Source organism: Carcharhinus amblyrhynchos, chromosome 6 (assembly GCF_965287045.1).
Source record: "Carcharhinus amblyrhynchos chromosome 6, sCarAmb.v2.hapA, whole genome shotgun sequence".
NCBI classification, from domain to species: Eukaryota; Metazoa; Chordata; class Chondrichthyes; order Carcharhiniformes; family Carcharhinidae; genus Carcharhinus; species Carcharhinus amblyrhynchos.
Genome location: NC_137329.1, coordinates 27,726,079 through 28,014,436, shown reverse-complemented (window position 1 = coordinate 28,014,436; position 288,358 = coordinate 27,726,079). Strand labels below are relative to the sequence as shown.

Here is a 288,358-nt window from a genome sequence, read left to right as displayed (position 1 = left end):
TAACCCATATACCTGTGGATTACGGGAGGAAACCGGAGCACCCGGAAGAAACCATGCAGACACGGGGAGAACGCGCAAACTCCACACAGACAGTAACCCAAGGCTGGAATTGAACCCAGGTCCCTAATGCTGTGAAACAGCAGTGCTGGCCACTCTAGTACTGTGCTGCCCATGCAAGGGGATTGATTAGGGGAGATGTATATTGGGAGCTGATTTAGACAGAGGGATTACACATTTGTGGGGAGGAGATTAATTGGAAGGGGCATCCGCTTTCTACATGTTTTCTCTACTGCGAGGTCAACTTCTCCAACATGAGGTCAGCCTATTACGAACAAGGTGGAGCCGATTATGGTTAAATAGCCTTAGAGAACAGTCAAGTCCTGTTAATGAGTCAGGGGACAGAGTTGAGGAGTGGGGAGAAGAGAATGGGGAGAGAATGACAAATTCAGAGATGATTGTACTGAGGGGACGCTGCACTGTCTGAGCATCAGTACTGAGGGGGCGCTGCACTGTCTGAGCATCGGTACTGAGAGAGTACTGCACTGTCTGAGGGGCTGGAGTTGAGTGAGCACTGCACTGTTGGAGAGACTGGAGTTGAGAGACCCTGTACTGCCGGAGGGACTGTACTGAGGAAGTCCTGCACTGTCGGAGGGACATCACTAAAGGAATGCTGCATTGTTGCAGGGACAGAACTGAGGGAGTGCTGCATTGTTGAGGGCAGGATGAGGGACAGCTGTGCTGTCAGAGGAGGCGACTTCCAGGGTGAGTCTGGACATAAAGATCCAAAGGCACTATTTGTGGAGCAGCTAGAGTTCTCCCCAGTGTCTTGGTCAACAGTTGTATCTCTACCAACATCACAAAAGGCACATTATCTGGTTATCATCACATTGCTGTTTGTGGGAGCTTGCTTTGGCTGCTGTGTTTCCTTCATTACAACAGCGGTGACACTTCAAAAAACTGCTTCATTAGTTTTAAAGAACATTAGCTCCTCCTGAGGTCGTGAAAGGTGCTATATAAATGTAAATCTTTCTTTGTATCTATGTCAATTCCTTCAAGATGTAATCTGTTATTAGCTCTGTTGTAAATTTTACCAGCAGCAGCAGAGATTGTCTATAATACCTCTGAGATGCCTGACTGTAAGTCGCAAGGTGGAGATTAATGTCAAAGAACAGGTTTTTCCTATTTGTGATGTGCCAGAGAAAGACAAATATCCATCTGTTCACCATCAGATATTCCAATCCTGATTCACTTCACATGAGCTTATTTACTCTTAACCTATTAAGAGTGAATGATATTTCACTGCTCCATTGCTACTAAAAGGCAATCATTAACAGATCAAGCTGCCTCAACAGTGTTACTGTGTACATGTAGAAGGAGCCAAAGATAAATCCCCTGGTATTCCAGAGGATTCAATGCAATTAACCCATCATCCATTGACTCTGTCTACACTTCCCGCTGCCTCGACAAAGCAGCCAGCATAATTAAAGACCCCACACATCCCAAACATTCTCTCTTCCAGCTTCTTCAGTGGAGAAAAAAATACAAAAGACTGAGATCACCTACCAACTGACTCAAGAGCAGCTTTTTCTCTGCTGCCATCAGACTTTTGAATGAACTTACCATATATTCATGGAATCCATTCAGCCCATCGAGTCTGCACCAACCACAATCCCACCCAGACCCTATTCCCCTAACCGCTTATATTTACCCTGCTAGTCTCCCTGACAAGAGGATTAATTTAGCATGGCCAATCAACCTAATCACCAATTCAACTGATCTTTCTCTACACCTCAGCTAAGACTGTAACATATTCTGCACCCTATCCTTTCCTTCTCCCCAATGAATGTAAGTTTTTGTCTGTATAGCACACAAGAAATTATACTTTTCACTGTATCCCAATACAAATCTAAACAAACCCTGAACTAGTTCCAGATACCACAGGATCAAAGCTAAAAGCTGGGAAAGGAAGCATTGCTGAGGGTTACAGTAATTCTTCCAATAGTCTCAAGAGAAGCAAGGCTCTGATCCTTCAATCCACGTAAGAAGTCTCACAATACCAGATTAAAATCCAACAGGTTTATTTGGTAGCAAAAGCCACTAGCTTTCGGACCACTGCCCCTTTGTCAGGTGAGTGGGAGTTCTATTCACAAATTGTTTGTGAATAGAACTTTTGTGACTCTCCAGGGTGAAGAAGTTTATTTATTAGTCACAAGTAGGCTTACATTAACACTGCAATGAAGTTACTCTGAAATTCCCCTAGTCGCCACACTCTGGCACCCATTTGGGTCAATGCACCTAACCAGCACGTCTTTCATACTGTTGGAGGAAACTGGAGCACTCAGAGGAAACCCACGTAGACACGGGGAGAACGTGCAAACTCCACAAACACAGTGAAGACCCAAGCCGGGAATTGAACGTGGGTCCCTGGTGCTGTGAGGCAGCAGTGCTAACCACTGTGCTACCATGCATCCCTGTGGGGGCGCAGACACTGTTACTGGATTCACTGAAACCTGGAGTAAACTGCATTCACTGTAGAATCAGTGACATACAACACTCACTATCTTTCGTGCCTCTGTCGCCCTTTACGCGAGCTGCCTTGTTCTGTTGTTTGTGATTTGCTGAGCGACGGACCAGTGCAAATCTTCTTGTAAATCTAATTTATTTGACTCTCTGAAGGAGAACATGGTACATTCCTGGAAGGTGCTGTCCAGTGTCTGTGTATCTGACCTTGGAATAAATGAGCCAGTGTGAAGCACTTGTTCAGGGATCAGTGAGCTGCCACATTTGCCAAGAGCTACTCAATCCTGTAAGGAGCCTTTATTTTGCAGAGAAGCTTAGATTTAAAAGCTAGGTAGAGAAGGATCAGGGAGATAAATCAGGGAACAGAGATCAACTGTTGCTAAGTTTGGGTGTTAAAGCCCTGTGATGGACGGAAACTAGGAATTGGGAGAGGTGAGCAGATCTGCAACTTTTAAGTTTGAGTCAGAAACTCGGAAGGGAGGAAGAGAATACTGAATAGGACTGGAATAACAAGAAAAGCAATACTGGAATGGAGAGAACTGAATAATTCCTGAATGAATTAAAGACCAATGTTTACCAGTTTGCCTTTTGCTATCCTGGTCACTAAAGAGTCAATACAATACATAAGAAGGCCATTCGGCCCAACAAGTACATGCCAGCCCTCTGTAAGCACAGTTCAGTTCGTCTCATTCCCCTGCTCTATTCCCAGAGCCCTCGAGGTTTATTTCATTCAAATGCTTATCAAATTTCTTTTGAAATCATCATCGCTGCTTCCACCACCCTCGTTGGCAGCAAGTTTCAGGGGAAAAAAGATGCATAAGTAAGTCATCACTCTCCTCCCCCTCTGCATCTCTTGTTCAAAGCCTTAAAAATGTGTCCTTATAACATTAACTAATGGGAACAATTTCTTCTTTGTCTACCTTATTTAAGGCTGTGATAACCTTGTGCACCTGCAACAAATCTCCCTTTGATCTCCTTAGTTAACTCCTACCTTTCCAACATAGCCTTATAGGTAAAATTCTTCATCCCAGGAGCCATTCTAAAAAATCTCCGCTGTAATATCTCAGGATCCTCATAACTTTCCTATATAGTAGTGCGCAGAAGTGGACACAATACTCTAATTGTAGTCTAACCTTCACTGGAGTTCAGAATAACATTTCTACTTTTGCACACAAAAACTCGATCCATGCAGCACCAGATCCCCGTAACAACTTCAGTAACAACTCTATCAGTATGACCTTCCAGCTTTATAGATTCATGGAACAGAACCCTCAGGTCCATCTGCCCCTGCAATAAATGCACTACATCACTCTCACTGTACTAAATCCCGTCAGCCCCTTGCCTGCCCATTCTGCTAGCATATGCTCTATTGCATGAATAATATTGTCACATTTGCCACTCACCAATCCTCTGGCATCTCTGCCACATGTAGTGAAGCAGATTACAGCAAGCCTTTCCACTATCTTCATTCTTAGTGACATGGGATGCCAGCCATCTGGACCAGTTGACTTATTCACTTTAAGCACAGCTAGCCTTTCCAATACATGCTGCCTATCAATTTTCACCTTATCCATTACCTTTACCACCTCCGCATCTATCAATATTTTGTCAGCATGCTCTTCCTTAGTAAGCACTCGTGCAAAGAACTCATTTAGCATTCTAGTCTTGCCTCGTGTCTCTAAACACCTTCTTTGCCATTGTCGCGACCATTTCTTACACCAGCTAATGACTTACAGGCTTGCAGAAGGTTTTCGACAACTGATATTTTCAACATGAATCAATGATAATGGAGTTGTTGACTAATCACAGAGAACAATCACTATCAATGAGTCTACAACAGGTGTGGACAAGAGGCAAGGAAAACCACCACTGGTGAACAGCTTTGCGAACCATCGGTCCAATGTTACCAGTTCCTCCCAAGCTTGCCAAACTTGATATACATTGTATCTCATTTACTTATAAAATTACTTATATTGTTCCTTGAAAGAAGTCCTTCTAACCTGCCAATGAATTGATCGGTATTAAATGTAATAAGGGATTGGGGAGAGAGTGGATTGATGGGGTTGAGAAGTCAAGGAGAGGGTGGGTTGATGGGGTTGAGGGATTGGAGACAGGAAAAGTCGATGGCACTGAGGGAGCGGGGAGTGGGCAGGTCAATTGGGGAGAGGGTGAGTCTATAAGGTTCAGGGATCAGGGACAGAATGGGTGGAAAGGTTGAGGGATGGGGAGGTGGTGGGTCAGTTGGGCTGAGGGATTGGGGAAAGAGTGGATTGATGGGCTTGAGGGATTGGTGAAAGGGTAAGTAAATGGATTGAGGGATTGGAGAACCAGTGATTTGACAGGAATGAGCGATGAGAGAACAGGTGTGTTGATGGATTGAGAGGTTAGAGAGAGGATAGATCAGTGGGGTTGAGGAATTGGGGAGAGGATGGGTGAGTTGGGTTGAGGGATTGGGGAAAGGGTGGATGAATTGAGCTGAGGGATTGAGGAGAAGCTGAGTGAATGAAGTTGAAGGGTTTGGGAGAGGTTGAGTCAATAGGATTGAGGGAATTGGGAGAGAGGGGATTGATGGGGTTGAGGGATTGAGAAAAAGGTGCGTTGATAGGACTGAGGGAATGGGGAGAGTGAGAGTCCATGGAGTTGAGGGATTGGACAGAGTGTAGGTTTCTGAGGTTTAGGGGAATGGGAAGAGGATGGGTAGAAAGGTAGTGGGATTGGGGAGAGGGGAGTCAGTTGGCTTGAGGGATTATGAAGACAGTAGCCAGGTTTGAGGATATGGGATGACAGGGATAGGGGCTGAGAATGTCAGGGGAAGCTGTTCCCATTTGTGGCCATTATCGTGACAATCTTTTCTCTGCTTTTCATTTTCTTTTCGCTTGCTTTTCTTTTAATATATTAAACAGGAAACCAGCTAGAAGTCTCTCCCCTCACCAGTCATTCATGGTGTTGGTTTGACTAATGAGGATCTTGGTTGAGTGAACTTGTTTTGGAGGGTAAGCCATCATGCTATAATACTAAATGAAGGCAAAACACAGAATACTGTACCTATAAGCAGCAAATGTTGTTGTAACTGGAGCTGGATAATACATGTATACTTGACTGACAATGAGGGATTTGAAGAGGCAAGCTCAGTTAAACTGACGATTGACAAGCGTTCTCTGGCCAGTGATGTTGTCCCAAACACATACCCTCCTTCAAACCAATTTCCCTGATCACATCACCAGCACTCTAAACAGTTAGCAGACTGACAAAACACAAAACATCTTAAAATTAATCTCACTATTCTCTAAAGAGGTACAAAAACTCACTGAAAGGCCACTGTGAAAATGTGACTGTTTAAATGGACAAAAATGGAGGCTTATTGCATCTCTGCTGATAGGGAAAAGTTGAACAGAATACACAAATGACTAGATTTCAAAGCTTGCCTTGTTGCTTCCATTGAGAACAAACTCCCCTAACCAAAGTTCTGCTGTAATGTTTCTGTGAAATATTAATGAGGCACCCATGGTGAAGCCCGAAGGGAGAAGCTGTCTGATATTATCTTTAATTTGCTTTGGGATCCTGTGGATTATGAACTTCAATAAAAGCTGTTCATCATCTTTGAAACAACTCCACATGAGCCTCGCAATTACTCTTTTTTTTTCTAAACTGTCACAGTAATCTTAATTGTACAACACTCCCCAGCCGCCACATCTCCCTCAGTCCTCTGCTGTCTCGTGATCCTGTCCCCATCTCTCTGTACTCCTATCTCTCTGATCCCTCCGCCTATCCCTGTCTCTCTCCATTCCACTGTGCCTCTGCCTGTCTCGTTCCTTTGCCCTCCCAACCATCCCACTGTCCTCGCTCTCTTCAACACCTTACCTGTCTTAAATCTCTGTCCTCCACATCAAACAAGAAACGTTGGGAATTCTGAAAGAGATAAATGAGAAATAGAAATTACGATGGAGCAGAAATAACTTCTTATGATTTCTTCTACAAAAATACTAATAAATGATGAACAGAATTGAATGTACAGGTTAACATGCTGAGAAGATTGCAGCTCCATTGTCCAATCAATGTTGGCCTGGTTCACAAACCATTCAGTATTTTGTTCATTTCCAGTTAGAATTAAGGATTTTTAAAAATTCATTTGTGGGAGATGGACATCGCTGACTGGCCAGCATTTATTACTCATCTCGCGTTGCCCTTCATTTGAATGGTTTGCTAGGCCATTTTAGAGGGCATTTAAAAGACAACCACACTGCTGTGGATCTGAAGTCACATGTAGGCCAGACAGGTAAGATTTCCTTTAATAAAGGACATTAGTCAGCCAGATGGGTTTTTCCAACAATCGATAATGGTTTCACAGTCATCAGTAGAATCTTAATTCCAGACTTTTTTATCAAATTCAAATTCCATCATCTGCCATGGCTGGATTCAAACCCGGTCCCCAGAACATTAGTTGAGTTTCTGGATTAATAGTCTAGCGATAATAGCACTAGGCCATCGCCTAGTATTGTATGAAATGTACATATATTTCATTGTATGAAATGATTCAGCTATGAATAAAAGTCAATGCAAGTGAAATAACACATCTCCTTACCCATAGATTGTTAGTAAGGAACTCTACCTAGACAATGTTCAGGCTTGGGTTAATGGGTGGGAAGTAACAGTCACACCAGGCAATGACCACTTCTCACAGGAGACAGTCTCACCTCCCTTTGGCATTCAATACCATACAATCACATCCCCACCTTCAACGTCCTGTAGGGGCTAGAGCGAATGCCAAATCAAATAAGAACACAAGAAGGAAGATTGGGAGTAAGCCATTTGGCCCCTCATACCTGTTCAGCAATAGAATATGGTTAAGGCAAATCTTATAACTCAGCTATACTTTCCCACACAGTCCCCATTTCCCTCAATAGCAAAAATATGTTGGTCCCTGTATTGGATATACTCAATGACTGAGCATCCACAACTCTGGGCGATATAGAATTCCAAAGATTCACAATCCTCTGAGACATATTCTCAGAGACACAATGACACAGAGTTTCCCTGAGACATATCCTCAGAGATACAATGACAAAGAGTTTCCCTGTTGGAGGACAGGGTAAACACAGCAAGAAGTCTGACAACACCAGGTTTAAGTCCAACCGATTTATTTGACAGTAAACTTGCAAGCACATAACTCTGTCTGAGGCCAGAACTCTCCATTCACCTGACGAAGGGGCAAACCCCGAAAGCTTGAGAGTTTACTATCAGTCCAATGCTGGCATCTCCACATCAGGAGGACAGGGTCACAGTAACAATCAGAGCAGGAACACCATAGATCATTTCCAATATTTACTAACAGCCTGGGTAGAAATAAAAAACAAAAAAATACTGGAAAAGCTCAGGAGGTCAGGCAGCATCTGTGAAGACACAGAGATAATATTTCAGGTTAAGGTGACCTATCATCAGAACTATGAAACAAAGAATGCAGGCTATTCACACCTCATCTTTTGTTTCTTTTCCAAACCCATTGTCCCTCTCTTTTTGGCTTTTACACCATGTAACCTTTTGACATTTAATCTCTCCTGACTTCCACCCTGCCACACAGCTAAGTAAAATTTTAAGCTTGTTTATCACAAGTAGGCTTCTATTAACATTGCAATGAAGTTACTGTGAAAATCCCCTAGTCACCACATTCCAGCACCTGTTCGGGTACACTGAAGGAGAATTTAGCATGGTCAATGCACCCAAGCAGCATGCCTTTCGGACTGTAGGAGGAAACCAGAGCGCCCAGAGAAAACTCATGCAGACTCCACACTGACAGTGACCCAAGCTGGGAATCGAACCTGGGTCCCTGGCGCTGTGAGGCAGCAGTGCTAACCACTGTGCCACCACCTTTGTTTTTGTTTACACTCCCTTTGTCTTGTGTTCCATGACATCTTTGTCAAGTCCCTCCTGTGCTCCCACCTATTTGTAACCTTCGCACCACCTGCTCTACCCTCTCTTAAACACTGGAAAATCCATCACATCACCCTCTCTCTGAAAGAAGTCATAAGTACCTGAAACGTTAACTGTTTGTCTTTCTCTACAGATGCTACCAGACCTGCTGAGTTGTTCCAGCATTTTTTGTTTTTAATTCAGGTTCCTAGAGTCTGCAGTATTTTGCTTTTTTTATTTTTATTTTGTTTGCCACTCCCTCCTTTAACCATCTCAAAAACTCATCCATTTCTATCTTTCTTCAGTTCTGATGAAAACGTCCTCCTGGTCTGAAACAGCAACTCTGTTTCTCTCTCCGCGGCCTCACCTGCTGAGCTTTCCCAGATTGTTTTGGTATGATTTCAGATTTCCAGCAATTTTTTGCTTTTGGATTATAAATGAACTTCCTCTGAAAATTCAAATGTGAAGTATTGAAAAATCCAAGTGCGCAGTTATGTTCTGGTCAGATTTCAACATTAGACAGAAACAAATCAATGGCGTTAAGTGTGGGGTGGGCAGAGGGCGGGCAGGGGACAGAGGGCGGATAGGGGGCAGAGGGCGGGCAGGGGGCAGAGGGCGGGCAGGGGAGGAGGAATGACATCAGCCACAACCCTCTTCACCCCAAAATAAAGCTGGCCCAAGATTATGACCATGAAGCCATCGGTTTATCATAAAAACCTATCTAATTCTCTAATGCCCCTTCAGGAAGGACATCAATCATAGAATTCCTCCTGTGCAGAAGGAGGCCATTTGGGCCACTGACTCTGTACTGACAAAAAGAGGGTGGCAATGGGTTTGGAAAAGAAACAAAAGATGTTCAGATGAGGTGTGAATGGCCTGCATTCTTTCTTTTGTAGCTCTGATGATAGGTCACCTTAACCTGAAATATCATCTGTGTCTTCACAGATGCTGCCTGACCTCCTGAGCTTTTCTAGTATTTTTTTGTTGTTTATTTCTACCCACGGCTGCTAGTAAATGCTGGAAATGATCTACGGTGTTCCTGCTCTGATTGTCCCACCCAGGCTCCATCCTCGTAACCCCACGTAATCCACCTGACACTAAGGGGCAATCCCACCCAGACCTATTCCGTGTAACCCCAAGTATCTACCTTGCTAATTCCCTATTCTACAGCTTGGGACACTAAGGGGCAATTTAGCATAGCCAATCTATCTAACCTACATACCTTTGGAATGTGGGAGGAAACCAGAGCAGCCAGAGGAAACCCACACAGACACGGGTAGAATGTGCAGACTCCACCCAGACAGTCACCTGAGGCCAGAAGTGAACCTGGGTCCCTGGCGCTGTGAGGCAGTAGTGCTGACCACTGTGCCACCCTGCCATATTTACCCAGACTGGGCCTGTATGAGAGCGCAGACCCACACAACCGGGGGTGACTGCTAGCTGATCTTTGAGATGTCCTAGCAAGGAACCGGTGGTTCAACAAGGCAGCTCACTTCACTTATCGGATCAACTAGGATTGGGCAATAAATGCCAGCCTTGCCAGCAATGCCCACATCTTGAAAAACAGTTGAATAAAAACACAACTTATTTTAAATGCACAACTTGAATGGGTATAAGGATTCCAGGATGACTCACAAGACTTACATGGTTCACTGCATTCCCCAATTATCAGTTTGGATATGTTGTTGTGTCTCTAAGTACTATGCTCTTTATTTTCATCCTGCCTAGGTTCAAGATTGTGGAAATCTTGAAAAAAATATATTCCTGTCCTAACTCTCCTGGCATTAGGCTCCACAAAGAGTTATAAGGAGATGATGGATAGACTGGGACTTCTTTCCTCTGGAGCATAGGAGGCTTAGGAGTGATCTTATGGAGGTCTATAAAATAATGAGGGGCATAGATCAGCTAGATAGTCAACATTGTTTCCCAATGGTTGGGGAGTGTAAAACTAGAGGGCATAGGTTTAAGGTGAGAGGGGGAGGGATACAAAAGGGACCAGACGGGCAATTTTTTTCACACACAGATGTTGAGTGCCAGAGGCAGTAGCAAAGGCGGGTACAATTTTGTCGTTTAAAAAGCATTTAGACAGTTACATGGGTAAGATGGGTTTAGAGGGATATGGACCAAATGCGGGCAATTGGGATTAATGTAATCTACATTACACCTGTTTCAGCAGGACTGGTGTAATGTAGATTTACCAGCACCTCCCTAGAACTAAGAATAACAGCACAGTGCCCATAGCACTTCACACACCGTAGGGAAATACACACCCAGTTTCTGATCAATGGCTTCAGTTCTGAACCTCAGGCCTTTGGAAAATAATTGAAAGCCAAGCACCTGAAGAAAATCTAATTGCTAGTACTGCGTGAGAACATTTCTATAGTAGCTTTAAGATGCTTCACAGGAGTATTGTCAACTAAAAATTCACACCAAGCAGCAGGAGGAGATATTAGGACTGGTGACCAAAAAGCTGTTAGAGAGATCGTTTTAAGAAACATTTTAAAGGAGGATTCATGGAGTCATGACTGCAGAGCAGGAGGCCATTCATCTCATCATCAGAGCCATACCAGAAGGGAGAAGAGAATGGTCAAGAAGTTTAGAGAAGGAGTTCCAGTGCTAGGGTTCAGGCAACTGAAGGTACAACCATCAAGAGTAAAGCAATTAAAATCAGGGATTGTAAAAGGCCAGAATTAAAGGGGCACAGAGATTCCTGAGGCTGTGAGGCCAAAAAGGATCACAGAGCAAGGGAAAGATGAGATAAAAGCAAATACTGTGGGGAGCTGGAATCTGAAACAAGGACAGAAAATGCTGGAAAGTCTCAAAGCTCTGATGAAGGGTCACTTAGATTCGAAACGTTGGCTTTAATCTCTAACCACAGATGCTGTCAAACCTCCTGAGATTTTCCATCATTTTCTGTTTTGTGTTAGGGGAAAAAAGACAAGGCCATGGAGGAGGCTTGAAAATGAGGATTTTCAGTGGTGGATGAGGAGCTGATGTCTATCTGCCCAGGAGGATATATTTCCATGTTATACTTCATGTTCAACTTTGCCACCTTATATCAACCAGCAATGCTAGATGGTCCTTTGTCCCTCATCTGTGAGCAACTCTGCAGAACCATATTCATTATCAGATCCAATAAAGCGGCACTGGCCAGAGCAGACCCTTTCATAGTTTAAAACAGGACAAAATTGTTTGGCTTGGTAGAGAATTCTAGAACTAGGAGACATAGATTTAAGATAAGTGGCAGTAGGTTTAGAGGGAACATGACGAAGAACTTATTTTACACAGATGGTGGTGGGTGTCTGGACGTCGCTGCCCAAGTTCGTAATGGAGGCAGAAACCCTAATCTCTTTTAAAAAGTGCCTGGATCTACATCTTAAGTGCTGTAAACTACAGAGCAATGGGCCGAGTGCAGGAAAGTGGGGTTAGAATGGGCACCTGGGTGTCATTGGGCTGACATGGACAAGATGAGCTGAATGGTTTCCTCTGTGCTGCAACTTTTCTATGATTCAACAGCATGAAAAGAGCATCATATAAATCACTCTGTCAGAAACGTGTTTCCCTCATTAAAGGACATTAATGAACCATTTGGATTTTTAAATAATCAACAGATTCATGGTCATTATTTTTCTGGGATTATCAAATATGCTGGATTTGATTTTACAATTTGCCAGGATGGAATCTGAATCTTTGGGTTCCTAGTATTAGACTAGAACTTCCACAGTCACCTCTTTACACCCACCCCTCTCCCCAATTACCTTGGAATCTCCATACCAACCTCTTCCCCCTCCCACCTCTAGAAGCACCCTCCCAATCTTCACTCAAACCTCTGTATGCTCCACCCCCAATAAACAGGGAATGTATCTGCCACTGATTTTGCAGCCATAATCATGTTTTGGATTGGAGATTTAATGCAGAGTAAAATGTTGCTATTGCCTGAAGTTCATACAGTGAATAACTGTGCGAGCAGCTGGAAGTTTGAAGGAAAACAAACATGAGATCACAAGAACAGCTAAAATTAATTTCATATATCCATCCCAGAGGGGCAGCCTCTGCACAAATATTTCACTCACCCTCACTCCCAATACAAATCTGAAGACCAGTGTGTGACTTCAACTTGTATGAAAATACAATGATCAGCAATCCATCCCCCAGACCTACCCAGACTCAACACAACACTGACCAAAGGCAGCATTATAGACAGAGCAGACTGCAGGCTTCTCCATCACATGCTGGGAACCCACCCGGCACCCAAGTCGCCGCTATCACAGTTCCATGGTACCTATCTCTTGGACACCAACCCGCCCCATAGCTGTAATCCAGAAGAAGCTACCAATCCTGACACTCAAACCAGCCTCACATTCAGTCTGGGGCCGTCAGAAGCCAGAATGGTGAACCTATTGATTTGAGTTTTATTCATTAACATCACAAGTAGGCTTGCATTAACGCTGCAATGAAGTTACTATGAAAATCTCCTTATTGCCACACGCTGGCACCTGAAGAGGGAGAATTTAGCATGGTCGATGCACCTAACCAGCACAATTTCTGACCGTGGGAGCAAACCGGAGGAAACCCACGCAGACACAGGGAGAATGTGCAGACACCACACAGACAGTGACCTGAGCCAGGATATGAACACAGGTCCCTGGCACTGTGAGGCACCCAGTATCAAATACCAACAGTGACGATACATGCAGCTCTTCCAGGTCGAACTCCCAACACCCACTCTGCACTCCCCAAACATCTCCCCCACTACACCTAGCTTGGCCAGCTTGACACACAGGAACTCCAACCCAAACCCACATGGACCCCAACAAGACCCTGAGAGGAGGGGGGCGTGGCCTGTGGGGGGCGGGGCTCCCAGCTGCCCAGGGTATTGGCTGCCTGTTGTTTATTGCTGAACCCCGGACCAGGGCCGGGTGCTGGCTTAACGCTGGGGTTCCCGCTCTCCGCCCGCAGGCTCGGGCCCGGCTGGGCGCTGACATTTCTCCCGGTGCGAACCAGCCTCCAGCTCAATTTCCGCCCCTCCCCAGCTCAATCCCGGAACCTCTCCCACTGCCACCCATCCGCCGCCGCCGCCGCCTCCGGGCTCGGGTCACACTCACCTCCGCGTTAAAAAGCTGCAGCGCGGCTAGTACCGAGTCCTGGTCCTCGCTCTCCAACCGCTCGATAACCCGGCTCAGCTCCATCTCCGCCCGCTTCAGAGCGGCACAGCCCAGCGCCCGAGCCCAGCAGAGCGGGAGCGGGCAGGCCCCGCCCCCCGGACTCGAGGCCCCGCCCCCGGGCCCGAATCCTGGCCCGGGCTCCGCCCCCGGGCCCGAAACCCCGCCCTGAGACACCGCCCCCAGAGGAAAGCCCCGCCCTTTTCCCCTCCCTCTCCGCTCGGCCCTATCCGTTCTCCTGCCGTTCAGTGGCATTGAGAAGGCCAGGCCTCCTGTATTAGGCCACGCCCCCTCTGTAGTCAACGCGCCCTTTTGTTGACCACGCTGGAAGATGAGTTTCGTGGGGATAATAGTTTTGAAGGCTGAGCTGTAGTCAATAAATAGGAATCTGACATGCATGTCCTTGTTATCTAGGTGTTCCAGGGTTGCAGGCCCAGGGAAATGACATCTGCTGTGGACCTGTTGCAGCAGTTGGCAAACTCTCGTGGATCCAGGTTGGAATTGATTTGTGCCAAGACTAACGTTTCGAAGCACTTCGTAATGATGGATGTCACAGCCACTGGCCAATAATTATTATGGCATGCTGATTTGTTTTTCTTAGGTACAGGGATGATGGTCATCTTCTTGAAGCAGATAGGGGCCTCAGATTGTTGTAAAGAGAGGTTGAAGATGCCTGTGAATATCTCTGCCAGCTGATCCGTGCAGCTTCTGAATGCACGTCTGAGTACCCCATCTGGGCCAGTCACTTTCTGTAGGTTGACCTTCAAGAAAGTTGCTCTGACATCTGCAGTGGTGACCCCAGATACAGCTTCATCCAGGGCTTCCAGTGTGGAGGGCATACTTTCACTGACCTCTTGCTCAAAGCGGGTGTAGAATGCATTGAGCTCATCAGGGTGGTGTGCATTGGAGTCAGAGATTTTACATGCCTCCATCTTTAGCCTGTTTTGTCTTGCAAACTTTGATTTGATTTATTATTGTCACATGTATTAACATACAGTGAAAAGTATTGTTTCTTGCGTGCTATACAGACAAAACATACTGTTTGTAGAGAAAGAAAGGAGGGAGTGCTGAATGTAGTGTTACAGTCGTAGGTACGGTGTAGAGAAAGATCAACTTAATGCAAGGTAAGTCCATTCTAAAGTCTGACATCAGCAGGGAAGAAGCTGTTCTTGAGTCAGTTGGTACATGACTTCAGACTTTTGTATCTTTTCCCAAAGAAGGTGGAAGAGAGAATGTCTGGCGTGCGTGGGTTCTGTAATTATGCTGGATGCTTTGCCAAGGCAGCAGGAAGTGTAGACAGAGTCATTGGATGGGAGGCTGGTTTGCATGACGGATTGGGCTATGTTCATGGCCTTTTGTAGTTTCTTGCGATCTTGGGCAGAGCGGGACCCAAACCAAGATGTGATACAACTGGAAAGAATGCTCTCTATGGTGCATCTATAAAAGTTGGTGAGAATCGTAGCTGACATGACAAATTTCCTTAGCCTTCTGAGAAAATAGAAGTGGTGGTGGGCTTTCTTAACTATAGTATCAACATGGGGGGACCAGGACAGGTTGTTGGTGATTTGGACACCTTGAAACTTCAATCTCTTGACCCTGTCTTCTTCATCCCTGTTGATGAAAACAGGGGCATGTTTTCATTTATGCTTCCTGAAGTCGATGACTATCTCCTTTGTTTTGTTGACATTGAGGGACAGATTATTGTTGCTGCACCAGTTCACCAGATTCTCTATCTCATTCCTGCACTGTGTCGCGTCATTGTTTGAGATCTGATCCACTACGGTGGTGTCGTCAGCAAACTTGAAAATTGAATTGGAGGGGAATTTGGCTGCACAGTCATAGATGTATAAGGCGTATAGCAGGGAGTTAAGAACACAGCTTTCTGGGGCACCAGTGTTGAGGATGATCACGGAGGAGGTATTGATGCCTATCCTTACTGATTGTGATCTGTGAGTTAGGAAGTTCATAGCCATAGTCAGGATGTGTCAGTGTGGCTAGCCTGGGACTCCAGTTTGGTCCGGTACTGTGTTTTGGCATCTTTGATGGATCTCCTTTGATCATATCTGGCTTTCTTATATAGTTCAGGGTCACCTGACTTGAACAGCTCAGACCTAGACTTCAAGAAGCAATGGATATCCCTGTTCATCCATGGTTTCGGTTGGGAGACACATGGATTTGCTTCTTTGGCACACTGTCTTCTACACACTTACTAATGAAGTCAGTTACTGCGTTAGTGGCATACTCGTTCAGGCTGGTTGCAGAGTTTTTAAATACGGACCAGTCTACAGACTCTAATCAGCCTTCCATGAGCAACCTTAACAAAGGTTTTACTAAAGTCCACATCTACAACATCCACTGCCCTGCCTGGTGAATTTTTCTTGTCACTTCCTTAAAGAAATCAATCAAGTTTGTGAGACACAATCTCCCCTTCACAAAACCATGCTGCCTATTACTAATAAGACTATTTTCTTCCAGATGTGAGTATGTCTTGTCCCTTAGAATCTCCTCCAATAATTTCCCCACCACAGGCTCACAGCCCTGTAATTTCCCGGATTGTCTATTCTGCCCATCTTAAACAGAGGAACAATGTTAGCTACTCTCCAATCCTGTGCTAATCCCCACCCCCCACCCCTGTGGCTAAAGGGCATTCAAAGATTTTAGCCAAGGCCTCAGCAATTTCTTTCCTCGCCACTCAGTATTTTGGAAGAGACCCCATCTGGTCCTGGGGACTTGTCCATCTTAATGTTTTTCAAAACCTCCAATACCTCCTCCCTTTTGTCATAGAATAACAACATCCTCCTTTCCACACTTACCATCCACCACATCCTTCTCTTTTGTAAATACTGATGCAGAGTACTCATTAAGGACCTCATTTGGCTCCACACACAAATCCACTCCACTGTCCTTGAGTAAGCCTACCCTTTCCTTAGCTACCCGCCTCCTTATATATGTATAAAAAGCCTTGGGATTCTCATTAATCCTGCCTGCGAAGGACATTTCATGACCCCTTTTGCCCTCCAAATTCCCTGTTTTAAGCTCTTTCCTGCTATCTTTGTATTCCTCAGCAGCCTTATTTATTTTCAATTCCCTGAAATTTATGTATGCCTCCTTCTTCTTTTTCACTAAGCTCACAATCTCTCTTGTCATCCAAAGTTCTTGAATTTTGTCATCTTTATCGTTCATTTTTACAGGAACATACTTTTGAATTGTTAACAACTGACTTTTAAAAGACTTCCACCTATCAGACGTGAATTTACTCTCAAACAGCTGCCCTAGTCTACGTTCTTAAACTCCTACCTAATATTGTCATAGTTAGCCTTCCCCCAGTTTAGTATTTTCACTCTGGGACTACTTCTATCCTTTTCTACAAGTATCTTAAAACTTATACAATTGTGATCACTGTTCCCACTATGGACCCCAACTGAGGCATCAGTCACCTGTCCAGGCTCGTTTCCTAGAACCAAATCTAAGATAGCCCCTTCCAGGGTTGGACTATCTACAAATTGTCTCAAGAAGCACTCTTGGACACACTGAACAAACTTGGCCCCGACCAAGTCCCTGACACTAATGAAATCCCATTCTATGTTGGGGAAATTAAAATCATCTATCACAACAACCCAAATGTTCTAACATCTTCCTCAAATCTGCTGACATATCAGTTGCTCCACTTCACACTGGACAAGCCCAACAGTCTCACTGCATTGCTCCTGTTCCTGAGTTCGACCCATATAGCCTCACTGATTGATCCCACCAAGGTCTCCTCTCTCTGTATAGCTGCAACATTCTCCCTAACCAGTAAAGCAACACCCCTCCTCTTTTGTCACCCTCTCTATCGCACCTAAAACTATCTAAATCCTGGAATGTTAAGTTGCCAGTCATGCCCTTGTTTCATCCAAGTGTCTGTAATTACCAGAACATCGTAGTTCCGTGTACTAATCCACACTTTAATTGTTAATGTAAGTGTGCTTGTGACACTAAATAAGTAAACTAAAAAAAAACCAAGGCATGTCCTACCCATGTGTTGCTCAGTGCTTGCTGGTCCAAATGCAAACTGTTGGGTGAAGCTTCCAGGGCCACAGATGGGCACTTACTGTGTGTGAGTCCGCAAGGTGTGGAATTCCACAGTGTGACAGTCTTGGGGCAACACGGTGGTTAGCACTGCTGCCTCACAGTGACAGGGATTCAGGTTGAATTCTGGCCTCGGGGTCACTGTCTGTGTGGAGTTGGCATGTTCTCCCCATGTCGGCATGGGTTTCTGCTGGGTGCTCCGGTTTCCTGCCATAGTCCAAAGAAGCCGTGGGTTAGGCAGATTGGCCAGGCTAAATTAACCCAAGTGTCAGGGGGATTAACAGGGTAAAAATGTGGGGTTACAGGAATAGGGCCTGGGTGGGATTATTGTCGGTGCAGACTCGATGGACTGAATGGCCTCCTTCTGCACTGTAGGGATTCTATGATTCTATGAAAAACTCAGGCAGTATAAAATACTAGTACAGACATGATGGGGTGAATAGGCTATTTCTGTGATGGAACATTGATTGACGTGAAGCCCCACTCCGCAGATTGATCGACAGAAAGCCCCGCCCCGAGGATGACCCCGCCTTATAATTTGATTGACAGCAAGTCCCACCCCACAGCTTGATCAACAGTAAGCCCCATCCCGAGGATGTCCCATCCCTATGATTTGATTGACAGGAAGCCGCACCCTACTGAGAGGAAAGCCCCGCCCATAGTTTGATTGACAGGAAGCCCGCTCAACGGTTTGATTGCGGGGGTCGCTCCCCCTCCCCCGGGATTTTGATTGACAAGAAGCTCCACCCCACAATGACGGGAAGCCTAGCCTCCATTGTTTGATTGGCAGGAAACGTTGATTGATAGTAAGCCCCGCCCCCGTCGCGTGATTGACAGAACTCCCCTCCCACTCCCGACGTGGCCTTCCCCCCGGATCCAGCGGCGCAGAAATGGCGGAGAGAAACCGAGGTGAGAGAGAGATAAAGGGGCTGGGTCCAGGGAATGGAGCCCCGAGGAATGGGAGAAGCTGGGTCCCCGGAAGAAGAACCTGGGAGAAGCCGGGCCTTCGGGGAGAGTCGGGCTAGGGGAGTGGGGGTCCTGGGGAGAAGGGCTGGAAGAAGCTGGGCCCCGGGGACTGGCAGTAAATGTTGTCCAAGTGCTGAAAGGCTGGTGTGTTTGTTGTCCAGTCGCTGGGTGAGACAATCCCGGATACCAAATAATCTACCTGGACTGTCAGAAGGTCGTTTAAATGCATTCATCACCTGATAAATATAGACACAGAGCATAAACTACTGAAATTAAACCCTAAATCAGAAACTATTTGGGCTCCATTTGGGATATTGATGATATTCAATCCACTCCAGTGTTTATGCTCCACTGGTGACTCCTCTCTTCCATTCTATAAATTTTAAAGTTTATTTATTAGTCACAAGCAGGCTTACATTAACACTGCAATGACGTTATTGTGAAAATCCCCTCATCGCCACACTCCGGCACCTCTTTGGGTACACTGAGGGAAGATTTAGCGTAGCCAATACACCTAACCAGCATGGCTTTCAGTGTGTGGGAGGAAACCCACACAGACATGGAGAGAACGTACAAACTCCGCACAGTCCCAAGCTGGGAATCGAATGCGAGTCCCTGGCACTGTAAAACAGCAGTGCTAACCACTGTGCCACCATGCATCTGTTTCCTTGTCCTGCATTTGTTTGTCTAGTTTCTCCTTACAAGAATCTATGTTATTTGCTTCAGCCATTCCCTGTGGTAGTGGCTTTCTCGTCACTCGTTGAGAAAATGTTTCTTCTGAATTCCTAAATTATTGTATTTCTTGGTGACTATCATACATTGATCTCTCCAAATAGGTTTTTCCCCACAATAGGAATCTTTCTCTTTGAATCCACTCTTATCAAACCTTCCATAATTTTAAAAGCCTATATTAGGTCTCACCTCAGCCTATTTGAGTAAAAGGAGGCCCAGCTTGTTAATTTTTTCTTTGTAATAATTTTCTTCTTTTTGGTATTATCCTTGTAATTCTTCTCTGCGCTGTCTTCAGTGCCTCTCCAGTATATCTCTCTTGTAATTTTGCAACCAAAACTGTGTAGTCCAACCAAGGTTTGTTCCAGGTTTAGCATGTTGTAATTTCCCTACTGTTCAATCTTATCCTTCTAGAAATAAAACCCTGTGCTAGACTTAACATTTCTATGACCTTGCTCACTTGTGGAACATTTAATGATTGGTGTATTTCAAGATCCCTTTATTTCTCTACCACTTAAACTTGCATTTTCCAGATAAGGGACCTCTCTATTTCTACATTCACGATGCATTACCTCTCATTGATCTGTGTTGAATTTTATTTGTCAGTTATTTGCTCATTTCCTCTCATTTATCTGTTTTGAATTTTATTTGTCAATTATTTGCTCATGTTGCAAGTTTATTACTGTCCTATAATTTGTTGTGGTCCTCCTCAGTATTGACTATTCCACCTATTTTCTCCTGAAGATGTGTATCATCTGCAAATTTGGAAATGATATTTTTAATTCCAAAGTTTATATCATTAATGAAAGCTAGAAACAACAGTGGTCGCAGCACTGATCCTTGGAAACACCATTTCCCACCTTCTTGAATCTCTCTGTTGTCACATTGCAAGCTCTAAGAATGTATTGGCGACCATGTGTTGGTCCATGAATTTACTTTGCAAAGTACTATCGTGGTTTCTTGTTGCCTTCTGGAGGCTCGAGGACTCTTCCATTCTTAACACCTGCCATGAGCATATTCGAAGAACTTAGCGAGTTAATGCTGCCAAACAGGTTGAGCATCACAAACGTATCTTCCTTGACAACCAAGTTTCCAAATGGGACTTGAACGTGGGTCTTCGGGCTCAGAGGCAGGGGCACTACCCACTGCACTACAAGTCTTCTCACTCTGAATTACTAGATTCAAAGCATTTTGGTTTAGAAATAAATCATGATATACATAATAAGAATTCTATTCCATCATCCCCTTTACCTAGCCTTTCGTTAAACAATGTCAGGGTAATTGAAATTAACTCATGATTATTATGTATTTTTTACTCTCTTCACTATTTTGTCTGTATATTTCTTCTGCCTCCCTCCTCCTTTCTATTAGCTGGTCTGTACAGCACAGATGTTAGTGATCGATCCTTGTTATCTTTGTCCATAAGGATTCTGTTTGTGGTTTGTTGATAGCTGTGTCCCTTTTATCTACTGCCATTATGTTATTCCGAATCAGTATGACGTCTCAGTTTCACCAGATTCCTGCTCTATTTTTCTGTGTATGCCCAACAATATTTAGTTTGCAGTCTTGATTTATCTGTTCCTTGCCACTGGCCAGACATTTTAACTAATTTTTAAATTTACCATCTTTTAAGACTCCTGTTCTATAACTACTTATTTCATCACCATCAATATCTTCCTTACTTTCTTCCTTATGCGCTTCTACTCTATTATGTTTACATTAAGGCTGATTACATTTCTTGTAGCTCTTCCCCTGTTTTTAGCCTTTGCCATCACCCTATTTACCCTTTACACCAGGACATTGATCCCATCCTAGCTCAGATTCCCATTTCATCAGTACGGCTCCTTCCTGTCCATTGTCAGTGTACCATGAAAAGGAACCCCTCTTTCCCACATTGGTTGTTTATCTGCATATTAGGTGGTTTATTAGAATGGGAGAAATGAGGGACTTCAATCGCTGGGGCCCTGGGCTCCTTCAGGTTCAACTGGCAGAACCTGGAGGGCCAGAGCTGCCCAGCCGCTACCCCCAAAGCCCTGAGAGGTGGGAGGGGAGGGCACAGCTAGCTGTGGCGGAGAGCAGATGCCGGGCCCAGAGCCAGGATGAAGAGTAGCCCAGCCTGGGTAAAGAAGAAGAAACCGTGGAAGAAAAGCCAGCGGCGGGTGGAGGAAAAGTGCCAAAGCCACCGACAGCTTCGGAAAGTGGGCAAGGAGCTGGCACCAGGAGGCCACTGGATAGAAGGTGAAGAAGAGGCGGCAGCAACAGAGAGAGGTCAAGGAAACAGTCGGATGGCAAAAGACAAAACTGTGAAAGAGGAAAATAAAGAAGGCAAAATTGTTTCCTCAGGAGGGTTCGTAGTCATGATGTGGAGATGCTGGCATTGGACTGGGTAAACACAGTGAGAAGTCTCACAACACCAGGTTAAAGTCCAACAGGTTTATTTGGTAGTAAATGCCACTAGCTTTCAGGATTTGCCCCTTCGTCGGGTGAGTGGGAGTTCTGATCTGTTTGTGATCAGAACCCCCGCTCACCTGACGAAGAGAGAAACCCTGAAAGCTAGTGGCATTTACTACCAAATAAACTTGTTGGACTTTAACCTGATGTTGTGAGATTCTTACTGTGGAGGGTTGGTAACCAGAGGAAACAGATTTTAGGTAAGTGAAAAAAATATTGGTGTAGAATGAGGAAACTTAGTGGGCAGGATTTTCCAGTTCACCCATCTGAGACCAGAAATTCCTGTCCGGGATCAACAGACCCTTAAATGGTCCATCAAATTTTCTGGTTCCATCTGTTACAATTCCTATGGTAGGTGGGACTAGACTATTCACTCCATTGTCCCTGCTGCAAGGGTGATGACTTGGAATGTGCTACCTGAAAGGGTAATGGAAACAAATACTGGTAGTATTGAGGAAATGGTGGGTTGCAGAGGACTTGGACAGGTTAGGTGAGTGGGCAAAAAAGTGGCAGATGGAATACAATGTGGAAAAGGTTTTGCACTTTGGAAGGAGGAATGGAGGCATGGACTATTTTCTAAATGGGAAAATGCTAAGGAAATCAGAAACACTAAAGGACTTGGGAGTCGTTATTCAAAATTCTGTTAAGGTTAACGGTGCAGGTTCAGTCAGCAGTTAGGAAGGCACATGCAATGTTAGCGTTCATGTCAAGAAGGCTAGAATACAAGAGCAGTTCTATGCTTCTGAACCTGTATAAGGCTCTGGTCAGACCCCATTTGGAGTATTGTGAGACCCATATCTGAGGAAGGATGTGCTGTCCTTGGAAAGAGTCCAGAGGAAGTTCTCAAGAATGATCCCTGGAATGAAGAGCTTGTCATATGATGAACAGTTGAGGACTCTGGGTCTGTACTCATTGGAGTTTAGAAGGATGAGAAGGGATCTTATTGAAACTTACAGGATACTGCGAGGCCTGGATAGAGTGGATGTGGAGAGATGTTTCCACTTGTAGGAGAAACTAGAACCAGAGAGCACAACCTCAGGTTAAAGGGATGATCCTTTAAAACAAAATGAGGAGGAATTTCCTCAGCCAGAGAGTGGTGAATCTGTGGAGCTTTTTGCCACAGAAGCTGAGGAGGCCAGGTCATTGAGTGTCTTTAAGACAAAGATAAATAGGTTCATGATTAATAAGGGGATCAGGAGTAATGGGAAAAAGGCAGGAGAATATCATATCTGAGAAAAATATCAGCTATGATTGAATGGAGAAGCAGACGCGATAGGCCAAGAGGCCTTTTTCTGTTCATATGTCTTATGGTGTAAATTCAATACTAATTTTCAAACCCAAAGTATTGTAAATCTGTGAAATCCCCTGCGCAGTGAAGCAGTTGAGGCTACCTCATTGAATGGTTTTAAGGCAAGGATAGATAAATTTTTGAATAGTAAAGGAATTAAGGGTTATGGTGAGCAAGCGGGTAAGCGGAGCCAAGTCCATGAAAAGATCAAACATGATCATATTGAATGGCGGAGTCAGTTCAAGGGGCCAAATGGCCCACTCCTGTTCCTAGCTCTTATGTTTTCATTTAGCCCATCGAGCCTGCACTGACAATAATGCCACCCAGATCTTTTCCCCGTAACCCCTTAAATTTACCCTGCTAATCTCCCTGACACTAACAGGCAATTTACCATGGCAAATCCACCTGACCTGCACATCTTTGTAGTGTGGGAGGAAACCAGAGCACCCAGGAGAAATCCATGCAAACACAGGGAGAACGTGCAAACTCCATGCATACAGTGACCTGAGGCCAGAATTGAACCTGGGCCCCTGATGCTGTGAGGCAGTAGTGCTAACCACTGTGCCACCGTGTGGCAAATGTGTGACATTTTATTAAATGCCTTTGGAAGTCCATATGCCCCACATGAACCACATTACCAGTCTTCTCATGACACAAGTGGCAATTTTCTTAAATTATTGCACACATTTGTTCAAATGTTTAGTTGATCTGGATTATCATTTCCAAAAGCTTTCCCAGCAACAAGGTTCAAAATATAGATATAGAAACAACATACTATACATGGGACGGCGCTGATTGAGCAATAAGGAGGGAAAGAGCAGGTATAGGTGGGATAACAAAAATGGGTAAAGAGAACGAGATGGGAAATGAGATGGATGGAATATGAAAGGGAGAATAATTATTCATGAACAGAAAGAAGGAAAAATAGATGGAGAAAAAAACAGGTGAAGGCAGAAAAGGAGGAAGGATGAATGGTAAGAGCTTAGCATAGAGAAGGGTGCTACAGGAAACTTAGCCAAAGTTGCCGGAGGAAGGGGCAAAGGGTGTTGAGTGAGCTGAGAGGCAGAAAAGGTAATTTTTGGGACACAAAGGAGATAGTCCTGCAATACTTCAATGCTTGTCTCAGCAGGTTATATCATTTGCAATCCACTCACATGCAAATTAATTTGAAATATGTCACTTCGTATGACCTTTGTTTTATTTAGTCTAAATTAATTGCTTCAGATTTTCTGAGCAGAATAACCTTGTTTTACAAGGGATTGATTTTGGACAAAAGCATATAATTGTGGTGTTAATGTGTAATGAGTACTTGTTTACTTGTATGATTTGATTGTGTCAATGTGGCAGCCTAGCCCGAGTGTTCCTGCTCTTTCAGACACTAACTGCAACTGCTTGCACAAAGTTTGCTTAACTTCAGCATCGGAAAAGACAAATATTTCTGAAGCATGTTTCACACACTCAGGGGATTCCTTGGCATTTTAGACCCCAGAATGTGCTTCTGAAATATCATTTTTGAAAGGTGGAGAAAACAGCAGGCAATTTGCTGGCTCCTACAAACAGTCGTGCAATAATGACCAGATAATTTTTTTGTGATTTTGTTTTGAGGAATAAATAATTGGGGAAATGACAAGCAATAGCTCCCCATGGTCATCTTCATCTCATGCTGTGGAATTGATTACCACTCTAAAAGGACCTTGGTTTAATTCTCATCTGAAAGATTGCACCAAAAAAATTCTAGCATGATGCTCCCTCATGACAGGTCCCTAAAGATATAGTGCTCCCTCATGACAGTGTAGTACTGCCTTGCAATGGCCCCTCCCAATAGCATTGCACTCCCTCACAAAGGACCTTCCAGTATTCCATTGGACAGAATTAAATAATAAGTTATTGGAGTTTGTAATAAAGACTTTGCAATTATTTTCATAAGCTGAGTTTGTAGAATGCACTTGTGATAGTGCCATTATACCAATTAAGGATAAAGCTCTTTTACACCTTGTGTTGTGCAATGAGGCAGCGTTAATTCGTAAACTTATAGTAAATGACCTTCTGAAAATAGTGATCATTACATATTTGAATTCCATAGTGTTTAAAAGTGGCATATAAGAACATGAGAAATAGGAGCAGGAGTAGGCCATCCAGCCATTCGAGCCTGCCCCGCCATTCAATAAGATCATGGCTGATCTGTCGTGGCTCAGTTCCGCATTCCCGCCCTCTCCCCATAACCCTTAATCCCTTCGCTTATCAAAAACCCATCAACTCTCGTCTTAAAAATATTTAGCGAGGCAGCCTCCACCACCTCAACAGGCAGAGAATTCCAGAGATTCACCACCCTTTGAGTGAAGAAGTTCCTCCTCAACTCCGTTCTAAACCACCCCCCCTTTATCTTGAGGCTGTGCCCCCTAGTTCTACTGTCCTTCCTGAGCGGGAAGAGTCTCTCCACCTCTGTCCTATCCATCCCATTCATCATCTTATACGTCTCAATGAGATCTCCCCTCATTCTTCTAAACTCTAACAAGTACAAGCCTAGTTTATTCAGCCTCTCCTCATAGCTCAACCCCCTCAACTCCGGTATCAGCCTAGTAAACCACCTCTGCACTCCCTCCAAGGCCAAAATATCCTTGCGTAAGTACGGCGACCAAAACTGCACACACTACTCCAGCTGCGGCCTCACCAATGCCCTATACAGCCGCAGACCTCCCTACTTTTATATTCAATCCCCCTCGCTATGAAGGCCAGCATCCCATTAGCCTTCCTGACCACCTGCAGGCTGGGTTTTTGCGAGTCATGCACAAGGACCCCGAGGTCCCTCTGCACCGTCGCCTGCTGCAGTTTTTTGCCACATAAGTAATAGTCCTTCCTACCATTATTCCTACCATGCCATTCACAAAACAATTTTAAAGCCAATTACCGGGGTATGGGGGGAGAGCTGGCTTGGTTGAATTGGCAAATTTGGTGATAAATAAACTGAAACATTAAAAGTCTTCATCAAAAATACATTTCATTGATAAACAAAAACTCAGCCAAGCAATGGCCATCCTTGGCTTGCTAATGGACTTAAGAACAGTTGTAGATCAATAGAAGAAGCTTATTATGTTGCAAAGAATCGTAAGTCTGAGGATTCAAGAATGTTTTTGAAACCAGCAAAGGATCAGCAAAAAGTTGTTGATAAGGGGTAATATATATTTAAGGGTAAACTAGTGAGGAGTATCAAAACAGATTGTAGATGCTTTTACATGTGTTGTAAAAGGTAGTAGCCAAAATAAACTTTGGTCCTTTAGAGGCAGAGACAGAGAAGGAAATGGTGGTGACATTGAACAAATATTTAGTGGTCTGCATTCATAGTAGAAGGCACAATTTGCATGCAGAAATTGAAGGAGTATTAAGAGTGAGGAAACTTAAGGTGATTAATATTTACAGAGAGAATGAACTGGACAAACTCAAGTGACTAAAATCTGATAAATCTTAGCATGTGATCTACATTTTAGGATTCTAAAAACTGCAGCGCTGCTAGATGCACTGGCTATGATTTTCCAAAATTCCGTCAATTTGAGAATGGTCCCAGCAGATCAGAACTTAGCAATTGTATCCTCACTATCCAAGAGAATTAGAGGCCTGTTAACCTGACATCAGTCATTGGGAAATTGCTGGGATCTATTAATAAGGAAGCCTTAACAATATGCTTAGAAAATCATAGTGTGATCAAAGTCAACATGGTTTTACAGAAGGGAAATTGTATTTAACAAATTTATTAGAGCTTTCGGAGGATATAACTTGTAGGGTCTATAAAGGAAATCAGTAAAGACAGTGTACTTGAATTTCCAATGGGTCATCATTCGCTAAGGTGCCACGGAAAAAGTTAAAATGCAAGCTAAGGGCTCATGGAATTTGATTTAATGTATTAGCACGGCTAAAGATTAGTTAACGGGTGTGAAGCAAAGAGCTGAGAGAAATTTTTTTTAGAGAGCTGAGAGAAATAGGACATTTTCAAGTTGGCTGGTTAGTGGAACGTCATAAGGATCAGTGCTGGGGCCTCAACTATTTATAATCTATGTTAATTACTTGAGAGTCAGTGAGATCAGTTGGCTAGATGGTTAGCACATAGTTCTGAAACATGCCAGCAGCGCAGGTTTGATTCCCATTTCGGCTGAGGCAGACTTGGAACCACCTCCTTTACCCTGCCCCAAGTATGGAAAGCTGTGGCAAACCACCACTTTCAAAAATTGTATGCAAACAACTCAGGATGAAGTATCAGCAGGCAATGAGCCAAGCACCTGCCTCCAGGCAGAGTGCACATAAATGAATGAATTAGTGACGTAGACAAAGAGACAGAGAGTTTTGTATCTAAATTTGCTGACAATACAGTATAAAGTTAGGCAGCAATGCAAGTTGTCAGGAGGACACGAGGTATGTTTTATGGTAGCTGTGTGCCATTTGCTGATGGTGGGACCTTATAATTTTCAACAGTTTTCTGTTGAATGCTCCCCTTGCTGCTGGGAAACCCGTGGTGGGTGTGTGCTGTTGGCGGGACTGAAAGATCCCGCCAGCATGAACAGCAGCAGGATTTTGCCGATTATGTGCCATTTTGGTCAACTTATTTAAGGAAGGATATGCATTGGAGGCTGAGCAGCAAATGTTCACTAGCTTGCCCCTGTGATTTGAGAGTTGTCCTATGATGAAAAGATGAGTAAATTGAGTCTGCTCTGGAGGTTAGTTGAAGGAGAGGTGATCACGTTGAAATATGCACGAGTTTGATGACGCTGACAGGGTAGTCATTTCAGAGGTTGCCTTGGGGAATCTGGAATGAATGAGCAGCTTTGGGATAAGGGGTCATTTGTTCAGAACTAAGATGAGAAATTTCTTCAAACAGAAGGTTGTGAGTCTTTCAAAGTAAAGTAGAAGTAAAATTTATTTATTAGTCACAAGGCCTATATTAACACTGCAATGGAGTTAGTGTGAAATTCCCCAAGTCGCCACACCCCAGCACTTGTTTGGATTAATGCCCCTAACCAGCACGTCAGAATGTGGGAGAAAACCAGAACACCTAGAGGAAACCCACGCAGACATGGGGAGGATGTGTAAACTCCATACAGACTCTGACTCAAACCGGGAATCGAACCTGGGTTTCTGGCACTGTGAAGAAGCAGTGCTAACTACTGTGCCACCCTTTGGAATTCTCTACTCCAGAAGGGTGTGGATGCTCTATCATTGAGTATATTTAAGGCTGAAATAGACAGGTTTTTGGTGCCTCAGAGAATCTAAGGAAATGAAGAGTAATATGAGAATATCAACCATGATCATATTGAATGACGGAGCAGGCTTGCAGGTTGTATGATCTATTCATGTTCTATCTCATGTTCAGTGCCATCACCCATCAGTGGGCTACCTCATCAATACCCACTCCCTCAGGACTGTACTGGAAGTGTCAACCTGGATTATGGACTCAAGAGTGTGCTATGGAACTCTAATACACAATAAGGCGAGAGTAATGCTTGCTGATCCTTGACTGACCATAGGTGTCAGACATAATGATAAAAAGAAGAATGGCCATTGCTTTGAAAGTAGCATTGTGTTTATAACAAACGGAATGAATATTGCATGCTTCAATATTGACTACTCAAAGCTGCACTGCTTCCAACTTTTGTTAGTTGAACCTTGTTTCAAGTTCCCTTCAGGCCCAGATCTCACTTGGAGGGGATGTGTGGTGACATCCCTGGGCTTCCTCAGAGATCCTGTCCGACACTACTCGCAGAGCCTGCAGTGAGCATGTTGGCTTGAAGCAGGTGTGCTTGGTGCACAGGATCACTTATATATTCCAGACAGTGCATTCAAAAGTAATTTTCAAATGAATAACCTATTAAGGGAATGGAAGAGAAGTGAAATGGGGGCCTACAGCCAAACTCACCTGTGTTGCTCACTCTCGACAGAGAGGCAAAGGATTGGCTGTGAATCAGCAATGTTCACGGGTAGATTTCCCAGTAACATTCTTACTGCCGTGGGCATCCACTCAGTATTTGAGTCCTAGTGTTTGGGTCATGGTAAGATATTGTGGGTGCGAAGGCAGAAGAACCGGGGAAAAGGTAGAAATTTCTTTCATAGAGTGAGTTGCTACTGTCTGGAATACTGTGCCAGTAAAAGTAGATTTAATTATTTTCAAAAGGGAATTGGATAAACTCTTGAAGGGAGAACATTTGCAAAAATGTAGCAAAGAGCCGTGGAGTAGGGCTATTGGCCATTAACAGAGTTGTCTAAGAGTTCAGTTAAGGGTTTAAGGAGAGCTGAAGCAATCAGCCTTTGATCAGCTTTCAGATTTACCAGCTAACCATGCAAATTAACTCAACAACTGAGCAGTAAAGATGCATAGAAGACAGACAGATATGGTTTTCAAAATTCTGATTACTGCCTTCCTCCTCCTCCTAAGGAAAATTAGCACACATTAATGGTCATTTTTCCAAATCTAATTCCCTTTGATGATTTGCAGATTTTTCTTCAGTAAAACATTGGCAGAAAGTTCCGCATTCTAACTATACTCCATGTTTAAATAACAACTTTTCTCACCACTAATTCTTAAATTTGGTTACTGTCTCATTGTCTTGGAGATATTATGTCACTGGTTACCTTATAACTGAATCAGTCTGAAGCTAATAAGATAATCGTGTTGGACACTGAAACACTTGTCAGCAACATTCTCCTGGCTTCAGTAAGGATTGGCAACTTCATATTAATTTGTGCTGTGGGTCTCACACAGGGACTGCCTCAAGTAGAAAGCAGAGACTTTAATCCTAACAATTACCCTGGACTGCACCAAAATTTCAGAGTTGAAAGGGCACTGTGTGATCACATCACATTATACCACCTCATTATTTATTTTTTCTCCAAAAGTAACTGATGCATTTTAGCTGAAAGTTTGTGGGCGTGCGGAGTGATGTTCTGCAATTTATAATCTATACATATGTTGTATTAGATGAGGTGGAGTTAATCTGTTAGCACATCTGAGGTGCAAATAGTCTCTGCTTTAAGAGGCCATGATACAATCTTTACAGATCAGTTTGGAACACCCATGATTATTGCAGAGAGTGAGTTTTCTATTGCTCAGTGACCAGGGAGGAAATGTAATTACACACAAGGTAATTCTCTCCATTTCCCTGCTTGAATAATTTAGCGAGGAGACAGTGATAATTGAACTTGGTATCCTGTTATGAACGATGGGAATGCTGCAGCTGATGCCCAAAAGCGTTGACGGTGTCTGATTTAGTTGTGATCTGATAGAAGATTGGTTTTGATTATTAGTCTCACTTTTCTTTCCCTGATGTACAGCATCGTGTGTGCTAGCCAGTGGCTGTCATCATTCCATTCCCTCAAGGCAGCTTGTGGCAATGCAAGCATGCGGGCTGTTAATTTTGCAACAAATCTTTCCTCATTTCCCTGGATGTTGGCTAACGGGCTGAAATAGCTACAGAATTGACTGTTCCTCTCTTGTCAAAGTCCAGGTCAGGAGGCAGCACGGTGATACAGTGGTTAGCACTGTTGCCTTACAGCGCCAGGATCCCAGGTTCGATTCCTAGCTTGGGTCAGTGTCTGTGTGGAATATGCACATTCTCCCCATGTCTATGTGGGTTTCTTCCAGGTGCCCCGGTTTCATCCCACAGTCATGAAAGCCGTGCCTGTTAAGTGCATTAACCCAAACAGGCACCGGACTGTGGCGACTAGGGGAATTTCACAGCAATATTATCACAGCAATATTAATGTGAGCCTTACTTGTGACTAATAAATAAACTTCACAAGCAAAAACTGTGAAACTGCCAGTTTCACCTATTTAGAAAAAACAGATAGACTAAGGGAGGACAAAGATGGGTGGATTATTTGGGATGGATTAGAGCAGGAAAAGACAGCACAATGACTGGGAACAGAATAAGACTGCGGGATAAAATTGTAAATATGCGGGCAGAGAAAGACACCACATGCAGCAGAAACCCACTTCAGAGAGGAATGAGAGCATAAGAAATTGCAATAGGAGTTGGCTGCTTTGCCTCTCGAACCTATTCTTGATTGTTCAGATTTCTCTGTTAATGAATGAGAAGAAACTCTGATACTCAGAATTATTAATCAGAGCAATATCAGTGTTCTCCCACAGAGAGCACCAGTTTCTTACCTGCCTGTCTCCAACAACTATAAATGTCTAACTCAAGTTATAATAATACAGCTAATAAAGCCTTATCTCAGCTCGCATCTTGGATGGAAAAGATCCTGTTACGTTATTTCAAAGAAAAGCAGTAAAGTTCACCCCGGTGATCTGGCCAATATTTATCCCTCAACTAATGTCACTTGAAACAAAATTACTCCTCGCAAAGATGAAAGAATTGAGGGGAAAAAAAGACTAGATCAATGTTATTCTGCCCTATCCTGCTCAGATAAAACAATCCCTCCATTGATCAATCACTTGTACATCACTTTGTCTCTAACACTCTTATGTTAATAATGCAATAGCAAATTCAGTGTGATTATAAACTCCTGCAAAGAATAGCTGGATGAACAGCTGTTCAGTTCCATCTTGAATATGGAATCTGCTTGAACCATCTCAGTCAATCTTGCAACTCAGCTCAAACCTATTTAGCAACTGTGACTGTTCAGCACAACCCCATTGTGTACAGGTGCAAGAGAGTGGAGGGAGACAATGTAGAATCCTTCTATAGGGCAGACCTCTGTGTTCTCCGTATTTTCTGTTTTTTTACCTGAGATGTGGTTCTGAAACTGCATTCTGTACTCCAGATGAGGTCTCTCTAAAGTCACTGTATAACTGCAACATCACCTCTGCCACATGGTATTCTAACTCCCTTGAAATAAATAAATTCCACAGTCTTTTTGATTACTTTTTGTACCAGTGCATGTATCTTTAGTGATTTGTGCACTTGGACACCCAAATCGCTTAACTCTTCTGCATCTACTAATCAGTTGCCATTAGGGGAGCATTCCAATGGCTTTCGTAGATCCAGAGCGCAGGATCTCGCTCTTTCCCACAATCTATTACAACTTTTCTGACTCAATTCATTTTATCTTCTGTCCAATTGTAATTTCCTTCTCACATCTGCACAGCTTAATGTGCCTTCTAACTTAATATTATGCGTAAACTTGGATCTATAACTCTCCTTTCATCGAAGATTGCCGAATTTTACCAGTTATCCCCACTCTCATGTTGCCAATTTATTACCAATTTGTGATATTAATTACTTCCAATTCCAAGAACTCTCATTATTTTTAATAACTCTTTGTCATTAATCAGTTTCCTTCTGGAAGCCCCATAGACACTGCCCTGTCCACCATGTTAGTGAAAAAATTCGACATGATTAATCAGACATTACCAGCCTGATAAAAATCTATGCTGATCAGGCTGTCATTGTTTAAATGCCTAGTTACTTCAGATTCCAACAGCTACAACACTTTTTTCCTTCCTCTTTCTTCTTTGGCAGCCTTCCATCTTGTGAGATGAAGATTTGTGCCTTTGTGGTCAACTGCGTTAAACATTATATTGTCTGGTTCAGGGGCTTCGCTATGTATGGCTCCCTCCCTCACTTAAATAATGGAATGATGTTTGCAATTTTCCTACCTTTGTTTTAATGCAGAAAAATGGAAATGTCACTTCCAGGAGATTTATCTAAAGTACCATGACATTAATTTCTTACTCTTTTTACTTGACTAAATCTATGCGATTCCACCTCTTATTTTCAGGCTTCCTCTTCCTCTATTAAAACAGATGCAAAGCACTTATTTAACCAGTTTTATTGTCAATTAACCTTCTTAGTCCCATCTCAGCCACCCTTTGGTTACCTCAAAACTTGATTATTCCAGCACACGCTTGTCCAGCCTTCCAGCTTCCATAACCTGAATTTAACCACTACTCTGCTATCGGCCGAACACACCAAATCCTGTATACTGACCATACTTGTACTCATTGACCTGCATTGTCTTCTGGACTGGAAGTGCCTCAATTTGCTTTCAAATCCCTCATGGCCTTGCTATCTCTCTATCTTTAATTTCTTCCAGCACTCCTAATTTTAATTGCCCCACATTGCTTTCTAGGCCCCAAGCTCAAAAATTCCCTCTCAAACACCTGTGCCTGTATCACAGTTTACACAAATGTCAGAGGGATGTATTTTACACGGAGGGTTGTGGGGGCCTGGAATGCACTGCCAAGCAAGGTGCTAGAGGTGGACACGCTGGGATTGTTTAAGACTTATCTGGATAGCCACATGAACAGACTGGGAATGGAGGGATACAAGCGAATAGTCTAGTTGGAAGCATGAGCGGCACAGGCTTGGAGGGCCAAAGGGCCTGTTTCTTGTACTGTATTGTTCTTTGTTCTATCTCTCCTGTTTTAAAATACTCATTAGAACCTACCTATTTGACCAATCTTTTGGTTATTTGGCTCAATGTCAAATTTTGTTTGATAATGCTCCTGTGAAGTGACTTGCAATGTTTTCAAAGAATGATAGAATTCCTACAGGGCAGAAGGAGGCCATTCGGGCCATCGAGTCTGCACTGACCACAATCCCACTCAAGCTCTATTCCCATAACCGCACAAATTTACCCTGCTAATCCCCTGACACTAGGGTCAATTTAGCATGGCCAATCAACTGCACATCTTTGGAATGTAGGAGAAAACTGGAGCACCCGAAGGAAATTCATGCAGACATGGACAGAACGTGCAAACTCTACACAAACAGTGATCCAAGGCCAAAATTGAACCCAGGTCCCTGGCGCTGTGCGACAGCAGTGCTAATCGTTATGCTACCCATTTATAAATGTGTAGGTGCTACCTAAATAGAGTATATGATTAAAAACTTCTACTGTGAGCTTTGATATCACTTGCAAACTTGTCCTTACCCCTCATTATTTTCTTTGTATCCCTCCATTGTCTTTTGTAGTGATTGTAGTCCATTGCATTTCTACTTCTGTAAGTCTTTTCTTTACACTTAGTACTGTCTCTTACCTTGTTTGTTGACCATGGTTGCCCAGCTACATGAGTTAAGCTTCTACCTTTGAGAGGCATATACTGATTTTGAATTGGACCTAATGATCCTTAAATGTGTGCCACATTTTACAGGTTCACTCATTAACAGGTCAGCTCAGCTTGCTGTAGTCAATTTATTTCTCACCCTTCAGAATTTGCTATACTTGTATTTGGGCCCATTGAAATTTTGAAGAATAGTCTTTTTATTCTTGTTGCAAACAATATTAAGGGTTCTGGAGCAAAGTTGGTAAATTAAAGTGGAGCAAAAATTAACCATGATCTAATTGAATACAGAACAAAACTAAGGGACTGAATGGCCTCTTCTTTGCCTTTTCTCCCAGTCCTTGATCCTGATTGATGCTCAGTATTTCTTTAACTCATAAGTGAACTGCAAATTCCTTGAAGTGAAACAGGCTTACACTGAGGGTGTTGGTGTGACCTGGTCACATTAATGATGCATCTCTGTGTGGACAAGTGCATCAGTAGAACAGATTGGTCAGGAAAACCGGCCTCTTCCTTTCCATTCTCAAGAACAGAAACATAGAAAATTGAAGCAGGAGTTGGCCATTTAGCCCTTTGAGCCTGCTCCACCATTCATTTTGATCATGGCTGATCATATTCAATACCCTGATCTCACCTTTTCCTCATATTGCTTGGTCCCTTCAGCCCCAAGAGCTACATCTCTTCTGAAGAATTTCTTCTTAAAATTACAACATTTTGCCCTCAACTACTTTGTGTGATAGTGAATTCCACACATTCACCACTGTCTGGGTGATGAAATTTCTCCTCACCTCAGCCCTAAATGATCACCCCTTATCATCAAACTATGATATGGATTTTTCTTCTCCTTTCATTACCACCCCCCCCACCCCCCAAAATTGGGAACATTCTTTCTGAATCTACCCAGCTTGAATTTTATAAGTTTCTATGGGATCCCCTCTCAATCTTCTAAACTAAATATAATTCTAATCAACTTAGCCTCTTCTCATATGATAGGTCTGTCACCCCAGGAATCAGCTTGGTAAACCTTTGTTGCATTTCCTCTTATAGCAAAGACATCCTTTCTCAGATAAGGACATTAAAACTGCACACAATACTCCAGGTGTGGCCTCATCAACGCCCTATACAATTGCAGCAAAACATGTCTCTTCCTATACTCCAATCCTCTCAATATGAAGGCCAGCATACCATTTGCTTCTTTACTGCCAGCTGTACCTGCACATTTATTTTCAGTGACTGATGCATGAGGACACCAAGGTCTGGTTGAGTATCCACCTCTCTCAATTTACACCCATTCAAATAACAATGTGCCTTCCTATTATTGTTACCAAAATGGATAACTTCACATTTATCCATATTACAGTGTCTGCCATGCACACGCTGAAGCATCTCTGCATCCTGGTCACAGCTCACTCTCCCACCCAACTTTGTATCATCTGTAAATTTGAAAATAATATATTCAGTTCCCTCTTCCAATTCATTAATATCTAATGTGAATAGATGGAGTCCTAGCACAGTTCCCTGCGGTACTCCACTAGTCACTGCTTGTCAACTATCAGAGGTTGGCAGTGGAAGGGTGCGTTTCTGAATGGAGGGCTGTGACAAGTAGTATTCCTTAGGGGTCAGTGTTGGGACCTTTGCTGTTTCTAACATATAAATGATTTGGAGGGAAATATAACTGGTTTGATTAGTAAGCTTGCGGATGTCACAAAGATTAATGGATTTCCGGATAGTGATGAGGACCTTCAGAGGATACAGCAGGATATAGATCGGTTAGAGACTTGGGTAGAGAGATGGCAGATGGAGTTTAATCTGGACAAATGTGAGGTAATGCATTTTAGGAGGTCTAATACAGATAGGAAGTATTTAGTAAATAGCAGAACCCTTAAAAGTATTGACAGGCAGAGGGATCTGGGTGTACAGGAACACTGAAAGTGGCAATGCAGGTGGAGAAGGTAGTAAAGAAAGCATGTGGGATGCTTGCTTTCATTGGCCGAGGAATTGAGTTTAAAAATTGGCAAGTCATGTTGCAGCTTTATAGAACCTTAGTTAGGCCGCACTTGGAAAATATTGTTCAATTCTGGTCACCCCACAACCAGAAAGATGTGAAGGCTTTGGAGAAGGTACAGAAAAGATTTACCAAGATGTTGTGTGGTATGGAGGGCATTAGCTATGAGGAGAGGTTGGAGAAACTTGGTTTGTTCTCGTTAGAACAACAGATATTGAGGGGAGACCTGATAGAAGTCTACAAGATTATGTGGGGCACAGACAGAGTGGATAGTCAGAAGCTTTTTCCCAGGTTGGATGTGTCAAACTGGGGGACTGGGGGCACAGGTTTGAGGTGCGAGGGACAAGATTTGAAGGAGATGTACGAGGCAAGATTTTTAGCCAGAAGGTGGTGGGTGCCTGGAAATCGCTGCCGGGGGAGGTAGTGGAAGCGGATACAGTAGTGACTTTTAAGGGGAGTCTTGACATGTACATGAATAGGTTGGCAATAGAGGAATATGCTCCCTGGAAGGGTAGGGGGTTTTAAGTAAGTTGGGCAGTATGGTCAGTGCAGACTTGAAGGGCAATGGGCCTGTTCCTGGGTTGTAATTTGTTTCGCTCTTTGTTCTTGCCTGTGGGTCAACCCACAGCACATGGGCCGCAGTGATTCAAGAAGGCAGTTCACCACCACCACCTCAAGGGCACTAGGGATGGGCAAAAAATGCTGGCGAACCAGAGATGCTCATGTCCCACAAATGAATTTTAAAAGTCAGAAAATGACCCATTTATGTCAAATGTTTGCTTCCTATCTGCTAATCAGCTTTTTATCCTTCTAGATACTATCTGCAATTCCATGAGCTTTAACTTACTTTAATGGGTCTGTTATGTGAGATCTTGTTGAAAGTCTTCTGAAAGTCTAAGTAAACCACATCCATCGGTTCTCCTTGGTCAACTCTACTAGTTATATCCTCAAGGAATTCCAATAGATTAATAAAACATGATTTGCCCTTTGTAAATCCATGCTGACCTTGTCTGATTAAACTACTGCTTTCCAAACGCTGAGCTATAAAATCCTTGATAACGGACGCTATAGCAAGTTCCCCAATATTGATATTAGGCCCACAGGTCTATAGTTCCCTGTTTTCTCTCTGCCTCCCTTTTTGAATAACGTACTTACATTAACTACCCTCCGATTTGTAGAAACCTGTCCATAGTCCGAAGAATTTTGGAAAATGACCACCAATAGATCTACTATTTCCAGGGAATTTTTTTTAGTCACCATATAATGAGTCAGTGGCTTCCTTTCAAGGCATTTTGTTAGAGAACTGTTTCCGTAACTGAAATAGCACCACAGTCCAGTAAGACTGAGGAACAGGAAATATCACAAGTGTAGATGTCGACTGGGATATTTCAGTCCTATCACAGCCTGTACTGCTTGAAGATTTCAATAGGATTGCTATTTATTTACAATTAGGAAAATAGGAAAACAGCAAAACATTATTCTGGATCAGTTAGCAGGTTAGCAGAATATGTTTATTGGGGTTTGTATTCGAGGGAAGTGTGAGGATTGGGGCCTGTATTGAAAAGTATCTGAACTTAGGATGTATGTTGAAGAGGAGGCTGAAGATTGGGGCCTGTATCGAAGAAGAGGCAAGGATCATAGGAAGTTTATGGCACAGAAAAAGGCCTCTTGGACAATCATAGCTGAAGTGGTTGAAAAATGAGCCACCCAGTGTAATCCCAATTTCCAACATTTTGGTCTGTAACGCTGCATGTCATTGTGCTTAGATGCATGTCCAAACGCCTTTTAAATCAATTTGGAGTTTTCTCCACCATCATTTCAGGCAGTGAGTTGAGGAGGCAACGTGAAGACGATATTCAGGATCGGGCCCCCGTTGAAGAGGAGATGCTGAGGATCGGGGTCCACTTTGCAGAGGCTGAGGATCAGGGTCCGCATTAGAGAGGCTGAAGATCAGGGTCCACGTTGAAGAGGCTGAGGATCGGGGTCCGTGTTGAAGAGGAAGCTGGGGAGCAGGTCTGCATTGAAGAGAAGGCTGAGGATCGGGTCTGCATTGAAGAGAAGGCTGAGGATTGGGTCTGCGTTGAAGAGAAGGCTGAGGATCGGGTCTGCGTTGAAGAGAAGGCTGAGGATCGGGTCTGCGTTGAAGAGAAGGCTGAGGATCGGGTCTGCGTTGAAGAGAAGGCTGAGGATCGGGTCTGCGTTGAAGAGAAGGCTGAGGATCGGGTCTGCGTTGAAGAGAAGGCTGAGGATCGGGTCTGTGTTGAAGAGAAGGCTGAGGATCGGGTCTGCGTTGAAGAGGAGGCTGAGGATCGGGTCTGCGTTGAAGAGGAGGCTGAGGATCGGGGTTCGCGTTGAAGAGGCTGAAGATCGGGGTCCGCGTTGAGGAGGAGGCTGAGGATCGGGGTCCGCGTTGAGGAGGAGGCTGAGGATCGGGGTCCACGTTGAAGGGGAGGCTGAGGATCGGGGTCCACGTTGAAGGGGAGGCTGAGGATCGGGGTCCACGTTGAAGGGGAGGCTGAGGATCGGGGTCCACGTTGAAGGGGAGGCTGAGGATCGGGGTCCACGTTGAAGGGGAGGCTGAGGATCGGGGTCCGCGTTGAAGGGGAGGCTGAGGATCGGGGTCCGCGTTGAAGGGGAGGCTGAGGATCGGGGTCTGGGTTGAAGGAGAGGCTGAGGATCGGAGCCTTTCCTGGCTTCAGTCTAACGTCAGTTGCAGTGTTTGATCCATCAGGTGAATCTTTGGACAGATTTATAATGTTTCTCTGGGCGTTGGAAAAATAAACTGGACAGGGTGACTGCATTTGCTCGGACCTGATCTTCTGGATTGTTAAAAAAAGACAGACAGTCCATGATGTAAGGGTGGATCCTATCAGGAAAGTCTTTGATAAGTTGTTGTGAAATCACCCTTAGGAACTCCATGTAGTTCAATGTGCACTCGCCTAAATATTTTGTAATCGTTGAAGCTGCCTTGGGTGTGAAAATGAGGGGGACAACCAAACACAGTGTCAACTTGCAAGACTTTGAAACGTCTTCACTAGTTCCATCTAGGTGTAATAACAAGCGAACTAGGTTGGAATGGGTTTGTCGGCACATATATGATTTGGGATCTCGAGTTCCACATTTGGCCAAGCTCCCAAATACCCAAAATGCCTCAGCCCTTACTTTATCACAGGTAAATTCAAAGAATGGTTGCATCCCACTGAGGATTTTGATTACAAAAGGTTTGATAGTACTTGCTTTCAACAGATTCAAGTGTTTACCAAGGCAGGAGAGCACCTCAAACATTAATATCTCGTTGTCGTGCTCCTTGGATACCATCATACAAATGAGCGAACTGAGCACTTGGCGAGAATATTTTTCTACACAGTGAGAAGCTCCAGTTGTGACATTATCCAGTCCCCTGATGGACAATAACTGAATGACAGTAGAAGAATTTGCCATACATTGAAGCAATTTGCTCATCAGGGCATCTGTGAGTTCCAGCTGTGAAACCAATGGCGAGCTTAAAAGCTCTCCAAAGAATGCAGCCACTGTGACTTTCTGACACTCTTGTAGGGTGGGGATGAATTCTATGAGTTCACCTACAATTCCAGTCAAACTAACACCAGCGAAACTGCTCATTGCTTTGGCCAACTGGACAACCCCCATGTGGCACTTTTGTAGATCCATCATTTGATTCCAGCCTCCATTTTCCATCATGCAATTTAGCACTTTCTGATTCCCTGTCTGATCTAGCAAGTCCATTAGGGTCTCTGCACATTTTATACACATGTCTCCACTTCTAGTTGTTTGAGGCTGGACTGCAAATCCCATCTGCATCACTTCAGAATTAGGAATAAAAACTTTGGGCAGGTGAACATTGACAGAGGAGTTGAGATGGATGAGTAGAGTGCTGAATAACTGTGGAAACAATTTGTTTATGGCCTGTGCTGATTCAGGTGTGTTTATCATCTGCGACAAAGCGCAGAGAGCAGCTAGCATTTGGAGAGTCGGGTAGGGTGTCATAATTTTGCTGATGGAATAGGTTTCCTTCTCCCCAGATTGTAAATCTTTGTTCAATGTGTCCAGAAGAGCTCTCACTGTACTAGGGGCACATTCTGTATCCTCAGCCAATGATTTCCACACATCAGTGGTGTATTTGTCTAAAGGGACAGGGAAAGTCAGGAGGCATGATACAACTGCTGTTGTATTGTGCTCAGCCAGAATGGCGATACTCCTCAAAACTGAAAGTTTTACCTCTCTGCTAGGAATTAACTGCAGTTGACCCCTCAATGCTTGCAGTAAATCAGGGACTTCCTTCTGAAGTTCACTGCCATGCTTTTTAATGATCGTTTTGATGAGGATAGCAGCTGCACTGGAACAGCTGGGGAGTTGGTCAGACAGTCCATTGAAGGCCATGATTAGAAGCTTGCCCAACTGATCATGGGGCAAATACTTTGAAATGACCTCTGTGATCTGGCAGCATGTTTGAAAGAGGACTGAAGCGTCAGGGTTGACTAACTCTTCTCTGATTGATTTCAGAACCTCCAGCTGCTCCTTATTGTGACCCCGATTGGTGTCTTCATGGGATAACTGAATGTTCAAAATTATGTACAAACTGTCTGTGGCCATCTGCCCAATGGATAGTGATGGGTCTGTACAGCGTGGCATTAACCGTCCAATCAAATTCCCAATGTTACTTAATGGCACTGCACTACTGGCATCAAGTTTCTTCTCCAAGTAATATTTCAGCAGCGTTAGAGTCATGTCCATAGCTCTCTCTCGTTCATAGTCCTTTGTTGAAATGATCCACTCTTCAAGCTGTTTAAACAGAGTCTGTAGACCTTCAGAAGAAAGATCCTGAAGTAATATTTGCTTTAGAAGCTCTTGCAGGGCAGTGGTGGTTTGGATATAAAGTGTTATGATCTCTTTGTTGCTATTCGTGGCTTTGTTCTTGTCCAGTTCTGAAGGTAGAATGCCAAAAGTACTGGTCAGGCAGACATGAATCAATTCAGAGGTGTCCATTTGTTTTGATTCAGTGTGTAATTGTACAAGATGCAGACAGGCATTCATGGCTAACTGTCGAACAGGGCTGTCCAGCAGCTCTCGTGGTTCAGCCTTAATAAGATCTTGCATGTAGGTCAACAGCTCTCTCTTTCTATCAGAGTTGAAGGGAACACTCTGGTGACTTGAGTGTAGGGATTTGGCTATCATTGTTATGGCCTTTATTAGGCTGAGCTTTAGTGTGAAATCCTTAGGTTTGGCCTTTGTGCCATATTCATGTGTAATGAATTGACTAACAGCTGGCAGAATATGAGTGTCAATTTTGGACAGCACTAGTTCTTCAGGTGCGTAGAGCACCATGTTCCCATAGCACAGAACTAGTGTGCTCTTAACTTGATCTAGATTTATATCAGGCTTGCTCCTATGTATATTAAAGAAACTGTCACCACACCTAATTAAGTTAGAATTAGCAAACTCCTCCAGACTACTGAGGGTCTCGTTGAAGTGGGTCATGGCACAGAAACCAATGGCAGTGGCTGCTCCCTCTCTCTCTGCACTCTCATTGTGCTGCACATTCAGCAATATTTGGTGAAGTTCCTCTTTTATGTTCTTATTGCGGACCTGACTGAGTGCTATCCCAAGAGCTTTATAGCGAAAACCCTTCTCCTGTGGGGAACAATTGTTTTTATCAATCTGTTGACACAGTTCGTCACAGAGTTGACTCATCCATTCTTCATCATCAATTATATTCAGTGTTTTGGACAGGAACAGCAACAGTTTCTCTTCCCATTCTTGCTCAAGTACAGACTCCACTGAATTATCTTGTAATTGGTCAACTAATGCTGGAAGTTCCTCGTCCCAGCCATGCCTTATTGCTGGATGGATTTTAAAGCTCAAGACTTGCAGTAGCCTCAGTGCTGCGGCTCCTCGGCTTCCTCCTTGAAAAGGGCAACAAGACACAAGGAGGAGCCGGGCCAGCAGTGCCTGGGCTTTAGGAAGACTGGATTCCCCATTGGGAAAGGTAAGGGAAAACCTTTCACTGCTGCCTTGCAATTTCTTCTTCCCCAGATGTGCTAAACAGTTACAGATTGTTGTTAAAGCTTTGGTATACTGAGTGATAATGACACACTCCAATAAGAATGGCCAGAGAACATCCTCCATCGTCACAATGTTTGTGGTCATAAACATCACTGTTTCACAGACTGTGACTAAATCTTCATCAGTTACCTGTTCCTCTTGATAATTGGTTAGTACTGGTGTGACTGAATCAATGGATGCAGCACACTGTCGGATGAGGAATTCTACCATTGCTTTTCCTTCTTCTGGTTCAAGGTAACCATGCTGGGCCAGGGCACATATTACCTGGGCAACTATCTTCTTCTCCTGGTTGGTGCAATTATCCAGGAGCATTGGTTTTATAGCAGTCACAATCTGAGCCTTCTTCCCCTGTAAGTGTGAGGACACTGAGCTGATGAGGTGTCTCAGTATACTGAGAGTTCCCACTCTTATTTGCTCTTCTGTATTCTCTAACTTGGGTAAGAGGAAGTCCACTAATGAGTCTGCGTAAATTGGGGCCAGAGCTGTGAAGCAGCGAAGGATCTCATTTTGGTTCTTCATGGCAAGATGGTTGTTAAGCTCCACTGAATGACACATCTGCTGGTGGAGATTGTTAAGAAGAATGTCCAGCTGTGCTTTCAATCTAGGGTACCTCATCTCAGTGGCAGCTATCAGTAACCGCCGTAGACACTCTGTGATGGAAAAATGCCCAGGATGTTTCTTGTAGAGAGACAGGATGCCTGGAATTATTTTGGGAAGTTCTTTCTCTAATCTGTCTTTGGGAAGCAGAGAACTGACATAGCCTAGAGCTTCCACTGTATGGATATTCAATTTAGAGGGCTCCTTCTCAAGCCACACCTTGAAGAACAAACTATAGAGAGTGTTAATCTCAGAGGAGAAAGACTCTTTAGTCACTGTAGGGTCTGGAGCATTCTCCACATTTTCCAGGTACGTCAGGATACTCTTACTAAAATTTCCCAGTGCTGCAGCAAATACAACTTTCAGCTCATCCTGTTTGACTCCAAAGAGAACTGGAATCATCATCCCTATAATAGATTTAAGAAAAGGCACCATGACGTATACGTTTTCTGTTGACATTTTACTCAAGGTCTTCACCATGTACGCATGTGGAAGACGCCCTTCCTTGAAATTCTCCATCATCAGTTGGACAACTTGATCCATAAACCTGAAGCTCATGGTAACCAGGAGATTGCTTGCAGCTTCCTGGCTATCAGTCTGTACTCCCATTGACTTAGTGATCCACAGTGCAGCCAAAGAAATAACTTTCTGCGCTAAAGCTTCACTAATTTGATCAAGAGTTTTTTTAATAATCTCTGCCATGCTGTCCAGTATTACAGCTGCCTGTGGGGCTGTCAGTGTGGTGTGTTGGGTCAGATAGTCATGACAGACCATTAACACTACCTCTGGGTGGTGATACCCCAGCGTGTGAAGACTACCTAGTATTTTCTGCTGAGAATCCTCATCTTCCTCAGTGGTCATTTTCACGAGGCTAGTTGAGAATAATTTCACATTGCGATACATTTTAGACATCCTTACACAGACTGAGACTCTAAAAGCTGAAATTCCTCAGTTCAGTATCTAAAGATTATTAATGATCTCTAACTAAATATGAGATTTAACATGTTCACTTCAGCCTTCTGATGTACTGTATTTTACTTTAAGTTCTAATTAGTGTTTTTCTTAAGAAACTTTTTAATCAAGTACTTTGCGGCTAGTTGTCAATAAAGAAAATGATTGTTCACTCGATCTGATATGTGACTTCCTTCAATTTTGTCTCTCTTTTTGTCTAACAGGTTTTTTCTTTGATTAATGATGCTCCTTTGCTGTATTCTCAATTTTTCCAGCAGTGATCTTCTGGGTTATTTTAGCATTCTCTCTCTGGCTGTCATGTGTACAAATGAACAATGTGTGCCACTTTGTTGCGTTTTGCCACTCATCTGTGTTGTCACAGTTTTCATTGTGATGCCAGATGACACAATCCTTCATTTGTGATGTAGAATTTTGAATGGTGGCAGTTTAAGGTGGATGGGAGCTGGATAGGCGTTAATGACCTAGACATGAGATGCAAACCATTTTGACAAAGCAACCATACTAACCCTTAGAAGCCATGTTGGAATGTGTTCCCCGTAGAAGTCCTATTGCACCAAACTCTTAAGAGTACTGGAGACAAAATATGGTGCTAGGGAACAGATAATTCTAGTAAAATGCCCAAAACTAACTTGGATGTTTGCACTGGCATGAAATTAGAAATAAAAGATCTGACCTAACTAACCTTTCACTAGCTAGAATGTAAACGCATAATTCCAGCCCCTGACAGTGAAGGGCCTTCACCTTGGTAGGATAGCCTCAAAGAATATGGAGTGGGTCAGATGCCATTTTCATCTGGCGAGAATGTCCCTATAGTTTTTATTTGTGCATTCACAGTGATAGAACTGTGCAAGTTGTTTAGTTATTAGAATGCACAGTTTATTGTATAAAATGGAATCCCAAGTTTGAATCCAGGAATAAGAACATAAGAACATAAGAAATAGGAGCAGGAGTAGGCCATCTAGCCCTTCGAGCCTGCCCCACCATTCAATAAGATCATGGCTGATCTGAAGTGGATCAGTTCCACTTTCCCGCCTTCTCCCCATAACCCTTAATTCCCTTGTCTATCAGAAACCTATCTACCCGTGTTTTAAATATATTTAGCAAGGTAGCCTCCACCACTTCAACGAGCAGAGAATTCCAGAGATTCATCACCCTTTGAGTGAAGAAGTTCCTCCTCAACTCCATTCTAAACTGCCCCCCCACCTTATCTTGAGGCTGTGCCCTCTAGTCCTGCTATCCTTTCTAAGCGAGAAGAATCTCTCTACCTCTACTCTATCCATCCCCTTCATTATCTTATACGTCTCTATAAGATCCCCCCTCATCCTTCTAAGCTCCAACGAATACAAGCCCAGTCTATTCAGCCTCTCTTCATAGTTCAACCCCCTCATCTCCGATATCAGCCTAGTGAACCTCCTCTGCACTCCCTCCAAGGCCAAAATATCCTTGCGCAAGTGCGGCGACCAAAACTGCACACAGTATTCCAGCTGCAGCCTCATCAGTACCCTGTACAGTTGCAGCAAGACCTCCCTGCTTCTATATTCAATCCCCCTCGCTATAAAGGCCAGCATCCCATTTGCCTTCCTGATCACCTGCTGCACCTGCAGGCTGGGTTTTTGCGACTCATGCATAAGGACCCCCAGGTCCCTCTGCACTGTAGCATGCTGCAGCTTTAGAAAGACTTTATTTATTTAGCACCTGCTCCAGCACATCTCAAAGCACTATATATCCAAAGGAATTCTTTTAAAGTAAAGTCACATTTTGTAATATAGGAGACACAGAAGTAGATTTACCAATAAGCAAACTCCCACAAACTGTAATGCAGATAAATCTATTTTGGATCTTTTTTAGGGCTACATGTTGGCCAGGATACTGGGAAAACACCCTTGATTCTTTTTGCATAATGTTATGGAAATTTTTACATCTACCTAATAAGGTGGATGTGACCATGGTTCAGTGTCTCATTGGAAAGATGATACATCAGACAGTGCAGTAGAATGTCAAAGTAGAATATATGCTGAAGACTTGAGTGAGAAATGAACCCACAATTTTCAGACTCAGATGAGAAGAGTGCAACCATCTGAGCTCTGCCTGATATTCTGATATTTTACAGAGGAGAACAAAGGGCTTATTTCCTTTGTTATTCCCCCGTCCCCCTTTCCACCACCCAATGTCAAATGTGCTACATGGCTCTTTCAAGCTACCAATATTTCTACAGTTATTGATCCGCTGGAGAACTTACTGACCTTGACACACTTATCCCACTAAAAACCATTTCACTTTCTCGTCTCTGGCATTCATCTAGTCAAGCCCTACCTTTCATCCTCCAAATCCAAGGGGAATTTAATCTACCTGGCATGCTACTGGTTTAGCCCATCTGGCTGGACCGGCCATTCTGTTTCTCTCTTTGAATTGGGAATATTGGGGTCTCGGAAGTCCCCCGTCAACATTTTTCTTTCTGACCTTCAGACCCAAAAAACTAACTTTTTAAAAACAAAATCAGAGTTGACGGTTTGAAAGCCCACCGGAAAACCACAAAGGTACCTGAGTGCCCAGAACAACAGCTCCAACTCATAGCAACTGTGTCCCGATTTCTTGTTAAAGACTGTCAATTATGAAGCTACCCAAAGATCTTTCCACACTCTCCCTGACTGAAATTTATGTTCCAACGTTAACTATTAGTTAAACTGATATTTGCTGAGAGCAAGAACTAAAAGCAAAGCAGTGGTTCAGGGAGTAGCAGGTACAGGAAAGACAGAACTGCTACTGAAGCTGGTTGCTTCAGACCCTGTAAGAAGTCTGACAACACCAGGTTTAAGTCCGACCGATTTATTTGATAGTAAACTCGCAAGCTTTCAGGGTTTGCCCCTTCGTCAGGTGAATGGAGAGTTCAGAGAGAGAACTCTCCATTCACCTGACGAAGGGGCAAGCCCTGAAAGCTTGCGAGTTTACTATCAAATAAATCGGTTGGACTTAAACCTAGTGTTGTCAGACTTCTTACTGTGTTTACCCCAGTCCAACACCGGCATCTCCACATCATGACTGCTATGCTTCAGATCCTCCAGTTGAAGGTTCCCCCTGTCTAGATTTTGCTCCTCTGCCAGAGACACAGAGTGTGATTGGAGGAGCAGTGAGGGGCAGGAGAGAGAACCTGTGAATGGAGCAGCTGGAACAGTTAATTTAACGATCATGCAGGCCATCTTTCTTTCAGTTGCTCTGAATGATTGGTGACAACATCCTCCAGGAGACTGAGAAGAAGCAGCAGAAATTGAAAGAACAGGAGTAGGGGCCTCCACCTGTAAGGAGGTTGGAGCAGGTCCAGGGGAGCTGTCACTTAGCCAGGTACCAGCTAGACCTAGCTGTCATCCACAGCATGGAGAACAGAAAGGGACTAACTTGGTATTTACCCCAAGTATGCTAAGGCAGGGCTAGTCTAACTGACTTCCTAAATCGCATACTGCTTTAATTTTCCCCTGGAGTTAATTGCTAATGGATGCAAAATCGACAATGGCATAATGATAACTGTGAGGCAAGGTGTCCAGGAAATTGAGCTTGCGGAGGCTCTGCAGAATTTCATAGCTAGACATGTTTTAAATTGGTTTCACTGCTGCAGCCAGTTAAATTGAATTGTTAGTATGTCAGGCAGGCAGCTAACAGTAGAATGGAATGGAGGTAAGTTAGGCACTTTTTGGGAAGAGTGTGGGAATTGAACATTTTGACAACTGGAGTGAGTTGGACACCTGACATTAGGGAGCAAAGGCAACAAGTTGAGAGTTGAAGGAATTGAATGTTAGACACTGCGGGTAGGAATGACCATTTGGACCAAAAACTAGTTGCTGGTGGTTTAGAACTATATATCAGTTCAATGCCTTTAGAAAAGGATTAAAGGAGAAAATTCCGTAATGATAGAAACACGTGACACAATATTTATTTCTATTTTTTGAAGCATTAAGATAATTCCAAGCAATGTTTCCCTTTTGTAACCTTAAAGTTTACAGTTTTTGTTTACTGTCTTAACAGTTTCAATGTTATATGAGATGTAAATAGTAAAATGGTATTATAGACTGCATTTATAAGCCACTTAAAATTACATCAAGTTCATTATTTCAAACGTATGATTTATAATTTAGCTTTTCTGGACAGTTAAAATGATGCCTACTTTGACATATTTTCTTCAGTGAGAAGAGAGGTTTGTGTGACTGTGGTATGGTGGGATGTGGTAGAAGGGGTGATTATATGTCGGGGTATGTGGAAAGGAGAGGAACTTCACTGATCTTCTGTCATCACAGAACATGGAGAGTTTGGCTGAACCTACATGTGTATATAACATTTTTAAGCATTATAAACAGATTTTCATATTTCTGTGACATATTATTCTGTTTTGATCAATAATATTTGAACTTCAATTATATATTGAATGTTACTGTGCTGTTTTTTGGGAGTTTTATTTTGGCTGCTGTGGGATCATGTTAATTTTCAACTTTTTAAAATTTATTCCTTCATGGATATAATCATCGCTGGCAAGGCCAGCTTTTATTGCCTCATGTCTTATTGCCCTTGAGAATGTGGTGGTGACTTCAAATGGGGTCACATTGGAAAATAGTTTGCAAGGCAATGCCATAGACTTCATGTGTACATAATCCAGCAAGATCGTGTTCTGTTGTTAGTATTGATTTCATCCTGCAGTACATGCACAAACTGCATTGAATTCTGAATTGCAGAGATCACTTTGGCGATTTGAGGCACAGTGTTGATAGCGATAGAAGGTAAACCAAGGGAAAACTAATGTTCTACCAATTTAAAATCTAACGATTTCACCTGTTCGAAATGGTTTAGAAGCACTTGCATTTGACTACAAATCAAAGTACTATAATTGCATGATACCTTGTTGCAGAAAAAACATTTTTGGCTTTGGCCACTCATCCCTGGTACTATATCCACTTCTTCGTAAGCCTCTAACTGTCGCATCACATTGCCTGATTCCTCAGATTTAGCAATAGCTGATTAATAGTACTCTCTATTTTTCTCTTTGCTTCCTTTGCCTGGATTCACTTTGCTTTCTCATTTTCAGCTCCTTGCTGGTGGCTTTAGACTCTGTGTTGTCCATTTTAGAAGTCCAAGGTCAAGGTCCTCTTAGCTATCTTGTCGCAAACTGGCAAAGATATATCCTGTGTTATGTCAAGATGAAGGTGTTTGAGCCAAATACATTATCTTGTGGATTTAACAGTGATGCCGTACCTGTGTGATTTGGATGTTGTGGCGTTATTAGTTTTCACCAAGCTACTGGATTATTTCATTTATTGTGGTCAGTGGAACCTCGACCCTGTGTAATGTTTTAAGTACCAATCTCAACTAATGTAACGTGGTACAATTTTTAAAAAATATACAATGGCTCTCCTCTCTACTGGAAGCATGGATTAATGTGGAGCACAGTTATAAAGGAGCTGGCCTATACCTTGCCCAAACACCTTTTTATGTATGAACAGGAACAGTCTGAGTAATTTGAGACATGGTGTGTAGAGCGAGCTTGAGAGGAGCAGATGACTGTGGATTTCAGGTTCCCAAAGTTCTCCACTGGGAGTTTTCCTCACATCATGTCCGAGTCTGCTGTTGACCTATTGATAGAGATTGGTTGCTGTGAATAATTAATAACTCCGTTGTTGGATTATGTGATTACCAGGATGGCAGAAAGTGAACCAGGTGAACCTGGATTTTTTTGGTGTGGAAAATCCTGTGGACTTGCGCAATGAGTTTAAGTCAAGTATTAAAGAACACAATATAACTGAAGTTCACAGATTAACTCGTAATTGAGAACAGGTGCCTCAACCAATTAAGTTCATTTCCCTTTCCCTCAATAGTCCAGGAACACTTGAGGGTAATTATAGTAGACAGGGCTATAGGGAAAGGGAAAGGGCAAGGTCTTGGGACTAATTTTATAGCCAACAATGGGCTGAATGGCTGCCTCCTGTGGTCTTGTACGATTTTATGATTTCTGCTGTCATCCTAAGATCAGCTTACTATGTTCTGATACTTTCTTAAGATACTTATTTCCATGTAAGCTCTTTCAGTCTATATTTTCTGAAGTATTCATACTCTCAGCAATTTGCTGCATCTCTTTCTTATAATCTTGTAAAATAAATCTGACTTAGTTTTTCCTCTGGATGTCAGTGCAGTTTTAACCACTTTTTGGCAGACAATGTGTTGGCCATTTCACTGTGGTGGGTCATTCCTCATTTCCATTGCAGTCTATCCCATTCTCAGTGCACACAAAGGAGTAGATTTTAGTTCCTGACAGACTTGGTTTGCAGATGGAAACTGTATTTTTGCCATAAACACAATTTCAAAGCAAGTTGAATTGCAACTCCTACACGAGCTGACATTTCTTAGAATCATACCAAACAGAAGGCAATTTACATTGTGTTAGGCAGTCTTGTCAAAGCAAAAAGATGAATAGGGCAGCCGCCCTGCTGCTCTTGTCTACAATTAAGAAAGTAATAAATCTCCTTGGCCATCATTAGCTGGAATCCCCAACATGTTTCATTCTGACTGTATCTTTCAAAATTTAGTTCTCCTGAGATCTATGTTGTGGCACGAACGCTCTATGATTAGTACTATCAGTTTCTGCCTCATTAACTTTCGTGCTGAATCATTGTTTAACATTGTGTTTTCCCTGATTATTCACTTGGGTATCTTTCAAGTAATGAGCATGTTGGGAACTGCATGTATACAGATATCCAGTAGTTCTTCCTTAACAGCTGGGTAATGAGGTACTTTAAGAAGAATATGCTGATAGGATGAGATGAAGTAAGGTGAAAGGATGTTAATATGGAGCATCAACACTGGCACAGACCAGTTGGACCATGTGGCTAGTTTCTGGGCTCTGTGTCTTTAATCAATAAGCAATCAGATCTGACCAGACACTAGATTCGAGGCAGAAATTGAGATGCTGTGGAAGCAAGAAGGGACTTGAATTTATACAGCAACTTCAAGTATCCTCAGGATATCCCAAAATGCTTTACAGCTGATAAGTTACTTGAAATATGGACACTGTTTATAGCCAGACCTGGCAGCCAGTCTACACGCAGCATGACACCATGAAGAGAAGTGAGGTAACGGAGAGGAATCAGTGTTGGCGGGACTCTTCAGGGGTCAGGGTTAGCAGGGTCTCTAAAATCTATCTAACTGATCTACAACCTGTACTCACATGCTTGTCATTTATTTTTATTTCTCCCAGGCCTTGGTTCAAGTGCAGTGGACCAAATGCTCGATGAAGAAAATAAACGAATGGCAGATAACTTGTCCAGCAAAGTGTCCCGGCTCAAATCGGTTCGTCACATTTCAATTCCTCATTTGTAAGGTCTCATCTCAAAATCATCCTTAACTTTAATTTTATCTTTTAAAAAGCATTTAGTTAGTTACATGGGTGTGATGGGCCAAATGCAGGTAATTGGGATTAGCTTAGGAGTTCTAAAAAAAAGAGTGGCATGGACAAGTTGAGCCAAAGGGCCTGTTTCCATGCTGTAAACCTCTGTGACGCCCAGTGTAAAATGCTGGACTTCCCTTCCCCTCATGGTCACATTAACCAATATCAATTGAACAATCTTGACCTGGAATTGTCATGCTAATTAACAGAACAAAGCAGATATGTGTTTGGTAAAGCTCTTCCAAAAATAACCCAAACCGGGTCCTGGTTCCTAAAATGCTGCGGCACAATAATGCTGAATGTCCTCATTAGATTCAGTTGAGCAGACTAATCGGTGCCGGGGATCGGGGGGGGGAATGTGATAGTTATTATTCATCAATTTGTTTTATTAGCAAATGATGGATTTCGAGGATAACTAATAGCTAATGGAGCAGTTTAACCGGCTTGACCAAATAGTTTAGATGTTTGTCCATATTTTCACTGGAGTAATCATTACAATAATGAGATCCTCAGGGAACCAGTTAAAGATACGATTCCAAAACAACAGGCTCTGAGGTGCAGTCTATCTGTTCCAATCAAATGCAAGAAAGATTAGTTAACGGAAAATTTAATATATTAGCAAAAAAACAGCAAGTTCTATTTATGTAGCAGATTGAACACAAGAAAATGTCACAAAGCACTTTACACCGATATGAACAAACTGAATAAAATGTTGGGAGGCTAGTATGGGGAGATTAAAAGACTGGTCAGTGTGATGGGGGGCATGGGTTTAACTTGAGAGAGGGAGATGGAGAGATTTAAGAAGGAAATTCTATAGAGCAGCCCTTGTTAGTAAAGCCATAGCTGTCACTGGTGGGATGAAAGGATTGAGGGTGCACGAGGCCAGAGTCGTAGGTGCAAAGATCAAGTCTGGGGGTGTTAAAGACGTGGAAGGTTTTAAATGCTAGGTGAGCTGAGTTGGGGACCTGTTTTTTAAAGTTTATTTATTAGTCACAAGTAAGACTTGCATTAATACTGCAGTGAAGTTATGTGAAATTCCCTTAGTCGCCACGGTCTGGTGCCTGTTCGTCTTTCGGAATGTGGGAAGAAACCAGAGGAAACCCATGCAGATATGGGGAGAACGTGCAGACTCTGCACAGACAGTGACCCAAGCCAGGAATTGAATCGAGTCCCTGGCACTGTGAAGCCACTGTGCCACCATGCCTGTTTATTGGGACAGGGTGGGAAAGTGAGTTGATGTAGATAATCAACTATGCACTTACTAGGTAGCAGAGCAAGCTCAATTTTATTGGGAATGAACTTGGAAATAGATGATTTTATGATCGACAAGATATGGAAGCTAGAAACATAACTTGCGCTTAAATAACTAATGTTGCATACAGTTCAGCCTTAGGTGGTGGTTGGGCAGAGGGATGGAATTGGTGAGCATGGTATAATTTGGTGTGGATAAAGACAATGTGTCAGTGCAGAAGGAACACCGCACTTTCAGAAAGTGCAACAGGAACACTGCACTGTCAGAAAGTCATTGCAGCGGGAACACCGCACTGTCAGAAAGTCAGTGCAGTGGGAATGCCACTGTCAGTGTGTCAGTAAAGCAGGAGCACTGCACTATCAGTGTGTCAGTAAAACAGGAGCGCTGCACACTCCGTGTGTCAGTAAAGCGGGAGCACCACACTGTCAGTGCATCAGTGCAGTGAGAACACCGCACTGTCAGAAAGTGCAGCAGGAGCACTGCACTGTCAGTGCGTCAGTGCGGCGGGAAAGCCACAATGTCAGAACGTCAATACAGCAGGAATGCCACACTAGTGCAGGGTCAGTAAAGTTTTGTGTTTCTCAGAATTTAGTTAGAAGTTAATATTTATGGAAGGATGGATGTTGGGCAAGCAGTCTGTCAGCTCTGAGGCTGTGGGTGTGGATCATAATAGTGCCCCTGTGTAAGCTGAGCCATGTCTAAGAATAATATATCCAAGGGGAAACGTAGATGAGGAAGAAAGGCTGTGATGGATCTCTGGACACCTTCTGAGGCACCAGACTGAAATAAAGCAATTGACTAAGATGCTCTGGCTGTGTTGGAATGCATCAGAGAGCAGCCCCTAGTAGCTAGACAAGAGGAACATTGTTGGAGGTGATTGAAGTGGTCAGATTTGTTGAAAGCTGCAGAGAGGTTGAGGAAAGATGATGCATCATAGAATGATGATTGTGACTTTCGGGGAGAATGTGAAAGCTGTTTTGAGCAAAGCCTTACAGAATGTTTAAAAGAAGGTACCTTTCACAGCCTCAATAAGTCTCGAACAACTTTAAAGCCAAAGAAGTACGAATGAGCTGTAGTCACTGTCACCTTCAGTACTACCTATCTGATGGTGTGGTCCTACCTCAGTACAGCCCCTCCAGCCATGCTGCAGTACCTCAGTACAGCCGCTCCAAACGTGCTGTACTCCCTTAGTACTGACCCTGCAACGGTGCGGTGTTCCCACTGTACTGAAGCTCTGACAGTGTGGTGTTCCTGCTGTGTTGATGTTCTGACAGTGCAGCGTTGCCAGTGTACTGACGCTTTGACATACCAGCTGTGCTGATGCTCTGATGGAACGGTGTTCCTGCAGTGCTGACACTCTGATGTGCGGTGTTTCTGCTGTATTGACACTTTGACAGTGCAGCATTTCCCCTGTACTAAAGCTTTGACAGTGCGGTGTTCCTGCTGTACTGACGTTTGACGGTGCGCCGTTTCCCACAGTGCTGATGTTCTGACTGTGCAACATTCCAACTGTGCTGAGGGTCTGACAATTTGGCATTCCAGCTATGCAGACGTTCTGGTGGTGTGTCACTCCAGCTGAACGGAGTCTGATAGCATGGTGTTCCAATTGTACTGACATTTCAACAGTTCCTCAGTACTGACTCTCCGATAGTAAAATTCCGTCTGTCATGCCCTGGTGTTGCTGTTCGAAATGTAGGATATGAATCCAGGACTTTCTGAAGAGAACCTGTGACCACTTAACTATGGTGGACACTCATTGTGCATTGTAATTTGCAGTAATTGCAGATTTCTATCCTTAGATTTTATGATCCTCAGTGGCCTTGGTCCATGTAGGTTGTCCTGTTGTGTACCTTGTTAATTTTAATAATTTCTTTGTTTAAGCAGATTGCTCTGGATATTGACCAGGAGGCAGATGATCAGAATAGATATCTGGATGGCATGGTGAGTATACAGCTTCGTTGATTTTTTTCAAAAGGGAAAATATCCACATTATTTTAATTAGCAAACTTGACAAAGCACTACGAGAAGACAACACTTGAAGTTAGGATAAAAGGATTAGTGAGAGGTGATCAGGGGCTTGGGTTTTGAAAACATGTCAGTTGAAGACGGTCTGGAAGATTGACTGCGTTAAGAGGATATGTTTTGAGAAAGGAAAGGGTGTGTTGGGGTCAGAAATACTGCAGTGATTTCAACTGTGATGAAATGAATCAGACAGCAACTCGAGCATAAATGTATGATCATCACCAAAAGGTCAGAAGACGTTAGATGTCTTTCTTACATATGGTTATTAAGGCACTCTGGGAAAAGCAGGATCCAGCACAGTTCTTAAATGTAATGTGGATAAATATTTGGAAAGGAATATTTTCAAAGGTTATGGGTATAGTTGCAGGAGAATGGGACTAAGGAAGTAGTTCTTTCAGAGAACAAGTAGCCTACTTCTATGTTGTGGTATTTAAGGAAACAGGGTGCTATGGAGGAAAGATGCCTGTGTTGACATCAATTAAAGAGAAGTTGGGGAAGTGAAGCTGAGTGAGAGATCAATCGGAAGAGAGAGGAGGAGAGAGCGGGAGACAGATTGGAAGCGAGAGCGAGAGATCAATAAGGTCAGAGATGATTGGTGACAGAGGGTACGTCTTGTCTAATCATGTACTTAACACCTTGCCCGGGTAAATGCACTGAAGCTCAGAAAGGGAGACATTGTTCCAATCTAGATTTGGTTTGAATTATTTAAACATTCGAAATATTGAAGGATCTTTTTAATGTTGTGTTAGGATTCTGATTTTTTGAGCGCTACTGGACTTTTGACGGGCAGTGTGAAGAGATTTTCCACGATGGTGAAATCTGGCAAGGACAATAAGAAGTTGCTGTGCTACATGTCTGTTGGACTGGTCCTTCTTTTCTTCATCTTGTACTACCTTGTCACCAGAATTCAGACTTGATCTGTTTACAATCACACATTGTGATAAGGACACGTCCATTGACTGGAAAATACTTGCCAAGCTTCACCGGGATAACGCTGAGAAGGCTGATTGCACTCACCTTTGCACCAAAGTTTTTACCTACAGTAAGTCTTCAAGAGGTTCCCTTAATTAGTCTGGGAATCAGTAATGAAGATGCACTTTATGGGATTGGTAAGGGAACATGATTTTACATGACACTATTAACCTTGTGCTGTTTCATATACAGTGCAGAAAATGGACCAATCTCCAGTTAATTTTGTGCAATAATAAGCCTGTATTAAAGCTTCAATCAATCCTTCGAGGTAAGAGAAGGATAAATAGGGGCTCCCACATTTTCAAATAAATTGTTAGCAAAAGGACAACTTTAGGTGTATTCATGACATACTTTTAATTTTTCAAAGGATCTTTTGTAAAATTAGTTCCCAAGATGGTGAAAATTAGATTAGTTCCCAAGATGGTGATAATTTACTGATTTAATCTTTTGAGTTAAAGGACTTAGTTTCCAAAATTCATTTTTTGTTGCTCAACTTAACGATAGTGAAGTATGATTATTTTGAATCATCATATTTTCCTCATAATAAATACTGATCATCTGAATTGTTTTCAATTGTGATTGTGTGTGCAGTTGATGTTTCTTTTTTACTTACCTTCCTTGCATTGTTCAGTTATTTGTGCTGACAGCTGTGACATTGTTGCATCCCTTGCGCAACAGCCATGCCGTGAGCTTAGTATTGGCTTTATTGTACTCCCTCAAGGGAATTTTATTACTTCATTCACTAAGGAGATCAAAACTGTACACAGTCTGCCACGTGTTCTCTAACCAAAGCGTTATATAATTGTTGTAAGATTTGTTTGCACTTGTATTCCAATCCCTTTTTGATAAATGCTGACATATCTCTGCTTTGCTAACTGGTTGCTCTACCTTTATATTAATTTTGTGATTCTGTACAAAGTCCCTCTAATTAATAACTTCCATGGCTCTCATAATTTAAGAAATCTTCTGGTTTACTACCTTTCTTACCAACACTGATAACTTAATGCATTATATTCTGTGTGTTGTATTCTTGCCCATTTGTTTAACCTATCCAGATCCCTTTAAAGTCTCTGCACCCTCCTCATTTTCTTTCCCACCTAACCTTTTATCATTTGCAAACTTAGGGATACATTTACGCTCGGCCCCTTCACCTAAGTCATTGACATAGATTGTAAATAACAGGCCCAAAATTTGATCTGTGCAGTACCCCACAAGTTATCATCTGCCAATCTGAAATTACCCATTTATTTCTACTTTTGCTGTTAAATGTTACCATCCCTGTAGAGACTTAACTTTTAAAAAAAGAAATATGAATTTCCCAGTGACCAACCCACAGAATCACACAACAAGGTTTCAAGTTTTAAGACTTTATTGTAACAAGCAAACTAAAAATCAGCATCATTTAAGTGTTACTTAGGAGGCAACTAATACACAAAACTACAGAAAAGGTATTCCCTATTAATTTTCTAATACAATCAAAATACCCATGCCATATTTAGACATCGTATTGCACTCTCAGTAGTAATGTAGTCTCATGTTTAAAGTCCCCAAGCTCTTCCTGGTTTTAACAGGATCTGTCATGCTCCTGGGTACTTTTCAACAAGGTTGCCTTCCTTCATTCTTCTGAGTAGACATTTTTAAAAATTAACTTGTGGGTCATGGGCATCGTTCGCTGGCCAACATTTATTACCCATCCCTAGTTGCCCTTGAGAAGGTGGTGGTGAGCTGCTGTAGCAAAGCATCCACTGACAATCAGTGTTCCCTCTAAGCTGTGCAACAGTCCATCAAGTACAGCACACATCCTAATGCTTAAATGAGATTTACTGCCACTCCAGCTCATGATCAAAAAAAACTGGAAAACTCCCTCATGATAGGAAATTAAGGGATGAGAACAAAGTCCAATATGATTAACCAGAGGAATTAATACCTAAAATCCACTCGTTTGTTCCTGGAGCCCAAAACTGTGTGAGCACTTGTCTTTCCTGTGGCCGTTCATCTATCCTTCTACTTGCCTTCCTTCCTGCTCACTAGTTCCCTCACCAACTCTCCCATTCATCACTACCTTCCCTGACTGTGTCATCATTGTGCCTGCCTCTCACTCCCTTGTTCACTTACTCCTTCTCGACAAACCTCTTCTGGTCCCTCACTCACAATGAGGGTTTGGGAGAGAGAAGTGGTGAGAGGACAGGACGGCAAGTGTGGCAGTGAGCAGGGAGGATTGGAGAGGGAAGCAGTGAGCAAGAGAAAAGCAATGAGTAGATGAATGAAGAGGGAGGCAGTGCGCAGATTAGAGGGCTTGGGGAGGGAAGTGATAAGAGGCAGTGACCGGGAGGATTGGGGATGGAAGCAGTGAGTAGCAGAGAGGGACGGGAGGGACTAGCTAGGGCAAATGCATGAGATTATGGGGATGGGGCTTGAGTGGGATTGTGGTTGGTACAGACTCGATGAGCCAAATGGCCTCCTTTTGCACTGTACGATTCCATGAAGCAGTAAGCAGGAGAGAGGTAACAAGAGGGAGGGGCAGTGAGAGACATGATGAGCAGGGGAGAAGCATCAAGCATGAATGTTGAGGAGGGAAGGGTTGCTGAGGTTTTTAAGCCTTACATTTTGTTCTTATAGTAAACTTGGCCAACATGTAGCACAGCACTGACTCTGAAGCCAGGCTGGCTGCAATACTTTTGGAAATAGGCTGCTTTAACTTTTTTCAGCACTAAAGCTTTTGAAACTGCTCCTGACTTGGAACTGATGTTGCTCATTCCTGCTAGATCCTTCGACTTTGCACTCTGTGGTTGTTTACAGTAAACCTCATGAGATTGTATGGAGTTCCCATCTGTACAGTGGAATCTTACAGTTTCTAATTCTGCAATGGAGCTTCTTTCAGGCGATCTCTCTCTGTACCTTTACTTCAGGTGCTTTCAGTCAGGCCAGAATTCTGTTCCTTTAGTTTCCCAGCATTTGAGTTGCTGCTGAAGTTCTGTGTTCCCCTATTCACTGCCACCATGTTGCATGTTCAATAGGTCTCAGGAAGAGATTCTGAGTCTTGTGTGGTTGAACATTAACAATTTATTGATAATACATAACTGTGTATAAATGCAGGGTATAACCCAAGCTGTGAGCTAGCTCCATGCTTGCTTTCACACAGGTCTCTTGACAAGTTCACAACTGACTCCAGTCTCAGGTCATATGTCTCTCTCTCTACCTCATGCTGTGGCGGTACTGTTTTAAAGACCCTTGCTAGCCCAGCTACCCTTGGATTACACTGGTTCTCCCTATTCATCCTGCCCGTAACACCCTCAATATACTCTTATAGATTTGTCAAACATAATTTCCCTTTTATAAATCTTTGTTAACTCTGTCCAATTATGTGATTTCCTGTGTGGTCTTGACATTGACTATTTTCTCTCCTTCCTGAACTTGAGCGTTACATTTGCTATGTTCCAATTCACAAGGAGTTTTCCAGAATCCCCGGAATTCTGGAGGATTAAAACCAATGCATCCTCTATCTCTGCAGCTACTTGTTTTAAAAACCCTTGGGTGAAGGTCATAACTTCCAAGGAATTTGTCAGCTATCAGTCCCATTACATTTTTCATTCTTGCTAACTCCGTTGGTTTCCCACTATTTCTGGAATTCTTTTGTGCCTTCTGCAATGAATGTTGTTTAGCCACAGTTGGACCACTTTTCCCATAGCATTCGGATTTCTTAACAACTGCAAATTATGAATTACTTCTTTAAATGTTTGCCATTGCATATCTTTTAATCTAGTTTTCCAGTTTACTATAGTTATGTGGTTGCTTGTGTGACATCACGAGTGGGCTATGTTGCTCTTACAGAGAGCTGCATGGACTCAACTGGCTAAATGACCCCCTGTGTTGTAACTATTCTGATTCTACAAGGAATTGCATTCCTTATGACTACTACTTAATTTCCTAGGACACTGTTATTTCAGATGTTTAGTTTTGAAGTTTATCAAATATCTGGGAGTTCAGAATTGAATTAAACATTTTCTCTTGCATACAAAAATGTCTGGCCATTGACTAACAATCCTAGATTTACCACGCATACAATAGAAGCAGTTCTCCCTCCTGCTCACTTTGGTCCCTGTCAATTGACAATCTGTTGTCATCAGCAGCAGCACCACTTCCACATTGTTTCTATCCATGGTGTAAGAGATGGACGTCTGGATGCACTGAGCACTGGTTCAGGCTGCACATGAACACTAGGATGTTAGGAGACTGGCGCTTGTGTGGGAATTCTCCTTTTTCATGAAATACTAGAGACGATGGGTGGTTCAGACATTGGGCCCCATGGGGGAGTGGGCTGTGAATAGGGAGCACTGGCGCTATGGGGAAGAATCTTGGGAGATCTTGCTACTGCCTGTATTTTAAGAACTCCCAGTGGTCCCAATGATGGTCCAAAGTAAAAGGAAGCAGATGATTGTATATTGGTTAATTTGATAGTTTGCTGCTGAATTGCGCTTCAAAAATCAAATGCTTTAACACAACATCTATACACATGGATTATTACAGAGAATTAAGCTCAACCAAGAAGCATTATAACTGAAGATTGCTTCAGAATCATTGACGGCTTATACTACCATTTTTTGGTGGTATCTTTAACATTGAAGAGGTCACAATATCCGTGTACAGTAAAGAATCAACTTGCATTTGTATAGCAGCTTGTCACATCCTCTTGATATCTAGTTATCACCTTACATATTCCAGAGCCCTCCTTGCTCAATGCCCAGCTACCCCTAGGAAACTCACTCTGGCCTAAACAAGTTTCTATGTGTTCAGCCCTCTTTATTGTTCCTCTTTCTTTAATACATCTTCTCTGATTAATAGAAACTCTCCAGCCTGTTAAATTTATAATCACCATCTCTGAATTCCCTTACCCCAAATGAACCCTACAATCTTATCCATCCTGAGAATGTTTCGCTCCTTTGACTTTAGTACCTGTCCCCACCCTATCCTAATATTAGTGACATAGCTTTATGCTCTGGATTCCTTCATCTATACTTATCAGCCTGTCTATTTTTTAAAAGTGTTATCAAATCCCCACTGGTTGACCAGCCTCCCAGTTGTTCCTGAATCTGTCCCTTCCTGTTTTGTGTTTCCTAAACCCTGTTTAGGGACAGCACAGTGGTTAGCACTGTTGCCTCACAGTGGCAGGGACCTGGGTTCCATTCCAGCCTTGGGTGACTGTGAAGTTTGCGCATTCTCCCCATGTCTGTGTGAGTTTCCTCTGGGTGCTCTGGTTTCCTCCCACCATCCAACGATGTGCAGGTTAAGTGGATTGGCCATGTCAAATTGACTCTTAGTGTCAGGGGAATTAGCAAGAGTAAATACATGGGGTTACAGGGATAGGGCCTGGATAGGATTGTTGGTGCAGCCTTGATGGGCCAAATGGCCTCCTTCTGCACTGTAGGGATTCTAGGATTCTATGTTCAGTTTCATTCACAATTCCCCTGGGGGAGCAGGATCTGGTCTGCTGTTAGCATTAGCCAAAGAACTGGTCCAGCCTTATCAACATCATAACTACAAGCCTCTATATGCCAGTGGGAGACAAAGCTGGTGTCATATCTATAATGAGAGCTTTGGGCTTGCTGTTTGTTATCAGGCAGAGTCTTGCAATATCTATCACTGCCTTGTGAATTAACAGTTCTGGTCTCAATGCTGTCTATATCAGATTTTCCTCTGTGGGACAATTTACATATCACTGCCTTCAGACCCACAAAAAATAAATAGATGAGACAAAATATCTTACGAAATGATTTATTAAATAGCTGGAAGTACAATTAAACTATTCCTTTAACTCAAGCGTTTAATCTTCCGTCTACAACCCAGTACATTGCAGCTATCCAGAATTGAACTCTAGCAAATATTCTGACTGGTTTGATCTCAGTGAATGAACTTTGGGAGAAATCTTTAGATCAATGCAACTTGTGTTAATGTGTTAACTGAAATGTTGTTACCTGAGAAATTGCAGTTTACCTTTACAGTGTTATTCTATCCTTTTTGGGGCAGTGCTGGATAATAACTTTTCTTGGACTAATTCACAGCCATTGAAGGCTGGAGCTCAGGCCCACTTTGGTTCAAAGGCCTCCATGTGTGACCAGTGACAGACTACCATGTGTCCTTTGCTTAGCTTGCCTGGCTGTGAGTTTGATCGAACTGGCATTCATAGCTCTTCTTCCCCTTTACTTGCTCTCAGGAAGAAAGCAACATATATTCTGACTTCCATACAGCGAGTATCTGGGAGCTTTTAAAATCTAACAATTTAATAGTAAAATACTGCACTTACTGGAATTTTGAAATAAAAACAGAAAATGCTGGAAATACTTAACGTGTCACGCAGTATCTATGTTTCTCTTTCCAGAGTTAACCTTTCACACTGATGACTTTGGACGAAAGACCACGCACCTGAAACTTTACCTAATGTATTGCAGTTCTTGGTCCTAACATTTATTTATTTCTGTGAGAAAACGTCTGACTATACTTTGCAGCACACAGTGATGCAACTGAAAGTTGGAGATGAATATGTGTGTATCACAGACATTGACCCACTTTCATCACCGTGTGGGGAAATTATAGACACATACTCATCCCATCATCATGTGAGAGAATCACAGATATATAGACCCATGTCCCATCATCATGCAGGGAAATCTCAGACTCAAGTCCCATCACTGTGTGGTGGGGGACCACAGACACATTTACGTCCTATCACCAAGTGTGAAAATCTCTGAAATCCATGTCCCATCATCCTTGTTGGGGGATTCGCAGGCACAGACCCCATTACCTGCTGGCTGATTTTTTTTAAATATATCACCTGGAATGATTTCCACAGTAAGTTTGAAATATTAGACAGAAGCATGGCAACTTCTTAAATGATTCAGAAAAAACATCTAAGCAAAGGAACTTCAATCAGAAAATGGCAAATTGCATACACGTTTAAAACATTTTCTAAGTAACGAGGAATTTATGATGTTACACAGCATTGACGATTACTGGTGCCAGGTACTCCGAATGCTTGATGCCAAAGGAGAAAGAAGGAGCTATTTTGCGATTCACCACCACCTGTATGAGAATCAGAGAGAGGTATTGTAGTCAATTTCAGGCAAGTAAAATTAACATTTCAAAGTTATTGTTAGTTTCATTGTGAATAATTAAAAACAATAAGAATATTTTAACTTTTTTACATGCACATTCTCAAAATATAAAGTGAATTAAAATGGCACTGCTTTACCAATCTCTGAAAACTGTTCAGTTTCTCACAAATTGCCTTTCAGACAGTATTTACATTATAGGAGCAAGCCGTTCTGTCCAATTGGTCTTTGCTGACATTTCTGTTCTCCACACACCTCCGTCACTCTTTTATAAATGCAGAGTTTATTTGGTAGATAGCCTGTGTAGGGAAGCAGTCTGTACATATGCATTACCAAATGTTATACTCTCTTTGCACTCTCCAACGCTGTCCTGCATTCGGTGCTCCCATCAAAAAATATAAATAGACCAATGTATTTGAAAATCTCCAGCTGAACCAGCCACTTCTGACACAGAGCTTGACTGCAACTGAAGATGCTTCAGATCATCATTTCTGACAGATTTATGCTTATTTTCTAATGAATGTTTTTAAAATTAATTTCTTTGCAGACTCTTCAGATCTCTTAAACTACACCTTGGGCCTTAGGGAAATGAACGGGACTGCAGAACACAATCCCAAAAACATAGGTGGAGACCTCTGTGATAAATATAAACACTTAAACTAGTTTCAGTCGTGAAATGTGATTCCAAAACCACAAGTGCTTTCAGAATCCTAGTTATCTTGTCTATTTCTGAGTTTTATAAATTTGGCCTGCTTTTAATTTCTCTAGCTTTGGCTTGTAGAATCTATTTCCACTTAATATCAACTGGCAATACAGCATAAATTCCAATTTGCTATTTATTGTCACCGAGAATCCTGTGCAGGATTCACTCGATGGCACAATTGCACGCTTGGTCACTTATAAAGTATTTTGTTCCAAGTAAAATCAAGAACACCATTGCAATGGTGGGCATTTAGAGCAATAGAACATTACAGTGAAACTTATCAGTTCCTGCACAAATAACAGTTCCTTTCAATTCTTCCCTTATGCATTTTATAGAATCACAGAATCCCTGCAGTGCAGAAGGAAGCCATTCGACCCATCGAGTCTGCACCGTCCACAATCCCATCCAGGGCCTATAACCCCTCATATTCACCCTGTTAATCCCCCTGACACTAGGGTTAATTTAGCATGGCCAATCAACCTAACTCGCACATCTTTGATCTGTGGGAGGAAACTGGAGCACATGCAGGAAGCCCACGCAGACACATTGAGAATGTGCAAACTCAGACAGGCCAGAATTGAGCCTGGGTCCCTGGCACTGTGAGGCAGCAGTGCAAACCAGTGTGATGCCCTAACCACAGAAAATGCTGGAAATACAATTTAAATATTTTACTTGCAGAGCAAATGCTTGCTACTGAATCTGCTTCTGACTGACACCGAGGGCTCTTTCCTGTGATCTAATGTATGGAGATTAAGGAATGCCCAATGGCATCTACTTTAATACTATCTATCTGTCCTTCCACGCTGCTTCATGAAATTGCTATATAATTTTATTTTCACTAAATCAGTGCAGGATGAATAATAGCAGATTCTCCATGGTCCATGTGAACTGAATGTGGAATAGCTGAAGAGAGAATAACCAAATCAGGTTCTGTAACAACTGTTTTTCATGTTGATACTAATTATGTTTTTGTAAAAACTTGACTATTAGAATTCATCACATGTTAATTTTCATTGTTACTGCCATTACTGGTTTCTCGTCACAACCGAACTTAAACTTACGTTAAGTGATGTAACTCATGGAATAAGTCTTGAACACATTATCATTGGTAATTAACAACAACCTCTTTTGATACAGCCCGCTTAAGGTAGTGAAACCTCCCAAAACACTTTGCAGGAGCATTATTAGACAAAATTTGATACTAAGACACTCAAGGAGATATTAGTTCAGATGTGGTCCAAAAGATAGATTTAAAAGAGCATCTTAAAGGAAGGAAGAGAGAAGTGGGCAAGTTTGGGGGAGGGAATTCCAGAGCTTAGGCACAGTCATCAATAGTGTAGTGTAAAACAAGTGAACAAAGTTGAAGCATTATTTGAGCAAGCACAAGGGTGATCGGTGAATGGGATTTGGTGTAAGTTGGCAGCAGAGTTTTGGATGAGCATAACAACCACACTGAGTAGGTCAGACACTTCTGGAGCATTCATATTTATTACCTTCTCTGGATTGTGACTCCCAGGCCCTGGTTTCCTTGTTGCATCACTAGGCAGCTGGTTCCTGCCTGTTATGCTGTATTGAGGAGGTTTGTACTTGTATGTATTGGGATTGATAACTTTATATGCACCAGGTCCTGGAGTCTGAGAGGGAAAAAGCATCAAAATAGTATTTTGAAAAAGTCTTTTGACCCTATCCTTTACCAACATTCACTTCTGAGTGTGTCCCTCGTAAAAGATGCACTGCAACACCTCACCAAGCCTCCTTCAGTAGCACCTTCCAAACAGTTAGATTAACAAGGGCATATGACACATGGAAACACCATCATCTGCAAGTTTCCTTCCAAGTCACATACCATTCTGACTTGAAACTATATCACTATTCCATCACTGTCACTGGGTCAAAAACCTGGAAATCACACCACATGGACTGCAGTTGTTCAAGAAGGTGGCTCACTGCCTCTATCTCTGGGACAGTGAGGGATGGGCAATAAATGCTGATGTTGCCAGCAATGCTCGATTCAACTTTCAAATACATTTAAAATAATGTTATAGAGGTTTACAGTATAGAAACAGGGCCTTCGACCCAATTTGTCCATGCTGCCCACATTTGACCACATCCCTCAATACCCATCTTATCCATGAAACTATCTAAATCCTTTTTAAAAGACAAAATTATATCCGCCTCTACTACTGTCTTTGGCAGCTCGTTCCAGATACACACCACCCTCTGTGTGAAAAAATTGCTCCTCTGTACCCTTTCGTACCCCTCTCACCTTAAACCTATGCCCTCTTGTTTTAGACCCCCATATTGTCTTAATTGAGATGAAATTCCACATCTTTGTAGAATGGATCAATGATAAAATTCAATAATTAATTCAAAAACTGATGTCTTTTAAGGTGCCAGTTGTAGCTGTCTGGGTAGCACTCATGCTTTTCAGAAAGAAAGCTGTCTCCCCAAGAGAAGTGGTAGACAATCCACCACTCTCATAGCACACAACAGAACTGTGTTGTCTGGACTGAAGCAGAGCACAATCTCCACTCGTCCATCCAGAATTTTGGAAAGTGAATTCTTGTTAGTGATGGTGCAGACAATGCTAAAATAGTTGTTCAACGTCTCTGCCATTTTTTGTTTCCCCATTATGAATTCAGCAGTCTCACCCCTAAGGGTTACTTTATCAACTCTCTTCCTTCCTATGTACTTACAGAAGCTTTCACTGTCTGTCTTTATATTTGTTGTTGGTTATCTCTTTCAGTCCAATTTCTGCCTTTTTTTTAAATTATCCTCTGCTGGTTTCAAAAATGTTCCCAATCTTCTGGTCGACCAATAATTTTTGCAGCATTACACATCTTTTCAATTTGATACCATGCTTAAGTCATGGATGGTGCATTCTTGTAGCAACTTTCTTTCTCAAAGGAATACAGATTTTTGCTGAGACTTATCGAATACCTCATTAAATATCTGCCATTGCTTCTCAATCGGCCTATTTTTTAACCTGTTTTTGTCATTCCACTTCAGCTAATTCTGTCCTGTAATTGACCTAACTGAAGTTTAAGATACTAGTTTCAGACCAAAATTTCTCACCCCCAGAACTGAATGGGAAATTCCATAATGTTATGATCACTCTTACCAAGCAAATTATTTTTTATGAGGTCATTAATCGTATCTCATTGCACATTACTGTTGTGGAGAGGTGGATACAATTTGGTAGTCTTAAAGAAGTCCTCATAGCCTTAAGTAGGTTAACTGTAAGATAACAGCCATGGCTCAATGCTGTCAGCTACCTGTTCTGTGTCAGTTTTTCTCTTCCCTTACTTTTTCAGCAGTGTCCTGGAAAGGACTGAATGATGACCTTGGGATGGAATACTGAGACCTGTACTTGTTGGGTTGGCTTGCTTCATTATCCGTAGAGAAGGACGCCAGGAATTTTACCATGTGTTGAGGCAGTAGTATAGAACCTGTGGCCCATCACATAATGAGACAATATACATTATGTGATGCCAAAACCTTATCCACAGTGTGCAACAATCACTTTTTAGTTTTCATATATGCTGTCCAGTGCTTATCTATGGTCCAGGCTCCAAGTCAACCAGTTAGAGACTGGTTCAGGGCAGGACCTTGTGACATCATTTCATGATTGAACTGTGCGTTGTGATGTGATGGCAACACCATCACCTCCAAGCCACATGCCATCCTGATCTGAAATTATTTCACTGTTTTTTCACTGTTGATGGCTAAATATCCTAGAAGTCCCTTCCTAACAGCACTGTGGATGTACCTACATCACATGCACTGCAGTGGCTCAAGAAGGTGGTTTCCCACCACTTTAGGAGCAATAAGGGATGGGCAGTGCCTTGCCAGCGATAATCACATCCTGAGAACATATGAACTGGAAGAGGCCAATTGGCCCATCAAGCCTGTCATCAATGTGATCATGACTGATCTATATCCTAACTCCATATACATGTCTTTGCCTCATATCTCGCTAAACTTGTATTCAGATAACATAGGGGGAACCATTTGGTTTTTATGTGTGTGAACTTATTTAGTTGGGAGCTTTGTGATCCCCAAACCCTGAGTGGGTCTGTGCTACTACAAGTTTCTTTGGGACCTATAGAACTGAGATTGCTGCTGGCAGACCAAGACACACTCCAATAGTAACACATTACTGAGGCAAAAGTGCTGTTTGGTACCAGATGTAGGCAGATGTTACCTTCTGGAAATCCTCATGGAAACTGCCAACTTTATTTCGTCCACTGAGTGAGAAATTGGCGGACGAGGATTTGTTAACAATGTTTGGGCCTAGTACGGAAGGCAGCAGGTAGGCCGCTGGACCTGGAACAAGAAACAATCAAGACCCTGTTCATTCGGATTTGCTTTAGAGAAGAATTTATATAAATAAGAAATTCTGCTGTGACATAATGATAAAATCTAACAAAAGTTGTTAGCAAATTAATCTGTTTCCATAGCAATTATATGCAGACAGAGATGTTATTCCTGTGAGAATCTACACTACTAAATGACTAGGTCCTGTTAATGGCGAACAAGACAAATAAAGTGATTGCACCTGGTGACTGGTCAGTCCTGAAACCTTTTGTCCTCCCGGCAATGGAAAATGAAGGAGATGCATTGAAGGCTGATTTCCCAGCCTTCTCCGGAGAATATGTACCTGTACAGACACCAGACATAACAACATTCAACACCTGCCAAAAATATAATTCCATTATTATTTATTATTTAGCCAATGCAAATTCCTGAAGCAAAGCTCATTTGCTGAGTTTAAAGGGATTAGCCTGCCACTTAGTCTGTAGAGGGCACACGCCTTAGTAACGTGCAGCACTGTTTGTGCCTCTCCACAAATGAATTATGATTCCATTAATACAGTTGGAGTCAGACCCAACGTCAGTATTATAATACGAGGGAATCAGATAGGGTAAAGTCTGTGAAAGAGGGGGGTATTGGATGTATTAAGAGTGTGTGTGTTGAAAGGATGGAGAGTTGGGTAGGATATTATGTGCGAGTCATTTATTCATTCATGGGAAATGGGTGGCACTGGCTGGCCAGCATTTATTGCCCATCCCTAGTCACCCTTGAGTGGCTTGCTAGGCCATTTCAGAGGGCAGCTGAGAGTCGACCGCATTGCTGTGACTCTGGAGTCATATGTAAGCCAGATCAGGTAAGGACGGCAGAGTTCTTTCTCTAAAGGGCATTAGTGAAGCAGTTGGGTTTTTCCCGACAATGGTTTAATGGTCATCAGTAATTCCAGATAGTTTTTATCATATCCAAATTCCACCATCTGCCGTGGCGGGATTTGAACCTGGGTCCCGAGAACATTAGCTGAGTTTCTGGATTAATAGTCTAACGATAATACCACTAGGCCATCACCTTGGATGGGAAGTTGGATGGGTTACAATGTGTGTGAGAAAGATGAGTTATATACTGGAATGTGATTTACTGCAATACATTTTGGAGATGTGTGCCACTTGGTTTTATATTGAAATAAAACATTGTTTTTCCTTTGTTATGTTAAAAATGCATTAGTTATGAAATATAAGAGCACTTAAAATTAAACATTATAACATTCAGCATTTTTAGCGGACTGGAAACTCTGGCCGCAATTCTCCCATCACGAGTTGCAACTTTTCTGGTGGGTCGTGGTGGGAGATGCCCTGGATGTACCGGGATTTGCGCACGCAACAGGAATGCATTGCACATCTCCCAGAGCTGGTGAACAGTCGCCGGTCAGACCATGATGGAAACCGGCGGGAAACAGTAAGAAGTCTCACAACACCAAGTTAAAGTCCAACAGGTTTATTTGAGCCACGACAGATCAGCCATGATCTTATTGAATGGCGGGGCAGGCTCGAAGGGCCAGATGGCCTACTCCTGCTCCTATTTCTTATGTTCTTATTTGGTAGCAAACACCACTAGCTTTCGATAACTGCTCCTTCGTCAAGTGAGTGGGAAATCTGTTCACAAACAGGGGTATAAAGAGACAAACTCAATTTACAGCATAATGATTGGAATGTGAGTCTTTACAGCTAATCAAATATTAAAGATACAGACAATGTGAGTGGAGAGAGCATTAAGCACAGGTTAAAGAGATGTGTATTGTCTCCAGACAGGACAGTTAGTGAGATTTTGCAAGTCCAGGCAAGTCGTGAGGGTTACAGATAGTATGACATGAACCCAAGATCCCAGTTGAGGCTGTCCTCATGTGTGCGGAATTTGGCTATCAGTCTCTGCCCTGCGCCTCTGTGCTGTTGTGTCATGAAGGCTGCCTTGGAGAACGCTTACCTGAAGATCAGAGGCCAAATGCCCATGATTGCTGAGGAAGAGAACAGTCTTGCCTGGTGATTGTCGAGCGGTGTTCATTCATCCGTTGTCATAGCATCTCATGGTCTTCGCAATGTACTATGCCTTGGGACATCCTTTTCTGCAGCGTATCAGGTAGATAACATTGACCGAGTTGTAAGAGTATGTACCGTGTACCTGGTGGATGGTGTTCTCACGTGAGATGATGGCATCTGTGTCTATGATCCGGCACGTCTTGCAGAGGTTGCTGTGGCAGGGTTGTGTGGTGTCGTGGTCACTGTTCTCCTGAAGGCTGGGTAGTTTGCTGTGGACAGTGGTCTGTTTGAGGTTGTGCGGTTGTTTGAAGGCAAGAAGTGGGGTGTGGGGAAAGCCTTGGCGAGATGTTCTTTTTCATCAATGACGTTGAAGGTTCCAGAGGAGATGTCATAGCTTCTCCGTTCTGGAGAAGTACTGGACAACGAAGGGTACTCTGTCCACCGTGTCCTGTGGTTGTTTTCTGAGGAGGTCGGTGTGGTTTTTCGCTGTGGTACATTGGAACTGTCGATCAATGAGTCGAGTGCCATATCCTGTTCTTATGAGGGCATCTTTCAGCGTCTGGAAATGTCTGTTGCGATCCTCTTCATCTGAGCAGATCCTGTGTATACAGAGGATTTGTCCATAGGGGATGTCTTGTGTATCTTTGGGAGGCAGTAGAGATCTCCAAAGTGAGGAGTACGTGGGATGAGAGCACGGAGGATGCTCTGAAGGTCCAGATCAAAGGTCTTGAGTGTTGAGTTGACGGGTGTGTTCTTTGGTTGGATCTACGGCTAACTGTCCGTAGTGTTCCTTGTTGTTCAGTTGTTGGTACATTTCTTTGCAGTAATCCATTCTGTTCAGTATGACGATGGCCCCTCCTTTGTCTGCTAGTTTGATGATAATGTTGTGAGCGTGGATGGCATTGCGTTGTGCTTGGGTGATGTTTGGGGCTGTCTTGTGAGTGCACCTGATGAATTTGGTGTTGACATACCTCCCGAAGATACACAAGACAAATACGCCTGGCCATCCCATCATATTGGGCAATAGGACCCTGTGCAAGAATTTCTCCAGCTGCGTCAAGGGCATCGTGAAACCTATTGTACAAAGAACCTCCAGCTTTTGTCGCGACACTACAGACTTTCTTCAGAAACTCAGCATACATGGAGCAGTTGAACCAGGAGGACTCCTCGTCACAATGGATGCCTTGGCACTCTACACCAGCATCCCCCACGATGATGACGTTGCTGCAACTGCCTCAGTACTCAAAGCCGACAACTGCCAATCTCCAGATGCAATTTTACAACTCATCCGCTTCATTCTGGACCACAATGTCTTCACTTCAACAACCAGTTCTTCATCCAGGCACATGAAACAACCATGGGGACTAAATTCGAAACTCAATATGCCAACATCTTCATGCACAGGTTTGAACATGACTTCACCGCACAGGACCTTCAACCGATATTATACACCAAGTACATTTGATAGATAGATAGAACATAGAACATTACAGCGCAGAACAGGCCCTTCGGCCCACGATGTTGCGCCGACCAGTTAAAAAACAATGACCCTCTAACCTAAACCAAACCCTTTCCATCCATAAACCTATCCACGGATCTCTTAAACGCCCCCAAACTAGGCGCATTTACAACTGCAGCAGGCAGGGCATTCCAATCCCTCACCACCCTCTGGGTAAAGAACCTACCCCTGACATCCGTCCTATAACTACCACCCCTTAATTTAAAGCTATGCCCCCTCATGCTAGCTTTCTCCATCTGAGGAAAAAGGCTATCACTATCCACCCTATCCAAACCTCTAATCATCTTATATGTTTCAATAAGGTCCCCTCGCAGCCGCCTTCTTTCTAACGATAGATGACATTTTCTTCCTTTGGACTCATGGTGAATTATCACTGAAACAACTATATGATGACATCAACAAATTCCATCCCACCATCAGACTCACCACGGACTACTCTCCGGAATCGGTTGCATTCTTGGACACACGCATCTCCACTAAAGATGGTTACCTCAGCACCTCACTGTACCACAAGCCCACGGATAACCTCACGATGCTCCACTTCTCCAGCTTCCACCCTAAACACATTAAAGAAGCCATCCCCTATGGACAAGCCCTCTGTATACACAGGATCTGCTCAGATGAGGAGGATTGCAACAGCCCCCTCCAGGCGCTGAAAGATGCCCTCATAAGAACAGGATATGGCATTTGACTCATTGATTGACAGTTCCAACGTGCCACAGTGAAAAGCTGCACTGACCTCCTCTGAAGACAACCATGGGACATGGTGGACAGAGTACCCTTTGTTGTCTAGTTCTTCTCCGAAACGGAGAAGCTACGACATCTCTGGAGCCTCCAACATGTCATTGATGAAAACGAACATCTCGCCAAGGCTATCCCCACACCCCTGCTTCATACCTTCAAACAACCGCACAACCTCAAACACCATTGTCCGCAGCAAACTACCCAGCCTTCAGGAGAACAGTGACCATGACACCACACAACCCTGCCACAGCAACCTCTGCATGACATGCCAGTTCATCAACGAGGATGCCATCATCTCACGTGAGAATACCGTCCACCAGGTACATGGTACATACTCTTGCAACTCAGCCAACGTTATATACCTGATACGCTGCGGGAAAGGATGCCCCGAGGCATGGTACATTGGGGAAATCATGCAGAAGCTATGACAACAGATAAATGAACACCACTTGACAGCACCAGGCAAGACTGTTCTCTTCTTGTTGGGGAGCATAGGCATTCAGCCTCTGATCTTTGGGTAAGCGTGTTCCAAGGCGGCCTTCACGACACATGACAGTGCAGAATCGCTGAGCAGAGATTGATAGTCAAGTTCCGCACACATGAGGATGGCCTCAATGGGGATCTTGGGTTCATGTCATTCTATCTGTAACCCCCATGACTTGCTTGGATTTGCAAAATCTCACTAACTGTCCTGTCTGGAGACAATACACATCTCTTTAACCTGTGCTTAATGCTCTGTCCCACTCACATTGTCTGTACCTTTAAGACCTGATTAGCTGTAAAGACTTGCATTCCAAGCATTATCCTGTAAATTGAGTTTGTGCCTTTATATGCCCTATTTGTGAACAGATCTCCCACTCACCTGACGAAGGAGCAGCATTCCGAAAGCTTGTGGCTTTTGCTACCAAATAAACCTGTTGGACTTTAACCTGATGTTGTGAGACTTCTTACTGTGTTTACCCCAGTCCAACACAGGTATCTCCACACCATAACCGGCAGGAAGGCAGGTAAGTAGCTTGAATCTTTTTAAAATGTATCTTAAATATGTTTTGCAGGTCATTATCGGGCACTTTCAGGTCCCGATCGAACTTCCCACCCCGCCAGGTGTACTTCATTCCAACGGGGTTTAGAGTGGCTCCCCACATTTGGGAAACCAGCGGGAGATTCCGCCAGATTGAAAGGGGGGCAATCAGGGGCCCCCCATGGGATATCCCCTGGGCATAGGCACTCTGGCAGTGCCAGCCTGTACTCCCTGGCACTGCCCAAGGGGCAAAGTGCCCATGCCCAGGGGACACCTTGGCATTGGGTATTGGGCAGTGCCAAGGACGTGGGGCCTATTGTGGACATGGCCTGGGGCAATTGGTGGGGGTGGGGTGTCCCATTGCCACTCTGCAGACAGAATTGGTCTGAGTTCGAGGGAGGGCAGTGATCGGGGCGAACTGGGGCGGTGGTCTGCTGGGGGGCTGTGGGTGCTGCCTTCTTGGGGGTGGGGTCTGACCCAGGGGGAGGTCAGTGGGGGGAGCGGGGGTGGAGTATGCCAGGGTGAGTGGGGTGGATGGATCACCACTGCTAGGAGAGGTGGGCTGTGCATGGGGGCCTCCGGAATGGGTGGGGTCAGGGCTGGCCTGAGAATTGTTGTGGCGGCCGCGATCGGGCCTTTGGGGGACTGGAGGGGCAGCACGAGGGCTGGCCAGCAAATGGTGAGTCTGACAGATCGGGACCACTGTGCATGTGCAGAGTTCCAAGACTGTCCAACTCCGGCGCAAATAAACCCCATCCCCCTGGGTTTTTAATGATATTCACGACTGGGACCTTTGCAGTGCACAGAGTGCGGAGATTCAGGTGAGAAGCTGAACTGAGGAAACAGTCAGGATCTAGAACAGTTTTCCTGCCAATTCAGTGCTTTTGGGAGAATCGCGGCCTCTGAATCACGTTCTGCTCACCCTGGCCTTCTCATTCACTCTGCACAATCAATTATTTTCAAGATTTTTAAAATCTTGCAACATGATCATATTCATACTTCACTCTTGATTACCTGGACCCGGGGTCTGGAATGAATTGAGGTCCTTCGGTCTGCCGTAGAGGGAGTAGGCTGGTGTCCCATCTTTGCCTCTCCTGGTGAGCAATGACGGGATGAGGTAGGCTGGACCTGGTGAGCTGTCCATTGTGAATCTGGCATGTGTCACTCCAAAGCTGTATGCTGGAGACTTGTACTTGGTTGCATCATGCTGAATAAAACCTGGACAAATAAGTATCAGTAATATCAGAGACTGATTGCTGGGAATAGAGAGACAAAGTGAAGGGTGAAGAGTGAAGAGACAGTGAGGCAGAATGAATGGGAAGAGTGGAGGAAAGGTGCAGTGAAGGGGTAGAGGGAGGCAGAATGAAGAACATGGAGGTAGAAAAAAAAGGGTTTTAATGATACAGTGAACAAGCTGGTTGCTGGGTGGCATGGTAGCACAGTGGTTAGCACTGCTGCCTCACAATGCCAGGGAGCCAGGTTCGATTCCCAGCTTGAATCACTGTCTGTGTGGAGTTTTCAGATCTCCCACAGTCCAAAGATGTGCAGGTTCAGTGAATTGGTCATGCCAAATTCTCCCTTAGTGTATCCAAACAGGTGCCGTGGTGTGGCGACTGGGGGATTTTCACAGTAACTTCACTGCAATGTGAATGTAAGCCTAGTTATGACGCTAATAAATAAACTTTACTGTGGCGTATCTGATCCACTTCTCAATTGTCATTCTGCTCTATCTGCTAACTGGTTGTTTCACAGCACTATGCACCTAGTGGATCAATGGATCACTTAACCTTTACAGTACCATAGTGGATTTATACCCTGAGTACATTAACATTTGCAATCAGTTAGGTTTTATTTCCATTGAAATCAAAAGTAATAAAAATGGAGACATATAACGGGGATGTTGATTTACTATCATCCCCATTCCACTCTTGCACATAATCATAATATGTGTTGTCCAGATGAAGTCATCTTCTTCAATCCTCTGCCTGAAGGCACATCACTACGTCCACCATTGGTAGAGCAAAGATGTTGGTTCCAAATCTGTAGTAGAGGGGTCTGATACATGAAGGGTTAATGTGGGACGAAGTACAGTACTGCCCACACAATGATGAAAGACACCTAACCGAGAGACAGGGTCAGCCTGGAGATGGATGCAGTTGGGTTAAGTCTCAGCTCCATATCTGTACCTTCTACTGTACATGTGTACACAATTATGAATTGTTAATAAACACTTGCTGTTAACCAGATGACTTCATGGTGTCCAAAGTAGGATTCTTCAAAATTCACACCAATCAGAACAGGGTTTGAACCCTGTGCTGTTGCACCAATCTGATTCATTTCAGCCATCCAGCCCCTCAAGAGGTCCAAGTCACTGCAGCTACATGCACATTGTAGCTGGAGTTTTCCTTAGTGATGATAGAGTCTCCAATTTTCTTTCCATCACATGTCTGATCAAGAATTTTCCCACTTTTACCATCTGCCCTGTGTTGGTTGATACAAATTAATACTGGTTTGGCCATGTTATAAACACATTTTTAAGTTAAAGTTTATTTATTCGACACAAGTAATGCTTATATTAACACTGCAATTAAGTTACTATGAAATTCCCCCAGTCGCCACACTCCAGCACCTGTTCAGGTCAATGCACCTAACCAACACGTCTTTCAGACTGTGGAGCACCTGGAGGAGACGGGGAGCACGCAGACCCGGGGACAGTGACCCAAGCCGGGAATTGAACGTGGATCCCTGGCACTGTGAGGCACCAGTGCTAACCACTGTACCACCGTGCTGTCCCCATTTCCTTGGCCATCAAGTCCATGAGTGGGATTTGAACCTGGAGCTTTTAGCTGAGAGATAGGAGCACAACCAACTCCACCACATGACCTCCTTTCAAATAAATAGGAGGTGTTAAATGCTCATAACAACATGTTAACATCAGAATTTTTAAGAGTGAATTTTGTGTTTTTTTTGGTTCAGCTAATCTCCAGATCAATGTTTAAGAGTTGAATGAGTATTTTGCAGCAAAGTTTGTCACATTCCAGGAGATGTGACTATATCACTGATATCCGATTCCAGGTCAATCTTTATTTGAGTTGCCATGATGTGGAGAAGCTGGTGTTGGACTGGGGTGGGCACAGTAAGAAGTCCCACTCACCTGATGAAGGAGCAGTGCTCCCAAAGCTTGTGATACCAAGTAAACCTGTTGGACTTTAACCTGGTGTTGTGAGACTTCTTACTTTATCTGATTTGAACATTGGTGACTCAAAACATGGTGTATTTATCCTTGAAACAGAGTAATAGGAGTCTCACGTAACAAAAAGTGACAATGATAAGTGAAAAGAGAGACAAACTCAGAAGAGTGATGCTATATTCACAATGTAATAGTTTAACACGAGACAGAAGTAAATAAAAAGAGGAAAACATTTAGAATTTTTACCATCAATCCTTTTGATCTTTGATATTAGTAACTGTATCCTCCGTTTCCTCCATTGTTTAACTAATAACCATACTCTCCATCCGATGCTGTTCCTATTCCTCACGATGCTCAATGGGCAGGATTTTCCAAAGTGATGGGAAGCCCTGTCACTGAGATTAAGTTTAAGTAGCATGACAGCTGACTTTTTTAGCCTTCTTCAGCCATGCCTTCTTCCTAAGGCTTATTGCCTTCCTCATTATACCCACTGGGAACAGCGTCTTTCTCCATTCCCTTGTCCCCTGCAAAAGGGGGACATAATGAAACTTTGGAGTCACCCTTCCTCTGACTCTAGCCATCCTGGCTCAACCTCCCTTGTTCTGTGTCCCCTCCGATGCAATCTATATGTGCAGCCTGTATGAAGGCTGCCGACTGTACTTTAAATATGCCACCTTCCTCTGACATGCTGGAACTTACTCTGCCCGCCAGCTGTTACTGACCAGCTCCCCTGCTGCCAAACATTAATTAGCTGTCACTGGAAAATGCCCGAATATGTCCTGCCACCCACCCATGCAACTGCATGGATTTGACCTCATCACTGAGACATCCTCTCATAGAATCATAGAATCCCTACAGTGCAGAAGGAGGCCATTTGGCCCATCGAGTCTGCACTGACCAGAATCCCACCCAGGCCCCATTCCTCCTGTTAATCCCCAACACTAGGGTCAATTTAGCATGGCCAATCAACCTAAAAGGATGGTTAGAGGGAAGATTGGTCCTCTCAGGGACAGAGGAGGGGAACTATGCTTGGAGCCTGGGGGAATGGGGGAGATCTTGAATGAATACTTTGCGTTGGTATTCACACAGGAGAGGGGCCTGATGTCTGGTGCTGTGCTTGAGGAGTTTGAGGATCCGTTGAGGGAAATAGTCATCACGAGGGAAGAGGTGTCGGGACTTTTAGACAGTATAAAGACGGATAAATCTCCGGGGCCTGATGGCATCTATCCCAGGCTGCTAAGGGAGGTGAGGGATGAAATTGCTGGGCCTCTGACGCAAATCTTTGTCTCTTCTTTGGACACAGGTGAGGTCCCAGAGGATTGGCGGATTGCAAATGTAGTACCGTTGTTTAAAAAGGGTCAGAGGGATAACCCAGGGAATTATAGGCCGGTGAGCTTGACTTCAGTTATAGGCAAGCTAATGGAGAGGATCCTCAAGGATAGGATGTATGAACATCTGGAGCGCTGCAATCTGATCAGGGATACGCAGCATGGCTTCGTTACAGGGAGGTCGTGCCTTACGAATCTAGTGGAATTTTTTGAAGAGGTGACAAAAACGGTTGATGAAGGACAAGCCGTTGATGTCGTCTATATGGATTTCAGTAAGGCGTTTGACAAGGTCCCTCATAGTAGGCTGATAGAAAAGGTGAAGGCTCATGGGATACAAGGCCAGGTATGTAGATGGGTGGAGAACTGGCTTGGGAGGAGGAGACAGCGGGTAGTAGTGGAAGGCTCCTTTTCCAATTGGAGGTCTGTCACCAGTGGTGTGCCGCAGGGCTCGGTACTAGGACCTCTTCTATTTGTAGTATATATTAATGACTTGGAAGAGGGGGTAGGTGGTGTGATCAGCAAATTTGCTGATGACACTAAGATGGTTGGATTGGCGGGTACTGAGGAGCAGTGCCTGGCAATGCAACATGACATAGACAGGCTGGTAGATTGGGCAGATAGATGGCAAATGGAATTTAATCCGGAGAAATGCGAGGTGATGCACTTTGGCCGGAATAATGTGGAGGGGAGTTATACGATAAAAGGTAGAACTATCCGGAGTATAGATACGCAGAGAGACCTGGGGGTGCAAGTGCACAAGTCCCTGAAGGTGTCGGTGCAGGTGCAGAATGTGATGAGGAAAGCGTATGGTATGTTAGCCTTCATAGGAAGGGGTATAGAATATAAGAGTAGGAGTCTGATGTTGCAGTTGTATAGAACGTTGGTTAGGCCTCACTTGGAGTACTGCGTCCAGTTCTGGTCGCCGTACTACCGGAAGGATGTAGAGATCCTGGAGAGAGTGCAGAGGAGATTTACCAGGATGCTGCCTGGTATGGAAGGGCTGTCTTACGAGGAAAGATTGAACGAACTTGGGCTGTTTTCCCTTGAGAGACGTCGGCTGAGGGGGGATCTAATAGAGGTTTATAAGATTATGAAGGGGATAGATAGAGTAAATGGTGGTAAGCTTTTTCCGCTATTAGAAATGGATAGAACGAGGGGTCACGGGCTTAGGGTGAGGGGGGCTAGGTATAAGACAAATATTAGAGGGCAGTTTTTCACGCAAAGGGTAGTGGGGGTGTGGAATGCACTGCTGAGTAAGGTGGTGGAAGCAGGCACGCTAGGGTTGTTTAAGAGTCACTTAGACAGCCACATGAGCGGTCTACATATAGGGGGATATAGCAGGCCTTACTAAACATTGTAGGCTTGGGATTCCGTTTTTGCCTCAGGGATGTTACAGTCTTTGCCTGTTTAATAATGAATTTTTTGTCTCCACAGGCATTTAAGTCCACCTTGTTGACCAGCAAGGGGCATGCATGCGGCAGGTTGTAGTGGGCTGCTCTTGGATGTTGCTTCGGGAGTTGCCTATTGCTTCATGTCGTTAGTGTGCTTCAACTGGACCATCTCGAGGGCAACATGACAGCTCAGAGATTATCTCTGTTGCTGTGTGGACACATGGATTTGGGCCTGTGTCTGTGGGAGTTTGCGCGTTCTCCCCGTGGTTGCGTGGGTTTCATCCGGGTGCTCCGGTTTCCTCCCACATCCCAAAGATGCGCTTTTAGGCTGATTGATTGGGTAACAAATTGTCCCTATATTGGACCTCCCTGATCCTCGCACATTAGGCGTAGACTAAAATCATGAATAGGTCACTGAGACAATGGGACGGCGGCGCGGGCTCGTTGGGCCGAAGGGCCTGTTTCCCGTGCTGTGTTGTTCTTTGTTCTTTGTTCTAACCCACATATCTTTGGACTACTCAATGAAAAGATCCTTCCCATGAAATCATACAGAACAGCAGGAGGATATCTGACCTGTTATTTCTCTTTGAAAATAATCCCACTAACCACCCTCCCCTCCTCTTGCTCCTTCCTTATAGTGCTGTATCTTCTTTTCCTTTTCAAGTATTTAACCAACTTTGCTTTCAAAGTTACTATTGAATCTGTTCCCACTACCCTTTCAGGCTGTGCATCCCAGATCATAACAGCCCTCTGTGTAAAAATATTGCTCCTTATCGCCCCATGGCCTTTGCCAATTACCCTGAATCTATGACCTCTGGTTACCAACCTTGCTGCCTGCCCCAGAAAAGTTTCTCCCCATTACTTCTATAGAAAATGGGAAATATAACAAATCTGTTGAAGAGTGGTTTTCTATTTTACTTTGGATCAGCTACAATGATCGAGGTTGACTGCCTTAAATAGGGAATTGGGATAAACACAATTGCTGCATCACAATCGAATCCATAAATCTGTCCCTTAAGGATGTGTGATCACCATGTTGAATAGGAGCTTTTGTCAGTATCTTGAGTGAGCTCCCAAAGGAGGTGATTAGTGACTCTTTACACAGAGATGCAGTCATCACTCAGGTACAGACTGCCAGCTATTTAAGTGTGTCCTGGAGAGATTCTTTCCTTGACTCTTCATATCTCTTTTAACGCCCACACCCCATTTACTTAGAATCCATAGAATCCCTACAATGTAACAGGGCGCCATTTGGCCCATCGAGCCTGCACCGACCACAAACCCACCCAAACCCTAGCCCCTTAATTTATTTACCCTGTTAGTCCCCCTGACACGAAGGGCAATTTAGCACGGCCAATCAACCTAACCTTGCACATCTTTCAGCTATTGGAGGAAACCCACACAGACTCAGGGAGAATGTGTAAAATCCACACAGACAATGACCCAAGGCCAGAATTGAACCTGGGTCCCTGGTGCTGTGAGGCAGGAGTGCTAACCACTGTGCCACCCTCTTTGAAATTTGAACAATAGGTTCTTATTCAGTCTGTTAAACTGCACACAGTTGGAATGAGATTTGCTGATTTTGGTTCAAGCATGATCGATTGTGTGATATCTCAGGTTAAAGTTTTTCTTGTTAGTCAAAGTAGGCTTACATTAATATTGCAATGAAGTTATTGTGAAAATCCTCTGGTCACCACACTCTGGTACCTGTTCAGGTATACTGAGGGAGAATTTAGCATGGCCAACACACCTAACCAGCAAGTCTTTCCGACTGTGGAAGGAAATCGGAGCACCCGGAGGAAACTCAGGCAGACATGGGGAGAATGTGCAAACTCCATACAGACAGTCACTCAAGCCGGGAATCAAACAAGGGTCCTTGGCGCTGTGAAGCAGCAGTGCTAACCACTGTGCTGCTCATTATGTGTTAACTGGATTTGCAGCAATTTCCATTCTCTTGGATCGTAAATCTCATTCTTGTTTCCCATGTGTTGATGAGCCTTCTAGCAAAGGGGGAAACTTGACATTTGAAGAATGCTGTGCAGATCTATGTCCCAACATGCCACAGCCCAGTTTATTACATCTCCTAAATTATCCCAAACGTTTTGCACAGCAACTGGCACTTATACAGCTCATTTAACAAAGTAAAATGTCCCAATCCATCTCAAAGGGAGTGTTATCAAACTGAGCCACATGAGGAGATATTAGGACGGGTGATTAAAAGCTTGACTAAATTGTAAGGACTGTCAAAGGACGAGAGAGATAGAGAGGCTGTAATGGTAGAGCAATTAATGGTGTGGATACTAAAGAGGCCAAAATTGAAGGTGTACAGCGATTTGTGAGGGTTGTTGGACTGGACGACATTATAGAGACAGGGAATTGTGAAGGAAATAAGTGAATAAACAGCTGGAATTCATGTGTATTTAAGATATTATACTTCAGAATTGAGTAAGTGGACAGATATTCAGGTATAGCCTTTTTTTTAACCAAAGCCTTAAAGCATAAACGTGGGCAGCACGAACTGACAGCTATAATTTCAACAGGTGTTAAAAAGATGACTGTACCACGCATCAAGTAACATCAGGGCCTTTCAAGTTCTCTTTACTCCAAGGAAATGTACTAAAAACATTTGTCTAGGGCAGTGGATAGAGGAGAGCCGGTGGATGTGGTCTTTCTGGATTTTCAGAAGGCGTTTGACAAGGTACCTCACAAGAGGTTATTGCAGAAGGTCAGGGGACATGGAGTTGGGGGTAGGGTGTTAGCGTGGATAGAGGATTGGTTGTCAAATAGGAGGCAGAGAGTGGGGGTCAATGGGTGCTATTCGGATTGGCGGTTGGTGACTAGTGGGGTGCCCCAGGGGTCGGTGCTGGGGCCTCAGCTATTTACCATTTATATAGATGATCTGGAGGAGGGAACCGAGTGCAGGGTGTCGAAATTTGCTGATGACACCAAGATTGGGGGAAAGGCAAATTGTGCGGAGGGTGTGGAGAGTCTGCAGAAGGATCTAGATAGGCTGGGCGAATGGGCCAGGAAATGGCAAATGGAATTTAATGTTGGCAAGTGTGAGGTGGTCCACTTTGGTAGGAAGAATGGTAGGAAGGACTATTACTTACGTGGCGAAAAACTGCAGCAGGCGACGGTGCAGAGGGACCTCGGGGTCCTTGTGCATGAGTCGCAAAAACCCAGCTTGCAGGTGCAGCAGGTGGTCAGGAAGGCGAATGGGATGCTGGCCTTCATAGCGAGGGGGATTGAATATAAAAGTAGGGAGGTCTTGCTGCAGCTGTATAGGGCATTGGTGAGGCCGCAGCTGGAGTACTGTGTGCAGTTTTGGGCGCCGCACCTGCGCAAGGATATTTTGGCCCTGGAGGGAGTGCAGAGGAGGTTTACTAGGCTGATACCGGAGTTGAGGGGATTGAGCTATGAGGAGAGGCTGAATAAACTAGGCTTGTACTCGTTAGAGTTTAGAAGAATGAGGGGAGATCTCATTGAGACGTATAAGATGATGAATGGGATGGATAGGATAGAGGTGGAGAGACTCTTCCCGCTCAAAAAAGACAGTAGGACTAGGGGGCACAGCCTCAAGATAAAGGGGAGGCGGTTTAGAACGGAGTTGAGGAGGAACTTCTTCACTCAAAGGGTGGTGAATCTCTGGAATTCTCTGCCCGTTGAAGTGGTGGAGGCTGCCTCGCTAAATATTTTTAAGAAGCGGGTTGATGGGTTCTTGATAAGAGAGGGGATTAAGGGTTATGGGGAGAGGGCGGGAAAGTGGAACTGAGCCACAACAGATCAGCCATGATCTTATTGAATGGTGGGGCAGGCTCGAAGGGCTAGATGGCCTACTCCTGCTCCTATTTCTTATGTTCTTATGTTCTTAAAGAAACCTTCAAAGCTTTTATGTAGGTGTTGTCTCTCTTTATCACTTCAGAAGCATTTACCTCAGAAAATTAAAAAGACTTTAAAAAATCTATTCCTCTATCAAAAGTTTAAAAAAACTTGTAAAAAATAGAAATAATTGGAGGTAAACAGGAAAGGTATTAAGAGTATATTTGAGAACACGATGAGCATACATCAGGCTCACAGCGTGGATAATAAAATCATTTTAATAATTAAGTGATCGTGAATAATAAGGATACAGCTAAGAGAAGGACGTAATCCAAGAGAGGACACCACTTGCTGCTAAAGAATGGTGTAATCTGGTTTAGAAAGGTATAACTGTTCCAGTTTCCCTTCAAAAAAATCAGCAATATTGCAGAAAGGTACTATGAGCACCCCCTCAATGTTTCTCCGGTTGTCGAGGGGCTGGATGTCAGAAAGCAGGCCGCTTTTGTATCCAATTGCCCGACAACTGATTCACTCGGGGATTCATGTAAAACATTACTTCGAATACTGATGGGTATTCCTAAATTGTAATTAGCTGTAGCATTGTATTTTTAAAGTTTTATTGGATTTTGTTTTAGAACTAAGGCTATGTTTTTATTTTTGCGATGTATTTATCCACTTTGAAGTCGATTATATATTAAATAGTTCTGTAATAAATTTGTAAATTGGTAAAATAAAATCTCTCTTGTAATCTTCTGCATGCAGTATTATAAGGGTCTGAGGGGGTCTCATTTAAAAAATTGTATCTTCCAACTTTAAGAAAATACAAGAGAGTTGAAGGAGAAAGAGAGTTTCTCCCCAGAATCCTGAACAATCTTTATAACACACCTAAAAACAGAAACAAAAACAGAAAATGCTGGAAATTCTCGGCAGATTTTACAGCATCTGTGGAGAGAGAGTAGAGATGATGTTTTGAAGCAGGATCCAGGATTCTTTCAAGAACAGTTTGTTCTAAATCACTTGTGTGAAGGAATTAAAGATGATTTTACTAATGAGAGAGAGACACTGTCCTGTTTTCATTATTTTAACCGTGCCCATTGTCATAGTACTTTTTCAGTATCAGACTGAGGGTGTGGGAGCCATACAGTTCAAACCGCACTGTGGGTTAAAAAAATCTGTCTAGATACTGATGAATAAACATTGTTAAAGGGAGTGAAGAGTATGCAGTGAAGCAATCATGCTTTCTACTCCTTATTCCTCACACCAATCTGTAGGAATTCGAGCCAGAGCGCCTGATGTTTATTGCTGAGGTTTAATATGAGGTTTATTATTCATACTGAAAATTGTCACTTGGAACTAAATATTTTTTACTATATTTTCACAGGATGTGGGTGTTGCTTACTAGACCTGCATTTATTACCCATTCCTAATTGCCCTTGAGAAAGTGAAGACGAGCCTTCTTTGCGAACCCGCTGCCGTTTGTGTGGTGGAGGTACACACATAGTGCTGTTAGGGTGGAAGTTCCAGGATTTTGACACACAGAGCTGTATAATTTATTTAAATGCTCATTTTAATATCGTTTCCATGTATTTAGCAGGCTCAGGACTGAAATCTCCGTGCCTGTTAGCATCTCCACCCCCCAACCCCACTCCCCCACCCACCAGGAGTGGTTCAGTCCAGCGGGGTTTGCATTAGCTCCCCAATAACAGGGAGCTGCAGCCCGACCCTGCTGGAGTGAAGGGAGACCATCGAGGTCCCCCAGGTTGTCAGTGGTAAGGAGGGTTCCAGCTAGGCATTGCCAGATGGCTCCCTGGCACCGCCCAAGAGCCAAAGTGGCAACTGGGCATCGGGCAGTGCCAAGGGAGTGGGGCCTTATGGGGTCGGGGGGGTCCCGCTGCCACTCTGCAGCTGGGCTAAGGGACTGAGGGATGGAGGCCAGCAACCAGGACTGGCCAACAGGTGTGGGGTGGGGGTAGGGGGACGGCCTGCCAGGGATGTTGGGGCAGCAACGCAGGGTCGCGGGGCTGGCCAGCGATCAGGAGGCCGGCAGTGTAGGAAAAGGTAATATCTTTTAATAGTTGGTTTCCTTGTAGTTCATCTCTCCGCACTGACAGATCAGCGCATGCGCAATGGCCCATTCAGCGCTGGTCTCTCCAGCAGGAAACAGCCTCATCCATTGATTCTCAATGTGAGTCATGCTAGTGCACTCTGCAGTGCAGAGTGTGGGAGATGCAGTTTGAAAATCCCACTGAAAAAACCAGCGTGTTTCACTCCAGTTTTTACATGAATTCGACACTCTGAATTTTTTTGGGGAGAATCCCACCCAGTATTTATATAGCACAGCCAGTATGACTTGAACTTAATTGAAGTTTAACTATATATTGAGTTGGCCTTAGAGCACGCTGAGGAATCCAGAGGAGGCCATTGTTAACAAGTCTCATTGTAATTTAATCAATATGGTTCAGTGCCTGGCATCGAGATCCCTGAGTCACAAACCTTGTTCCAGCACCAAAGCACCAGGGTGAGGCTGGTAGTGGAGTGCTGGAGTGCAAGCTGAATAAACTCACCGTTGCTCTGGAGATTAGGTAAAGAGCAGGAAGCTCTCCCTGTGCCCTGGCCAATGTTCTTTCCTCAATCATTACCACTCAAAACAAGACAAACAAACAATTTGTATAGCGCCTGTAAGGCAATAAAATGGCATGGGAACTTCACAGGATTAGAACCAGACTAAATTTAACACTGAGCCATGTGAGGCAATATTGGGACAGGTGGCTAAAAGCTTGATGAGAGGTAGGAGCATCTTAAACTAGGAAAGAGGGGCAGAGAGGTTTCAGAGTCATAGAAACCCCACAGTGCAGAAGGAGGCCATTCGGCCCATCGAGTCTGCACCGACTATCCAATATGCCCTAAACCCTTAACCCCGCAGGTATTTAATCCACTAATCCTCTTAACCACATCCTTGAACACTAAGGAGCAATTTAGCATAGCCAATCCATCTAGTGTGCACATCCTGTGGGAGGAAGCTGAAGCAGCCGGGGGATGGAAAGGAGCATTATTTTGACTTCTGCTCATATGATCTCACAATATCTTCCAACACTAATTGCTCTTTGAGACTTGCTGAGGCTGGAACCAGAGTTCAATAAATGCAAGTCCTTTTCCAATAGAGAAGGTATGAACTACTCTGATTTCACCCTGGCCAGGAGCTCAGTGACTTCTTTACTGTGTGCTGTCCCAGACTGGCACACAATACAATATATTAAATAAATACATGTAGCAGTAAGATTATTTATTACCACTCAAAAAAAACCTCACATTAATTTCCTACTCAACTCATCTTTGCTTTTGTTTCCTTGTCTCTCTTAGGGACCTCAACCCAGCTCTCAATTTATTTACATGTCACAAGTAGGCTTACATTAACACTGCAATGAAGTTACTGTGGAAATCCCCTAGGTGCCACACTCCGGCACCTATTCAGGTACACTGAGGGAGAATTTAGCATAGACAATGCACTTAACCAGCATGTCTTTCGGACTGTGAGAGGAAACCCGGAGCAAACCCAAGCAGCCATGGGGAGAACGTGCAGCCTCTGCACAGACAGCGATCCAAGCCAAGAATCGAACTCAAGTCCCTGGCGCTGTGAGACAGCAGCGTTAACTACTGTGCCAATGTGCCGCCTGAACTGTAGAATGGGAGTGTTAGCTGCCAGCACCAGTCTGAATTTCTTTTCCTGGAGCGCCTGCATCACCATCTCTGCTAAGTTGCTAAGCTTCTGAAATAAAACTGGGCACAGCACTGCAGCTTGCAGAGAATGTGCTGTTGGGATGATCCATGGGCTGGAGCAGCTCTCAGGTGGAGGTTGTGTGTTTCAGCACCTACCTGTGGAGCCTGGGAGTCCATACTTGGGCCCGGGGCTGCTGTATAAAGCTGCTATCGGTCCTCTGGGCCGATGTGGTCTCCAGCTCCCTGCCCACACCCCGTCACCCATCGCTGCAGCTTAAACTGACAGGGCCTTCAGGAGAGAAACGATTTATCAGTAATTCAACAAAGCCACAAGATACACACAGGACATAGCAAAAATACAAGGGAAGCAATACGGGTTAGAAAATAAAAATGCCCTCAATGCGATATGTGTCCATTAATGTGTATTCTAGAGATTTGAGAAACGGTCTGAGTTTGCAAAGAGCAATGTGGTTTGGGGGGAAGGCAGTGGGTTTTGGGGGGGAGAGGCAGTGGGTTCGGGGGGAAGAGGCAGTGGGTTCAGAGGGGAAGAGGCAGTGGGTCAGGGGGAGAGGCAGTGGGTTTGGGGGGAGAGGCAGTGGGTTTTGGGGGAGAGGCAGTGGGTTTTGGGGGAGAGGCAGTGGGTTGGGGAGGGGCAGTGGGTGGGGGGAAGGGGCGGTGGGTGGGGGGAAGGGGCGGTGGGTGAGGGGAAGGCGCAGTGGCTGAAGGGAAGGTGCAGTGGGTTTGGAGAGAGGTGGTGGGTTGGGGGTAGAGGTGGTGGGTTTAGGGGTAGAGGCGGTGGGTTTGGGGGGGAGGCAGTGGGTTTGGGGGGAAAGGCGGTGGGTTTGGGGGGTGAGGCGGTGGGTTTGGGGGAAGGTGCAGTGGGTGAAGGGAAGGTGCAGTGGGTTTGAGAGGTGGTGGGTTTAGGGGTAGAGGCGGTGTGTTTGGGGGGAGAGGCGGTGGGTCCGGGGGGGAAAGGTGGTGGGTTTGGGGGGAGAGGTGGTGGGTTTGGGGGAGAGGTGGTGGGTTTGGGGGGAGAGGTGGTGGGTTTGGGAGGAGAGGTGGTGGGTTTGGGGGAGAGGTGGTGGGTTTGGAGAAGGGGTGGTGGGTTTGGGGGACAGGCAGTGGATTGGGGAAGGGGCAGCGGGGTTGGGGAAGGGGCAGTGAGGTTGGGGAAGGGGCAGTGGGGTTGGGGAAGGGGCAGTGGAGTGGGGAAGAGACAGTGGGGTTGGGGAAGGGACGGTGGGTTTGGGGAAGGGGCAGTGGTTTGGGGAGAGAGGCAGTAGGTTTGGGGGAAGGGGCAGTGGGTTTGGGGAAGGGGCAGTGGTTTGAGGAAAGGCGGTGTGACTGGGGAGAAGCGATGGGTTGGGGAAGGGGCGGTGGGTTTGGGGAAGGGGCAATGGTTTGAGGAGAGGCGGTGGGATTGTGCAGAAGCGATGGGTTGGGGAAGGGACGGTGGGCTGGGAGAGAGGCAGTGGGTTGGGGAAGGGGCGGTGGGTTTGGGGAAGGGCCAGTGGGTTGGGGATCAGACAGCGCACAATGTTCTTACCGACGGTATATAGTGGCGCTGCTCAGAACTCGGAGCCGCGTCCCGTGGAGGCTCTCTGATCTCTGAGTTCAAATTAAATCCAACAAACAAACTCTGCCTTGAACTTCCCATCTCCATGGAGACTGTACACAATCTCCATAGCAATCCTCTCCACCCCAGGATACAGCAACAACTCCGGGGATTACTCCGAATGGGCGCCGCTAGGCGGCTGTAACTCTGGTTTAGAATCCGGATCGGCTCCAGCTCCCAGAGTTGGAAGCGGTCCCAGGAGTTACTCCGGATTAGCCTGGACTTCAGCATCTTATTCCAAATCAGAGTCGGGCCCCGGACTGAATCTATCCGCGGTTCCAGACAAATCCACTGTCCATGGAATGTGTTTGGGGATCTGGAGAAGGGCTGGTGTCTCTCTGATGTCTTGTGTATGTGTGAGACCTGATCTCTTAAAAAAGCTTAGAATCACAGACTCATACAGAACAGAAGGGGGCCATTCGATCCATCACATGTTGGCTCTTTTGAAAGACAATGTCTTCTAATTATTTATTTCTATTTGTGTCGCCAGTTCATCTATCTTAATTCGAACGTTTCGTGTATTCCAATAAAGAGGTTTTCATTTTACTGTTGTCTTTACTTGCATGAATCTTATTCGTTGTTACCACGAAACCCTTTGTCCCTTCTCATCTTCTCTGCTCTAGATATTGCTTGTGTCTAACCAAATGCCTCCAACAGGCTAGGCTATAACTACATCTGCTATAATTGCAGTTATAATGTTTACTTCCCCTCAAAAGCCCCTAATACATTACAAGAATCTTGAAAGCCTACTTACTTAGTGATTTAATAATATCAGGAACAACCATATGCTCCTTGTCCTACAGATGGTTCTCAACTCCAGGCAGACGCTGGATCCAAGCTGACCTCTCCCAGCTAACTACTTGTTTCCCGTAAGCAAAGCACCCTCAAGCTCCATGTAATGTGGCAAACTTTCCGGATGTTCTGAGCAGAAATGGATACTTACCTCTTCAATGAATAATTGATATCTTTAATTTTATATAATTGCTCTCTTTCCAGACTCAGTGATCCTACTAAAATTTCCAAGACATCATCCAAGGTTTAAGGTCCTCCCCCCCACCCCCCCGCAACCCTTCTAACTCTGAATTTATTGAATAAATACAGGTAACCACTTCACTGTAATTAACCCAGTGCTTGATGATTTGCATTTACATTGCACTTATCTGTTTTTTTAATCTACATTAAAAATTCCAATCTCTAACCAAAAGTTATTTTCTGAAACATGAACTATGAAATTAGATATTCACAACACAAGGCACAAGTCAGGAGTGTGATGGAATACTGAATGAGTGCAGCTCTAACAGCACTCAAGAATTTTGACAACATCCTATCTAATGCAGCCCAGTTGATTAGCACCCGTCCAACTCCTTAAGTATTCTGTTCCTTCCATGAATGGCACCGTGCCTGGAGTGTGCACCATCTATAAAATGCACTGCATCATTTCACCAAGGCTCCTTCAACAGTACCTTCCAAACCTGTAATCTCTACCAGCTAGAGGAACACGATAGTAGATGCATGGGAACGCATGAATTGCTGCATTGTCACTCTTGATGTAGTAGTCTTGTGTTTGCAGGGTGCTGCCTAAGGACCCTTGGTGAGTTTTTGCAATGCATCTTGTAGATGGTACACATTCCAGGCATTTTGTGCCATTCATGGAAGGAATGAACATTTAAAGTGATGGATGAGTGCTAATCAACTGGGCTGCTTTAGGTAAGATGGTGTCGAACCTCTTGCGTGTTGTTGGAGCTGTACTCATTCCAGGCAAGTGGAAAGCATTCCATCACACTCCTGACTTGTGTTTTGTAGATGGTTGACTAAATTAAAACTGCTATAAAAATACAAGAAGTGGTTGATAAATCTTCTTGTTGATTGGGGATCGACAGGTGAAAGATTACAATCTGGCAGGTGGATTTTAGATGATTCTTATCTTCCTTAATAACTAAGCCAGTCAGAAACATAGAAACTAGAAGCAGGAGTAGGCCATTCAGCCCTTCAAGCCTGCTCCGGCATTTATTTTGGTCATGGTTGATCATCAAGTTCAATATCCTGACTCACCGCCCCACCCCCAAATCCGCCCCCCCCCACTTCCTTTAGCCTCTCGGGCTATATCTAATTACTTCTTGAAATCAGACAATGTTTTTGCCTCAACCACATTCTGCGATAGTGAATTCCACACATTCACCACCCTCTGGATGAAAAAATTTCTCCTCACCTCATTTCTAAAAGTTTTACCCGTTATCCTCAAACTATGACCACATTGGGAACATTCTTTCTGAATCTACTCTGTCTAACCCTATTAGAATTTTGTAAGTTTTTATGAGATCCCCTCTCACTCTTCCAAATTCCAATGAATATAATCCTAAGTGATTTTGTCTCTCTTCATATGACAGATCTGTCACCCCACAGATCAGCCTGGTAAACCTTTGCTGTACTCCCTTTATAGCAAGGATATCCTTCCTCAGATAAGGACACCATGCCGCACACCATACTCTCGGTGTGACCTCACTAACGTCCTATACAATTGCACCAAAACATCCCTATCTCCATTCACAAATCCTCTTACTATGAAGGCCAACATACCATTTGCCTTCTTTGCTGCCTGCTGTATCTACGTGCTTACTTTCAGCAACTGATGCACAAGGACACCAAGGTCTCATTGAGTATCCACCTCTCTCAACTTATACCCATTCAAGTAATAATCTGTCTTCCTATTATTGCTATCAAAGTGGATAACCTCACATTTATCCACAACAAAGAAATAAGGAATTTACAAATGGATAAGGATAGGTTAGGTGAGTGAGCCAAAATGTGGCAGATGGACTTTAACCTGGATAAGTGTGAATCATAGAACCCTACAGTGCAGGAAGAGGCCCTTTAAGTCTGCACCAAACACAATTCCACCCAAGCTGTACTCCCATATCATACCCACTAATCCCCCTAACCTACACATCCCTGGACACTAAGGGGCAATTTCTTAGCATGGTCAATCAACCCAACCCACACATCTTTGAACTGTGGGAGGAAACGAACACAGACACAAGGAGAATGTGCACATTCCACACAGACAGTGACCCGAGCTGGGAATTGAACCCAGGACCCCGGAGCTGTGAAGCAGCAGTGCTAACCACTGTGTTACCGTGCCACCCAAGGTTATCCAATTTAGTCAGAAAGATAGAAAGGCAACTTACTATCTAAATGGAGAGAAATTTCAGAGTGCTTCGGTGCAGAGGGATCTGGGTGTCCTTATGCATGAATTGCAGAAAGCTAGTATGCAAGTACAGCAGGTAATAAGGAAGTCAAATCGCATTTTGACATTTATTGCTAAAGGAATAGAGTATAAAAGTAGGGAAGTGCTGTTTGCATTAGTGAGACAGTACCTGAAGTATTATGCACAGTTTTGGTCCCCTTGAGAAGGGATACAGTGGAATGATTTCAGAGATGAAGAGTTTATCTTATGAAGAGAGATTGAGCAGTTTAGGCCTATACTCTCTGGAGTTTAGAAGAATGAGAGGAGATCTAATTGAGGTATATAATGCTAAATGGGATTAGCAGTGGAGATGTAGAAAAAATGTTTCCTCTTGTGGGACAATCTAGAACAACAGGTCATAGTTTTAGGACAACGGGTATCAGATTTAAAACAAAGACGAAGAGAAATTTCTTCTCTCAAAGGGTTGTGAGTCTGTGGAATACATTACCCCAGAGCATGGTGGATACTGGAACATTGAGTAAATTTAGGGAGCAGATAGACAGGTTTTAAATAGTAATGGGGTGAAGGCTTATGGAAACAGGCAGGAAAATTGAGTTGACACTGATATAAGATTAACCATAATCATATTGAATGGAGTAGCAGGCTTCAGGGCTGAATTGCTTATTCCTGCTCCTAGTTATGAGCTTATGTTAATAATTATTGGAGGTAGAACTGTTGGTTGTTGCTGTGTTTTTCCCTCTAAGCCATTCCTGTTTGAGCTTTAATGAAGTGAAACATTCTAGAGACTATTTTACATTATAATTACTTTGTACACTCAGCTGAATCCATTGGCAGGAGGGTCAGTAAGCAGATGACACAAATTTAAGATAATTGGAAAAAGAAACAGAGGAAAGAGGATAATCTTTTTATTTTGAGGTCATCCAAAACTCAGCTGCCCATGACTTAACTTGCACCGTATCCTGTTCTTCCACCATCCTGGTGTTTGCTGACTTACCTTGGCTCCTGGTCAAACAATGGGCAGGATTTTCCAGCCACATTCACTCCAAAACCAGAAAATCCTGCTTGAGGTCAACAGAACTTTGCACGATCCTCCCCCCACCTATTACGATGCCCCTAGCAGGCAGGACGCGAAACCTCCCCCCCCAATGTCCTCTCAAGCCCTCCATGATATCTCCCCTCTCCAGCTTCGTAACCTGCAGCATCACAAGCCTCAGAGGCAGCTTCATCCCTCTAACTCTGGCCTGTTTGCATCATTCATTTTAATTGCTCTACCGTGAATTGATTTGATTTGATCTGATTTATTATTATCATACGTACAAGGATAAAGTGAAAAGTATTGTTTTTGGTGAGCGGTACAGACAAAACATATCATTCATTGATCAGTGGTAGGGAAATTATTGGACAGGATTCTTCGAGACAGGATTTATTCCCACATGGAAATAAGTGGATGTAATAATGGGAGGCAACATGGTTTTGTGAAGGGAAGTTGCGTCTCACAAACTTGATCGAGTTTTTCGAGGAAGTGACGAAGGTAATCGATGAGAGTAGGGCAGTGGATTTGTCTATATGGACTTCAGTAAGGCCTTTGACAAAGCCCCTCATGGCAGACTGCTGCGGAAGATGAGGTCGCATGGGATCAAAGGTGAGCTGGCAAGGTGGATACTAAACTGGCTTGGTCAAAGATGATAGAGGGTAGCAGTGGAAGGGTGTGTTTCTGAATGGAGGGCTGTGACAAGTGGCATTTCTAAGGGATCAGTGTCAGGACCTTTACTGATTGTAATATATATAAACGATTTGGAGGAAAATGTAACTGAATTGATTAGTAAGTTTGCAGACAACATAAAGATTGGTGGATTTGTGGATAGTGATGAGGACCATCAGAGGATACAGCGGGATATAGATCAGTTGGAGACTTGGACGGAGAGATGGCAGATAGAGTTTAATCTGGACAAATGTGAGGTAATGCATTTTGGAACGTCCAATACCAATCAGGTCTCCCCTCGACTGCCGTCGCACCAGTGAGAACAAACTAAGTTTCTCCAACCTCTCCTCATAGCTAATGCCCTCCATACCATGCAACATCCTGGTAAATCTTTTCTGTACCCTTTCCAAAGCCTCCACATCCTTCTGGTAGTGTGGCGACCAGAATTGAACACTATATTCCAAATGCGGCTTAACTAAGATTCTATAAAGCTGCAACATGACTTGACAATTTTTAAACTCAATACCCCAGCCAATGAAGGCAAGCATGCAGGAAATATACAGTAAATGGCAGAACGCCTAAGAGTATTGATAGGCAAAGGGATCCGGGTGGACAGGAAGGTCACTGAAAGTGGCAATGCAGGTGGAGAAAGTAGTCAAGAAGGCATAAGGCATGCTTGCCTTCACCGGGATGTTGCCTGGTATGGAGGGCATTAGCTATGAGGAGAGGTTGGAGAAACTTGTTTTATTCTCACTGGAGTGACGGAGGTTGAGGGGAGACCTGATAGAAGTCTACAAGATTAGAGAGGCATGGACAGAGTGCATAGTCAAAAGCTTTTTCTCAGGATGGAAGAGTCAATTACTACGGGGCATAGGTTTATGGTGCGAGGGGCAAGATTTAAAGGAGATGTATGAAATAGATTTTTTACACAGAGGGTAGTGGGTGCCTGGAACCTGTTGCCTGGGAAGGTAGTGGAAATGGATACAGTAGTGACTTTTAAGGGGCATCTTGACAAGTACATGAATAGGATTGGAATAGTGGGATATTGCCGTCGGAAGGGTAGGGGGTTTTCGTTAAGTTGGGCAGCATGGTCAGTGCAGGTTTGGAGGGCCGAAGGGCCTGTTCCTGTGCTATAATTTTCTTTGTTGCAGAGGGACCTCGGGGTCCTTGTGCATGAGTCGCAAAAATCCAGCTTGCAGGTGCAGCAGGTGGTCAGGAAGGCGAATGGGATGCTGGCCTTCATAGCGAGGGGGATTGAATATAAAAGTAGGGAGGTCTTGCTGCAGCTGTATAGGGCATTGGTGAGGCCGCAGCTGGAGTACTGTGTGCAGTTTTGGGCGCCGCACCTGCGCAAGGATATTTTGGCCCTGGAGGGAGTGCAGAGGAGGTTTACTAGGCTGATACCGGAGTTGAGGGGATTGAGCTATGAGGAGAGGCTGAATAAACTAGGCTTGTACTCGTTAGAGTTTAGAAGAATGAGGGGAGATCTCATTGAGACGTATAAGATGATGAATGGGATGGATAGGATAGAGGTGGAGAGACTCTTCCCGCTCAAAAAAGACAGTAGGACTAGGGGGCACAGCCTCAAGATAAAGGGGAGGCGGTTTAGAACAGAGTTGAGGAGGAACTTCTTCACTCAAAGGGTGGTGAATCTCTGGAATTCTCTGCCCGTTGAAGTGGTGGAGGCTGCCTCGCTAAATATTTTTAAGAAGCGGGTTGATGGGTTCTTGATAAGAGAGGGGATTAAGGGTTATGGGGAGAGGGCGGGAAAGTGGAACTGAGCCACAACAGATCAGCCATGATCTTATTGAATGGCGGGGCAGGCTCGAAGGGCTAGATGGCCTACTCCTGCTCCTATTTCTTATGTTCTTATGTTCTTTGTTCTTTGTACATAGGGAAGATGGGAAGGATAGGGCACAGAGTATAGTGTTACAGTTACCTATAGGGTGAAGAGAAAGACCAGCTTAATATGTGATGCTACATTCAAAAGTCTGACGACAGTAGGGTAGAAGCTGTTCTTGAATTGGTTGGTACATATTTTCAGACTTTCGTATCTTTTTCATGACTGAAGAAGGTGGAGGATTTGTGGGGTCCTTGAAAATGCTGGCTACTTTTCCGAGGTAGCAGAAAGTATAGATGGAGTCAAAGGATGAGTGGCTAGTTTGTGTGATGGACTGGGTTTACAAGTCCTTGTAGTTTCTTGTGGTTTTGATCAGAACAGGAGCCATACCAAGCTGTGATGCACCCAAAAAGAATGCTTCCTGTGATGCAGCTGTAAAAATTGGTGAGAGTGTTAGCGGACATGCCGAATTTCCTTAGCCTTTTGAGAATGTAGGGGCATTGGTGGGCTTTCTTAACTATAGCATTGGCGTGGAGGGACCAGGACAGATTGTTGGTGATCTGAACACCTAGATACTTACTGCTCGCTCCACTTCATCACCTTTGATGTAGACAGGCGCATGCCCTCCACTACATTTCCTGAAGTCGATGACTATCTCCTTCATTTTACTGACAATAAGTGAGAGATCGTTACCATAGTACCATTTCACCAGATTCTCTATCCTCTTCTTGTATTCCATTTCATCATTGTTTGAGATCTGACCCATTACAGTGGTGTCATCAGCAAACTTGAAAATGGAGTTGGAAGGGAACTTGCTCATGCAGTCAGGTGTACAAGGAGTATAGTAAGGGTCTGAGGACACAACCTTGCTGGGCACCAGTGTTGAGGATAATCGTGGAGGAGGTGTCATTACCTGTCCTTACTGATTGTGGTCTGTAGGTTAGAAAGTCTAGGACCCAGTCACAGAGGGAGGAGTCGAGCCCTAGGCCATGGAGTTTGGAGATGTGTTTTGTTGGGATAATGGTGGTCATGACTTCAGGTACCTTGACTCCAAGCTCTGGAATTCCCTCTCTACCTCTCTCTATGCTTTTACCTCACTTTCCTAATAAAGAAATTCCTTAAAATCCTACCTCTTTGATCAAGTTTTCGGCCATCCTTTTAAAAATCTGTTTAAGTGGCTCAGTGTCACATTTTGCTTCAAAATACTGCGATGCAAAGCATTGGGATGTTTCTTTACGATAAAAAGAGACTACATATGTATAGGGTGGGGATGGCAATAGTAGAAAGTATGCATTGCCTACCTAAAGAGGCAGTGGAAGCAGAGTCAATAGCAACTTTCAAAAGGGATTTGATAAATATGCAAGGGAGCTAAATTTGCTTGGATATTGGTAAAGCATAGGGAGTGAAACTAATTGGATAGCTCTCCAAAGAGAGGGCACAGGCTGGCCTTCTGTACTGTTTCACTGTATGAAATGTTAAAAAGCTAATTAAAATACTCGTGCAATCATTATACAGCAATAGCAAGCACAGTAGAATGGGAGAAAATTCCATTTACGCCACACACCTAGAGAAAATGATACAATCTGGGAATCATTGATTAAATACAGCACAGAAGGAAGCCATTGGGCCCATTGTATCCATCCCAGCTCCCCACGAGAGCAACTCAATTAATCCCACTCTTGCACCTTTTCCCCATAGCCCTGCAAATATTTTTCTTTTTAGATAATTATGTAATTCTCTTATGAATTCAATTTGCCTCCTGCAAGATCTCAGGCAGAGGTGAAATCTGCAGCGTGCAAGCTGTTGCCTGAACTGGCTTTGGAAAGGGCTGTATTTTTTGAGACATTACTTAAATGGAAAAATAAACTAAAATTTCTTTTTTCTGGGAAGAAAGGTTGTAAATTGGCATTCTGGCTGTGACATCGTCTGGGAAATCAGCTGGTATCTCTAGGTTGTTAGGGAAATTCAAAATGATTGGGGAAGTAAAAATGAAAAGCCAGGAGTAAGTTTTCAGAAGGAACAATACAGGCTAATAGTGAAGCATTGTGTGAAGCTGATAAGGTTGAAACCTGAAGAATGTCCTGAATTGAAAGTTCTGCAGAAGAGAATCTTTTTGCTGATAGGACTTTCTGTGGAACTCAGATAGATTAGAGCTGTTGTTGAAGGGTACATGATGGGCAAATGCTGCATGAGGGAAAGAAATTGAACCCTATTTGAGGAATCCAGAGTTGTTAGGGATTTTGGGACTACATTTGGTGGCATATGAGGTGGGGGAACTACCAATTAATCAGTGAAATCTAACTCTGTTGTATCAAGTATTCAAAGTGTAATTTATAATTTCTATCATAGAATCCCTCCAATGCAGATGGAGACCATTTGGCCCATTACCCCCGGCAGATCAGCTCATCCAGGCCCTAACCCTATGTATTCACTCCACTAACCTCCATAGCCTACACATCTTGGGACACTAAGGGGCAATTTACTGTGACTAATTCACCTAACCTGTATATCTTTGCACTTTGGGAGGAAACCGGAGCATCCAGAATAACCCATGCAGACATGAGTAGAATGTGCAAACTCCACATAGAGAGTCACCCAAGGTTAGACTTGAACCCAGGTCCTTGGAGCTGTGAGGCAGCAATGCTAACCACTGTGCCATCGTGTCACCTGTATGGAGACAATTTTCCTGTTAATTTATGTTTAATTTATGCTAATTTGGCTTGATTGTTAAAGTAAAGGACATAAAAAGTGAAATTGTGTCCATTGACTTTGTCCTTTGGAGTGATTTGGGAAGTTTGATTCTTTTAGTTTATTAGTCTCTTTGGGATTGTGTATCCAGATCCTAACTAATTACTACAATATGGAAAAAAGATTTTCCTCATGTCACTATTGTTTCATTTGCCAGTCACCTTAAATCAGTGTTCTATCCTTTCTCTCATCCTACTCTGTCCAGAGCCCTCAAGGTGTTAAAAAACCTCTATCGCAACTCCTCTTAATTTTTCTCTTCTCCGGCGAACAGACTCAATTTCTCCAGCTTATCCACATAACTGAAGTTCTTTATCCCCAAAACCATTCTCATGATTCTTTTCCGTATTCTCTCTAATGTCTTCACATCCTTCCTGAAGGGTGGTGCGAGTTGAAGCCAATGTTTTATACAAGTTTATTATTACTTCCTTGTCTTTGTACCCTATCCCCTATTTATATAGCCCAGGATCCTGTACACTTCATTAACTGTTTTCGCAATCTTCCCCGTTACCTTCAAGGATATGTGAACAAATTATTTCCAAATCCCTCAGCTCCTGCACCCCTTTTGAATAGTACCCTGTATTTTATGTTGTCTGTCCTCGTTCTTGCTGCCAAAATCATTGAATCATAGAATCATGCAGTGTAAAAGGAGGCCATTTGACCTATCGATTCTGCACTGACCACATTCCCACCCAGGCCCTATCCCCTTAACTTCGTGCATTTACCTCAGCTAGTTCCCCTGACATTAAAAAGCAATTTAGCATGGCCAATTCACCTAACCCGCACATCTTGTGTGGGAGAAAACTGGAGCACCCAGAAGAAATCCACACAGACATGGGGAGAATGTGTAAACTTCACACAGACAGTGACCCAAGTACAGGAATCAAACCTGGGTCCCAGGCATTGTGAGGCAGCAGTGCTAACCACCGTGCTACCAAGCCATCCCATAAATCACTTCACATTTCTCTGCATTAAATTTCACCTGTCATGTAATAAGTCCTCAGAGGCAGAAGTCCCTCACCTACATCCCTTTATTTATAAGTCTGACAACAGCATACAGAGTGCTTTCTGTTAGCAGTCCACACTTGGAGTCCCAGAGGATCTGACACCCCTGGTTGAGTACAAAACAAGAGGCTCCCTAAGGCCCATCAATTTGGCCCTTAATCAGGAAGTTCCTATTCTAACAGGCCCACCTCAAGTGCCTAATTAAACTCATTACAGTCCAACAGCTTGTCCATCTCCTCTTGAAGTTTTCTCTTCACAGTTCACAGTACTCCCATATTTTCCATCATCTGCAAATTTTGAAGTTGTACTCTGTAAAGCTAAGTCGATTAATATATAACAAAAAAAAAATCAGGGTCTGATCTTTGGGGATCCTCACTATATACCATCCTCTAGTCCAGACAACAACCATACATCACAACTCTGTTTCTTATCATTCAGTCAATTTTGTATCCATGCTGCTACCCTCTCATTCCATGAGCTTTAACGTTTCTAACAAGCCTAAGACACTGTATCAAATGTCCCACCACCCCACATCAACTGCATTATAAAAAGCTATATCTGTTGACTCATGTAAAAACTCAAGTAAGTTAGTTAGCTGCAATTTGTCCTTAATAGTTGAGCTTATTATTATACCCTTTGTTGTACAATGTTGCATCATTTGCAATTCTAGAGCCCTCTCATGGCAGTCACCGAGGGTGGCAAAATCTCAGGGGCAACAAAAAAACTGCTGGCTTTTTAAGAATTGGAATTGAACCACAAAGCTGCCTGAATGTCGTTCAGGCTCCTAGAAAGTGCCAGGGCCTTTCTTTCACACAAACGTTGACTATCAGTTGAATTGCCAGATGCTGTGAGCTGGAACTGACTGCAGAGTTGCATTTGGAGGAGTAGTGAGTGTGGGGAAGCTGGAGCTGTTCCTCCAATCACAGATACTATCTCTCCTACGCTTGCTGTTCCAGCACCCCCAATCACAGATTCCCACTCCCCCTTCCCATTGCTGTTCCTTCATTATCTGAGAGGGAATCTCTCAGAGAGGGAGCAGGAACAGAGAGTATTCGGAGAGACAGAATCTGTGTTTGGAAAAGCTGTTCTTTCTCACTTACATTCATTGCTCCTCTAGTTGCAACTCTAGCCAGCCACAGGAGACTTTAAACTTGTCCTCCATCACTGTGAGGCAGACCTAGGCAGTGGCTGAAGTGTGGATGTCGCTGTCCCACTCTCCATTCCCCTGCGTCTGGGGAACCTTGATGTGGAGATGCCGGTGTTGGACTGGGGTAAACACAGCAAGAAGTTTCACAACACCAGGTTAAAGTCCAACAGATTTATTTGGTAACAAATGCCACTAGCCTTTGGAGCGCTGCTCCTTCATCGGGTGAGTGGGAGTTCCCCACTCACCTGTTTGTTACCAAATAAACCTGTTGGACTTTAACCTGGTGTTGTGAGACTTCTTTCTGGGGAACCTTGCCCATGTTGCATGCAGCAGTGTCACAATTGACAGCCACATTTCAGTACTCATCCCAGTGTAGAAGGCCACCTGGTTCTTGTTCTTGGAGTGAGATCTCTTGTTAATATTGAAGCTACTCTCCAGATGGACTGAGCTCTTGGGAGGGCTTGAATCACTTTGAATGATCAGTTATTATTGGTTATCTGCAATTTTGGTCATTGTTCTCATTAATATTTAGATTTCAGTTTCCTCGTCGTCATAGTCATATTGAGCAGGAAAGGCCCTTCGGCACATCAGGTCTGCACCATCAGTAATTATTATTAAAGGCACTTTAATCCCATTTTCCTGCATTTGTTAATAATAGCATGAAATTTGGTTTATGAGTGAGACTAAAACTAAAGGCATTATTCATATATGATTTCTGAAAACCATTTTTCCAGTCTGCTAATACCACTGGCCTAGACAATCTACATGGTGGGAGTTGGCAGCACTAGCTCAGTATAAATGTGGTGTTAAAATCTGAATCAATAAGCACGGTCTACTTCATTTCAAGTGAAGTTTAATAACTTCTTTCATCAATATTCCCTGCCCATTGTAGTGCTGGTCAATGATTCCCCTTAAAGTTCATTTATTGGTCACAAATAAGACTTACATGAACACTGCAATGACATTACTGTGAAATTCTCCTAGTCACCGCATTCCAGCACCTGTCTGGGTCAATGTACCTAACCAGCATGTCTTTCAGATTGTGGGAAGAAGCTGCAGAACCCAGAAGAAACCCACACGGACTTGGGGAGAATGAGCAAACTCCACATAGACAGTGACCTAAGCCAGAATTGAACCTGGGTACTTGGTGCTGTGAGGCAGCAGTGCTAATCACTGTGCCACCGTACTGCCTTGCTACATAGAATAATTCTGGAGAAAATTATAGTGCTTAATTGCAAATGTTGTACGATCTGTCTTTTTGTTACTAAAGGAACCTCATATATCTCCATATCTGTGTGGTTTGTGCTTGTGTGTGCTTGTTTGTTCATGCAAAGTCCCTGATACGTAAACGAACAGATCATGTGGCGTGGTTTGGTGGTGTGTGGATGTGGGTGAAGGGATGGGTTTGCCCAGGGAGCTGAATACTCTTGCATTGGCACTGGTTGCTCTGGCACCTACCCTGTGTCCAAGGAGAGAAACATGCAAACACTAAATAACAATCTCACAGTTAAACTAATTTCAGAGAAATTAAAAGTGAAATACTCTTTGTGCTGAAGACCTGAGCTCTGAACAGCAAATACTGGGTTTCTCTCTGTGCCGAAGCTGTCTGAGAGGTTAAGTATTTCTGGTATTCTCTGTACAAATCAAGAAAGATTATTCCAAAGGTTGATCATGGTGACTATATTTCCCAGGATTGTCAGTGCTTCTGCACACAAGATCACCAGATGAAGGGCTGAGCTAATCCTGCATCATTTATATATTAAATATACAAAAGTACAATAATACAGTGCCCATTAATGAATATAAATCTATCTGAAAAAATTGACAATTTCATCACTAAATGTCAGATATATTAAAATTTTAGTTGAATATGTGAAGTGCAAGTCATTTATAAATTATAGATTTTAAGCATAAATGTGTAATCTGCTGATCAGTGGGAGTTCTCCTGGATTGCACTAGATTGAGTTTAAAGATTTTTTCACAAGAGGTCCCAATGGAGGGATTCCTGGTAACAATATTCATAGACAACGGCCAGAAGTTTACTGGCACGCTTGTCCCGGTTCCAGGGATGGGCAAGGCTCGGAGAACAGCATTCTCTGTTGGCCTCAGGTGAAAGCATACTAACCTCAGGTGGATGTGCTGGTAAAATTCTGCCCAATGAGTCGACATGTCCAGATTCCAGTGCTCTGTCTGCTATTGTAGCAGAGGTCCAACTGAGTCTGGTTAATACCCAAATTCCCACATTCCACAATAGAATGGGGTACAAATTTGGGATCCAAATGGCAACATAGAATGGTTACAGCACAGAAAGAGGCCATTTGACCCATCATACCAGCTCTCTTAACAACAACTCAGCTAGTCCCACTCCATATGTCTTTCCCAATAGTCCTGCATTTACTTTCTCTTCAGGTACTTACACAACCCTCTTTTGAAAACCATGATTGAATCTCTTTCCACTACACATCCAATCAGTACTATCCAGATCCTAACCACTCACAGAGTTAAAATGATTTTCCTCATGTTGCCTTTGGTTTCTCAATCACCTGAAATCAATGTCCTCCGGTTCGCAACCTTTTACCAATGAGAACAGTTTCTCCCTATCTACTCTTCACGATTCATGATTCATGATTTTGAACACCTCTAATGAATCTCCCATCAACCTCTAGGGTGGCACAATATCACAGTGGTTAGCACCGTTGCCTCCCAGTGCCAGGGATATGGGATTGATTCCTGGTTTGGGTCACTGTCTGTGTGGTTTTCCTCCAAATGCTCCGGTTTCCCCCACAGTGTGAAAGTCATGCTGGTTAGGTGCATTGGCCATGCTAAATTCTCCCTCAGTGTACTTGAACAGATGCTGCAGTGTGATGACGAGGGGATTTTCACAGTAGCTTTATTGCAGTGTTAATGTCAGCTACTTGTAACACTAATAAATAAACTTTAAAAAACTTCTCCAATCTATCCACATAACTGAAGTCCTTTATCCCTGGAATCTCTCTCATAATCTTTTATTCAATGCCTTCGTGTCCTTTTCAAGATAGTGCCCAGAATTGTTCACAACAGTCCAACTGAAGTACTGGGGCTGGATGAGATGCATCCAAGAATACTAAGGGAAGGGATAGTAGAGGCATTGGTCAGAATTTTTCAGTCTTCCAGTTTCTTGGACTCAGGCGCAGTGCATTAGGACTGTAAAATTGTAAAAAAATAGAGTGACAATATGCTCAGCTACAACAGGCCTGTCAGCTTAACTTTGGTGGTGAGAAGATTTCTAGAATCTACAGAGTCAATGGATGGGAGGCTGGTTTGCATGATGTATTGGGCTACATTCACGACCTTGTGCAGTTTCTGGCAGTCTTGGACAGATCAGGAGCTATACAAAGCTGTGATACAACAAGAAAGAATGCTTTCTATGGTGCATCTGTAAAATTTGATAAGAGTCGTAGCTGAAATGCCAAATTTCCTTAGTCTTCTGAGAAAGTAGAGGCGTCGGTGGGCCTTCTTAACTATAGTGACAGCATTGGGAGGGCAGAACAGGTTGTGGTTGTGGACATCTAAAAACCTTAAGTTCTCAACCCTTTCTATTTCACCCCCATTGATGTAGACAGGTGGATATTCTGCTCTATTCTTCCAAAACCATGAGGGGCTATTTAAAACAATGAGGGGCTTGGACATGGTTGATAGGGACAAACTGTTCCCATTGGTAGAAGGCTGGAGAACCAGAGGGCACAAGTTTAAGGGAATTGGTAAAATTAGCAAAGACGAGAAAGAAAAAAACTTTTTCACACAGCGAGCGGTTAGGGGCTGAAATACATTGCCCAAGAGCGCAGTGGATGCGGGTTCAAAGGAGATATTCAAGAGGAAATTTGCTGATTATTTGAAAAGTAACAATATGCAGGGTGATGGGGAGGACAGTGACACCAAGTGAAATGCTTAGAGAACCAGTGCAGACATCATGAGCCGAATGGCCTCTTTCTGCACCATGCAGAACCCAATTTTACTTGGTAAATTAACTTCACAGAACAGATTGGCATCTGATGATAGGTCACCGACCTGGGACGTTAACTCTTTTCTCTCAGGGTCGCTTCCCGCCCTGGTCAGAATTTCCAGCGTTTTCTGTATTATTTCAGATTTCTGGCATATTTTGCTTTTATATTTTGGCCTCTGTCTGTGTATGTGTTCCTTTTTTAACATGTTCCTTGCTGGATTATTTTGATTAAAATTTGAGGGCGGTGAAAGAGGAGAAACAAGCTCACATCGAACTCAAATTGGGCATGAGTTTGCGAAGTGAAGTCGCACCCGCCCCTTCTCAGGTTCGGCAAAGATCGGAATCAGTCGGGCCGGCGGGAGGGTTTCGGAACCACTCGGGTCGGGTGGAGGGTTTCGGAATCATTCGGGCCGGTGGGAGGGTTTCGGAGTCACTCGGGTCGGCGGGAGAGATCGGAATCACTCGGGTCGGCGGGAGGGATCGGAATCACTCGGGTCGGCGGGAGGGATCGGGATCCATCCGGCCGGCGGGAGGGTTTCGGAATCACTCGGGTCGGCGGGAGGGTTTCGGAATCACTCGGGTCGGCGGGAGGGATCGGAATCACTCGGGTCGGCGGGAGGGATCGGGATCAGTCGGGCCGGCGGGAGGCCTCGGGATCGGGATCACTCGGGCCGGCGGGAGGCCTCGGGATCGGGAACACTCGGGCCGGCGGGAGAGTTCGGCAGCGGCCGGTCGCCGCTCGGCGAAGAGGCGATGGAAGCGAAGGGAATCGGCATGGAGTCGCCTGAAGTGACGGCGGTTTCGGTGATGGGGGAAGAGCAGATCGACATCGCCGAGCAGCTGCCGAGTGCGGACGAGGGCGGCTTCGCAGGCGAGTGCGGCCGGGGAGGGTGAGGGGAGCGTCAGCTGGAAGTGAAAAACTAAAGGGAATCGGGTGGGCCCTGCGGCAGATAAAACAATAAATAAAATTAAATGAGACGAGGTGGCGCCGGACACCCAGCGGGTTGAGGTTCGGGAGGTGATAGGAAAAGCCGAGTGGAGCCGAGCGGGTCCGAAAGGCTTCGGCTGCAGCTTTCGTTCTCGGCCTGATCCAATCGGAATTATTTTACCGCCGACCAATATTGGATGTTTAAAGGCGGTAGAGTGTCCAGGGGCACGAAGAGGGCAATAGAACATAGAAAAACTACAGCACAAACAGGCCCTTCGGCCCACAAGTTGTGCCGAATATATCCCTGTCTACTGTGCTTACCTACAACCCTCTATCTTACTAAGTCCCACGTACTTATCCAAAAGTCCCTGAAAAGAACCTATCGAATCCGTCTCCACCAACACTGCCGACAGCTGATTCCATGCACCCACCACCCTCTGAGTGAAAAACTTACCCCTGACATCTCGTCTGTACCTACTCTCCAGCAGTCTAAACCTGTGTCCTCTTATGGCAGCCATTTCTGCTATCCCACTTAGAAAGGACAGCAGGACAAGAGGGCACAGCCTCAAGACAAGGGGGGGAGCAGCCCAGAACGGAGCTGAGGAGGAACCCCCCCACCCAAACGGTGGCGAATCCCCGGAACTCCCCGCCCGCCGGAATGGCGGTGGCCACCTCGCCAAACATATCCAAGTCACGGGTAGATAGGTCCCCGACAGACAAGGGAACCAAGGGCTACGGGGCGAGAGCGGGAAAGCCGAACCGATCCATTTCAGATCAGCCAAGGGGGTTGGGAAGTTATAGCAAAGATTTGGAGGGGGGGAAGATTGGAGGGAAAAGATGGGGGGAAAGGGTGAGGGGAGAAGATTAGAGGGAAGGGATGAGAGAGGAGAAAATTGAGGGAAGGGGTGGGGGAAGATTGGAGGGAAAGATTGGGTGAAGGAGAAGATTAGGGGGAAGGGGTGAGAGGGGAGAAGATTGGGGGAAGGGGTGGGGGAAGAAGATTAGCGGGGTGGGTGAGATTTTGTGGGCAGATGTTAGGTCTTGAGAGGAGGGGCGGGGACATTTTCAGGGGAGGGTAAGAGTTTAAGGGGAGATTTTGGGAGAAAGATGGGAAGATGAAGCGATGGGAGATTTTGTGGGGAAAGGCTGCGGGGAAAGGTAAATTTTTCAGGATGGGAAGTGTGGGGGGGTAGACTTATTGAAAGGGAAGGGATGGACAATGATTTGGCCTTGTGGCTTGAATGATGGTGGAGGGGTGAATGGGTGGCTATGGTGGGGGAAGGTTGCTATAGGACAGGGGTCTCCAAACTTTTCAGTACAAGGGCCACATCATATATTTTAAATGGTTCTAAAGTTAGGGGGTTTTGTTTATAATAAAGTTACTTTTCTAAAAAAAGGCACCAAATAATTTTAAATTCGTTGCAATTGATGACTGTGTAGCACACTGCAGCAGATGAGAATCACTGGGGGTGTTGAACTGAGCATGTCGTTCAATATTTGGCCTGAATTTCCGCCGTCATTATCTCGCTCATTTCAGACAGATGGACCTTATGGATTAGATAACAGATGTCTCAATTGCTGATTCGTTTAATGAACTGTCAGTTACAGGACGGCAGTTCTGATTGGACAATAGGCTGGTAAAGAGGGCAGAGATTCCCATGGGTCCATCAGAAATCTGGCAGAGTGGCAGCAAATGTCTGTCCCGTGGCTTCTGTCCCTGCATCTGAGTCCTGAGTCAGTGGTGGGGTTCCAGATATGGGAATGTTTTTGGCAGCGGGAATCCCGTCCCGCCCCACTGGCTACGAGCCAGATGTGGCCCACTGCGGGCCGTAGTTTGGAGACCCCTGCTATAGGAGATGATGAGGTGAAAATATAGATGGGGTGAGGGGTAACTGGGTTGAGGTCTAACTGGGGGATGGGGACAAGGTATTGTTGAGGTGGGGAAATCAGGATGGAAATGTACTGAACTAAGGGATACCAGGCAGAAGGACAGTGTGGGCAGTGGATGTGCAGAGGGGGACTGGCAGACTTGGAATCAATACTGCAAACCTTTAGCCTGGCTTCCAGGTTCCAATCCATAGGGTGATATTTGATGCCATAGCATGCTATCTTGTGAAAGTGTTGGCAACCAAATAAAGAACGAAGAAAAGTACAGTACAAGAACAGAGTCTTCAGCCCCCCCAAGCCTGTGCCGATCATGATGCTCTAATTAAATAAAAAACCTCCAGCCCTTACTGTGGTGCCTGCTTCCACCATATCCTCTGGCAGCATGTTGCAGGTATCCACCACCCTGAAAAACTTCCTCTGCACGTCTCCCTTAAGCTTTCCCCCTCTCATCTTGAACCTGTGCCCCTTTTAATTGACAATTCCATACTGGGAAAAAGCCTCTGACTATCCACCCTGTCCATGCCTCTCATAATTTTGTTGATTTCTATCAGGTCTCCCCTCAGCCTCTGTCTTCCTGGTGAAAACAATCCTAGTTTATTCAACTTCTCACCTTGAGATAGGCAACATCCTGGTGAACCTTCTTTGGACTCTACCCAAAGCTTCCACGTCTTTCTGATAATGCAGTGACAAGCAAACAACCAAATTCCAAGCATTGTTGGAAAGCAAAGAATTTTACAGGAGAATTCTTTTATGACAGGTAATTTAACAGTAAGCTTTGACAATATGAGCTGAAATATGTTGAAGTGTCACGATTTTCTCACTCGGCTTGATCACTTCAGTAGGGCTTGGGGGGTGGAGGAGGTGGAGACAGTGTCAGGCAGGTTTGCTGTGAAACATTGGCCCAGATCAGGTAAGGCTGGTCAGTTTCCTCACAAGATGGACATTAGTATTGCGTTTTTGGTGTCAACATGCATTAAAATTATCTGATGGTCACAATTCACCACCTCCAAATATTTCCATAAGTCACAGCTAATTGCAGCTATCTCATTCTTTGGTTCAAAGTCTTCACTTCCAGCCCCTACTTTGGAGCCAAAGAATCTAGAGTTTCAATTTTTGATTTGCCAACTAACGTCTAACCAGATCTGACCCTGCTTAGCTTTCAAGATTGGCTTTGGGTAAATGAATCCTCTTGGGGTGGACACCAAGTGCTAGACCAAAGGGTCACTGAAGGCTCCTTACGGTCGACATGGATTTGAAGATTGGTCTGGCTTCACTCTGACTACAAACTCACGAACCAGTCTCTTGCTATTTTGATTGTTTAAATAGAATTGGTCAGAAAGGTTCAAGGCGACGGTGCAGAGGGACCTCGGGGTCCTTGTGCATGAGTCGCAAAAACCCAGCCTGCAGGTGCAGCAGGTGGTCAGGAAGGCTAATGGGATGCTGGCCTTCATAGCGAGGGGGATTGAATATAAAAGTAGGGAGGTCTTGCTGCAGCTGTATAGGGCATTGGTGAGGCCGCAACTGGAGTACTGTGTGCAGTTTTGGTCGCCGCACTTACGCAAGGATATTTTGGCCTTGGAGGGAGTGCGGAGGAGGTTTACTAGGCTGATACCGGAGTTGAGGGGGTTGAGCTATGAGGAGAGGCTGAATAAACTAGGCTTGTACTCGTTAGAGTTTAGAAGAATGAGAGGAGATCTCATTGAGACGTATAAGATGATGAATGGGATGGATAGGATAGAGGTGGAGAGGCTCTTCCCGCTCAGAAAGGACAGTAGGACTAGGGGGCACAGCCTCAAGATAAAGGGGGGGCGGTTTAGAACGGAGCTGAGGAGGAACTTCTTCACTCAAAGGGTGGTGAATCTCTGGAATTCTCTGCCCGTTGAAGTGGTGGAGGCTGCCTCGCTAAATATTTTTAAGGCGCGGGTTGATGGGTTTTTGATAAGCGAGGGGATTAACGGTTATGGGGAGAGGGCGGGAATGTGGAACTGAGACACGACAGATCAGCCATGATCTTATTGAATGGCGGGGCAGGCTCGAAGGGCTAGATGGCCTACTCCTGCTCCTATTTCTTATGTTCTTATGCGCATCATATTTTACCAGTACATAGTCACCCTAGTTTTCTCAGTTTGCTGAATCGATTGGGACCTCTGCTAACCATCAGACAAATATCCCTAGTGTCTGGCTCTTGAGTTTTCTGCATATTGGTTCACTAATGTCCTTTCTGAAAGGAAACCAACCATTCATACCTGGTTTGGGCCGATATGTGATTCTTCACTGCCCACTGAAGCGATTGAGCCAGCTGCTCAGTTGTGTCAAATTCACATATAACATTCGTTCCACACACAGTAACCATTTCCAACAAGAGAGTATCTTAACCGTCATTCCTTGACATTTAATGGCATTACCATTGCCATATTCCTCACTATCAACATCCTGAGGGTAACCATTGAAACTGAACTGGATGAGCCAGATAAATACTGTGGCCTCAAAAGCAGAGTAAGAAGTCTCACAACACCAGGTTAAAGTCAAACAAGTTTATTTGATAGTGAATGCTGTTCCTTCATCAGGTGACGAAGGAACAGCGTTCCGAAAGCTTGTGGCGTTTACTATCAAATAAACCTGTTGGACTTTAACCTGGTGTTGTGAGACTTCTTACTGTGTTTACCCCAGTCCAACACCAGCATCTCCACATCATGGCTACAAAAGCAGGTCAGATACTCAGATCCTTGTGGTAAGTAACTCCCCTCCTGACTCTCCAAAGCCTGTTGATGTACGAGCAGTACTTCAGGAGTGATTAGATACTTTCCACTTGCCTGGATAAGTGCAGCTCCAACAACACTCAAGAGGACAAAGCAGCCTGATTGATTGGTTGTCATTCCACAAACATTCCCTCGCTCCACCACCGACTCACAGTGGCAGCAGTGTGTACTATTTAAAAGATGCACGTAAGCGACTCACCAAGACTTCGTAGCATTTTTGGAACCCACAACCACTATCATCTAGAAGGATGAGGGCAGCAGAAACATGGAAACTGCACCAACTGGAATACTCCAACAAGCCACACGCCGTCCTGACTTGGAAATATATTGTCATTTCTTCAGTATTGTGAGGCCAAAAGTCTTCCTTTCTAACCATTTTGGGTGTACCTACTCCATGTCGAATGCAGTGGTTCAAGAAGATAGCTCTTCACCACCTTCTGGAGGGCAATTAACAATAGGCAATAAATGCTGGCCTAGACAGGGCCCCTGTATCCCGTGCAGAGTCCTCAGGAACATTTTGGGACTTGTGCTAAAGTTAGGAGTCTGTGCCACAGATCAGTCAATCAATGGGCCGATATTGGTACACTCAAAAATTGTATTTATTTGCTAGTATCCCAGATGTTGTCTTCACCACTCCTGGGTAGACAAATAGTAATTTGGTGGTACAGAACTTGAGTATTCGTGAAAAGACACACTGTCAAATCTTTTTGTCTTGCACTCATCAGGATAATTCTCAAGAATATCAAATTGTAAAGGTATTTATACTGCACAAGAAGATGGTGCTGATTGGTTGTTAACTAAACTCTGGTAGAGGCTTTACCATGGAGAATGCACCAGTGAACAAATAACTGGCAGTTAACTGCAAAGCTTTGTTTAGCTCCCAATGTGCCTCATTTAAACTACATATATTAATATGCACAGCCCTGTCCTTTGCTGATTGAAAGATCACATACATGTATTGTGCCTTTTTCAACAAAACAAAATGGTTCATTTCCCAGGACAATGCTTTGATCAATCAGAGTCAAACCGTTTGGTTTGAATTTGAACCTAGGGTCCCAGACCAGGGGCGGCAGAGTGGCACAGTGGTTAGCATTATTGCCTCAGAGAAGCACAGACCCGGGTTCAATTCCTGTCTTGGGTGACTGGTCTGTGTGAAGTTTGCAAATTCTCCCCGTGTCTGCGTGGGTTTCCTCCAGGTGCTCTGGAGTTTCCTCCTACTGTCCAAAGATGTGCAGGTTAGGTGAATTGGCAATGCTAAAATGCCCCTTAGTGTCAGGGGGACTATCTGGGGCAAATGCATGGGATTATAGGGGTAGGGCCTGGATGGGATTGTTCCTCAGTGCAGACTCAATGGGCCACATGGCCTCCTGTTCTGTACGATTGCCCTGGATCTCTAGATTACTGGTCCAGTAACAATGCCACTATGTCACCATCCCCCCCTTAATTGTATTCAAACACAATCTGCAACCTTATGGCTCAGCATTTCCCCAATTCTACTGTTATCATCAAGCCTGGTTTAATGAGGAGTGGATACTAGGAGCAGCACCCGACAGACCTGATTGTCCTGTCAAGTTCCAACACAGGACAAGCTTCTTGCTAAACTGGAAGCAGTATGTGACAGACAGAACAATGCGATGACCACGGGATCGAATAAAAACTCTGCAATGTTGCTATATTCACATGTGAATGGTGATGGACAGTGAAACAATTAACAAGGAGGAGGGTCCACAAACAACCCATTACCAATGCTGATGGAAACCAACACGAGTCCAAAAAGCAAGGCTGAAATGTTTATGACCATCTGCAGCATTTGTGGAAGGTGACTCACCAGCACTTAGAGTCATAGAGGTTTACAGCATGGAAACGAGCTCTTCGGACCAACTTATCCATGCCACCCATTTTTTTAAACACCTAAGCAATCCCAGTTGTCCACATTTGGCCCATATCCCTCTATACCCATTTTACCCAAGTAACTGTCTAAATGCTTTTTAAAAGACAAAGTTGTACCCACCTCTACTACTACCTCTGGCAACTTGTTCCAGGCACTCACCACCCTCTGTGTGAAAAAATTCCCCTCTGGGACACTTTTGTACCTCTCCCGCCTCACCTTAAACCTATGCCCTCTAGTTTTAGACTCTCCTACCTTTCGGAAAAGATATTGACTATCTAGCTGATCTGTGCCCCTCATTATTTTATAGACCTCTGTAGGATCACCCCTCAGCCTCCTACGCTCCAGAGAAAAAAGTCCCAGTCTGTCAAGCCTCTCCTTATAACTCAACTCATCAAGTCCAGTTGCATCCTAGTAAATCTTTTCTGCACTCTTTCTAGTTTAATAATATCCTTTCTGTAATAGGATGACCATAACTGTACACAGTATTCCAAGTGTGGCCTTACTAATGTCTTGTACAACTTCAACAAGACGTCCCAACTCCTGTATTCAACGTTCTGACCGATGAAACCAAGCATGCCGAATGCCTTCTTCACCCTCTGTCCACCTGTGACTCCACTTTCAAGGAGCTATGAACATGTACCCCTAGATTTCTTTGTTCTGTAACTCTCCCCAACACCCTACCATTAACTGAGTAAGTCCTGCCTTGGTTCATTCTACCAAAATGCATTACCTCGCATTCGTCTAAATTAAACTCCAACTGCCATTCATCAGCCCATTGGCCCAATTGATCAAGATCCCATTGCAGTTGGAGATAACTTTCTTCACTGTCCACTATGCCACCAATCTTGCTGTCATCTGCAAACTTACTAACCATGCCTCCTATATTCTCATCCAAATCATTAATATAAATGACAAATAACAGTGGACCCAGCACTGATCCCTGAGGCACATCACTGGTCACAGGCTTCCAGTTTGAAAAGCAACCTTCTACAACCACCCTCTGGTTTCTGTCAAAAAGCCAATTTTGTATCCATTTAGGTATCTCATCCTGGATCCCTTGAGATTTAACCTAATGCAACAATCTACCACTTACTTGTCAAAGGCCTTGCTAAAGTCCATGTAGACACCATCAACTGCATTGCCCTCATTTACCTTCGTGGTTACCCCTTCAAAAAACTCAAATTTGTGAGATATGATTTTCCACTCACAAAGCCATGCTGACTGTCCCTAATCAACCGTTGCGTCTCTAAATGCCTGTAGATCCTATCTCTCAAAATACCTTCCAACAACTTATCCACCGCAGATGTGGGGCTCACTGGCCTGTAGTTGCCAGGTTTTCCCCTGCAGCCCTTTTTAAACAAGGGCACAACATTTGCCAGTCTTCAGTCTTCAGGCACCTAACTATCGATGATTCAAATATCTCGGCCAGGAGATCGCAATTTCCTCCCTATCCTCCCACAATGTCTTGGGATACACTTTATGCATTTTAAGACTTCCAGCACCTCTTTCTCTGTAATATATACACTCCTCAAGTCTTCACTATTTATTCCCCCAAGTCCTATAACATCCATACTTTGCTCAAAAGTAAATACTGATCAGAAATATTCATTTAGGATCTCACCCATCCCTTGTGGATCTGCACATAGATGACGTGTTGATCCTTAAGAGGCCCTACTGTCTTCCTTGTTACTCTTTTGCCCTTTATGTATTTGTAGAAGCTCTTTGAATTTTCCTTTGCCTTATCTGCCAAAACAATTTTGTGTCCTCTTTTTGCCCTCTTGATTTCTCTCTTAACTCTACTCCTACACTCCCTATACTGTTAAAAGAATTCACTTGATCCCAGCTGCCTATGCGTGTCATGTGCCTTTTTCTTCTTCTTGACCAGGGCCTTAATATCCCGAGTCATCCAGGATTTCCAACTTCTGCCAGCCTTGCTCTTCACTCTAAGAGGAATATGCATACCCTGAACCATGGTTAACACACTTTTGAAAGCCTGCCACTTACCAGATGTCCCTTTGCCTTCCCACAGACACCCCCAATTAACTTTTGAAAGTTCCTGCCTGATACCAACAAAACTGGCCTTGCCCCAATTTAGAATTTTAACTTTTGGGCAGACCTATCATTCTCCATAGCTATCTTAAAACCAACAGAATTATGGTCCCAAAGTGATCCCTCACTAACACTTCTGTCACCTGCCCTTCCTTATTTCCCAAGATGAGGTCAAGTTTTGCCCCCTCTCTAGTCAGGGCATCTACATGTTGAATGAGAAATTCTCCCTGAATATTTTCTCAAGGGCAACTAGGATGGCCTTGCCAGCGATGCCCTTGTCCCAATAATTAATTTGTAAGAATTGCACGGTCTCCTGCAGTAAATCATGGATAAAAATATGCTACCGTTTTCAGATTCTTTGATTTCAAATGGATACCAGCATTCAAATTTCACAAATAGATGGAAATAATCCAGAGGATGCAACCCTCAATTGCACTTTATTATAATCAACCTGTCCAGTTATGGATGGGATTATTCAGGAATGCAAAGTACAGAAGTGGGAAAGTTTGTGGGGGAGAGATATGAGAGAATGTTCTATTCAATTCACCTATATGTTCTTTTTATAAATTAAAAATTCATACAGATACAACTTTCAGGTGTCTGATACACATATAAAGCAGCAACAGAGAAAGTCTTTGGTCTTAATCTCCAGTATTCCTTTGGTGGAACAGAAGGGTGTTAGCATTCTCAAGGAATTTGGGAAATTGGCAGTATTACTGAGAGGGGAGGTCCTAGCAGTTCATTAGTATTGTCTGCTGGGAGCAGGAGATTCAGTATTTCCAGGGGTTTTTGAGGAGTGGGGATACATGGTGGGAACGCATCAGTATTCTGGTAGGGAGGGTATTTGTATTCCTGGGAGGTGATCTCAGGAGTTTGTCAGTATTTCCAATTCCCAGGGAGCCCTGGGAGTGTGTTCCAGAGGGGCAGAGGGGTCACATCAGAGATTGTGTGTATATTCTGCTAGTTCCGTGGATGGTCGCAGGAATTTGTCAGTCATCTTTGGGTTGGGGGTGGGGTGCTTTGGAATGTGTCAATATTCTAAGAGGAGGAGGGCAGGTTTGCGTAGCTCCTGGAACTGCGTTAATCTTTCCAGGAAGGTGATGGGGATATGACAATATTCCACTTCACACTGACATGGCAGTTTAGCAAGGAACAAAATCAATCACAGCCTTTTACACTTTGTGTAACACCACAAATTTGGACTACCTGATTGTACTATTGATGCACAGAACAAGTAAGCATATTGTTTTTAATGGTGAAACACAATTAATAGTTTTTTTCTGATGGTTTCTGGGTTCCAGAAGTGACAACAGTGACCGTGGGGAATATGACTGGACCTGCGGACAATGTTTTTACAACATCTGTCGCAAATGCCTCTATATCAGAACACGTGTTGGTAAGTGGTTTCATTTAATCTCGCTTAGGCTCTTACGTCCTGTGCCCTTTATCAGGTTAAATTTATTTTGCATCGATCATGGTCATGTTCTCAGTTATATCTGCTGTGTCGATACTGTATACGCAGCAATGATTCTATTGCAGAGAATCAGATTTCTTTCAGTATTAGCCAGGGCTTAGTAGGTAGTGCATTCACTTCAAAATTAGAAGCCCATGGCTTCAAGTCCCACTGATGCCATAATCTCACGTGAGAACACCATCCACCAGGTACACGGTACATACTCTTGCAACTCGTCCAACATTGTTTACCTGATACGCTGCAGGAAAGGACGTCCCGAGGCATGGAACACTGGGGAGACCATGCAGACGCTACGACAACAGATGAATGAACACCGCTCGACAATCACCAGACAAGAGTGTTCTCTTCCTGTTGGGGAACACTTCAGCAGTCACAAGCATTCGGCCTCTGATCTTCGAAAAAGCGTTCTCCAAGGCGGCCTTCATGACGCATGACAACACAGAGTCACTGAGCAGAGACTGATAGCCAAATTCCGCACACATAAGGGCGGCCTTACCCTGGATCTTGGGTTCATGTCACACTATCTGTAACCCCCATGACTTGCCTGGCTTGCAAAATCTCACAAACTGTCTGGAGACAATACGCATCTCTTTAACCTGTGCTTAACGCTCTCTCCACTCACATTGTCTGCACCTTTCTCTGGGCTGCTGCCTAATACAAGCAGGGCTAGGAATAACGAGATCATGCAGCTGAATGCATGGCTGAGGGATTGGTGCAAGGTAGAGGGCTTTACTTTTGTAGACCACTGGGAAGTATTTGTGAGAGAAGGGCAACTGTACAGGAGGGATGGGGAAAATTTGAATGGGAGAGGGACAAATGTCTTAGCAGGGAGATTAGCTGGAGTGTTTAGCCAGGGTTTAAACTAATAGGGAGGCGGGGTGGGGATGAGACTGATAGCTCATTAGACACTGGGGTTGGGAGTGAGTTGGGTGATAGGGTAGGTTTGGGTGAAAGGAAAATTATCAGGGAGAGGAAGGTTCTGAGTGGCCCTGGTGGGTTGGACTGCGTCTGTTTCAATGTGAGGAGTGTGACGGGTAAAACGGATGAGCTTAGGGCCTCAATGTTTGTGAGGAAGTTAGATGTGGTGGCAGTAACGGAGACGTGGTTAAAGGAAGGGCAGGACTGGCAGCTGAATGTTCCTGGGTATAAGTGTTTTAGGTGTGACAGAGGAGGGTTGAAGAGAGGTGGTGGGGTGGCGCTGTTAGTAAAGGAGCACATCACAGCAGTGCAGAGGGAGGATAATATGGAGGAGTTAGGGATCGAGTCGCTGTGGGTGGAGTTGAGGAATAAAAAGGGAGAGATTACGATGCTAGGGGTATACTATAGGCCACCCAACAGCCCGAGGTCAGTGGAGGAAGGTGTTTGCAGAGGCATTTTAGATAGGTGCAGAAAGAATAAGGTGTTTGTAGTGGGTGACTTTAATCTTCCTGGAGTGGATTGGAAGGTGCCTAGAGCTGGGGGTACGGATGGGGAGGAGTTTGTAAAATGTGTGTTGGCAGGTTCCTTGGAGCAGTACGTAACTAGCCCGACTAGGAAGGGGGGCTATACTGGATTTAGTGTTGGGTAATGAGCTGGGGCAGTTGGTTGAGGTTGAGGTAGCGAACATGTGGCTAACAGTGACCACAAGTCTGTCTACTTTACGATAAAAATGGAAAGGGATGAGTGCCGTCCGAAGGGTAGGGTGCTGAACTGGGGGAAGGCGAGCTATAGCCGGATTGGGAGGGAGCTGAAGGACACTGATTAGGAGGGGTTGCTAGCTGGCAAGTCCACGGTTGGTAAGTGGGAGTCTTTCAAGGGCAAACTGATAATGTTGCAGGAACGGCATGTGCCAGCAAAGAGGAAGGATGGGAAAGGCAGGACTAGAGAGCCGTGGATTACAGGGGGTATCGAAGACTTGGTCAGGAAAAAGAGGGAGGCATATGTTAGGTCGAAACAACTGGGAACGGAGAGTGCGCTGGAAGAATATAGAGAGAGTAGGAGGGAGCTTAAAAGGGGAGTTAGAAGGGCGAAAAGAGGGCGTGAAATGGCTTTGGCTGATAGGATTAAGGAAAATCTAAAGGCATTTTACTCTTATATTAGGAGCAAGAGAGTGGTTAGAGGGAAAATTGGTCCTCTTAGGGACAAAGGAGGGGAGCTATGCATCGAGTCTGAGGGAATGGGGGAGATCCTGAATGAATACTTTGCGTCGGTATTCACGAAGGAGAGGGGTTTGGTGTCGTGCAATGTCTTGGAGGGATCTGTAGGTCAGTGGAAGGAAATATCCATTACGAGGGAGGAAGTGCGAGGGTTTTTAGGTAGCATGAAGACGGATAAAGCTCCGGGGCCTGATGGTATTTATCCCAGGCTGCTTAGGGAGGTGAGAGATGAAATTGCTGGGCCTCTGACGCAAATCTTTGTCTCTTCTTTGGACACAGGTGAGGTCCCAGAGGACTGGAGGGTAGCTAATGTGGTACTGCTGTTTAAAAAGGGTAGTAGGGATAACCCTGGTAATTATAGACCAGTGAGTTTGACATCAGTGGTAGGAAAATTATTGGAAAAAATTCTTAGGGATAGGATGTATGAGCATTTGGAGCGTTGCGATCTGATTAGGGATACGCAACATGGCTTTGCTCATGGGAGGTCTTGCCTTACGAATCTGGTCGAATTTTTTGAGGAGGTGACAAAAACGGTTGACAATGGGCGAGCCGTTGATGTCATCTATATGGATTTCAGTAAGGCGTTTGACAAAGCCCCTCATGGTAGGCTGGTAGAAAAGGTTAAGGCACATGGGATACAGGGACAGGTATCTAGATGGATTGAAAACTGGCTGGGCAATAGGAGACAGAGAGTAGTAGTGGAAGGGTCCTTTTCTGGCTGGAGGTCAGTCACCAGTGGTGTGCCACAGGGTTCAGTACTGGGACCTCTCCTCTTTGTATTATATGTAAACGACTTGGAAGAGGGCGTACGTGGTGTGATCAGCAAGTTTGCAGATGACACCAAGATGGCAGGATTGACAGATACTGAGGAAGACTGTCAGGTGACACAGCAGGGTATAGATAGGTTAGTATATTGGGCAGATAGATGGCAGATGGAACTTAATCCTGACAAATGCAAGGTGATGCATTTTGGAAGGAATAATGCAGGGAGGAGTTACATGATGAAAAGTAGACCGATTAAGAGTATAGAAATACAGAGGGACCTGGGAGTGCAGGTGCACAAGTCTCTGAAGGTGTCAACACAGGTAGAGAAGGTTGTGAAGAAAGCTTATGGAATGCTAGCCTTTATAGGAAGGGGTATAGAGTATAAGAGCTGTCGTCTAATGCTTCATGTGTACAGAATGTTGGTTAGACCGCATTTGGAGTACTGCGTCCAGTTCTGGTCACCTTACTACCGGAAGGACGTGGAGACCCTGGAGAGGGTGCAGAGGAGGTTTACCAGGATGTTGCCTGGCATGGAAGGACTGAGTTACGAGGAAAGGTTGGAAAAACTGGGGCTCTTCTCCTTAGAAAGACAGAGATTAAGGGAGGATCAGATAGAGGTGTATAAAATAATGAAGGGAATAGATAGAGTCAACAGTGGTAGGCTTTTCCCTAGATTGGCGACAACTATTACAAGAGGTCACGATCTAAGGGTGAGGGGGGAGAAGTATAATTTGGATACTAGAGGAAGGTTTTTCACGCAGAGGGTCGTCGGGGTATGGAACGCACTACCAAGTAGGGTGGTGGAGGCAGGCACGTTGGACTTGTTTAAAGGTTTACTTAGATAGACGCATGAGTGAAACAGGGATGGAGGGTTATAGTAGAGGGTATTAAATAGGGTCAGATCCTCGGGACGACACCGGAAATATAGTACTACATGTTAATGTTTTTGTCTCTTTTAATCCACAGGTGTCGGTCCACCTTGTTGTCAAACGAGGGGCATGCACACGGTGGGTCGTGCGTGGGCTGCTCTTGGAGGTTTCGAGAGTGGCCTAGTACTTCGTGTCGCTGTGTGTGCTTAATCCTGGACCAGCAGACGGGCACCACAACAGCTCAGTGACTATACTGCTAGCTGTGCAGATGCATGGATTTGGGCCTGTGTCTGTGGGAGTTTGTGCATTCTCCCTGTGGTTGCATGGGTTTCCTCCGGGTGCTCCAGTTTCTTCCCACACCCCAAAGATGTGCTCTTAGGCTGATTGGTGTACCAAATTGACCCTACACTATTCTCACCTGAATCTGGCTACATTAGGGGCACCATTCACATACATACGGGGCAGGGTAGGTGTAGGAAAATGCTTTATTGAAATGGCGGCGCGGGCTCGTTGGGCCGAAGGGCCTGTTTCCCGTGCTGGGTTGTTCTTTGTTCTTTGTTCTTTAAGACTTGATTACCTGTAAAGACTCGCATTCCAACCATTATTTTGTAAATTGAGTTTGTGTCTTTATATGCCCTGTTTGTGAACAGAGCTCCCACTTAACTGACGAAGGAGCAGTGCTCTGAAAGCTAGTGGCTTTTGCGACCAAATAAACCTGTTGAACTTTAACCTAGTGTTGTGAGACTTCTTACTGTGTTCAAGTCCCACTCCAGAGACAAGGGCTAGATTTTCATGGAATCAGAGGGACTCTGGAAGTAAGAAAACAGTGGGCAGGATCTGGATCTGAAGGTCCTGCCGCCATTTTCAGCGTTTCTGATTTTCACAACTGTATAACATAAAGCACACATGCGGCAGTTACAGATCAGCCAGGCCATTTAGCATGATTGCAGGATATGGGAAGTTGGGATTTCGTCTCCCAAAATGTCCTCCTCCTGCAGTGTCTGTTTCAGAACTTGGTGTTAAAGATGTGAGCAGGTCTGAGGCAAAGGTTTCGAAGCCTTATGTAAAGTATCAGTTTAAAAGCTGCACTTGTCTCTGAGTTAGAGGCCGCTCCCTGACCTCAGGGAAAGTAAAGGGTGGGATGGATGGAAAAGAGCAAGGACACATATGGGTGGGCTTCTGCTCATCATTCCTTGAATTGTCAACCAAGTGAGCGACATTACAGACTGCTGGTCTTGTTGGATGAGGAGTATGTCGGCCTCAAAAGAAGGAAGGATCTCACCATATGCAGTATACTGAGAAATGACATCAGCAGCAGCAGCATGCAGCTTCTGTCAGAAAGCTTGCCTTGTCTGAGTTTAGCTGGTTGTCCCTTGTGGCACTGTATCCAAGATCTTTCATATCCGCCTTTTGTGCTCACTGTGCCTGCTATTGCCATGATGTGGAGATGCTGGCATTGGACTGGGGTAAACACAGCAAGAAGTTTCACAACACCAGGTTAAAGTCCAACCAGTTTATTTGATAGTAAACCCACAAGCTTTCGGAAACGCTGTTCCTTCGTCAGGTGTGTGGAAAGAACCTTCCACACACCTGACAAAGGAACAGCGTTTCCAAAAGCTTGTGGGTTTACTATCAAATAAACTGGTTGGACTTTAACTGGTGTTGTGAGACTTCTTGCTGCTTTTGCCTCCAAAGCTCTCTGGAAGGTTCTTCCTATCTGTCAGATATGTGACATTCCTCTGGCCTTTGTCCTCTTAGTCCAACCGATTTACTTGATAATACTCACAAGCTTTCGAGGGGACTGCCTCTTCGTCAGGTGAATGGAGAGTTCTGGCCTCAGACAGAGCATATAAAGCACAGACAGTTTAGAGATTACTGATTAAAATGCGAATCCTTACACCTAACCTGCTGTTCAAGACCTGAAGTGGCTGACAATGTGAGTGGAAGGAGCACTGATCACAGGTTACAGAGATGTGTATTGTCTCCAGACAGTACAGTAAGTGAGGTTTTGCAAACCCAGGCAAGTCACGGGGGTTACAGATAGTGCGACATGAACCCAAGATCCCTGTTGAGACCGTCCTCATGTGTGCGGAACTTGGCTATCAGTCTCTGTTCAGCGACTCTGCGCTGTCGTGTGTCGTGAAGGCCGCCTTGGAGAATGCTTACCCGAAGGTCAGAGGCTGAATGCCCGTGACCACTGAAGTGTTCGCCAACAGGAAGGGAACAGTCAAGCGCAAGACTGTTCCCTTCCTGTTGGCGAACACTTCAGTGGTCACGGGCATTCAGCCTCTGACCTTCGGGTAAGCATTCTCCAAGGCGGCCTTCACGACACACGACAGCGCAGAGTCGCTGAACAGAGACTGATAGCCAAGTTCCGCACACATGAGGACGGTCTCAACAGGAGTCTTGGGTTCATGTCGCACTATCTGTAACCCCCGTGACTTGCCTGGGTTTGCAAAACCTCACTTACTGTACTGTCTGGAGACAATACACATCTCTGTAACCTGTGATCAGTGCTCCTTCCACTCACATTGTCAGCCACTTCAGGTCTTGAACAGCAGGTTAGGTGTAAGGATTCGCATTTTAATCAGTAATCTCTAAACTGTCTGTGCTTTATATGCTCTGTCTGAGGCCAGAACTCCCCATTCACCTGACGAAGAGGCAGTCCCCTCGAAAGCTTGTGAGTATTATCAAATAAATCGGTTGGACTAAAACCTGGTGTTGTCAGACTTTTTACTGTGTTTACGCCAGTCCAACGCTGGCATTCCCACATCATGACTTTGTCCTCTTCACCAGGATTTCTAGGTTCTGATTACTGAATCTGGGTGCAGCTACTCGATGAGACACTCTCTCTGCTCCTTTGGGACATTCTGCTATGACAATTAAGAAATCCACATTGGTGATAATGGATTCTCATTTTCTGCAGAGCTATTCAATGGGTTATCACATGCTGGAACCTTAATCTCGAGGTGTGCATAGATTGCTCTTATTTGGACTGGTTGTACTGTGCTTAGATGTAAGCATCCCAGATTGAGTGTTCTAGAACTGGACTGTATTGTTGGAGTCACACTTACTTTTGAGGGCAGTGTGCTAATGTAAAGGTCATTGCGAGATACTTTTGGGTTACCACACTTGAACATGTGATGGGTGAAAAGATATGTGGTCGGACATTAGGCTTGTGGTGAACTGATACTAGCCCCTGAGATGTAATGCTTATTTCCCTTGCTGTTCAAGTGCTGTGACTTGCTGCGGCTCTAAAGATGCAGACATCTACATGTGAACCATTGTCATCAGTAAATGACTGTTGTATGGACATTTCCTTACACAGGATAGGAAATAGGCAGACTTCACAATTTAAAATTTCCTACAGAAGATTATCTTTTGCAGTATTAGTATTTCATACAGGATTCTATCTTTTGCAGTATTAGTAACTAGTTGGCCAATATTTACACCTTACTACCGGAAGGACGTGGAGACCCTGGAGAGGGTGCAGAGGAAGTTTACCAGGATGTTGCCTGGCATGGAAGGACTGAGTTACGAGGAAAGGTTGGAAAAACTGGGGCTCTTCTCCTTAGAAAGACGGAGATTAAGGGGGGATATGATAGAGGTGTATAAAATAATGAAGGGAATAGATAGAGCCAACAGTGGTAGGCTTTTCCCTAGATTGGGGACAACTATTACGAGAGGTCACGATCTAAGGGTGAGGGGGGAGAAGTATAATTTGGATACGAGAGGAAGGTTTTTCACGCAGAGGGCCGTGGGGGTATGGAACGCGCTACCGAGTAGGGTGGTGGAGGCAGGCACGTTGGACTTGTTTAAAGGTTTACTTAGATAGACGCATGAGTGAAACAGGGATGGAGGGTTATAGTAGAGGGTATTAAATAGGGTCAGATCCTCGGGACGACACCGGAAATGTAGTATTACATGTTAGTGTTTTGTCTTTTAATTCCACAGGTGTCGGTCCACCTTGTTGTCAAACGAGGGGCATGCACACGGTGGGTCGTGCGTGGGCTGCCCTTGGAGGTTTTGGGAGTGGTCTAGTACTTCGTGTCGTTGTGTATGCTTAATCCTGGACCAGCAGACGGGCACCGCAACAGCTCAGTGACTATCACTGCTAGCTGTGCAGATGCATGGTTTTGGGCCTGTGTCTGTGGGAGTTTGCGCATTCTCCCTGTGGTTGCGTGGGTTTCCTCCGGACGCTCTGGTTTCCTCCCACACCCCAAAGATGTGCTCTTAGGCTGATTGGTGTACCAAATTGACACTATTCTCCCCTGAATCTGGCTACATTAGGGGTTCTGCTCACATACACACAGGGCAGGGTAGGTGTAGGAAGATGCGGCAGCACGGGCTCGTTGGGCCGAAGGGCCTATTTCCCGTGCTGGGTTGTTCTTTGTTCTTTGTTATTGCTCATAAAATGGAATTCTGAAATCTTCTCCCATGCAGTCTTCCTGAAATCTTTGACTCCTGCTGCACACCTCAAGGCAGAAAACCCAGGCAATAATCCAAAATTCAGACTGACACTCCCATTGCAGTACGGAGTGAGTGCTGCACTATTGAAGCGGCAATACTGAGAGTCCTGCAGATGGGATCTTTTTCATGATCTTAAAACTTAGATCCCATTTGCCCTCTCAAATGGATATAAAATAATGCATGGCACCATTTGATTGAGAGCAGACTCCCTGATACCCTGGTCAATATTTATTCTTGAACCAACATCACAAAAAGTAGGTTATCTGATCAATTGTTAGTACTGAACTGTCCAAATCCCAAAGGGGAACCTAAAATAGCTGCTAGAACGGTTTTGCAATTTGTGTATTATGAGGAGGTTTTCTGAAATCAGTGAAGAACTTCTCAGACCAAGTGTGATGAATTTATATTAAAGGGAAATATTTTTAAAAATAAAGAAATAGAAAAAATTACACTTAAATCACAAGAGTACCTTCACACAATTAACGGTGGTTTTAAAAACATTTCCAAACAGATCTTGGTTTAAAGCTAAACCCCCCCTTTTGATGACAACAATTCTTATAGTTTTTTTAATGTATAAAAAACCCGTAACCTTATCACACAATGCCTTGCTGTTTTACAGATCTCTGAAGTGATAGAAAACTGTTTTTTCCAGGTCTGGCTTGTCTCCATTCTCTGAGATCTCACCAATGACCACACACACATACATATGCACACTCTTCAATGTTTTCTTAAAATTGCTTTCCCTTTACTGTTTCTTGCTATATTTTAGAAGTTCCCTTTTCCTAGAACTGATCAGCCCCTTTTTTCACTTATGGCTACTATATTTTAGAAATAAACCTATACTATTTGGCCTAATCTATTTACAATCTTCCAGTTGTATATGTTCTCTTTGAAGTGCACAGCCAACTTCAGATCACTTATTTTTAGAAATATAGAAAATAGGAGCAGGAGTAGGCCATTTAGCTCTTTGAGCCTGCTCTGCCATTCATTGTGATCATGGCTGATTATCCATCTCAACAACCTGTTCCTGCTTTCTCCCCTATCCTTGATCTCTTTAGCCCCAAGAGCCGTATCTAACTCCTTCTTAAAAACATACAATCAGCAGAATTCTACTGCCCCACCCGCCATAGAATCGGAGAGCGTGAGGGGTGGATAATGAAACGGTCATAAAATCCCACCCAATGTCTTATATGTCTACCTTGTCTGGTCCCATTATAGCTTCGTAGGTTTCTAAAAAATTTTTCCTCATTCTCCTAAACTCCAGTGAACTCATCCTAACTGACACAACCTCTCCTCATCCAAGAGTCAGGCTATCCCAGGAATCAGTCTAGTAAACCTTTGCTGCACTTGCTTCATAGCAAGATCATCCTTCCTCAGACAAGGAGACCAAAACTGCACATAATATTCTAGGTATGGTCCCATCAATGCCCTGTATAACTGCAGCAAAACATCCTTGCTCCTGTACTTGAGTCCTCTTTCTATGAAGGTCAACATACCATTTGCCTTTTTCACTATCTCATGCTTGCACTCATCGACTGGTGTACAAGGACACCCAGGTCTCGTTGTACATTCCCCTCTCAGTCTATAGCTATTCATATAAGAATCTGCCTTCCTGTTTTTGCGAACAAAGCGAATAACCTTACATGTATCCATATTATACTGCATCTGGCTTGCATTTACCCACTCACTTTCAACTTTTCCAAATTCCACTGAAGCATTTCTGCATGTTCACAGTTCAGCCTCCCACCTAGCTTTGTGTCATCTGCAAATTTGGAGATACTACATTTATTTCACTCATCTAAATATATATTGTGAACAGCTGGGCTCCTACCTAGCATTGATCCTTGTGGTACCCCACACTAGTCACTGCTTGCCATTTGTAAAAAGATCTTTTCATTCCTACTCTTTGTTTCCTGTCTGCCACCTAGTTTTCTATCCAACTCAATACACTACTTCCAATCCATGCACTTTAATTTTACACCCTAATCTCTTATGTGGGACCTTGTTGAAAGTCCAAACAGAACATGTCCACTGGCTCCCCCTCATCAACTCTACTAATTACATCCTTGAAGAATTCCGGTAGATTTGTCAAGCATGGTTTCCCTTTCGTAAATCCATGCTGACTCTGTCTGATCCTGCCATTGTTTTCCAAGTGCTCTGCTATTAAATGTTTTACAATAAACTCTAGCATTTTCCCCACTACCAGTGTTAGACTGACCGACCTATAATTTCCTGTTTTCTCTGTATCTCTGTCTTTAAATAGTGGGACCATATAGGCTATCTTCCATCCATAAATACTGTTCCAGAATCTATAGAATCTTGGAAGATGACCAGCAATGCAGCCACTATTTCCAGGGCCACTTCTTAAAGTACTGTGGGATGTAAATGTTCGGGTCCGGGGGATTTCTCAGCCTTCAATCCCTTCAATTTCCCCAATACCATTTCCCTACTAATATTGATTTCCTTCAGTTCCTCCCTCTCATTAAACCCTGTGTTTCCCTAAATTTCTGTTACATTATTTGTGTCCTTCTTTGTGAAGACAGACCAAAATACATGTTTAGTTGGTCAGGCATTTCTTTATTCCCCATTATAAATTGCCCTGCTTTTGACTGTAAGGAACCTACATTTGCCTTCACCAATCTTTTCCTCTTAACATACCAGTAGAAGCTTTTACAGTCAGTTTGTAAATTCCCCACAAGCTTATTCGCGGACTTGATATTTTTCCTTTCTTAATCGATCTCTTTGTCCTCCTCTACTGAATTCTGAACTTCTCCAATCCCCAGGTCTATTTTGGTTGGCCAATTTGCATGTACCTTCCTTGAAACTAGTACTATCTCTAGTTCTCCATGTAAGCCGCCTCTCCCATTTTATTTTTGCGCCAGACAGGAATGAACAATTGTTGCACTTCACCCAGTGCCTCTTTAAATGTTTGCCATTGCCTATCCACCATCATCCGTTCAAGTGACATTCCCCAATCCATCATAGACAACTCCTGCTCATACAATCATAGTTTCCTTTATTTAGATTCAGGACCCTAATCTCAGAATCAATGATATCACGCTCCATCTTGATGAAGAATTCTATCATATTATGGTCGCTCATCCCCAAGGAACCTCGCACAACTAGATTGCCTGTCACTCCCTTCTCATTACACAATACCAAGTCTGGGATGATCTGTTCTCTGTTTGGTTCCTCAATGTTCTGGTCTGGAAAAACATCCCTTACATGCTCCAGGAATTCGTCCTCTATGGTATTGTGACTAATTTGATTTGATTTGATTTTTTATTGTCACATGTATTAACATACAGTGAAAGTATTGTTTCTTGCACGCTATACAGACAAAGCATGCCATTCATAGCGAAGGAAATGAAAGAGTACAGAATGTAATGTTACAGTCATAGCTAGGGTGCAGAGAAAGATCAATTTAATGCAAGATAAGTCCATTCAAAAATCTGACTAGCAGGGAAGAAGCTGTTCTTAAGTTGGTTGGTACGCGACCTCAGACTTTTGTATTTTTTTCCCGACAGAAAAAGGTGGAAGAGAGAATGTCTGGGGTGCGTGGGGTCCTTAATTATGCTGATTGCTTTGCCAACGTAGCAGGAAGTGTAGACAGAGTCAATGTATGGGAGTCAGAAGAATTTATAATAGGGAATAAGGAAATGCTAGAGAAACTAAGCAAGTACTTCCCAGAAATAATCTAGGCACCAGTGTAAACAAGGAACTGCAAGATACTAATATTTGTAAAAAATAGTACTGGAGAAATTAATGGGACTTAAAGTAGATAAGACCCTTCAACCTGAGGATTTACATCTCAGACTGTTGAAAGAAGTAGCTGTAGAATTAATAGATGTATTGATGGTTATCTCAGGAGGTGATGAATCTTCAGAATTCTCTGCTCCAGAGAGCTGTAGAAGCTGTCGTTGACTTAGTTCAAGGCTGAGATTGATAGATTTCTAGATAAACATTAAGGGATATGGGGATTGTGCAGGAAAATGGTGTTGAAGTAGATGATCAGTCATGATCTCATTGAATGGCCAAGTGGGCCCGAAGGGCAGAATGGCCTGTTCCTGTCCGATTTCTTATGTTTTCAAACACTTTGAAATACTTCGCAAAATTCTGAAGACATGAAAGGATTTACAAAAATGCCCGAGGAGATTCGAGAAGCAGAGAAAGTTCAGTGGAAATTTGACGGAAGAGTTCAAAATATGGTGGGTTTTGACATAGTTAATAAGGAGAAACAGTTTCCAGTGGTAGGAGGGTCACTAACCAGATGGTACAGACTTAGGATAATTTGCAAAAGGACAATGAGAATTTTTAAATTCCACAGTGAGTCATGATGACCTGGATTGTGCTGCCTGAGAGAACGGTGGAAGCAGATTCAAGAATATCTTCTAAAAGGGGATTGAATGGATGCCTAAAGGGAAGAATTTTGCAACATCATCTGTTCAGGGCAGCTAGGGATGGGCAATAAATACAGTGAAAGTGACATTCTGAGAATGAATAATTAGAAAAGAAATACTGTAACTAAATGGCATTAATATAAGAACATATTTTTACACACAAGTTTGTTAGGTCATGGAATTTCCAACCAGAAATTGAGGGAAGAAAATTTAGCATAGCTTTTGATAAAGATAAATATTTAATGAATAAAAATGTGTATAGGGCAAAGATGGAGAAATGGACTTGGTGGATTGAATGGCCTTTCTCTGCACTGCAAAATTCTATGGTGGATGACTGAAAATTTCTGAACTGGAAATATCCAAGAGACAATGGGGATGTCTGATGTGAGAGCAGGGAAAATTACTCCAGGTATAGTTAGGATCCCCTGGAGAAAAGCAGAAAGACCTTTGTTGTAACTCGTGAATGCCTTATACTGATGCTAGATGTTTCTCATTGACAGGCGTTACTTAATTGTTCCATTGTAATGGAGTAGAAGCACCATTAGAGAGCATCAATGTTCAGCTTTTCATCCCAGCATCTGGACAGACACACTGAGGGGCTGGCTGAGAAGCATGACTATTCTCATCATAATGCTGTCAGGTTCAGGATTTATGTCTTTTTTCTCCTATTTCTACTTTATAGAATGTTAGATGTTGGGATTAGAGATTGCACCCAAGATGTTTCATAAAATATATTTTAGAAATTTACATTCTGGTAATTACACAGGGGCAAATATCTAAATACTGTGTAGAACTAATAGTTTACCATTTGCATAGAGTTAATAGAATAGAAATTATATGGAGGTTACAGGTTAGAGTTGACATGGTGTTTGCAGTCTAGAATTACATATATTGTATCCTAAAATTGCATAGAATTTAAAGGCTACAAAGTAGACAGGATTGCAGCCTCGACTACTGTCGAACCATATATGGATTACACCATATGGTATTACATGATTATAGTGTAGAAATTACAGTCCCAAAATAAGTTACTGAAGTTCTAACACTTTTGCGTGGCAGTCATCTGCTTTCAGGTTCTTTGGAAGTGTTTACTCATTTATAACAAGTAAGGTAGTGCCTATGTTAAAGCAATGGAGAATATTATACCGGTGGGCCTAACCCAGTACTGGGGAAGTTGCTTGAGTCTATTATCAAGGATTTCATAACTTGGCATTTGGAAGACAGTGGTATAATCAGATAAAATCCGCATGGGTTTACAGAAGGTGAATCATGGGAGGGTGAGCTGTGAGGTTTAAAGAGGATGCAGAGATGCTTCAACATGATTTGGACAGGCTGAGTAAGTCGGCATCTGCATGGCAGATGCAGTACAAATGTAAGGTTACCCACACTGGTAGCAATAATGGGAAGACAGATTATTACTTGAATGGTCTAAATTGAGAGAGGTGGGTACTCAGTGAAACCCTGGAGTCCTTGTGCATCTGTTGCTAAGAGTAAGTGTGCAAGTAAAGAAGGTAAATCGTATGTAGGTCTTCATAGTGAGAGGATTTGAGTATAGGGATAGAGATGTTTTGCTGCAATTATTCAGGGTGTTGGTGAGGCCACGCTTGGAGTATTGTGTGCAGTTTTGGTGCCCTGGTGTCTGAGGAAGGATGTCCTTGCTATGGAGCGAGTACAGCGACTGTTTATTAGTCTGATTCCTGGGATGGCAGGTTTGTCAAATGGGGAGAGATTAAGTCGGTTAGGATTATGTTCACTGGGGTTTAGAAGAGTGAGAGGAGATTCCATAGAAACTTATAAAATTAAACAGGTAGCTCTTGGGGCTAAAGAGATCAGGGGATAGCGGGAAAGTTGGGGGGGGGGGGAATCAGGTTATTGAATTCGATGATCAGCCATGATCAAAATGAATGGAGCAGGCTCGAAGGGCGGAATGACCTACTCCTGCTTTTAGTTTCTATGTTTCTATACCACAAATTTGATTCATTCGCTGATACTGCAGGCAATAATTTTTAACTATCCTAGATAGTTTGAGAAAAAGTTTATTCTTCGTCTGTGACTCTGCTGAGTTCATCACTGTTGGGTATGTAACGACAATGGTTCACTTTCCGAACATCTTCATGTCTCACGATCGACAGTTCTTGTGCCTTCCCCCCCTTCCCCCCAGTGCCCTGTTTGCACGTAGAAACATGAATCCATTAATGGGACAGAACAAAGAGGAGAAAAGAATAATTGAAACAGTGACTGGTGTTGGGGAAATATGAAGGGCAACCTTTTAGATCAGGAAGAGAGCCTCAGATTGTGAAACCTGTTCAATAAATGTGAGGTGCATTAATATAGAGCACATTTTGAAACCCGAGTGTAGCCATTGTTAAAAAATATTGGAAATATATAGCAGGCCGAGCAGTATCTAAAATGAGAGAAACAGAGTTAACATTTCAGGTCGATACCCCTTTGCTCAAAACTGGGAAAAGTTTGAAATGTATCAGATTTCAAACAAGCAAAAGGAGAGACAGTGGGAAGAAGAACAAAAGAGAAGATCAGAGTGTGGACAGGAGAAAATAAACGACAAAAGGGTTGGTGGTGCAAGGCAAGAGACAGTGGTTAATGACACAGGTAAAGAAACTAAAGATGTGTCTAGAGGAGCTGTGAATGGCAGAATAATGAACAGCTGCTGTCTGAAAGTGAAATGGAAAACAAGGCAGTAAAATTAAAACTGGCAAAGAGAAAAGAAACAATATGGGCGCTGAGATTTTGGATGAGTGTAGTTCTGAATAATGTGAATATTGTGTGAAATATGTTGAGCTGCATTTAAAGGTCAGAGTTTCAGTCATACCCCCACTGAGCACCCTCACGGTGAGTCTGTTTTTTTCAGCTGCTGTCTTTCTCAATTTTCAGTTTAAATGTTTGTACAGACAGTCCCTGATTTATGATATTCGAGTTACGATGAATGGCGTCTACGACGTTTACAAATTGACACCCAGTTTCAACTTTGCGTGTCAGCTTAGACTTCAAAGTTAAAAGTTTATTTATTAGTGGCACAAGTAAGCTTGGAGTTACTGTGAAACTTCCCTCATCGCCACAATGCGCTGCCTGTTTCTTTGCACATAATGATGGCAGAAAAGAGTAAACCTGGCGCACGTGATGTTTCTTCTTCTCAGAGATCAGGAAACAAAAATGGAAATAATCAAGAAGTCTGAAAAAGCTGAGACTCGCTGAAATTGGTAGAACTTTTGATATTCCCCAAATGACTATCGTGACTATCATGAAAGACAAGCTGGGAATTCAGGAACATATTAAGGACTTTGCTCCTATGTAATCAACTGTGACAACTAAGCTGTGTGTTGGGCATATTGCTCAGGTTGAGAAACTGTCAATCATTTGAATGGACACTGAGTTTAGGCATAATTCAAGAAAAGGCTTGGAGTCTTTATGATATAAAAAAAACCAGAGTAAATTCTAACACTTACTGCAAGTCATGTATGTGTTTTATGTGTTTTAAAGCTAGGACCAATTTGCATAGCATTAAGGTTTTGGGTGAAGCTACCAGTGCTGATGAGGAGGCAGCTTATGATTTTTCTGAGATATTGGCTGAAATCATTGAAGAGCGTGGGTATTATGCTCAGCACATTTTTAATGTTGATGAAATTAGACTCTTTTGAAGGAAAAAAATGCAGTTGACTACATTGTTAAAGAGGAAAAATCCATGTACAAAACTTTTAAAGATAGGCTCACTATTTTGCTCGGTGCCATGTGCCAGTGACATTAATCTTAAACCTTTGCTTATGTACCATTCAGTAAACCATGGGGCTTTCAAGGGATATTCTCCCAATGATATGAAAATCCAATAGTAAAGCATGAATCAACAGGAATATTTCTGAGGATCGGTTCAATCATCATTTTGTGCCAAGTGTCAGGGATTACTGCAGCAAAAGCAATCTTGCGTTTAAAACATTGTCAACCCTCGACAATTCTCCTGGTCATCCAAAAAATCTTTGATGACATGCATCCTGACATCAAAGTGGTATTTTTTCCCTGTCTGCTATCTCACTGTTGCAACCCATGGGCTGGGGATAATTGTATCTTTTAAGGCTTACTATCTTAGGTGCACATTTTCGTCGGCCACCAGGGCAACTGAGAAGGAAGATGGACCAATTCTGAAGTAATTCTAGAAGGCTTCAACATTTACCATATGCGTAAGAACATAGATGAGGCATGGAATGAAGTCGCACAATCAAATTTGCACAGTGTTTGGAGAAAACTGTCCTGAGTTTGTGTCTGACTTCCAAGGCTTTACAGACACTGGAAGAGGTAACCAGAAATGTTGAATGTAACCAGAAATAAATAAAGAACTTGACTTAGACGTTGCACCAGAGGATGATGATGAGCTCCTGGCATCACATTCTAAAGAATTGATTAATGAGGACCTAATTCATTGAATTCCTACAGTGCAGAAGGTCGCCATTTGGCCCATTGAGTCTGCACCAACCACAATCCCATCCAAGCCTATTCATATTTATCCTGCTAGTCCCCCGGACACTGGGGTCAAGTTAGCATGGCCAATCAACCTAACCCACACATCTTTGGACTGCGGGAGGAAACCCGAGCACCCGGAGGAAACCCACACAGACATGGGGAGAATGTGCAAACTCTACATAGACAGCGACCAGAAGCTGGAATTGAACCCGGGTCCCTAGCACTGTGAGACAGCAGTGCTAACCACTGTGCCACCCACATGGCAAATGGAATTGAAACAACAAAAAGTGCCACAGGTAGAAGGTGTACCCACCCGCTGTTGAAAAGGTCCCTATTCATAAAGTCTTGACAGCACAAGTGTTGGCTGAGGCATTTCAAGATCTAGAAGCTGCCGTGTCCCTGTTTATGAAACATGACCCCAACATTCAAGGCGACGCATCAGTGATTAGGGGTATATACAAAATGAATAGTTTCTATAGGGAGATTTATAAGGAAAAGAGCACCTTTGTCCAAACTTTCTTGGACACATTCCTAAAGAAAGCAGACAAGATTCCAAAAAAATCTGCAGCCAAGTAGCCTGAGACTCTAGCCAAGGATCCTACAACATGACCAACCAAGAGCCCATCCAAAAGTTCAGAAAAGTCACCACAAAAAAGTCTTTCAAAATCACCTCAAAATCCCCAGAAAACCTCACCCAATCAGACCCAACCATCAGCTCACGAATTAAGAAAAATTTAAAGCTATAAAATTTGTCTATGCTTTTTAGATCATTTGTAGATAATGTACAGTGTACCGTACCATGATTTTAGACATGAATAAATACCTTAATGTTTCTATATTACTCACCTATAATTGAATGAATACAAAATTCTGGATTATTTTGGTGAAATAGGGTATTATGTCTTGGTTCAGGAACCAATTCCCCATTTATTATGTTGCTCTTGGTGGAAAATTGGTTCCAGTCTACAATGTTTTGATTTGAGATGTGGTTTTCATGAAGGACAGCCTGTGGTTCGACTTTTTATCCAGTCAGTTTGATGCTTGAGATTGGGGTCCTGACTTTCTGTGGTGGCCTCACTTTTTAAGATTTCTTGCTCAAATGGTGCTTATTTTGATCTTTCTCAGTCGGGAAGAACCACACTTCAGATTGGAGAAGGACTCCCCACTGATAAAGCAACACTGATAGTAGTTCACACAGACGGAAGCATTGTGGAAACGACTGGATTGAAAACACCCAGTGCACCCATAACTCCAGGTACTGTCTTGTGCTGATCACTTCTTGCTACAATCATGGGGCAGGAGAGTTGGCAGGGGATTGATTCATAAGAACCACTGGAAGGAGTGTTCTCTATTTGCTGGGGGGGGGGAGGTTGCTGGTGTTGGGGAGTAGTGTAGTGGGGGGGAGTGAGAGGTTGTTTAGTGAATGTAGTTGCTGTGCTGTAAGGTTACCTCTGATTGATGCTCCAGTCATGCCAATTACAATCCAAAGCACCATCCAGTGCCTATTAAACAATGCAATTTTCAGCTGCTCCTCCTCACAATCAGTCCAAGATTCCGAGCTAGCACTGTGTCCTGTCCTTCCATAACAAGTCAACAACAATATCAATAGCAAAGCATCCCTTGGTGGCTCACGAGCATTATTGAATGAAAAATTCGCAAGACACACAAAGAAATACTAGGACACATGACCAAAAGCTTGATCAAATACATGGATTTTGAGAAGCACCTTAAAATGGGAGAGAGTGGCGGACAGGTTTAGGGAGTGATTTCCATAGCTTAAGGCCTAGGCAGTTGAAGACATGATGCCAGTGGTGGAGCAATTAAAGTCAAGGGCATGCGTAAGGCTAGAATTGGAGCAATGGGGAATCTTGGCAGGTTTTAGGGCTGGAGAAGGTAACAAAAATGGGGGAAAGCAATACCATGGGAGGATTTGAAAATGAGTCTCATCAAAGCCTTCCACAATTGCAGCAAAAGGCATCTTTGTTCTTATACTTCAAACCCTGTATGACATTTGCTTTCCTAATGCTTGCTCTACCTGAGTGCTAACTTCTTGTGTTCTTAGTATAAAAGCACCCAAGTCACTTCAACATCAGCATTTTAGAAGTTTTACCCCTTTAAAAAAAATTCTGCTTTTCCATTCTTACAATTGAAGTGAATAACCTCACACTTCCCATCTTAGATTCCATCTGCCACCTTGTTGCTCAGTCATTTGACTTGTCTACATCTCTTTGCAGCCTCATTGTGTGCCCCTCACAGCTTATATTCTTATCTAGCTTTTTGTTGTCAGCAAACTTGGCTGAAGAGATTGAGCAATGTGTCCAAGTCACAAATACAGATTGTAACAGCTGAGGCCCCAGCACTGATCATTGTAGCCTGCCAATTTGTAATGCCATGTTTACTCACATTCTCTTCTTTCTGTCTATTAGTCAATCCTCCATCCATATCAACTCCCAACTCCACGAGTCCTTATCTTGCACATCAAGCTTTTGTGTGGCACTTTGCTGTTTTTTGAGAATCCCAAGTATATTACATCCACTGGTTCCCAACTCCAACAGATCCTCCAAGAGCAGGATTTTCTGTCCTCACCAATGATGTGGATGGGAAAGGAAAATTTGGAGAATGGCCAAAAGTCCATTAAAATATTCAATTTGAAAACATATATTGAGTTTTGAATCCATTGAATCTTATGAGTCTTAATTTACTGCACTTCCAAGTTTTTCTGCTCAAACTCTAAGCTTGCCAACATGCCTCTCTTCTTCCTCAATGGTTTAAAATCAAGATTCATCACTCCCATGAATAGAAGGATATCATAAGGAGTCAATAAACAACTATATAGGAATGCACTGTGTATCTTTGGGTGTCTTGTTGTAGAAAAAGTCACATAAAGGGTGTGAAGTAGCATGATAGATGTGAAAACATTTAGATGAATTTGGGGACATGGCTTTACAAAAGGATATTGTGTGTGATAAACTTATTAGTGTTTTTTGAGGATGCAACTATCAGGGTTGATAAAGGAGAACCGGTAGATGTAGTATAGTTGGATTCCCAAAACATAAGAACATAAGAAATAGGAGCAGGAGTAGGCCATCTAGCCCTTCGCACCTGCCCCGCCATTCAATAAGATCATGGCTGAACTGTCGTGGCTCAGTTCCACATTCCCGCCCTCTCCCCATAACCCTTAATCCCCTCGCTTATCAAAAACCCATCAACCCGCATCTTAAAAATATTTAGCGAGGCAGCCTCCACCACTTCAACGGGCAGAGAATTCCAGAGATTCACCACCCTTTGAGTGAAGAAGTTCCTCCTCAACTCCGTTCTAAACCGCCCCCCCCCCCCCTTTATCTTGAGGCTGTGCCCCCTAGTCCTACTGTCCTTTCTGAGCGGGAAGAGTCTCTCCACCTCTATCCTATCCATTCCATTCATCATCTTATATGTCTCAATGAGATCTCCCCTCATTCTTCTAAACTCTAACGAGTACAAGCCTAGTTTATTCAGCCTCTCCTCATAGCTCAACCCCCTCAACTCTGGTATCAGCCTAGTAAACCTCCTCTGCACTCCCTCCAAGGCCAAAATATCCTTGCGTAAGTGCAGCGACCAAAACTGTACCCAGTACTCCAGCTGTGGCCTCACCAATGCCCTATACAGCTGCAGCAAGACCTCCCTACTTTTATATTCAATCCGATATTCAGTAAAAGACTGATGTGCAAGATAAGAACTCATGGAATTGGCGGTTGACATATTAGCGTGGACAGAGGATTGGCTAACAGAAAGCATCTGATCATGATTTTTGATTCTGTTTGTGAATCCTACTGTACATAAATTAGCTGCCACTTTTATTTAATTACAATATTGACTTCATTGGCTGCAGAGTTTTAGAATCCCTATTGTGCAGAAGGAGGCTAATCGACTCTGCACCAAATCTTCCGACAGAGCGTCTTATCCAGGCCCATCTCCCCCCATATTCCCATAATCTTATTCATTTAATATCTCAATTCCCCTAATCCACACATTTTTGGACTCTAAGGTGCAATTTAGCATGGCCACTTCACCTAACTTGCACATTTTTGGACTGGAGCACCCAGAGGAAACCCACACAGACATGGGGAAATCATGTAAACTCCACACAGATCTAAGTCACCCCAGGTTGGAATCAAACCTGGGTCCCTGGTCTGTGAGGCAGCAGTGCTAACCGCTGTGCCATGCCCCTTTAGGATGTTCAAAGGTTGTGAAAGGCACGATCCAAATGCAAGTTTTTTCCTATGGTGTTTACTGTCTACTGGGTGAAACAAGCAATACAAATGGACACAGTGGCCTTCCAGAATGGTGGGTGGATCCAGAAATTCTACTCTCTTTTCCAACCCATCCTGTTTTCATCTTGTGGAGGGGAGTGGGGTGCAGATGGGTGGGTGGGCAAGGGGGGGCAGTCTGTGACTCCCACTTATGGGAATCCTGAACTCAGCTGGGCCATTTCAACTCAGTGCTGAGCTCAAACAGGCCCCATTTTCGCTGGAGCAAGGGCCATATCCCACAATATGGGAGTTATGATTCTTTAGAGAAATTGTAAATGCTTTTGATGGGTGGACAAGGTCTGTCGAACTGTCATGTTATTTAAATGTACATCCCTTAAAAATGGGGGAAAAAAACTGCCTGCCTGTCTCTGAGAGTTGAAATATACATGTTTGAGCAATTTCAATAGCTGTTTGTTGACATAACATCAAGTGCTACCTGGTTTCTAGGAATTCTAGACAAGAACTGATTGAAACGCTTGGGGTTTCCTTCATTCTGGGACTGAGAGGCTATGAAATGTCCTCTGAAACTTATTGTCTGATTACTGTATCATCTTTTTTATTTGTTAATGTTTAATATTGTTTCTGTTGCATTTTTACCAGGTCCACAGATATCTTCAACTCCGCTGACACAAGGCCCCGACAAGGAGGGCACAAAATATAACTGGGATCCTTCTGTGTATGAGAACGAGCTGCCAGTCAGATGCCGGAATACTAGTGGAATTTTGTTCAAAAATAAACTGGGTTCAGGTGGGACATTCACAGTTTTCTAGGCCTCGGCTTGGTGTAGATTAATTGATAGAGATTGATCACGATGATCAGTCAGTCTCATGATCCAGCCAATCAGACTCATAGAAGGTAAACTAGATGGGCCTTCAACCATGTTTCTTGGATCCAGTCCAGTAGTCCTGATGTGTCTGTGCCAAAGGAGAATCAAAGTGCAATATTTTTCCACAATGGACATTTCTAAAACGTGGCCTTATTGTTTGTGCAGGGTTCAAATTAGATCAATCAATTCACCACCAGTCCTGTGCTGCAAAAAGGGAGCTTCTTCATGTTTGGAACTGCCTCAGTTTGGGTGTGGGAAAACTGACTGGGAGAGTAATTTGTTTGGGTGGGGGTAGCCAACCTTTGTGGGTGAAACTGATTCAGATGAATCAGCCAGTGTGGGGTATGTGGGGAGAATAACTGGTTTGGAAGAACCAGTGTGAGTGGGGAAATCAGCTCAGGAAAACCAGCTTGTGGAAAACTAACCTGGGTGGGGACAAACCTGTTTGGGCTGAACTTTTTTTTTAGTGGTGATGCCAGGCAAATCTTCCCAGCTTTTCCAGTCACTTCACGTAACTAAACCCCTCATTTCTCCTACTATTCTCATCAATCTCCATTGCACCTTTCTAAGGCCTTGACATCCTTCCTAGAATATGGTGCCTAGAATTGGATACAGTATTCCAACTGGGGCTTAACCAGTGCTTTATAAAAGTTTTGTTTAATTTGCTTGCTTTTATAAAAAAGAGAACCTGAAATGTCATGACCTCTTAGGGTAAGCAAAAGATAGTCTTTCGGAAAATCTGTTATCATTTAATTCTTCTCTTCACTGTCTGTGAAGTCCAGCTGTGAGGTTCACTAGACATGTTGTTATGGTGAAGGAAGTTTGTTATCCTAAGTGTATTTTATGACAAGGTTGAAGATGTTTAATTGGCTCTTTTAAATGGAAGTGAATGTTCATATTGAGTTACTTTCCCTTCAAGCTTTATCTTTAATAGCTGGGCCAGACACGTGGGCTTAAAAGGAAGTGTGAATGACCTGTGGTCTTATTCGCAGGAGGACGGGGGCGTTGCATTAAACATGGAGAGAACTGGTTCACTCCCACAGAGTTTGAAGGCATGGCAGGGCGAGCTAGTAGCAAAGACTGGAAGAGGAGCATTCGATATGCTGGGCGGCCCCTCCAGTGTCTGATACAAGTAAGGGTGCTATAATCATTGTGAATGTCAGTCATAATGATTTAGTAATCATTGCTGCTTTTGAACACTCTGTATATTTTACAGTTGCGTGAATCTGCATCGTAAGTTGTTGAGAGGGTAGGGTTCAGTATTATTCTTGCCACACTCTGTTTGCATATTGTTCAAAAGCAACGGAATATCCAACTGATAGGCAACACAAAAGATGACAGATAAAATGCCAGCCTTTTAATGTTGGTTGAATGTGACATGCAGCTTGAAAGTTACAGACTTTTTACAATATATAAGCTTTTGTGGAATTATAGAAATTTACAGCATAGAAGGAGGTAACTTGGTCCATCATGTCTGTGCTGGCTGTTTGCAAGAGTCATTGCACAACATTTTTATCTGTCACCCTGCAAGATCTCAATCCTCAAGTATCTCAATGGTCCGGTTGCCCTTTCAAAATTATCTATGGAATCAGCTTCCATCACCTTTTCGGATAGAATTTCCAGATCCTGATAATTCTGAATGAAAAGAAGATGTCAGGGGTAAGTTTTTCACTCAGAGGGTGGTGAGTGAGTGGAATCGGCTGCCATCGGTGGTGGTGGAAGCGAACTCGTTGGGGTCTTTTAAGAGACTCCTGGATGAGTACATGGGATTTAAAGGGATTGAGGGTTATAGATAGGCCTGGTAGGTAGGGATATGATCAGCGCAACTTGTGAGCCGAAGGGCCTGTTTGTGCTGTAGTGTTCTATGTTCTATGGAAAACATTTCAACATATCTCCACTCTAAATCCTTTTTGAATGATTTTAAATCTATGACATCTGATTCTTACCCAAGGCAATGGTTTGTCTCTATCTACTCTATCATCTTGAAAACCTTATCTCTTCTACCTTTTCAATCTCTCCTCATGGTTAAAATTCACTATTTTGGACTGCACCCTGGTAAACTGTCTCTATCCCCTTTCTAAGGCGTTTACGTATTTCCTGAAGTGTTGAGCCCAGAATTGTTCATGATACTCCAACTGAGGCTGAACCAATGATTTATAAAGTTCTGACCTGTTTGTTTTTAAATTCCCTATATTTATAAGCCCAAATAACTGATTTACCTTTTAACCGCATTTTTAACATGCCCTGCCACTATTTAAGCATTTGTGACCCCAAGCACTAAGGCCTCTTTGCTCATCTCCCTTTTCAAAATCATGACATTTATAGTACCATCTTTCCAAAGTAATCCTCCCAAAATACGTTATTTTTCCACATTGAATTCCATTTAACCATCTTGTCATCCTGAAGTCTACCAGCAGTTCTCATCATCTGTTACATTGTCAAGTGTTTTACCATCTGGAAACTTTATAATGCTGCTCCCTAAACCTAAGTCTAGGTTTATTTAATAAATATTAAGAGGAGTACAGGATGCATAACTGACCCTTGGGGAACACCAGTCGAAAATCACCTCCCAAGCTGAACAGCATCCAGCCACCTCAATCCTTTGTTTCCTGCAACTCAGCCAATTCCATGTCCATATTGCCATTTTGCCTTAATCCCATTGACTTCTGTTTTTCTTATCAGTCTCACTTCTGGCACTTTGTTGAATGCCTTCTGAAAGCCCCTATATACGACATCTACTATATTACCTTGATCAACTTTTTCAGTCACCAATCAAACTCTTCAGACATGATTTATCTTTTAACAAATCCAGGTGGGCTCTCTATGATTAACCCATGCCTTTCCAAATGAAAGTTCATTTTGTCCCTGATGATAGTTTCCAGTAACTTTTCCATCAGTGATGTTTGGCTGATTGGCCTGTAGCTTCATGGTTTATCCTCCTTCCCTTTTTTGAACAGTGATATATCATAGCAAACCTCCAGTCCTTTGATAATACTCCTGCAAGCCTTGAGGATTAAAAATTGGCACCAAATGCTTCAGCTGTTTCTACATTTGCTTCTTTTAGCAGAGTAGGATCATTCCACTTGGACAAGGTGACTTTCCAACTTTAAATAATGATGATCTTTTAGTATGTCTTTTCTATCTATTACTATTCTGTCCAAAATTAAATTCTAAATAACTTCAAACTGTGCTTGCTTAGCAACAATTAGACTTTGTTGCTTAAAAGGCATGGCCCCTTTACACCTAACTACTCCACCAGTCCTTGAAAAGGCTGGCAAGTATATAGCTGCCTTTCTCTGTATTACAGTCAGCCAAAACACAACGCAGCCAATGAAGTACTTTTAAGGGGCAGTCATTGTTGCAATGTAGGAAAGGCAGCAACCAATTTGTGCACAGCAAGAACCCACAAGCAGCAGTATGATAATGAACAAACTTGTGTTGTAGTGTTTTCTAAGAGATCAATGTTGGCTAAAGCACATGGAAGAACTCCAATGCTCTTTCTGGGAATGTCTGCTTGAGAGGGCAGACAGGGCCTTAGTTCAGTGTCTCATTTCAAGGATGATGTGTCACAGGGCAAAACTGAAGGAATGCTTTGTTATTGGTGAGGCAGTGAGGGAGTGGTGTACTGTCAGAGGGCCACCACTGAGAAAGTGCTGTACTGTTGGACATGCAGTATTGAAGAAGTGCTGCATTGTTGGACAGGCAGTACTGAGTAAATGCTGCATCATGGGATGGGCAGCTCCAAGGGGCCACTGCCTTTTTGAAAGGCAGTATTAAAAGAGTACAGCATTGTTTGTGGGTTGTTACTGAGGGAGCACTATTATCACAGGGTCAGTACTAAGGGAATGCTGCACTTATGAGTAAGTGCTGAATAGTTGGTGTGGGCTGGTACTGAACAAGCACTGCACTGTTGAAAGCATAGTGTTGAAGGAGAGTAGCACTGTCGAAGTGATGATAATTGTTGGAGGGACAGTTTGCGTGAGTGCTGCACAGTTGGTGGGGGCCAGTTCTGACAGTGTGCAGTGCTGTCAGAAGGGCAGTACTGAGGGAGCATAAAGGCAGTACTAAGAGGGCTGCATGTCTGAAGATCTGTGCTGAGGAGGTGTTTCCTTGTCAGATGGGTCGTACCAAGGAAACACTACATTATTAAAGCATCATTGCTGGAGAATCTTTCTACTTTGGAGGGACAATACTGAAGGAATGCTGACTTGTTGGTGACGCCATCCTTTGGGTGAGATATTAAATCAAGGGCCCTCTCTGTATTCTCAGGTTGATGACCACTATTTGAAAATGGGCAATTGATGTCCCAAAGTGTTTCGTAGCCAGGTAAAATACTTTTAAATTTTGGTCACTTTTATCACTTAGAGGAACTTGCATATAATATGACCTCATATTTGCATACAACATGGTCTCATAAACAATGTTGCGTTGTATGATTAGATAGTCAGTTTTAGTGATATTGTTTGAGGGATAAATATCGACCTGGATACCTCCCCTGCATAATCCCACAGGAGCTTTTAATTTCTTCAGAGAGGGCAGATTGATCTTTGCTTTAATTTTTCATCTGAAGGACGGCATCTGCACAAATAATGCACTCAAATCTCTAGAATGGGACTTGAACTTAGGAATATGTGACTCAGAGTACTGCACACAGCCACCGCTGGTTAGAAGATCAAAGAGAAAGACAGTGAGACAAAAGAGAATTAAGAGAGTACAGTAGTTAAGAGCAGAGAGAGGGTTAGAAGAACAGCAGGAGGAAGATCAAATAATACTATAAACTTACTTCCAAGCATGCCACAGAGAAGTGAGTAAATACCAGTCAGTGTGGGGAATAAAGGTATAAATTGTATTGGCTTTTATAAGAAGGATGAAAGAAAAACGTTTGTTTATATAATGTCTTCCCCGGGATCCTAAAGCACTTTATAACCAATGAAGTACTTTTGAAGTGTAGTCGCCAACATAATGCAGGAAATGCATTACTGAGATAAATTGCATTCTGTTTCCTGAGCACACTTCACTGAAAGCTAATTAGTGTGAATTGTTATATCCGTTGTTCGGTAATGGTTTAAAATCTTTGAACATGCAGTGGTACATCTATGAAACTGCAGGGACCATATCACAATAAGGGAATTGTTTAATACTTCTGCTCCTCTTGACTATTGGCAATAGTAATTGAAGACCGTCCAAATTAAATGCAATGTACCTGTCTCCACTTTTGAATCTTCTGCAATGTTTTGACCTCTGACAATTATCTTTGTAACATACCACAGGAAGAACATTAAGTGCACCTTGAAGAACACTGTATTGACTTGGAATCAATCCAGGACAAATTGTTCTTCTGGGAGTTAATCGCATCATTCTAAATATTCATTTCAGTCTTACAATATGTACAAAATCAGTATATAGGCCAAACAGTCTCTGAGCTGCTGACATTCCCGGGGATGTCTGAATGCTGTCACGCCACTTTCCACTGCAGCTGATTGATTCACTGGCCCCTTCACGCCCCACACACAAGCATAAGATAATTGTTCTTTGTTTCCTTCTGATAATCTTACGTTTCAAACAGATTTTCTCAAACCATAGCTGAATATCACCGAATGCAGTGAGTAATTGGGAATAATTCTCCCCTCTGACTGATAATGGGAAATAGGCCTCGTAAATACTGGAATGATGTCCTTTAATATCACACTCAGTTTAATCCTCCTCTCCTGTGTGCTCTCCGTGCCTTTTAATGTCCCATCCAGTCTACTCCCATTCTCCTGCTCCTGGTGTCCCATATTTTTCCATCTAGTCTAATTCTACTTTCCTGCTCACTTCCCATACCTTTTAATATCCCATGAACTGCCCTTGACCTGGAACTCTGTGCCTCAATCCCAACCCTGAACCCTGACTGGGCTCACGTATGATACTACTTATAATACTGAACTTTCCATTTTATGAAGTCCAGTTGTTCAGTCTGACTCTTGACGGTCCGTATCCAATTCTCCACATTACTGCTTCCAACATGATCGACCATTTCTGCTTGTTTTCTCTCCAAGAATTCTGGCAATTGCTCCATTATTTCCTTTACTCTGGCAGGTGTGTGTATCGCAGGGTGGGGGGAAGTGGGGTGGGGTGGGGGGGGCACACATGATTCAAAATGCATGCTTGCATCCAAAGAGATGACTGCCTCTTTCACTGCCCAATCTCTCACCAACACTGTGCTCGTGGTCAACTATACTGGCATGACCTTGTTCATCTTTAACTCTTCACTCTATTAAAACACTTCTTAATTCTAGAAACTTCTAGTAAATTTTCTCTGCCCCAGTTGAAACAGTGTCAGTATTCTCAGTATTTGTTTATAGTTCTAGTTTCATCCGTGGCATTATCCGAGTGAATCTACGTCGTTCTCTCTTTGTGAGATATGTGGAAACATTGGATTCACCCACTCTGGCTTCAGGCATTTGGAGGCTAGTGGATGTGAATTAGATCCTTTTGAGTAGCTTCTGTGAGCTTTGATGCAGTAACACTAATGTTACAAATCTCAATTAGTGTTATAACTGGACAGGAAGATCCCAGAATGGAACTCTGGCTCAAAATGATCAAATGTGGAGTAACAGAGTCACAGGACTGCTAATTGGTTTTCACAACAAGGATAAAGCATTTATTAAGCATGAACGTTTTGGATTATAAAACAATACTCTTTTAATACTGACACAACCCCCGCCTCCCCTGCACCCCGACCCAGACTAACAATTACACACAGATTCTAAAGTAAACATGGGATTACAAAGTATATTTAAGCTGCAATGGTTTCATTAACACAAAGTTCATTTTAAGCCCACAGATGGTCAGTGGTCAAATACACACCCTCCACTCTGAACCCAAATTAGTGTCTGTGTTTTTCAAAATCCCCCCAAATGATTGTCACATGAGGGTTTCCAAACTCCACTCCCAAAATCACACTTTAAAATCTTCTCTCATAATAATGCTTTCTCATTTGCATTCAGTCCAGGATTTTCAAATGCCAGGTCTAAACAAAACTTCCACTCTACTTTTAACAGTGAATCCACTCCAGGATTTCCATCTCTCTGGATTCCTTTGTTTTGACTGACTTCAGGCACAGAGTGTGGTATCCTCATTAGTTTAAAATTTGTTTTCCAGGCTGCTGTAAGACATCCCAAACTTTAGGACTACTTTAGAAACCTTTCTCTAGCTTCTCACCAGCCAATTCCTTCTCAGCTCTGTCTATGGTGCCAATGAACAGTATCCTGTTCTATTTCCAGTTTCTCCTGGCTACTTTAACTTCAGAGTTTTTGAAAAACTTCTGTTCCATTTCCTGGTTTCTATAACTAACCACCCTTTAGTTTCCCCAGAGCTTGCTTTCTTGCACATTACTCCATAATACAGCTTTAAGCAGAGCCATGAGGGCTGCCTTCTTGCTACTCCCTGTCTCCAACTGCTCCAGCTTCCAGTTAAAAACTAAGAATAAGAGAAATTTTTCACTCTCTGGGAAGAAGCCTCCTGTTACTAACCAACACCTGCTGGTTTATTTATTCTTCATGCCGTACTCTCTCTGAGCACAATCAAAACACAGTTGGAACTTAAACAAACTCCCATACGTACAAACACTTTTGTCTGGCATGAAGTAATTATAGTTTCCTTTCAGGCATAGAAACATTGGCCAGAATTCTCCCAAAAAGATTCTCAGTGTCTTCTAAGTCTAAGAGACTCCAGTCCTAGGCCCGCTAATTGCATTTAAATTATAAGAAAATTAGAAGTAAAATACTTAACCTGCCTCCCCGCCAATTTCTGGCACGGAGCAGACACCACTGAAAATTCGGCGCTGGGAGATACTATTGAGGCAGGAACGCATGTGCGAATCCTGCACACTGCCTGCCACGGAATTCTCCTGGCCCGCATTAGCGCAGCGGTATGGGAGAATCAACCCCATTATATTAAATCCACACAAAAACTATATATTATTTCTAATGTTTACCAATACAAGTATAAAGCTCTTAAAACTACCTTTGGTTCTTTAATGTTAACAATGTTTTGTATTTATGTGGTCGCTTTAACTGAATAAATTGTGCGTACTTTAAGGGAAGTCATAAGACAATGTTTGACACTGAATCACGTGAGGGTAGGTGAATGAAAACACGATTAATAAGAAGAGTTATAACGAATTTCTTAAAGGAAGAAGGAGGACGTGGGACAGAGACGCTGAGGAAGTGAATTCCCTGTACAGAACCTGAAATTGTTACAAGCAAAATCTAATTTAATGCAGAAGGTTAGAAGTTTGGTTCAGTGCAACGTTTGACATGTATGGAATGATAGCTGGATCCTTATCTCTTCCCAGCTTAGGATTGATTCTGTGACTATTTGTTTTCATATTTCTGTGGTCTTGTTTTTCAGGATGGCATCCTAAATCCCCATGCAGCCTCATGCACCTGTGCTGCTTGCTGTGACGACATGTCTTTGGTAAGTTACAAGTTAGGAATTAGTGGTTATAATGACGTTGTTAATGTTTAGAGTCACTGACTATCCAGTTTTTGATTTGATTTATTATTGTCACATGTATTAACATACAGTGAAAAGTATTGTTTCTTGTGCGCTCTACAGAAAAAACATATCGTTCATAGAAAAGGAAATGAGAGAGTGCAGAATGTAGTGTTATAGTCATAGCTAGGGTGTAGAGAAAGATCAACTTAGTGCAAGGTAAGTCCATTCAAAAGTCTGAAGCAGTAGGGAAGAAGCTGTTCTTGAGATGGGTTGGTACGTGACATCAGACTTTTGTATCTTTTTCCCGAAAGAAGACGGTGGAAGAGAGAATGTCGGGGGTGCGCGGGGTCCTTAATTATGCAGGTTGCTTTGCTGATGTGCCTTCACACATGTATTGCATGAATACAGTCTGTATGGCATAATATCTCTCTGAGTTGCTAAGAGAAAGAGACATATACATGTTAATTATGTGCTCCCAGCTGTGAAGCCACAGTACATTGCAAGTCAGAGATAGAAGCTGGAATTTACTCAACACTACAGAGGTTGGAATGTCTGTAAATTCAGAAAGCAGTGTGTTGGGTTGGTCCCTGCCTCTGGACTAATTTTCTGTGGAATCAACTGCCACCCACTGGAGTTGTGCAGGCGATTAAATCAGGTAATGGCATCAATTAACGGCCATTTTCATAGAAGGAGATTAGCTTCTCGGCATCGTTAGTGAATTGGAGGTGACTTGACAGTAAGAGGTTGAGCTACGAGATAATTGAGGTATTTTAATAATTTGTAGGCAGTAATTCTCAGCGCTCATGTTTCACAGTGCAGGAGGTTGCAAACAGTTCATGGAAATTGAGATCTCTCCAAAATATTTTTGAATTGTAATGCAGAAATTGTACAATATTGTCCCATAATGTTACCTACCACGTTCTCTGTCTTATTTCTTAATGAAACCTTTGCACCAGATGTGGAATCTCGAAGGATGGTGGGGGGAGCAATTCAGAATCCAGCAAAGGGTGACCAAAAAACTGATAAGAAACAGGAAAGAGAATATGGATGCAAGCTAATAACATAAAGGTGGACCATAAAAGCTGCTTTGGTATTTAAAAAGGAAATGATCAGCAAGGATAATGTAAGCCCTTACGGGTGGAGACAGGAAAATCCATGATGGACAGTAGGGAAATGGCAGAGAAGGTAAACAATTACTTTGTGTCCGTCTTCACAGAGGAAGGTACTGAAAATTTCCCAGAAAAACTCGGGATCTGAGGGATTAGTGAAAATGAGGGACTGAAAGAAATTAATATTGATAAAGAGATAGTACACAAAAAAATAATTGGATTGAATGTTGCTAGATCGCCTGGACCAGCTAAGCAGAATATTAAAAGAGGTGATTAAAGACTGGATGGATTCACGGCTATCTTTCAAAATTCGACAGATTCTGGAAAGGTTCCTGCACACTGGAAAGTAGCAAATATTACCCCACTATTTAGGGTAGGAGGGAGGGAGAAACAGAACTATAGGCCTGTTAGTTTGATATCAGCAGTGGAGAAAATGTTAAAATCTATTGCAAAGGATGTGATAAGCAGACACTTGAAAAATGAGCAGAACCAATATGGATTTATGAAAGGGAAATTATGTTTGACAAACCTTGTGAGTTTTGAAGGTGCTTTTGCAGCATAAAGGAGAAACAGTGGACGTGGTATATTTGGATTTTCAGAAGGCTCAAGAACCATGTGATTGGGAGTAATATACTGCTATGGATCGTTAGCCGACAGAAGACAAGAGCTGGTCATTCTCAGAATGGCAAGCAGTTACTAGTGGGGTACCACAAAAATCTGCTTGGGCCACCGCAGTTCATAATCCATATAAATGATTGGATATGGAGACCAAATGTAATATGTTATTGACGACCCAGAATTGGGTGGTAATGCGTGGTGCAAGGAGGCTTCAAGAGGATTTAGACAGGCTAAGTGAATGGTTAAGAACATGGCAGATGGAACATAGTGTGAATAAGGGTGCGATTACCCAACATAACTCCTCACTGAAATCAGAGTAAAATGTTTTGGGAACTAGGAGAAGCCTGAATATTGCTTCAGATCCCAACAGCTCTGCAGTGATCAGCTCAGCTTGATAGAATTTAGTCACCAGCTTTGTATTGACTGGTCATTTCTTGTCTCAGTGTTGAGGGGATGGCAGGGGTAAGGGTGTGACACTGGTAGTCTGGAGGAGTTGAGTAATGATGGCAAAGCAAGGGAAATGGAGCAATATTGAGGGGTTTTACTGTTTACATTTGATATTTTGTGCCTTTAAACTTTAAACTGTGTAGATGGGTGATGTAGAATGTCCTGGTAGGAAGAAGAACATGTTGGTTACAATGGAGAGAGGAATGGAGGATGTAATCAGAGCCCTTTGCTTTTTGCACACAGACTGGTCCGGTCAGGCTCTTTGTCCCTTACAAAAGACGCAAAAAGGAAAATGAACAAAGTACGACCCCAGTCAAGAAGGAATCTCCCAAGAATATCACTTTACTGCCTGCAACAACTGGAACAACCTGTACGTCAAAAGATATAAAAGTATCTGACTGTCATCTTCTGAACTATAGATCAGTCAGGATGCTTTAATACGTGTACAGCATACATTACCTGTCCAACAATTGTCATCCTTGGTAATCAGTGGAGTGTGTCTTCAGATTGAGCTTGAATTCCAGACAAATGGAATGTGAAATATTCTTACAGAACAATTTGATCTTATTGCTTTGAACATTTGTTAAAAATTGATTCTCTAGTCTTTTCTCCCTTTAATGCTTTGCTGTTCAAAGGTGGAAATTAATCCAAAACCATAAGACATAGGAGCAGAAATAGGCCATTTGGTCCATCGAGTCTGCTCCACCATTCAATGTGATCATGACTAATCTGATACGATAATCCTCAACTCCACTTTCCCATTTTATCCACATAACCTCAGATTTCCTGATTAAAAATCTGTCTACCTCAGCTTTGAACATACTTATTGACCCAGCCTCTAGTCTACAGCCCTCTGCGGTAAAGAATTCCACAGATTCACTACTCTCTAAGAGAAGAATTTCTCCTCATCCCTGTCTTAAATGGGCGACCCCTTACTCTGAGATTATGCCCTCTGGTCCTAGATTTTCCCACAAGGGGAAACAATCTCTCAGCATGTACCCTGTCAAGCCCCCCGAGAATCCTGTCTGTCTCAATAAGGTGCAGATGCTGTAGAAGTGCAGATCTCCTGGTGTCTTTGTCATACTTGAATCAAGTGCATATTGGTCGGAAGGGATATTCACTGACATCTCATTGTGTCCTTGCTATGTGCTTGCTCACTTGATTGGCTCCTAATCCACCAATGGTTCAATTCTAAAATTCACATTTTGTTTTCAACTCCCTCCATGGCCTTGCCTACCCTGTCTCTGTAAACTTCGGCAGCTCTGCAACCCGCTGAAGTCTTCGCACTGCACCAATTTCAGCCTCTGGAGCATCCCAATTTCTATCACTCCACCATTGACAGCTGTGCCTTTGGCTCCCTGGACCCTAAGCTCTGGAATTTCCTCTCTAAACCTCCCTGTGTCTCTCTACCTCTCTCTCTTCCCTTTAAGACTTTCCTTAAAACCTAACTTCAATGGAACTTTTGGTCTTCAACCCTAATACTTCTTTATGGCCTAACTCCTAGGTCCATCATAACCTGATATAATAGGCTGTTAGAATTCATTGTGTTGGGATCGTGTCTGAGGATAGCTATGTGAGAGGGGTATATGAGGGCTGTGGGTGGATGTTCAAGAATGTCTTTGCTTGGTGTCATTCTTGATAGAGGAGGAAATTATTGAAACATTCCTGTATTAACCTTAGAAATTATCGAGTTTGCATCAAGCGGCAGTGAAATACTGTTAAACACATTCAGTAACTGGGGGAGTTAGAGATTGAATTCTAACAATTTATAGAGACTGATGAAAGTCCATTGTTTTAAAATATTTAACTGATTGATTTCCAGTTACAATGACACCAGCTGGGCAGATCACTCCTTCTGGGACGCTGGCCTTTGATCGAGCCTCCACAGCAGATGCGACTGCCATTATTTCAGATAGTGCAGCACAGGGAGATGTCTTCACCAATACCACAGGTAAATAGCATGGCTTGCTCCACACTAGCACCAGAGATGTGATCTAAAAAGTTGAGAAAACAGTGGCATGGTCGCATAGTGGTTAGCACTGCTGCTTCACAGCACCAGGGATCCAGGTTTGATTCCCGGCTTGTGTTATTGTCCCAGATTTGATTCTGGGCTTGTGTCACTATCTGTGCATCTGTACGTTCTCCCGTGTCTGTATGGGATTCCTCCGGGTGCTCTAGTTTTCTCCCACAGTCTGAAGAACGTGCTGGTTAATTGCATTAGCCATGCAAAATTCTCTCTCAGTGTACCTGAACAGGCGCTTGAGTGTGGCGACTAGGAGATTTTCTCTGCCTGTTGAAGAGGTGGAGGCTGCCTCGCTAAATATTTTTAAGACGCGGGTTGATAGGTTTTTGATAGGCAAGGGGATTAAGGATTATGGGGAGAGGGTAGGAATGTGGAACTGAGTCACGACAGATCAGCCATGATCTTATTGAATGGCGGGGCAGGCTCGAGGGGCTAGATGGCCTACTCCTGCTCCTATTTCTTATGTTCTTATGTTCTTATGAGTGTTAACGTAAGCCTACTTGTGATATTTACAAAAAAGCTTCAAAGCACTCAAAAGTACATGCTTGTCCTTCACCAGCCATGGTGTCGACCTTGTTCAGTGCCCAACATTGCCCAACAGTGAGTCACCTGACAAAGGAACAGCGCTCCGAAAGTTAGTGGCTTTTACTACCAAATAAACCTATTGGACTTTAACCTGGTGTTGTGAGACTTCTTGCTGTATTTACTCCAGTCCAACACTGGCATCTCCATATCACAACATTGCCAGGCCAAGGGCCTGTTACATGGGCATGGGTGACACTTCAACAGTTTTCTAATTCTGGATTTCTAATTATTCTTGTGCCACATTGGGATTTGAATTGATGATGTCTGGATCACCTGTTCAGTACGGTAAACACTAGGCTATTGTGCCCCTAATGTCTTCAGTTCTGCTGTTGCAGTGTGAACATTATTATTCAGCATGGAGGCACAGTGGTTAGCACAGCTGCCTCACTGATACCTGGCTTGGTTCACTGTCCATGCGGAGTCTGCATACTCTCCCCATGTCTGTGTGGGTTTTCTCCGGCTGCTCCAGTTTCTTCCCATAGTCTGAAAGATGTGCTGGTTAGGTGCATTGACCATGCTAAGTTCTCCCTCAGTGTACCAGAACAGGAGCCGGAGTGTAGCAACTAGAAGATTTTCACAGTAACACAGTGTTAATGTAAGCCTACTTGTGATAATAATAAACACTGAAACTAAACTTTGGGTAAATAGAACTTTTAAGCACAATCCTGTGCAAATTTAATTTTCAATCATTCATACAATGTCCTTCTAAAGCATTAACCCGACGAATTTCAAATCATATCTTGGATTTAGTTCTCTACTTCTGTGTGATTGTCCTTAGCCACTTTCCATCTAAACCAGAGAGCCTTTCTGATTTTTCCATAAGATTTATCTAAAGCTAAACTCTGTCTTGAGCTACTGGGTTGTGAAGGTGACTGTGAGTTGGTTAACTGCCTTATTCATATCGTGTCCTGAAAGCTGTGACGCACACTGAACACAATTTCCCCAGGTGGGTGTTCTTCACACAGTGTTAGCAGTGAGGACCAGCAGGCCATTTGACCTCAGAAGGCATCTCAGATAAGGTGTTGCCTGCTACCTATACACAATTTACAGCAATGCTCAGTGGATAGTCAGCATCTGATAGTGATCAGCAGGAAGGCTGATTGACTTTTTATCTCTGATGTCTTGGGGAGCCTGTTCCATCACCTCCACTGCAGTTCAGAGAATTCGGTGCAATCCAGACAGGAAGCTTGGTGACTTTCTGCACTGTTGACTACTGCAGTACAAGTGCATCTGCATATCCGATATATTGCAATCCATAACTAAATTAATTAACATGAAAGGCAGCTGTTGTTAATGTTTATATGTCTAACTAAAAGCATGTAGGGAATGTGCTTTCTGTATGAATGTTAGCTGAAGGAGATGGGTTGTAATCAGAATGGTTTCCTGTTCTGGAACATGTGTGTTGTATCTTCTACAGTAAAACAAGAGCAGTAACTAGGACTTAACTGGAGATGACTTCGGTAAAATGCTCTTGAGGGAGTTGCTGTCGATTGAACAAGAGGGAGCAAGTGTACCAAATCACGTTTGGTTCAAGTTAGCAGTTACTAACAATTTCCTGTTTCCAAAATCCTGCTGAGAGATTATTTTTTGGAAGGATGATGCTTAGTATTTGCCTGACTAAAGGAGGCCCACAATTCCTTGAGGAACAAAACAAGAGGTCATGTCCACAGATCCTTGAAGGTAGTTGGACAGGTAGACAAGATGATTAGAAAGACACACAGGACACTTCATTCTATTAGCTGAGGCATTAATCAAAAGAGCTGGTTTGTTACTCTAGAACTGTATAAAACACTTGTTAGACCACAGCTAAACTGTTACTTGTAGTTCTGGTCACTACTTTACAGGAAGAATGTGATCACACAGAAAGGATACAGAGGAGTTTGTATAAATTTATGTTCCTTGCTGTACCAACGACAGAAATTGAACACTTTCTTCCAATGGGGAGAAAAGAATAGGTTGAAAAGAAATCTTAAACTGGGCTAGCAGAGGCTGACAGTATTGATATGTTAGGCAGAGGGATGGCAATGTAGTCAAGCTTGTGGGGGATGGGATGGATTAGCAAGGGTGGGTGGCGTTTATTATTCAGTCAGTGTTAGCAGTGCCATGTCTGGATGGGTGGGTCTGATGGTTCAAGCAGACCTTTTTCATCCTCCTTTGTATTTTTGTGTCTATTTTGTTCACTCTTCCTTTCTCACAAATATACTGATGAAGAGTGAGGGCTGAGTGGGTTTGAAGCCCTTCCTGAGAATCTCTGCTGCTCCTTGGTTGACCAACTCTAAAACTGGCCTGCTGATATTTGATGGCTTTTCTCATCCAAGTAGTGACCAAAGAGATTTGTAAGATCACTCAGGAAATGGAAAGTTCAAATTTAGAATCTTATCTGAAGTTAACTTATGAGTGTAGGATATGGGTTCAAACTAATAAAAGGCAGGTTCAAGATTGACGGCAAGAAATTCTTCTTCATGCTCAGACTGTTGGAATGGACTTTGGACATTGTCGTGCAGGGGAAAGCCACAGAATCTATTACAAAACATTTGGATGCTACAGTGCACGGATGAAGGCTCTCTCTGGGTGGTTGAACTTAGATGATCTAAATAACCCTCTTCGCCCATTACTAGCTTGAGTGATGCAGGAAGAGCTCCCTTTATGTCGATTACAGGGTAAGCAGGGGGGAAATGGAAATTCAGAACTCTCGGAAACCTTTGTTCAATTCACAAGCTGGCACATTCCAACCCCTGCAGTAAACCCATTGCCTGTAACGTGCCGAGGTGCTACGTGGAGGGTGTATCGTGTGGCAGTTCTGTAATTACCTCCAGTTTAAATAAATTATCTAATCTCCAAGACTGCGGAAGTCCCATGGCTGCCATCTGTGCACTGACAGCTTCATACCTCCTGTTTCCTACAAGTGTGAACCATGACTTTCTGATGGAATTTGAAATGCATGATCCTATTATTTATGAAGTAAACATTTGGTATTAAAAATCACAGAGAAGTGGAGAAAAATTATGTTGAAAAAGAGAAGAGAGAAAGAGACACATGCCAGTACTGGGTCCTTTACTGGAGAGTGATTTGATAATTAGTGATCATAGAATCATAGAATCCCTACAGTGCAAAAGAAGGCCTTTTGGCCCAATGAACCTGCACCAACAATAATCCCACCCAGGCCCTATCCCCGTAACCTCACATATTTACCCTGCTAATCCCCCTGACACTTAAGGACAATTTAGCACGGTCAATCAACCTAACCCGCATGTTTTTGGACTGTGGGAGTAAACCAGGGCACCCGGAGAAAAACCACGCAGACACAGAAAATCTGGAAACTCCACACAGACCCAAGGCCAGAATTGAACCTGGGTCCCTGGCGCTGTGAGGCAGTAGTCCTAACTACTGTGCCAACCTCTGTGCACCATGCTGTTATACTCAGTCATTGTATAATGGGTGATTGAGGTGGAGGATGTTGATTTTGAGGCCAGTTGATGAAATGCTGATGGTTTTATCCTGGTGTCTCGCTTCTTGAGTGTTGTTGGAGATGCACTCATCCAAGTAACCAGGAAATATTCCTTCCATCATGTTCCCAACTTGTGCCTTGCATATGATGGACAGGGAAGTCAGGAGGTGAGTTATTTGCTGCAGAATTTCTGGCACTAACCCATTGTAATAGCCATGACATTAATAACAGCCTAATTGGTACAGTGGAGTAGAACTCTGGTTAATTTTCATTTCAACAAATTCTAGCCCCCTTTTTTGCTGGCAGTAGTAAAAAGTGAGCATCATCCCAGCGTCCAAGACTAAAGGCCAAAATATGAACAATCTAACATACAGATATAACAGATAATAATCGTGATACTAACCTTATGTATTTTCCTCCTTGCTGTTTACAAATAGGACTGTGAGAGGGAGATTTTAATAGATTGTTTGAATGCAGAATAAATTTTACTGTTGTGTTGAATTAAGATTTTTTTAACAAGGTTACATAGAATTTATAACACAATCATGCTCTGTCTCTTCCTCTCGTTTTTCACACCCTCCCATTCACACCAAGAAGCATGAAGCCATTGATGGGACAGAACAAAGAGACAAAATAATAATTTAAACAGTCGTTGGTGTTGGGGAAATATGAGGAGCAACTTTTGAGAGCAGGAGGAGAACCTGAGGTTGTGAAACCTGTTCAATAGATGTGAGCTGCATTAATATAGAGCACATTTTTTGAAACCTGAGTGTAGCCATTGTTAAAAAATATTGGAAATACATAGCAGGTCGAGCAGTATCTGTAGTTAGAGAAACAGAGTTAACGTTTCAGGTCGATACCCTTTGATCAAAACTGGGGAAAGTTTGAAATGTATCAGATTTTAAACAAGCGGAAGGAGGGAGGGTGGGAAGAAAAACACAATAGAAGATCAGATCGCAGACAAGAGAAAATAAACAACAAAAGGGTTGGTGGTGCAAGGCAATAGACAGTGGTTAATGACACAGGTAAAGAAACTAAAGGTGTGTCTCGAGGAGCTGTGAATGGCAAAATGATGGACAGCTGCTGTCTGAAAGTGAAGTGGAAAACAAGGCAGTAGAATTAAAACCGGCAAAGAAAAAAGAAATAAAATGGGGGCTGAGATTTTGGATGAGTGAAGTTCTGAATAATGTGAATATTGTGTGAAATTAATTGCAAATACACAGAAAGTTTGTTAGAGGTTAGAATTTCAGTCATACCCCCTGAGCACTCTCACAGTGTGAGTCTGTTTTTTTTCAGTTTCTGTCTTTCTCAATTTTCAGTTTAAATATTGTACAGCCAATCCTCGAATTATGAAGTTTGAGTTACGACGAACGGCGCCTATGATGTTTACAAATTGACATCCAGTTTCAACTGTGCCATGTCGGTTTAAACTTTAAAGTTCAAAATTTATTTATTAGTGAGCTTGAAATTATAGTCTGGCACATGTTCGGGTACGAGACTGGTCATTTGGCTCAGTCAGACATGTGTTGGTGTTTATCCTCACTTAGACAGTACTGTTAATCCTGTGTGCTCACCCCATTGCCAGGGTGGCATGTTGGCAATATGGTTAGCACTGCTTTCTGAAGGTGTTAGGGATCCAGGTTCGATTCCCAGATTTGGGTCACTGTCTGTACGGAGTCTGCACATTCCCCCCGTGTCTGCATAGGTTTCCTCCGGTTTCCTCCCACAGCCTGAAAGATGTGCTGGTTAGGTGCTTTGGCCATGCTAAGTTCTCCCCCACTGTACCCGAACAGGCACCAGAGAGTAACTTCATTGCAGTGTTAATGTAAGCCTACTTGTGACAATAATAAATAAACTTTAAACCTTATACCTTAATTGCTGCACCTATTGAACTGATCTTTAAATGTTTAAAAGGCCTCTGATTCATTACTGAGTCATTGGTGGATTCACTGTAAAAGCTTTGCTTTCTGGCCCAGTGGCAAACTGCTTCAGTGAGTTTGATCTGTAATTTTAGCCAGGCTGGAGAGAGTGACAGGTAGACAGCAGATCAGAGAGAGCTGCCTTTCAGGAGCGCTCTTCCTGGGCGCTGCTGAAGTGGCTGAGAGATTGCAGTTCATCACCATTCTACTAATAAACAGCAGCTTTTTATAAACTGCAGAGTTCAAACCCTCAAAGAAAAGAGTGAAATTGTCTAAATCATTTTCTGGCATCATTCGCTGTGTTAATTGCTCTCTTATCTTCTGCTAATTTTCAGTCTAAAGTTAGCAATTATAAATGTTTTGTAATTATCATGGATGAAAGGCACCATATGTGCACCAGGATTTTATGGAGAAAATTACAATCTATGAGGGCTGGAACAAATGACTTGAGATAGCTTTGCTGCAGATTGTTCATATCCCCCCTGAATTTCTGTGTTCAGTGATGCATTTCAATTTCGGCCGAGTCTAGTGAGTAAGTGCGGTTCACAGAGTGATTTTCAGTTATATACGGAGGAAGCTTCCTGTTTCAATCACAGAAACTAAAGGCAGGAGTAGGCCATGTGGCCCTTTGAGTCTGCTCCACCTTTCATTTTAATCATGGCTGATCATCAAATTCAATAATCTGATCCCCTCCTTCCCCCATATCTCTTGATCCCTTTAGCCCCATGAGCTAGATCTAATTTCTTCTTGAAATCAGGTGAAATCAGATACATTCTGTAGTAGTGAATTCCACACATTCATCACCCTCGGGGTGAAAAAATTTCTCCCTCAGTTTTAAAAGGTTTACCTCTTATCTTCAAACTATGACCCCTAGTTCTGGACCACTATTGGGAATGTTCTTTCTGAACCTACCCTATCTAACCCTGTTAGAATTTTATAAGTTTCTACGAGATCCCCTCTCACTCTTCTAAATTCCAATAATCCTAGCCGACTTAATCTTTCCTCATATGACAGACCTGCCATCCAGGAATCAGCCTGGTAAACTTTTGCTATACTCCCTTTATAGCAAGGAAATCCTTCCCCAGATAGGGACACCAAAACTGTGCACCATACTCCCTGTGTGGCCTCACCAATGGCCTATACGATTGCAGCAAAACATCCCTATCCCTGTACTCAAATCCTACTGCTATGAAGGCCAGTGTACCATTTGCCTGATGTACTTGCATGCTTACTTTCAGAGACTGATGCACGAGGTCTCCAGGATCTCATTGAGTATCTACCTCTCTCAATTTACTCATTCAAGTAATCATCTGCCTTCTTATTTTTGCTCCCAAAGTAGATAACCTCACATTTATCCACATTATACTGCACCTGCCATGCACATACCCATATACCCAGTCTGTCTAAACCATGCTGAAGCATCTCTGCATCCTCGTCACAGCTTACCCTCCCACCCAACTTTGTATCATCTGCAAATTTAGAGATACTACATTCAATTCCCTCTTCCAAATCATTAATATATAATGTGAACAGTTGGGGTCCTAGCACAGATCCCTGCGGAACCCCAGTAGTCACTGACTGCCAGTCTGCTTCCTAACTGCCAACCAGCTTTCCATCCATCTCAGAACATTACCTACAGCCCTATATGCTTTAACTTTACATAGTAGTCTGTTTTGTGAGACTTTGTCAAAAGCCTTCTGAAAGTCTAAATAAACCACATCCACTTGTTCTCCTTGTTCAACTCTACTAGTTACATCCTAAAGAATCCCAGTAAGACCAAAAGACATTGGAACAGAATTAGGCCATTCCACCCATCAAATCTGCCCTGCCATTCAATCATGATATATTTCTCATTCCCATTCTCCTGCCTTTTCCCGTAACCCCTTATTAATAAAGAATGTATCTATCTCTGTCTTAATGACACTTAATGACCAGACCTCCACAGCCTTCTGCGGCAAAAAGTTCCACAGATTCACCACTCTCTGGCTGAAGAAATTCCTCCTCTCAAAGGATCGTTCCTTAAGCCTGAGGTTGTGCCCTCTGGTTCTAGCTTTTCCTATTAGTGGAAACATCCTTTCCATGTCCACTCTATCCAGGCCTTGCAGTATCCTATAAGTTTCAATAAGATCCCACCCCCCATCCTTCTAAACTCCAAAGAGTACAGACCCAGAGTCCTCAATGTTCCTCATACAACAAGCTCTTCATTCCAGGGATCATTCTTGTGAACTTCCTCTGGACCCTTTCCAATAGATTCGTCAAGCATGATTTCTTCATTGTAAATTCATGCTGACTTCATCTTATTATACCACTGCCTTCCAAATGTTGAGTTTGAAATCCTTGATAATAGATTCTAACAACTTCTCCAGTACCAATTTTAAGCTCACTGGTCTATCGTTTCCTGTTTTCCCTCTACATCCCTTTTTGAATAGAGGGCTTACATTAGCTACCCTGCAATCTGTAGGAACTATTCCAGAGTCCAAAGAATTTTGGAAAATAACCACCAATGGATCTACTATTTCCAGGGCCACTTCATTAAGTATTCAGGGATGAAGATTACCAGGAGTTGGAGATTTATTTACTCTCAGTCCCATTAATTTCCCCAAAAATTTGTACTTTGAAGCAAAGTACAAATTTAATTCCTTAGCCATTTCCTTATTTTCTGTTATGAATTCTCCCATTTCTGACTGTAAGGGGCCTACATTAGTTTTTGCCAACCTTCTTCTCTTTACATACCTACAGAAACTTTTACAGTCAGTTTTTACATTCCCTGCTGGCTTACTTTCATACTCTCTTTTTCACCTCTCAATCAATCCCTTGGTCCTCTTTTGCTAAATTTTAATCTGCTCCAAGTCCTCAGGCCTATTGCTTTTTCTTGCCAATTTGTATGCTTCTTCCTTGAATCTGATACTATTTCTAATTTCCCTTGTAAGCCATGGTTTGGCCACAATTGCCTTACCTTCTCTGACCACGCTCATACCTAACAGGGAAAAAAAAATTCTGCAGTTTACCTATTTGTTCTTTAAATGCCTGTCCACTGTCTTTCCTTTCAGTAATGTTTCCCAATCCACCATGGCCAATTCATGCTGCATACCATCATAGTTACCTTTATTGAGATTCAGGACCTGAGTCTCAAAATCAACTACATCACCGTCCACCTTGACAAAGAATTTTACCATATTGTGGTCACTTGTCTCCAAGAGCTCTCATAATTAGATTGCCAACTAATTCTTTCTCAGTGTGCAACACCCAGCCAAAGATGGCCTGTTCCCTTCTTGGTTCCTCAACATATTGCTCCAGAAAACCATCCCTTATGCATTCCATAAATTCCTCCTCTATTGTACTGTGACTAATTTGACTCTCCTAATCTATATGCAGATTAAAGTCACGCATAATCACAGGTGTTCCTTTAACACATCCACCCCTGAGTTCCTATCTAATTCTTTTCCCAATGTTACCACTGCAGTTTCGTGATCTGTATATCACCCCCACCAATGTTTTTTGCCCCTTGTTGTTTCTTAATTTGACCCATACAGATTCCACATCACCAATGCTAATATCTTTTCTCAATATCATATCAATATCATCTTTAATCAACAATGCAACTCCACCACCTTTTCCTTTATGTCTGTCCTACCTAAACACTGAATAGGCCTTAATGTTTAATTCCCATCCTTGCTCACCTTGGAGCCATGTCTCTTAATGCCACCTATATCAGACTCCCTAAGAAGCGGGTTGATGGGTTTTTGATAAGAGAGGGGATTAAGGGTTATGGGGAGAGGGCGGGAAAGTGGAACTGAGCCACGACAGATCAGCCATGATCTTATTGAATGGCGGGGCAGGCTCGAAGGGCCAGATGGCCTACTCCTGCTCCTATTTCTTATGTTCTTATGTTCTTATGTTCTTATATCTATCTGTGCAATTAATTCATCCATTTTGTTTCAAATGTTCTGAGCATTCAGGTAGAAAACCTTAAGGTGGGCACTTTTAACATTTTTTTTCCTTTTCCTACTATTTTTTACTTGGCCTTTATCTAACTCTGGCCCTTGATTTCTCTGCCTATCACTTTCCTTATGCTCCTTACTGTCTTTTGCTCTTGTTCTCAATTTCCCCTGCTCTGAATCCTTGCAAAGATACCCACCTCTCTGCCATATTAGTTTTAACCCTCCCTAACCACTCTAGCAAGTACCCCCCAAGGACATCAGTCCCGACAGATTCTGCCCAGGTGTAACCTGTCCAGTTCCCCCAGAACCAGTCCCAATACCCTAGAAATCGGAAACCCTCCCCCTCACACCATCCATTCAGCCACATATTCATCCTCTGTGTCCTGCTGTTTCTATCCTGACTAGCACGTGGGACATGTAGTAATCCTGAGATTATTCCATTTGCGGTTCTACTGTTCAGTTTGCTTCCTAGCTCCCTGTATTCTGCTTTTAGAGCCTCGTCCCTTCTTTTTTAAACCTGTGTTGTTTGTACTAACGTAAACTGTGACCGCTGGCTGTTCGCCTTTCCCCTTCAGAATGTCACCAAGACATCCTTGATCCTAGCACCAAGGAAGCAACATACCATCCTGGAGTCTTGTTTGTGGCCACAGAAACATCTATCTATTTCCCTTACAATTGAATCCTCTATATCTATTGCATTCCCACAATTTTTACTCCTCTCCTCTGCAGCAGAACTAACTCTGGTGCAATGAATTTGGCCATTGTTGTTTTCCCCTTAAAGGCCATTCCCTTCAACACTACCCAAAATGGTACATCTGTTTTGCAAGGGACTGGCCAGAGGAGATGCCTGCATTGCCTGCCCAGCTCTCTTGCTCTGCCTGGTTGCCTCCCACTCCTTTCTTGTCTGTGGAGTCTGAGCCTACAGTGTGACCACTTCTCTATACGTGCTATCTACGATATTCTTCACCTTGCGGATGCTCCACAGTGTCCCCAGCTGCTGCTCCAGCTCCGAAACGCAAGCTTCCAGGAACTGCAACTGGAGGCGTTTCCTGCATACATGCTGGCCCCGGGCACTGGAAACATTCCCATCCTCTCACATAGAGCACAAAGAGCAGACCATGGCTTGGCGCTCTCCTGTCATGACTTACCCCTTCAAATTAAAATTTTGGAAGATATTTTGTTTCAAATTATATCCAATTCTCGAGGGCCCTTCTTTTCTGGTCCTCGTCTACGAAATATAACCGTTACAACCTATAATCAACAGAAATTACATCTGGTTTACTCCCTGAGTAAGGAGTAAAATTATTAAATACTTACCCAACCTTTCTACTTATCCATCAGTTCTTTCCCTGGTGTCCGGCACTACTGCAGTAGGGCAAGACCACACCTTGCTTTTACCTTGCTTGTCCTTCTCACAGTGTTTTATTTTGATTAGAGGAGGAGATAGGGAGGGAAACACTTGCATCTTGGGCTTAACCGCTCCTTGACACCAGCTCTTCCTCTACCCACTATACAGTCAAGGTGACGGCAGTGCCTTCTTCCAGAAGTCGTTTGGCCCACATCCCTTTATATCCATCTTACCCATGTAACTGTCTAAATTATTTTTAAAAGACAAAATTGTACATGCCTCTACAAATACCTCTGGCAGCTTGTTTCAGACACTTATCACCCTCTGTGTGAAAAAATTGTCCCTCTGCAATTTTGTATCTCTCCCCGCTTATCTTAAACCTACGCTCTCTAGTTTTAGACTCCCCTATCTTTGGGAAAAGATATTGACTATCTAGCTGATCTGGACCCTTCATTATTTTATAGACCTCTATAAGATCATCCCTCAGCCTCCTATGCTCCAGAGGAAAAAGTCCCAGTCTATTCAGCCTCTCCTTATAACTCAACCCATTAAGTCTGGGTAGCATCCTAGTAAATCTTTTCTGCACTCTTTATAGTTTAATAATAACTTTCCTGTAATAGGATGTCCAGAATTGCACACAGTATTCCAAGTATGGCCTCACCAATGTCTTGTACAACTTCAACAAGATATTCCAACTCCTGTATTCAATGTTCTGACCGATGAAACCAAGCATGCCGAATGCCTTCTTCATCACTCTGTCCATCTGTGACTCCACTTTCCAGGAGCTATGAACATGAATCCCTACATCTCTTTGTTCTGTAACTCTTCCCAACGCCCTACCATTAACTGAGTAATTCCTGCCCTGGTTCAATCTACCAAAATGCATCACCTTGCATTGATCTAAATTAAATTCCATCTGCTATCTGTCAGCCCACTTGCCCAATTGAGCAAGGTCCCGTTGCAATGGAGATAACTTTCGTCACTGTCCACCATGCCACCAATCTTAGTGTCATCTGCAAACTTACTAACCATGCCTCCTATATTCTCATCCAAATCGTTAATATAAATGACAAATAACAGTGGACCCAGCACCGATCCCTGAGGCACACCACTGGTCACAGGCCTCCAGTTTGAAAAACAACTTTCTACAACCACTCTCTGTCTTCTGCCAAGAAGCCAATTTTGTATCCATTTAGATACCTCACCCTGGAGCCTGTGAGATTTAACCTTATGCAACAACCTACCATATGGCACTTTGCTAAAGTCCACATAGACAACGTGAACGTGGACCTCATCTATCTTCTTGGTTACCCCTTCAGAAAACTCAATCAAATTTGTAAGACGTGATTTTCCACTTAAAAAGCCATGCTGACTGTCCCTAATCAAAACTTGTGTCTCTGAATGCCTGTAGATCCTGTCTCTCAAAATACCTTCCAACAATTTACTCAGCTCAGAGTAGAGCAGCACAGAAGAGCAATGGACTCAGTGTGGACGCAGCATGTGAGGAGAGTTGCAAATGCAGTGTAGAGCAGCGTGGTGGACCCAGTGTAGAGCAGTGCGGGAGGAAAACAATGGACCCAGTGTGGAGGAGGGTGGGAAGAGAGTGGCGGCGGACCTAGTGTGGTGGAGGGCTGGAGGAGGCGGTAGATTCCATATGGAGGAGGACGGCAAGAGGGTGGCAGACCCAGTGTGGAAGACGATGGTTGGAGGGCGGCGGACCCAGTGTGGAAGAGGATGGGAGGAAGGCGGTGGATCCAGTGTGGAGGAGGATGGGAGGAGAGAAACAGGCCCAGTGTGGAGGAGGGTTGGAGGAAGGCGGCAGACCCAGTGTAGAGTAGGGCGGCAGACCCAATGTGGAGGAGGATGGGAGGAGGGCAGCAGACCCAATGTGGAGAAGGATAGGAAGAGGGTGGTGGACCCAGTGTGGAGGAGGATGGGAGGAGAGCAGCAGACTCAATATAAAATGGCACTCGGGTTGCTGCATGCCAAATGGAATCAAATTTTTCCAAACAGATCCACAGGTACGTGCCACCCTCATAGAGTCATTGATGTCTACAGAATGGAAACAGGCCCTTCGGCCCAACTTGTCCATGCCACCCTATTTTTTAAAACCCCTAAGCTAATCCCAATTGCCCACATTTGACCCATGTCCCTCTATACCTATCATACCCATGTACTCTTTGGATTTTCCTTTGCCTTATCTGCCAAAACAATCTCATGCCCCCTTTTTGCCCTCCTGATTTCTCTGTTAACTCTACTCCTATACTCCCTATACTCTTCAAGAGGTTTACTTGATCCCAGCTGCCTATGCATGTCATGTGCTTCTTTCTTCTTCTTGACCAGGACCTCAATATCCCAAGTCATCCAGAGTTCCCTACTCTTGCCAGCCTTGCTCTTCACTCCAAAAGGAATGTGTTTACCTTAAACCTTGGTTAACACACTTTTGAAAGCCTGCCACTTACCAGACGTCCCTTTGCCTTCCCACAGATTCCCCCAATTAACTTATGAACATTCCTGCCTGATACCATCAAAATTGGCCTTGGCGCAATTTAGAATTGTAACTTTTGGGCCAGACCTATCATTCTCCATAGCTATCTTAAAACCAATAGATTATGGTCACTGGTCCCAAAGTGATCCCTCACAAACACTTCTGTCACCTGCCCTTCCTTATTTCCCAAAAGGAGGTCAAGTTTTGCCCCTCTCTAGTCGGGCCATCTACATGTTGAATGAGAAATTCCTCCTGAATACGCTCAACAACTTTATCTCCAACCAACCCTCTAATACTATGGCTGTCCCAGAGCTCGACTCTGAGCTCGACCACCACCCTTTATGAATCCCAGGGAAATAGGTCCTGTGAGAGGAGAAAGGAGGACAGTAGGAGTATGTGTGCTTGTATGTCACAGGCCTATACAATGGAGCCTGGTTGCCAATCCTCTTGAACGCCCTTGCCATTGGACTGAGGCCTTGGTCCATCAAGCCTGTATGGTAGCTAGTCTACAACAGCCACACTATGTTAAAAGAACTCATGCAGGCATCCTCCATCACTTAAAATTAAGTTTGGGACTGGAACATTAGGACCCTCCTGTGGCAGATCAAAATGGCACACTGCTATCATTGCTTGGAAGCTCAGGCGTTTTGACATTGACCTTTCTACCCTAAGCGAGACCAGCGGGCAGGGGAAGGCCAACCTGGGGAGTAGGATGGCCGTTACACTTTCCCCCGGAAAGGTAAAGCAGAAAAGATTGCCATCTGCATTGAGTTGGCTTTGCCATTAAAAACAATGGCAGAGAGCTGCCGGCTGAGTAAGGCTCTCTTATCAAGTTCTTTGAGTGCTTCAGTGTTGATTTTCCTGCGGCATTGTTTCTGTTGCCATTGCTGCTTTCGGGCTACATTGATTTTTTTGGAAGTCTACATTAAGTGCATTTAACTCATTAAGACTGCTTAGTGTTTGGTACAGAACTAAAGTCAAAACAGATTGAATTTAAAAAATTCTTGGCATTGGAAGAAGATTTCACAGGCTCCTGAACATGTTGCCTCTGAGCTTCCCAGCAACAAGGACACTAATGAACTTTGGTGCTCAGTCACTCAATGACTGAAATTATCCTGGTTGAACAATTTTCTTTAAAGGTGTCTACACAACCCACTGGATCTGACATGGCTTAGCATTAATTAAAATGATTTGTAATGTTTTATCATAAAATAGTGCACATGCCAAGGAGTTGTTAATTTGTATATTTTGGCCATGAGTCTGTGCTGTCTGTATAGGAGCTGACAGACTGAATCCTCAGGTTACTCTTAATTATTACTCAGTCCCAGATTGTTCCACCATAACAGTGCGCAAACAGGGCATCAGAAACCAAAAGTACTCGGCACCTGTAAAAAGAGGAGCAGGTTATATTTGGGGTAAAGAACTAAGCTCAATCAATGCTTCGAAAGGAAAAAAATTCAAGGCTACAGGGAAAGAGCAGGAAAGTGGGACTCTGTGATCAGATCTTTCAAAGTATTGGCATTTTGGGCCAAATGGCCTCCTGTTCTCTATCGTCGTGTGACAGGCACTGAAAGCCCTGTACGTTTCCAGTGTTCTGTTTTTATTTTGGAAGGTGGTTGATTGTCTATAGAATCCCAATAGTGCAGAAGAGGCTGTTCAACCCATCAAGTCTGCACTGACCCTCTGAACGAGCACCCTACCTAGGCCCAATCCCGCACTCTTTGACCATATCACCGTGCATTAATCGTGGCCAACCCACCTAACCTGCACATCTTTGGACATTCTCAGGCAATTTAGTATGGCTGATCCACCTAACCTGCATATCTTGGACACTTAGGAGCAACTTTGGGCTGTGGGAGGAAACCAGAGCACCCAGAGGAAACTCACGCAAACATGGGGAGAAAGTGCAAATTTCCCACAGACAGTGACCTAAGGCTGGAATCGAACCTGGATCCCTGGTGTTGTGAGGCAGCAGTGCTAACCGCTGTGCCACCGTGCCACCCCTGTGGCCTTAATTTTGTTTATTGTCTGATTTTCTTATAAAGCTTAGAGTTTTTAAAACCTAAATCATTGATGCCAACCACACCAGGGCCTCCATTACCAGGGCCAATGTTACCTCGACTTATAACACCAAGATTTTTAATAGGTGCAGCTTTGTTGGAGAGAACCCTGAACCATGGTTTCTGTTGGTACAGGAGACAAATTTTATTATAACGTGATGGTCTGTAACTGTTGTGCACCAGCAAGAACATGTATCATTCGAATACCAGAAAAGAACCGCAGTCATAAATGTCTCTTCCACAGATGTTTCTTTTCCTTCTGAGCACGCCTGTTCCATCTCCCCTGTCTCTGTACTTGCTTAAAGTCTGTAAATTTTTAAAGTCATTGACTTGAAACATTAGCTGCTTTTATGTCCCCAGATGCTGTCTGAGCTGCTGAAAATTTCTAGTATTTTCTGGTAATATTTCAGATTTCCGGCAACCACTGTCACTTGCTTTTGTTTCCGAAAAGGCAAAGCTGATGAATGTTAGCTGGGAGTAATTGCTGGTTAACTGAGCACAGCAAGTCCAACAGAAGTACACTCACCCTGTTTCCTCGTTTTCAGCTACCAGAGGCATTTTGTGCTTCATTCCGACACACATGAGGGTTTACACTGTGTTAGAGGATATTCATCATTCTCAGGCAATGCATTCTGTTCTTTCTGTGCAGAGGATGGCCTTCACCAGACACAGCCCTGTCGAGATTGGTGGTGGGACGCAGCAAATAAAACCCCTTACCCCCTACAAGGGCACGAGGCTCACAGGCAGGGAGGTCGTACGGGGCTGGGGGTTTCTGAAGTCTGTGGAGATGATGGTACTCAAGGTAGGCAGAGTGATTTGGGCAACATGATTGCGACTTATATTTTTGTTTGGTACAATGTAAAACACAGCAATCTCTGTCATTGCATGGACAATGTGCAAGGTGTCCGTATCGATGCTGTGAATTAAAGCCTATAACGGGAGCTCATCTCTCTTCACAGGACGGTCACAAACACAGGTGGAAACGAATACAACAGGACCCTCACGGTCATCTCCACAGTCTGTCTCACCGACATCACTGGGAGCAGCTGCCAGCCCAGACACACATACTTCAAAGAGCATCAGTGAGTTTGAGGAGGGAACACAGGGTGAGTCATGAGTAAGGGTGGGGCAATGGTAATGGGCTAAGAAGGGCAGGGTGTTGCTGTGCAAGGGTACAGGATGGACACAGACCTGTTGAGTGGTTCTGTGATTCCATCCACATTGAGTATTGGTTGATACAAGTCACTAGGCTCAGGGCATGGTCAGACTGTTGTGCTCAAGTGTGAAACACTGTTGTCTGTGAGGTTTGATTTACCATCTTCTTCCTTCACCATCTCCTTCCTTTTGCCTTCCATAGTGTTAACCTCGCTCCCTGCCCTTGCAGTGCCAACTCCTTCCACCCCGACCAAAGCCATCTCACCCACAGCCTTGAATGGGTTGGAGGTAGCTGAGCAGCGTAGCTGGCTCTACCTAGAAGAAATGGTCAACTCATTGATGGCCACAGCTCAGCAGCTGAAGACACTGATTGAGCAAGCAAAGCAAGCCAGCATCGCTTCAAAAGACGGCGCCATTGCACAAGCCAAGCTCCAGGCAGAACGTGAGAGGAAAGGGGTGAGTGGTGTCAGCATTACTTCATGCCAAGTGAAGTACATGGTACAGCAGCTAGGACAATCTCTGTAAACACAGACCCCAATGTTAATCAGAGGATTGGACTACACCATATGGCCAGAGAATCTGGGGGATGTAGAAGCCTGGAGCTAATCCACGATCCTGCCTCAATCAGAGACTCCAGTTCAAGACCTAGGACACCAACTCCCATCCAACCAATGACTAGATCTCTGCTGCAATCCCAATCCAACTGACCAGCGCAAACTGAGGTTTGCTGAGGGTGGGGAATCTTCATTGCTCCCCACTATCCCACTCTTCTGGCTCTCTCCCTCTTGCCCCACTCCGCTAGACCTATGATTTCTAGCTTTGCAGCATTATTTCCTTTGCCCGGTAACACCTCCACTGCAGCTGAAAGCCTTCAACATCTTCTCATCACCTCCAGACATGGCTTCTTGTAATGTCTTCCCTTTTAGCTCCCTCAACTCTGATATCCTCCCGCAACCTCCAAGTCATCCAGAATAGATCCCAGCATGTGATTGCTCCTAAGGTCCATTCACCAATTTGCTGTCTCTTATCGTATCGATGGCCCACTCCTATCTCTCATTCACATGCTGTCATAGAAACATAGAAGATTGGAGCAGGAGGAGGCCATTTGGCCCTTTGAGCCTGCTCCACCATTCATTACGATCATGGCTGATCATCCAACTCAGTAGCCTAATCCTGCTTTTTCCCCATAACCTTTGATCTAATTTGCCCCAAGTGCTATAACTATCCACCTCTTGAGTACATTCAATGTTTTGGCATCAACTACTTTCTGTGGTAATGAGTTCCACAGGCTCACCACTCTTTGGGTGAAGAAATGTCTCCTCACCTCCATCCTAAATGGTCTACCCTGCATCCTCAGACTGTGACTGCTGGTTCTGGACTCCCCCACCATTGGGAACGTCCTCTCTGCATCTATCCTGTGTAGTCCTGTTAGAATTCTATAAATCTTTATGAGATACCCCCTCATTTGTCTGAACTCCAGTGAAAACAATCCTTAACTAGTCAATCTCGCCTCGTACATCAGCCCCACCAATCCCAGAATCAGCCTGGTAAACTCTCGCTGCATGCCCTCGAGAGCAAGAACATCCTTTCTCAGAAAAGGAGACCTCACCAAGAACCTGTATAATTGCAACAACACATCCTTGCTCCTGCATTCAAAACCTCTTGCAATGAAGGCCAACATGCCATTTGCCTTCTTTACCTACTGCTGCACCAGCATGCTTACCATCAGTGATTGGTGCACAAGGACACCCTTGCTGCACCAATCACTGATTGTCCTGCTGCACACTCCCCAATTTAGAGCCATTCATGTAGTAACCTGCCTTCTTGTTTTTGCTTCCAAAGCGAATAACCTCACATTTGCCACTTGGCAACTTCATACAAAAACAAAATGTTAGGTTTCACAAGGATGCTGACAACAGCCAGCTCTACCTTCCTTAACACCTCCACTGTCGGTAAATTGTCAGATTGCTTATTTGACTTGCAGTACTGGATGAGCAGAAATTTCCTTTAACTAAATTTTGAGAAGATTGAAACCACTGTTGTCAGTCCCTGTTTCAAACGCTGTTCCCTAGCCATTGACTCCATCCCTCCACCTAGCAACAGCCTGAGATTAGGCCCCTCTATTTGCAACCTTAATGTCACATTTGATGATGAGATGAGCTTCTGAATTCATATTCTTGCCACACTAAAGCCCCTGTTCCATCTCTGCAACATTGTCCCACTTCATCCTTATCTCAGCTTGTGTTGCTGAAACCCTTTTTCACAACTTGTTACCTCTAGATTTGATTAGCCCAACACAATCCTATTGGTGTCCCACATTCTGCCCTCTCTGAATCAAAAACTGTGCTCATCTTGTTTTAACTCGCAGTAAGTTCCATTTCCCGTTCACCTCTGCACTCGCTAACCCACACTGACTCCTGATTTTAATATGTACTTCTTTGTTTTCAAATCTTTCCAAGGCAGCATCTCTCTGTATCTCTGTAATCTTCTCTCCCTCACAACCTTATTAGATATCTGTGCTCCTCTAATTCTGGCCTGCTCTGTATCCTAGATTTTAATTGCTGCATCATTAATGGCTGTACTATCTGCTGCTAGGATCATGAGCTCTGGAATTCCCTCCCTCCACCCCACTACCTCACTTTCCTCCTTTAAAACACTCCTTAAAACCTACCTCTATCTACATCTTTAGGCATCTGATCTCGTCTCTCCTTATAGAAACATAGAAGATAGGAGCAGAAAGAGGCCATTTGGCCCTTTGAGAATGCTGTACCACTCATCATGATATGGCTGATCATCCAACTCAATAGCCTAATTCTGCTTTTCCCTCATAACCTTTGATCCCATTTGTCCCAGTGCTATATCCAGCCACCTTTTGAATACATTCAATGTTTTGGCATCAACTACTTTCTGTGGTAATGAATTCCACAGGCTCACCATTCTTTGAGTGAAGAAATGTCTCTTCACCTCTGTCCTAAATGGTCTACCCTGAATCCTCAGACTATGATCTCTGGTTCTAGACACACCCACTATTGGGAACATTCTCCCTACATCTATCCTGTCTAGCCTTGTTAGAATTTTATAAGTCTCTGAGATCCCTCCTCATTCGTCTGAACTCCAGTGAAAACAATCCTAACCTAGTCAATCTCTCCTCATACATTCCCGCCATCCCCAAATTGCTGCATCATTATGTGGCCTTGTGTCACACTTTGTTTTATAATGCCCTGATAAGCATCGGGATGTTTCATTATTTTAAAGGCATTAAAAATACAAGTTGTTTTTTCGGGTAAATGTTTTCCAAGGCTGTCTTCATGACATACGACAACACAGAGTTGCTGAGCAGAGACTGATAGCCAAGTTCCGCACATATGAGGATGGCCTCAACCGGGATCTTCGGTTCATGTCACACTCTCTGTAACCTCTATGACTTGCCTGGGCTTGTAAAATCTCACTAACTGTCCTGGCTGGAGACAATACACATCTCTGTAGCCTGTGCTAAACCTTCTCTCCACTCACATTGTCTGTACCTTTAAGACTTGCTTAACTGTAAAGATTCGCATTCCAACCATTATTTTGTAAATTGAGTTTGTGTTTTATATGCCCTGTTTGTGAACAGAATTCCCACTTACCTGACGAAGGAGCAGCGCTCCGAAAGCTAGTGGCTTTTGCTACCAAATAAACCTGTTGGACTTTAACCTGGTGTTATGAGACTTCTTACTGTGTTTATCCCAGTCCAATGCTGGCGTCTCCACATCATAACCTCCAGAACATCCAGAATAGATCCCAGCATCTGATTGCCTCTAAGATACGATCACCAACTTGATGTCACTCACTGCCTTACACTAGTTGATGATGCTCAAATGTTCAAATATAAAATCCTCCTCCATCTCCTACTGTGGCCTCCTTTGAATCCCCATTTTCCTGTGTCCATTCAATGACAAAGCTTTCACCTTTGCTGGCCTTTATATCTCCCAACATTTGCCTCTGTTAAGACATAACTTCTCCCACTGTCTGCCACATTTTGCTTTGGTAAACCTACAGATGTTCCTCTCGGGCCTGCCCTTGTTCTTAGGTGGGCTAAATAATGATAGGAATTAATAGGGAAAGTTGCCTCCCATCAGTAATTTTAGTGGGCAAAAATATCAGCCCAAAATGTTGACCTTCTGTTTTGTACTTTTCCACTAAAGTGATTGGAGGGGGAGAATGTCAACCCCTGAATCACCAGGTTATCCAGAGGGGATGGAGATAACGAGGTTGTGAAGTTAATGAGGAATGTGTATGACATGGGATGTTTAAAACCATGTTTCAAAGGTTTGGCTCAAAGTTGACATTAAGTAAGGTGTTTCTCTGATGGTCTGTTTTCTGTAAAATGTAGAGTCTGAACCAGTACCAAAACCAGGTGCCATTTCATTCTGCTGAGGATGTGGATGGGAAAACTGAGATCATTATCAAGGTGAGTGAGAAGAGAGTGATCTCACATTTACCTGACTTACTGCTTCCACATGGGAATGGTGGGATGGAGTCATGAGATGATGGCTATTGGAAACATTTATAGAAACATGTCTAATCATGGTGCTGCCATTGGGGTATATCCTGCTCTACAAGAGCAACTGCACTTCAAAAAACAGCATACCATTGGCTGAAAATGTTTGTGACATCTTGAAATTTTGAAAAGTGCTGGAGAAATGTTTCCTTTGCATCATTTTCCAACATTTGTTGGAATGTAACTACTGGTGTTATGTTGTAATGACAGCAATGACCAACTATTCCTGCTGATTCTGAGCTGCTGCCAAAATTGTCCACATATCATTGACTTTTACATCATCAAAACATCAATTACAGTGCCTTAAATTGTATTGAACACGCTGACTATTTTGGGCAGTTCCATAAGTGTTTGCCTTGTGCAGAAGTATTTGCCTGTTATTACCCCTTGCTCGACTATTTAAGAAGCTCTACACCTTTCTAGAAAAATTGGATCTTTGAGCATTTTTAATCAACTATTTGCACAAGGATTATGTGATTATCTGAGTGGTGGGTATCACAATGGCACAGTGGTCAGCAGTGCCATCTCACATTGCTAGGGACCCAGGTTCGATTTCCGGCTTGGGTCACTGTCTATGTGGAGTTTGCATGTTCTCTCTGTGTATACGTGGATTTCTTCCGGATGCTCCAGTTTCCTCCCACAATCCAAAGATGTGCGTGTTAGGTGGATTGGCCATGCTCAATTGACCCTTAGTTTCAGGGGAACTATCTGGGGTAAATGTATGGGGTTATGGAAATAGGGCCTGGGTGGGATTGGGGTCAGTGCAGACTCGATGGACCAAATGGCCTCCTTCTGCACTGTAGGATTCTATGATTATATGAGTTTCTGGATGTACATAAACAAATAGGAGAGGCAAAAGCTAACTGAAATTTCCTGATTTTTAAAAATAAATGTTGCTTACTTTGTTACTTGGTTTCATCATTCACTGGGGATGGTGGGAAAATCACAAAATCACTGGGAACAGCAGAGAAATCACATTAACATTACTGGGAATAATGGGAAATTTGCATTCACATCACTGGGAGTAACAGGAAAATCGTATTAACATCACCAGGAACATCAAATAAATTGTATTAGCATCACCAGGAACAGTGGAAAATTTGCATTAATATCACTGGGAATAGTGGAGACTTCATTACCATCACTAAGAATAGGTGTAAAATTGCATTAACATCACTGGGAATGGATAATTATTCAACTGCTCTATGAAAACCCTGTTGAATCTGCTTCCTCTACACTCTGAGTGCATTCCTGATTCTAACCACTTGCTGAGTGAAAAAAAGCTGTTCTTTGTATAACTGTTGTTTTTAACCAATTACCTTATATCAGTTCCTCGGGTTCCCGATGCTTCTGCCAATAGGAACAGTTTTTCTATATCTACTTTGTCTACATCCCACCTTATTTTGAACACTTATCACCTTCTGTAAAGCCTAAGCTTCTCCAGTCTCTGCACGTAACTGAAATCTCTCTTCACTGGAATCATTCTTGTAAATCTTTTTTGCCATCACACCTTTTTGAAAGTGTTGTGGCCAGAATTGGTCAGAATGCTTTGTTTAAAGCTGAAGCATGGTTTAATGAAGATTCACCATAACTTGCTTTTGTACTTATTGCTCGACGAAGCCCAAGATTCCATATGTCTTTTTAACCACTCTCTCAGCCTATTCTTCCATCTTCAACAATTTTGCACAAAGGGGATTCCCCATACGACCAACCTGTATATGTCCTCTTGAAATCTAACACTGTACTCCTCACAATATTCCCAAGTTTTGTATCTTCTGCAGATTTTGGAATTTTGCCCTGCATAGCCAAGTCTAGATCATTAATATAGATCAAGAAAAGCACTGTGGTGACCTCAGCCAGGCTAATGAAGTTGACTTGCTAAAGTATGAACTACCTGATGAGTCTTGCGCAGTTGACGCCTTCCGCGCCCGCTGGGCACCGCAGGGGCTGGGGTGTATTATTGATCTCAATAATCACATTATGATTTGATGTTTTAAGTTTCCTTTGTCATTTGGTTTTGGTTTGGGCTGTTCCCCCTCCTTTTTGAGGAACTACCCCTTTTATTTTGTCCCTTAGTTAATTTGAGTTTGTTTATTTGGTTGATATGTAAAGAACTAGCTATCAATAGATCCAGGCAGCGGGTGATTGACAGGGTCATCCACCCTGATTGTATGCCCCTCTCCCGTGGCTAAATTCACGGCCAGGTGTCCCAGAGAGGGATCATGGGATGTCCACTGATGCAGTTGGACTCCTTCCATGCCTGCTGGGCACTGCAGGGGCTGGGGTGTATTATCAACCCCAATAACCACATCTTAATTTGATGTTTTAAGTTTCCTTTCTGCTTTGCTTTTTGGTTCAGGAGGGTCCCCCTCCTTTTGGGGAGCTGCCCCTTTTAAGTTGTCCCTCAGTTAATTTGATTTAGTTTATTTGGCTGGTACACAAAAAGAAGTACCTGATGAGTCTTATTTGATGGTTAAATTAGGGAGCCTCATGCACCCTATTTAAAGCAGGCGTGCCAGACTCCCAGCCTGCATTCAGCAGGGAGCAACTGGAGAGCCGGCTACGTACAGATGTATGGTGTAAATAAAGTAACTTGGTGACAGGACCTTCACCTCCGTGGAGTTATTACAACCCCCCACACTCGGGAAACTCCAGTCTGAAAAACAACTGTTCAACTACTCTCTGTTTCCTGTCACTCTGCCAACTTTATATCTGTGCTGCCACTTTCCCTTTTGTTGCATGGCTTCCACATTGCTGGCGAGCCTTTTATGTGGCTCTTTATCAAATGCCTTTTGGAAGTCCATGTTGACTTCATCGACCATCTCTGTTACCACATCAATGAAGCTAGTTAAACATGATTTACCTTTGACAAATCTGTGCTGGCATTCCTTAATTAATCAGCTTCTATTTCCAAGCAACTGTTAATTTTGTTCCTGATTGTTGGTTTCTAAAAGCTATCCCATCACCAATGTGAAATAGACTGGCTTGTGTATTGCTCTATCCTTGCACTGTTTTTTGAACAAGGATATAACATTTGCAATTCTCCAGTTTCCTGGCACGATCCTGTATCTAACGAGGTTTGCAAGATTATGGCAGTGCCTCTCCAATTTCCTCCCTCACTTCCCTTGGCATTCTACGATTAATCTCATTCAGTCTTGATGAATTAACAACTTTAAGTATAGCCACCTTTTGTAATATTTATCAGTTTGTAGCCCATCTAGTCTCTAAGCCTCTTATTTCACTGTAACTTGGTGAAGACAGATGCAAAATACTCAGTATCTCAGTCACTGCTCCTTGCAGTGATCATCTTTTTGGCCCTTAAGCAGACCCACTCCTCATAGAGTCATAGAGGTTTACAGCACAGAAACAGGCCTTTTGGCCCAACTTGTCCATGACGCTCTCTTCTTCTTAAACCCCTAAGCTTGTCCCAATTGCCCACATTTGGTCCATATCCCTCTGTAACCATCTTAGCCACATAACTGAAATTACCTCCTACTACCTCCTTTGTTACTATTTATAAAAAGAACAAAGAACAAATAAAATTACAGCACAGGAACAGGCCTTTCAGCCCTCCAAGCCTGCACCGATCATGCTGCCCAACTTAACTAAAACCCACTACCCTTCTGGGGCACTTCCCGCCATTCCCAACCTATTCATATATTTGTCAAGACGCCCCTTAAAAGTCACTATCGTATCTGCTTCCACTACCTCCCCCGGCAACGAGTTCCAGGTACCTGTGTGAAAAACCTGCCTCATACATCTCCTTTAAACCTTGTCCCTCACACCTTAAACCTGTGCCCCCGAGTAATTGATTTTTCCACCCTGGGAAAAAGCTTCTGACTATCCACTTTGTCCATGCCCCTCATAATCTTGTAGATTTCTATCAAGTGGCCCCTCAACCTCCATCGTTCCAGTGAGAACAAACCAAGTTTTCCAACCTCTCCTCATAGATAATGCCTGCCATGCCAGACAACATCCTGGTAAATCTTTTCTGTATCCTCTCCAAAGCCTCCACATCCTTCTGGTAATGTGGCGACCAGAATTGAACACCGTGTTCCAAGTGCAGCCTAACTAATGTTCTATAAAGCTGCAACATGACTTACTAATTTTTAAATTCAGTTCTCCAGCTGCTGAAGGCAAGCATGCTCTATGCCTTCTTGACTACCTTCCCCACCTGTATTGCCACTTTCAGTGACCTGTGTACCTATACACTCAGATCCCTCTGCCTATCAATACTCTTAGGGCTTCTGCCCTTTACTGCATATTTCCTATCTGTATTAGACCTTCTAAAATGCATTACCTCACATTTGTCCTGATTAAACTTCATCTGCCAGCTGATCTATATCCTATTGATCATATCCTATTGATCTATATCCTCTGATGGCCCTCATCACTACCCGCAAATCCACCAATCGTTGTGTTGTCTGCAAACTTACTAATCAAATCAGTTCCATTTTTCTCCAAATCATTTATAGATATTACAAACAGCAAAAGTCCCAGCACTGATCCCTGAGGAACGCCGCTTGTCACAGCCCTCCATTCAGAAGCATACCCTTCCACTGCTACCCTCTGCCAGTTTTGTATCCACCTTGCCAGCTCACCTCTGATCCCATGGAACTTCATCTTCTGCATCAGCCTGCCGTGAGGGATCTTGTCAAAGGCCTTACTGAAGTCCATGTAGACAACATCCACTGTCCTACCCTCATCAATCATCTTCGTCACTTCCTTGAAAAACTTAATCAAGTTAGTGACACACAACCTCCTTTTCACAAAACCATGTTAGCCTCTCACTAATATGTCCACTTATTTCCAAGTGGGAGTAAGTCTTGTCTCGGAGAATCCTCTCCAATAATTTCCCTACCTCTGACGTAAGGCTCACTGGTCTGTAATTACCTGAATTATTCTTGCTGCCCTTCTTAAACAAAGGAACAACACTGGCTATTCTCCAGTCCTCTGCGACCTCCCCTGTAGCCAGTGAGGATACAAAGCAATTTCTTCCTTTGTCTCACTCAGTGTTCTGGGGTATATTCCATCAGTCCAGTGGACTTGTCTACTTTAATGTTTCTCAAGAACCCCAATACCTCCTTTTTGATCTCAATATGACTCAAACTATCTACACATCCTTCCCCAGACTCATCATCCACCAGGTCCTTCTCTTTGCTGAATACTGATGCAAACTACTCACTTAATACCTCGCCTTCCTCGTTCACCTGACGAAGGGGCAATGCTCCAAAAGCTTGTGCTACCACATTAGCTTTAACCTGGTGTTGTGAGACTTCTTACTATGTTAAGATAATATAGCTCTCTGTCAGCTACTGTTAACTGCTCTGGGCTTCCAGTATTGTCTGGTTTACTTTGAAATTTTTCAATTAATTATAGGAAACAATATGATACTGAGCTATCACTATGTCGCCTTTAACTTCCAGTCAATATTTGTCCAATCAAATTTTGATTTCTATGGTGCCTTTTACAAACTCAGGATAGCACAAAGCCTGGTCACTATTTTAATGTTGGAAATGCAACAGCAATTAAATAAATGACAAAACAATTTCTTTTATTGATTTTGATTGAGGGTTATACACTCTTTTGTATTGTGCTGTTGGATCTTTTATGTGTACTTGAGATGGCAGACCATTGCAAAAGATGACAACTCCAACAGTGCAGCACTCTCTCAGTACTGTACTCCCAGACAGTGGAGCACTCTTACACTTTGATTCTCCTGCCCTGTGTTTGGTTTCCTCCCCACCACTGTGTTATTCTCCTGTCGTAGACTCCGTACTTCCCACCCTGGGCTCAGCTTCTCCCCCTTCTCAGCATGTCACTGATATTTCCTCAGTGAATTAAAGTCCAGCTAACAATCACTGTTAAGGCTCACATACAGAAAGTGGCTACCCGGGTCAAAGTGCTATGGGATGGAGGTGGCAAACAAACACCAACAGTTATTGCCCTGCTGTGTTCATTCTTTCAGTAGAGGAGGACTGAGGAGCAACAAAAGCAGTGTCAGCCAGTGCTAAGCTGTACTTACATTGCAATTGCAAGTGGTTGACAAAATTTCAGTTCAATCAAAATATCTACAGCCCTTAAATGGGCATCTTTAAATCATCCTTTCAATGCTTTATTCAGTGTTTGAAAATTAAGAGGAAGGTAGGGACTCACCTATGGAAAGAAATAGAAAGAGGGGGTTGATGGGGTTTGGTGACGTAGAGATAGTGGAGGTTTGGTGGAGTAGAGGTCATGGAACTCATGTTGAGTATAAACATTGGTACAGACCAGTTCGCCCCAAACAGTCTGCTTCAATGCTGTTAATTTTATGTAATGTTTTGTAAAATCTACTTTGTTATTGTGGAGCACTTGGCAAAATTAATTGGTGCCTGCCAATTTGTAACATAGAACCCATGTTACTCTACTCACCCCCAAGTACTTGCTGATGTGTAAATAACTGGACGTGTTTATTGCCCATCTTCTGAAGAAGCTTGTCTGGTTTTCATTGTTTGTATCCCTTGTATATTGCATTCCATTTACCTGTTTATTTTGAAAAAAGTATTTCTGCCAAAATTCAGATAATAGTTTGACAAATTATAAAAAAAACAAAGCACCCCCCAGAATACCTGTAACTCATATTTTTCCTAATCACAATTCTTTATAGCAAACCTGTGTGAACTGTGGGCGTGAGGCAATGAATGAGTGCACCGGATGCCACAAGGTTCATTACTGTTCAACATTCTGTCAGCGAAAGGTGAGAAAGAAAGAATTTCCATTTTTGTACACATTTTCCAACCTCAGGATATCCCAAATCATTTTGCAGCCAATTAAGTACTTTTGAATTGTAGTTCCTGTTGTAATGTAGGAATCTTGGCAGCTAATTTGCACACAGCCAGCTCCTACAAATAACAATATGATAATGACTGAGTAATCTGATTTGAGCGATATTGATTGAGGGATAAATAATTGCCTCAGAATAATGGGGAAAATTCCCTTCTTTTTCAAATACTGCAATAGGATTGTTTAAATGCATCTAAGAGAGCAGGCGAGACAATTTAATGTCTGATCTAAAAGGTAACATCTCCAACAGTACAGTGCTCCATTAGCACTGCCTTCTGACAGTGCAACACTCCCTCAATTCTGTTCCTCTGAGGGCAGTGCTCCATCAGTACTACCCCTTGATCAAGGCAAGACTTCCTCATTACTGCCTGTCCTGTCAGGACTGTGCAGCCTCAATGCTGACAGATTCCCACCCCTTCAGCACCATTACTCTGATGGTGCAGCACCCCCTCAGCACTGACACTGTGATGGGGCAGCACCCCCTTGGCACTGACACTGTGACAGTGCAGCACCCCCTCAGCACCATCACTATGCTGGTGCAGCATCCCCTCATCACCATCACTGATGAGGCAGCACCCCCTTGGCACTGACACTGTAATGGTGCAGCATCCCATCAGCACCATCGCTGTGATGGGGCAGCACCCCTTCAGCACCATCACTGATGAGGCAGCACCCCCTCGGCACTGACACCCCAGCAATGCAGCTTTTCCTCAGTGCTACAATACGCGGGTTAGTTTTGATTATGTGCCCAGGTCTCTAGAGTGTGAATTGAATCCAAAACTTCTGCATCAGAGGTGAGAATTCTACTCACTGAGTCATGGCAGAAACTTTGGATTTCTTTTGTTTAACTATCATACCTGTTGGAATAATATCAACACCAACTACTGAAGATCGGGTACAAATTCAATATGGACTGGGCGGCACGATGGCACATTGGTTAGCACTGCTGCCACGCAGTGCCAGGGATCTGGGTTCTCTTCCGGCCTCAGGTCACTGTCTGTGTGGAATTTGCACGTTCTCCCCCTCTCTGCATGTTCCCCAGATGTCTGGTTTCCTCCCAAAATGGAGATTAGATTGATTGGCCATGTAAATTATCTCTTAGTGTCAGCAGGACTAGGTGGGTAAATAAATGGGTTTAAGGAGACAGGGCCTGGGTAGGATTGTGGCCTGTACAGACTTGATGGGTCAAATGGCCTCCTTCTGCACTGTAAACATTCTATGATTCTAATCTATCCCATTCCTTGGTACACTCCCAGAGCAGGAAAAGTGGCCTGGGTGCACTTTCTCTACACTATCATCAAACACTCATTACAGGATTGGTTAGAAACAGCATAAAGCTCTTTTTACTCTGCTCCATCGAACACTTCTGGGGTAAATGGAGTGCAGATTAGATGCCAAATAATGTTCCCTTGTACACTGCCCTGTCAATGTCTCATGACCCAACTTCAGGGTGACATTCTATTGTTTGTTATAATAGCTTTGCTCTGTTGCTAAATTAGACTCAAAATTGGTTCTCGATGGATGTGGGTGTTGCTAGCAAGGCCAGCATTTGTTGCTCATCCTCTAATTGCCCTTGAGGTCTGTGGCTTGCTAAGCCATTTCAGAGGGCAGTTAAAGGTAAACCCACATTGCTTTGGTAAGTACAGCAAATTTTTTTCACTTTTGCAACAGGGAAGGTGAACAGCCAGTGGCTGACACATGCAGTATGGCTAAGCTTTCAGAATGCAGCAATTTTATTATTTTTGAATAGCATAGACCAGCTAAGTGGCTTTCCTTGTTTCAGTGCAATAAATAATGAGCTTCAGACCAAGGTTATTGGCTGCTGACTGTGCCCATCAATTTGTGACTGTTTGAAAAGGATCTATTGGCATCATATTTTTTTCCAGGACTGGAAGGATCATCAGCACGTGTGTGGACAACCAACAGCACTGACTGTGCAGGCAGAGGAGGTGCAGGTGACAGAAGTTGATGTGGAGAAAGTCAAAGTCTGAATGTCCTCTTGAAGAATTCGGTGCACCGACTTGAATGAGTGCTGGTACATGGAGTTCGACACTGATCTGTGCTGTGAGGACACATGTTCTTACCTTGCAGGCTGGACCTCATATTGTCCAGGTACGCCGCAGTTTGACGGAAGGCTGATTTCCGAGTGATGAGCGCCCAAGGAAGCAGATTTAGGATTACTCCTATATCACACAAACTCACTCGATGTCTGACTGCAGAAAATTCCCTGTAGAAATGTCGCAAACTGAGTCTTGACGTATAACTCCCTGTTTCTGTTTGTTTTTACTCCTTGACCTTATACAGAGACCATATTATTGCTCATTGCACTCACTCACACAGTCACTCATACTCATACACTTTCATACCCACACACACTCATTCACACACACATACTTTTCCACACCCTTGCACTCTCACTCACTCTCAATGCACGTATTCATACACACACTCCCCCATACACAACCTCACACACACACTCTCATGCCCACCCTCATGCATGCCTTCGTGCACACCCACACACCTCTCATACTTGTAGCTGCACACACACTCATGCCCTCTCACATCCAGACACCCTCCCACACAGCTTCATCTGCTTCAAGCAAGGTGGCCAGAGGGAGAGCAGCAATTTGGTTCGGGCAAGGGCCAGTTGGGTTGGAGGTGGGGTGTGAAATCTGGTTGCTCATGTTCTCTAAATTTCAAGAGCTCTATTCTGCACACATGCCTCATCCAGTGAGGACTGTGAACGCTTGTCACTTTCCTGATTTTAACCTGCAGACCAGTCACATTGCGTCCCTGTAGTTCACCTGCAGGAGCAATTAAAAGCATGTCCTTGTTGCAATGACTGTGTATTTAGTGATGTTGAACTTACGGCTTTGGGACAGAATTGCAGCGTTCCCATTGAGTCAGTCCTGGAGCTTGCTGTGCCTCTTCATACATGAAGCATTGTTCAGACATATTAAACAAATGGAAATCAGAGGTTTTAACACCAGCAGCCCAACTGATCCCCATATTAATGAGTTTACACCACCACTGTGGTCCTGGATTGAGGACGTTACAGATCTATTTCTCAAATTTAGCAGACCAAAAGCTTAAATGTCACTTGTTTTATCACTGGAAGGATTTGAATTTTGTAATGAACTATATTTTTAATTCAAATGAATGCTCATGGCTGAGCAAGTCAAGGAATGAAGAAACACTGTGTAATTTACTGGCACAAAATGTATCGTAATAATTGGGCAAGAGATTGTGGTCAGACAGAGATGCTGAGAAGGTTCAATGAAATTAGGAGCAGTTTTCATGGGAGATTAATCACTGCTGATTAAACACTTGTTGTAGCTACAACTTCACACTTGAAGCATTACAGTAATATTTGTGTGTTTGTGTGTGTGTGTGGATTATTTTGGCTGTCCAGACATTAACTGTGGATGATCTTTTTCCTTCAATTTGGGAAACTGTTTCCAAATTGCTTCTTGCAGGGAGCTATGAAATTCATAATGAATGGAATGTCTCTGAGAAATTAAATTGAATTCCTCCTTTCTGGGAGGGTGAACCTATTTTACCAGTGGAAGTGGATGCTTGTAAATAATGGTGTAAGTTGCTGTGAGGGGTATTTATACGTATAGGGGAAATTGCAGGTTGGGGTAACTGATGCCCTTCCGACTGAGTATTACTTCTGGTAACAGCAAGCTTAGCCAATGTACTTTATATAATTTCTTGCAATCCCATTATCAAGTTATTCTTGTATTTTGTGAGGTTTCTGTATTTTTAATTGTCATAAAGCATGCTTTGCTTTATATGTTCAGTAAATGATGATAGTGTTTATAGAAACATTCTCAGTGTCAAATAGTTTCTTATCTGAGAGGTGATTCCAGTACCTGGAGAGTGGTCAAATGGGTTTACTTGGTGAGTCGGAGATCATGAGTTTTGTGCACTAAAATGCATTCCCTGTAAATTCCACATCACGGAATCAGAACTTGCTCTCTCCAGCAGCATTGCTTCAATTCCAGTGACTTCACTGCATACCATAGAAAAACTTTTATTGAATAGGTACAGAAATATTATTATGCAGATACCATCTGAACACAGAAGGCCAACAGGACCTGGCCCTCTGCAATGCAGAACCTCACTGATTTAAATGCTAAACCTTCCTGGACATTGAAAGAAAACACACACTACCCAGAATGTGTGCTACACAAACCCACCCATAAATATAATTTGTGGCATCTGGAGGGTAGATGCCCAACTCCTGCACTTTACAACACTCCCAGAGAAAGTTCAGTGAGTTCATCAGGTCTGACAAGGTTGCATACTCATCATCTGTTCTTCCTTGCCAGTCCTGGGCAGCAGCACAGTTCTCCTTCTTATAGCAACAGTGTTCTCTTGGCAGCACCTCTGGCCAAATGAGACACAGATTGTGCAAGAGCTGTGAGTGAGCACAGTCTCTTGATGGTGAGCAAAGAAGCTGGAGACAGTGCAAAAATTACAGGTGAAATTTGAAAATGTTGAACTAACAGTTTCATGGTTTTCACTTTAATCACAAAGCTTCTTGATGTAAAATAAACTTTCAGATTTTTATGGATGTGGTTAATGAAACTAAAAATTGAACAAAAGCATTTAATCACAATGTTAACATGACTGCCAATCATACCAACACTGGTGAGGATGAGGGGAGTTGGTCAGTCATATCAACGCTCGTGAAGAAGTTATATTGCACTGGAGGGATGGTCAGTCATATTGCATGTAGTGAGGAGCAGTCAGTCATGCCACACTGTAGTAGGTGCAGTCAGTCATATCACATTGTAATGAAGGATTGTCAGTCATATCACATTGTAATAGGGGCAGTTATGTCACATCGTAGTGAAGGATTGTCAGTCATATTGCACTGTAGTGAAGAGCAGTCAGTTATATTGCAGTGTAGTGAGGTACAGTAAGTCACAGTGCACTGTAATGAGATACAGTAAGTCACATTGCACTGTAGTGAGGTACTTTCAGCTAAATTGCACTGTAGTGAGGTACTTTCAGTCATATTGTACTGTAGTGAAGGACAGTCAGTCATATTGCACTTTAGTGAGGTATTTTCAGTCAAATTGCACTTTACTGAAGGGCAGTCAGTTATATTACAGTGTAGTAAGGGACAGACAATCAGATATATTGTACTGCAGTGAGGTAGAGGTCAGTTGTATCACACTAGTGAAAGACAGTCAGTCGTATCACACCGTAACAGGAGACAATTATATCACATTGTAGTGAGGGATGGTCAGTCATATTGCATTATTGCGAAGGGTGATCAGTCAATATCACGCTGTAGTGAGGGAAGTCAGTCATGTCACACTATAGTGAGTGACTCACAATCATGCCACATTGTGTTGAAGTAGTTTAATTGTTGAGCTATGTAAAAAGATTTTTGCATTGTCTGGTGAACTCCAAACACTGCTGAATTACCACTCAGCTTTTAACTGTCAAACCTTTATTTCATGGTGTATATTCCAAGCAACTGACCAACTATATTTAAAATGTCGATATCCACAGGTGAGGTGCCGGATGATTGGAGGATAGCTCATGTTGTTCCGATGTTTAAAAAAGGCTCAAAAAGTAATCCGAGAAATTATAGGCTGGTAAGTTTGATGTCAGTAGTAGGTAAATTATTGGAAGGAGTAGTCAGAGATAGGATCTACAAATACTTGGATAGACAGGGATTTATTAGGGAGAGTCAACATGGCTTTGTGCGTGGTAGGTCATGTTTAACCAATCTATTAGAGTTTTTCGAGGAGGTTACCAGGAAAATGGATGAAGGGAAGGCAGTGGATGTTGTCTACGTGGACTTCAGTAAGGCCTTTGACAAGGTCCCGCATGGGAGGTTAGTTAGGAAGGTTCAGTTGCTAGGTATACATGGAGAGGCAGTAAATTGGATTAGACACTGGCTCAATGGAAGAAGCCAGACAGTGGTTGTGGAGGATTGCTTCTCTGAGTGGAGGCCTGTGACTAGTGGTGTGCCACAGGGATCAGTGCTGGGTCCATTGTTGTTTATCATCTATATCAATAATCTGGATGATAATGTGGTAAATTGGATCAGCAAATTTGCTGATGATACAAAGATTGGAGGTGTAGTGGACAGTGAGGAAGGTTTTCAAAGCTCGCAGAGAGATTTGGACCAGCTAGAGAAATGGGCTGAAAAATGGCAGATGGAGTTTAATGCAGACAAGTGTGAGGTATTGCTCTTTGGAAGGACAAACCAAGGTAGAACATACAAGGTAAATGGTAAGACACTGAAGAGTGCAGTAGAACAGAGGGATCTGGGAATACAGATACATAATTCCCTAAAAGTGGCATCACAGGTAGACACGGTTGTAAAGAGTGCTTTTGGTACATTGGCCGTTATAAATCAAAGTATTGAGTATAAGAGTTGGAATGTTATGGTGAGGTTGTATAAGACATTAGTGAGGCTGAATTTAGAGTATTGTGTGCCGTTTTGGTCACCTAATTACAGGAACGATATTAATAAGGTTGAAAGAGTGCAGAGAAGGTTTACAAGGATGTTGCCAGGTCTTGAGAAACTGAGTTACAGAGAAAGGTTGAATGGGTTAGGACTTTATTCCCTGGAGCGTTGAAGAATGAGGGGAGATTTGATAGAAATGTATAAAATTATGATGGGTATAGATGGAGTGAATGCAAGCAGGCTCTTTCCACTGAGGCTAGGGGAGAAGAAAAACTAGAGGACATGGGTTAAGGGTGAAGGGGGGAAAGTTTAAAGGGAATATTAGGGGACTTCTTCACACAGAAAGTGGTGGGACTGTGGAATGAAGTGGTGAATGCAGGCTCACTTTTAACATTTAAGAAAAACTTGGGCAGGTACATGTGTGAGAGGGGTGTGGAGGGGTATGGTCCAGGTGCAGGTCAGTGGGACTAGGCAGAAAAATAATTCGGCACAGACAAGAAGGGCCAAAAGGCCTGTTTCTGTGCTATAATGTTCTATGGTTCTATATCAGTCATGAAACACTGTGACAACCATCAGGCCTTTTGAATAAGCTGTGACTCAGTGGGTATCTCGTCTATGTCAAAGTCGGAAAGTCACAGATTCAAGACCCACTCCAAAAATCCAAGCCCATAATCCAGGCTGAAACTCCCAGTGTAGTCTTGAGGGAGCACAGCATTGTCAGAGGGGCAGTACTGAGGAAGCACCGCACCGTTGGAGCCCTAGTACTGAGGGAGTGCTTCATTGTCAAAGGGGCAGTAATGAGGGAGTGCTGTACTATTGAAGAGGCATTGCTGAGGAAGCGCTGCACTATTGCAGGTGTGGTACTGAGGGAGCATTGCACGGCCAAGGGTGCTGTCTTTCAAATGAGATAATAAACTGAGATGCATTCTGCCTTTCTAAATGAAAGATCTCATAGTTACAATTTGAAGGAGAGTCAATACTTACTCCTCAAACATCAACATTAAAAACAGACAACCTGCTCTTTGTAAGAGTTTGCTGTGTGCAAATTAGCTGCCTCTTTTCCCACATTCTATCGGTGATGAAAATTCAAAAGCAGTTGTGTAGCTCTGAAGTGCTTCGGTGCACCCTGAAGTTGTAAGAGGTTCTCCATCGGTGCACATTTTTGTAAATTATCACATTTTTAAAAAACAGCATATTCCTTTTAGTTTGTTGCATGGACTATATCCCGGTGCTGATTATTGTGGCTCATTGGGATGCTTGGACTGATTCATTTCCCTCCAGTAATCTCCAAATGTTGAAATCCCCGACGTTTACAGTTAGCAAAAGGTAAGAGAACGTCACAGCAGGAAACTGAACTTCAGTCACCTGAACAGAATGAGGAAACACCACTATATGTTATTTCAATGTTTCAGAATATCATGTCAGCAACAGGGGTGCATAACCTTCCTGAAGAAGTTCCTGAATTCCATGTTGAAGATGGTGTAGATGATGGGATTGACAGCACTATTGACATATCCGAGCCACGTTACGATGCTGAGGAGATGAGGTGGGATGCGGCAGGACTTACAAGTTGCTCTCGTTATGTGAACCACAAAAAACGGAGTCCAACAAAAGAGAAAAGCACCTGAAATGAGGAGGAGGAGAATAATTGAAAGCTTGGAAGTGCTGGCAAATCATCCATGCCATTTGCTGACAGTAAATTGAGACATGATTTACAAAGACAGGAACATCAGATTAGGGAATGACCATTATCCCTGCTTAGAAATTAAGCGTTCATTGTGTGCTTTCTTTCTCATTATCACACATGGCGCATTGTTCTGTCATCTGCTAATTCTTTAATCATACCTCCCTACATCAAAGCCTAACTCTTTCATGTGAAAAAGAAGGGATCCATGTACAGAGCACTGTGGAACCCACTGGAAACAACCTTCCACATCATTTTTACACTTTCCTTCCTATCATTGAGCCAATTTTAGATCCAACTTGTCCTTGGATCCCATGAGCTTCTAATTTTCTGACTAGTCTGACCAGTGATCTTGTCAAAAGCCTTGCAACTATCCATATAGACTGCATCAAACACACCACCCTCAACAATCTTCATTGTTAATTCCTCAAATATAAGTCAGACACTACATTATCTAAACAAATCCATGCTGACAGGTGGCACCGTGGTGAGCACTGCTGCCTCACAGCGCCAGCGACCGGGGTTCAATTCCGGCCTCAGGTTACTGTGTGGAGTTTGCACCTTCTCCTCATGTCTGCGTGGGTTTTGTCCCACACTCCAAAGATGTGCGGGTTAGGTTGATCAGCCATGCTAAATTACCCTTTAGTTTAGTGGGACAAGCAAGGTAAATATGTGGGGTTACAGGGATAGGGACTGGGTGGAATTCGTTGCCTTCTGCACTGTAGGGAGTCTATGATTCTATGACTATCCTTGATTAAACTGTCCTTTAAATAATGATTTGTACTGTGATCTTTTTTCCAATGATTTGTCCAGTACTGAGGTTTGGTTGGTTGGCCTGTAATTATCTATCCCTTTCGAAACAATGGTACAATGTTCACAGTTTTCGAGTCCTCGGGCACCATACCCACGCGAAAACCATGGAAATGCTGAGGAAAGCCAGGAATGCTGAGCTGTTCTTCTCTATTTTTGGCTGTTTGATATTCCAAAATGTGTAACCTCATGTAATCCAGTGAACTGGGACAAAAACATATTCAATTACTGAAAGTTTATCAGAATCCAGCCTGAAAATTCATATACTTTTATTTTTCATTTTGTAAATGAAATGGGGCGGCACAGTGGTTAGCACTGCTGCCTCACTGCACCAGGGACCCCGATTCGATTCCTGGCTTGGGTCACTTTCTGTGTAGAGTTTGTACGTTCTGTCTGCGTGGGTTTCCTCTGGCTGCTCTGATTTTCGCCCACAATCTGTAAGACATGCTGGTTAGGTGCATTGGCCATGCTAAATTCTCCCTCAGTGTACCTGAACAGGCACTGGACTGTGGTGACCAGGGGATTTTCACAATAACTTCATTGCAAAGTTAATGTAAGCCTTATTTGTAATTAATAAATGAACTTTAACTTTAAAATTGAAAAAGATAAATTGCATAAACAGGAATACATAGAGTGGTAGAATCACACCACAGAAGAAAGACATTTGGAGCTATCCAACTAATTACACTATGCCTCTATTTTGTCCTCATAGACCAGTCATTTTTCTTTGCAAGTCCTTGTCCAATTCCCTTTTGAAAGTCACCTTCCCAATTTGCTCAGAATTTAACCTTTCTCAGTTCTGAGCAACATTTGCACCAGAAACATTAACTCTCTTTCTCTATCCACAGCCGTTATCAGCCTGTTGAGTTTTTCTCACTTAACATTTAAAAGTAGAGGTGTTTTGTTTGGGTGTTTCCAGTGGCAGGATGGTCTGTACACAGTACACAGATTGAAGGTGATTGACAAAAGAACCATGAAGAGGTCCTGATTAGCAACATTTAATTCATTTTCTGACTGCAGGTAGGGAGGAGAATGGAAGAAAAAGGAGAGAATGGAATGCTGTCACCTCTCTTTATCAGATTTTGTGAGGTCTCCATTTTAAACTGAGCTTAAAATGGAGATTAAATATAAATATGAGCTTTATTATTACATCTAAATAAAGAACCAATCCCTGGGAAGGAGGGGGTGGCTGTCTATCCCTCCCCCAATCCTGAGGGGTGGGGGAAGCCCAGCACAGGGAGAGAGTGGTGGTGGGCCCCGATGTCCGTAGGAGGGAGTGGGGGAGTGACAGGAGATCTCCCCAGTACACTGGGAGATCAATGCACTTGCACAAAGGTGCCCCTCGAGCACAGCAGCTGGCTTCCTGGTGAGCACAGGCTCCACCTACTCCGTCTACTGGCAAGAATCACATCCTGGCGCTTCTTTTTGACTAAGTGCCATAGATTGCATTTTCAACTTGCCAAAAAATGAGCCTGAAACTTCTGTTTTCTTGCTCGTTCAGCGCTTAGAATAATTTTGGAAAGATCGCCCCCTCACATGACCCAGCCTCCCATTTTGGGGGTTAAAATCATTTCCTATAAGTCTTTGTGAGATTTAAGCTAATTTTACAAATCACTTTTCAGGGCACAATAATAGATTAAACTCTAAAATGGAATGCCTCAATACGACTTTTCTCTAAATTACAGTCATTGAACTTTACAGTACAGTCAGTTAGCTCAGTTGGCTAAAGACGGCTGGTGATGTAGAGTGACACCAACAGCATGGGTTCAATTCCCCAACCAACTGAGATTATCTATGAGCCTTCTCAACTTTGCCCCTCACCTGAGGTGTGGTGACCCTCAGGTTAAAACACTACCAGTCAGCTCTTTCTCTCAAAGGGGAGAGCAACCTATGGTCTTCTAGGAATATGGCAACTTTCACTTTTATAGTCACTTTAAAATCTCTGTTCCTGCACTCTCTTTAACATTGTTCCATTTAATTTACATTCCCTGTCCTTGTTATTCCTTCCAAAATGTATCACTTCAGTATAAAGTTTCACTTGTCATGTATATATCCATTTCAGCAATCTGTTTATGTCTTCCTGAGGTCTGATACTACCCTCTTCATTGTTTCCTACATTTCTAAGTTTTGTGTCATCTTTGAAAGTAAGCCCTGTATACCCAAAGCCCAGATTATCAAAAAATATCAGAGAAGTGGTCTCCATACTGATCCCTCCAATCTGAAAAAGAACCATTACCACTAGTCTCTACTTTATGTCCCTTAGCCAATTGTGTATCCATGCTGTCTCTGTCCATTTGATCCCATAAACTTTAATTTTGCTAACACACCTACCACGTGGTATTTTGTAAATCCATTTTCACATCAATTAGACCACTGTCATGAACCCTCTCAAAGAGAAAATTTATCAAGGATTCAGTCAAGTTAATCAAGCGCAATGGGCAGGATTTTACAGCCTCGCTTGGGCAAGACTGGAAATTCCTGACCGAGGTCAACAGAGATTTCTGTTGTCGGACCCTAACCCGCTCCGATTCTGTTGTGGGTGAGGTGGTAGAGTTCCGGCCAATTAGTCTTTACGGACTGCAATTTATTAATCCTATGACTTTTTACCCACAATCAGCACTTAGCTATCAAAATGGGTTTAAAGTTTATTTATTAGTGTCACAAGTATTACATTAACACTGCAGTAAAACCACTGTGAAATTCCCCTTGTCCCCACATTCTGGTGCCTCTTCAGGTCAATGCACTTAACCAGCACATCTTTCTGACTGTGGGAGGAAACCGAAGCATACGGAGGAAACCCACGCAGACACAGGGAGATCATGCAGACTCCACACAGACAGTGACCCCAAATCCGGGAATCAAACCCAGCTAACCACTGTGCCACCGTGCTGCCCGCATACTATTCCAAAATATCCTCGCTCTCCCTACTTTAGTGGTCAAGAGCCTGGAGTACCTGAGTAACTCATGAAAGTTTGGATAGTAAAATGAAGTTGAGGTGAAGATAGGCCATGATTTTATTGAATGGTGGAGCAGACTCAAAGATTGGCAAGTTGATCTAACACCAAATCTGAGCTGAGATTTTATCTAATGTTGGAGATTTGATGAAAACAAAGTTCCTTCAGATAATTAACTATACTCAATTGTGCAGAGAATGGCACTATTGTCACTATTTTTAAATCAATATGAATAGAGTGATTTATTGGTGGAGTGGCATGTCCATCGATTAGGAGTTATTACAGAGCACGAGGAAGGATTGAGACAAAACTGTAGGGATTACTGAACAATTAATAGTGCAGAAGAGGTTTTAAAATGATGTTTATAAAATCAAGTGTACAAGTAGAAAATCTACTGTAATGCAAGGGGCATTAAGTCATTTGTTACCTAGTTATGGCGGCGTGGGCTCGTTGGGCCCAAGGGCCTGTTTCCCGTGCTGTGTTGTTCTTTGTTCTTTGTTACAAAACTAGTTTTGCATGAATTGTTAACTGTACAAAATATCATAGAGAGTGAGATTTGTTTCCAGCTCTGTTTCCTGTGTTGGAATCCCAGTCTCAGACACTAAATGTGGGAGAAACAATATTAGGCTTTTGGTTTCAGCAACTGCAGCTTGGATCTGTAAAGGGTAGAACATGCCTGATTAACCTGAATTTTTTGAAGAGGTGACTAAAGTAGTAGACAGGGTCTACAATGTTATTCTATGGACCTCCAGAAAGCATTAGATAAAATCCCTCATAAGGGAAAATCAGCTAATATTGAATCTCGTGTGAGATTCATTTGAAGACAAATTATTCACCTGGTTAGGAAATTGATTGAGTGGCAGGAGACACAGGCCGAAATTTTACTGGCACACCAGCCCTGATTATTCAAGGGGCGGGTGAGGCTCGGAGAACAGCATTCTCTGTTGGCCTCGGGTGCAATCGTACAGACCTTGGGTGGATGTGTCGTTAAGATTCAGGCCTGAGTAAGGATTATCACAGGCAGAGTGTGAGTATAATGTGTCCTGAAAGGATCTACACTGGGGCCTCAACAACTCACTGCATTTTTGACAACTTAGATGATGGAAAAGAAAACCATATATTTTAGCTTACCAATGACACAAAAATAGATGGCATTGTAAGCAGTGAAGATGGAAGCAAAAAGTTGCAGTGAGAGGTATTGATAGAATCACTGAAATGAGAAATGGATTTGAAGGTAGACAAATGTCAGGTCAGCTCTTTAGACCTTAAAAGGACAGAACAGACTACTTTTTAAATGGTGGAAAGCTAGAAATAGTGGAGGTTCAAAGAGTCTTGGGCATCCAGGTACATATAGATCATTATAAGTTAGACTTCAAGACTAAGGGATAGAAGTTATGCTTCAGTTATTATAAATCCCTGGTTAGACCACACGAAGAGTACTGTTAGCAGTTCTGGATATCACATATCAGGGAAGGTGTGCGGTGTAGATTTACTAGAATGGCATCTAGACTCCAAGGGATAAATTACAAAGAAGGGATTACACATTCAAATTCCAGCCTTGGGTGTTCTGTGGAGTTTGCACATTCCCCCAGTGTCTGCATAGGTTTCCTCTGAGGGCTCCAGTTTCCCTCCCACAGTCCAAAGATGTGCAGGTTAGGTTCATTGGTAAATTGCCCCTTAGTGTCAGGGGGATTAGCAGGGTAAATACTTGAGATTATGTGGATAGAGTCTGGGTGGGATTGTGGTTGGATAGGCTCGATGGATAGAATGGCCTCCTTTACTGCAATGTAGGGACTCTCTGATCTAGAGGGTTGTATTTCCTGGAATTTAGAAGGTTAAGGGGTGATTTGATCAAAGTTTTCAGGATGTTAAGGGGAGCTGATAGGGTAGGTAGAGAACACTGCAGTAGATGCAGAACCTAGGAGAGGGAACATAGAGACATACACCAATATCTTGCTGCTGCTCACACCGACGGGATCTTACAGTCCTGCCAACGGCGCACCTCACTGCAGGTTTCCTGGCAGAGAGAGGTGTGTTTCACAGTAAACCTTGTTGATAACAATGGGACCATAAAATCCCACTGCCAGCAAGTGTGAACTACCTCCCACCTCCGTGAAACAGGCTGTGGAGGGAAGGAAAATCCCATCCATAGACTCATCATGGCACAGAAGGAGACCATTCAGTCCACTGAGTTCATGCCAGCTCTCTGAGAAGCAATCCAGTCAGCCCCATTCACCCACTCTATCTCCATAATCCTGCAAGTTAATTTCCCTCAAATGCCCATCCAATTTCCTTTTCAAATCATTGATCACCTCTGTAACCAACACCCTGGAGATATCAAGTTCCAGTGACAATTAGAAAAAGTAAAGTATGTTTATTAGTATCACAAGTAGGCTTACATTAACGCTGCAATGAAGTAACTGCGAAATTCCCCTAGTTGCCACATTCCAGTGCCTATTCAGGTCAATGCACCTACTGGGGAGGAAACCAGAGCACCCAGACAAAACATAGGGAGAATGTGCAAACTCCACATAGGCTGGGACTTGAACCTGGATCTCTGGTGCTTGAGGTAGCAGTGCTAACCATTGTGCCACCATGCAGCCAGAGCTTTCAGGGTTGACATTAGGAAATGCTTTCACAGACAAAGGCTGGCTGGAGTTTGGAACTCTCTAATGGAAATGGCAATTGCTGCTTGATCAGTTGTTAAATTAAAACGATGATCGATAGATTTTTGTTATCCAATACTATTAAAGGATATCAGGCAAAGTGGGTATTTGGAGATAAAGAGCAGACCAGCCGTCATCTCATTGAATGGTAGAACAGGTCTGAGAGACTGAATGGCCTGCCCCTTTTCCTGTGTTGCTATGTTGACCCACTGACTGTATATCTCATTTGTAAAACAGTTCACGTTTCTACAGAATTTCATGTGTAAATGAACCGAAGCAATAATATGTGTGGGAGGTGTGATCAGAATATAATAGTTTGAGGTAATAATTAAGAATTATAGACAATGTGATAACCAAAATAACGAATTAGGGAAAAATAGCCAACTCGATGTTAATGGTGATGAAGTGAGAGGACATGAACCATAGCAAAATATCTTCAAACAGTAAGAATTTTTTTTATTATTCATTTGTGGGACATGGGCATCGCTGGCTGGCCAGCATTTATTGCCCATCCCTAGTTGCCCTTGAGAAGGTGGTGGTGAGCTGCCTTCTTGAATTGCTGCAGATCATGTCCTGTGGGTTGATTCACAGTGCTGTTTGGGAGGGAATGCCAGGATTTTGACCCAGCAACTGTGAAGGAACGGTGATATATTTCCTAGTCAGGATGGCAAGCAGCTTGGAGGGGAACTTGCAGGTGGTGGAGTTCCCATTTATCTGCTGCCCTTGTCCATCTAGATGGAAGTGGTTGTGGGTTTGGAAGCTGCTGTCTAAGGATCTTTGGTGAATTGCTGCAATGCATCTTGTAGATAGTACACACTGCTGTACTGAGCATCGGTGGTGGAGAGATTGAATGTTTGTGGATGTGGTGCCAATCTGGCGGGCTGCCTTGTCCTGGATGGCGTCAAGCTTCTTGTGTGTTGTTGGAGCTGCACCCATCCAGGCAAGTGGGGAGTATTCCATCACACTCCTGACTTGTGCCTTGTAGATGGTGGATAGACTTTGGGGAGTCAGGAGATGAGTTACTTGCTGCAGTTTTCCTAGCCTCTGACCTGCTCTTATAGCCACTGTGTTTATGTGGTGAATCCAATTGAGCTTCTTGTCAATGATAACCCCAAGGATGTTGACAGTGGGGGAATTCAGTGATGGTTACTCCATTGAATGTCAAGGGGCAGTGGTTAGAGTGTCCCTTATTGGTGATGGTCATTGCCTGGTATTTGTGTGGCATGAATGTTACTTGCCACTTGTCATATCAAGCCTGGATATTGTCCAGATCTTGTTGCATTTGAATATGGACTGCTTCAGTAACTGAGGATTCGCAAATGGTGTTGAACATTGTGCAATCATTGGTGAACATCCTCACTTCTGACCTTACGGCAGAGGGAAGGTCATTGATGAAGCAACTGAAGATGGTTGGGTCTAGGACACTAACCTGAGGGATTCCTGCAGGGATGTCCTGGAACTGAGATGATGACTGGCCCTCTATGACCACAACCATCTTCCTATGTACCAGGTATGACTCCAACCAGTGGAGAGTTTGTCCCCTGATACCCATTGATTCTAGTTTTGCTAGGGCTCCTTGATGCCACGCTCAGTCGAACGTGGCCTTGAAGCCAAGGGCTGTCACTCTCATCTTAGCTCTGGAATTCAGCTCTTTTGTCCATGTTTGAACCAAGGTTGTAATGAGGTCAGGAGCTGAGTGACCCTGGCGAAACCCAAACTGGGCATCACTGAGCAGGTTATCGCTGAGCAGATGCTGCTTGATAGCACTGCCGATTCCATTCCCATCACTTTACTGATGATTGAGAATAGACTGATTGGGTGATAATTGGCCAGGTTTGATTTGTCCTGCTTTTTGTGCACAGGACGTACCTGGGCAATTTTCCACATTGTTGGATACACGCCAGTGTTGTAATTGTACTGGAAGATCTTGGCTAGGAGAGCAGCAAGTTCTGGAGCACAAGTCTTCAGTACTACTGCCGGAATGTTATCAGGGCCCATTGCCTTTGCAGTATCCGGTGCCACCTACCGGTTTTAAAAGGACAAATCAACAGAGTCCAAGAAAAATATCTGAACAAACTATCCAAGATTAAGACACCCAACTAGAAACAAATTTCCTTTAATATCCTGCCCAGTAAAGTCTCACTGTCCTCTTCCCTCACTCTACTCATTAATTTCCCACCCAATCTAATCCTTCCACTCACTGCCCACACACTTTAATATCCCACTCACTGTCATTATGTTCTCTCTTTTAATTCCCTTTAATATCCCACTGATTCCACTCACAAGAGGTTACTGCAGAAGGTCAGAGGACATGGAGTTGGGGGTAGGGTGTTAGCGTGGATAGAGGATTGGTTGTCAAATAGGAGGCAGAGAGTGGGGGTCAATGGGTGCTATTCGGATTGGCGGTTGGTGACTAGTGGGGTGCCCCAGGGGTCGGTGCTGGGGCCTCAGCTATTTACCATTTATATAGATGATCTGGAGGAGGGAACCGAGTGTAGGGTGTCGAAATTTGCTGATGACACCAAGATTGGGGGAAAGGCAAATTGTGCGGAGGGTGTGGAGAGTCTGCAGAAGGATCTAGATAGGCTGGGCGAATGGGCCAGGAAATGGCAAATGGAATTTAATGTTGGCAAGTGTGAGGTGGTCCACTTTGGTAGGAAGAATGGTAGGAAGGACTATTACTTACGTGGCGAAAAACTGCAGCAGGCGACGGTGCAGAGGGACCTCGGGGTCCTTGTGCATGAGTCGCAAAAACCCAGCCTGCAAGTGCAGCAGGTGGTCAGGAAGGCGAATGGGATGCTGGCCTTCATAGCGAGGGGGATTGAATATAAAAGTAGGGAGGTCTTGCTGCAGCTGTATAGGGCATTGGTGAGGCCGCAGCTGGAGTACTGTGTGCAGTTTTGGGCGCCGCACCTGCGCAAGGATATTTTGGCCCTGGAGGGAGTGCAGAGGAGGTTTACTAGGCTGATACCGGAGTTGAGGGGGTTGAGCTATGAGGAGAGGCTGAATAAACTAGGCTTGTACTCGTTAGAGTTTAGAAGAATGAGGGGAGATCTCATTGAGACGTATAAGATGATGAATGGGATGGATAGGATAGAGGTGGAAAGACTCTTCCCGCTCAAAAAAGACAGTAGGACTAGGGGGCACAGCCTCAAGATAAAGGGGGGGCGGTTCAGAACGGAGTTGAGGAGGAACTTCTTCACTCAAAGGGTGGTGAATCTCTGGAATTCTCTGCCCGTTGAAGTGGTGGAGGCTGCCTCGCTAAATATTTTTAAGAAGCGGGTTGATGGGTTTTTGATAAGAGAGGGGATTAAGGGTTATGGGGAGAGGGCGGGAAAGTGGAACTGAGCCACGACAGATCAGCCATGATCTTATTGAATGGCGGGGCAGGCTCGAAGGGCCAGATGGCCTACTCCTGCTCCTATTTCTTATGTTCTTATGTTCTTATGTTCTTATGTTCTCACTGGCCCTGAAGCCAATCCAGATTCCCAGTCAAAATGTTGTGCTTTTTTGTGGTGGCCCATTTCCACACACCAGGACACCACAAACAAGTGAGATAATTATCACATCACCAGATAGAGGTACAGGAGCATAGTTGTTACGTTACTGGACTATTGATCTGGATGCATTGACGAATGATTGAGAGACATGAGTTCAAGTCCCATCAGCTACCTGGGGAATTTAAAATCAGTCAACTGAAAAAAAGGTAGCATCACAATGGTGACCATGAAACTTAGATTATTGTAAGAATCCACCCTGTTTACTACTATCCTTATCTGGCCTGGCCTACACGTGGCTCCAGACCGACAGCAATGTGATTGACCCTGCACCAACTGTTCAACTGGTCTGCCATTCAACTGTATTCAAGAAGGCGGCCTATCACTTTCCCAAGGGAAATTTAGGAAGAGCAATAGTTCTGGTTTTACCAGCAACATGGACACACAGTGACTGAATAAAAAGAACTGGTTTTAGATGTTTCAGGTGCAGCACGGTGGCACATTAGTTAACACTGCTGCCTCACAGTGCCAGGGACTTGGGTTCAGTTCCTGGTTTGGTCACTGTATGGAGTCTGCACATTCTCCCTGTGTCTGTTTGGGTTTCCTTCAGGTCCTCTGGTTTCCTCCCACAGTTTAAAGTGCAGCTTAAGTGGATTGGCTATGCTGAATTGTTCCTTAGTGTCCCAAGACGTTTAGGTTTGGGGGATTAGTGGGGTAAACATATGAGGTTACAGGGGAAGGGCAAGAGTGTGGGCATGAGTAAGATGCTCTGTTGAATAGTTGGTGCAGACTCAATGGGCCAAACAACCTCTTTCTGCACTGTAGGGATTCCGTGATGGTTGAGAAAATCAATATTGGTACTTATTCCCTGGTACCTGGGAGAACACCACAGTTCTATTTTGAAATAGTGTAATGGGAACTTTTATATTCACCGGGGGCTGGTGGATCCAGAGTACCCAAAGGAAACCCACGCAGACACAGGGAGAATGTGCAGACTTCACACAGTGACCAAGCCGTGAATTGAACCCAAGTCCCTGGCACTGTGTGGACAGAGCCGTCATTTGCCATCTCACCCCAAAGTAACACATCGGACAGTGCAGGGTTCTTTCAGTATTAACCTTTTAGCAGTACAGTTCTTCCTTATTACTTGCCCACCCACAGTCTAATAACACTCCTTCCTTACTGCCCTTCAGACTGTGCAGCACTTCCTCAGAAATGTCCCTCTAACAATGCGATACTTTTTCAATGTAAAAGAGACTGATAGCCAGGTTCCACACACATGAGGATGGTCTCAACAGGGATCTTGGGTTCATGTCGCACTATCTGTAACCCTAGTGACTTGCCTGGGTTTGCAAAACCTCACTTACTGTACTGTCTGGAGACAATACACATCTCTTTAACCTGTGATCAGTACTCCTTCCACACACATTGTCAGCCACTTTAGGACTTGAACAGCAGGTTAGGTGTAAAGATTCGCATTCTAATCAGTAACGTGTAAACTCTGTGCTTTATATGCTCTGTCTGAGGCCAGAACTCTCCATTCACCTGAAGAAGAGGGAATCCCCTCGAAAGCTAGTGAGTTTACTATCAAATAAATCAGTTGGACTAAAACCTGGTGTTGTCAGACTTCTTACTGTGTTTACCCCAGTCTAACGCCGGCATATCCACATCATACTCCTTCAATACCAGCCCTCTGTGATAAGTCCTCAGAGGCAGAAGCCCCTTCACCAAAAATCCCATTATTTACAAGTCTGACCACAGCATACAGAGTGCTTTCCATTTGCAGTCTACACCAGGAATCCCAGAGGAGCTGACACTCCTGGTTAAATACAAAGCAAGAGGCTCCCTGATAAGCCCACCAATTTGGCCCTTAATCAGGGAATTTCTATTGTAACAGGCCCACCTCAATTGCCTGATTAAAGTCATTACACCCTCCAACAATACACTCCTCTTTCAACAGTACATCTCTCCTTCAGTACTGATTCTCCAACAGTACAGGGCTCCCTCAGTACCATCTTTCTGACATCAGCCTGAATTTCTAAGCTCAAGCCCTGGAGTGGGACTGGAAGCTGGGATTTGTGACTCAAGACAGGTGTGCTACTTGGTGAGCCATAGCTGTCATAGCCACAACCTCAATCTTACATGTTTTCAATAAAATGAAGTTGTTCAGATAATGTGTGGCATGAGTCTAAAGGGAGGTTGTGGAACCAGAGGGATTAGGTCCACATTTCACAAAGTGACATCCACTTTGCAAATAGCACTAGTTTAACCCCACTTAGAGTTTGGGGTGTGCTCTGAGAGAGACTATGGCAGTGGAGGGGTGTGCAATGAGCAACTGAGTGACCAAACTGAGAGCTGAGGATTGGGAATAAACCATGCATTATAAGGAGAGGCTGCAGAAACTGAAGAAGGAATAATTATATAAAAGATTGCTCATTGTTCGTTGGAGCAAGCGGAGAGAAGGTTAAAGAGAATAAAGGTAAGCAATTGACTTTGTAAAGTTTTTCGCGGGCTTTTAATGGAAATCCAGCTTTAAAAGTTAAACAGGAAGTGGGCCGTGGGGTCTTCTGGGAAGGGATTTTTACTGCGCAAAGTATAAAAGGAGGGTTGCAGTAGACAGTGGGCAGCGGAGTGAGAAGGGAGCAGAGTGAGCTGTAAGGTCTTTGGCTCACAGGACTTGGGCAAGAAGGGCAAGGTAAGTTTAAATTCTTTACTGGGTCTAGGTGACTGAGATGGATGGACATGTGATGTGCTGTTTCTGCATGATGTGGGAGCTGGTGGACCCTAAGGTCATTCCCAATGAGCATGTCTGCAGTAAGTGCTGGTTGCTTGAAGACCTCCAGCTCAAAGTAGACAAGCTGAACTCTGAGATTCAGACACTGAGACAAATCAGGGGAGGGGAGTGTAACCTGGATAATGTGTTACAAGAGAAAGTCAAACCCCCTAAACTGACAAACTCTGAGGGTCAGGAGCAAGAGGGGGTAGCTGAGGGGAAGGAGGGGAGTGGGGGGAGGAAGGGTGAGAGGAAGGAGGGGAGTGTGGGGAGAGGGGTGGGAGGAAGGACGGGGTGGGGGGAGGAAGGGTGAGAGGAAGGATGGGAGGGTGGGGGGAGGAAGGATGGGAGGAAGGATGGGAGGGTGGGGGGAGGAAGGATGGGAGGAAGGAGGGGGGTGGGGGAAGGAAGGAGGGGGAGACCCAAAAGCCTCAGCCCCTGAATCTGCACAACAGGTTTGAGATTATTGCTCCCAGTGTGGACAAGAACGAGGACTGCATGGTGGACGAGCAAACTGCCCACGGTACAGTGGTGCAGACAGCGGTCAAAGCAGAAGAAGTAAAGAGAAATGTAGTGGTAATTGGGGATAGTGTAGTTAGGGGCATAGACACTGTCCTTTGTGACAAAGATAAAGAATACCGAAGGGTGTGTTGCCTGCCTGGTGCTCGGGTCCAAGATGTCTCATCTGGGCTGCAGAGGAACCTGGAGTGCGTGGGTGAGAATCCAGTTGTCCTGGTTCATGTGGGTGCCAATGACATAGGAAAAATAGGAACTAAGGATCTGCAGAGGGAGTATGATAATCTGGGAACCAAATTAAAAAGCAAAACCAACAAGGTGGTTATCTCTGGATTACTACCTGAACCACGTGCAAATTGGCGCAGGGTAAAAAGAATTAAGGAGATGAATGTGTGACTGAAGGATTAGTGTGGGAGGAATGGGTTCGAATTTATGGGGCACTGGTACCAGTATTGGGGCAGATAGGACCTGTTCAGATGGGATGGTCTTTGTCTGAGTTGTGCTGGGATCACAGTCCTGGCGAATCATATAACTAGGACTGTAGATAGGGCTTTAAACTAATTAGTGGGGGGGAGGGTGCAGGGGTGGGGGAAATTACAAAATCTAAAGTAAAGGAGAGGGTACGTGTGCAGGTTAATGTTGAGGATGTTCCGCTAATTAAAGGAGTAGGGAGCACGAGAGAGGTTAGTAGCGTTTCTACAAATAAGGTCCAGATAAAGGCTGGTATAAAGACACTTTACCTGACTGCATGAAGTATTTGGAACAAAGTGAATGAGCTGATGGCGCAAATCAGCACAAATGGATATGATCTAGTGGCCATTACAGAAACATGGTTGCAGGGTGACCGGGACTGGGAACTGAATATCCAGGGGTATCAGGCATTTAGGAAGGATAGACAGAAGGAAAAAGGAGGTGGGTTAGCTCTGTTAATAAAGGATAATATCAGGATGGTTGTAAGAGAAGATTTAGGCTCCAAAGAGCAAAACGTGGAATCGTTGTGGGTGGAGATAAGGAATAGTAAGGGGAGAAAGATGCTGGTGGGTGTGGTCTATAGGCCCCCAAATAATAACTTTGAGGTGGGGCGGGCTATAAACAAACAAATAATTGATGCGTGCAGAAACGGAACGGCGATAATTATGGGGGATTTTAATCTGCATATTGATTGGATGACCCAAGTCGGACGCGGTGGGTTTGAGGAAGAGTTCTTGGAATGTTGTCGGGATAGTTTTCTTGAACAGTATGTAACGGAACCTATGAGGGAGCGAGCTATCTTAGATTTGGTACTGTGTAACGAGTCAGGTAGAATGAGGGATCCTCTTGGGACGAGTGATCATAGTAAGGTTGAATTTCTGATGCAGACGGAGGATGAGAAAGTAGGGTCCTGAACCTGTGTCCTCTATTTGAACAGAGGGGAGTATGATAAGATGAGGGCGGAATTGGTGAATGTAGATTGGGGGCACAGATTGGTTGGTAGGAACAGTGGAGGATTTTTAAGGAAATCTTTTTCAGTACTCAGCAGAAATATATTCCAATGGTAAAGAAGGACTGTAAGAGAAGAGATAACTGGCCGTGGTTATCGAAGGAAATAAAGGAGAGTATTAATTTAAAAGCTGTTGCGTTCAGAGCGGCTAAAAATAGTCGGCAATTAGAAGATTGGGAAAGATTTATTTAAAAAACAACAAAGAATGATAAGAAAGCAATAAAGAAAGGAAAGATAGAGTATGAAGCTAAACTAGCTCTAAATATAAAAAAGATAGTAAAAGTTTTTACAAATATATAAAGAAGAGACTGGCTAGAGTGAATGTTGGACCCTTGGAGGACAAGAGGGGGGATTTAGCAGTGGGTGACGAGGAAATGGCTGAGGCTTTAAATAAGTTTTTTGTGTCGGTCTTCATGGAGGAGGACACAAATAGCTTGCCGAATATTAAAGATAGAAGGATGGTAGGCGATGAGGTCCTTAATGCAATTACTGTCACTAGAGAGGTAGTGCTTGATAGACTAACGGGACTGAAGGTAGACAAGTCCCCGGGACCGAATGGAATGCATCCCAGGGTTCTGAAAGAAATGGCAGAGGTGATAGCGGATGGCTTAGTAATTATTTATCAAAATTTGCTGGATTCTGGGGAAGTGCTGGAGGATTGGAAAATGGCTAATGTTACGCCACTGTTTAAATAAGGTAGCAGACAAAAGGCAGAGAATTATTGGCCGGTTAGTTTAACGTCCGTAGTTGGAAAAATGCTAGAATCCGTCATCAAAGAAGAAATAGCGAGACACCTGGAAAAGAATGGTTTGATCAAGCAGACGCAGCATGGATTTGTGAAGGGGAAGTCGTGTTTAACGAATTTATTGGATTTCTATGAGAATGTGACTAGTGCGGTAGACAGAGGGGAACTGGTGGATGTGGTGTTTTTAGATTTCCGAAAGGCATTTGATAAGGTGCCTCACAAAAGGTTGCTGCAAAAGGTTAGGGTGCACAGAGTTGGGGGTAAGGTGTTAGCATGGGTAGAGAATTGATTGTCTAATAGGAAGCAGAGAGTTGGAATCAATGGGTGCTATTCTGGTTGGCAGTTGGTGACTAGTGGAGTGCTGCAGGGATCAGTGCTGGGGCCTCAACTGTTTACCATTTACATAGACGATCTGGAGGAGGGGGCTGAGTATAGGGTAACAAAATTTGCTGATGACACGAAGATGAGTGGAAAAACAAATTGCGGGGAGGGCGAGGAAAGTCTGCAGAGAGATCTGGATAGGCTGAGCGAGTGGGCGAGGACCTGGCAGATGGAGTATAATGTTAGCAAATGTGAGGTTATCCACTTTGGTAGAAATAATAGTAGGAGGGATTATTATTTAAAGGGTGAAAAGCTGCAGCATGCTACGGTGCAGAGGGACCTGGGGGTCCTTGTGCATGAATCGCAGAAACCCAGTCTACAGGTGCAGCAGGTGATCAAGAAGGCGAATGGAATGTTGGCCTTTATAGCGAGGGGGATAGAATATAAAAGCAAGGAGGTCTTGCTGCAACTGTACAAGGCACTGGTGAGGCCACAACTGGAGTACTGTGTGCAGTTTTGGTCACCGCATTTGCGAAAGGATATATTGGCCTTGGAGGGAGTGCAGAGAAGGTTCAATAGGCTGATGCTAGAGATGAGGGGGTTAGCCTATGAGGAGAGATTGAATAGACTGGGTCTGTACTCGTTAGAGTTTAGAAGGCTGAGGGGGGATCTTATAGAGACATATAAGATAGTGAGAGGGCTAGATAGGGTAGAGGTAGAGAGATTCTTCCCGCTTAGAAAGGATAGCAGAACTAGAGGGCACAGCCTCAAAATAAGGGGGGGTGGGGCAGTTTAGAACAGAGTTGAGGAGGAACTTCTTCACTCAAAGGGTGGTGAGTCTCTGGAATTCTCTGCCCATTGAAATGGTGGAGGCTACCTCGCTGAATATGGTTAAGTCACAGATAGATAGGTTTCTGATAGACAAGGGAATTAAGGGTTTTGGGGAGAAAGCGGGAAAGTGGAACTGATCCACTTCAGATCAGCCATGATCTTGTTGAATGGCGGGGCAAGCTCGAGGGGCTAGATGGCCTACTCCTGCTCCTATTTCTTATGTTCTTATGTAAGATCTCAAGGACAGAACAAAAATAAATATCAAGATGTTTCACGGACACAATTTCCTCAAAAGTTAAAGTGTTAGTCATAAGTAAGGCTTACATTAACACTGCAATGAAGTGATATTCTCCCAGTTGCCACAGTCCAGGTCAATGCACCTAACCAGCAAATCTTTGGAGTGTGGGAGGAAGCCAGAGCACCCAGGGAAAACCCATGCAGACACAGGGAAAATGTGCGCACATAGTGACCCAAGCTGGAAATCGAACCCGGGTCCCTGGTGCTGTGAAACAGCAGTGCTAACCACTGTGCCAGTAGAGGATAGAGTTTGAAAGGTAGCAAGTGAAGATATAAATTGAATTCAGGGGCTGGGAAATGCTTAGAATGGAAGGCCCATAGTAAGGAGGAGAGCTGAGTGTTTCAGCAAATTCAGGAGATGTGGATGGATATCTAGAGAGACTTTTTAGCAGGTGTGATGTGATATTTTCCTGGGTACCAAGACATGAGCATTTTTTCACTTAAGCACTTCCTTGTGTCACAGTAAGAAAGCAAGCCATCAGCGTAATTTTCATTTATCTGCCATATCCCTCCTTTTCATATTCATTCTCAGATGTGGGTGTTGCTGGCAAGGCCAGAATTTATTGCCTATCCCTAATTGCCCTTGAGAAGGTAATAGTGAGCAAACTTCTTGATCCAGTGTAATAATGTTAGGGAGGGACTTGCAGTTTTTGACCCAATGACAATGAAGGAATGGTGAAATAATTCCAAGTCAGGATGCGATTTGAATAAAACTTGGAGCTACCATTGACCAGAAACTCAACTGAACTTACCACATAAACACAATGACTACTGGAGCAGATCAGAGGATAGGAATACTGCGACGAGTAACTCACCATCTTCTACCATCTACACGGCACAAGTCGGGCGTGAGATGGAATACCCTCCACTTGCCTGGATGAGTGCTGCTCCAACAACACTCCAGAAGCTTCATTCTGTCCAGTTCAAAGCAGCTCACTTGACTGGCAACAAACATCCACTCCCTCCACCACCGAATCTCATTGGCAGCAGTGTGTACTATCTACAAGATGTACTGTAACAATTCACCAAAGATCCTTAGACAGCACCTTCCAAACCCATGACCATTTCCATCTAGAAGGACAAGGGCAGCAGACACATGGGAACACCACCACTTGCAAGTTCCTCTCCAAGCCACTCACCATCCTGACTTGGAAATATATCACCATTCCTTCACAGTTGCTGGGTCAAAATCCTGGAATTCCCTCCCTAACGGCATTGTGTGTCAACCCACAGCATATGGACCGCAGCAATTCCAGAAGGCGGCTCACCACCACCTTCTCAAGGGCAACTAGGGATGGGCAATAAATGCTGTCCAGCCAGCAATGCCCATGTCCCATGAATGAAAAAATAATGTGATGTTCATGAAATACTATTGATAATTTAAGTTGATAACCTATTGGGTAGATTTCCATATCATTAAGATACCAGGCATTAATCTAGCTAGGCATTAATCTAGCTAAGTGACATCCTATCTATAAATTAATAGTTATGAAAGGTGCCATTTCACCCAAGTGTGAATCTCCCCAATGTGGCTCTGTTCCTATTGCCAAACCTTTGGCATAAATTAGTTGAGGAACTATTAACATGTCAAAGTGGGAGAGCCCTCGAGAAACCTCACCCCAGTTGTACATTTGGCATCATAACTTAAATCTAATACAACACTGCACTGCTGTCAAACTGATCATTTGTAATAAGAACAGAGAAAAAAAATCTGCTCTCCTGTCCCTCTCATCTTCTCAAGGTATTTGTTGGTCTCTGGGGATCAGTCTCTGAAAGAATCACAGTTCAACAAACATTCAACAAACATTTTAATTGTTCACAGCTCCTCACAGAGAATTCATTGTTTAAGAAGGGTTACTGAGGACTTGATCTTAATTCAGTCCTACAGGATAGAGATAAGCTGCAATGTCCTTTGAAAGGTAAATATGGAATAATGTGGGATGTTCGGGAATTCTAGGCTCATAAACCACATTACGTCCTTTTTTTTCTCCTTAAAACCTTTTGCCTATATTACTAATTTAAATGCCTTCCAGAATGATTAAACCAGCATTCTGCTTCAAATTACCACTTTCAATCCTTAATAGCCTTGCACTTAGAAAGCTCTTTAATGAGATTTCCCCAGCTCAGCCTAATGCAACCTGGTATCTTGAGAAGGATCATCCATGTGACAGAGCGAGGGACTGTCATGTAATTAACCGTTTGGCCCTCATGGGAAGTTGCTGATTAGCATGATTTGACTGGCATCCAGCAACCCAGGTCTGTACTTTTTGTCTCATTATGTGTGGGGCGGTACGGTGGCACAGTGGTTAGCATTGCTACCTCACAGCACCAGGAAGTTGGATTCAATTCCAGCCTCGAGTAACTATCTATGTGGAGTTTGCACGTTCTGCGTGGGTTTCCTCCGGGTGCTCTGGTTTCATAAGAACATGAGAACATAAGAGCAGGAGTAGGCCATTTAGCCCTTCGAGCCTGCCCCGCCATTCAATAAGATCATGGTTGATCTGAAGTGGATCAGTTCCACTTTCCCGCTTTCTCCCCATAACCCTTAATTCCCCTGTCTATCAGAAACCTATCTACCCGTGACTTAAATATATTTAGTGAGGCAGCCTCCACCACTTCAACGGGCAGAGAATTCCAGAGATTCCCCACCCTTTGAGTGAAGAAGTTCCTCCTCAACTCTGATCTAAACTGCACCCCCCCTTATCTTGAGGCTGTGCCCTCTAGTCCTGCTATCCTTTCTAAGAGGGGAGAATCTCTCTACCTCTACCCTATCCATCCCCTTCATTATCTTATACGTCTCTATAAGATCCCCCCTCATCCTTCTAAATTCCAATGAGTACAGACCCAGTCTATTTCGTCTCTCTTCATAGGCTAACCCCCTCATCTCCGGTATCAGCCAAGTGAACCTCCTCTGCACTCCCTCCAAGGCCAATATATCCTTCCGCAAGTGTGGTGACCAAAACTGCACACAGTACTCCAGCTGCGGCCTCACCAGTATCCTGTACAGTTGCAGCAAGACCTCCCTACTTTTATATTCTATCCCCCTCGCTATAAAGGCCAACATTCCATTTGCCTTCTTGATCACCTGCTGCACCTGCAGACTGGGTTTTTGTGACTCGTGCACAAGGACTCCCAGGTCCCTCTGCAGTCTCTTGCAGAGAAGTTTCTTCTCACAGTCCAAAGATGTATGGGTTAGTTAGATTGGCCATGCTAAATTGCCCCTCTGTGTCAAGGGGATGAGTAGGGTAAATAAGTGGGGTTACAAGGATAGAGCTTGGTGGCATTGTGTCAGTGCAGGCTCGATAGGCTGAATGGCCTCCTTCTGCATTGTAAGGATTCTGTGATTCTATTAAACAGCCAACTTCAGCCACTCTGCTTTGTGAAGAGGCTGAATTTTGAACAATTTTGAATTTTGACCTTCCCTGATTTGGAATGAGAGCCTTTTCCCAGCTGCCCTTTCTTATCTCCCGATGAAACCAGCGACCTCAATCGCAGTGAGAACACCAACCGATGTTTGCAGATTCTACAAGGCAGGATTGGCTGGGTGGTAAGGTTTTGTTTCATCTTTTCTGATCTTTGAGGAAGATCAAAGAATGGAGGAGCAAAAATAAATTTACCCCCACAGTAAACTGTGGAAATCAGTGTCCAGATTTGACCGTGAGATAAGTTTCCAAATGCAATTCCTCTCCGTCACTGAGACCCACATATTTCCACCTGCATAACATTGCCCATCTTGCATGTCTCAGTTCACCATTCTGCTGGAACTCTCATGCCTTTATTACTCTTTAGACTCAGCTATTCCAATGTATGGATGGCTGGTCTCCAACATTCTAGTCTCTATAAACTTGAGGTCACCCAAACCTCTAGCAGTTGTGTTCTAACTCGCACCTAGCCCCTTTCACCCTTTTCACCCATTGACCTGTACTGGTTATGCATTGCCTCGATTTTGAAAATTCTTATCCTTTCTTTAAAATCCCTCATGATATGTCCCTTCCTATCTCTGTAACCTCCTTCAGCCCTACGAGCCTCCAAGATCTCTGTGTTCCTCCAATTCTAACCTCATGCCCATTCCCAATTTCAGTTGCTCCACCAGTGGCAGCCACTCATTCAATTGCCTGGGCTCCGAGAACCGGAATTCCCATCCCAAACCTTTCTCTCTCCTTCAGGAGGTTCAAGTTTTTGAAGACTTTCCCCAATAACTCCTTCTTGGTTCAGTAGCAAATACTGCTTTGATAACACTCCTGAAACTTCAAGGGACTGTTTATTGCATTAAAGGCACTATCAAAATGCAAGCTGTTGTGATCTATATTTTTATGATCTGTTTTGTCGTGGTGGGCGGGGAGGGGGGGGGATTTGGTTTCATGAGGTGGTGAATCAGACACTGGCTGCTCAATCCCCTGGGATTCCTTTCCCAATGGATTTACTATTGGGAAATTCCACCACAAGTGAGAGTTATGAGGGATGGGGTTATGATTGCCACTGGGCACAATTCAGCCATTGTTTTTTATTTGTCTATGAAATGTGAAGTGTCGACAGAATTGTGAGAGACGGCGAAGAAAGTGCTGCCCGAGGAGGTAAAGGGTGGGGGATTTGGTGGTGGCAGATATCATTCAGTGAGCGTTAAAAATGTGACGGCCAATTTCCACACAGCAAGATCCCACAGACAGCACTGGCTAGCTAATCTACTTCAGTGATGTTGGTGGTGAACAAATATTGGCCCCTGGATCTTGGGAAGAACTCCCCCTGCTCTTTTTTTCAAATATCAGCTGTGGAACATTTTACACCTGCCTGAAAGGGAAGACAGAGTAACATCTCATCCAAGAGCTGACACTTCCAACAGAGCAATGCCATCACAATGCTCCCCTTTTGAAAGTGTAGAACTCCTTCAGTATTGTCCCTAATGGTGAGGTGCTGTCTCAGTGGTGTGACTGGGATTTCAGGCTTTATTAATACTGAGCTTCCAAATTGTGCAGTGCACCATCAGCACTGACCCTTTGAACAGTGCAGCCCTCCCTCAGCACTGTTCCACCTGGAGCAAATCACTTCCCGAGTGTTAAATTTCCAGCGCACCTTCATTACCGCCCTCCCGCTAAGCAGCACTGTCCCTCCGACAGTGCAGCATTCCCTCAGTACTGATCTTCCAGCAGCTCAGGAGTCCCTTAAAACTGATCCATCCGAACATCATAACATTCAAGGATACGGGACAAGTGCAGGAAAATGGGATTAGCACGTCTTTAGTGGTAGCTATTGTCGATGCAGACTCAATGGGCCAAAGGGCCTTTTCTGACTCTATGACAGTATGGCGCTCAGTGCTACCCCACCCAGGCAGTGCAGCGCGGCACCTCGTGAAATTCAGCCCCTCTGGAACTAGACCTGAACCTGAAGTCTTTGCAGGCCTGCCCGACCACTAAAAATAAAGGTGGGGAGAGGTGGGAGGGAAATCCCTCCTAAGTTAACATGCAAGGTCTGAATCGATGATCCTGAGCAAATACATCTCTCGGTGAACAACAGTCAGTACAGAGACTAGCGTTTTCTGGCTTAATACCCCAAACTGCTAAAGGCTAGTCCTGCATCCTCAGTATGCTGCTACTGAGTATAGCACACATTCTATCTGCTGGGATTATTGGATCAGATGCAAGATTAGTCTGAACTCTTGAGCATCACTGGCTCCCTGCGTGCAATGCGTTGACTCTGTTGACCTGGGATTAAAACTGACCTGCTACCTCATCACTTTAAGCTATTTGGTAACAGAAAGAAAATATTAAACTAACTCCTCACCATGTGCCAGAAAGCACGGGCGTTTGTCTGCACTGGATGTTTTTATTGGTAAAACATTGACTAAAGATGTCAACAGTAGTTGATATCTTTAACATCTACTGTCTGGAAGATTATACATAGATTTCATCCAGAAATTGGGTCATCAAATTCACACTAACATATCCAATTATCACCCTGTGTTCATTTAAACAGGTATGTTACTGCATTTGAAAAACGCGTCACTGAGATTCCACTAACTTCGAGACACTTGAGAAACCTGGTCAGAATATTCGTTTCAGTGTTTCTTTTTATTCATTCATAGGACATGGGCATCGCTGGCTGGCCAGCATTTATTGCCCATCCCTAATTACCCAAGAGCTGTTGAGAGTCAACCACATTGCTGTGGCCCTGGAGTCACATGTAGGCCAGACCAGGTAAAGATGGCAGATTTTCTTCCCTAAAGGACATTAGTGAACCAAATTAGTTTTTCCGACAATCAACAATAATTTTATGGTCATCAGTAGGTCCTAAATTCTAGATATTTCTTATTGAGTTCAACTTCCACCACCTACCATGACGAGATTCGAACCTGGGTCCCCAGAACATTAGCTGAGTAGCTGTTACAAATATTTAATAGAAAAGATTAATTAAAGATGCATTTAATAAATTACTGGCTGATCCCCAGCTGGAGTACTGTGTCCAATTCTTCAGACTTCAGGGAGGTTGTCATGGCCTTAAAGAGGTGCAGAGTAGATTTTATAAGGCAAGATAGATTTCAATTAGCTGTACAGATGGAAAATACTGTGATTGTTTGCTTCAGAGCAGAGAAAGTTAAAGGGAGAGTTAATGGAGGTGTTCCAAACCATGAGAGGCTTTGAGAGAGAAGATAAGAAGAAACTAGCAGGAGATCAACAGGGGACACAGATGTAAGGCAATTGCCAGAAAAAGCAAAGGGAAGGTTAAGATAAATTTTTAATTTTGTTGTGATGTAGAATGCATCGTCTGAAAGGGCAGTGGAAACAGATTCAACAGTAAAATCCAAAAGGAACTTGGGTAAATACTCAAAAGGGAAAATCTCACAGGGTTATGGTCATAGAGCAGGGGATTGTGGGATTAATTGGATAGCTCTATCAAAGGGCTATCATATGCATACATATGATGGGCTGGGTGATTTCCTGTGCTGTAAGATTCTACTTTTAATGCAATACTAGAAGTAGTGTTGGAGTGGCAATGAATTGGTGACAGATGCACAGAGACTTACCTACAACAATGGGCAAGACTTTCATTGCTTTGCGCTCTCTTCCATTAATCTTTGCACGCTTCCTCCTGTTGGCTGGGCATGACTGAACGTACTTGACTTCTGAAAAAGTTACAGTCTGTATGGACCGGTCCACAAACTGTCTCGATAAATCACAATCTGACTTTGGAAAGAGATGCAGTTCTTCACGTTTGACATGTGTCGAACTTCGTTCTATTAGAGGAGGGGGACTCTGCGGCTCTGCAGGGTCCCCGTTAATCTTCTTGAACCCATGCAAGTTATGCCTTAGCTTGCGTTTCCGTGCTTCCTCCCATCGCCTGAGGCCGCGGAACATTCCACAGTATAAGAGTAGCATAATTGGGCAGGGGAGGAAGAAGGAGCAGACAGAAGAGTAAATTATATAATTGTCATCCTCTAATTGACACACGGTCTGATCTCTGCCAGGAACATTGTTCAGACCAAAGACAATTGGTGAGGCAACAGCAAACGCCAAGATCCAAGTCATGGAGATCAGGACAATCTGCCGGAGATCAACGTGCTTCCTGTTGTAATTCAATGGGATCAACACAGCGATAAACCTGAGAAAGGAGGAAGAGAGAAACAGTCCTGTTGAGTGAAGCTGGTAGTACACAGGGTCCTTATTCATGCTCAGTAGATATGAAACTGACAGGAATTCTAGTGCTGATATTATCTATATGAAACATTCCCTATGTATCAAAACAGTTTAATTAAAATAACGCTGTGCGATATGGATGGTATCATCTCTGATGGTGACCATGGGGTGGGATATATGATGGTAGCCTGATTTCTCAAGGTGAATCTTATTCCCAGGTGTCTTTCTAGCTACAGACATATTGGGATATCAGAGTATTGGGAGTGAATGAGCACAACATTGTACGCATCTCTGCTGAAACTCTCATTCATTTCTTTGTTACCTCTTGACCTGACTTTTCCAAACTTTCCTGGCCGTTCTCCCATATTCTACTCACTGTAGACTTCAGCTCATCCAAGCTTCCATCTTTCACCAATCGCTCCCAAGCTCACTGACCTACAACAGATCAGCAGCCATCTGTCCTTGTTCAGAGGTTTTGCTTTCACTGAACATTGACCTTTAATGGGGAGGCAGTGGCGTAGTGGTATTGCCACTGCAATAGTAATTCAGAAACCCAGGGTATGATCTGGGGACTTGAGTTCAAATCTCACCATGGCAGATCAATCAAATCTCACCATGGCAGATCAATCAAATCTCACCACAGCAGATGGTGAGATTTAATTCAATAAAAGAACAAAATCTGGAATTAAAAGTCTAGTGATAACCATGAAACCAAAGAAAACCCATCTGTTTTTAGGGAAGGGAATCTGCCATCCTTACCTAGTCTGGCCTATATGTGACTCCAGATCCAATGCAATGCAGTTGACTCTTAAATGCCCTCAGAAATGGAGGGCAGTTAGGGATCAGCAATACATACTAGCCCAGTCAGCAATGCTCACATTCCATCAGTGAATTTAAAAAAAACATTTATTCTCTCATTAACATATTCTGATATTTACCTTTATGCTACTGTTAGCATCTTCTCCTGTCATTAACACTGTTTCTGTTTAGTAGTCTATTGAATTCACTGCACTCCTGTACATTGGGAAGACTAAAAGCAGACTGGTTGACCGCTTTGCAAAACGCCTTCTCTCAGTCCACAAGAACATCAACTTTCCTGCCTTTTGCCATTTCAATTCAGCACCTTGCTCTTGTGCTTACATGTCCATTCATGGCCAACTGCATAGGTCCAGTGACATTTAATACAACTGGAACAGCACCTCGTCTCCCAATTCGACATGTCACAGCCCTCAGGACTCAACACTGAATTCAATGACTTTAGAAAGTGAACTTTCTCTTCCATCGTTACAGCTTTTTATACATCCAAAATATTTTAATCTCAAAGCAAAGTTCCCTTCCCCCACTGGGCCATCTGTCACTTGTTCTCAAGTTTTGCTTTCACTGAGCACTGACCTTTACTCTCACATTCACACACTCTGATATCTTTATGCAACTACCAGCACCTTTTCCTGTCATTAATGCTTCTTCTGTTTCATAACTTACACATCTTTGTTACAATCTCTTCTAGCTTCCACTGACCTTCTACTTTTCTCCAGCTGCTCCTGTCCCTTTATATCATCCATCACAATTCTACCTCTCTATAGCTCTGATGAGTCATATGGACTCAAAACATTAACTCCAGTTTCTCTCTCCATAGATGCTGCCAGACCTGCTGAGATTTTCCAGCATTGTCTGTTTTTATTCAGTGGCCGTACTGCTCTATGCAAGCTGATGCTGGGAACATGATTTAAATGGATAATAAGCAGCTTGATAAGGGGTTATTATTACATGTTCTTGCTTTTTAAATAAGCTACATTGAATACGGATAATGTCCATTGATGCAATATTTTTGGTACAGATATTGCACTGACAAATTGATATACTTTGCTTCTGTTTTTCTTTTCAAAGGGAAGAGGAATGATTTGATTTGGAGAATGATAATTACTAAATATGGCAGCCTCTAAGCCCTTATTTCATACTTCTGTTGGCCAGAGGAAGTTGGGCAAGTTCCATTAGCACATGTTCGACCCTTAACTCTTACTGAGTCTTCACTTCTGACAGAGTTTTACTCTGCACTGGGACAGGGCTATTCCTCCAGATAGATCCTGGGATAGGTTATGACTCCATTTTCCCACCCTCATACACTCGCAGCACAGAGAAACCCATCCCAACAACATTCACAAACATTAAAAAGAGACGCCACTTGGTACTATAGTTCCTATTATTCTACTAAAAGAAGACAAGGCCATCAACTGTGTTCCGCCAACATCCTCCCTCATTTAAAACCACCACCAACATATTAACCAATCATTCATTCACTGAGTGTGAGCAATCTGAATTCTAAAAGCATTATACTTGTCATAAACCTTATTGGGCTGTACAGGGGACATGTCCAGGTGTCACTGAGATGTAACAGCTTTCTTTGAAGTCTGTTTCATAGAATAGAATCGCTACAGTACAGAAGGAGGCCACTCAGCCCATCAATCCACTATCCCACCCAAGCACTATTCCTGTAACCCCACATATTAACCCTGCTAATCCCGGGACACTAGGGTCAATTTGGCATGGCCAATCAACCTAACCTGCACATCTTTGGACTGTGGGAGGAAACCGGAGCATTCAGAGAAAACCCACATAGACACAAGGAAAATGTGCAAACTGCCACACACATTTTGTGACCTGAAGCCGGAAATGAATCCGGATCCCTGGCACTGTGAGACAGCAGTGCTAATCACTGTGCCACCATGCCACCCTGTTCATTGGCTCATACCTATATTTTGAGGGGAAATGGTAGCGTGTTGGTAATATCACTGGATTTGGACATGGGTTCAAAATGCACCATGTCAAAGGGTGGAATTTTAATTTAATTAAAATATGGAATTTAAACTATTGCTGTTAAGATCCATTTGGTTCACTAATGCCTTTTAGGGTAGGAAATCTGCTGTCCTTACTGGGTCTGGTTTATGTATAAATCCAGGCCCACAGCAATGTGGTTGACTTATAACTGCCCTGTGAAATGGCTGCACAAGCCACTCAGTTCAAGGGCAATCAGAGATGGACAACAAATGCTGGCCCAGCCAATAAGGCCCACATGCCTTGAAAGAATAAAAAAAAACTATTGATATTATGCACTCAATGTGCTCATATTGAATACACTGGAAATGGTTGTATGTAACTATCTACCATCCTCTTAGATTTTGCTGTCACTAAAGCTACTGTAAAACTCCTGGATTAATTTGTGCATCCAGAGTTAACAGGCTGGATTCTTTTTGATCGAAAAAACAGATTGAGGGATGACCTGAGAGAGATCTTAAAAATTGTGAAAGGGTTTAACAGAGTAGATGTCGAACAAATATTTCCCACTAATGGCCTAAATGTAAGATAGTCACTATTGCATCCAATTAGAAGAAACTTTTTTTTCATTCATTTATGGGACATGGGCATCGCTGCTGGCTAGCTGGAGATACTTCAGTCACAGGATGAAGTGAGTCAGATGGACAGGACATTCTCAGAGTCTCCTAGGTGATAGGCCCCACCCACTCATGTACTGGCTTCCCCTTCGAGCTCGAGCCCCTGACTTCCACCTTGGGAGAGAGGGGCAGCTAGACTGAAGGCGTGAAGCCCTGCCATTTTCTGGCTTTGGCACTCCTGGATGCCCACAAATGCGTGAACCATGGAGTTAAAGCCCTGCACTACAGAGAAAAAAAATCATGTCCACTGTTTTCTACCATGTCCTATTGTCTTGGCACTTCATGCACCATAGAGTTCATGCCCTCCACCAGTACAGGGCACAAGTCCTGCACCAAGGGGCGGGATTTTCTGACTGCACATGCCCCAAGACCAGAAATTCCCATCTGAGCTCAACTGACCTTTCAACGGTCCGCCAAATTTTCTGTCCCACCAGGTACGATTTCCCTAGTGGGCGGAACAAGAAATTTTTGGCCCTGGTCTCTATCACATCCGCCACCATGTGGTGTTGACCTGCCTACTTTGGAGTGCCAGCACAATCTGCTCTGACAGGTGTTGGGACTCCTCTATTCGGCCTTTCAACCCGAGGAGTGTAGATCTTCTGGATGTTCCCAACTTTTCTTTTGGAACTCCAGCAACTGAGGCATGTCCAGAAGCACATCACCTGATTGGGGTTTCAGCAGAGTCCCGGTCTCCAGCATTCCTCTGAGAACTGGCTCCCTGGGATGCTCCTGCCTCCGTCTGCTGTGGAGCAAAGCCTCTCTACTACTAAGTCCCATCATGGTTTGTGTGTCTGTAATAGGGGAGGATGTCAGTGAAAGGTGCGATGCCTGTCCTTTCTCCATGTCCAAGAATTCTTCCTCACTGGTGGACTCTGGTGCCTGACTAGTGGGGGCATAGAGTTGCTTTCCTGGTGTGCCTGCAAGAGAAGGGAGCTAACCTTAGCGTGTGGCAAAGGCATAAGGAAAGAAGAGACAAAACTCACATTAAGTTGGTGTGATGGATGACAGTGTTGTGGGTCTTCATTTTGTCTTTTTGCCCCCATCTCGCCCTTGGCCAGCTGGAGGGCTCCCTCCTCAAATGCCGAGAGGTTTTTTAACTTGGGCGTCCCCCCACCCACCTGGGGCTTCTCTTTTTTATTATGTGCCAGCTTATCTTGCACTAAAAAGGATGGGAAGAATGTAAACAGGCCTCATGCCAGGGCAGATGGTAAGGAGGACTGCCATATGTGTTGTGTGAGAGAGAGAGAGAGAGAGAGCAGGGAGTTGATGGGGAGATGAGCTGCAGGGGACTTGAGGAAGTGTGTGGGAGAGCGCGTGATAGTGTCCCTTGCGTTGGCAGTGGGTGCATGACGGGCGTGTGAATGGGTAAGTGGTGACAGATGAGAAGAGTGGCTTACCCTGGTTGAACAGAGATCATTCATTCTCTCCCAGCCCATCCTGCTCTGCAGGGAGCTGGTGATTCCCAGCAGTGCTGCTGCCTCCCATGCGGGCTTGGTCATCTTGTTTGATTGTCACATCTGCCTCTGTGGGTACAAGATGTGGCGCCTCTCCTCCCATGGCATCTAGCATGCTGATGAGGGTACCCTCTGAAAATCTTTGTGCAGACTTCCTTGTAGCCATTCTCCATGTTGGATTTGGAACAAGTGCTGGGGAGCACTGGGGCGCGCTTTAAGTAGAACCACCACCTCCCCACTCAACCCCCACTCTGCTGATTAAGGAATTCGCCTGCCACAGAAGGGGCATGAAACCCATGGGAATGTTTTGAAAAATGAGTAAATAAATGGTGGGGAAACCCATTAACTCCATCGTAATGCTACGCTCCACTTTTCTCACCCAAATTGACACGTAGACAAAAAATCCCAGAAAATTGTGCCTCTAGCCAATACGAGATGGCCACAGATATGGCCATTGCTATCAATCTGCACATACACACTGGTCAGTATATGCACAACAACCAATGACACTGTGCCCCATGTATGTATCTTTAATTGTTCACGGAAAATTAATCCAAAGAGGCTGGCTTCCCCGCCTGTACATTATTCCCAAAGTTAATGTTCATCCAACCCCAACTCAGTGAGACCATTGGGTGGGTCACTTTGGTAATGATTTGGAGAGCCCCAGCCAATAGCAGGCTCTGGCTGAAAGTGGTCTGATGGCCACAATCATATGAAAAGAGGCTGTTTTGGAAAGAAGGACTTCAGAAGAGCAACACTTCAGTCTGCGATCAGACAAAGCAAAATTGCTAAAGATCGAATTAAGATCCCCGCTGCCGTGAGTAAACTTTAAACATGCTACTATTTTTTGTTGGTTAACTGTCTTTTGCATTTTTAAAGACTGTAAATTGGAGAAATATGCCGTCTATAGCACACATTATCAACTGATTGTGTGAACCAAGTGCCCAGTTTAATCTGTTGAGTTAATCTGACAATTGTGATCAGGTTGACTGTAACATGGCAATGATGTCCAGAGTAAAACACTTTCAAAGTGGCATGGTGGCATGCTGGTTAGTACCGCTGCCTCAGAACACCAGTGGTCTGGGTTCGATTCCCTGGCTTGGGTCACTGTCTGTGTGGAGTTTGCACGTTCTCCCCATGTCTGCATGGTTTCCCTCCGGGTACTCCGGTTTCTGCCCACAGTCCAAAAGACGTGCTGGTTAGGTGCATTAGCCGTGCTAAATTCTCCCTCGGTGTAACCGAACATGCGCCAGAATGTTGCGACTAGGGGACTTTCACAGTGACTTCATTGCAGTAAGCTGACTTGTGACACTAAATAAAATGAACTTTAAAAAAAACTGTATGCATGCCATTGGCAGTAAATGCAGCCTTGTGACAGTTTGCTTTTTTTCCTCTCACTCTCAACTGCCTATTACTTGATGCCATTAACAGTTGCTTGACATTCTGAAAGGAAATGATCTTGTTAATGAGATGCAGCTATGTCCTGATTGGGTAAATGGCAAACCTACTGACTTTCTAAAGACAATTGCTTCGTTGCATTCCGTGTCCAATTTCATTTGCGCCTTTTTCATGGATGGCTGGACCGGCAGCAAGAGTATCTCACGAGATACTACACCTATACTAATAAAGTGGCTTGCTGCAACAATTCAGCATGGAATCGCCACTCTTTGCAGTTAACTTTAAAGCATTGTCAATATTGAACCTGAAGTAAGTGGAACTTTCATATTCCTTAATCCTACTCTTATGATCCCAAGTAGAGTTGTTTTGGATGGGAGGATCCCAGAATGGAACCCTATCTATAAAGATCGTAACGGCTATTTTTATTTCTGGTGTTAATAAATGTGGAGGAAGTGGAGTCACAGGACTACTGATTAGTTTTTAACATGAGAAACCATTTATTAAACATTTTTAAAAATGGATTATAATACAACATTCCTTTACTCCTTTTCTTAGCTCTTACACACAGGTTTACGGTTACTACGGATGGCAAAATATATTTGAAGCTACAGTTGTCTCATTGACACTAAAAGTCAATATTTGTGGGTTTCTCCTCAGAATGCCCCCAAGATGATTGTCATTTGAGAAGGGTCTAAATCCCATTCCCAGTAAAAGACTTTAAACTCCACTCATGTAGAAAAACATTCACTTTGTGATCCGCATTTCAAAAACTGGTTCACATTTTCCAAAAGCCCCGTTGGTCACAGCTCCGCCTTTAACATTGACCTTTGCCAGGATTTTGAGCCAACTTTGTCCCTTCCACACTGTTCAACCAGCTTTTACATCTTGGTCACTATTTTACAATTCATTCATACACAGTCACAAAACAATAACTAGAGTTACTTTTAGAAAAACCCTTTTCTAGTATTTTTCATCAACCAATCTCTTTTTATCCTTATTTGGTTTTATGAAACAGAGGTCTGTTCTCCAGTAGTCTCGATCACTGAGTTTCAGATGTTCAGGAATTTTCTTGTTACAGCTCTCTGGATCTCTGGACCTTCCACCAGGTTCATTCTAGTTCTGTCTGTGAAACTCTAGCCCTGGCTAGATGACTCCATTATAAGGTACCAGCTTCAAGCAGACCTTGGAAACCCATTCTATCTCCTTTTCAGCCTCCAACTTCACTGACTAGAACTTTTTTCTAAGACAAAAGTCTGCTCCTCTCACAGTTTACTAGGCAATATTTGAGAGTACGCGTTCCGAAGATCTGAAACACAAATCTCAACTGGATATCGAAATGAAACCCTCACACAAACAAACATTGTTCGCTCAGCCTGAAAACCAATCACAGCTTCCCTTTAAGCACAGAAACATTAAATTAAATCTACCTAAGACTGTACCCTATTTCTAGTGTTTGGGCGTGTATGGGGTGTCAGGGAGGGGTAATATCTTTGGTGGGGGAACATGTCGCGTCCTTTCAGGGCAGTTTGTCCATCCTTTGTCTCCACCTGGCACTCAGCTCTCACCTGTGGCTCCCCGTAGCTGTTTGCATGCGACAGCAGCCACACCCCAGGCAATGGGCTTGGCAAGCCGGCTAAACTAGGTGAGGGTAGCCGATGGGTCTCAACCCTCGGTGAGATAGGGAGATGTCTATCCCAGCATGTGAAGATAGAGTCTGGCAGATTGAGCAGAAGAGACCACTGGAAGGTCCAATGGTCAAGAAGGCGGTCTCTGCAAACGTCGTGGAACGTGAAGAGCAGGACAAGACACAGAAGACGTCCTGGTCATCCACTGCGCCTAGTCCCACCTCCAACCATCTTGACTCTTGTCTTGCCACTGGATCTAGATGGGAATTGGGAAGAGAGAGTGAGGCTGACGCTGCGCAACTCTCCTTCACTTTAATCCAAATCAAGTGCTAGTCTCGACACCACCATCATCATCATCAGTGTCCTGTTCAACCCTTGAATTCCTGTGGTGATGGGTGAGCGACGAAGCAGCAGGTGTGGATACACTGGGAGCTGTAGTGACGGACCTGCACGCAGGCGGCTCAGGTCTAAATGTCGTTTTCCGCTGACCAAAGCAGCAGTGGAACTCGGCGTCTACCTGGGTGGCTGAGCAGTCCTCTTCAGGAACGCACTGCTCATCTCCATAGAATGAGGAAGGGGCTAGAAAAGGTGCCCTAAACATTGCCTGCTTCACTACACCCTGGCCAGTTTACCGCGGCTGGCGGGGATCCCATCTTGCGGTTGAACACACAAAATAAAACATAAGGTCACTCCGCTCACCATCAGCACTTGGAATGTGTGCACGCTTTTGGACATCCCTACAGCAGACAGACCAGAGAAAGAACAGCCTTAGCTGCAAGAGAGCTTGCATGATACAACATTGACATTGTAGCCCTGAGCGAAACTCGTCTTGCCAATGTAGAGATTTTCTCTTTGCTGATGACTGCGCCCTGTATGCTGGCTCACAGCCAGAGATGCAAGTCAGTATGGACAAATTTTCCACGGCTTGTGATAACTTTGGACTCACATTCAACATTAAAAAGACCAAAATCATGCACCAGCCTGCTCCTCATGCACCGTACACAGAACCCATAATCACAATCAAAGGGCAGAAACTACAGGCAGTAGACCAGTTCACTTATCTTGGCAGCACCTTCTCCCAGGCAGTGACTATTGATGCAGAAGTTAACTGCAGAATAGCAAAGGCAAGTTCTGCTTTTGATAGACTGCGCTCCACTGTATGGGAACGTCGAGGAATCGGCCCAGCAACAAAACTGAAGGTCTACAGCGCTGTGGTACTCACTACCCTCCTGTATGCCTGTGAAACGTAGACTGTGTATCGAAGGCATGCAAGACAGCTCAATCATTTCCACATGACTTGTCTTCGCAGAATATTATGCATCCAATGGCAAGACAAAGTACCAGACACTGAAGTTCTCTCTAGAGCAAGTCTACCATCAGTCCACACACTGCTGATGAGAGCGCAGACCCAGTGGGCAGGTCATGTCATCCATATGTCAGATGAGCGCATACCCAAGCAGCTCCTTTTTGGGGAACTCTGCTGGAAAACGCTCGCATGGAGGGCAGAAGAAACATTTCAAAGACACACTCAAAGCCTCCCTGAAGTCGCTTGACATTGACACGACCATCTGGGAAACGCTGGCACAAAACCGCCCTACCTGGCGCTGCTTCATCCACAAAGGCTGTCAAGCTCACGAGGCAAGGTGTATTGCTGAAGCACAACTTAAGCACGAGCTGCACAAGTCCAGACCCACCAGCGCAACAGCTACAGTGTCTACATAGGTCTGTCTAATATGTGCCAGGACATTCCATGCCTGAATTGGCCTGATCGGACACACCGCAACCAGCCTCAAAATGACTAATGGTGTCGAGGTCCTCATCGATGATGATGGACGAACAACAACATTCCTAATGTTTACCCGAACCAATATAAATCCTGAGATCTCCTATCACTTACTCTGGTCCTTACAATGGAGTGAATCTAAATAACATTTCAATCAATCCCATTTAACATACTGTGGGTGTGCAACCACTATCAAATATAGTGCATAGTTAAATGAATCCACAACTCGTACACTCATGGCCGGACTGAAGCTTCTTGTGATCATTACAATTCTCTCAGATCGATTGTCAACTTTCCCTTCTCAATGTTTTGTGTCACGCGATGCCTCAAACTCCATTGTTCCTTCTTGGACAATTTACCCTGTAATGATATTTCGAATCACATCCGAAACATCCATTAGTAATTCTCCAGATTTTCCTGGGGTTCATCCTTCTGTAAGTATTGCTCCATTGCAGTTGTTTGCCAGATCTGCCAAAGGTCTCCATCCTCATTGCATTTGTCTCTGATTCTTCTCTTGTATTGATGATGCCCCATATCTGAACGGTCTCAAAATGCTGTGTGCACTGAATCCTCCAACTTTTGCACCAGCGCCAACAGTCCCATTCACACCATGAAAGCGGCTGGAAATGATTACTTTCCCAGGAAGTTTTCGTGAAGCTTCAGACACCTGATTCAAAAGCATGTCTCTTTCTGATAATCTAACTCTGGTTAAGATCAGGAGCCTATCCATGCGCACCACTCCACCAATTTGAAAGCAAGCACTGAAGCAGTAATTTCCAAAAAGAATTTCTGCAATCTAGTATATAGTCTGTTAAATTGCATGATATATCCCTCCGTGGAATAATCATCTGTCTTTCCAAATTTATCAAAGTCTGATGTAACGGACAGGAAGGGAGTCAATTTAGACTGTCCTGATTTCCCCATTCACTACTGGTCCATAAACAGAAAGGTACTTTTAAAATTTTGCTGTATTTTAAATTTAAATTTTAAATTTTGCTGTATTTTTCTCAACCCGTATTTGGAATGCTCTGATCTTCTGTGGATAATTCACACAGCAAACTCAAGGTAAGATAAAACAAAAAGGGTTGGCTTATTTTTACAAACACTCACACACCCAGCAATTGTCCATCTTGAAAAGTATGGAAACAAAATGACTTTATAAAGTAGTCCAGCTGACGAAGATACGAATGTATTTTCTTTCACGATGTGGCCATGACACTGACTACACCGTGTGTGTGTGTGGGGGGGGGGGGGGGGTTGCGGCCTGTTCTGGGAATGGTTGGGGCCAGCGATTGGGCCATGGTGGGGGGAGTGGGACTGGCATTGCAAGGATTGTGGGGCTGGTCAGTGATTGAGCTAGCCAGCAATTGGGAGGTTATCAGTGCAGGGCCACTGCACATGCACCAATCTTGGCACTGACAGCGGGCTGATTTCAGCCTCTCCAGGGGGAATAGGCCCTACCCCCTTGAATTTAACGATATACACACTGGTGGCCTCTGCAGTGCACAGATTGTGGGAGATTCTTTTCTGAACTCCCACTGAAAAAAAACAGCGTGAATTACTCCAGTTTTCACACGATTTCAACATGTAGGCTGGAATTTAACAGCACGCCCGCCCTGATTCTGGGAGTGGGTGAGACTTGGAGAACTGCATTCTCCATTGGCCTCTGGCAGGGTATGAACCTTGGGCAGACGTGTCAATAAAATTCCACCCTTAGAATTTTTATGGGAGAATTCTGGCCCTGGTTCATGATGCAAGGTGATGCCAACAACACAGGTTCAGTTCCTGTACTGGCTGAGGTTGTTCATGATGACCTACAACCTTACACCTCACCTGTCCACTGGTTAGCTCTCCCCCTCAAAGGGTAAAGCAGCCTGTGGTGATCTGGGACAATGGTGGCTTTCCAGTATTATAATAAGCATCTTCCTTGTACTGATGTATTAGAGTGCAAGGTATAATCTTGCCCTAAGGGACCTGTGTAATCAGGTGCCTCCAGTTCTGAGTCCATGCTGTACTGTACTTTGATATTTTTTATAAGTCAAGAAAATTGAATGTCACAATGCATTCAACTAGCCTTTTAGTGGACAAGTTATCACAATAGCCAAAGGAAAACATATCACTTACATTCACTGTTGTAATGCAGCAGATGTAACAGCCAGTTTATGCACACCACGCTCTCGCAAACAGAAATGTGCAAGTAACTAGTTAAACTGATAGGGCACTATTGGTTGCCAACATAACTAAAATAATAAAATGCTTCAGGCTGCAATTGATGTGCTTTTAATACATAAAGGATCTTGACATCATCATTAACCGCCCCAATGTGATAATCAGAATATAAATCTCAGTGCAGTGGAACACAGATTCTATGTGAAACTTCAGGGTGTGAAATTACAAAATAGTCACTGCTCACAACTTAATAATAAGACACAAAACAACTGTATTTAATAAACACTAAAGTTTCTGCTAGACTTACAGAGCCTTCCAAAAGCACTTAGGGAGAAACCCGAATGATTGTCTCTTGCTGACAGGTAATGCAAATTCCATTTGAATTCCTGCTTGTGGAAATAGGGTGGCACAGTTGTTAGCGCTGCTGCCTCACAGTGCCAGGGACCCAGGTTCAATTCCCGGCTTGGGTGACTGTCTGTGTGGAGTTTGCACATTCTCCCTGTGTCTGCATGGGTTTCCCCAGGTGCTCTGGTTTCCTCCCAAAGTCCAAAGATGCCCAAAAGACCCCCCCCTCTAAAGTCCAACGATGTACACATTAGGTGGATTGGTTATGCTAAATTGCCTTAGGGGGACTAGCTTGGGCAAGTGCATGGGGTTATGAGGATAGGGTCTGAGTGGGATTGTGCAGGCTCGATGGGCTGAATGGCCTTCTTCTGCACTGTAGTGATTCTATGAAACCACTCAGTACAAATCTGAACTTTCTCCATTCCATGTCTGACAGACCCAAAAGTTTTTTTTCTTGTTCGGGCAAGGCCAGCACTTATTGCCCTTGAGAACCTGAGAACTGACTGGCTGTGGTGAGGTTGGTGGCATGGCAAGCTGCTTGGAACTGCAGCATTCCACAAAATGCTTCCATCTGCTACATTTGTTAGAGTTTACCAAATGCTAGACACATATTTCTGTTCTGGAGTGATAGTCACTGCTGCTAATTGGGGCAGGGCCTGCCCTGTACGGTGAAAACTTCAGTTTACCGCCTTCACTCTTTTCTGCTTCTTTCTGACTGCTCATTCAACACACAGATGCTAATGACAGGATCCAAGGTTAAAGCTTTCTCATGCTGAAGCTGCTTGTGGACAAGGTCAGTACGGACCCCACACACTACACAGTCTCTCAACAACTCATCGGTACAAAGAGGGTCATGCCACCCAAGGGACGGAGGTCTGCAAGGGGTGGGTCACAATGGGGGTGTGTCGGGGTCCACCAGGAGGCTCATTGGGAGGGTCCTGATACCCAGATGCCATTGAAGTGTGTGGGGGTGCCAGTGCTACCAAAGATGGAGGGGGGATTTAATGTCAGTTGGGGGTGGTGGGGTGGGTGAAGAGACCTCCCAGTTCAGGCAGATTGGTGTGCCCTGCACAGTGGAATCCTAAAACTGCCTTCACTGGCATACTTAAGCTCCGTCCCCCATCCCACACACGCGCAAAGTTGTCAAAGACACTGACGGAGTGCTGGAAGGTTGCAGAACTGAGCTCACCCAAAAGACCGGCTGAGGGGACTCCCATTTTCACTGTAATGACACAGAAGCTTTTGGGAAAATTCCACCCGTGATGTTTATTAACAGTAACTGAGCAGTTCTTACATGCTTTGTCTCTTGCTGCTATCCGGGAGAGCTCGCGCACTGCTGACATGTGACCCCTTTTGTACCTGTGTCATCCCAACATGCACCACAGCGAAAATTCTCTCTAGTTGCAGATGGCCATTTCCTGGCAACTGTGTGCCATGAGTGTCACTGATCAGCCCAAGCCTGAATATCGTCCAAATCATGCTGGGTGCAGGCATTCTGTGTCTCAGTATCTCAGGAGTTACCAATGTGTCTGAACATTTTCATTCCACTGCTGTCAGACATGGAACGTTCTGCATTTCAGTGCTCGGGGTGGGAATTCATCTCTGACCAACTTGCTAAATTTGGCAGGTCAATTGTCATCTCTGGCTGGAGATATTCCCAGAGATTACATTACCGAGGGCCCGTATTTCTAACTGTCCAAAGTGGTCAAACAGCTTTTTATCCCAGCTCCAATATTCTTACAATTATTGAGTATAAATGTCAGAGAACGTGAAAGGAAACACCATTTTTTTTAACACCCCAATGATTGTTCTTTCGCATTTTGATCATAGCACTGCACTTAAGATGAATCTTTAATTACTGGAGACTTCAACTTGCATGTTTGGAACCTCCAAGAGATTATTTAATTTTCAATATGGCCCTTCTGTCAATATTTCATCAGATCTCAAGGTTGCTCGGTGAGAACATTTCTAGGTCGCTTAAGGTTGCAGTGATTTAGAATTTGGTAGGTACTCACCTATCCACGCTGATGGAACACAGATTGAAAATCGATGCTGTGCACAGCATCACATCCATAGTCATGAGATAATCACAGAGCCCTGGGCCCAGGGTCCAGACTCCGCCCTGGAACTGAAAAGAAAACAGACTGGTTGTGAACAAATTTTATCGTAACATTGATACAATCATGCCCATAATGTAAACAATAACAATGGGTGGGATTCTCTAGCATCCGAACGACATGATTTTCGGAGATGGCATACCCCTCACCAGTGGTGGGATATTAGAATAGAGTAGAGACCTTACGATGCAGAAAGAGGCCATTTGGCCCATCAAATCTGCACCGACTTTGCAAAAGGGCATCTTCCCCAGGCCTTATCCCCACAGCCTGACATATTTACCCCACTAATCTCCCTAACCTACACATCTTTGGAGACTCACAGGCAAGTTAGCATGGCTAGTCTACCTAACCTGCATATCTTTGTATTGTGGGAGGAAACCAGAACACCTGGAGAAATCCATGCAGACATGAGGAGAACATTCAAACTCCATACAGACAGTGACCCAAGGCTTGAATCAAACCCAGGTTTTTTTGATTTATTTATTATTGTCATATGTGTTGGGATACAGTGCAAAATGTTAGTTCTAGCATGCTATATAGACCGTATTGTTCATAGAGTACCTGGGGGAGAAGGAAAGGAGAGGATGCAGAATGTAGTGTTACTGTCATTGCTAGGGTGTAGGGAAAGATCACCAGGTCTTTGGCACTGTGAGACAGCAGTGCTAACACTGTACCATCCTGGTCCCTGATCTTCTGGTCCTGCCGCTCTCAATGGGATTTCCCATTGATTCCATCCCACGCTGCTGGAAAACCTGAGGTACGCTGTCAGTGGGACAGTAATAAACAGCTAGAGAATTTTGGCCAATATTTTATACTTAGAAAGCATTATAAAGCATTTCATAATGTTTCATTGCAGCATTGTAAAACAAAGTACAACAATGAGCCACATCGATAAAGGGATATCAATGTGTCCAAAAGCTTTGTCATGGAGGAAAGTTTGAAGGAGTGTCTTCAAGGAGAAATGATGTGGGTATGCTGGCGTTGGACTGGCGTAAACACAGTAAAAAGTCTGACAACACCAGGTTTTAGTCCAACCGATTTATTTGATAATATTCACAAGCTTTCGAGGTTTCCCTCTTCATCAGGTGAATGTTGAGACCAGGATCTTGGGTTCATGTCGCACTATCTGTAACCCCCGTGACTTGCCTGGGTTTGCAAAACCTCACTTACTGTACTGTCTGGAGACAGTACACATCTCTGTAACCTGTGATCAGTGCTCCTTCCACTCACATTGTCAGCCACTTCAGGTCTTGAACAGCAGGTTAGGTGTAAGGATTCGCATTCTAATCAGTAATCTCTAAACTGTCTGTGCTTTATATGCTCTGTCTGAGGCCAGAACTCTCCATTCACCTGACAAAGAGGGAAACCTCGAAAGCTTGTGAGTATTATCAAATAAATCGGTTGGACTAAAACCTGGTGTTGTCAGACTTTTTACTGTGTTCAAGGAGAAAAACATGGCTGAGAGGGCAAGACATAGGGAGGCAATTCCATAGGCTTCTGAAGACATAGCCACCATCGGTGGAGCAATTATAACTGGAAATGCCCAAGAGACCCCAGTTAGAGAAGCAGTGTCATGTAGGAGAGTTCTGGGGCTGGAGGTGGTTCCAGAGATAGGGAGAGGCAAGGTTATGGAGGGATTTGGACCAAGGATGAGAATTTTAAATTTAAGATATTGCTTGGCCAGAAATCAATATAATTCACCAAGTACCTAAGGCTTGCTGAGAGTTAAGACACAGACCGCAGAATATTAGATGACCTCAGTTTACAGAGTGTAAAATGTGGAAGGCCAGCCAGGAATGCATTAGAATGGGCAGGTCCAGAGAGAACCAAGGCAAGTTTCAGCAGCAGGCTCAATGAGACAGTGGGGGCAAAGTCTGGTATTATAAAGAAGGTGGAAATAGGCAGTCTGAATGTAAGGTTAAGAGCTCATATTGGGATCAAATGTGACAGCAACATTGCAGACAGACGGGCATCATCTCAGCCTGGAGCCAGAGAGAGGGGTGGAATTGGTAGCTAGGTAGATTGAGGATCAAAATTGTTTTAGTCCTCCTAATACCTAACTGGAGGAAATTTCTGCTCATCAGGTACTGGATATCGGATAAGCTGTCTGGTAATTTAGCAACGATAGAGGAATTGAAAGGGTACTGATGAGTTAGAGCTGGTTGTTGTCTGCATCCATGTGGAAACTAATGCTGTGTCTTTCGATGGTACCACTATGGGACATCAGGTAGATTAGAAATAGCAGGAGTCCAAGGGTAAAACCGGGAGGGGACACCAGAGATAATGGTGCAGAAACAGGAAGGGAAGCCATTGTAAATGTTCTCTGGCTATGGATTAGATAGATAAAAATGGAACCATGTGAAAGTAATCCCAACCAGCTAGCTAACAGTGGAAAGGCATTGGAGGGGGGTGGTGAGGTTAACCGTGTCAAAGGCTGCAGACAGGTTGAGGAGGACAAGGAGGGAAGGTTTATTTTGTCACAGGCATATAGAAAGCCACTTTCTTGCTATTGTGGCAGGGCAGAAAATCTGATTTAGGAGATTCAAAATGGAGGTGGGTTGGAGATTGGGTTGGGTGGGGTCAGAGGCCAGGGTCGGGTAGGTCAGAGGTCAGATGACAAGTTTCGGGTGTTGGAAATTCCTCATGGTGGGGATGGAGTGTAGGAAGACAGAGGTCAGAGGTTGGGGTTGGGTATTTGAACAGTTTGCCAACCTATTTGGCCTATTTACCCTGTTTCCTGTAGTTAGTCATTCTTCTATCCCCTAGATATATTAACCTCAACACCATAATGTCTTAACCTTATCCAGACATGGGGAGAATGTGCAGAATCTGCACAGACAGTGACCCTGATGCAGTGAGGCAGCAGTGCTAACCACTGTGCCACCATTCTTTCTTTCTCAGGGGAATATATCCTTGTTGATAATTATGAAATATTTTCTCCACGTCTGTCACTCCTTATCCACTGATGTATCTGTTAACCGGTTTTCCCAGTTAGTCAACTCTGTTTGCAAATCTTGCGATTAAGACATTAGTCTCAGAAATTATGGGAATAATCTTTGTTTGGTGGAGTTGTCCTGTTTATGTTTTTTTTTAAATTCTAGAAGACTTTTTAGAAATTTCGTCACTTAATGCATCTACTTGGCCATTGCTGCAAACAGCTTCGGTGCTCTTTGCACTCAATCAATCAGCTCAGGGTTAATTTTGGATTCGCTTGAATATTTTGTTTAAGTCAGAGGATGTGTTGCTTACACTGTCATGGGAACAGTACACTGAGGCTTCTTGGCGGTGTTGTGCATGCCTTGGATTAGCCTCCTGGGCCTGGGCACCACGGTAGATGTAACTGGCACCATCTGGAAGGATGGGCACTGACACAAAGACCAATTAATAGCCAGGGGATTAAGGAGGCAGTGATGGCATGGATGGAGACTTGGCTGGGGGACAGAAAGCAGACAAAAATTGTGAACAATTATTTTTCAAACTGGACGGAAATCTACGTAGGTGTCTGCCAGGGGTTTGTGTTGTGACCACTGCACTTCTTGATATATATTAATGATCTAGATAGTAACTTCAAGAGAATGAAGACAGGCTGGTGGAATGGGCAGACAGGTGGCAGGTGAAATTTAACACAGAGAAGTGTGAAGTGAATCATTTCAGTCGGGAGAATGAGAACAGTCAATATAAACTAAATGGTATAAATTTTTAAAGGGGGTGCAGAAACTGAGATCATTATACAAATCTTTGAAGGTGGCAGGACAAGTTAAGAAGTTTATTCAAAAGACATTTGATGAGATCCTTAACTTTATAATTGAATGCTTTTTTAAATTCGTTTGTGGGGCATGGGCGTCGCTGGCAGGTAGCATTTATTGCCCATCCCTATTCACCCTTGAACTGAAAGGCATGCTAAGTCATTTTATTCGGCAGTTTAGAGTCAACTACATTGCTGTGGCTCTGGAGTCACATGTAGGCCAGACCAGGTAAGGACGGCAGATTTCCTTCCCTAAAGGACATTAATGAACCAGACAGGTTTTTCTGACAATCCTCAATGGTTTCACGGTCATCAGTAGATTCTTAATTCCAGATTCCAAAATGTTACCAAGCCTTAGTCCCCACCTTATTGAAATATTGTGATCAATTTTAGCCACTACACATTAGGACTAACCTCAATGCTTTGAGAGAGGGTTTAGAGGAGATTTATTGGAATGATATCAGAGAAGAAGGATTTCAGTTATGTGAAGTGCTGGAGAAGTTGGGATTTCTCTCCTAAGAGCAGTGAAGGTTAAGGGGCAATTGAATAGAGACAGTCGGCTCAATCTTCAGTATTTTCATTGAGTAAATAAGGAGAAATTGATTCCTGTGGCAGGCGGGTCAATAGACAGAGTCATAGAAGTCTACAACACAGAGAAAGGCCTTTTGGCTCATTGCGTCTGCACCACTCAAAGACAAACTGCCTAATTATTCTAATCTGATTAACTAGCACTTGATCCATAGCTTTGTATGTCCTAGCATTGCAAGAGCACATTTAAATACTTCTTAAATGTTATGAGGATCTCTGCTTCCACCACCTTTTCAGGCAGCGAGTTCCAGTCTCCAACAAACTTCTGGGTGAAGAGGTTTTTCCTTCCATCCCCTCGAGCCTCTTTCCCCTGACCTTAAATCTATGCTCCCTTGTCACTGACTCCTCCACCAAAGAAGAAGTTTCTTCCTGTCAACTCAATTTACGCCCCTCTTAATTTTATACTTCTCAATCCTGCCCCTCCTCAGTCTCCTCTGCTCCAAGGAAAACAACCGCCGTCTATCTAATCTCTCTTCGTTACGAACACTCTCTAGCTCAGGCAACGTCCTGGAAAATCTCCTCTGAACACTTTCCAATGTGATTCACCCCTCCTATAATGTTGATTTCTGATCTGCACACAATACTTCCACTGTGGCTGAACCAATGTTTTATGCAGTTCCAGCATAAAGTCCCTGCTCTGATTGAAATAAAGTAAATAGAAATAGAACTATGGAGGAGAATAAATATTTTTCTGCAGTGAGCTGGTTAGCAAAGCATCACAGAGGGTGGGAATAAAAAGAATAGTGACTGACATCTTGACTACACCTGAGAGTCAGACTTCCTGACCCTATAACTGAGAGAGTCAGACTTCCTGACCCTATAACTGAGTCACAGTCCCTGACCCTATAACTGAGAGAGTCAGTGTTCCTGACCCTATAACTGAGAGAGTCAGTGTTCCTGACCCTATAACTGAGAGAGATTCACTGCACTTTGTCTTTACACTCACTGTTGAGCGATTCTGCAGACAGTTTATCTGTGAATGGACGTATTGCTGTGCGGGGAGCTGGAACTAAACTTGGATGAATAATGTCCTTTCTGCTTGTTATAAGATTTGTTCTCCTAGGTCATGTCCCCCATTAGGAACCCAATTTAGCAACCTAAAGTGGACAAATATTTCCAGTGGAAATCCTGGAAAGGCAGAACCTATTAGGGTTCCCATGCAAGCTCAGTTCCTTCACAGCAGTGCTTTAGTTATGGACAACCGCTAGTTAATTGTGCTAGAATGTGAATTAAATGAATTGATCTCAATATTGGATCATGCACTAAATCGCCTCTCAGTCTTTTGGCTAATATCAAGCCCAAGATGGGCTGCAAAGCCTTTTCTTGTCTGTTTGGATCTTGTTTGTCTCTCTTGTGGGGACCATGAATTGGATTCAGTTTGAATTTGGTTTTTGCAGCAAGCAAGGAGATGGATTAAAGGTTTGCCTGGTCCACTTTGTACATTGGCTTTAAACTTAAAAAAAAAATAAATATTAATCAGCTCAGCTCTGTTTCTTTTTGCTGGAGGTTGGTTAAAAGTCTTAAAAATTGTAAATAACACCCTATTCCGCACACCCCCCCCCCCGCCCCCCGCTTTCTTATTGTCCACCTCACCTACACAGGTCCTTCCCTTGGGTATCTCCACCAACACACCACCAGTGAGGTCCCCAAGTCTCCCCGATCCCACGGCCTCTATCCCCATTCCCAGGAGTCTGTACCCCCATTCTCAGGCATCTCTACCCTCCATTTCCATGGGTCTCTCCTCCCATCCCCGCGGGTCTCTCCCTCCCATCCCTGGGGGTCACTATACCACATCCCCAGATGTCACTATTCTTGTAATGGCAATCTCTACCCCCTCCTTCCCCAGGAGTTCTACCCCCCCATTCCTGGGGGTCTCTCCCCCCCATTCCTGGGGGTCTCTCCCCCCCATTCCCGGGGGTCTCTTTTCCCCCCCCCCCATTCCCAGGGGTCTCTTCCATTCCCAGGGGTCTCTCCCCCGCCCCTTAACCGGGGGTCTCTCCCCCGCCCCTTAACCGGGGGTCTCTCCCCCGCCCCTTAACCGGGGGTCTCTCCCCCGCCCCTTAACCGGGGGTCTCTCCCCCGCCCCTTAACCGGGGGTCTCTCCCCCTCCCAATCCCTGGGGGTCTCTCCCCTCCCATTCCCGGGGGTCTCACCTCCGAGTAGACATAGAGTGGGAGGACGAGGACGGCGAGCAGGAGGTCAGACGCGGCCAGGCTGACGATGAAGAAGTTGGTTGTTGTCCGGAGCTGTTTCTCGGTCCAGACACTGAGGCAAACCAGTAAATTCCCGGCCGTGATCAGGAGGATGAGGAAAGTGCCCAGAATCAGAGCCGGGAAATCATGTCCCAGGGGATCCGGCTCCGTCTCATTGCCGCTCACATTGTTCATGTCTCCAGCTCCGGGTGCCGGGATACCCGGAGCAGAGCCCGGTCCCGTTATCTACCTCCCCTGGGAACCCCTCAGAGCCGCATTCAAATACCCCCACATCCCACTGGAGAGGAGCCCCACCCAGAGACCCCTATCCTGGAGACCCCAAACTCAGATCCCCAACCCAGAGACCCCCAACTCAGACCCCAGACCCCCAACCCTCAGACCCCCAACCCTCAGACCCCTAACCTGGAGACCCCCAACCCAGACCCCCAACCCTCAGACCCCTAACCTGGAGACCCCTAACCTGGAGACCCCCAACCCAGACCCCCAACCCTCAGACCCCAAACCAGAGACTGTCAACCCAGAGACCCCCAACACACAGACCCCCAACCCAGAGACCCCCAACCCTCAGACCCCTAACCTGGAGACCCCCAACCCCCAGACCCCAAACCAGAGACTGTCAACCCAGAGACCCCCAACACACAGATCCCCAAACCAGGGACCCCAGACTCGACCCTCAAAGCCAAAGACCTGGGACAGACTTCGCAAAACACGATCTACAGATCTCAGAACCAGCCAGCCTCCAAACCCAAACCACAGCTCCGACCTTAAACCCCAAATTTAAAAGCCGGAGGTCCCCCTCAAACCAGAGACAGATCCCCAAGAAAATCTAGCCCAGACTCAACCTTAAACCAAGAGACCCCCCAGACCTAACCTAACGAGAGACTCCAAAATCCAGAGACCCCCCTCAAAAAACCCAGAGACCCCCAGAAACTACCCTCTAACCAAGAGACCCCCAGGAACAACCCTCTAACCCAGAGAGCCCCAGAAACAACCCTCTAACCCAGAGACCCCCAGAAACTATCCTCTAATCCAGAGACCCCCAGGAACAACCCTCTAACCCAGAGACCCCCAGAAACAACCCTCTAACCCAGAGACCCCCCTCAAAAAACAACCCTCTAACCCAGAGACCCCCAGAAACAACCCTCTAACCCAGAGAGCCCCAGAAACTATCCTCTATCCCAGAGACCCTCAGAAACAATCCTCTAATCCAGAGACCCCCAGGAACAACCCTCTAACCCAGAGACCCCCAGAAACAACCCTCTAACCCAGAGACCCCCAGGAACAACCCTCTAACCCAGAGAGCCCCAGGAACAACCCTCTAACCGAGAGACCCCCAGGAACAACGTCCACTAATTGCCCTCTGAACCAGAGATTCCAAGAGCCTTTACCGCAGTTGGCGAGCTCTCAGTCCATTGCCCTGCTATTCGGAGCTCTGGCCAGTCGCTGTGGGAAGTTTCCCGGCTGAATTGTGCGGAGCCGCTTTGCCCAGATCCGGGCTCAGTTCCCTCCTCCGCTCTGGGACAGGCGGAGTTGCGGCTCCCGGTGCCGATACAGCTCCTTCCCCGCCCGGTGAAACTCTGACTGGCGGCTCCCAGCGCTCCAGCGAACTCCGCTAATGCTCCGAATTTGGAAAGCGTGTTGCGAATCCTGCTCCGCTTTGGGATCAGCCTGAATCCGGACACGTACACACACACAGGCAGCTCACATTGCCAATCCATCTACATCATTCTGTACTTATTATACAGATATCCTGCCAGGTCAAATATCCCAGGGTTACTACTTGGAAGAAGAGCATAGAAGATATGTCCGAAGTCCTGGACAACATTTATCCCTCAACAGACGTCAGTAAATATTATCTGCTCATTAGCACCTTGCTGCTGCTGGGATCTTGCTGTGTACAAACTTTGCTGCATTTTCTACATTACAACAAAAAAAATTTAAATATTTATCTAGTTCCCCTTTTTTCATGCATTTATGGGTCATGGGCCTCACTGGCTGGCCAGCATTTATTGTCCATTCCTAGTTGCCCAAGGGCAGTTGAGAGTCAACCACATTGCTGTGGCTGTGGAGTCACATGTAGGCTGGACCCCTAAAGACTGCAGATTTCCTTCCCTAAAGAGCATTAGTGAACCAGATGGGTTTTTCCGTCAATATCCGACTGCGCTTCAATAGTATTTTGACTCTCAAAGCTCTTATGGACATCCTGAGGTTGAAAAGGTCCAAATTCGTTGTTTTTAAGTTTGTGGAAATAGCCATTTATGTGTGTACCAACAGCTACCAGTTGGACAATCACCAATACATACAGCTTTGCTATGTTAGTTGTGCATAGAGCTATGCGTGCCATTCTGTTAGCTATGTTAGGTGACCAGGTGTGTGCTGTGCAGTGGAGCAATGGCCATGGAAAGAGTGGTCTGATTTTGGTGAGCATAACTGCTCTATAAAAATGTTAGTAAAGACACAATGGGCTGAACGGTCTCCTTTGTGCTGTAAGTTGTAGCAGATGAAACTTGTGCAGGCTGAAGGATTACATCTGAATCCAGCCAAGACCAATTTCCTTGTGATTTGCTGGTGATATTGGGGTGGGTGAAATGAGAGGGGAAGACTAAGCTGTACACAGCACAGGCAGATACAGATCTCACTACAGTCAGAAATAGTAAGGTATTAGGGTCAGAGTAAGAAGAAATGTAACAATGCCTAAATTAAGCACTTTACAGCAATCTGAATTCAACAAAACACAGACCAGCCTCCCACCCATTGACTGTCTACACTTCCTGCTGTCTTGGCAAAGCAGCCAACATAATTAAGGACCCCTCTCACCTGGACATTCTCTCTTCCACCTTCTTCCATTGGGAAAAAGCTACAGAAGTCTGAGGTCATGTACCAACTGACCGAAAAACAGCTTCTTCCCTGCTGCCATCAGACTTTTGAATGGACCTACCTGGCTTTAAGTTGATCTTTCTCTACACCCTAGTTATAACTGTAACACTATATTCTGCACTCTCTCGTTTCCTTCTCTATGAACGGTATGCTTTGTCTATATAGTGCACAAGAAACAATACTTTTCACTGCACACTAATACATGTGACAATAACAAATCAAATTAAATCAAATCAATTTCAGAGCATGAACTCTTCCCCCATGCTAATTCTGTTTTGTTTTTAACTGGTCTTAATCACATTTTTACTTTCAGACAGAGCTGTTCATTATTTTGCCATTCACCCTGGGCCAATGCTTTGTTTCTTCACTGCAACCAACGCCACTTACTTTGCCTTTTGTCATTAAATTTCTCCCACTCTATCCGATCACAGACTTTTACCTTTCGTTTTTCCGCCCCCTCCACCCTTTTGACAGCATGAAGCTCATTTCTATCTCCATTCAGTTCTGAAGAGTCACATTCAACTCAAAACATTAACTCTTTCTCTCTCTGCAGATGCTGCCACATCTGCTGAGTACTTTCAGCACCCAATTATTTTTTATTTCTAAATTAGGTTTGCAGTCTATATATGTCAACATGCAGAGTTCTAAAAAGATTCATTCGCAGGACAGGGGTGTCACTGGCTGGCCAGCATTTATTGCTCATCCCTGCTTGCCCTTGCAGAATAGTTGAGAGTCAACCACATTGCTTTGGCTCTGGAGTCACATGTAAGCCAGACCAGATAAGGATGGCAGATTTCCTTCCCTAAAGGATATTAGTGAACCAGATGGCTTTTCCGACAATCAACAATAGTTTCAAGGCCATCAGCAGATTCTCAATTCCATATAACTTTTCTTATTGAATTCAAATCTGCTGTGGCGGGATTCAAATCCGAGTCCCCAAAACATTAGCTGAGTTTCTGGATTAATAATCAAGCGATAATACCACTAGGCCATCACCTTCCTATGTGTGGGGTTGGTGAGCTGATTGTGTGCAGATTGCCACATGGAAGTGTGATGTTGTGGTAATGACAGAGATCCGGATCAAAGATTGGATTGATTGATTATTGTCACATGTATTGGAATACAGTGTAATGTATTGTTTCTTGCGTGCTATACAGATAAAACATACTGTTCATAGAGCACACAGGGGAGAAGGGAAGGATAAGGTGCAGAATATAGTGTTGCTGTCCAGGAATAAAATGGGAAAGGAAGAAAATGAGAGGGGATGGTCGTATTGATTTTAAAAATTTGCAATATTGGAGAAAGGATGCCCCAGAGAGGTCAAGGGCACACATTACTTGGCTAGATCTATGAAACAGTGAAGTTATCATTACACTGTGTATGCAATCTATAGATAACTAGTGAGAAAGATGCAGAAGAACAAATCTGCAGGGGAATTACAGAGAAGTGCAATAATTGTAGAATAATTGTAATGAGGGTCTTTAATTATCCTAATGTAGACTGAAATAATAGGATAAAGGGGAAAGAGTTCTTATAATATGTTCATGAGAATTTTCTACAGCTGTGTTTTTCCAGTCCAGTGAAAGAGGAAGTATTGCTAGACTTGGTTTCACAAAATCTGGCATAGTGGTTAGCACTGCTGCCTCACAGCGCCAGGGACCCAGGTTCGATTCCCGGCTTGGATCACTGTCTGAGCAGAGTCTTTGCACATAGAATGCTGCAATCCTTCTTGTAAAGGTACACCTGCAGAGCTGTTAGGAAGCTAGTTCTGGAATTTTAAACCAGCAACAGTGAAGGAATGGCGATGTACTTCCATGTTGGGATGGTGTGACTTGAAGGGGAACTTGCACATGGGCAGTGTCCCCCTGCATCTGCTGCCCTCTTGACAGTAGAGTTTGTGGTTTGGGGGGTATCTTCTTTCATCTTTATTCTTTCATGAGATGTGGGTAACGCTGACAAGGCCAGCATTTGTTGACTATCCCTGATTACCTTTGAACTGAGTGGCTTGCTAGGCTATTTCGTAGGGCTAACCTGGAATCACAAGTAGGCCATTTGCTTCCCTAAAGAACATTAGTGAACCAGATGGATTTTTATTATTCCTGATAGTTTCAAGGTCACCATTGCTGAGACCAGCCTTTTTTTTCACAGTTCTAGATCTAGCTATTGAGTTTAAATTCCCTCAGTTGTTGTTGGATCTTCCCCCATGTCTCCAGAATGTTAGATTGGATCTCTGGGTTAGTAGTTCAGTTACATTACCATTACATTACTGTCTCCTCTCAGAAGCCTGGTGAGTTGTTGCAGTTTAAATTGTATACGGTACAGATATGCACCAGTGGTGGAAGGAATGAATGTTTAAGGTGGTAGATGGAATCCTTCAGATGGAACAAACTTCAATGGAAAAAGAAGTTGTGCAGTTTTTGTAATGCACAGCCGATCCATGAGTTCATGGCTCTCCACCTCTGCTTATCAATAAAAAAAATGAATTGTGAGGTATTACCAATGCTGGTAGACCATGGAGACTCTGTCTAATATTCAGGCCACCATTCCCTACTCATCCACTGCAACACTTCACCAAAGCTTCAGTACAATGGAGCATGGAGTCATTAGATTAGGTTTTACAATCTGTAAGTTATTGGGGACTGCAATGGTGAGATCAATGATGACTCCAATGCAGACCCAGTGCTGACTCATTGGTAACCTATTATTGACCTCCATCCAATGATGACCCCCAATGGTGTCCCTAAAACTGACCCATTGATGACCTCAGTGCAAATCTAATACTGACCCATTCAGTTTCATTAGTTACCATTGGTCCTTTGGAAAGACAAAACCTCAAATCTAAAATCTCCATGGGAATGTGTTATAAAGATGGGGGAGGGAAGTTACACAGTATTTACAAAACAGAAACAGGCCATTTGACCTGACAGACATGTGCTTCTATTTATGCTCCACATGAGCCTCCAGCTCCCCAATTCATCCGACCACATCAATTGACCTTTTTGTTCCTTCCTCCCTCGTATGCTCTATTGAACTTCCACTCAACTATTTCTTGTGGTAGTGAGCTTAATATTTTCTGGGTGAAGAGATTCCTGCTGAATTTCCCCACGTAACACAAGCCGACAACCCAATGGTGCGGTACACCACGTCATTACCAATGTAACTGAATCCTGATGTGTGATAATGGTCAGAGATGCCTCTTGTCATTTTCACCAACATGGTCTTTGAAGAATATAAATGAAAATAATTCCGACGTTGACTTCTGAATGTAACATGGATCGAACATCTTGTCAGGAACCACACCACTCTTGTTTATTTTTAACATCTGTTTAAGATGTATGGCCGCCACCCCCCGCACCTGGTGCAGATCACGTTAGACCAGAGCAGGGCCAGAGAGTTGCAGCTGAGTTGTTTAGCGCATTGTGCACCAGCACAAAACCTCAAAGGTATCTTCCCACTCACTGCCCGTGAACGTCATCTGGTTCCTGTCCAGTAAGGTTAGACATCAGAGCAGTATATTTAAATGAGTATTTAAATATACTGAGTATGAGTATTTAAATAAACATTTAAATGAGTATTTAAATATACTTGCTGGAATTTTACTGCCTCACCCGCCCGAGGTACATAAGATCCCACCCAAGAGAATACCATTCTGCGAATAATTCCAGGGGCTGAGTCCATTCGAGACCAGATCTTCCGTGCTCCTGGGATTTTCTGACCCCTGGGCCCAGAGGGAGCCAGATGGGAATCACTACTGGTCTTCACCAGCAGAGACTATATGCGTTGGATGGCGGGGTGTGTGGTGGGGGGGGGAGGTGGGGATGCTTACTTGGAGGCCATTGAAGCCCCCCTGGTCAGGAAAATGGCTGGGCATTGGGGGGTTGAGGCATGAGGGAGGGTTCATGGAGTGGGGTCATGAAGGGGACATGAAGTTGGGGTTCATGAAAGAGGTCATGAAAGTTAACCAATTGGGACAGCCCCAGTGCCCTAATACCAGCGATCTTGGTTGGGGACGAGGGTGGGGTAAACATCCCTTCAAAGAGAGGAGGGGGTTGGTCACCTCCTCTAAACATTCAAATTTGTTAGGCATGACCTCCCCCGATGCAGCCATGCTGACTATCCCTGACCAAGCTTTGCCTCTCCAAGTGGAAATAGATGTTCTTCTTCAGAAGTTTCTCAAATAGTCTCCCTACCATTGATGTGAGACTCACCAGTCTATAGTTCCCTGCTTTATCTCTGATGTACAAGATGAGAGGTACATGGGGCAGATGTATGCTAGAAAGGAGATGCATGGGGCAGGTATGTGGGAAAGAAGAGTACATGGGCAGGCACAAGACGCAGGTACATGTGAATGAAGGTGTAGTTGGCAGGTACATGTCGAAAGTACATAGGACAGGAACATGGAGCAGGTATGTGATAGAGGTGAGGTATCAGTAATCTGGATTTCTGATCAGTGATTCAGCGAGGCCAGTTCAATTCCAACATGGATTCTTCACCATGGGGCCAATTATAGAGGTGTGATTGTCTCAGCTTCCTCTCCTGTTTCTTTAACAAGTACACGATGAAAAGTGTTCATGAATTAAATTAACCAACTTCCCAGACATTTGATTCTTGAGAATCAATGCTATCTGTTTGACTTACATTGATCTATTTAAGAGATTTATGATGCAGTTTTGCTCGTCATTTATCGTTTGCCACAGTCTAACTCCCGAGTTCACAGGATAGAATCCCTACAGTGCAGAAGGAGACCATGCGGCCCATCAAGCTTGCACCGACAATAATCCCACCCAGGCTCTGCCCTTGTAACCCTATGCATTTATGCTGCTAATCACCCCGACACTGAGGGGCAATTTAGCATAGCTAAACAACCAAACCCATCTTTGGACCATGGGAGGAAACTCATGCAAATCAGGGGAGAACGTGCAAACTCCACACAGACAAGGTCGGAATTGAACCTGGATCCCTGGCACTGTGGGGCAGCAGTGCTAACCACTGTGCCACTGTGTCGCCCAGTTCCATTGTCTTCACAAACACAGTAGATTATAGTCCTGTGTTTTGCATGTTCCATGCTTTCCTTTCAATTATCTTGATTTGAAGTGGATGTTGACACCTCTTCAGTGTGAAGTTCCCTCTCAGGACAGGTGTGTCAGTATAATCCACATAGGATTTTCCAGAAAGTGGTCAATTTACAGTATCTGATCAGTGACATTTCTTGTATTTTTAAAAATTCCAATTTTTTTTAATATCACAGATCTTCTCCAAAAAATTTGATATGACTGTAGTTAATGAGTGAAGTTATAGCCCACTTTCATGAAGACATTTAAAAAATGAAAGTAGTCAAGTTCATTTATTAGTATCACAAGGCAGCTTACATTAACACTGCAATGAAATTACTGTGAAAATCCCCTAGGTGCTACACTCTGGCGCCTTTTTGGGTACACTGTGGGAGAATTTAGCATGGCCAATTCATCTAACCTGCACATCTTTGGAGTGTGGGAGGAAACTGGACACCCGGAGGAAACACATGCAGACGTGGGGAGGACGTGCAAACTCTACACAGACAGTGACCCAAGATGGGAATCAAGCCCGGGTCGCTGTGTGGCAGCAGTGCTCACACTGTGCTGCCCGGCTTACCACACATTGAGCAGGAGCCAGCACTGGGAAATTGGTTGGGGAATTGGTGGAGATATCAGTAAAATGGTTTGCACTAGACGTGGCAGAGATGAAGGAAGTTAAGGGAACTTGAGTTAAATTGATGGGAATAGGACATATCTCACAAGGTATGAGACAGACTGAGCAGGACACGGGTTCCTCCATCTGCATTGTGATCAGTTGTGGAGAATGCAAAGAATAGATAGAATACTGATACACTGGGCTGGGGCGGGGGTGCTGGTTTATTGACTTACTTACTCCTGGCCCAATAGTCATCCAGCTGTTGTTAAAAGGAACTCATTGATCCCTTGGCAGCTTTGAATGGAAGTTTGTTGCTCAAATTAGATTCCGAATAATTCAGTAACCCACAAGATTGATCTTTCTTTAGTTGACAAGACAGACGTGGAAATTTGTGAGTGCATCAATCAGAACATTAGCTTTTATCCTAACCTCTGGGAAATAAATTATTATTATAATTAGAGTTCTGCACAAGTTCACGTGGCAGGGATTGATTGTCAGGAAGATGTGTATCACTGCCAGCTCTTCAACAAACACAGGAATTGGGACTAGTTTACAGATGCTATCACCTCCTTAATTACCAAAACATCACATTTGAGCAAAGTGAAGATTCTATTTCAATCCCCATTTGCCTCTAGGTCACGTCAGTTTCAATGCTTAAGTAGAATAAAATAAATCTGAAAACCAAAGCTGTTTTGAACATTGCTTCCATTAACATTCAAATTCAACTGTAAATGCTGGGACTTGCCCACAACTGGTTAAATGGGTTTAGGGGGATTGAATATAAAAGTAGGGAGGTCTTGCTGCAGCTGTATAGGGCATTGGTGAGGCCGCAGCTGGAGTACTGTGTGCAGTTTTGGGCGCCGCACCTGTGCAAGGATATTTTGGCCCTGGAGGGAGTGCAGAGGAGGTTTACTAGGCTGATACCGGAGTTGAGGGGGTTGAGCTATGAGGAGAGGCTGAATAAACTAGGCTTGTACTCGCTAGAGTTTAGAAGAATGAGGGGAGATCTCATTGAGACGTATAAGATGATGAATGGGATGGATAGGATAGAGGTGGAGAGACTCTTCCCGCTCAAAAAAGACAGTAGGACTAGGGGGCACAGCCTCAAGATAAAGGGGAGGCGGTTTAGAACGGAGTTGAGGAGGAACTTCTTCACTCAAAGGGTGGTGAATCTCTGGAATTCTCTGCCCGTTGAAGTGGTGGAGGCTGCCTCGCTAAATATTTTTAAGAAGCGGGTTGATGGGTTTTTGATAAGAGAGGGGATTAAGGGTTATGGGGAGAGGGCGGGAAAGTGGAACTGAGCCACAACAGATCAGCCATGATCTTATTGAATGGCGGGGCAGGCTCGAAGGGCTAGATGGCCTACTCCTGCTCCTATTTCTTATGTTCTTATGTTCTTATGTAAAACATTTCCCACTTTTACTGTTACTGGTTCTGCTCGGATCTGCTGGGGCGGCACAGTGGCACAGTGTATAGCACTGCTGCCTTGCAGGGATCTGGATTCGATTCCTGGCTTGGGTCACTGTCTGTGCGGAGCCTGTACATTCTCTCCGTGTCTGCGTGGGCTTCCTCCGGATGCTGCGGTTTCCTCCCACAGTCTGAAAGACGTGCTGGTTAGGTGCATTGGCCATGCTAAATTCTCTCTTGGTGTTCCTGAACAGACGCCAGAGTGTGTTGACTTGGGGATTTTCACAGTAACTTTGTTGCAGTGTTATTGTAAGCCTACTTACGACACTAATAAATAAACTAAACCACTTCTAGTATCTGTTGCAGTGTGTAGAGTTCAGACTGCTGAAGTGGATAGTAATCTAGCTCTGGAATAATTCTTGGTATGAAGTTGGAGGTGTTTTAGAATCATTCATTTCACAGTTGATTGTGGAGAAAAAAGACCTGCATGCCTCATTGGGAGGGATTACTATTTAAAGGGAGAAAAGCTGCAGCATGCTACGGTGCAGAGGGACCTGGGGGTCCTTGTGCATGAGTCGCAAAAACCCAGTCTGCAGGTGCAGCAGGTGATCAAGAAGGCGAATGGGATGCTGGCCTTCATAGCGAGGGGGATAGATTATAGAAGCAGGGAAGACTTGCTGCAACTGTACAGGGTACTGGTGAGGCTGCAGCTGGAGTACTGTGTGCAGTTTTGGTTGCCGCACTTGCGCAAGGATATTTTGGCCTTGGAGGGAGTGCAGAGGTGGTTCAGTAGGCTGATACCAGAGATGAGGGGGTTGGACTATGAAGAGAGGCTAAATAGACTGGGTCTGTACTCGTTGGAGTTTAGAAGGATGAGGGGGGATCCTGAGGTCCTGATAGGCGTGATTTAACTAAAAACATGGAATTTTACGGCCCATCCCGTTAGTGGGATCTTCCAGTCCCACCAAAGTCGATGGGCTTTTGAAGTGCGCGCCACATTTCTGGTTCTGGCCCTAACCCTGCTGTAAAATTCCACCTTAAATCTTTCTTCCATTTAAAATGGTGAGCATTGTGACTGAATCACTTTGGGTTAGCTTGATCTGCAGTATCTGGGATGATGTCAAGTCAAGGATTTGCAGTAACATTGAGCGAGAATTCCTGAAAACTTTATGAAATCAGGAAACTGTGTGGTAAATATAAGGTGGGGTTGTGAGTGAAGACATATTAGCTGTGTGATTTTAGCAACGCAAGCAGGATTCCCTTTAATTTGAGTGTGCTTGCTACGCATTCATTAATCCTCATTAGAATAGATTAGAGGAGCTGCAGGCACAGATTGTGTTTTGCTGTAGATTCTGTGCATGTTTCCCAGGACTATTAATGATCCATGACATCAACATCTTCACCTGCATTTTCGATTCTGTGCAAATCAATTTCTGATATTTTGAGATCGTAGTTGTTTGTCGTGTCTGTTACAGGCATTGAAACAGTCCAGGTCAGCAGACTGATCCAAGATCAGTACACATATAATTCTGTAACTGGCTGTAGAATGCCCTAGTGACTTTTACTGTCTGTCCTCACTCCATACAATAGTGAACACCCTCACCATCCAATCTTAAGCATGCTACCCCCTTCCTTTTCCCTTCCACTGCTTAATACCCACTCTGATCTGTGAGTCCTGCTAGGTATTCCAGTGTTCTTCTGGTTGCCCACCCCGCCTCCCCCCTCCCTACTCCCCACCCACTGTAAACATCAGTCCATCTGAAACTCTTCCCTATGTCTCTTTTGTGATATCCATGTCCTCTAACTCTGGTCTTTTGTCCGTCCTCAATTTCAAATGCTTCAGCATTGGGTCATAAGTCCTTTATGATGATCAGGCGATGGTCATGTTGAAACTGTCTCTGTGAACACATAGTTAACCTGGTTCACCATGCTGTGGAGCGACAGATCACAGCACCTTGAAGATCAATCTCATCCTGCACACTCAGTGTAAAGATACGGCCTGAACACTGTTTGTACATGAGAGATGGCCTTTGGAGAAATGTACTGTCCATCCTCAGATGGTCAAGCAATAACCAGTGGCTGATGATTGTTCTCTTTGAGGTGCCTTGCTTCTACGCAAACTGCCATGATCACATTGATGTTTCTGGCATTCCTGTCTCTTGAAGGCTGCCATACTCACAATGTTTGAAAAGATGGTACCATGTCTACTTGCTATAAATTGAGCACTGTTGGAGTTGTTATCCCATTATTAAATGGTCACATGCTCCTAAGGCTGCTTAGCCTTCCAAGGATGAGGCCATCATTACACACGATTGTAACAATTCATTCTGAGTTTGATGTCCTTTATTGAGATGTTGGAGACAGCAAAGAAGGTGTCAATGTTCCTTCATTCAAAGAGCCAGTCTTTTTTATTGCCATGGAATTTTGTCATTATAAGGATCTCATGGGCATGTGTGCTGTTTCTGGCCTGTGCAATGGCCTCTGGACGCCATCATTCTTGCCCTCTTTGACTTTTGGCATCCTTTTCATCAGAGGAGACATGGAGCTCCTCTCTCTCTCTCCAAGTGGCAACTCACCCTCCTTCCCGCTCACCTTGAAGCGGCAGGTTCCTAGTGCTTAACAAACAACAATGATACGGGATACCCTTTATGGTCAGTGCTGGAGAGTGCCACCTGATTGGCCCAGACATCTGAAATGTACCTTCAATATACCAATTGTCTGCTCAATTAAGGAGTGTGTTGCGGAATGAGCCGCATTGAACCTCTCCTCTGAAGCACTCTGCGGCCACCACATAGATATCTTTTGGGACTTTATCACTAATGTGCCAATCCTGAATGTGCCAAGGGACCTTGAAGATCTGTGCGTCTGACCACAGTCAGCCCATTGGCTTACAGGGGCTGTGCATTTAACGAAAATGTTATAGCCTAAGATATATTTTGTGTTATCCTTAAAATATGAGTACATTTGTGAAGATAAGTGGGAGCGCAGGAGTATTGTACTGTAGTCAAACTTTTCATGTTTAATAAGTATTTTTTTCTGTTGTTAAAAGCTAATTGACAGCCCGGTGCCTCTGCTTATCAATGCCAGGGTTCCATTCTAGGGTTCTCCTGTCCAGTCATAACATCAACTGGGATCGTAACAAAAGTGGGGGTTTTTGCAGCATTCAAAACATGATGAAGGTGTTATTGAATGCAGATTAGTAATAACTTGTAAGGAGACTTTGAAATGTGGGTAACAAGTCACTGGATGCTGAAGAATAAACCTCGATCAGTGATTTATTCTTGAAAGGTGGGATATGTGAATGCTTAAAAAAGAGCTAATAGAGGCACTGAGGTACAGAATTTCAAAATTGGGTTTGCTGTAAGGTAAATTGTACAGATTGAAATCCAAAATAGCATTGGAAATTGCTAAAAATGCATCTAATGACTGAAGATATAACTGTGATTGTTCACAAAAAGTAACCAAGAATCAGTTACCTGAATTGGCAGATAAACTGTAATTTGGATTACCTGCAGGAGTAAGGAGAGTGGATATAATTGAAAGTATAGCGAAGCATTCCAAATTGCAATGGATGCCTCAGAGACCATGTTCTCCAAAAGGCGAGGCAATTGCATTGGCTAGATTCCAGTTGCTTTTGAAAATACTTGAATTGGAGGGAAAGAAAAAGAAAAGGAAGACAAGAGAGAAGTGAAAATGAGGAAGCCTGAAGTGGAAATGAGGAAGTTAGCGAGGGAAGAACGGGCAGCTAAAAATGCTAGCAAGTAAAAAAAGAGACACTGGACGAAGGTAAGGAAAAACTTAATTCTAGACAAGAACCATTGGGAAAATCTTTAAATTTATGCAAGCTCTTCCAAGATTTGCGGATGTGGGAGCATTCTTTATTTCTTTTGAAAAGGTAGTTAAACAGATGAAATGGCAAAACGAACTCTGGATTTTGCTTATACAAAATCAACTGCTACGTAATTAATCTTGATTGATAAGGGGACCAGGGGTTATGGAGAAAAGGCAGGAGAATGGGGATGAGAAAAAAATTCAGCCATGATTGAGTGGTGGAGCAGGCTCGATGGGCCGTGTGGCCTAATTCTGCTCCTATGCCTTATGGTCTTAAGGTAGGGCTTGTGAAATGCGCACATGTTTTTCAGAAGAGGTATCAGTAGAGTATGATGCAGTAAAGAAAGTTCTGAGTGCACATGAGGTGGGTCCTGAGTCATATAGGAGGAAATTTCAAAATTGATTAAAAGAGTGGACAGGCCTACATTGAATTTGAGAGGATGAAGCAGAATAATTTTGACTATTGGATACATGCATTGACTGTAGGGGGAACATGAGAAACCTTTTAGAGAGGTGATTATTTGAGGAGAATTTAGAGTCACTTCCTTTGGTTATTAGAATTCATGTTCAGAAACAAAAAGTTAAAACTGCTATGCAGGCAGCAGAACTAGTAGATGATTATGAACTGGTCCTGTAGGACAAAACCGTTTCCTGTCACCCTTTTAAACCTGGGGAGGATAGAAGGTGAGAAGGAGAAAGGAAAACAAATAATCAAGGAAGAGATGGGATAGTTGAGAATGGTCAGGAAATTTCACCTCAGATCGGAATGGAAATTGCTGAGGTGAAAGTGACGTTTGGAAGCCTAAGCAACGAGGTGGAACACATTTGGTCAGATTGTTGAAAATTTAAGTAGGAGATGGGTTGCAGTAGTAGAAAATGTAGCACAGGGGAAAGAAAATGCCTTTTAAAACTATAGCAGCAGCACAGGTGAAACTTGAATCAATGAGAAATGGGCACAGAGCTCAAGATAGTTCAGAGAATTATTTGAAGTCAGACTATTGGAGGTTCTGGATGTTTTGTTCCAAAGGCAGAAGTTCTTGTTCAACAAAATAAGTAAACAAATTGAAATTTTGAGATATAAGAACAGATTAATCATTGATGGTGTTTGATGGTAAAATTTGTGTGCCAGATAATTTACGAAGGGAAACATTAATAAAGGATATTAATGGAAGGAAAGTTAGTTTAAGAAATAACTTTGTAAATATAATTGCCCTGGTGAGCATTATTCCCACATTAACTATTGGAGGGATAGATTTAATTCTCAGTAATGATTGGCCTGTGGGAAATAGTAACGCGATGACAACTGTATTGATGCAGTTGATCATGCCGATCTTTACAAACTCTTGAAAACTGCGGTGGCCAAAAATCAGACACTTATTGCAAGTAACAAGCAATTGAAGGAAAATGTAGAAAATCAATCTTCAAAATTGAAAGAGGGGGCTTGCTAATTAGCAAAGAGAATTAGTGAAAACAATTGAGAATCAGCCATGGAAAACAGAACATTTGACTGACGACCAGAACTGTTTAAAGAAGAAATTTGAAAAAGCAAAAGTTGATCTTCAGTTAAACCTTGATGAATTTCAAGCATCAGAACTATTTATGAAATTTCAGGGGAAATGCTTTGAACGGGAAAAGGAATGGCTGGTAAATCAGAATAATTAGTTGAATGTTGAATTAAAAAGCAAAGCTAATGAACTGTTAGAACTTTGTCAGAAAGAGAACAGTGAGGTTATTGAACTTGGAAGTAAACTGGTGAAAGTGAAGGAGAAGGTGGATAGTTTGGAGTGTTGCAATTAGTGCACTGGCTGTCAAAATTAAGCTTCTCCTATTCTATTTTGCGACAGCTTCCAACCCCCTCCCTGTTACTGCCCTGGTCCCTGCTATTCTCCTCAACGCTCATCATGTGCCAATTTCCATTTTCTCCTGCTTCCTCTTTCACCCTGGAGTCACTGTTGCTGATATTCTGGTCTGTTTTCTGTCAATGGCCCCATGTCACCCCTCTCCATCTTGCAGTTGCACCAAACTCCAGGACCAAAGAAGTGAAGGACTGACCATACCCTGCACAAATGACATTGCACAGACAGGTCCTCCCACTCCCTGGGTATGGACCAATACATGCATGCCAGGCATGGCCCAAGATTCTCGTGGTAGATGGGGCTGGCATATTCCGTGCCAAAAGATACAACTTATTGGATGAAATGTTAAACCGAAGCACTTTCTTCCCTCTTTGGTGAATGGAAATAATCCCACTTACACTATTCTGAAGCAAAGTCCACCTCCTGCCTAAAATTTATTGCACAATTAATGTCAGGAAAATGCATTAACACACTCCTGTTTGTGGGAGCTTACTGCGCAAAAATTGGCTGCTGTGTACCCTACATTACAACAGTGATGACACCTCAAAGGCACATCATTGGTTGTGAAGTATTTTGGGGCACCCTGAGACAGTAGAGCAAAGGGAGCTTTCCTCTTCTTTCAATGTATTACCAAGGCCACGTCTCAGCAATTCTGTGATTATCAGTGGAAAGGTCATTCCTTATGTCACTGGCTGAGAATAGGAGATAAGTAAATTAAGCCGTGGCTTTGGTTGACTTGAGTAACCGAAGGGAAAGCACATCTCAGCTGTTCATTGCCCGTACGTCCTTCAGGTTAGCGGTCATTCAAACAAAGCTGCTTAATATGTGCTGGTGTCTCACACTGATCCTGCATCCTAGAGATTGCAGGAGACATTTCTTTAATAGAAAGAAGCAGAAGGGTTTGATTTTACAGTCCCAGTGTCCAGAGAGACCAAACTGGCGCGGTTTTTATTCAGCCACGGGGCTACCCCTCATGCAATGACAGGAATCGCCCCAGTGGAATGGTTAAAAGAGCAGAGGCTTTGGACAAGGCTTTGGCCTACTGTTCCCAAACCTGGCAAGGAGGGTGGAGTCCCAACAAGAGAACCAGAAGAAGAGCCATGATTCTGTAAGGACAGGCGGAATGTTCAAAACTGGCAACATGGGAGGAGGCATTGGAGACAGTTTCAGTTGGGTCCCCAGGATCATGTTGCAAAATCTGGGGCCAACTGCAGGGCAAAGCAGTTAGGAAGCACTCGGACCATCTCAGGAGTAGAGAGCCAGTGCCAATGCAGGTCCCATTGCCAGCCATGGGGATGATCACTGCCAGCATTAAGTCACGACTGGTAGTTCACTCTATGCCTGCCCCTCCTAGCGATGAGGACATGGATTCTGAGATAGAAGCTAAAGATACTGATGCCCGATAGAAGTGAAACCACTTTAAGTGCTCCCTTCGGAAGTGAAGGCTATGGCGGGGGTATAGGGGAAGAAATGGACTTGAGCAGGAGGGATGTTATGATGGCCACAAGAAGTCATCAATAGATCTCCCCTGGTAGAGTATGAGCTCCCCTATTAACCAAGTGGAGGATAGCCCAATAGGGAAGGATTAGCTGGGGGGTTGGGAGGAGGAGGGTGGGTGGTTTAAAACCTGGGTCGATAGACTGGAGTCTGACCTGCACTCTCTATTCCTGGTGAACGGCATCCCAAATGAGATGTAAATAAAGGGTCTTTGGTGATGAAAGACAGGCCTTGATAAGATTATTACACCGGCCTTGCCCGCACTACTCATATCTAGAGATTGGTGATAGAAAAGTAGTTCAAAATAATACAGCTCTCAGCTTTTGAAATGGAACGCAAGGTGCCATTTCTTGATTGTGATAACAGGTTGTATAGTCAGCTATTTTACTCATTCACTTCTTGTCTTTGCCAGTCACCATAAAGGAGATTTTTAGGCCAATGCTTCTGTTGGTGAAAACCTTTCAGAAGATGAGCTTCTGTTTCATTGGAGCAGAACAGTGATACAGTTGGCTTCTCGGATTTTCAACGTAGTTTGTTTTTAATAATAATGAGAGTAGGAGGATTTTGACAATGAAATAAGGGCTTGACAATCAAACTGAGAGCTACTTTCCATACCAGAGACCTGCTATCTCCCACAGAACTGCTGCATTGCTTTGACATGAAGTTTTCATGAGATCAAAAAAAAATGTGCAAAGCTCACTTGCTAAGTTTCGCCTACATGATGTTCTGTTCACTTAAAGGGAATTCATGAGCAAGATGCTTTGATTCATTTTGATGATGTAGTGAGGTGTTAAACAAATGCGAGTCTTTCTTGTGTCCCTGTCACGATCTGTTCAGTCAAATGCTTCATTGAATAAATATTCACGTGTGCCATCTGGTAATAAGCTTGTTCCGAAAGAGCCTACCACATATGGAAGAAATTCCCAGTTACAGAAATCCGTTCTGTGTCACTAATATTGGGACTGGGCCTCCAAATCCAATGTGCACAAAAATGTACATGAAAGCCATTGTGGTATTGTGAGAATGAAGGAGACAGCGAAGAGCTATTTCTGGTGGCCTGGTTCAGATGTTGTAGTAGAGTAGAAGATGGGAATGTGTTTGTCTTGTGTGAAACCTGCCATCATTATCTCCATTACACCCATTGCAATGGCCCAAGATTGCCATGATGACGAATACATCATTGGAAAGACAATTGAGAGACTGGGAGAAATCTTGAGCAGAGTCGGCTGCCCTGAACAACTGGTGGGTGATAATGGAGCACAGTTCAAATCTCAAGAGTTTCCAAACTTCTTGAAGGAGAATGGAAAAACCCATCTAGTCCTCTAATGTTCCTCAGGGAAGGAAATCTTACCTGGTCTGGCCTACATGTGACTCCAGAGCCACAGCAAGGTGGTTGACTTTCAACTGCCCTCAGAAACTAGGGATGGGCCAGCCAACGATGCCCATATCCCGTGAATGAATAAAAAAAATCATAGCACAGACTTGACTGACCGCCTACAGTGTCCAAACCCAAGACGATGAAACCTGGCGGGGGCACGTGAATCAACTTCTAGCGACAAGAACCAATCCACCAGAGGCAGAACTGACCAGAGTCCAAATCCAACTGTGCCAAGAGATGACCTGGACTTTCCAGAGAACGCAACACTAACAGACTGGAGGAAACAGCACCTCAGTTGTCGGTCAGATGCCGAGGCAACCTCAGATCATAATGTGACTCTGGTTAACACAAACACCAACAACGTTCACACCAAGCTAAAAAGGCCAGAGGTTGCAGCAAGTACTAAGACACCTGAGGATCACTGACAACCATTCAGAGAGTGCTGACCTCCAAGATGTCTGACTTACTGAGTATTGTGGTGAATTGAGTGTTTGTGTTCTACTGTTCGGTGTGTTAGGGAACATTTGATTTGAAGGGGGAGGACATGCTGTGTATTTCTAGGGTTCCTTGCAACTGAGTAGGGGCACTTTAAGAGAACCCTTGCCTGATAGCATTGGAGATGACATCTTCAACCCTTTGCAGGGGTAACTGGGTAGCCTAACATCACAGTCGCTGGTGTTAACATATCCGGTATAAATCCCTTAGTTTTTGTTGAACTTTCACAGCCTCCTAAAGTCAATCCTGCAAACACCACACACATCATTTCACGAGTGTGGCAAATACAGCAGCTCGGAGCAAAAGTGTGAGATGCGTAACATAAATGTGTCAGGGGCAGCTTCACAAGAAGAGATTAGATCTGCAAAAGTTCACAAAGTTAATTAATAAATATTAATGAGGACACACATCTGCTATAAATAGAGGTGGAAGGACACCTTCGCTGGGGCACTTGTCATCCTGGATTACTCGTCCCTGAGCTGCAATTGTGAGGAACTTTAGGAGGCAGCAAGGTGGCTAAGGGAACATGTCACATACCGAACACAAATGTGTAGATTAGGGAGATTAGCCATGTTAACTGCATGGGGTTATGGGGACAGAGCAGGGGGTGGGCATGGGTAAGATGCTCTTTTGGAGAGTCAGTATATATTCGATGGGCCGAAAGATCTCATCCTCCTGCGCTGTAGGGTTTCTATGATTCTAATTAGTACAGGATACATCAAAGACTGAGGTGAATAAGGAAATCTCTGACATCTGCTCCAACAGAAGCTGTTCAGTTTAGATTCGACACTGCTATCTCAGTTTGTTTTATTAAAGCTAAATGCCAGATATAATTGGCTGTTTTGATCTTCACAGTCACATCACCGGTCCCTCCTCCCTTTATAAGCACTTTCTGAGACATCGCTATGGCAACACTCCCCACTGAGATTTAAGACATGAGTCAACTGCTAAGTGCCTGTCACAGCACCGACTCCTCGGATTCAGTGACTGGCCTTGTTGCTGGTAACTGAGAAAGCTCGGTGTTTAAAGTTCTGTACAATGCGGGTTAGTGGGGATTGCCTGATACCTGAAGTCATGGATCACGGGGATATTGTCCTCAGGTCCTCATCCTCAGTTTGGAAGCCCTAATGGAGTTGTACCGTGAATATTGGAATGAGTTCTGCGCACAACCTGGTGGGAGGCAGCCATTTATCGGCTAACAATTAGTTCTGAACCTACACCTAAAATGCAGAATGTAGGCTGGAGTTGAGTCAGTTCAACCTCCTCCTCAAATGTAACAATCTCTGTCTCAATGTCCCTTCCGGAACGTTGGATTAGTCCTGGACCTGGAGGCTGAATACCCTCCCAGAGGTGGATTCTGCTGTGGCTGGGGGCTCACAGCACTGTCCACACAGTGCACCACCTTGAGTAGGGAGCTTGCTGAATGTGTAATATATCGCTAACTGAGGCAGAGATTGTTACATTTCAGGGGGGAGGTTGAGGTGAGGGGTGAAGGGGAGGTGGGGTTTGGGGTTGCACAGGGATAAACCACGGAAACAAAAAAGAAGCAAACAAAATGGGTAAAGATGGAAGGGAAAGTTCACAGTCTCAAGCGTTGAACTCAATGGTGAGTCTAGATGTCTGTAAAGTGCCCTACTGGAAGATGAGGTGTTTTCCCAGTTTGCAGAATGGGGCAGCACGGTAGCAGTGATCGGGGCGGCATGGTAGCACAGTGATTAGCATTCTGCCTCACAGCACCAGGGACCAGGATTCGATTCCTGGCTTGGGTCACTGTCAGTGTGGAGGTTGCATGTTCTCCCCATGTCCGCATGGGTTTCCTCCGGGTGCTCCGGTTTCCTTCCACATTGTGAAAGACGTACTGGTTAGGTGCATTAGCCCAAACAGGCACCAGACTGTGGCGACGAGGGGAATTTCACAGTAACTTCATTGCAGTGTTAATGTAAGCCTTATTTGTGACTAACAAATAAACTTTAAAAAATAACTTTAAAAATGAGGGAACAAAATGGGATTTGACAACAATAGGCAATGGTTCCATGGTCATCATTAGACTTTTAATTCCAGATTTTTATTGAATGCAAATTTCATCATCTGCTATGATGCAATTTGGGTCCCTGAAGGTTTCTAGCTCAGTGCTAGCACTACTGCACCACTGCTGCCCTAGTAGAGGAATGACCAATGCATTGGATTTTCAGGAGTTGCTGAAACAGAGATAGTGATGCAGAGAGATTCTCAGTGGGGATTCCAGTTCTTAGGTCCTGGAAGCTGGATGTATGATTATGAATGTTGGGGCAAAGGAAGGGGGGGATATGCAAGAGGTTGGGAATGGAGTTGGAGAAGTGGCTTTAACACACAGAGGAGAATTTTAAATTAGTGGTGCAACTGGCTCAGGAGCCAATGTAGGACTATGAGCACTGTGGGCAACAGGTGAATAGAACTTGATGCAATTTAGGATTCAGGTAGCAACATTTAGATGCACTTGAGGTTATGGAGGGAAGGTGGAAGACCAGGCTGGAGAGCAGCCAAGGGAGCATTGGTATGGTCAAGTCTGGAGGAAGGAAAGGCATGGATGAGGGTTTTAGCAGCATGTGAGCTAGGGCAAAAGTGAAGTCAGTAACCAAAATGGAAATAGGTGATCTTAGTGATGGAAATGAGTTAGAATCTCAGCTTGAGAATACATGGCACATCAAGGTTGCCAAGAGTCAGATTGGAGCTGGGGGTGGGGGAGATACAGTGAAATAAAACTGGGAGTTCAGTGGTGTAGCCTTTTTACAGATTCTGAAATAGATCCATGCCTAACTTTGCAGTATGTTGTGAAGTTTTACTTGGAGTTGGTGAACTGAATCATGATCATTACCTTTTTGGATAAGTTATGCTTTCACCAGCTTCCTGACTTACATTGATCTGATTACCCAGGAGGTGGTGGTGTTGTGACTGTTGCAATGAGCCAAGCAGGAGGCCTCACCCAGGATTACTGAAACTCAGAAAGCTCATCAGAGGTGACAATGGTTGGCACTGCTGCTTCACAGCGTCGGGGACCTAGGTTCAATTCTGGACTGAGGTGACCTTGCGGTGTTTGCACATTCTTCCCGTGTCTGTATGGCTTTCCTCCACATGCTCCGGTTTCTCCCCACACTTCAAAGATGTGCAGGTTAATGAATTGCCATGCTAAATTGTCCCTTAGTGTCCCAAGATGTGCAAGTTAGGTGGATTGGCCATGTTAAATTGTCCCTTAATGTCTGAAGATGTTTACGTTAAGTGGATTGGCCATGGTAAATGCGCAAAGTTACAGGGATAGGGCAGAGAGGAGGGCCTGAGTGGGATACTTTTTTGGAGAGTCAGTGCAGACTCAATGGGCTGAATGGCCTGTTTAGGCATTCTATGGTTATGGCTTTGGAGGAGGTATTGGAAATTGGGTGAAGCTGTGTTCTTTGATATGGCTGGAGTATCTTTGCGCACTCTCTGAGTCCTGCTGCCCTCTGCTCCTGGCTGTCTTTGGGAACTGGTTTCTGCAGCTCAGTGGGTGGCTGCATTCACTTTCACACACAGATCATGAAGCGCTTTCTCCGTGCAAGCTAATGAGCTGACTCCCCCTACTGTCCAGGTCCACCATTAGCAGCTGAATCAATCATTTGTAAACTACTAACAGCACCCAGCCTCTCAGGCCAAGAGTCACCAGACAGAACTACAGAGCAAACACTCTGAAACTACCAGCAATAAATTATTGTTCTAAGAAGTTCTATTTGTCTCCTCAAGATCAGTTGGCCAGTCATTTCCTGATGATAATCTAATGTCATGGAATATGATCATATGAACTTGAACTTTTGATTTTTTTTTATTGATTGACGAAAGATCCAGTGGTAACGTGACGATTTTCTTTCAGTGGCTGGTTAGGATCTGCAAAACACAGTAAGAAGTCTCTCAACACCAGGTTTAAGTCCAACAAGTTTATTAAACTGGTTGGACTTAAACCTGGTGTTGTGAGACTCCTTACTGTGTTTACCCCAGTCCAACGCCGGCATCTGTACATTAGGATCTGGAACGCATCGCCTGAGACTGTGGAGGAGACCGTTTTAATTGAAGCTGTTTAAAAATGACTTGGATAATTATTTGAGCAGAAAGGGCTACGGGGAGAGAAGGCAGGGAAGTGAGACTCACTGATTTGCCCTCACAGAGAACCATCACCATTACGATGGGCTGAATGGGTTTCTTCTATATAGTTACCATTCAGTGACTTCTATGTTCCAAGAATTACCAACTTGCACTCGTGAAGAAAGGAACATTTAGAGTCATAGAGGTTTATAGCGTGGAAATAGGCCCTTCAACCCAACTTGTTTCATGCTGTCCCCATTTTTCAATCAGTAAGCTAGTCCCAATTGCCCACATTTGGCCCCTGTATTGCCATCTTACCCATACAACTGTCTAAACGCTTTTTAAAAAACAAAATTGTACCAACCTCTACTACTACCTCTGGCAGATTGTTCCAGTCACTCACCACCTTGTGTGAAAAAAATTGCCCTCTGGACCCTTTTGTATCACTCTCATCTCAGTGCCTTTCAGGACCCTAGATTGTCCCAAAGTGTTATACAGCCAATAAAGTACTTTTAAAGTGTAATCATTGTTAGAATTCAGGAACACTGCAGACATATTGTGACATATAGCAATACTATAATGACCACATATTCTTCCTCTTAGCGATCTTGACTGAGGAATAAGTGTCTAACCGGTGTGAAAAACTCCCCTGCTCTTCTCCAAAATAATGCCATGTATACACCTGAGAGTGCAAAGGGCAAAAGCAAATTAAGTTTAATTCATTTATTAGTGTCACATGTAGGCTTACGTTAACACTGCAATGAAGTTACTGTGAAAATCCGCTAGTCGCCACGTTCCGGCACCTGTTCGGGTACACTGAGCGAGAATTTATCATGGCCAATGCACCTAACAGCACGTCTTTCAGAATGTGGGAGGAAACCAGAGCACGCAGAGGAAGCCCATGCAGACATGGGGAGAACATGCAAACTCCGTACAGACAGTGACCCAAGCTGGGAACCAAACCTGGGTCTCTGGCGTTGTGAGGCAGCAAAGCAAACAACTGTGCTGCTGTGCCACCACGCTGCCCCTTTTATTGGGGATGCCAGAATCTGAAACAAAAACATAAAATGCTGGTAAATCTCAGCAGGTCTGAGGGCATCTGTGGAAAGAGAATAGAGCTAATGTTTCAAGTTGGGATGACCCTTCATTAGTGCTCAGAGTGGTGCAGAATGCAGAGGGTGCCCTGGTTCAATGTCACACCCAATAGACAGCAACAAAGAAAAAGAACAGTATAGCACAGGAACAGGCCCTTTGGCCCTCCGAGCCTGCACCAACCACGTTTACCTACCTAAACCACCCGTTTTTATCCTTCTGTTTCTCCATTTGTTCACATGGCTGGTGAGGTGCTTCAGACTTTGCAGCACTCCTTCAGTACAGCCCTTCTGACAGTGCAGTGCTCCCTTAGCACTCATTGAAGTTTCAGACTGGATTGTGTACTCACATCTCTGAAATGTGATTTTAAACCCACAACATTCTGCCTCGGAGAGGAGAAGGCGGTGACCCACTGTGTGACAGATGACACCAGAACCAACTCTCCCGGGCCTATGTTCCTGTGTTCTCTTTGAGAAATACTCCAAGTGGCCTGAGAACATCGCCTCTCACAGGTTAGTCCCAGCAATTAAGTAATTAAAAGATTAAAAATTCATTGTAGAAAAATCTTTTCGCCAGCACATTGAATTGAAATCCATTTAACTTTGTCAAGTGATGGGATTGGCGGTGATCATAAGAAACACAAGGTTAAAATCATGTTGGGCTGCCAGGTAGAAGGAGATGAGAAAGGTTGGATGCATGGAGCAAGCGTATTCTTGGCATTACTTGGGAGTTAGGGAGGGCAGGAGTGTTACCCCAGAGGGTGAACAAGCTCATATGCTTCCAGCTCCACATGTGATGATTTTCCCCCACCCCATCAGTATGGATGGAGATCAGGAATATTACAAATTGGAAAATGCCGATGGGAGTAGTTTAAAGGCTCCTAATGATGGCTATACCATTGAAAAGAGGATTAAGCAAGCAATTATTAGAGCTTATAACAAAGGCACTGTGGAGGGCTTAGATCTTCTTAACTGTTCAAATTAAATGGGCAAAGGTCATCTGGAAAATGAGTTTGTGGAATGTTTTTGCAACATCTTCCTGGAGCAATACACTGTAGCACTACGGAGGGATAAAGCAAAAACACAGAAACTGCTGGGAAAAATTCAGCAGGTCTGATGGCGTCTGTTGGCAGAGAAAACAGTTAACATTTTGAGTCTGTCTGACTCTTCATCAGAACTGAAGAAAGGGAAATGTGTTGGCTATTAAACTTTATAAGAGGTTTGTTGGTTAGAGAGCTTGCAATGTAAGAACTAGTTTCAGGAGGCCTAGTGATGGATGGGAGAAGGGAGGGTTTTTACATAGGAACAAAAAACATACGTGTTATTTAAAAAAAGGGTTGGATGGAGAAGAAATATCACAGTTTCAAGCCATTGAACGCAATCTTGAGTCCTGAGAGCTGTAACGTGCCTAATGAGAAGTTGAGACACTGTTCCTACAGCTTGCCCTTCACTCGCACATCCTTCAGTTTGGGCTACTGTATTCGCTGCTCCCCATGTGGGCTCCTTTACACTGGGGAGACTAAATGCAGACTGGATAACCGCTCTACCCAGCAAGCATGACCACCTCCCCGCCCCCCTCCCCCACCCCCCCACAAATCTTGCTGTTGCTTGTCACCTCAGCACTTTGCTCTCACACCCACATATCCATCCTTCTCTTGCCAAATTGCTCCAGTGAAGCCCAACACAAACTCGAAGAATGGCACCTTATCTGTTGTCAATCTCCAAGTCATGCTGCTTCTCAGATGGAGTGAATCATAGAATCATACCATTCCAAAAGTGCAGAAGGAGGCCATTTGGCCCATCGAGTCTGCACCGATCAAAATCCTACCCAGACCCTATTCCCATCCATTTACCCTAGCTAATCACCCTGACACCAAGGAGCAATTTAGCATAGTCAATTCACCTAATCCATGCATCTTTGGATTGTGGGAGGAAACCGGAGCACCTGGAGGAAACCCACGCAGAATCGGGGAGAATGTGCAAACTCCACACAGTCACCCAAGCTGGGAATTGAACTCAGGTCCCTGGTACCGTGAGACATCAGTGCTAACCACTGTGCCACCATCAGAATGTGTACGAGTACACCCATATCTGCGAGCAACGGATTTGTATAGAGGCCTTGATGTCTGCAAAAGGTCCTTCAGCAGCTGTTTACTGCACTCCCTGAAGAATTTTGCACTGTGAAAGAACTAAGGCAAGCACCAAACACTTATTGAGTCACAGCCAGTAGAAATCAACCTGCAACTAGGTAGCTGATGATCTCTTGAAAAAGCAGTTGTACAGGGTCCTTCCTGCTTTTCACCATGCTTTCAGCCACTTGAGCTTAACAGAGGGTGTCAGCCAGAGCATTGAGTTCCTGACACCTCGAGTGTCAAGTCAAAGTTGCAGGCTGGTTAATGTCATGGTCAGCTGTCTCTGCACACGAGCAGTGGATGATGGCTGTGTGTTCACCAGGGTGATGCCCTGTCACCATTCCTGGCAGAAGTGTGCATGTCCCATTACAGCCACTGGATAGCACCTCTAGTGCTCATGCAAGGGGGCTAATGAGTCCCATTTCGCCCGCTGATTCTTTAGTTAAAGGTAGGACTCTGCCGCTCCACTTGGGAATTATCTTCGCTCAACGTTAGTTAGTGACAGGTCGAAAATTGCTGGAACAGAACTGTAATCAATTAGACAAATCCCAGGAGCTGAGAACAAACAGCAGTCTGCAGGCATGTTGACTGATTAACTTTAATTTGGACATTGAACAGCCCTGTTGCTGTTAATTGTCTATAAGTACATCACCAATTGTCTCATTCTAGACAGTCTCGACTGAATGATTTCAATATTAATCCCCTGTGATATATTAAGAAAATAGAAGATAAATAATAAACCCTTCTTTCTGAAAAAAAACCCCTCCTCCATCTGCCAAACACCTTTGTTGAATAATTTAAGGCTGGCATCATTTCAATGTGGAACAGTAACCAATTGTAGAATATATTAACTCATTCATTACTGTCAGCATTGAATGCCAGAATTACACTGCCTACAAATCCGTCTAAAATACCACTGAATAATTTAATTCAAACCCAATGAGAACTGTTTCAAACGTCATTCAAATTCAACAAAATCTCAGTTTGCAAATTGGATTCTAACTTAGCAAAAACACTACTCAAACTTTATTCAATTTAAAAAAACATGTTACTCCTTTCTTAGAATTACAAAGTCAATGCGCAGAGTGGAGTGGGCAAGCCCGTAATCCACCACCTTGCTGTAATGACTTCAATGAGATCCATGAGGTTGGCCGCTTGGAGTATGAGCTCCCTGATCATGGATTCTCACCTGCCTATAAATATGGGAGTGTCAAGTCCATTGACACTCCAGATTCTGACTTTGTTTCTGAAGCACTTTAGGAGTGGATTTAAGTTTGAAAATAACGGGAATCTGGTGAAGGGACACAGCCTCTGAGGACTTATTTCAGCTGCTTGCTCCTCAAACTAATTCAAATTGAATCCAATTCATGGTCCCCACAAAAGAGACATACAAGATCCAAGCTGACAAGAGCAGGCATTACGCCTGATCCACGCTTGATCCTGCACTTGATCTTAGTTAAAAGGCAGAGGTTTTTATTTGAAAAAAATGCTTTTATTTGAAAATATCTGAAAGAACATTACAAACATTTTAAAATGGCCGTCACATGCACTGTAATAACATTCAGGTTCTTTACATTGATCATCACACTGAGGTGCTTCCATACAATTGTGTTACAGGTAATACTCACTATATATATTCAATGTGAGTTACACAGCCCCAGGGCTCTATACAATTCCACTCTCCTCAGTTCACCACGGCTGAAAGTCTTAGACAGCAGCCTTCCCCCATTGCTCCTTTGCAGTGGCTGCCCCAAGCTTTAATGCATCCTTCAGCACGTAGTCCTGGGCTTTGGAATGTTTGTCTTTGGACGTCAGCCCGTAAAGCACAGAATTCTGCATCCGTGGGAACAGCCCGTAGAGCACAGAGTCCTATATCCCTGGGAATAGCCCGTAGAGCGCAGAGTCCTGCGTCACGGAGCTGCTTGGGGTGAACTTCGACACATACCACCTCATCTCTCTCCAGACCTACTTTGCAAAGACACCTTCCACAATGAGGTGGGCAATTCTTTCTTCCCGATCAGTCACATTGAGGGCAATATGCAGATGGGGTGAGACTCCGGGCATGTAGGAAGGATCTGACAGGGGCTCGTGGCAGGAGTGGGGGGGGAGGGTGGGGGGGTGCGATGGGTGGTAGTGGTTTTCCCTTTTTCACTACCAGTCAAGCTATATCTTGCTGCTTGTTTGAAAGTTTTGGTGATGAGGCATTCTGCCAAGTGACCTTAACAATCTGGTCAGGGAATCTGACAGGATTCACCACCTCTCCTTCCTGTGGGGAGGATGCAAATATTACTCAAACTTAATTAAACCTTTACTCAGACTTTAACTCAGAAGGCTTGACTTCAAGTGAACTCCATCCTGGCAAGAGTGGGACAGGGACAGAAGAAGCCATCTGCCTCCTGAAGCTGATTCCATCATTCAGCCAGATTGTTGTTGACCTACTTTTTCTCTAAACCCCTTTTAGACTCTAGGTTGGCAAAAAAAAAACTTTAACTGGTTGAGCCAACCATAGCTCAACTCCTTTCCCTGCGCAGTATTGACGTTTCCATGGTGAATTCTGATGTTTACACTCATGACCTTGACAATTCAGCAGATAAAAATTCGCAGTAACTAAGGAGATAAATCACAAAGGTCAAACTGGTTGATCTCAACCATTCCCAGAGCCTCAATTCATACATCCGAATTTCTTTGTGTCCTTTCCATTAGTGTTGCAGGGCTTTGCGGTGTCTGCTGGGGGTGAAAGCCTGGGACACACTGTATGTTGGTGTTGATGGGATTGAGAGGCACTACTGGAATACAGTTTGGGCTGGGGTTCTCTGTCCCCTGGCCATGTTAATATTAATGGATGAGGATAGATTGTTCATGGCGCCATGTGTCTCAGCAATATCACAGGGAGGGATGGATGGAGACCCTACTCACTCTTCTTGATATATTACAGTCTCACTGTTTAAGTTTTAATGACAATACAGTCATTATACATCCACAGAATTTGATGTGGCCAAATTATCTTTAATACCAAAATCCCTGACAGATGTTTCTTCTCTCTCTCACTGTTAAATATTCATTTATTATCCACCCTAAGAATCTCTCTATTCCTGTCTCTCTCCCTTTCTCTATCTCTCACTCTCCCTCTGTAATTCCATCCTCTCCATTTTCAGAATTGTGTTGCCTTCCCCTTCTCACACTCATCCAACCACAGAATCATAGAATCCCTGCAGTGCAGCAGGAGGCCATTCAGCCCACTGAGTCAGCACCAACTCTCCGAAAGAGCATCTTATCCAGGCCCAACCCTCCACCCCATCCTATCCCCGTAACCCTAGGCATTTACCATGGATAATCCATCTAATCGTCACATCTTTGGACAGTGAGAGGCAATTTAGCATGGTCAATCCACCTCAGCTGCATATCTTTAGACTGGGAGGAAACCGGAGCACCTGGAGGAAATCCATGCAGACACAGGGAGAACGTGCAGATTCTGCACAGACAGTTATCCAAGTCTGGAATTGAACCCGGGTCTCTGGAATTGTGAGGCAGCAGTTCTAACAACTGCGCAACCATCTCCCCCTCCCCTTAAACTCGTATCTCACTGTTCCATTCCCTGCATCTCTCCATCACCCTGTCAACTTGCTACATACTCCTTTTGTCACCCACTCTGCCCATTGCTCACCATGCCATCCCCTCCTGCCTAAATTGCAATGTTGTCTTGCTCTGCCCAAGCATCTGCTTCTCCACCCCTGCCAATTTCATCCGTCCTTCCCTCTCCACTAACACATTCTGCATTGCCCAACTCCACCCCCTCACCCCTGCTCCCCCAGAGCTCCCCATTCCCAATCTGCCTGTGACTCCTGCAATACCCTGCATAGACCTACACCTTCATTTGGCTCTATTAACATTGTTCAGCATCGTTCAATTTGTGGCTCTGCCAAAATCAATTCTATTCATGGAAAATGACAATAATACAGCCCTCCCTCGGTACTGCCCCTCCAACAATGTAGCTACCCATCAGTTTTTGTGTGAGGGTGTGGCTGGGGTGAATCCATAGTGTGCCACGGGCTATGCTGTAACTTCCTGTTTCTCTCCCCTGAATGTGGAGGCTGGGATGCCCAGTTTGGACCAATGTGAGGGGAGAGGGGGAAGAGGGGGTGGTGGTGATTAGACATTTTTTTTTGATATCTGCTGAGCTATGGGGTACGTTCCTCTGCTGGAGTCTGGGCTGACTCATTCTGATTATCTGACTCAGGGTGTAAGTAAAGATGCTGGAAATTAGCAGCAAGTTTTGCAACATCAGGGGAGAGGGAAAAAGAGTTAACATGGGAATAGAGGGATACAAATGGATGGTGTAGTTAGGAACACATGATCGGCGCAAGCTTGGAGGGCCTGTTCCTGTGCTGTTCTTTGTTTTTTTGTTATGTCGGACCCTTTCATCAAACTTAAACAAGATAACTGTGACAAGGTTTCATTTGATTTGTTTTGATTTATCATTGTCACATGTATTAGCATACAGTGAAAAGTATTGTTTCTTGCACGTTATACAGACAAAGCATACCGTTCATAGAGAAGGAAAGGAGAGAGTGCAGAATGTAGTGCTGCAGTCATAGCTAGGGTGTAGAGAAAGATCAAGCAAGGTGGGTCCATTCAAAAGTCTGACAGCAGCAAGGAAGAAGCTGTTCTTGAGTCAGTTGGCACGTGACCTCAGACTTTTAAAACGTTTTCCCGACGGAAGCAGTTGGAAGAGAGAATGTCCGGGGTGCGTGAGGTCCTTAATTATGCTGGCTGCTTTGCCGAGGCAGCGGGAAGTGTAGACAGAGTCAATGGATGGGAGACCAGTTTGCGTGATGTATTGGGCTACATTCACGACCTTGTGCAGTTTCTGGAAGTCTTGGGCAGAGCAGGAATCATACCAAGCTGTGATACAACCAAAAAGAATATTTTCAATGGTGCATCTGGAAAAGTTGGTGAGAGTTGTAGCTGACATGCCAAATCTCCTTAATCTTCTGAGAAAGTAGAGGTATTGGTGGGCTATAATGTCGACATGAGGGACAGGTTGATGGTGATCTGGACGCCTAAAAACTTGAAGCAGGACAGGTTAAACAGCAAGACATTTCCTGTCGCAGGGCCAAAGGGAGAGGCAATGAGTGAAATAAAGAAACACACAAAAAAATCCAGATGAGGGATGAATGGCTGGATAGCTGCTGCCTAAAGTAAAGGAGGTGAGAGAGGAGAAACAACAACCAACAAAAACATGAAATGAAATGGGCTCAAAGATTTAAAATTGTTGATTTCAATGCTGAAGACTGTAAGGAGTGAGTCAAATGATGAGGTGCTATTTCACAACCTTGTGTTGATCTTCACTGGAATATTGTAAGGAGGCAAAGTTACTAAGGTTAGAGTGACAGTGAGGTCTTGGAATTACTGAGGCTGCAGAGATTTGGGTGTTGAACTGGATGTGGGCATCAGCTACAGAGAAATGCTGTTGATGTAAGCTTAAAAAATGGAAAGATTAATCTGGAAAAAGTAATATCAATTCGATTGATAGAAAAAAGTGGAGACGTCTCGGAAAATGGCACCTACAGGCAACATGGTGGCACAGTGGTTAGCACTGCTGTCTCACAGCACTAGGGACCTGGGTTCAATTCCAGCTTTGGGTGACTGTCTGTGTTCTCTCCGTGCCTGTATGGGTTTCCTCTGGGTGCTCTGGTTTCCTCCCACTGTCCAAAGTATCGAGTATAAAAGTTGGTGTGTTATGGTAAGGTTATATAAGGCATTGGTGAGGCTGAATTTAGAGTATTGTGTACAGTTTTGATCACCTAGTTACAGGAAGGGTGTAAATAAGGTTGAAAGAGCGCAGAGAAGGTTTACAAGGATGTTGCCGGGACTTGAGAAGCTGAGTTACAGAGAGAGATTGAATAGGTTAGGACTTTATTCCCTGGAGCGTACAAGAACGAGGGAAGATTTGAAAGAGGTGTACAAGATTTTGATGGGTATAGATAGATTGAATGCAAGCAGGCTTTTTCCACTAAGGCTAGGGGAGAAAAAAAACCAGAAGGCGTGGGTTAAGGGTGAAAAGAGAAAAGTTTAAAGGGAATATTAGGGGGGGCTTCTTCATGCAGAGAGTGGTGGGAGTGTGGAATGAGCTGTCGGATAAAGTGGTAAATGCTTTTAACATTTAAGAAAAACTTCGATGGGTTCATGGATGAGAGGGGTGTGGAGGGATATGGTCCAAGTGCAGATCAGTGGGACTAGACAAAAAGTGGTTTGGCACAGACAAGAAGGGCCAAAAGGCCTGTTTCTGAGCTGTAATTTTCTATGGTTCTATGTGCGGGTTAGGTTGACTGGTCATGCTAAATTGACCCTCAGTGTCAAGGGGACAAGCAGAGTAAATACGTGGTGTTACAAGAATAGGGCCTGGCAGAATTGATGCTGTGGTGGACTAAGTGGCCTCCTTTTGCACTGTTGGGATTCTGTAATTCTATGAAATAATGAATGCTGTTTCCTTCCTGCATGGGTGACTTATGATGAGCTGAATGGCCTTTTCTCTGATCCTGTGTCTAACCTGTTGCAGGAGGAAGGGGAAGGCTTCAGACTTCACTGTCGTCTAATGAATTCAACTCAGAGAATTACGCAAATTCTGTGATGGACCAGTGTGCACCTGAGGGGACATAGCTTTAAATTGAGGGGTGGTAATTGTAGGATGGATGTCAGAGGTAGGTTCTTTACTCAGAGGGTATTAAGGGCGTGGAATGCCCTGCCTGCAGCAGTTGTGGACTCATCAACTTTAAGGGCGTTCAAATGGTCAGTGGATAGGCATATGGATAACTTTGGAATAGTTAAGGTTAGAGGGACATTAGATTCATTCCACTGGTCGGTGCAACATCAAGGGCTGGAGGGCCTGTACTGTGCTGTAATGTTCTATGTTCTATGTTGTATGAAAGAGGAAGACTTAATGTTCCTTGAACCATACTGTAGAACTGATTTCCATTCATTTAGCTTGGGGAAGCAATCAGATGAAGATATTTGGGATGGAATATCGCAGTATCCATCAGTGGATGGAACAAATGTCTTGAATGAAATGAGCAGTCTCCTTCTCAGACCCTTGTTTTCTTTGAAGCTGTGTGCAACCCAAGGCAGAAATTCCTATTCTTGTCGCATTGAGACAATCACAAATAACAAAAACGGTGCACTAATTGTTAACAATGTTAAGTTTCACAATTGCTAACTGTCAGCTTTCCACCCATCAGCCTGCGGCCATCAGCCTCAATTATTCCTCAATTATAAATCATTATCAGGCCTGCAGGTTGGGATGCTGGATACATTATACATGCAGAAGCATCCTAATTAAAATTAATCTCAGTACTTTGACTCTTTGTTAAAGCCATGAAATGCTCATGCTGAGATATTCAATGACAAATCAATTGAAATATCACATGCCTTGGATGAATGCAGCTCCCACCACACCAAAAAAAACCCCAAACCATCCAGAACAAAGTAATCCAACGTAATTGCGTAGTTGGTCTAAGATTTTATGATGGCATTTTATCCTGATGTTCTTAACAAATGGGCAGAAGCCAGAGATGTGTCCAATTGTTTCTGTGACTGCTTCACATGATTGGCAGGTTTCCATGGCGAAGAGCCTTTCTCTTCTTAGAGACGCCCTCATGGGGTACAGGTTGCACTATAGGAGCAAAGTTTGATTGACACCCCCTCCACTACTTTAACCACTCACTCCCTCCACCACCGACACATTGGGTGGGATTTTACGGCCTCGCTCATCCCAGAACCATAAAATCCCATCCCAGGGTCAACGGACCTTCTCATTGCCCGCCCCCCTCGCCCACTCCGATTCCTGTGGCAGGCGATGCATTAAAATTCCAGCCATTGCGTCCGCACGGGGAAATGAGTTTCCAAGAGGAATTTGAACAACCTGACAAAAATGCCCACCGTGCAGTTAAGAGTGCAGAAACTGAAGAGCAGGTCACTGCTGTGTGTAACTCTGGGGAAAAACCATGCGCCGATTAGAAATATTCGGGGCGATTCTCCCAAAAGTGCTGAATTATGAGAAAACTGTTCTAGAGTATGACTGTTTTTCCAATGCAACTTTAGACCTGAATGTCCGCACTCTGTGCACTGCAGAGATCCCAGTCGTGAATATCATTAAAAACCTGGAGGCGGGGAGGGGGCTGCCAAGCCTATTTGCCCTGGGGTCTGACGGTTCTGGAACTCTGCGCGTGTGCAGGAGCCATAATCTGTCAGTCTTCCCATTTGCTGGCCAGCTCAATCACTGGCCAGCCCGGGACCCCCTCAGCGCTGCCCCTCCGCCCCCCCCCCCCCCCCCCCACCCCCCAACCCCCCGTCAGCCCAATCATGGCCCCCACGACGATTCCCGGGCCAACCCTGACCCTCCCTGCCCCAGAGCACCCTGATGTACAGCCCGCCCACCCCAGCAGTGGCAATAGCCCATCAGCCCGGCAGACCCCATTCTGTGCTGCCCCCCCCCCCCACCCCTCACCGCGGGTCAGAACCACCTCCCCCTCCCCAGGAGGCAGATTGCCACCCCCCCGTCAGACAACCTCACCCCCAGCCTGCCCCGATCGCTGTCTTCCCTCCAGCCTAGACCGATTTGCAATATAGCGTGGCAGCGGCAACCCCCCCAACCCCCCCCTTGGACACTGCCCACAATAGGCCCTGCCCCCTTGGCACTACCCGATGCTGAGGTGCTCCCTCGGCATGGGCAGTTTACCTCTTGGGCAGTTGCAGGGGACACAGGCTGGCACTGCCAGGGTGCCCATGCCCAGAGGGCACCACGCCCACCGCCTGACCCCCCTGGTGGTGGGTGGGGCCCTGATTGCACCCCTCGCTTCACTCCAGCAGGGTTTACCGCTAGTTCCCCAAATGTGGGGAGCTACTCCAAACCCCGGTGGAATGAAGTACTACTGGCAGGTTTGGAGATGCTAACAGGCCCGGCAAATTCTGTTCCGGGCCCGGTAATCACATGCAAAATAGATGTTAAGTATATGTTAAACATATTCAAATGACTTGCCTTGCTTTCCGCCGGATTCTGCACGTTCCCGGCGGCGCCATTTTCTTCTGGTTGGGAGATGTGCGCGGGTCATAAAAGCTCACGGGAAACCCACAAAATGGTGGACGCGCACATTTCCCGACCCGACCCTCCAGAAAAATTATGAGTTGCAATGGGAGAATCGGACCCATTGTTTCTTTTGTCAATTCCTTTGGACATTTCTCTTTACCAGAAATAAAAATATTGAAAATGGAGAGGGAAAAGGCTGTTTGGCTGAGAGCCGAACATTGCCCAATTGGCTAAAGAGTCTTTTGCTTTCCAATTGGTGCAAGAAGACAGAACAAATACCAGCTGACTCAAGAGCAGCTTCTTCCCTGCTGCCATCAGACCTTTGAATGAAGTAAATTATATTAAAATAATCTTTATCTTCACCCTATGGGACTTAATGGGATTGAGGGTTATAGATAGGCCTGGTAGGTAGGGATATGATCAGCGCAACTTGTGGGCCGAAGGGCCTGTTTGTGCTGTAGTTTTCTATGTCCTATGTTCTATCTGCGACTGCGACACACTCTATTGGGTGAGGTAATGGCCTAGTGGTATTGCTGCTGGACTAATAATCCAGAAACTTCGCGTTCAAATTCTGCCTCAGTAGATGGTGGAATTTGAATTCTATTTTAAAAAATATGTCATTAAGAAATTACTGATGACCATGAAAGCATGGCAGAACAAAATGTGCTGAGGACCTGGAAAATTTGCAGAGGGGTATAGATAGTTTAACTGAGTGGACAAGGGTCTGGCAGATGGAATACAATGTTGGGAAATGTGAGTTCATCCATTTTGGCAGGAATAACAGCAAAATGGACTATTATTTAAACAGTAAAGAATTGCAGCACGCTGCTGTGCAGAGGGAGCTGAGTGTCCTTGTGCATGAATCACAAACATTGCATTGGTTTGCAGATGCAGCAGATAATTAAGAAGGCAAATGGAATATTGTTCTTCATTTCTAGAGGAATTTAAAAACAGGGAGGTTATGTTGCAGCTGTATAAGGTTTTGCTGAGGCCACATCTGGAGTATTGTGTACAGTTTTTGTCCCCTTACTTGAGAAAGGATATACTGGCACTGGAGGGGGTGCAGAGGAGATTCACTAGGTTGATTCCAGAGTTGAGATAGTTGCCTTGTGAAGAGAGACTGAGTAGACTGGGGCTATACTCATTGGAATTCAGAAGAATGAGGGGAGATCTTACAGAAACATAAAAGATTATGAAGGGAATAGATAAGATAGAAGCAGGGAAGTTGTTTCTACTGGTGTGTGAAAATAGAACTAGGGGGCATAGCCTCAAAATAAGGGGAAGCAAATTTAGGGCTGAGTTGAGGAGGCACTTCTTCACCCAAAGGGTTGTAAATGTGTGGAATTCCCTGCTCAATGAAGCAGTTGAGGCTAACTCATTGAATATTTTCAAGGCAAGGATAGATAAATTTTTGAACAGTGAAGGAATTAAGGATTATAGTGAGCAGGGGGTAAGTGGAGCTGAGTCCATGAAAAGATCAGCCATGATCTTATTGAATGGCAGAGAAGGCTTGAGGGGTCTGTTCTTATGTTCTTATATTCACTGACAATTGTCAGAAAAACCTACCTGGTTCATTAATGTCTTTCAGGGGAGGAGATCTTCCATCCTTACCTGGTCTGGCTAACATGTGACTCCAGGCCACAGCAATATGGTTGACTTCCAACTGCCATTGGGCAACCAAGGATGGACATTAAATGCTGGCCAGCCAGCAATGCCCATGTCCCATGATCGAATAAAAATAAGAATAATTATTTTCTGCACCCTCTTCTCTCCTAATCCCCTATGTTCTCAATGAACAGTATGTTTTGTCTGTACAGTGCACAAGAAAGAATACTTTTCACTGTATAGCAATACATGAGACAATTATAAATCAAATCAAAAAGAGGAGAGTGTTTGATATGAGGTCAGTGTTTACAGGAGAGTGTGTGATATCAGGGCAGTTATTTTAGAAGAGTATGTGCTATAGTGCAGTGTTTACAGGAGAATGTCTGATATCAGGGCAGTGTTTACAGGAGAGTGTGTGATACTGCAGTGTTTACAGGTGAGTATGTGATATCAGGACAGTGATTACAGGAGAGTGTGTGATCATAGATCAGAGAATAGAACCCTACAGTGCACAAAGAGGCCTTTTGGCCCATCAAGTCTGCACCAAACACAATCCCACCCAGGCCCTACCCCCATATCCCTACATATTATGCCCACTAATCCCACTAACCTGTGCATCCCTGGATACTAAGGGACAATTTCTTAGCATGGCCAATCAACCTAACCCGCGCATCTTTGGACTGTGGGAGGAAACCGGAATACCCGGAGGAAACCCACACAGACACGAGGAGAATGTGCAAACTCCACACAGACAGTGACCCGAGCCGGGAATTGAACCTAGGACCCTGGAGCCGTGAAGCAGCAGTGCTAACCACTGTGTTACCGTGCCGCCCAATTACAGATATTACAGGTATCACAGATGACAAATATAACTGGGATGACTAAACCCTGGCCTGTCCATCTTGAGCAGTGTAATATCTGTGAGAATAGATTGGGGAAGAGGGAGGGAGCCTGATTTTCAACTTTTGAATGTCTGTTGGTTCTTACGTTATTCATTGTTCTGTGTGTCAGGAGATGTCCAGCTTTACCATCCGAGTTCTCCTCTGCACCATAATCCTCGCTGCTATTGTAGCAGAAGACAACCTGCAATCACTGGACAGGTAATATGAGAGATTTGGAGCCATTATAGTTTCCTGTGATTCCTCTGTGCTTTATGATGATGCTGACTTAGTTTGGCATCAAATTCACACACATGGGAAGGTTAAATGAATGTAATGCAAAGAAAAACAAGCTAATAATCAGAGATTGGCTATTGCTCGTTTCTCATCATTGGCTCCAGTTGAAGTTCTTGATTGAGCTTTGGACATTGTCTCAGGGGGAAATCATCATTTGGAGAAGCCTTGTATCCCAGGCATTGTCTGCCTTTGCAGTGCACTGGCAAATATCCCTTACTAGAATGGGAAGAGCAGCAGAGGACACAGTCTTGGCCAAAATTTATTACTTGTGGAACATTAAAAGACTCAATTTGCTGTTCATTTTTTGCACTGCTATTTGTACTAGCTTGCTGAGCACAATTGGCTGCTGTGTTTACCACATTACAACAGAATTTATATTATAGAAACAGATCATTAGGCCCAGCTAGGCCAATGTTAATTCTCAACATTAACCTTTTCTCACCCTTTTTCATCTCATCCCTATCAGCATAATCTTTTATTTCTTTTTCCCTTGTAACGTTATCCAGTTTTCACTTAAATGTACTTCACAGCACCAGGGTTTGATTCCCAGTTTGGATCACTGTCTGTGCAGAGTCTGCTCATTCTCCCTGTGTCAGCGTGGGTTCTCTCCGGATGCTCTGGTTTCCTCCCACAGTGGTTAGGTGCATTGGCCACGCTAAATTCTCCCTCAGTGTACCCAAACAGGTGCTGGAGACTAGAAGATTTTCACAGTATCTTCATTGCAGTATTAATGTAAGCCTACTTGTGACACTAGTAAATAAATAAATTATGCTATTCACCTTAACCGCTCCCTGTGGTGGCAACTTCTACATTCTCACCACATGCTCTCCTGATTATCATATATTTCTAGGTTTTAGTCTCCGCCGCAGGGTTGAAACTTGGGGGAATGCGATTTTCCCAAAAGTGCTGAATTGGTGGGAAAACTGTTCAAGTTTAGTCAGTTCAGCTTCACACTTGAATCTCCCCCACTCTGTGCACTGCAGAGGTTACAATTGTGAATCTCATTAAAAACCCAGGGAGGCAAGGCCTTATTCATGCTGGAGTCAGACAGTTCTGGAACCCTCCACGTGCGCAGTGGCCCCGATCTGGCAGTCTCCCCATTTGCCCCCCCCAGCCCGGGATCTTGCAGTGCTGCACCCCTCAACAGCCCAATCACGGCCTCTTACAGCAATTCCTCAGCCAGCCCTGAACACCTCCCCCCACCCTGGAGTGTCCTGCTGTCCAGCCCCCGCATCCAGCAGTGGTGGTCCCCCCACCCCAGCAGATTCCCCTCCCCCTTGCTGACCACCCCCTCCTCCTCCCCCCCCAGGGGGGGGGGGGTGGTCAGACCACCGAAGGTAAACCCCCCTCCTGGCAGACCACCCCCCCCTCAAGTCTGCCCCGATTGCTGGCCTCCCTCCAGCCCAGACAGATCCCATGCAGAGTTGCAGTAGACCTCCCCCTCACCCCCACTGATCACCCCTAAGCCACACCCACATTAGGCCCCACTCCCTTGGCTTCGCTCCTGATGGGCAGTGCCATTGTGCCCCCTGGGCATTGGCACTTTGCCCCTTGGGCAGTGCTGAGGGCACTGGGGGGGGGGGGGTGGCGGGGTGGTGGCCTGATTGTCCCCCCCCCCCCCGCTTCATTCCAGCGGAGTCTCTGGCTAGTTCCCCGAAGGTGGGGAGCCATTCAAAATCCTGCCGGAATGAAGTACTCCTAGTGGCGTGGGAGATTTAATCAGGACCGGAAAGTTCCCGAAAATGAAATGTAAAATACACTTAAAAGACATTGAAAAAAGATTCAAATTACTTACCTGTCTTCCGGCTGGTTGCCAGTGTGGTCTGGACTCCGACTGTTCTCCGGCTCTGGGAGATGCGTGTGTTCCCGGCACATGTGCAAATCCCGGAAAAAGCCCAGCAGTGCGCATCTCTCAGCCTGACCCTCCAGAAAAGTTGTGAGTCGCGATGGGAGAATTGCTCCCATCTTCTCTATGTTTGCTCTAAACAAACTCCTTTTGGTAATCCTAAAAACCTTTCAGTTCATTTCGCTCTTTTCTACAAGTAAGACTCCCAATCCATTCTGCCATTCCTATTCTAGTGTTACCCTTGTGAAATCTTACTTGCTCCTTTTCCGGGGTAACTTTAATCCTTTTTGCTCTCTGGAGAGAATGGTTGCTAAACCTTGAGCCGCTTGTAAAGTGTCCTGAGACTGTGGAAGTCACTGAATACAGGCCTGACCTTTTATTTCCAGCTGTCAATCCAGAGGTTAATCTTTGAACATTGGTAACACGTTCCTGGGACAGTGAGCTGTGTGCTGTCATCCAGCAGACCATTTCATTGTGCCTGTGTGACACTCCAACTCCCTCTATTGGTAGGCACTGGGGAGAGGGTGGGAACAAGGTTTGTCAGGATTCATTCATCTGTGCCTGACTAGACACACTCACACTTGTTATAGCTTCATAGGCGACAGTCATGACTCAGGCATAAAATCGCCTTGTCTCTTTTTCTTCTTTTGCCAGAAGGAAAGACTAAAGAATTAGGATGTGTTTCTACAGTAACCATCAATTTCCAATGTGTCACTATAAAGCTTCATCAACGGATCATAGAATCCCTACAGTGCAGAAGGAGGCCATTCGGCCCATCAAGTCTGTACCGACCACAATCCTACCCGGGGCCCTATTCCCGTAATCCCATACTAGGGTCAATTTAGCATAGCCAATCCACCTAAACCACACATCTTTGGCCTGTGGGAGGAAACCAGACCGCCAGAGGAAACCCACGCAGACATGAGGAAAATGTGCACGAGGCCGGAATTTTACCTGGATCCCTGGCTCTGTGAGGCAGCAGTGCTAACCACTGTGCCACCGTGCCACTCTTGCTAATTGATAAGAAAGTTTTTGACAACAGTAGAAGTTAGTGGAGCTCATGGCATGGCTGATTTGTTTCCTCCCTCTCCCTGGATTGCGTAAAAACGTGCCCATTCTGCAACTTTCAATTGTTTATTCATAACATCCAGAGTCCACCCATTGGGCAAGATTTTACAGTCCCCCCCCCCCCCCAACCCCCCCCCACCACCCCCTCACCCTGTCCCGGGAACACAAATTCCCACTGAGGTCAACCGGCCGTTTGCTTGCCTGTCAAGTTATCCGTCCTGCCCATAGTATTAATCCAGAAACTCAGCTAATGTTCTGGGGACCTGAGTTCGAATCCCACCAAGGCAGGTGTGGAATTTGAATTCAATAATAAAAATCGGGAATTAAGAAACTACTGATGACCATGAAACCATTGTTGATTGTCGGGGAAAACCCATCTGGTTCGCTCATGTCTTTTAGGGAAGGAAATCCTTACCTTGTCTTGCTCACATGTGAGTCCAGAACCACAGCAATGTGGTTGACACTGAACTGTCCTCAGGCAACTAGGGATGGGCAATAAATGCTGGCCAACCAGTATCGCCCATGTCCCATGAGCAAGTAAAAGAAATGAACAATGTTGGTAGGCAGGACTGCAGGATTTAGGTCAATCTATCGATTGTAGGGGTTAAGTGAATATTTAGTGGCAGTCACCATTTCTGAAATGCGTCCAAAACATTCCAGCTCAGCAGGTATCATGGATGGACAATAAATTCAATAAACACACACCTGAAGGAGGAAAAAATAACTTTGGAAAGTCAGGAGGGAATGGAGCAAGACTGGATGTATCGTGACATTAGATGCAATATCTCCATCTAGATGATTTGTTGAATTAATTCTTTCGTGGGATGTGGGCATCACTAACCAGGATTGCACTTATTACCTATCCCTAATGCTGAGCTTGGAATTTCAGAATCAACCACATTACTGTGGAGCTGGAATCAGATGTAGGCTAGACCAGATGAGGGTAGCAGATTTCCCACCCTGATGGACATTAGTGAAAAGTCAGCAGGAAGCAAGCTTTCAGTTCCAGGTTTATGTATGAATTGAACTTTCATTTCAGCAGCTGCCATTGTGGGATTTGAACCCACATGCCAAGAACATTAGCCCAGGCCACTGGAACACTTGCCTAGCAATATTACCACTCTGCCATCTTCTCCCCACTCCATCCATGTTGGATGTAGCTAGCTCCTCCTGCTATTCCCCTAATTGTCAGGGCAACTATCTTTCACTTGACCGAGTGTTCCATCACCAACAGGTAGAAATGCAACCAACGGATTGTGGTGACAATTGTTTTCAATATGTCTTCTTTCTGACAGGGATAAGAAACATGTCGATGGAGATTTCACCCATGAGTATAGCACCTATCGAAAACAGAAAACTGTTAAGAAATATCTGGACGAAGTGTTGAATGATACGCAGTCTCGTTAAATCTAAGCAGCCTAGTGAGGCCAGCAGATGCAGTTTTCAAGATTCCAGTAAGTAAGCGAACAGTTTTGAGAGGAACTGCTCCTTCAGTGACAAAGCAGCTCTCTCACTGTCCTCCTCAGAGATCGCAACAGCAAGTTTTGTGTCATTTGCAAATTTTGAAATTGTATCCTGTACACCCAAGTCTAGGTCACTGATGCATATCAAGAGAAACTTGCGTATCATTACATTCAATCCTTTGCTTATCTATCTCGGTCTTAAAAATATTCAAAACTACTTCTTCTATTGCCTTTTTGAGTAAGAGAGTTCCAAAGACCTGCGACCTGCTGAGAGAAAAAATTTCTTCTCATCCATTACTTAAATGAGTGACTCCTTATTTTGAAACTGTGGCTCCTAGTTCTAGATTCTTGCACAGGAGGAAACATTCACCCTGCCAAGGCCCCTCAGAATCTTTCAGAATTCAATCAAGTTGCCTCTTACTCTCCTAAAATCCAGCCGTTACAAATCTAGCCTGTCCAACCTCTCCATAGAATCCTTACAGTACAGAAGAAGGTTGTTCGGTCCATTGAGTTTGCACTGACTTGCCAAGAGAGCACCTTAGCATGGCCAATTCACCTAGCCTGCATATCTTTGGACAGTGGGAGGAAACCAGAGCAACTGAAGAAAACCCATGCAGACACAAGGAGAATGTGCAAACTCCACATAGTCACTCAAGGCTGGAATTGAACCTGGGTCATTGGTGTTGTGAGGCAGCAATGCTAACCACTGTGCCCCGTGCCACCCAACAACCTTCCCATTCCAGGTATTAGTCTGGTGAACTGCCTCCAACTTATTTACATCTGTTCACAAATATGGAGGCCAATACTGCATACAGTAGTGCGGATGTGGCCCTATATAACTGAAGCTTTTGCATTTAATACTTTTATATTCAATTCCCCTTACAACAATCAATAACATTCTATTAGCTTTCTAATTACTTGCTGCAACTTTGAAGTTCATGCACGAGAAAATCCTGATCCCCCTCCTAAGAACTCCACAACCTCTCAACATTTGGATAATACATTGCCTTTTTATTCTTCCTCCCAAAATGGACCATTGCACATTTTTCCAAATTATACTCCATTCACCAGACCTTTGCACATGCACTTAACCCATCTACATCCCCTTGCAGCTTCACTTATGTTCCCCCCATCTTTATGTCATCAGCAAATTTAGCCACGAGTCCCTTAATCCAACACATTTATATAAACTATAAAATGCTGTGTGTCCTCAGTTGCATTATCTCAGAAATCTGTACCAATTGCCCCATTTATCATTGCCCCTCTCAACAGTCAGATACACACACAATTTCTTGCCCAATGTTCTGTACTGCAACTGCGGCTAAAATAACCTTCCACTGGTTCCAACACTCAATTGTCACTGCTGTTCCCACATCTGACAAACTCCTTTCCAATTTTCAGTCTTCTCATGCACAACTCCCAGAGATCTCAGACCCAGGAATTCCCTCCCATATGACAATAAGAAATCAGAGCAGGAATAGAGCCTCCTCCACCATTTAATAAGGTCATGGTTGATCTAAACACTCATTTTTCTGCCTTCTCTCTGTTATCCTTAATTCCCTTAGGGATTAAAAATCTATTGATTTCTGCCTTAAGAATGTTTAAGGACTCAGCCTCCATATATTTCTGAGGTAAATAATTCCAAAGATTGACGATTTGAGAAAATAAATTCTTCCTCAAATATGTTTGAAATGAGCACCCCCTTGTTCTGCGACTATGTCCTCTGGTCCTATGCTCTTCCAAGGGGCAATCATCCTCCCAATTTACTGTGTCTAATCCACTAAGAGTCTTGTAAGTTTCAATCTAATTCTTATGAACAGCAAGAAATACAGACTGAATCTGTTTAATCTTTCCTCATATAGCAGTCCCTCCATACCTGGGCTCCTCCTAGTACACCTCCTCTGTACAGCCTCCAATGATAATCTATGTTTTCTTAAATAAGGGGATCAAATCTGGACACAGTATTTTAAGTGTGGCCTCACTAGTACCTTGTGCAGTTGCAGCGACACCTCTTTACTTTTATACTACAACCTCCTTGAAATAAAAGTCAACATTCAATTTGCCTTCCCTATTGCCTTCTGCACCTATATACCAGCTTCCTGGGTTTCATGAACAAGGACCTTGTTGCAATCTGCAGTCTCTCTCCATTTAAGTAATAAACTGACTTCTCATTCTTTCTTCCAAAATGAGCAATCTCACATTTTCCCACATTAAATCCCCATAGTCAATTTTCTGCCCATTCATCTGGCCTGTCAATATCTCTCTGTAAACTATTTATATCCTCCTTACAACCTGCCTTCCTTCCAACCCTTTATGTCATCCACAGATTTGGCCACAGTACACTTTTCCTGCAAATCAGTAATACATATTGTGAAGAGTTGTGGCCCAGCACTGATCCGTGTGGCACTCCACTGGCCACTGCCCTCCAATGGATGAAAAGGGATTGGTTTAGGTTAGAGGGTCATTGCTTTTTAATTGGTCGGCGCAACATCGTGGGCCGAAGGGCCTGTTCTGCGCTGTAATGTTCTATATTCTATGTTCTAACCTGAGAAAGACCCCTTTTTCACTATTCACTGCTCCCAATCAGTTAGCCAAATCCCTATCCATGCCAGTCACCACACCCCGATGCCTGTTCGGGTATACTGAGAGAGAATTTAGCATGGCCAATGCACCGAACCAGCACGTCTTTCAGACTGTGGGAGAAAACTGGATCACCTGGAGGAAATCCATGCAGACAACATGCAGACTCCTCACAGGCAGTGACCCAAGCCGGGAATCGAACCTGGGTCCCTGGTACTGTGAGGCAACAGTGCTAACCACTGTGCCACTGTGCAAGGATACATTAGGGTCTTTATCCTTGGATTCAGCCCACTCAACGCAAGACACTTCAGTGATTAAAAACTGGGAGACAATGGGCTCATCTCTTCTTCCCTTGTGAGCGATTAAAGGATCTTGTACATAGATTTTGAACTTTCCCTGAGGCAGAAGCCCATGAATGAACACCAAGATTGCTGGACTGTTTCTGTGTTTTATGTTCATTGTTGTTACAAAGGGGGACAACTCTAAAGCATTTTCTTCATTTCTCCACAGATTATAGATGCGACTGAGAGAAATAGATCGGCTGCTTGGTGTGTCTCTATACCCTGCTTTCACATGATGATCGGAGATATGAAATCAGAATGCTCAAGTTAACAACGATTAATCATTCCTGAATCTTGTTTGGAGTTGTTAATTTCTCTGTCTGTTTCAAGGCCAATCATTCATTCTTAATCATTTTATTTGCTGCATGCGAAACAACAGATCTTTTGAAAGCTGAGTTTAATTTGATTCTTTAATATTTAATTAATATTGCCATTCAGCTGGATACTTCTGTATACCAGGAATTTTCTTTTTCTTAGAGGGTGGTGGGGGCCTGGAATGCACTGCCAAGTAGGGTGATGGAGGCGGACACGCTGGGTTCACTTAAGACTGGTCTGGATAATCACATGAGCAGACTGGGAATGGAGGGATACAAACGAATGGTTTAGTTGGACCAATGAGCGGCGCAGGCTTGGAGGGCTGAAGGGCTTGTCTCCTATGCTGTATTGTTCTTTGTTCTTTGTTCTTTGTTCCCGCTGAATGCAAACAATGAAATAAAAATTGAACTATTGTTTGCAGAAGTTGTTTGGTTTCTGATTTGTAGCAAGTGCCGAGTTTAGCACATTATAATAGCGACCATGAGATGGGACAATAACCAGTCTGGGATCTGGGATTGTTTTCACATATTTTGTAGAAGGAATACTTATTTTCAAATTCCAAATGATTCAACATTAACAGAATTCTCAAAACATTGAGGATCACAATAGTAGCCTAGATTATGCACAGGACCTCACACCCAGAAATCTGTACCCGTTTTCCACTTACCAAACATGTTCCGATTATTAGCCCTGATGCCTCTGGACATTCCCGATTAACTTCCACAGTACACCTTCTAATGTCCACATTTGGGCAAGGTGATGGCCTATTGGTATTAGTGCTAGACTATGCTCTGGGGACCCGTGTTTGGATCCCACCACGGCAGCTGGTGAAGTTTGAATTCAAATAAAAATGATCTGGAATTAAGATCATAAAACCATTGTCGATTGTCGGAAAAACCCATCGGGTTCACTATTGTCCTCTAGGGAAGGAGATCTGGCGTCCTTACCTGGTCTGGCTTGCATGTGACTCCAGAGCCACAGCAATGTGGTTAACTCTTAACTGCCCTCTGAAATGACCTAGCAAGCCACTCAGTTGTATCAATCGCTCAAGGAGGCAGCTCGCTACCACTTCTCAAGGGCAACTAGGGATAAATGCTGGCCAGCCAGCGATGACAATGTTCCATGAATGAAGGAATAAATTTATTTGTAATGACAACTCCTCACGTAAACATATTACACTGTAATTACACTCTCCTTTCACTGGTTGCTCAAGAATTTATAATGGGAAAATATAAAATAAGCTCAATATAGGGCAGATGTATTGCTATCAGAAACCACAATGTATTCTGCCTGTTTTTCAATAATGCGTATGGGGCAGGCAGGTCAGTAATGCAGTGGCATTTCAGAAATGGAGTTGTGTGGAGAAGAGGTAAAACTGGGCACCTTCACAATATGTAAGAAGATGATTCCAGGTCTATGGATGGCATTGGTGTGCTGCTGCATGGAGATGAGAAAGAGCAGTTAGATAAGAACATAAGAACTAGGGGGATTTCTGACGCCTCGAGCCTGCTCCGCCATTCAATAAGATTATGGCTGATCTTTTTGTGGACTCAGCTCCACTTACCCGTCTACTCACCATAACCTTTAATTCTTTTACCATTCAAAAATTAATCTATCCGTGCCTTAAAAATATTCAATGCGGTAGCCTCAAAGACTTCAGCAGGCAGGGAATTCCACAGATTCACAACTATTTGAGTGAAGAAGTTCCTCCTCAACTCAGTCTGCTCCCCCTTATTTTGAGGCCATGCTTTCTAGCCCTAGTTTCACCCGCCAGTGGAAACAACCTCCCTGCTTCTACCTTATCTATTCCCTTCATAATCTTATATGTTTCTATAAGATCTCCCCTCAGTCTTCTGAATTCCAATGAGTATAGCCCCAGTCTACTCAGTTTCTCCTCATAAGCCAACACTCTCAACCCTGGAAGCAACCAAGTGAATCTCCTCTGCACCCCCTCCAGTGCCAGTATATCCTTTCTCAAGTAAGTAGAACTCGTGACGTTGGAAGCACAGAAACAGCAACAACATTTTCATTGACATAGCATCATTAAAGAACAAAGAACAAAATCAGCCCAGGAAACAGGCCCTTTGGCCCAACGAGCCTGCGCCACCATCTCAACACCACCAGTCCCACTCTCCACCCACGACCCCTGTCTAATGTTTTATGGCCATCCAGATTGAGGGAAACTGATTTAGGGACAATTTATTCCTGCCAATCAGCCGAACAGCACATCTTTGGGGTGTGGGAGGAAATCGGAGCACCCGGAGAAAACCCACGCAAGCACGGGGAGAATGCGCAAACTCCCACAGACACCGGCCCAAATCCATGTGTCTGCACAGCAATCAGCAATAGTCACTGAGCTGTCGTCTTGCCCAGTATCTTGTCCAGTTTAGGCATACACTAACGACATGAAGCACTAGGCCAATCTCGAACAACCAAGAGCAGCCCAAGTACGACCCATCGCGTGTATGCCCCCCATTGGACATGAGGTGGACCGACTTAAAACCTGTGAATGAAAAGAGAAAAAACATTATTATCATACCATACCCATTTACATTACCCGGGACGCCCCAATGCTAATGACCCTTATTTAAAACAATCTCCTATATCCACCCATCTCCAACCCCAGTCATGTGCCTGTCTAAGTTACTCTTAAATGACTCTAGCGTGTTTGCCTCCACCATCTTACTTGGCAGAGCATTCCATACCCCCACGACCCTCTGTGTGAAAAACCTCCCTCTAATATCTGTGTTGTACCTCTACCCCCTCACCTTAAGTCCATGGCCCCTTATCCTACGTGTCTCTATCATAGGAAATAGCTTAACACAGCAAAAAGTCACAAAGTGCTTCACAGGAGCATTACAATGCAAAGCATTCTTACAAAATGACACATATAGGATCCTGAGGAGACATGATAGGGTGGACAATGTAAGGATGTTTTCTCTTGTGTGATAAACTAGAGCAAGGGTCACAGCTTAAAAATAAAGCACCTTAAAGACAGAGACAAGCAGAGCTTATTTCTCACAAATCTTTGAAACTCACTTCCCCAGAGAGTAGTGAATGCAGGATTTTGTCGAGACATCCAACAGATATAAGGGGCCAAATAGTCTATTCTGCTCCTAATTTACATATTTGCTTTGATCTTATGTATGCACATTGCGGAGATTTGACCATAATTGGGAATTGAGCATTTCAGGATACTTGACTTTAAGTTTTAAGCTTGTTATTTATTGGTATCACAAGTAGGCTTACATTAACACTGCAATGAAGTTACTGTGAAAATCCCCTTGTCGCTGCACTCTGGCCAATGCATCTAACCTGCACATCTTTCAGACTGTTGGAGGAAACCGGGATATCCAGAGGAAACCCATGCAGACATGGGAGGAATGCGCAGACTCCGCTTAGACAGTGACCCAAGCTGGGAATCAAACCCTGGTCCCTGGTGCTATGAGTCAACTGTGCCACTGTGTTGCCCTTTAGAACAGATAGACAAAATGGGACAGGAAGAGATGTCACATAAGAACAAAGGAACATAAGAAATAGGAGCAGGAGTAGGCCATCTAGCCCCTCGAGCCTGTCCCACCATTCAGTAAGATCATGACTGATCTGATAATGGTTCAGTTCCACTTACTTGCCTGCTCCCCGTAACCCTTAATTCCCTTATTGATCAGAAATCTATCTATCCATGACTTAAACGCATTTAATGAGGTAGCATCCACTGCTTCAATGGGCAGAGAATTCCAAAGATTCACTACCCTCTGGGAGAAGAAGTTCCTCCTCAACTCTGTTCTAAATTGACTCCCCCTTATTTTGAGGCTGTGCCCCCTAGTTCTTGTTTCCATTTTAAGTGGAAATAACTCTCTGCTTCTACCCTGTCTCGCCCCTTCATTATCTTATATGTTTCTATAAGATCATAGAATCATAGAAAAACCACAGCACAAACAGGCCCTTCGGCCCACAAGTTGTGCCGATCTTAGCTCAACCTACTAGGCTTACCTTAACCCTCAATCCCATTAAGTCCTATGTACTCATCCAGAAGTCTCTTAAAAGACCCCAATGAATTTGCCTTTACCACCACCGATGGCAGGCAATTCCACTCACTCACCACCCTCTGAATGAAAAACTTACATCTGACATCTCCTCTGTACCTGGTCCCCAGCACCTTAAACCTGTGTCCTCTTGTGGCAGCCATTTCAGCCCTGGGAAAAAGCCTCTGAGAATCCACCTGATCAATACCTCTCATCATCTTATACACTTCTATCAGGTCCCCTCTCATCCTTCGTCTCTCTAAGGAGAAAAGATCGAGCTTCCTCAACCTATCCTCATTAGGCATGCCACCCAATCCAGGCAACATCCTTGTAAATCTCCTTTGCACTCTTTCAATGGATCTCTATTGTTATATTATATGTCCCTATAAGATCTGAACCACTGTTTACTCTAGGCCCGCGCTTGCCTCAAGACCCACTATGTTCTGTTTCTAAGGCCATGCTACACTCTAACATTCACAGCCATATCTGAGGTAGAGTGAATGCCAGATCAAGTGATGGAGATTCTTCATCGGATGTCCAGTAAAGGTTAAACCCTTCTTCATGAAGGGGTTGTCCTTTACTTAGGACTCTGAGCAATAGACAGCCTAACAAGAAGTCAAGGGTAAATACAGTGTTCAATAAGAGCAAGTTTAGTAGTTAGGATAGCCAGGGACACAGTAAAGGAAGGAAAAAGACTTTTGGTTCAGACTACATTTATTTTAGTGCATGAGGCTTAGCAGGTAAGGTGGATGAGCTCAGAGCAAGATTGGCTCTGGGGACTGGGATATTATCGACATAACAGAAACATGGCTGAGAGAAGGGCAGGTGTGGCAGCTCAATATTCCAGCATACAGATGCTACGGGCATTACAGTGTATAGATAAGTGAGGGGGGGGGGGGGTGTTGCCATTTTGATAAAGGAGGGCCTAAGTACATCCTTTGAACAAAGAACAAAGAACAACACAGCACAGGAAACAGGCCCTTCAGCCCTACAAGTCCATGCTGCCCATTTTAACACTCAGTGAGTGCCTCATTCCAATCCTTCTTCTACCTACAACTTTTATCTACATCTAGTGGACTCCACAATAAAAGGGTGCAACTTTAGGGAATTATATGTGCGCCAGATTAAGGGACATCCAATTTAGGGACAATTTATTAACACCAATCAGCCTAAAAGCACGTTTTTGGGGTGTGGGAGGAAACTGGAGCACCCGGAGAAAACCCACGCAAGCACGGGGAGAATGCGCAAACTCCCACAGACACCGGCCCAAGCCGGAGATCCGACCCGGGTCCCTGCAACTGCACAGCAAACAGTGATAGTCACTGAGCTGCCGTGTTGCCCGTCAATTGGTCCAGTTTAAGCGTACACTAACGACGTGAAGCATTAAACTAATATGGAGGGCGAGGTGGGGAGGATACAGATAGCTCAGTAGGCAATGGGAGTGGGAGTGAGTTGGGTGACAGGGTAAGTCTAGAGGAGAGGAAAATCTCCCAGGAGAAGGAGGATCCGAGTGGGCCTGAGGGTCTTCAGTGCATCTGTTTTAATGCGAGGAGTGTGACGGGTAAGACACATGAACTTAAGGCCTTAATGTTCGTGAGGAATTTAGATGTGGTGGCAGTGACAGAGACATGGTTAAAGGAAGGGCAGGACTGGCAGCTAAATATTCCTGGGTATAAGTGTTTTAGGCATGACAGGGGAGGGTCGAAAAGAGGAGGGGGAGTAGCGCTCTTAGTTAGGGAGCAGATCACAGCGGTGCAGAGGGAGGATAACATAGAGGGGTTGGGAATTAAGTCTCTGTGGGTGGAGTTGAGGAATAGGAAGGGAGCCATTGCTATGCTAGGGGTGTACTACAGGCTGCCCGACAGCCCGCGGGCAGTGGAAGAGGGTATATTTTGAGACATTTTGGATAAGTGTGGGAAGAACAGGGTTGTTGTAGTGGGAGATTTTAATCTCCCTGGGGTGGATTGGTAGGTGCCTAGAGCTGGGGGTTCAGACGGGGAGGAATTTGTAAGATGTGTATTGGAAGGGTCCTTGGAGCAGTATGTAGATAGCCCGACTAGAGAGGGGGCTATACTGGATTTAGTTCTGGGCAATGAGCCAGGTCAGGTGGTTGGGGTTGCAGTAGGTGAACATGTGGCTAATAGTGACCACAACTCTGTTTACTTTAGGATATGAATGGAAAAAGATGAGTGCTGTCCTAAGGGCAGGGTGCTAAATTGGGGAAGGCTAGATACAGCCAGATAAGGCAGGAGCTTAGGGATACAGACTGGGATAGGCTGTTGGAGGGCAAGTCCACATTAGGCATGTGGGAGTCTTTCAAGGGAAAACTGAAATGGGTGCAGGAAAGACATGTGCCGGTTAGGAGGAAGGATGGGAAAGGTAGGATTAGAGAACCATGGATTACTAGAGATATAGAGGACCTGGTCAGGAAGAAACTAGAGGTGTATGTCAGGTCTAAGCAACTGGGAACAGACAGAGCAGTGGAGGAGTACAGAGAGAGTAGGAGGGATCTCAAAAAGGGAGTTAGGAGGGCAAAAAGGGGGCATGAAATGGCTTTGGCAGGTAGGATTAAGGAAAATCCAAAGGCGTTTTACTCCTATGTTAGGAGCAAAAGGGTGGCTAAGGGAAAAATCGGTCCCCTCAGGGACAGACGAGGGGAATTGTGTTTAGAATCTGGGGGAATGGGGGAGATCTTAAATGAATACTTTGCGTCGGTATTCACAAAGGAGAGGGGCTTGATGTCAGGTACGGTCATTGAGGGAGCTGTAGACCAATTGAAGGAACTATCGATTACGAGGGAAGAAGTGTTAGGGCTTTTAGGTAGCGTTAAAACTGTTAACTCTCCGGGGCCCGATGGCATTTATCCTAGGCTGCTTAGGGAGGCGAGAGATGAGGTTACTGGGCCTCTGACGCAAATCTTTGTCTCTTCTTTGGACACAGGTGAGGTCCCAGAGGACTGGAGGATAGCGAACGTGGTACCGTTGTTTAAAAAGGGTAGGAGGGATAACCTGGGTAACTATAGGCCGGTGAGTTTGACATCAGTGGTAGGCAAGTTGATGGAGAGGATTCTTAGGGATAGGATACCTGAGCACTTAGAGTGTTGTGATCTGATTAAGGATACGCAGCATGGGAAGTCTTGCCTTACGAATCTGATAGAATTTTTTGAGGAAGTGACAAAAACGGTCGATGAAGGACGAGCCGTTGTGTCGTCTATATGGATTTCAGTAAGGCGTTTGACAAAGTCCCTCATGGTAGGTTGGTAGAAAAGATTAAGGCTCATGGGATACAAGGCCAGGTATCTAGATGGGTTGAGAACTGGCTTGGTAAGAGGAGACAGAGAGTAGTTGTGGAGGGGTCCTTTTCTAGCTGGTGGTCTGTCACTAGTGGTGTGTCGCAGGACTCAGTACTGGGGCCTCTTCTCTTTGTAGTGTATATAAATGATTTGGAAGACGGAGTAAGTGGTGTGATCAGCAAATTTGCGGATGACACCAAGATGGCTGGATTGGCAGGCAGTGAGGAGCAGTGTCTGGCAATACAACGGGATATTGATAGGCTGGTATATTGGGCAGATACATGGCAAATGGCGTTTTTTGCGGATAAATGTGAGGTGATGCATTTTGGCCAGAATAATGTAGGGGGGAGTTATATGATAAAGGGTAAGCCCATAAGGAGTATAGAAATGCAGCGAGACCTGGGGGCACAAGTGCACAAGTCTTTGAAGGTGGCAGTACAAGTGGAGAAGGTTGTGAAGAAAGCCAATGGTATGTTAGCCTTTATAGGAAGGGGTATAGAATATAAGAGCTGGAGTCTAATGTTGCAGTTGTATAGAACGTTGGTTAGGCCTCTTTTGGAGTACTGCGTCCAGTTCTGGTCGCCTTACTACTGGAAGGACATGGAGACTCTGGAGAGAGTGCAGAGGAGGTTTACCAGGATGTTGCCTGGTATGGAAGGACTGGGTTATGAGGAAAGATTGAGCAAATTGGGGCTGTTTTCCGTTGAAAGACGGCGACTGAGGGGGGGATCTAATAGAGGTATATAAGATTATGAAGGGTATAGATAGAGTAAACAGAGGTAAGCTATTTCCTATGTTAGAGACACACAGTACGAGGGGCCATGGCTTTAAGGTGAGGGGTGAGAGGTATAACACAGATATTAGAGAGAGGTTTTTCACACAGAGGGTAGTGGGGGTATGGAATGCTCTGCCAAGTAAGGTGGTGGAGGCAGGCACGCTGGAGTTGTTTAAGAGTAACTTAAACAGGCACATGAGTGGGTTGGAGATGGAGGGATATAGGAGATTGTTTTAAATAAGGTTCATTAGCATTGGGACGTCCCTGGTAATGTAAAAGGATATGGTATGATAATAATGCTTTTTCTCTTTTAATTCACAGGTTTTAAGCCGGTCCACCTTGTTGTTCAACGAGGGGCATACACGTGACGGGTCGTACTTGGGCTGCTCTTGAATGTTTGAGATTGGCCTAGTGCTTCACGTCGTTAGTGTGTGCTTAAACTGGACCAGATGCTGGGCAACACGACAGCTCAGTGACTATCACTGTTTGCTGTGCAGACACATGGATTTGGGCCGGTATCTGTGGGAGTTTGCGCATTCTCCCCGTGCTTGCGTGGGTTTTCTCCGGGTGCTCCAGTTTCCTCCCACACCCCAAAGATGTGCTCTTAGGCTGATTGGCAGGAATAAATTGTCCCTAAATTAGTTTCCCTCAATGTGGATTGCCATGAAAACAATAGATAAGGGTCATGGGTGGAGGGGGGGACTGGTAGTATTAAAATGGCGGTGCGACTCGTTGGGCCGAAGGGCCTGTTTCCCGGGCTGTTTTTGTTCTTTGTTCTTATTAGGCAACTCTCGAAGCAACATCCAAGAGCAGCCCTCGCACAACCCACTGTGTGTATGCCTCTTGTTGGCCAACAAGGTGGACCAAATCGCCTGTGGATGTAAAAAAGAGACATCAATAAACATACAACAGCCAACACAGACATTAACGGAAGATCCCCAGTAGCGCCAACGTAAGAGACAGGTGAGCCTTAAAATTTGTTGGACAGCCAATAGGAATCTATTAATTCCCAGGAACGTCCTGAAACTCTTGATCGTCAACTAGAACATTCTTTTGTATCCCTCCATCTCTAGTCTGCTCATGTGCCTATCTAGGTAAGTCTTAAACAACCCTAGGGTGTCTGCCTCCACCACCCTACTTGGCAGTGCATTCCAGGCCCCCACAACCCTTTGCGTGAAAAACATCCCTCTAACATCTGAATTATACCTCGCCCCTCTCACCTTGAGCCCGTGACCCCTCATGATTTACGCACCAACCTGGGAAAAAGCTTCCCACTGCTCACTCTAACTATACCATTCATAATCTTATACACTTCTATTAGGTCTCCCCTCATTCTCCATCTTTCCAGGGAGAACAACCCCAATTTGCCCAATCTCTCCTCATAGCTAAGACCCTCCATACCAGGCAGCATCCTGGTAAACCTCCTCTGCACTCTCTCCAAGGCCTCCATGTCCTTCCGGTAGTGCGGCGACCAGAACTGGATGCAGTACACCAAATGTGGTCTAACCAACGTTCTATACAACTGCAACATTAGACGCCAGCTTTTACACTCTATACTCCTTCCTATAAAGGCAAGCATGCCATATGCCTTCTTCACCACCTTCTCCACCTGTGCTGCCACTGTCAAGGACTTGTGAACTTGCACACCTAGGTCCCTCTGTGTATCTATACTCTAAGTTGTCCTACCACTTATTGTATAACTACCCCCTACATTATTTCTTCCAAAATACATTACCTCGCATTTATCTGGATTAAATTCCATCTACCAGTTCACCGCCCAATTTACTAGCTTATCTATATCCTGCTGTATTGTCCGACACTGTTCATCACTATCAGCAAGTCCAGCCATCTTTGTGCCATCTACAAATTTGCTTAGAGACGATTCTTGGGGGCTCATCAAATGAGGCCATTTTGATAGAACGTAGAAACAAGAAAGGGACGACCACTCTGATGTGTCTGTATTATAGACCTCCAATAGCCAATGGAACAGATGTCGAGGGAGATTGCAGATAGTTGTAAAATTAATAAGTTAGTATGAGTGAGAGATTTTAATCTATCCAATATTGACTGGGCCACCCTGAGTTCAAAGGGCCTGGATGAGGTAAAATTTGTTAAATGTGTCCAAGAAAGTTTCCTGAGGGGGCTACTCAGGAGGGTGCAACACTGCACCTTCACTTAGGAAACAAGGTAGGGCAAATGCCTGAAGTGTCAGCCTGGGAGCACTTTGGGTCCAGTAACCGGAACACTATTAGTTTTATAATAGCTTTGGAAAAAAATAGGACAGGTCCACAGTTTAAGGTCCTAAACTAGATCAGGCCAATTTTGGGGGCATTAGGCAGGATCTAGTAGAAGTCAACATAAGAACATAAGAAATAGGAGCAGGAGTAGGCCATCTAGCCCTTGGAGCCTGCCCCGCCATTCAGTAAGATCATGGCTGATCTGAAGTGGATCAGTTCCACTTACCCGCCTGCTCCCCATAATCCTTAATTCCCTTATCGATCAGAAATCTATCTACCCATGACTTAAACATATTCAACAAGGTAGCCTCCACCACTTCAATGGGCAGAGAATTCCAGAGATTCACCACCCTCTGAGAGAAGAAGTTCCTCCTCAACTCTGTTCTAAACTGCCCCCCTCACCACCCCCCCCCCCCCCCCCTTATTTTGAGGCTGTGCCCTCTAGTTCTGGTTTCCTTTCTAAGCGGAAAGAATCTCTCTGCCTCTACCCTATCTAGCCCCTTCATTATCTTATATGTCTCTATAAGATCCCCCCTCAGCCTTCTAAACTCCAATGAGTAAAGGCCCAGTCTACTCAATCTCTCCTCATAGGCTAACCCCCTCATCTCAGGCATCAATCTCTCCTTATAAACTAACCCCCTCATCTCAGGCATCAATCTCTCCTCATAAGCTAACCCCCTCATCTCCGGTATCAATCTCTCCTCATAAGCTAACCTCCTCATCTCTGGTCTCAGTCTCTCAGATAGGGTTGTATTATAGGCCCCCAAATAGTCAGCGGGAAACTGAGGAGCAAATCTGTAAGGAGATTACAGATAGCTCCAAGGAAAATAGGGTGGTAATAGTCAGAGATTTCCGTTTTCCCAACATTGACTGGGACAACCATAGTATGAGAGGGTTGGATGGAGGGAAATTTGTTGAGTGTATTCAGGAGGAATTTCTCATTCAGTATGTGGATGGCCTGACTAGAGAGG

The 288,358-nt window shown here is 44.0% G+C and overlaps 5 protein-coding genes, 1 long non-coding RNA gene and 1 pseudogene across 11 annotated transcripts in view; 3 read left to right on the top strand and 4 right to left on the bottom strand.

Annotated features, from left to right (window-relative positions):
• LOC145343781 (chaperone Ric-8A-like) overlaps positions 1-34,032 on the bottom strand; it is a 60,180-nt gene extending 26,148 nt beyond the window's left edge. For 2 of the 3 annotated variants that reach the window (XM_080190111.1, XM_080190112.1), the window contains exons 1-2: positions 13,533-13,679; positions 6,382-6,429 (exon numbers count right to left, since the gene is read on the bottom strand). In XM_080190111.1, coding sequence (XP_080046237.1) covers positions 6,382-6,429; positions 13,533-13,616 — 132 coding nt within the window. In that variant the 5' untranslated portion in view covers positions 13,617-13,679. Of the gene's footprint in view, positions 1-6,381; positions 6,430-13,532; positions 13,680-33,969 lie in introns of those variants that run through there. The other variant, XM_080190113.1, reaches the window with a different exon arrangement.
• bet1l (Bet1 golgi vesicular membrane trafficking protein-like) lies at positions 18,505-55,988 on the top strand. Its single transcript, XM_080190116.1, has 4 exons — positions 18,505-18,566; positions 50,986-51,077; positions 54,311-54,367; positions 55,198-55,988. The coding sequence occupies exons 1-4, from the start codon at positions 18,548-18,550 to the stop codon at positions 55,363-55,365; spliced, it is 336 nt and encodes a 111-aa protein (XP_080046242.1). The 5' UTR covers positions 18,505-18,547; the 3' UTR covers positions 55,366-55,988.
• On the bottom strand, positions 38,832-43,685 carry LOC145344392 (maestro heat-like repeat-containing protein family member 1 pseudogene; annotated as a pseudogene).
• A 161-nt stretch (positions 55,989-56,149) lies between the features above and the next one.
• Positions 56,150-86,583, bottom strand: LOC145343782 (ciliary microtubule associated protein 1A-like). Its single transcript, XM_080190114.1, has 6 exons — positions 86,456-86,583; positions 73,869-74,072; positions 67,788-67,889; positions 67,434-67,555; positions 64,723-64,863; positions 56,150-62,497 (listed from the first exon to the last, which is right to left on the bottom strand). The coding sequence occupies exons 1-6, from the start codon at positions 86,562-86,564 to the stop codon at positions 62,408-62,410; spliced, it is 768 nt and encodes a 255-aa protein (XP_080046240.1). The 5' UTR covers positions 86,565-86,583; the 3' UTR covers positions 56,150-62,407.
• A 17,700-nt stretch (positions 86,584-104,283) lies between these two features.
• LOC145343778 (deformed epidermal autoregulatory factor 1 homolog) lies at positions 104,284-181,083 on the top strand. Of its 4 annotated transcripts, none has more exons than XM_080190106.1 (14): positions 104,284-104,411; positions 114,356-114,450; positions 132,763-132,892; positions 136,527-136,673; positions 137,745-137,884; positions 145,147-145,212; positions 147,651-147,777; positions 149,230-149,358; positions 165,869-166,021; positions 166,179-166,301; positions 166,577-166,830; positions 170,747-170,824; positions 177,561-177,650; positions 179,623-181,083. In XM_080190106.1, exons 1-14 carry the CDS (start codon positions 104,294-104,296, stop codon positions 179,725-179,727), a joined length of 1,755 nt encoding a protein of 584 aa, XP_080046232.1. In that variant the 5' UTR covers positions 104,284-104,293; the 3' UTR covers positions 179,728-181,083. The 4 variants fall into 4 exon arrangements, with proteins under 4 accessions (XP_080046232.1, XP_080046234.1, XP_080046231.1 ...); XM_080190108.1 differs by having other exon boundaries at positions 166,179-166,325; positions 166,604-166,830; XM_080190105.1 differs by having other exon boundaries at positions 166,179-166,325.
• Positions 181,084-181,780: 697 nt separating this feature from the next.
• On the bottom strand, positions 181,781-231,596 carry LOC145343779 (D(4) dopamine receptor-like). Its single transcript, XM_080190110.1, has 4 exons — positions 231,201-231,596; positions 224,613-224,725; positions 209,765-210,339; positions 181,781-185,796 (listed from the first exon to the last, which is right to left on the bottom strand). The coding sequence occupies exons 1-4, from the start codon at positions 231,432-231,434 to the stop codon at positions 185,594-185,596; spliced, it is 1,125 nt and encodes a 374-aa protein (XP_080046236.1). The 5' UTR covers positions 231,435-231,596; the 3' UTR covers positions 181,781-185,593.
• Positions 231,597-269,279: 37,683 nt separating this feature from the next.
• On the top strand, positions 269,280-277,291 carry LOC145343780 (uncharacterized). The gene is made up of 3 exons (XR_013886796.1): positions 269,280-269,370; positions 273,655-273,813; positions 276,913-277,291. It is a non-coding gene; the product is annotated as an uncharacterized LOC145343780 (long non-coding RNA).
• The last annotated feature ends 11,067 nt before the right edge of the window (positions 277,292-288,358 follow it).

Excerpts from the sequence above, each read along its gene's own strand:
- LOC145343779 (XM_080190110.1), bottom strand. The coding sequence starts at position 231,434 with ATGAACAATGTGAGCGGCAATGAGACGGAGCCGGATCCCCTGGGACAT. Across the intron at positions 210,340-224,612 it reads TGTTCCATCAGCGTGGATAG|GTTTATCGCTGTGTTGATCC; the intron begins GTGAGTACCTAC and ends CTCCTTTCTCAG. Across the intron at positions 185,797-209,764 it reads AGTCTTGCCCATTGTTGTAG|GTGCTTTTCTCTTTTGTTGG; the intron begins GTAAGTCTCTGT and ends TCCTCATTTCAG.
- LOC145343782 (XM_080190114.1), bottom strand. The coding sequence starts at position 86,564 with ATGGGTGACGGGGTGTGGGCAGGGAGCTGGAGACCACATCGGCCCAGA. Across the intron at positions 64,864-67,433 it reads TCCATGAGGATTTCCAGAAG|ACTCCAGGACCTGGTGCATA; the intron begins GTAACATCTGCC and ends TTTCCCTCTCAG. Across the intron at positions 62,498-64,722 it reads GGAGTCACAATCCAGAGAAG|GTGGTGGTGAATCGCAAAAT; the intron begins GTAATAAATATG and ends ATTCTCATACAG.
- LOC145343778 (XM_080190105.1), top strand. The coding sequence starts at position 104,294 with ATGGAAGCGAAGGGAATCGGCATGGAGTCGCCTGAAGTGACGGCGGTT. Across the intron at positions 114,451-132,762 it reads CTATATCAGAACACGTGTTG|TCGGGAAGAACCACACTTCA; the intron begins GTAAGTGGTTTC and ends GATCTTTCTCAG. Across the intron at positions 166,326-166,576 it reads GTTTGAGGAGGGAACACAGG|TGTTAACCTCGCTCCCTGCC; the intron begins GTGAGTCATGAG and ends TGCCTTCCATAG.
- bet1l (XM_080190116.1), top strand. Across the intron at positions 51,078-54,310 it reads AAGTGTCCCGGCTCAAATCG|ATTGCTCTGGATATTGACCA; the intron begins GTTCGTCACATT and ends TTGTTTAAGCAG. Across the intron at positions 54,368-55,197 it reads ATAGATATCTGGATGGCATG|GATTCTGATTTTTTGAGCGC; the intron begins GTGAGTATACAG and ends ATGTTGTGTTAG.